At 41.3% G+C, this 288,358-nt stretch overlaps 13 protein-coding genes and 2 long non-coding RNA genes across 18 annotated transcripts; 8 read left to right on the plus strand and 7 right to left on the minus strand.

Annotated features, from left to right (window-relative positions):
* The first annotated feature begins 6,047 nt into the window (after positions 1–6,047).
* LOC311058181 (GTPase IMAP family member 9-like) lies at positions 6,048–10,053 on the plus strand. The gene is made up of 3 exons (XM_084075539.1): positions 6,048–6,080; positions 8,498–8,566; positions 8,741–10,053. The coding sequence occupies exons 2-3, from the start codon at positions 8,527–8,529 to the stop codon at positions 9,745–9,747; spliced, it is 1,047 nt and encodes a 348-aa protein (XP_083931665.1). The 5' UTR covers positions 6,048–6,080; positions 8,498–8,526; the 3' UTR covers positions 9,748–10,053.
* Positions 10,054–10,414: 361 nt separating this feature from the next.
* LOC311053990 (uncharacterized protein) lies at positions 10,415–47,382 on the plus strand (the record flags this gene model as incomplete). The annotated part of the gene is made up of 9 exons (XM_084069835.1): positions 10,415–10,581; positions 13,214–13,292; positions 16,693–16,900; positions 25,067–25,212; positions 25,681–26,043; positions 37,509–37,711; positions 37,867–38,039; positions 45,957–45,998; positions 46,136–47,382. 9 exons carry the CDS (start codon positions 10,415–10,417, stop codon positions 47,146–47,148), a joined length of 2,394 nt encoding a protein of 797 aa, XP_083925961.1. The 3' UTR covers positions 47,149–47,382.
* Positions 33,242–42,149, minus strand: LOC311058217 (adipose-secreted signaling protein-like). The gene is made up of 6 exons (XM_084075582.1): positions 42,024–42,149; positions 39,280–39,360; positions 38,434–38,564; positions 37,502–37,643; positions 35,729–35,854; positions 33,242–34,725 (listed from the first exon to the last, which is right to left on the minus strand). The coding sequence occupies exons 2-6, from the start codon at positions 39,296–39,298 to the stop codon at positions 34,622–34,624; spliced, it is 522 nt and encodes a 173-aa protein (XP_083931708.1). The 5' UTR covers positions 39,299–39,360; positions 42,024–42,149; the 3' UTR covers positions 33,242–34,621.
* Positions 46,184–65,646, plus strand: LOC311058187 (GTPase IMAP family member 9-like). The gene is made up of 3 exons (XM_084075551.1): positions 46,184–46,273; positions 64,399–64,440; positions 64,579–65,646. The coding sequence occupies exons 2-3, from the start codon at positions 64,434–64,436 to the stop codon at positions 65,589–65,591; spliced, it is 1,020 nt and encodes a 339-aa protein (XP_083931677.1). The 5' UTR covers positions 46,184–46,273; positions 64,399–64,433; the 3' UTR covers positions 65,592–65,646.
* A 19,866-nt stretch (positions 65,647–85,512) lies between these two features.
* LOC311058155 (GTPase IMAP family member 9-like) lies at positions 85,513–98,866 on the plus strand. Its single transcript, XM_084075496.1, has 3 exons — positions 85,513–85,617; positions 95,140–95,175; positions 96,758–98,866. Exons 2-3 carry the CDS (start codon positions 95,142–95,144, stop codon positions 97,831–97,833), a joined length of 1,110 nt encoding a protein of 369 aa, XP_083931622.1. The 5' UTR covers positions 85,513–85,617; positions 95,140–95,141; the 3' UTR covers positions 97,834–98,866.
* A 12,831-nt stretch (positions 98,867–111,697) lies between these two features.
* Positions 111,698–126,894, plus strand: LOC311058148 (GTPase IMAP family member 4-like). Its single transcript, XM_084075484.1, has 2 exons — positions 111,698–111,748; positions 125,592–126,894. The coding sequence occupies exons 1-2, from the start codon at positions 111,703–111,705 to the stop codon at positions 126,845–126,847; spliced, it is 1,302 nt and encodes a 433-aa protein (XP_083931610.1). The 5' UTR covers positions 111,698–111,702; the 3' UTR covers positions 126,848–126,894.
* Positions 115,490–117,079, minus strand: LOC311058208 (uncharacterized protein). The gene is made up of 4 exons (XM_084075572.1): positions 116,579–117,079; positions 116,267–116,435; positions 115,994–116,123; positions 115,490–115,547 (listed from the first exon to the last, which is right to left on the minus strand). The coding sequence occupies exons 1-3, from the start codon at positions 117,060–117,062 to the stop codon at positions 115,997–115,999; spliced, it is 780 nt and encodes a 259-aa protein (XP_083931698.1). The 5' UTR covers positions 117,063–117,079; the 3' UTR covers positions 115,490–115,547; positions 115,994–115,996.
* On the minus strand, positions 117,250–118,283 carry LOC311058268. The gene is made up of 3 exons (XR_014602039.1): positions 118,106–118,283; positions 117,837–117,920; positions 117,250–117,715 (listed from the first exon to the last, which is right to left on the minus strand). It is a non-coding gene; the product is annotated as an uncharacterized lncRNA (long non-coding RNA).
* A 3,094-nt stretch (positions 126,895–129,988) lies between the features above and the next one.
* Positions 129,989–142,762, plus strand: tmx2b (thioredoxin-related transmembrane protein 2b). Its single transcript, XM_084075562.1, has 8 exons — positions 129,989–130,303; positions 131,611–131,671; positions 132,882–132,995; positions 134,146–134,222; positions 137,805–137,911; positions 138,023–138,088; positions 138,212–138,341; positions 139,007–142,762. Exons 1-8 carry the CDS (start codon positions 130,115–130,117, stop codon positions 139,184–139,186), a joined length of 924 nt encoding a protein of 307 aa, XP_083931688.1. The 5' UTR covers positions 129,989–130,114; the 3' UTR covers positions 139,187–142,762.
* Positions 142,763–145,884: 3,122 nt separating this feature from the next.
* Positions 145,885–170,495, minus strand: zdhhc5a (zDHHC palmitoyltransferase 5a; the record flags this gene model as incomplete). Of its 2 annotated transcripts, none has more annotated exons than XM_084075372.1 (11): positions 145,885–147,876; positions 149,215–150,350; positions 154,836–154,945; positions 155,524–155,632; positions 156,163–156,289; positions 156,610–156,701; positions 160,169–160,271; positions 161,104–161,276; positions 161,713–161,861; positions 162,848–162,969; positions 170,326–170,495. In XM_084075372.1, 11 exons carry the CDS (start codon positions 170,493–170,495, stop codon positions 147,633–147,635), a joined length of 2,535 nt encoding a protein of 844 aa, XP_083931498.1. In that variant the 3' UTR covers positions 145,885–147,632. The 2 variants fall into 2 exon arrangements, with proteins under 2 accessions (XP_083931498.1, XP_083931497.1); XM_084075371.1 differs by having other exon boundaries at positions 161,713–161,870.
* Positions 170,496–188,806: 18,311 nt separating this feature from the next.
* On the plus strand, positions 188,807–215,096 carry LOC311058129 (fatty-acid amide hydrolase 2-A-like). Its single transcript, XM_084075439.1, has 11 exons — positions 188,807–189,034; positions 195,540–195,622; positions 196,625–196,764; positions 198,946–199,155; positions 199,574–199,693; positions 200,364–200,499; positions 202,069–202,186; positions 203,652–203,771; positions 206,560–206,671; positions 207,450–207,638; positions 209,983–215,096. The coding sequence occupies exons 1-11, from the start codon at positions 188,846–188,848 to the stop codon at positions 210,162–210,164; spliced, it is 1,599 nt and encodes a 532-aa protein (XP_083931565.1). The 5' UTR covers positions 188,807–188,845; the 3' UTR covers positions 210,165–215,096.
* A 2,562-nt stretch (positions 215,097–217,658) lies between these two features.
* Positions 217,659–242,378, plus strand: tesk1a (testis associated actin remodelling kinase 1a). The gene is made up of 11 exons (XM_084075406.1): positions 217,659–217,794; positions 219,273–220,171; positions 226,805–226,926; positions 227,228–227,276; positions 230,546–230,692; positions 234,351–234,433; positions 236,259–236,349; positions 236,444–236,527; positions 239,454–239,540; positions 240,048–240,144; positions 241,131–242,378. The coding sequence occupies exons 2-11, from the start codon at positions 219,956–219,958 to the stop codon at positions 242,351–242,353; spliced, it is 2,199 nt and encodes a 732-aa protein (XP_083931532.1). The 5' UTR covers positions 217,659–217,794; positions 219,273–219,955; the 3' UTR covers positions 242,354–242,378.
* Positions 242,379–249,019: 6,641 nt separating this feature from the next.
* On the minus strand, positions 249,020–259,008 carry LOC311058261. Its single transcript, XR_014602038.1, has 3 exons — positions 258,927–259,008; positions 249,671–249,772; positions 249,020–249,125 (listed from the first exon to the last, which is right to left on the minus strand). It is a non-coding gene; the product is annotated as an uncharacterized lncRNA (long non-coding RNA).
* Positions 259,009–260,296: 1,288 nt separating this feature from the next.
* On the minus strand, positions 260,297–263,899 carry LOC311058227 (uncharacterized protein). The gene is made up of 6 exons (XM_084075592.1): positions 263,771–263,899; positions 263,168–263,235; positions 262,335–262,501; positions 261,804–261,863; positions 261,196–261,315; positions 260,297–260,873 (listed from the first exon to the last, which is right to left on the minus strand). Coding segments are annotated over exons 2-6 (480 nt in total). The 5' UTR covers positions 263,169–263,235; positions 263,771–263,899; the 3' UTR covers positions 260,297–260,741.
* Positions 263,900–266,960: 3,061 nt separating this feature from the next.
* On the minus strand, positions 266,961–274,014 carry LOC311058163 (GTPase IMAP family member 7-like). 3 transcript variants are annotated; one of them, XM_084075513.1, is made up of 3 exons: positions 273,975–274,014; positions 269,355–269,422; positions 266,961–269,149 (listed from the first exon to the last, which is right to left on the minus strand). In XM_084075513.1, the coding sequence occupies exons 2-3, from the start codon at positions 269,392–269,394 to the stop codon at positions 268,113–268,115; spliced, it is 1,077 nt and encodes a 358-aa protein (XP_083931639.1). In that variant the 5' UTR covers positions 269,395–269,422; positions 273,975–274,014; the 3' UTR covers positions 266,961–268,112. The 3 variants fall into 3 exon arrangements, with proteins under 3 accessions (XP_083931639.1, XP_083931637.1, XP_083931638.1); XM_084075511.1 differs by lacking the exon at positions 273,975–274,014 and adding an exon at positions 270,506–270,589; XM_084075512.1 differs by lacking the exon at positions 273,975–274,014 and adding an exon at positions 269,807–269,928.
* Between the last annotated feature and the right edge of the window lie 14,344 nt (positions 274,015–288,358).

Below are 288,358 nucleotides of genomic sequence, written 5' to 3' on the forward strand. Positions count from 1 at the left end.
TACGGTTCTCTGAATTTATATTTTTAAATAGGCTCTTTCATGATAAATTGACCACATATATGAAGCTAAACAACTAAATTCTATCCAAACGATTTTTTAAAAGTAAATTATGTGCCTCAAAAAAGAAGTTTGAGAGCGTTTTAAAACCGAAAGTAAAAAGTTGATACGGGCACGGACGCGCACGGACACGCACATGCGTGCGTTAATTTACGACCCGGACATAAACAACATGAACATAAACAGAAGGGAAAATACGGATTTCAGACAGAGGACTGTGTTTCAATGAAGGAAAACACCCCAGCATCATTATATAGTGGCTGATAGTAGATAGGAGCAAATGCAAAAAATATATATATACATATTTTTTAAATTTAGGCTTAATGTTCCCTACAATGCCTTTAACGAGAGCTTGTGACTAAATAATTTGATCAATTGGAACACATTTCCCAGTAAACTTTAACACAAATAAAAAATAAAAGTAATTATAAACACATTTGTACGTTACATGTTTCTGAATTCTGAACCTCTGACCTCTCAAAATCATATCACAATCCCTCAAGGTTTTATCACCTAAGGCGGACATGTGACTTTAATTGTTAATTCAATTAACAGTGATTTCATGAGTGAAGTTGTTGCTGCTGAATTGTCTATTTTAAATTACCTTTATTGTGTAGCCATCTACAGTACAATATAGGCACCTATTTGACTCAGGAGACTCACTTTATGGGATATAGACCTTTTGAGTAGCCTATTGAGTACATGTTTATTGCAGTTAATATACAAAGCTCCCCAGCTGAGGTTGCCGGTGTGACGGATAGAATGATTTTATTTTATTTGTTGTAACAACTGAGTTGAAATCACGGCCTAAAGCTTTGGGTTTTATTTTGTTCTGGAAGTGGCATATCTCAGTCGCCCTCTACTGGCTGTTTCCGGTACAAATTCCCATTGGTGCAGGCAGGGTTTAAACCAAAGAGAAGAGAGCAACAGCCCAACTTCTGTCAAACTACAGTATGAAATTAACACATATGAATGTGTCTCCATGAGTTTTATCTTGCCTGATTGAGGTTCGATGGTCAGTTTTATCTAGGTGTCATTTTGTTTCCTTTAAATGTGGGGTTGCACAGCCTTGAGTCTGTAACTGTGACTGAAAGAGCAATACAAAATAAACTTGATTACTATGCAATTTATTTTTAATTCACAGACTGAATTTATTTTTCAACTTGGATGAATGCACAATAAAGTCATAATCTCAGTAGGCTATACAGAAAAGCAGACTTTTGTCACTTTCAATTGTGTCTGAGTGTGTGGTGTTTAGAAAATAATAAGCAAATACAAAAAATATAAATGATGAATGAAATCCAAGGTACACCAAAGGACAAGTCAAAATCTCAACGCATACCTGTATTCATAGCCTTCATCCAACCCGCAAAATATTCAAGAAAGGAGCACTGGTCTGCCTTTTTCCTATGGTTTCTGTGCACTGAGAGTTGACCCGGAAACATCATGGCGGATGATCAAGAAGTAACAGGTGACGGGTCATTGTAGTCAGAAGAATAAGGGCATTTATTAAATCAAAGAAGGTTACGTAGGCGGAGGAGGTCTGTAGAGAGCGTGAGAGGTGATCCTGGGGATGGTGAGAGGGTTTGGGAATCCAGAGAGTTTGTATATGGAGCGGTGGCAGCGGTGGCCTAGTGGTTAGAGGGGCGGCCTTGATACCGGAAGGTCCCTAGTTCGATTCCCCAATTCATCACATCAATCATGAATCACCGCTGAATAGCCCTTGAGCAAGGCTTCCTTGCAGGGTCCGGCTGGAAACAAGCTTCGTGCTTAGTCCGACACCCTGGGTAAACAACAAACTTTGCTTTGCTTTTGGTGGTGGAGATTACGGAGGAGCGTGGGTGAAGCTGGGGATTGTGGATTTACACAGGGAGCCACAGTAGTCAACTTTCAAACATTGAGCGCTAGTTCTCAGCAGTTTATATACAGTAGGCAGCCGTACTGATGGCAATGTGAAGCAGCTGGGATGATTGGGATCACTCACACCTGCGCTGAGACGCCTGGCCCTGTGATGTCGTGCAGAAGAGGGACTATAGGAACGTGTGACACAACAGTCACATAGTCAAAAAGTGATTGAAAAAACACGGTCCCCTCACGCATTAGAATGACAATATCAGTCACCAGAACCAAGGATGTGTGTTTTCAATGAATCTAACATGATTAAAAAGGAGTTTAAAGTTACAATGGGTTTACGTAGGAAGGGGGCATGTATGATAAAATGAATATCAAATGTATATATTTATTTATATATATATATAAATACTGAATCAAGCAACTTCAAAATTGCGTAGATGTTAACATTACCCCAAACATGTTTGAAAGTGAAATATTCCTTAAAACAGAGGGCCACGCCCCCTCCTCCCATTTACAAATGACTCTGCTAAGTAGGGTAAAAAGAAATCTGAAATCAAATTAAACATCTGAACATTAATATTCCACAATAGGCCTACAATATAATTTAATCAAATTAAAATCAGTGCAGTGGATCTTTAAATTCTGCTCTTGTTTATTTGATGTTAGGTGTAGACAGATATTAAGTTTATAGGCTAAAACAGGGGTTCCCAAACTTTCCCATGCAGGACCCCAAAATAGCTATTGCCCCCCCCCCCCACACTCATTGTGAAATGCTTTTTAAAAAAGAGTGAGAGAAAAAGGGGGAAATAAATAGCCAAAATAGCAGATCTACAAGCTCACAGTGTGTCGCAGCTTGTGGATTTGAAAAAAAGAGAGAAATATAAACATAGTTTATTTATATATATATATATATGAAGTATATTTCTGAATCTTGCATTTGTGATTATTGAGAATAATCTACTACCACATATGAATCACTCATTGAAGTGTCACTTAAAATATTAAAGGTCAGCGAAAGCTAGTATTAATTAATAGGACTAGGTAGTACTTATTATACACAGTATGGAGGAAATGGTTGGCTATAATGTCAAGTATATCAGAGGCATTGACAATGAGCTAAACTTGTCACACCAGTGGTATGGTCCTTGCATGTATAGCAAACATGCTTGGAGGTGACTTCTTATATTTCATGACAGTGTTGACTTTCCAACGTTCTAAACATTCTACCAATATTTGTTAGTTACATTCTGTGATTTAATTGTGGGATAAAAATGCAATTGTGCAGGCCTAACTTACGGTATAGTTTTATAGTCAATTTCAGCTCATTTGATTATGTGTTTCTGTAGATCTGTCTTGTGCAATGTTATAACGACCCCTTCTTTCTCTCTCTCTCTCTCGCACGCACGCACGCACGCGCGCACGCACGCGCGCGCGCGCACGCACACACACACACACACACACACACACACACACACACACACACACACACACACACACACACACACACACACACACACACACACACACACACACACACACAGTCTCTTCTCTTCTCTTCTCTTCTCTTCTCTTCTCTTCTCTTCTCTTCTCTTCTCTTCTCTTCTCTTCTCTTCTCTTCTCTTCTCTTCTCATGGGAGTATGTCATGGGAGTATAGTGTATGCACTTTCAGTTAAATAGACTATCAGTGCCCTCTACAGGCTCTTGCATGAGCTCACTTCACAACCTGTGGTTCAACAAATCTGTTGAACTGAACTGCCACTGTCCTAACTTGAACATTGGAAATCTGTTGATTGGAGATGGGGAAGAGAGAGGTGGAGAGGGAGAGTGGAGAGAAGAGGGAGAGGTCCCCTCCCCCTTTTTTGTTTGCCTTTTAAACTAGTTTAAAACTAGTTACTAGTGTAAAACAACTTTGAGTACAGAGAAAATAAATCTAGCTATATGCTTTTTCATAAAGAAAGGTTTTTAATCTAGTCTTAAATAAACAGAGTGTGTCTGCTTCACAGACCAAAACTGGGAGAAGAAGGTTCCACAGTTGAGGTGCCGGCAAATTAAATGCTCTGCCTCCTGTTCTAACCTGTCCTGATCTTTTTGGTGTTCTAGTAGGCTTATAAGGCTTGATGAGTTCTTTAAGATACAGTGGTGCCTGACCATCGAGAGCTTTGTATGTGAGGAGGACAACTTTAAATTTGATTATGTTACCAAGAAGCCAGTGCAGAGATGCCAGTGAAGGAGAGATATGATCTATTTTTCTATTTCCTGTCAGTACGCGCTCAGCTGTAGACTATTCCGAGACTTATTGGGGCAGCCTGATAATAATGAACTACATTAGTCCAGCCTAGAAGTAAAAAATGCGTGAACAAGTTTTTTGGCATAATTTTGAGACAGAATGTGCCTAACCTTTGCAATATTTTGAAATGTGTTTTACGTGGGAAATATTGTGATATCCTGGTCAAAGGTAACTCCCAGATTCTTTAAAGTGTCCCTGGAGGCCAAGGTAATGGCACCTAGGGAAAAAATATTATCAGCTAATTTGTCTCTAAGTAGTCTTCTCTTGCACTTTCCCCTTGTACTTAAATTATGTTGTGTTGTACTGGATGAAGTCAGACAGTCCACAATGTAACTATATATATCGTTGAGAAAGAAATAAAGAAAAGAAGCAGGATGGAAATCATGGTCTGAAGTGAGGACTGCAGCAGCTGACCGTGAAAAGTGGAAGCGCTCTGTGAAGGCCTTATGTGCCACAAGGCACGAAGTGGATAGGTAACAGGTAACTCTTTGAATGAAAATGTAGAAGCAATAGCAGTAGGAAGTAAAAAGGCATTTAGTTGTATGCAGGTGAAGCCATTCCCAGAAGCAAAAATAACTGACATGGTTTTATAACTATATATTTAACTCCAGGTGGAATGCGTTCACTTCAGCTTAATTTCATGCTTGCTCTAACAATTATCTATGTGCAATGAAATGGTGCTTAAGGGCACGGTCACACCTAAGTTTAATTCTACATGCATGGATTCTGCCAATGCTTTTCAATGGGAATGATGTGGTTTGATGGCGCTTGTGTCTTTCAGTGTGTCGCGCACACCTTGCGTTTATGCGTTCTATACGCCATGCTCGAGACAGATTTAGCTTTTACCCCTCTGTCCAATCGGGTGAGTCGAAGGCGGACCGTCCCAAGACTCAGGAAGCGACATGGTGCTTGCGATAACTGCAGGCTACGGGGAGGGTCCTGAAAGTGAGTGACAGGTGCGTTTGTGATTGGGATAGAATGTGCTGCGAGCTACTCCGGTTTTTTAGAATGTGCTGGCTGCAAAAACCAGTCGGCCGCGCACAACCTGAGTTTTTCAGCGGGCAGCCATAGTTTGCCCTAAGGGCGCAGTCACACCGAACTGGAATTTTACCTATGAGGGCGGATTGTGACGATGCTTTTCAATGGGAATGGAGCAGTTTGTTGCCATTCGCGGATTCGGTCAAAAAAACGTTCCATTCCCATTGAAAAGCATTGGCAGAATCCACCCTCATTGGTAGAATTAAACTTCGCTGTGACCGCGCCCTATTGGTGTGGTCAAAACTGGAATTAAACTTTGGTGTGACCAAGCCCTAGGGGTGTGGTCAAAACTGGAAATGTACCTATGCAGGCGGATTCTGCTAATGCTTTTCAATGGGAACAGAGCGGTTTGTTGCATTTGTGGATTTCTACAAAAACATTCTCTATTCCCATTGAAAAGCATTGGCAGAATCCGCCCTCATAGGCAAAATTGAAGTTCGGTGTGACCGCACCCTAAATGTAATCAGTCATGTTATGAGTTTCAAAACCTTGACAGAGTGGAAATCTTCTGGGAGCAAAATGATGGGTCAACTTTTCACCCCACCAACAATTACCTCTACCCCTTCTCCTTGCCCCAACGGGTTTTGTAAACAGGTTCTGCAATCTGCACCTTACCTGCCCAGCAATCTCATTGCAAAATGTGTTTTTTTTTTGGGGGGGGGGGGGGTTTACCGGGCTAGCCCAGCCTGACCACTGTTAAAGCAACCAACATCTCAACAGAGAACGTTGTCTTTTATGAACAGCTAGCCTACTGTATGTTCTATGATATGAGAGCTGACTGTTAAAAACAAAGCAATTTGTCGATTTCAATTCACTGCCAACTTGCTGCAACAAAAATCCCAGGTAAGCCTATAGCTTATTATATTAAGCTGAATTTATATTCAACCTTACGTGTCATTTAAATTGAATGCATTGTGGGGGAATTTAGTGATGATGACTGGAGTTAGGGATATTTAGTTGTTAAATTATTATTTTTTAAATGTTTCTTGTGGCTTTTCTAACTTTGTGGTACAGTTGAGTGACAGGAAAAAGGGATATTGACTGGATTGACACGCAACAAAGGTTGTCAGGCTGCATTACAGCCTATAGTACATGGTATAATGTGCCTTAACCACTCGGCCATCGGCGCCCCAAATAGCTCTATATATTGTGATAGCTAAAATGTAGGTATATAGCGCTTTTCTAAGTACCTAAAGTCGCTTTACACATAACTGCTACAGAGTGTTTGTTCAGTAACAGTGGTCTCCCCTGACAAACCTCCAAGAGCCTGCAAACCTCCAAGAGCCTGACGAACCTCCAAGAACACCCATGGGTGATCTTGGAGGTTTGTCAGGCTGATTAAGCTGCTGATCAGACTCGTCCTTCTCCTGCTGCCGCTATTACTGTATGCCCAAATGATGTATTTCCGCTTATAGATCAGGGGTCTCCAACGTTTTTCGGGCCAAGGACCCCTTAGCAGGGACCCCATACTGTATATTTTTGTTTTTTTGTAATGCTTTCCATTCTGTCATACAGAAGAAACGTGAATGGCGTGTGCATTGTGGCCTTGCATAGAACTTCGTTGAAAATAGAAATCGTTGAAATTGTCAGCCAGCCAAGTAAAAACTCCTGACTAGACACATAACTTCAACATGCGTGAGAACATTGAAATCTATCGAATCTCAGAATGGTGAAGTAGAGCAGTGTGTTCTTCAAAATCTGCTATTTTTGTAAAAATTGTGAAAAGTTGTGCAAATCTTTGAATGTGTATTTTTTTACATTTTAACACAAATCTTTGTTTCGGGGATTCTACAAATGTCTTCTAAATCCTAATAGTTTTTTTAAACTAACTTGTTCCATGTCAAGGACCACCCAAAATGATATGCATTTGGCCGTGGACACCCCCATCTCATGTTGTTCCCTCCCGAGAAGCAAAGATTTGAGTTAAAAATCTTAAAGAATATATTCAAAGATTTGCACACATTTTCAGGATTTTTCAAAAATAGCAGGTCTGAGTGCCGTGCTACGAGCTTGTAGATCTGCTATTTTTGAATAGCCCAAAGAAATCTAAAATGACGCAGATGCTTTCCCGGTCTTAATGGATTAATTTCTTTGATCGAGTGACTCCCTAGTCCCTGTGTCGCACGCAGTTTACGCTGTAACCTGTGTAGCATTCAGTGCCTCCATCAGGTGCACACTGAGCCAACCAGTGCTCGAGCACATACCTGTTTGTTAAGAGAAATTCTCTTATTTAAATATAGGTCTTGCTGAATTTGCTCTCCACCCTGCTCTCATTCAATACAATGTAGGTTAGGTCGCTTTATTTTCTCATCCTGATAAGTCTGAAAACGTTTTAGTTGAGCATGGCAGTCTCCATGTTGCTTGTTAAAACCAGAGTATAAAAGGCATGAAAATAGCAAATTAAGTTGTCAGCACTCGCTATGCAACACTTTTAAAAACATGCAGCAGCAGAAGAAGGAAATGTAAACGTTTCTCAGACATATGTGGGTGTGAAGTGTGGTTTACATTATGCAAGTAACACTCAAAAGTGTGAACTTGCTACAGTAGGTTCTGTTGACAGGCTTTTATTAGGGCTTATGAATCATTATCATTCACATTGTAATGATATGAAATATGTACACTTTTACTAGACTAACACCGCCTAACACTATTAGTCTATAGTGTTTATCTGTTGCCTAAATTGCTACTGTCCTTCACACAGTGGGGGTTGGGGGTATAGTTGGGTAGTCTTTCTTACAATTTACATTTGCTAATAGTAGCCTACTGTATGTTGGATTCATGCATATTTTCAGACATTTAAAATAAAACAAAAAGGGCCCCCCCTGCAGTGACTCCGAGGACCGCCAAGGGGTCACGGACCCCAATGTTGAATATGAATACCCATGATGTAGATCCCAGCGGAGAGTGTGTACTGTGATAGGTTTCCTTCTTTGAAGAACACAGTGTGTGGCCAATTGCATTTACCAAAAAACTAGTGCTTCACAGCCTTCCTAGAAATGTAAAATATTTGTCTTGGAAATGTACTTGAGTGAAAGTAAAAAATATCAAAAAAATCTAATACTCAAGTAGTACAAATACTCAAAATCTACAGTATTTTACAGTACTCAAGTACATTTACTCTGTTACGTCCACCAATGATCATTCTTCAAATGCAGATTTATTGTTAATTATTGTTAATAATAATACCCACCTCTCTCTCTCTCTCTCTCTCTCTCTCTCTCTCTCTCTCTCTCTCTCTCTCTCTCTCTCTCTCTCGTAAGGAAGGAGAAAAAAAAACATCAAAACAGACATGAGTGCAGATTCAAGCAGCATGAAGGCCAGTGAAGGAGGTATGCATCTTGCCAGGAGACATACAACACATTTCAATTTACATTCTTATTCAAGACAAACAAGGGTGGAATCTGTAATCTGTGGAATCTGAGTGTAATTATATCTAATTAATGTTATCAAAAAACCTTAAATAGTCAGCATGCATTTATTACCATATGCTTTTTATCCACCAGCTCTCATAATAAATGATGAAGAAGTTCGGATTGTGCTGGTTGGGAAGACTGGAGCTGGAAAGAGCGCCACTGGAAACACCATCCTGGGTTCTGAAGCTTTTGAATCCAAAGCTTTGGTTGAATCTCTGACAACTAAATGTAAGAAGGTCAGAGGAGTGTTGGCTGGTAGAAATGTCTCTGTTGTTGATACACCAGACCTGTTTGACTCCAAGATCGGTGAAGATAAAACCCTCAACGAGATTAAACAGTGCATTTGTTTTGCTGCTCCTGGTCCCCATGTGTTCCTGATTGTGATCAAACGGGGAGGATTCACGGACGAGGAGAAGAAATCAGTTGAAATGATTCCGAAAGTATTTGGCGAAATGTCAAACAAATACTCCATGATTCTCTTCACTCATGGAGATCAGGTTGAAGATGAAACAGCAGAACAAATGTTGAATAATAGTCCGGAACTACAAGAAGTAATCAGCAACTGTGAAGGTCGCTATCACGTCTTCAACAACAAAACCAAGGATCCCTCTCAGGTCACTGAGCTGCTGGAGAAAATCAACAAGATGTTGAAGAAGAATGGAGGAAGCCACTACACCAATGAGATGTTCCAAGATGTGGAGAAAGAAATAGAGGAAGAGAAAGAAAGAATCCTTCAGCAGATGGAATGGCTGGAAGAAGAAGCAAGAGAGGAAGCTGAGAGAAGGAACGCATTCATCGGTGAAGTGGATCATTCTGAAGTTGACTCAGATATCCAGAGTGATTGCTGGCAGACGGGTTTGGTTAGATTGTGTGTGGCTGGCGTGTCAGGCGCTGTAACAGGGGGTCGTATAGTGGCTCGCGCAAATGGACTATGCGAACCTGATGGCAAAAATAGAAGTGAGAGATTGAAAAGATTCGTCGAGTACGGGGCTGATATAGGACACCGTGTGGGAAATTTTGCAGGTGAAGAATGCAAAGAAGCAGGGGGCGCAATTGGGGGAGGAGTGGGAGCTCTTGCTCACTTGATGTTGAAATAACAATGAATGACAAATTTTGAATGAGATATATCTACGTTGTTGTTTCCCACACATCGTTTTTATGGGTCACGACTACCGTTTTTAGTTTTTGTTTTTCAATGGATATTCAGAAATGGAGGAAAAATAATGCCTATTTTCATTTTTTTCTAAATATACTTAAGGGATTCATTCATAATGTATTACAATTTTTCTATGTTCCGGTATCGGAGTCGAGGTGAAAAAGTTTGATCTAAATCAATACATCCACATCACAATGAACACCAATTTCAACAGTTAGTTAATGTTTTGAAACATTTCACTTTCTCTGTACACACCAGTTAACCTATTTTGATCATAACTTGTGTTCTGTTGATACCTCAATAAACTGATGTAAGACTTTATAGATGTGTGATGTTTTGATTATACAGTATGTACACACAGTATGTACTGTATTTTTGGGAGGTCTGGTCCTCCAAACACAGGTTCGAATTGACAATGGAATAAAATGGCAAATAACTAAAACAGAGGCAAAGTTAAAGGGTGAACACACATTTATTATCTAAAAGTACTAATATAAGGGCTTCTATCCACCATAAAATTGCACAATAAAAATGCCTACCTAATAATCGTAAAAGGGCCCAACTAACCAACAAAAAAAATAAAAGCAACACAAAAAACCAGCGAGCTGATGAAGGAAGGGGGGGAAACCGCTACGCTGGAGCGTGCCACCTCTCAGACCAGCTTCGAGGTCCCTGTGGAGAACAAGGAAGCACTCCAATCACAGATACAAGGCAACCATTCTGTCTGGCACATGTTCTGGAGACCACAAGTATTGGTGTCGATGGAGACTTACCGGTGGGGCAGAGCATATGCTCTGCCACTGCGGTGATTGTGCGACCAGTGCGTCTTCCTTTGCACTGGTCCTCCACAGGGCACGATGTGGTCCTTGGATTGGATCATGTGCTTGCCGTGCTTCCTTTGTCGTGACTCGTGACCATGCATGCACAAACGTTTTCCAGAACAGAGAGAGAGAGAGAGAGAGAGAGAGAGAGAGAGAGAGAGAGAGAGAGAGAGAGAGAGAGAAAGAAAGAAAGAAAGAAAGAAAGAAAGAAAGAGAGAGAGAAAGAGAGAAAGAGAGAGCAACAACTTCTTTTTTTATTTTTCTAATTCCTTTATGAATTCCCTTCCACACCTGTTGACCTAATTTTTCCCCTCACTAGGTCAATGAAAACATGTAAAATGTTCCTGTTTTACTGACTCCGTACCATTCTTAGTATGGGCCACTATAGTGTGATCTGTCAGATTCCTTTTTTAAATAATACATAATTTAAGTGCTTTATAAATGTGTCCAACCAAACACTACTTCCTGTTTAGGTTGTTGTTGTCAAGATGCGCCATGGAGCATTTAACTAGTATAAAACTTGTTCTGGTGGTTTAGTCTGATGGTCCATTGTGGAACCTTGGGCCGTCAACCTTTACTTTCTAGAGTGTGGAGCACAGAAGCTGTACTCCAATTAGAAGGCCGAACGTGCCATCCACTGTTTTTGATATACTGAATGCTAAAGATAAGGACCTCAGAATTCTCCAGGCGCTCAACCGAACGCCTGTTTGCATGCAGACCTTGATGTGGAGCGAATTACCTTCGTAATATATCAGGTCGTATTGTTTTAATATCATTAATTTGCTGTTCTTTTATTCACATAGTATAAAGGGAGTCTCCCTTGTTTGTCAATAAAGGTGCCTTGCGCATGTGAACGGTAATTTCTATGTATGTCGTCTATAAACTGGACTTTAGGGTTTATTGAACCAAGAGTGACAGGTCAGTTACGGCACATCAGCTGGTGACCCCGACCGTGACCCTGTCCAGTCCAGACGACCGCTGGATCCATAAGATCCAAATAACAATTCGCCCATACACTATGTGCTACAATTCCTTGGGGCCCCAGGAAGAGTACACGCGGTGCTATATGTGAATTGTATTATACCAAATTTAGGTCAATTGTCAAAGATAATGTGTAAATATGATTGCTTGCATGTGAAGTCACCACTGAACAGCAGATTGAATGACCTTTGTGTATTAATACTTAGGCTCTGTACTTCCTATACCCCATGATGTCCCGTTAGTGGCTGGGTGGACCGAGTCGATCCTCCCAGCATCTGTCTCTCTGTATTCTATGATCCTATAGTTTACTGAGACACTACACTGTCTCTCTGTATTCTATGATCCTATAGTTTACTGAGACACTACACTGTCTCTCTGTATTCTGTGATCCTATAGTCTACTGAGACACTACCCTGTCTCTCTGTATTCTATGATCCTATAGTCTACTGAGACACTACCCTGTCTCTCTGTATTCTATGATCCTATAGTCTACTGAGACACTACCCTGTCTCTCTGTACTCTATGATCCTATAGTTTACTGAGACACTACACTGTCTCTCTGTATTCTATGATCTTATAGTTTACTGGGACACTACACAGTCTCTCTGTATTCTATACTCCTATAGACAATATTCTATACTTCTATGAGACACTACACTAACTGCCTTTGCACGGCTCTCTAAATCGCAAACCACACTGGGTTCATGGGAGAAGATAGCGTGTAGCCTAAGTTGTGTACGTTATATGTCGTTATATGTCGTTATATGTCGTTACATGTGAGCTGGGACTGCGGCTCAGGGAAGACCCCAAAAATACTACAGGTGAGCTGGGACTGCGGCTCAGGGTAGACCCCAAAAATACTACAGGAGGTGACGACCGTAAACGGGCCTTGAGGACGTACGCTGCTGGGTCCGAGCGGTAGGTTACATGTGAGCTGGGACTGCGGCTCAGGGAAGACCCCAAAATACTACAGATTGTGAGCTGGGACTGCGGCTCAGGGAAGACCCCAAAAATACTACAGGTTGTGAGCTGGGACTGCGGCTCAGGGAAGACCCCAAAAATACTACAGGTTGTATGTAGGCCGGCCATGTTAAGGCTTGTAGTGGAGTCTTAAAAAAAAACCAAATACACTGTTAAGGCTTGTAGTGGAGTCTTAGAAAAAAAACAAATACACTGAAAGGCTGGCTCTGCAGCCTAGGGCTGACCCCTAAATGGTACCACAGTGTGTCATATATGTTGTCTATAATGTATGTGTATGTTGAACGCATGGTTCCTGAATGAATGAAGGCCTCTGTAAGTTTTGTTTGTTTGTTTTGTTTTGTCTTGTATGTAACAAACAAGGTTTAGACTTTCAGTGAGGTCTTGATAAAGAATATACACTGCGGCCGGGAAGGCTTAGACTTTCAGTGAGGTCTTGATAAAAATATACACTGCGGCCGGAAAGGCTTAGACTTACAGTGAAGTCTTGACAAAAATATACACTGCGACCGTTTGTTTGTTTGTTTGTTTGTTTGTTTGTTTGTTTTGTTTTGTCTTGTATGTCGTGTATGTTGTTGGTATATTGTGTCATTGTTAAGTGTACATGTTTGTATCTACTGTAAGCAGGAGGTGTGCTGCTGTAGAACGCCTGACCAGTGTGACTGACCGTGTGACTGCTGCAGCTGAATGTGTGTCCCACTTTGGGGTAAGTGTTAGAGGTGAATGCATCAGGAATTGTGAGAGTATGAATGACAGGCGCGCACCCACTCTATTTATTAGGACCGTGGTTCAACTTATTTCATATATTCCCCTCGATCACGTGCCGTTCCTGGGTCCATATATGTAATTGAGTTGAACACAAATCACATAGTTCTGCTTAAGTGGCTTCTGATCCTGGTTACTATGGTGTGCATTCACAAGTGTATGGCTTTGTACCATTTTGAGTCTGACTCAATGAAGCACAGTGATTTACTTCTGAGTGAACGGTGTGAAGGCCTGAGGACGTAGGAGACACTAGGGGAATATTTTCCAGGGGGAGTGAGAGAGAGAAAGAAAGTTAGTAATGCCCCACATTCACGTAAGGTGCATCCTTGACACCTGCTACTGTTTTTTTCCCTGAATTAAAATATTTGAGTTATAAGTGCCCTTACCCCTGAGAATTTACATACTGCAGTTATCCAACGGCAGGTAGACCAGTACTTTCAATGTAAAAAAAATAGGAGAACACAGTCAATGAATTACAAAAGGCAGCCATACATAGAGGGAGAGAAATAGTCTTCTTTAAATCTGGTAAAATAGATAGTTGAAAGAATGGGGGGAAAGGAAGGCATTTGACCTTCACTCCTTACGAGCGGCCTACAGCAGAGGCCCAAACATCCTGATAAGATTCCCACAACACTGACAGTGGAAAAGGAAAACAAAAGCTAGTTTCTGCATGTGATTTCTCCCAGCCAAAACATGGCTATGCATAGAAATTAAATCTGGTTGAAATTAGTGCCCCAACGTGAGCTTGTAGATCAACTAAATTCTCCATAGAATAATAAAATAAATACAGAAATAATGTACTGTGACCAAACCCGCTTATATCCTTAATACTTCTACAATCCCATAAATTAGGGACACTGAGAACTAGGGAATGCCACCCTTAGATTTTATGATTGGAGTCAGTTATTTATGAAGAAAAAAGTGAGGTCAGAGGTGAGGAGAGAAATATGACGTTCAAATAAATTAGTTTCTTCAGAAAAATTCTGCACAAATAAAGAAAACAGTATGGCTTCCATACAGTAAGTGAGTCACTCCCCTTCCCCCCACTCCCCCCGTCAACTATTCTGACTATTCCTTATTATTAAGTGATGGGGCAACTATATTGTGTAATTATATTTTTTTGCTAAAATGAATTATGGTGTACAACATGTGAGTGGTTTACTTTCTTAGGACCACAGCCAGCAGAAACCAATCTAGACAAACAAAGCTAAATAAACAACTACGCCAATTTGACCGTTAGTAACAATAATAATTTTAAGAATGTAAGTGGGCAGAAAGCCCAAACGCTTATAGAGTGCGGTAATCATAAAACATTAGTTTTGTTATAGACCAAACATGTCACTAGCACGCGCACATGAAGGCCAAGAGCAGAACAGAGGCCTTACTGACATCACGTTTGCCACGTTTAACCGATTTGCCACACAGACTGCAGGATCAAATCAAGACAAGTGCCACAGACACAGTGCCTGTAGGCATTCCACACATTAATATACATACATATTCCCAAAATGGACCTTCACAGAAGTTAGAAATGTATTGATTCCACATTCGACGCTAACTTACAACATGAATGGCAGAGGTTCACTTCCAGCTATGACCTGATGGAACATGGAACTGTACAACAAACTACTGTGTGCTACAAGTGAAACACCACAACATAAACCATCGTTCTGGACATGACGTAGAGGGCCAGCAATAGATACAAGCTGTGATACGTGTATAAGTGCACTTCTGTGGACACCTATGGGGAACAGACACCAAGCCTTGGGGAAGCTTGGGTTACTCAGACTTTGAATGTTTCGAAAGACTTTACACCAGATCACTATTATGCTATGGTCACGGACACATGACCTCTCGTCTTTTCAGCCAGTGGAATATACGCAGCTGTGGTTGACCTCTTGCCTACTCTGTGTTGTTGTGGCCTCGACATGTGCAAACACATACATTTCTATCGATCTGGAGAGAACACAACACAATTTATGTTTATAAGTGACAATAGCGAGGGAGACACACACACCAGAGCTATTAGTGCTTGGTCGTATCGTTATCTAGAACACAATTCGTTCTGCTATAAAATTATACAACAATATGACTAAAAATATTACTTAAGTGCCAAACTTTGATTAGCGGGTAGTGTCATAAGTGTAAGTTAAAACATTTTTATAGTAGGATAATATTACATAAGCAGTGTTAATTAGACGTCATGGACCTAGATTACTTCAATAATGTAATAAGTGAAAAAACAACCCTGTTAAGGGAGGTCCAGTGACAAGTGACAAACTGTTGGAATGTGTATTGCGAAATACAATGCCACAATCACATTTTTTTTTTTTTTTTTCAAAATTAAACTCAAATCATGCAGGCCTATGTCAAATTAAGTGAACTGAACGGAAACATGCTGTGTTCTTCAATCAAGTCCATTTTTAAATAAGTGCTGGTGTTTTGCCATAAATAATCTAAGTGGCTTTTCAGAGGCATACACGTCTCAATCTGAAACCATGAAGGCACCCGTAACGACAAATTAAGTTATTAGTATTCAATTTTTTTATATATATTATATTATAATTTCTGAATAAAGACTATACATGTAGGAAAAAATTAAGGGAGAAGATTAGGTTGATTTTAGTGGCGAGCAGCTCAAATTTTTCCATTTCGACACTGTGCAGTGAGTGGTCCTTTCTTATCAAGATGTTTACAGTTAAACAATCACGAGCACGTTGGGTGATGCTTGGCAGAACATTTATGACTACAGACAGTAGCTGCACGGTCCACGGCCTCTGAAGGGTGCACACTTCGGGGTGGTGTACTTGGTGGCTTCTGTCATGCTATTTTGATGTGATAAACCGAAAGTGAAACTATATGTTTGTTTGTGGTGCTCAGAATATCTCCCTGTTATGTTAATGGTCAGTGCTTTGGAGTACATTATGAGAACATGCCGGGTTTTGGTTGATCGTGGCGCAAAATGTATCCAATTACGTTGCTGAGCATTGACCTAACTTTTATTTCTATTGCCAGGTGACCACTGATTGACCAAGGGTAGTGGGGAGGTCCGAAAGACTTAAGTGTGTTAAGGTGAGGTTAGGAGGTAGGCTCTCCAATCCCTTGCCTTAAACAGGCGACGGTGGAATCGCAAGGTTCCGAGGGCACGTTAAAAACACACTATAGTGCTGGGGAGAAGTACTGAAGGCCCCCGTGTCTGATGAAGAATGAGTTTACATTCTACTGTGGTTTCGTCTAGTCGGTGTGCCGACTGCCGCTCTCTCCTAGGGTTGGCAGCACATGGTGCGTGGATGACAGTCCACACCTAACCGGACGGGAGCTGCGTGACTCACCGGTTACAGGCAAGGCGGGTGAAAACGGTTAATATTCTGGTTCCCGTAGCCAAGCGGGGCCAGGACAAGACCGTCGGTTTCCTGCCTGGGGCGCCAACCACGCCAACCGGTAAGGGATCGCTATCGACTGGGTCACCCGCCGGTCGGATCGCAAAAAGCATTAAAACCATGGCGTGCTCCCCGACAGGAGACGTGTGGTCGCTGCTTCCGGCTCAATGTACAGTCAGGCCATCACAAGCTCAAAGCGACCGCCGGAGTGCAACAGTCATGTAAGCGAGTGATGCTCCTGTGATCGGTGGGCTTTGAAAAGAAGACGCCGGGAAGCAGGAGGCTTGAACTCTCTATCCAGGGTGACCTGGGTGTAGACCTCAAGTGGAAAGGGGTCTAGCCTGTGACTGCGCCCTGGTGCAGGAGGCACAGGAGTGGGGAGGTCCGAAAGACTTAAGCGTGTTTATGTTGTGATTAACCTTCCATTTCTCTAAAATAGGTTGACTGCTTGCAGGAGAGACGTGTACACTTTTGCTGTCGTTAACCCTCCATTTCTCTGAAACAGGTCATTGGGTGCAGAAGAATAATGTCAATTGACCTGTGCATAAGGCACAGGAAAGTTGTTTTGCTGTGTTTCCACTTACATGTTGTGAACGGTCAAGGAGGGTGGCCTCTGCACATTCCTATGCTGTGTGCCCTGCCGGGTGTCAGGTCAAGGAGGGAGATAGTATGATAGCAAATGTATAGTATAATTGAGATAGTATAGCCTTTAACCTTTGTTAAATGAATGTGCTTAGACTTATGGCGGGGTGACCAGTGCAGCTGATGGGCAGGTTACCTGTTGGTATTTATCTATATATACTGTATATCTATGTGATGTTTCGCCATGCATAGATATGTATATGTGCAGGGTACCGGCGGTTGGCCTGTTCATTAGCTGTATTGGTCACTCATCTATATATACTGTATATCTATGTGATGTTTCGCCATGCATAGATATGTATATATGCATAATAGTTGACCTCTCGATCAATCTGTCATTTTCAATGGTTGCTTTTGACACTTAAGTGTAAGGAAGGAGAGACAGTGACACGCACACACAGTCCATTGCATACACAGATCAAAGACTCACCACCAAACCCCCACCCATTTTTTTGATATCAAGGAGGGTGACTACACAATTAATTTGGCTAGTACCCATATCGCTCTCAGCCAGAATACACATGGCAATTGATAAGAGATCAGATACAGAGGAATCCCAATACACACCACATAAACATTATATTGCCACCTGGGCCCCCATGCTGAACTTGACGAAGAACACCCCTGCACGATATCTACGCCCCGACTTTTGACCTCAAGGAGGGCACGGACCAGGGGGCTTGGGAATGGGACCTCCGGCTCATTCAGTGCCAAGTACATTCGTTAATGGCGCTGGATGGGTTGGGGGGGGGGGGGCTAGTCTTGGACTCTGTCGGAACCTCCTCCTCAGGGCTCGGAAAAGTGACTACCTCAACCGGAGGAATTGGAGAAGAAGAAACCAAAATGCACAAATAATAAAAAATAAAAAAAATAAGCACTCCCACTGAGGGAACCTAAGTTTAGCTATACACTTGTTGGTATCAAATGATGTACTGTAATTGTCCCCAATAAGAGCTCATGTCCAGATGGTAGGTTTGGGACTGCCCCAGCCTAGTTCAGAGTTTCCCCTTCAAAGAAAAGGGTTTTCCTCGGCTCACATGACTCAAAAAGAAAAAAAATGGGACCTGATTTTTTAAACATGCCATATGTTATGCTATAAAGTAAGTGCTATAAAATACTGTTCACATTTAGGTGTTGTGGGTACTAAATTCGTACCCAAGGAGGGGTTGATGGTCCATTGTGGAACCTTGGGCCGTCAACCTTTACTTTCTAGAGTGTGGAGCACAGAAGCTGTACTCCAATTAGAAGGCCGAACGTGCCATCCACTGTTTTTGATATACTGAATGCTAAAGATAAGGACCTCAGAATTCTCCAGGCGCTCAACCGAACGCCTGTTTGCATGCAGACCTTGATGTGGAGCGAATTACCTTCGTAATATATCAGGTCGTATTGTTTTAATATCATTAATTTGCTGTTCTTTTATTCACATAGTATAAAGGGAGTCTCCCTTGTTTGTCAATAAAGGTGCCTTGCGCATGTGAACGGTAATTTCTGTGTATGTCGTCTATAAACTGGACTTTAGGGTTTATTGAACCAAGAGTGACAGGTCAGTTACGGCACATCAAGTCTCATTAAGGAGTGGCCGGCATCATGTTTGTTTGCTTGAGTAGGCCTACATTCCATTCCTATCGTTATTTGTTTGTCTTACACACTCAACATAACTTAATAGCCAGTAAAAAAATCACACCCAGTGTGAGTAAGCGGTGCCTACTCTGTTTGATGAGTGTGTGCTGTCATTCAGTTGGTACAAATCTATTTGATGTGTGGGCGCTGGCATTCAAACTGGTATTGAGGCGGTACTAAAAGAGTATTTGTATTAGTATTATTTACTCATTTGAAGTACTCTTAAGTATTGATACTCAATGTATTTACTTGAAAGTATTTTTAATCACTTTATTAACGTTTAGGTATTTTTACTCTTTTTATCAACTTTTAAGTATTTTTACTCTTTTTTTCAACTTTTAAGTATTTTTACTCACTTTGAGTACTTTTAAGTATTTTTACTCACTTTGAGTCCTCTGAAGTATTTTTACTCAAGGTATTTGAGTGCACGTATGCAGTGCTGGCTTGTGTGTGTGTGTGTGTGTGTGTGTGTGTGTGTGTGTGTGTGTGTGTGTGTGTGTGTGTGTGTGTGTGTGTGTGTGTGTGTGTGTGTGTGTGTGTTGAAGTGGCGCATGTGTTGCTTCTTTGCCGTGCTCATACGGACGGACGGACGGACATAACATACGGACGGACAGACACACGGACAAAGTCAAATGTAGAGCGGCTGGCACCGCTAAAAATATAATCATCACTAAACTTAAAAATGAAACTTCCAATCTACAGTACATGCTACAGTTTGTTAAAAGGCAATATCATTACAACCCATTATTATCATTATTATACATTAAATATGATGAAATCCTAAAGTCTGCCAAGCTCAATTTATGATTCTAAACTTGGGACTCATGACAACAAATCCATGTGACCTCATACTTGCCCTGATGAAGACCACATATTTTATCGCAAAATTTAGGATTTTAGCCCGCATAATCAAGGATTTTCGCCCCCGTTTTTCTGGAGGGTCTAACTGATGATGTTCACAGACATAATTTGTCACACCAATCAACATCATACATTATCATTATTATCTACAATACCACAGTGTCACCACTATTATTTATGTTTTATTCTATAACATGTTTCCAAATCAGAATAACTTCCTTGGCCAGTTTGATCAAGGGTACATGTACAGTTGTTGAGGAAGGTGGAGACTATTAGTTTTTTTTATTAGTGTGTGTGTGTGTGTGTGTGTGTGTGTGTGTGTGTGTGTGTGTGTGTGTGTGTGTGTGTGTGTGTGTGTGTGTGTGTGTGTGTGTGTGTGTGTGTGTGTGTGTGCACGTGCGAGCGTGCGTGCGTGCGTGCGTGCGTGCGTGCACCGTACAGTACTTTCACAAGTGCGTCCAAAACCACTTGCTAGGGTGTGACTTTGTTAAAGACAGCCTAGAACAGACAACAGGTTGGTGCATTTTGCAACAGTGCAGATCAGTGCAGGACAACAGATATTGGATTAAGTGAGTAAGATAATATTTCAAAATGTTTGTATAGTACATTATTGTCATCACTTAATGCATAATATATGTACATTATTATAATATGATTAACCTTTTTGTTGATATTTGTTGGTGAGACAGTCAGATGAAAGAGAGTGAGGTAGGATTACATGTAGACGGGAAAGTGACTTAACCTCTTTAATTTATGTTAATACTAGCATTCATTCGGTGATCAGCAGCTGACAATTTTATTAAGTCAGTTTACAAATGAAAACTGAAATTGATCAGTGAAACTGATGTAGAAAAAATATGGCATTGAACAAGTCATTTCTTAGTTTTGTATTTATCACATAAGAGTTGACAATCACTTTAAATATATTGAATAATTTTGAAGTCACACATATGTGTAGGTCTCTCTTGTAAATTTGATTTTAGTCTCATTGGGTAACCTGATAAAATAAAGGTAGAATAAAATAAATAATTAAAGGGACATCTAGGTGTCATAAAAGAAGCTGACAGGGTATTGTGTGTGTCCTCGTTACTGCACTTGATACTCCTACAACTAGTCTAGGACCTGGCTAAGATATGTATGCACTTAATTTAGGAGAGAATATCTCAACTGTTCTTGGCTAATATGACCCCAGGGAACAACTTAGGAACTTTGATTAATTCTCTATCCAGGACGAATGACCATAACCGGAGCACCATTTCCAACATGGTAAACCGTTGGAGCTAGAGATTTACTGAGTTGCTCAAAATGTTCAGAATACTTATGTTTAGGGAAACATAGTAAAGTGTAACATTTCTAATTTGATATTTTATGACAGAACAGCCAGGGTTTACAGTCTGGATTACAGTCCAGGGGCATAGGGATTTTTTTTGTGCTAACCCTAACCCTAAAAGCACTACATTTGTCCCAGATGCATGCTCTAATGATTTAGCAAGGGTGCCCGAGCCAGCGACCTTCAGGGCCATCATAGTGGCCAAATCCAATATGGCCGCCACCTGCCAAAGTCTATGGCTATAACGTTTGAACCACATGAGCTACGAATGTAAATTTGGTGTCTAAATCATGTTTTTTGACAATTAGAAACATGTTTGAATGCTTATCTTTATGATTTAATCTATCTAGAGGACACTAATTTGATTATCACAAATATGGCCACTATGTTATGAAACAACCAATGTATCTTACAATGTAATTTTATTGAAACAATAGAATGATTTAAGAGTAGAACTCATTCCTGATGATATACAGCTAGTACAGTATGTGCAACAATGCTCAGCATAAAATGTAATACTATATAGTATACTCTTAATCCAGCCCGCCAAGTCCTAAAAGAAAAACAAAATGCCCCCCCCATCCATCAGCATTCCTCCATCCGTATGTACTCAAATGTTTTATGTTTATAATGTAACAGTGAAACAGTCAACCTTGAGTCCATATTTATAACATAATGCAATGTGTTTGATCAGTGACCTTTGGAGTGGTGCATATCAGACAAGATAAGATACTGTATACATTTATCGGCTCATTTAAAAGTTGATACGGCATTGACGTGGATTGTTTTATGCAAGTAATCTTTTTATTATATTGTATTGTAAGGCCAGAGTACACTTAGTGATACAGTACAGCTGTACAAAAAAAGGAACATTATTGTTGTGAAGACAAGTACCTTATTGTAGTAAGGTAGGCTACTGTCTACAAAATTCATGCAGTTTTAACATAATTCAGCACATGTGTTTCACGTTTCAATTCAATTGTACAATGTGTGGCACTTCACTCACTTTATCGAAGTCAGTATGAACCCCTGGAAATAAATCTTGCTCACCCCTGGACTAGTATGATATCATACTAGTCAAAGGTGTATAGAATTGTTTACAATATGTTTATATCACATTATGGTCTTGGTGTTACAACAGCAACAACTTTACTGGCACCTGCAAGATCCAGTAAGGTTCACAAGTCTTAGTAATGGAGTCCCAGTACCAGCACAACTGGAAATCTGGGATTTTGTTGGACGGAGGTTGTCTGATCCAATAGAAGCTGGTCTGAAGCCGTTTTTACATGCTGAATGAGTGTGTGTGTGTGTGTGTGTGTGTGTGTGTGTGTGTGTGTGTGTGTGTGTGTGTGTGTGTGCACGTGCGCGGTGCAGTACTGTATGTATCAGTTATTGCAGAGCTGTTCTGTTGTTTTAGTAACACCAAGACAAATTCCTAGCAACCATTTGTTGTTTAGCAATAAACTTTTGTGATTCTAATTTAAACATATTGTTAAAATTCCATACACCTTTGACTATTATGATAGTGTTCAACGCATGCTGAGCATTGATGTGCATAGTGTACTGGCTGTTGCTGTATACTTTGAGTTCTATAGTCATATTATATTGTTTCAATAAAATACATTGTTTTCTCCAGTTTGATCTTAATTTGATCTCATCCCTACAACTACTGTATACACTCAATCTGGATGAAACTTTATGTTACATAACATGTTTGGTATAGTGGCCATATTTGTAATAAGCAAGTCAGAGTGATCTAGATGGATTCAATCATTAATATGAGCATTCCAATGTGTTTCTAATGCTCAAAAAGCATAAAGTAGACACCAAGTTTGCCAAAAATGACAAAGATTAAGGTAAGTAAAACGCATTTTTAAAACTAATATTTCTTTGAAATATGTAAAATAGAGGTCCAGCCACAGTCATAAAGATAAGCATTCCAACATGTTTCTAATTGTCAAAAAACATGATTTAGACACCAAGTTTGCATTTATAGCTCATCTGGTTGAAAAGTTATAGACAAAACTGTTTTTTAGCTGTTCTGCTGTAACATTTCAAATTAGAAATATTGCACTTTTCTATGTTTCCCTAAACATAAGTATTCTGGACATTTTGAGCACCTCAGTAAATCTGTAGCTCCAACGGTTTAGCAGATAGAGCCATGTTGGAAGTAGTGGACCGGTTATGGTCATTTTAAAAAGGCCTTGGTAATTTTTTCGTCCCGGATAGAGAATTAGTCAAAGTTCCTAAGTTGTTCCCTGGGGTTATATTAGCCAAGAACAGTTGAGATATTCTCTCCTAAATGAAGTGCATACATGTCTTAGCCAGTTCCTCTACTAAACTAGTTGGCCAGGAGTCTGGTCAAGTGGTCTAGGAAGTGTGTGTGTGTGTATGTGTGTATGTGTGCGTGTGCGTGTGTGTGTGTGCGTTACAATCCCCACGACATGGAATCCACACGTATATCCAGTGATATGCAAATGATTTGTTTTGTAAATGCATTTAAATACATTGTAATTACATTTATTTACATTACATTATACATTTTTATTTATAAATACTCACATAATAATAACATAAATTAATGGCTAATTATGGCTAGGTAATACTTAGATGTAATACTATATAGCATAGACTATGGTATATTGTATATTGTATAGTTCACACAGTTTGGAGGAAAATGGTTGGCAGTAATGTCAAGTATACCAGAGGCATTGTCAATTAGCTACACATGTCAGAGTATGGTCCTTTAAGGTTTACAGTTCACTAATGTTAAGTCAGTCAGGAACACTCACTTCAAAGTAGATTTAACCATTTATTGCAACAAATGGAATACAGGTAAGCTTGGCGTTAAATCCGCTCTTGGAGATATTCCCTGAATTTTGTCCAAGCAGCATGCTAAGCAAAATCAGAGAATGTTAAGCAAAACCCCCATAGGGATACAATATCAAACAATAAGCAATACGTTGACATGTTATTGTGAATTAGCAGATATAATAGCACAAGTATTTGAGCCTATGCCAGGTGGAGGCTGGGGTGGAGGAGGCAGCTAAGCAGCAGTGAAGCAGGCAGCAAGACAAGCAGAGACCTAGTGAATGCAAAGCCGTATTTAAAGGGACCTCCTTGTTAAGGCGTGAGCTCTCATTGGAGTATGACTGTGTGACGTAATGACCAGCAGAGCTGTCAATGGGTAATAGGAGGCTAGGCTGATGTTCACATCAACTGCCTGCCAACAGATTACAGCTGAGGCGTGCAAGACTTCCGTGTCCTGCATGAACTAACGCTATGCTTCATTTACTAGCAAACAGACTTGGAGGTGACAACTAATGTCATGACATGACAGTGTTGACATTTCCAAAGTTTTAATTATTCCTACACCCTTGAATGTAGATCACTTCTACCAATACTTGTAGCATTCTGTGAGAGAACAATTTTCTATGTCAAGGTGGTAGTGAAGTTATAGTATAGGTTGTTCTTTACCGCTCATTTGATTATGTGCTGCTGTAGAATGAGTTTATAACATTATTTGTCTTCATATGCAGACTTATTCTTAAATCTATTCTTGCTGTTAATAATAATACCTCTCTCTCTCTCTCTCTCTCTCTCTCTCTCTCTCTCTCTGAAGAAAAAAACCCATCAAAACAGACATGAGTGCAGATTCAAGCAGCATGAAGGCCAGTGAAGGAGGTATGCATCTTGCCAGGAGACATACAACATATTTGTTCTTTTTTCAAGACAAACAAGCGTGTAATCTGTAATCTGAGTTCCCAGAAGCTCTCACATAAAAACGGGAGGGGCAAGTGTAATTAAATCTAATTAATGTTATTGAAAACCCTCAAATAGTCAGCATGCATTTATTACCATATGCTTTTTATCCACCAGCTCTCATAATAAATGATAAAGAAGTTCGGATTGTGCTGGTTGGGAAGACTGGAGCTGGAAAGAGCGCCACTGGAAACACCATCCTGAGTTCTGAAGCTTTTGAATCCAAAGCTTTGGTTGAATCTCTGACAACTAAATGTAAGAAGGTCAGAGGAGTGTTGGCTGGTAGAAATGTCTCTGTTGTTGACAGTGGCGTCGTTAGGGGTGGGCTTCGGTGGCTATAGCCACCAATGTTTTGTCCAAAGCCACCAATAAAAAAAAATTAAAAATAAAAAAATTAAAAGTTTTCTTTTTTTTTTTTTTATTATATATCTATCACCCTAACCTAACCCTACCCCTAACCCTAAAACCGAAATAAAGTAACAAAAAACGGGGGGAAAAGCACCCTAATCCGCGAAATCCGCGAAAAAAATCGCGCGCACGGTGAAGATAAAACCCTCAATGAGATCAAAAAGTGCATTTGTTTTGCTGCTCCTGGTCCCCACGTGTTCCTGATTGTGATCAAACGGGGAGGATTCACGGACGAGGAGAAGAAATCAGTTGAAATGATTCAGAAAGTATTTGGTGAAATGTCAAACAAATACTCCATGATTCTCTTCACTCATGGAGATCAGGTTGAAGATGAAACAGCAGAACAAATGTTGAAAAATTGTCCGGAACTACAAGAAGTAATCAGCAACTGTGAAGGTCGCTATCACGTCTTCAACAACAAAACCAAGGATCCCTCTCAGGTCACTGAGCTGCTGGAGAAAATCAACAAGATGTTGAAGAAGAATGGAGGAAGCCACTACACCAATGAGATGTTCCAAGATGTGGAGAAAGAAATAGAGGAAGAGAAAGAAAGAATCCTTCAGCAGATGGAATGGCTGGAAGAAGAAGCAAGAGAGGAAGCTGAGAGAAGGAACGCATTCATCGGTGAAGTGGATCATTCTGAAGTTGACTCAGATATCCAGAGTGATTGCTGGCAGACGGGTTTGGTTAGATTGTGTGTGGCTGGCGTGTCAGGCGCTGTAACAGGGGGTCGTATAGTGGCTCGCGCAAATGGACTATGCGAACCTGATGGCAAAAATAGAAGTGAGAGATTGAAAAGATTCATAGAGTACGGGACTGACTTAGGACGTACTGTGGGAGGTTTTGCAGGTGGTGAAGACGGCAAAGAAGCAGGGGGCGCAATTGGGGGAGGAGTGGGAGCTCTTGCTCACTTGACAATGACAAAGTTTGAATGAGATATATCTACGTTGTTGTTTCCCAGACATAGGGTTGGGATCATTTTCGGATCACAGAGCTGTTTTTATGGGCCACAAGTAAAATATTGTGTGTTTTTACCGTTCTTACTTTTTTTCGCAAACCTATTTCAAAATATATTCAGAAATGTTTTAAAAACATAGTCTATTTTCACTATTTTTGTTTTGTTATGATCTCCTATTATTGATGGTTAGATTGATATGGTAAAGCAGATATTTGAACCTCTCCTCATATTCTCTTCTACACACCAGTGAAACTATTCTGATCATAACTTGTGTCCTGTTGATCTCTCAATTAACTGATATATAAGACCTTTATAGATGTGTGATCTCTTGATTATACAGTATGCGATAATTTTGTAGCGGCCCGCTGCAGATTGTGTGTGTATTGCACTTAAAAGGTTGTCAGCCAATGATAGGGTCTTCCGGGACTAGTAGAGGAAGTGACGTCACCTTGTTGTTGTGTGTGTGTCTCTGCCTTGAGAGTAATGTGTGGCTATGTTAGACTTGGTTGTACAGTGTGAGATATCATAATAAAGAAGGAACCTAAACGGTGGATTACGTCTCAGCCTCCACATCCTGGGTTTGTTACAATATACAGTATGTCAAAATATATTTGACTTTGGTCTCAAATAAGTGAAGTAGCTGAGGTGCACCTGGTGTATCTGGTGAAACAAGAACCATTTCAGTTTTGTTGTTGCTTTGCTGCATGGTTCATCACAAATAAATGGCTAGTGAATGATGAACGTGATAAGACCACAGTGGGTTGTATAAGACAAGAGACAATAGCCTGCTTACGTATTTTTTATATTATGTTAAGCATGTCCTTACAAGTATTTTATTCATCAGAATCATAGTATACAGGATAATCAAGTGAAATGGGAAGTGCAAGACAAACATTGAGCAGACAAAATTGGAATGGGAACACAATACAATTTAAGCTGATAATATCTGTGTGAGGTTTTCTCTCCTGATTGGATAAAAGTGGTATCCCAACCCAATCAGAATATAGAGCTTTCACTTTTTTTTCACAAGAACATATTTCTTTTACAACAATCTCATAGAACCCCTCTAATGTGTCTAGACAACAGTCTTTACATCATCACCAAATGTTGTAGAGGAAATTCACAGGACAATTGCAACTGCTCTCCTTGAGATTGCGTAACGTCCGATTCATGCTTCATCAGATCACAACCTTGAATGCTATATAGTCTGTAACTACACCTCCTGGAAAGTCGTGAACAAAAGCTGTCACTGTTTAAACCTCTTTAAAATATATTTTAGAATGTCCATTAGGACAAAATTATGGGTGGCGGACATGCGTCATAGTTTTTGCTTTTTCAGCACTTCCATTGCACAGACTTTATGTGCAAATTGTGTCAACATGCAGCAGTGGCTTAGCCAGAACGCTATAGGCTGGGCCTAGGCGAGAGCGGGTGGGCACGCATGCACAAAATGTTTTTTTTTGGGAGGATTTTGTTACTTATTTTCCGTTTTTTGGTTACTGTATTTCAGTTTTAGGGATAGGGTTAGGGTTAGGTTAGCGTTATGTTATGTTATTTAATTGTAATTTTTGCCTGATTTTACAGATTTATTATCAAAACATAATTATATAAAAAGAAAAATACAAATCCAACTTTTTTATTTTTTTTTATCGATTGGGTGGGTCAGCTTTCTATGTGGGTGGGCCACGGCCCACCCCAGCCCACCCATGGCTTTAAACTCCTGACATGCAGTCTTGTCTTGAGAGACAACTGTTTCCCCCCATTTAGTTATAATTCTCTTTTGCAAAGATATTGTAATAGAGAAACTGACAGTTTAATTCAGGTCATTATGAGGAGCATGTCATAACAGTTTAGTAGATGACCTGAGCTGAGGTGTGCTACCATTGTGGAGAAGAACAACTGGAAACAACAATTACGTCCATTCACGTGAAGGGGGAGTGGGATTATGTTGGGGAGTTTGTACTCAGTTTGTACTCTGCGGCTAGCGCCGCTAAATACCTTTAGGTATAGAGCGGTAGCCCTCTATACCTGGCTTTTGCGTCAACGTTCTGATTGGTCAGACACGTCAACAAAGTGATTGGTCAAGCTTCACGTGACACGTGGCTATAAACACATTATAACACTTATTGATGACAAAATGTATCAAAGGCGCCGCTACCTTCACACAGGTGTGATTTTTTTTACAAGGATGGCTTTCGGACAGGAGCGCTCGTTTTGGTTCACTCAATGTCCTGCTAATGTGCAAGGTTTTACAACAAAAGCACATTATACTTTTTAAGTCACTTCAAAATGAGGCAGGCGAGCCTATAGGCCTTGAGACTCGTGAGGTTCGCCTGGGTGAGTGGGTGCACACCGAGCAGCCGGTGACCTCGTACATTGGTAAGTATGCCGTCCAAATAGAGCTTACATACAGACAGACCCTCTCATAAACAACTAGCCAACCCAGAACAACAGTGGGCAGTTATAACAAACAGCTGCCATACGGTCAGAGGTGTAATGGCTGCTATAGGCTTACGTAAGTGTTGACACAGTTTGAAACCAGTTGTTTTTTTTTGTTGTTTTTTGCCATATGCCTCCTGAGTGCATTCATGTTACTCAATTGGTAAGAGTTCATCCTCCTAATGGAGGATGAACTCTTACCAATTGAGTAACCCCATGACCCTTTCTCTAGCACAACCCTCAGTCCAAAATGTCAAGAACCTCTACTCATGTGAGTGAACCAGTGACCTTTCCACCATTATGCCAAAACTTCCACACACATTTCTCTGCAGACATACTCTTCAAACATAATCTCGAAAACTGTTGGCTGTATTGCCATGGAATTTGCTGTGTACATCATGATTTTCCTGACCCAATGGCATGTCATCTAGGGCCACCTTCTGGCCAAAGTTTCCAATTGCACATACAATATCTCAAAATCTAGTGGGAAGATTGCCATACATTTTTTGGAATGTGTGTCTAATTTATGAAGCATACTTCACGAAGCAGTGAATATTCCAGTGAATCACTGGGATCTGACATAATGTTCTCCAAACATCAGGGTTTGAATATTGGCCCATCCTTGTGTAGCAGGGCAATATTAAGCAATGACTACGCCACCCACACATATAGGAGTGAGGAATCACATTAACCATATACTGTATATATATAGATATATAGGACTGAACAAGGTAAGGTTCCCCAGGAAGGTACGGGTTCAGAATTAACAGAACCAGAGGCTGATGTATCAAATGTGTCAAGTTTATTCAACAGTTGGTATAAAAATAGTCAGGTTAAAATACAGAACTTAAGAAAGCGGTTAGTATTAGAGTTCTGCAAAGGGGACTAAACTCAACAGGCAAAGGGGCAATAAGGGTAAGGGCTTCGGGGCCTACTAAATATACAGAAATTAAACATATCAAATCCAAATAATGCAAAACCAAAAGAAAATAAAGTAAATAAGTAACCAAAAGCAAATCAGCAAATAAGCAAATCAAAACAAACTACAAATAAGCAAAACCAAAATCATGCAATGCTAATTAATGGCCCAGTATAGCTCTGTCCTCAGTCAACCCTATTGCACTCAGTCTAAATAGTTATATATATATATATATATATATATATATATATATATATATATATATATATATATATATATATATATATATATATATATATATATATATATATATATATATATATATATATATATATATATATATATATATATATATATATATATATATATATATATATATATATATATATATATATGGCATGGTGGGAAAAACAGTGATGTTAGTTCAGCTCCTAAAAAAAAAAAAAAAAAAAACATTAGACCAACCCTCCAACAATTCATCAATTCATTAGGCTCCTATAGCAAGATGACAAAATACAGAAAAATAACAAACATACCCAAATAGTCAATGTATGCTCATGGCTCCAATTGCTAAAGGCCTGCACAGCCACAGAGTACTGCTACTCAAAGGACCTGGAGGCTTCTGGAAGTACAGATATATATTAGTATAATTAACAACAGGCCTAATATTGTCAGCCTATCTAAACTCTTATACATATACTATTGTTACAATGAGTTATAAAAACCTTGTCATTTGTTTCAGATTGTCTTACTGATAATTAGTCTGTACCCCTCATGCCTCCAGGTCTCTCTCACAAACACTCAAACCAGGCTTCTGGCTAGACAGGAGGCCACAAACCTTGCCACCCCTCTTTATGCACTTTCCTTAAAGGGCCAGTGCTACATTGTTTTGAAGAATATTATATAATTAGTCAAGAGGGATGTGAGTGCAGACAAAGACATCCGTTTTTAGTGAATTGGATCACATACATTTAAAGATATCCTTTCATGATGGGTTTCTTTTGCACTTACAGGGAAATTTCACTTTCCATCATGTTTGGGGTCATTTTAACGTCTATTCAGGCTTTTGTGATCACCCCGGACAGTTTTTAAGTTGCTTGATTCATTATTTATATATTTGATATTAATTATTTTCAGACACACCCCCTTCCTATAAAACCCATTGTAACTTCAAACTCCATTTACTCAGGATAAAAAAATACATATATATATTTTTTGTATTGTTTTTCATTTTTTAAATTTTCTCCACAAAAATCAATATGTCTCAAGTTAACGTACCTTCGTCTCGTCTGTGACCTCACTCTCTGCTGTGGCTCAAAGCTACTGTGGAGAGGGAGGTCACACATTACTCATTTTGCTGACCCAATGGCATATCATCTAGCGCCTCCCTCTGGCCAAAGTTAAAAAATGCACACACAATCTAATGGGCAGATTGCCATGAAACTAAGCTTTTTGGAATGTGTGTCTAATTTATGAAGCATACGCACGCAAATAAATTAAATGTTACAGCCAATAACACATTCCATTGTATCAAATAATGCCATCATGCTCTCCAAATGTTTGAGATTTGAGATTGACCTCATCCCTTTCTTTTTTTACTCTGTCAACCATACTTCCCAACTATGTTATACCTGATGAGATAGGTTAAATGCTCTGCAAAATGACAATACACAACAGTTTGTGTAATTCACATCACAGGCAGCTATTTATGACCGAATAGTTTATTGATATAGACATATTACAATGTTTAGTGTTTAGTATATTGAGATACAGTATCACAGAGAACATGACATGCACACATAATTGCAAACTAAACACAATGTACAGTACAACACTTAAAACAATGCTGATCTGGGTTGTATTACCACTGTAATGATATGAGATTATTGCCAATCATCTGGCAATAAAGGTATCAAAATCTCACTTTAACACATACTTTAAATGAACACACACAGAGCCAATTCTGAAAATAAATAAATAATAAGTTATACTAGAATTCCTCCTTCAAGGGTAATTAATACAGCTATTTCAAAATTACAAACTTGAACTAGTTTTAGCCGCTAGCGGCGAGGTCAAAGAATGACTACGTATACAGTCGGTTGGTCCATTGGTCCATCCATCCACTGCTCCCAAACATATCTTGAAGTTTTGCCAAATCTAAAGGGCTGATTACCATGAAACCTGCTGTGTGCATGCATGCTCCCCTGAGGATGGCCCTTACTGATTTTGGTGACCCAATGGCTTTTCATGTAGCGCCACCCTTAGGCCAAAATTAGCAATTGCACACACATGGGCAGATGGTCAAGAAAATGTATGCAGTCAAAACACTATCAACATTATTTTGACAAGTGAAGGCAGGACTTCAGCTCCATCCTATTCCAGTGTGATTAAACATGGTGCAGTACCATCATAATACCCAAGAGGACACTCTTTATCTATTTATAGTTATAGTCATTAATGAATCTTAGTGGTGCAATGCCACTGGCAGCATCTAAGTACTCATACACAGTATATTCTCAGTGTTAACTGAGTAGGAGAGTACGATTTTACTGTGAGTAATCACAATAAAGAATGACAACACTACTGTTTCAATGTAATAGTTATCAATGCATGTATTCTGTCTGGAAGGTCATACACATACTGTATACAGTAATATAACAAAAATAAAACAGTAACTAATGCAGTAACTAATACAAGGTAGCCCTCTGATTATCACAAGAGTTGACATAGCAGCAAATAAAGTGTCCAGCTAACTGTACATTATTGGAATTAACAGCAAGTTGAGACTTTGACTAACATTAATTAGTTAACAATTTATTTTAAAAAAAAAATGTATCATTCACCACCTGTCCTTGAATTCAAACTTCTTGGCCAGGTTTTCACATTTGATTTGGTTTCACCTAAAACAAAATAAAACATTGTTTTATTTTTCCACAATATTATTACATCTAGAGTATAAAGCTTGCATTTGTATTTGTTTCTGTGTTATATGGCAGTTGTTGATTCCTCGATTTATGCTGTAATTTGAAGAATCACCCACTTGAAATACAAGGTTATGTTGATGTTACAATACACAGCTGAATTCTGATTGCTTAAAGGACAACTTTGGTTTTTTACAACCAATGTTTATGTTTTAGATTGTAATTAAAGTAAATAAAAGATGAGTGTTAAAACATTTAAATGTACTGCTTTCTATAGTTTTAGCAATTTTCACAATTGTTTTTACAGTGTTTTCACAGTGGGCGGGGGCATTCTGTCCGGTGGCTAAATATGTATTTTTTTAACACATTAACCCGGCGTTTTCTTTATTATTATTTACAGTAGCTCCTTCTAGCCCCCAATAACTCACATCTGGCCATTAAAGACCACAGGACCTTTTTTATTGTGTAAAAAAGGCATATTTAGCCACCGGACAGAATGCCCCCGCCCACTGTAAAAAATATCGCAAAAAATGCTAAAACTATAGAAAGCAGTAAATGAAAAAAAAATTACACTCATCATTTATTTACTTTAATTACAAGCTAAAATATAAACCTTGGTTGTAAAAAAACAAAGTTGTCCTTTAAGGCAGGTTAATTCACAAATATATTAAGTACAATAAATATAAATTAAATACATAAATAAATAATACCACAATCCACAAATCTGTGTCATGATTCATACAGTACATAATATCATGTATAAATAAATGTAAGAGATTAATACATACTACAATCCACAGATATATTAGGGAAGTTAAATGCAAAAAGAAAATTCTCCATCCACAAATATATGTTTGTGTTCTGTAAACCATCACCTATATACTGTAAATGGATCGTAACTTTTAATATATTTCCGTATTATTAGTAACTGTTAAAATGCTAAAATATTTTCAGACATTTAAACCGTTGAAGCTTTTTGAATTTGTGAATCTAGCCACATTCCTAGGAATCTGCAATGGTAATAGTCAAGCTTCACACAGGAAAAAGTATTCTTATTGTTCTTCAACGACACACATACAGTGACAGGGGGCTTCACCAGCCATGGAGTTGACCATCTGTGGCAGGTTGAGGGTCTTTGCTAATGAATCTCATCAGCTATGTTCACTTGATCAGACTAATTTGCGGATCCACTAGCAGCAATGCTTTTTATTTGATTTTTTTTGTTAAATAACTTTGGAGATTGTGTTTTTGTTGTATTTTGGCTGGTGGTGACATGGGGATATTCCTGCCATCACAAAATGATACATGAAATCAGGGAGCTAAAATATTTTCTTACTGTAAGAAGAAAGATGTGTTTTTCTGCACATACAGTTGTTTTATGGGACAAGGTATATCTTGTGTTATTTTAAAGCATTGTAGATGATTACAGCAGCTTGTGCGGGTCTCCAAATTACATCCACACGTGTACATTTACATTAAATATTAATGGACAAGTAACAATGGGTAGTTCTTGTAGATAAAGGAGATACATAATGTCAAGTACTTATGATTATTCAGATACTTTTACAGGATCTAAAGTATTAGATGAGTATTAACTTACAGTATTTTGGGAATGTTACGGTGGTTAAAAATCACATAAAAATAAATTATACAAATTCTACCATCGTAAAAAAACAAACAAACAAACAGTTCAGGTCATTCTCCTGTTTATCAAGCTGTCGTTGCCGTCCCTTTACTCTTCTTTGGCTTCCAAAGGTGACATTCAGCGATTCTCAACCTGCAGGTGAGAATCCGTGATGCCAATAAATAGGAACTTAAAAGCATACTACGTTAGTTCCACTGATCCGAGCCGGAACGCAATCGATTGATCGATTAAAAATGTAAACCTGCTCTGAAAAATGCGCACGGCCCACCCATCTGACCACTCAAGTGGTCAGATGGCTGGGCCGCACACACTTTTCAAGATTTCCAAGTGGGCCCTGATTTCAGAAAAGGTTTCAGAACCACAAAGATTGCTATGACATGTGTCATATCCTCTTAGTGTCACTGCTGTGTTTGGACTGGGTCTTCTTCTTGTCACCCCCCAGGCACCTCACCCCCTCCAGCAGCATGGGGGTTCCATGGTGAGGGTCTGAACGCAAAGTCAACAGGAGAGAGAGAGAGAAAATAATAGTCAAAACACAGTCTGAATGTGTCTGTCTGACTTTGACACTGAGAGCAGTGGGGGGGAGGCATTTAAAGCACTGTCCTTAAAGGACGACCATGTCATTGGTTTTCACTAATGTTCATTATAAAATGGTAAAAGAAAAATCTACTCTGTCTGTGGAAACTTCAGAAACCCGCCTACCAGGGACATCATCGTTTTTTTATTTCAGAGAAGATAAAAAAAAAAAAAAGATTTTTATTAACGCAAGAACATTTGCTTCCATTATAGCATGCTAACTTTCAAGCAATAGAAAGCAAGAGTGAAATAGAGAGTGTGTAGACAAAAATGGTACCATATTACAATAAGCATTAGTGAGGACCAATTATATAAAGATATGTTGAAAATCCTTTAAGTAAAATTTCGAGGTACTTTTAGTTTAATAAAGTACTTTTGCTTACATAAAAGTATATTCTGGCCACTGACCTGGCCCCCTGCTATGACCCATGACCCACTCTTTGAAAATCACATTTCCTTTTTGTTTGAACGATGAAAAGGTAGACGACATTATATGTTCATATAAATGTCCTTTGACAGTCTTTAGGGTTCATTCAACTCATGGGAACATCCTGATGCAAACAAAGGGTTTTCATACATTTCAGCTGACAAGTTAGACAAGAGACTCAACAACAAATATAGCTCTCCAAGAATAATTCATAATTCCATCCTCCCATTTTTTACGGCATCCCAGTAGTCTGACAAACTACTGTCTATTAGTGTGAGGTTAGGACTAGGGTTAGGGTTAGGGTTAGTGTGTGTGTGTGTGTGTGTGTGTGTGTGTGTGTGTGTGTGTGTGTGTGTGTGTGTGTGTGTGTGTGTGTGTGTGTGTGTGTGTGTGTGTGTGTGTGTGTGTGTGTGTGTGTGTGTGTGTGTGTGTGTGTGTGTGTGTGTGTGTGTGTGTGTGTGTGTGTGTGTGTGTGCTAGTACCTACCCATGACTCTGGCCTGTAGTCTGACTCTCAGACTGCTGTCTCTTTTTCCTCTGGTCACCAGAGTGATTTCTTCTTGTAGCACCCCCTCCTGGTGAGTCCTGTACTCACACGACACCTTCAACCCTCCTGAAGACAGAGAGAAAAACAAACCACTCTCTATTAGCTGGCTACACACACACACACACACACACACACACACACACACACACACACACACACACACACACACACACACACACACACACACACACACACACACACACACACACACACACACACACACACACACACACACACACACACACACACACACACACACAGTAATAACCATGTAATGTGTGTGTACATCTCCTTTATCTACAAGAACTACACATTCCCCACTGATATTTGAATTCTCACAGCTGAGGATTCAAAGTGTTACTTGTGCATTAATATCTAATGTAAATGTACACGTGTGGGTGTCATTTGGGAAGAATATCACTTACAGAAGAATATACGTAGATATGAACGCATATTGTTTGGGTACAGTACATATTCTTCCTCACCATTGCCAGCAATGTCACCTCTGATTCTGTCTGTGAAGCTATAAGAATAAGGCTAAGGTGACCCTTGATCTCATAATGGAGGTAAGACATCTCCTGCTGCCCTGCACTGGAAGTACAACAGAAGCCTGGAATTACTTTTCATTCTGATACCAATAAATAAGAACTCGTGCCGCGTTATGAGCTTATAGATCTGCTATTTTTGAATAGCCAAAGAAATCTAAAATGACAGAGATGCGTTCCCGGCTTTAATGGGTTAACGTGTCGATGTCAGTGTCAATAAAGCACTTAGAAGTGAAAGGAGGGGCAGAGAGGGACGGTCACGAGATAGAACGAAGGATTAGGGGGAGAGGACACGAGAGGAATGAAATGAAGAGGATAAAATGGAGGCGTGTGACCCTGTGTGTGCATATATTGAATGCTCTGGTAAAAGAGCAAACCTCTTACAGTTTAAATTATTTATTGACAAGAGAATGGAACCTTTCAACCTGGCGTCCCTGTGGCGACCTCACCAGAAATCTATACTTAGGGAGTCACTGGAAAACCTGCAGTTCTACAGGAATCTGTACTCACCAGAGGTAATTTATGTGTACAGTATATCGTCAGTGTCCAGGACGAACCAGCTAACTCCATTTTCATAATTTTGCATACTTATGCACACATACACATGTGTGCATGCATCTACTATACTCCCGTATATGTGTGTGTGCGTGCGCGTGTGTGTGCGTGCATATAATGTAGGCTTCTGTGTGTGCATGCGTGTGCATGTAATAGGAGCAGCTAGTATTGATGGGTGGTCTCCTGGGATGCTGGTGAAAGTCTGATGACGATAATGAGCCTAAGAAGACGGCTAAAACCTGTCTATATGTGACCACTATGTTGAGCTTGATGGCCAGAGAGAATATGGGAAAACAACCAAGATCAAAGCAAACATTCTCTCACTTTTTAACCACATCCTCTATAACATTGTACAGTATTGTGGCACAATGTCTTTAACCAAATTAACCCTAGTATCCCTATTTTGTGGTGAACATTTGCCATAAATAGCAGGTCTACAAGTGTTGCGACACAACTATTTTCAGCAAAGAGATTTGGTATAGAGGGTCAAAAAGGAGCGGGGCCTAGCATGTAGCCCTATAGGGCCTCCGGTCAATGAAGTATAGGGTTTAAGGGCTTAAGGTCAGACTAGCTAAATGGCCAAACACACTGGGCGACGTGCGCTGCCTTTTACCGTCCAGCGTGGAGGTGATGCGGTTGACCTTGAGACTGCTGGGATTGGAGGAGGGGAGCGAGCACAGCTCTCTGCCCAGCGTGGGGACATCAGGGACGGTGAACATAATCTGGTAAAGGTGGTGGCTCCTCAAGAAGCCAGCCTGGAGAAACAGAAGGAGAGGGAGAGCGTTAAAAGGAGGCACGGAGACGAGGGAGCTAGAGACAGAGTGTGTGCGCGTGCATGTGTGCGTGTTGACGTGTGTGTGTGTGTGTGTGCGTGTGTGTGTGCGCACGTGTCCACGTCTGTGGGGTATAAATAGATGGATGTAACATTATTCATCCGCATTGGAGCTGAGAGCGTGTTGGACTGCCTCTCTGTCTCAGCATCTATTTCTGTGACGGCTTTCCCCTCACCTCAGACCAGCTGGGTTCAGGACAATTATGTTTGATCACAACATTGATACTGGTGGTCCCCGGACCACCGGTTGAAATACCGGCTGACATAGATGCTTCACAAAGCTGGCAGCACCACGGTGGATTCGGTGGGCACTGGGCAGGTACTGAACTTTACCACTGCCCCACCCGAGCACCCTTGCAGCTGTGTTTCTTACATCGCGGTGTACTACTGTATAAGGTCAGCCTGCCATGTTTTTACACAACTGCAAGCTATTTAACCTGTACAGGAAAACAAACTACAAAATCGGCAAACGGGTTTCATTGTCACTTTAATGACTCTGTTCAGCGAGTGCCTTCAAAGCCTGTGTTTAATGTTAGACCTGTGAATTTGAAGGAGAAGACACTGAGGGATAATGTCAAAGAGAATCAGAGCACTCTCAATAAAATATCACATAGGCGACTTGGTCTGTTCAATATTACCCAGGCCTACCTCAGACCCAGGTTTAAGCATTGATCGCTACAAAGGGGAAAGCCCTGGTGGGTCGACAGACGTACCTTAACCAGGTAGGTGCCATCTTTCTCTGAGATGGCGATGATGGATTGGTTGGACTGGTCGTCGCGGCGTGTCGGAGAGCCGGGTGGCACGTCATCATCAGGGAAATGCACGGTGCCTTTGGAGGTGGAACCTAATCCGGCAGAAAACGCACGCACGCACGCACGCACGCACGCACGCACGCACGCACGCACGCACGCACGCACGCACGCACGCACGCACGCACGCACGCACGCACGCACGCACACACACACACACACACACACACACCTTGTATCACCATATGTTTTTTCGTAAATTAATGTCCTATTTTATACTAGGGGCACTGTTGTATGACAGTGAAGTAGTGAAAATAGCTGACTCAAGCTCTGTGAGCTTGTAGATCAGCTCTTTATTCATTTTTTATACGTTTGACCATTTCCGTTTATAATGATGGTGGTACCATATCGTCGCCATCTTGCAAAAACGTTAATTTTCAGGAAATGGAGAAGAAAAATCACAACCTTTTGTTAATACTTCCCATTGGTTCAATATGTATTACATTTTAAAAACAATTTAACTTTTCCTAATTGTAAGCCTAACTCTGAAAACTTTTTTTTCAAAATAAAAGATTATGAAACAATTTGTGAGGACCAGGAAGATGCTCCTAACAATGTCTATTTCTGAAATTCCTCTACTTGTGGGGACATTTGGCTCTCACAAGTATAGACACACACACACACACACACACACACACACACACACACACACACACACACACACACACACACACACACACACACACACACACACACACACACACACACACACACACACACACACACACACACACACACTGCAATACCTACCCTTTCGTCCTGTTGCCATGGCAATGTGGCTAGGAAGCGGGAAATGCCAGACAACGCCTCGTTGATGTCATCATCGACCTCCTGGAGGAGAGAGAGAGAGAGAGAGAGAGAGAGAGAGAGAGAGAGAGAGAGAGAGAGAGAGAGAGAGAGAGAGAGAGAGACAAGAGAGACAGAGAGAGATACAGACATAGAAAAGGAGAGAGAGAGTGTGAGAGACAGAGACGACAGACACAGAGAGGAGAGTCAGTGTTGAATGTGGGCCAATTGTTGCATAATGAGCTTCAAACCAGGCTGAGATTGAGTTGTTGTTGTTTTTTGTATGAAGTATGTATGACAGTGAATCATCAATATGATCTGCAGAGTGTGAACCATGTGGGAGTCACGGCTCCTCTTAAAAACACATCAGTTCTAGTCACTGGTCATTGTTTTTGCCACTATTATGCTATGTATGTGCATATTGTTTTATGTAGCTGTAAATTATGTTACAGTAATGACTGTATAACATCACCTTATGTTGTAGGTTTATTAAATGGTTTATTTTAGTTCATGAGTACATTACTCATCTTTAATTGCTGTGTTGTGTTTACATTAGACGTGGACGTTTCTTATTTGTGCTGAAATGATTGTGTTCTCTTGTATTTGACCATGTCTTACAGGTGATGTTTGTTTTTTTGTCATTGAGGTACACATGTGCTGACACACAGCAGAGCATGTACATCAAGGATGTTTCATTACCAGACGCTCGTACTGAGACATGCAAAAAGTAAGCTCCCCTGAAAGCCTGGTATTGATCTTACACACTGATCTTTGCATTGATTGATCTCAAGCTTACAACAGCCCCCACCCTTGTAATTACCTTGAGAAAAAAAATAACTCTTGAGAGACTAGTCCTGGCATTTAACTGAAAATATTGAAAACGAAACAAATTGACCGTGGCCGCCTCCATCAGTGTTGAAAGTATTGGCAACACTAGTTTTCAAACAAGTATTGCCTGGCAATTGACAATACTACTTTTTCACAGACCATATGCTTTTTTCTATTTTTTTTATTTAGAAGACTTGATTAACCACTCGCACTGTTGTTGCAACTGGACAGTTCCTCACCTTGGCTCCCTGGTCAATGTTATTTTGTTTTATTTAGTTTTCCGCAAAGTACTCTGACCATGACGCTGTCCATGGTGCTGAATGGCACATGCCAGAGAAGAGAAGCCTACAGAACCATCATTGTAGAGGGTGAGACTGTATTTGAAAGCTTACGTTGTCTCAAGTGATGTACATGTACAGTATGCACACCTCTAGAGTTTAACTGTAAAGGTTTTAAATATTTACAATTGAGATGTAATTTATGTTACACACACCGTTTGTTGTGTTATTTGCAAGATGTTTTGGCCACCAATGACTATTTGCATACGTGTCTTGGAGAATTCTATTTAATGATGATGTCAGACTGTTGTACTGTAATAGCATGTGATAAATTATTGTATCCTGGTCATTGTTGTTGTCAGGTGACCTTGCCACATGAGGTTTTGCTGAACTGGCGCCAATGAAAGCACTTATCAAGAATGTATATGTGTATATGTGTGAATTTCAACATAGTTATTAATAAATAGCCTACTTTGTACATTCATGAGTCAAGGCAAAATAGGACACTTACATTTCCACATATACACTATACAGTACTCAATATTAAGTAATGAATTTCTGCCGTTATGACACTTAAACTATTTGGATCAAAACGTAGGGTTTTGGGTCGAAGAAGGTTGGCAGTAAAATAGTGATGGAAACTAAGAAATTGGCCATTTGTAATCTTTAGTGGTAGACAGTAACTAAATACAGAGTACTGCACTTACAGTTTGAGAGTTTTTTTTTTTGTTTTTATTATTTTTTACTTTAACTACATTTCCAGGAAGGGATCCAAACTTACAAAAATATATTAGGAATGAACCACTTAAGCCCCATTGCAAGCTCAGTGCCATGCACTGTGAGCTTGTAGATCTGCTATTTTCTTGAGTAAGCTATATAGGCCTATATATTCTTTGCCCAGCACTGGTAGTCTTGTACAGTTAAATGAACACTACACACCTCCCCTGCAATGCAGTTGCATCTCCCCAGCCAGGGGGACGTGCCTCACACTTATAGCAAAATCCTAATGTGTGAGTGAGCGAAATGAGATGGTATTTCCCTCGGTAAATAAAAGCACATTCATTATTTCTTGTTTTTTTTTGTTTGTTTTTTTACTTTACTTGAGTTGAGTATGTCCAATTTCCAATCATTTTACTTCCACTATACATCTCAGAGGCAAATATTGTACTTTCGTCTAGATCGTCTATTTTCAAAATACATTTCATACATTTGAAAACTTGTGAAATGGGACAGTCTGAATATAATGATAGCCTAGTTTCTACTTTAAAAAAAATGTAACAGAGTATTTCTACATTGATTGCAGTATAAACGTTTACAAAAGTGAGAGTACTTTTTCCACCATGGACAGCTATCCTATCGGCAAATTCGTTGTGTTGTGTGTTAGTGTTGTGTTGATATTAAGTGATTGTGCGGTGAGGAGAGCCCACGGTGATGCAGACACACACACACACACACACACACACACACACACACACACACACACACACACACACACACACACAACCATAATATATCGGGAGGCAAGTCAGGCAACACCCATTGATTCAGCAAAAAGCTATCCCACAACGGCAGCATTCAAAACAACGTTATGAACGCACTCACCACATCGGAGATGTGCTCCTCGATATTTGTAGCAGCTCACACAATAATCCATGTAATGATGTTAGGCTATAGGCTACTTCCAGCAGCAGGGTGCGCTTCCGTCGAGTGTCCACCCATATGTGCACCTTACTGCCCACAGAGAGAGAGGTGGGTAGAGAGAGAGAGAGAGAGAGAGAGAGAGAGAGAGAGAGAGAGAGAGAGAGAGAGAGAGAGAGAGAGAGAGAGACACACACACACACACACACACACACACACACACACACACACACACACACACACACACACACACACACACACACACACACACACACACACAGAGAGAGAGAGAGAGAGAGAGAGAGAGAGAGAGAGAGAGAGAGAGAGAGAGAGGGAGAGATACATTTATAAAAACATTAGGAGACCAAAAGAGGAGGTAAATGTAAATTTCATGATGACATTGTTATTGTAAATTTGTTATGCTATGTTGATGAATTGAATACATAGGACCACAATGGAAACAATTTTTTTGTATTACCTTTTTAGACTGCACCATGTGCTGGTACCAATTAAGTATTCAATCAATCAATCAAAACTATTAATATTCTTATGGGGGGGGGGCACTGAAGGCAGTGAAATAGCTATTCTATGGACTCGTATACTATGGACTCGTATACCTGTAGCATGACACACTGGCCAAAAGATGGCGGTGCACTCCAGGGTATAGATTCAGAAGACTAGTTTATACCATGGCATAATTCCCACACTAGTCTTCTGCCCCCCCCCCCCCCCCCCCCCCCCCCCCAAGGGTGGGTGAGTTATTTCTTATTATAATGTTCTATAGTTGTTATATATATTGTTGGCTTTGCAGAGGACAGTGTTATTTGAGGACAGGAGGAGAAGTTCAGTGGTTTCTGTTTGGCAAGGTAGCTTCAATAATATAGTATTGTGTCTCTTTCCGACTACAAGAACTATAGGCAAACCGTGTTGTGAAACATATTTCACAGGTTCTGTATTTTCCATACGTTACGGCTGGGTCTCAGATAAGGTTCTCAGAATCTAATTTGGGTCCTTCTCAGGTGGGAACTCAGAACTCAGCACTTGTAGGCCTACTTTCAAATATGTTCCAAACTAACAAAACTTGTTGAACTACAATATAGTACAACGCATCGCATTGCAACACGATTTGAGCTTGCAGATCAGCTATTTTCTTCTATATCAGGTGTGAGATCTTGTAGATTAGCTACTTTTTTTGTAGATCAGCTATTTTAAGTTTCCGTTATAAAGTACCTCTATGGTTCTGGTTATAATGGATACATAAACAAACAAACAAACAAACAAACAAAAATACTCCATGAACATGCCTGTCCTGCCAGGCATGCCACTTAGAAGAGGTTGTTGTTTCACCAAGTGCCACCACGTTGCTTAATATGACAATAATACAATAAAAAAGAAGACAATGGACTAACGATATTTTACAGACAAGATTGTCACTGTGTGCTGTGTCCTGACAAACGTGTAACCCAAGTAGTAACCTAGATTACTACTTGGATAAAATAATAATCCTAATAATTTCACTTAATACTGCAATCACAATAATTCATTCATCATTATGATCTCTATTTGTTTGCATGATTTTTTTGTTGCTCATTGTAAAAATCAAAGCTTTGGTCAAGTGGAATATAAAGACCTATGATTTGATCCGTGATTAACCCTGTCACCAGAGGAAAATGTTGGATTTTTGGATTTGCATGTTTGATGCGTAAATGTACATCATTTGTGACACAATGTGCAATATCCTTCTATCTTTATAAGTGAATGTAATAATAATAACCACACACAGTGATTCTGTCTTTATAAGTGAATGTAATAATAATAACCACACACAGTGATTATGTCTTTATAAGTGAATGTAATAATAATAACTACACACAATGCTTCTATCTTTGTATTTGTGGTGCTGTTCAGCTATCTGTCTCTCTGTGGAAAGAAACCTTTAAAGACTGGCGTTGTGTGATTTGATGCACTGATAGCATTGTTTTGTTTGTTTCTTTAAAGAAACAAAACAAAAAACAAAATAATTTCCATTTAGATGGAAGGAGCAAAAACAGAACAAATGCCATACAATTACAGTTATTTTTCAATTTATCAGCTCACAGCATTTAGAAGAAATGGCCCTACTTCTTGTAAACAACATCTATCTCTAGCTCCCCCCCATCAAAGGAACTGAAAACTATAAACTGACAGGTAGACACCAGAGTGTGTCAGTGAGCTGGTCCTTGTTGCTGAAGCTTCATATACATCTTCTGTCTCTCCAGACCTACATTAGGATTTGAAGGATTGAAGCAGGTAAGACACTGACTGCTTCTCTTTTAGGGACAAGTAGATGGGAAAGTGTGACTTAACCTCTTTAATTGACGTTAATGCCAGCATTCATTCAGTGGTCAGCAGCTGACATTGCATTTTGTAACTCAAAATCAAGCTGTGAAACTGTTGGCAAAATATGGTATTGGACTTTATTGGTATTAGTATTAATCTTATATCTTTATTTGTCACAAAATAATATCCAGCTAATAATTTGACTAATTCATCACAGAAGTTACTGTCACAGTTGTGTCTAAATTAAATGACAATTTAATATTTTCACAGACATTTAAGGAGCCCGGGGCAGCCATTGATATAAAAAAAAAGTTTTACTAAACATTCACACGATTCTCAAAACAGACAGACAGATGATTCATTCCATCTGCCGCTGAGCGCAATACCATTCATTCCAGAAACCAACAACATCCTTGCTTGTATATAAACTATTTAATTGTTGCTATTTTTATATTTAGGGTATATTTAGGGATATCTATTGTTGAATGAGATGTGTGCGTCTTTACGCACATTGGTTAAGATGAAGGACTACAGTAGTTGCGCCTTGGCCAAATTGATAGCTATGAGTTAAATGCTCACTACATCAGAACGGCAAAATAATAGCCTATCTGTTGTATTAATTTGTGTATAAAACATACATTGCAATTACATATTGTATTCCCTTTTATAATGTCTGGTTCTTCATCAATTGACATATCGTCCACCTATTGTGTGAGTTTTAATTGCCATGGGCCATGTTGCGCACGGCCCATGGCCTTACAGGCCACATGGTGCTGACCAGGTGCGCTTGGGCACTGCAGGCTGAAAGCTCTTGTACTGTACACACATGACATGTTACATGAAAATGAAATATACAGATTCCCATTTAGTTGGACAATAACTGTTGCGATCACTGGAATGTATGGGTCTATAAAAGCGCTTCAGGTATATACCACCATGTGGCTATTAATAGCCTAGTGCTGGTGTTTGTGAATTTGAAGTTTTTTGCCATGAATGAATGTTATGCCACGTGCAAATTTAAATAGCACAGAGTGACACTTTGCATGGCAGCACAGTTAGGGATGCATTTCACCCTTGCGTGTACGGTACATGTAGGCCAACACGCAGCTACTAGTCCTACTGTACGTCTTAACCAATGTGCGTAAAGACGCACACATCTCATTTCATATATATCCCCTAAATAAAACAATCGCTTCCTATAATGAAATAGTTTATATCCATAGAAAAACAAGGATGCTGTTGGTTTCTGGAATGAATGGTCTATATTGCGCTCTGCTGGGGTTGGGTGGCAGATGGAATGAATAATCTGTTTGTCTGTTTTTGCTGGCTCTTATAAAACCTTATATTGAGGCCACAAATTAACTTAATTGTGTGCATGTTATATTACATTGAGCGCATTGTATTTGGAATTGATGGAGTGGAGTTTAAAGCATCTGTCTTCATATGCAGATTTATAAAACCTCAATTTTCTGTCTGTCTGTCTGTCTGTCTGTCTGTCTGTCTGTCTGTCTGTTTGTTTCTCTCTCTCTCTCTCTCTCTCTCTCTCTCTCTCTCTCTCTCTCTCTCTCTCTCTCTCAGAAAGTGAGAAAAACTGTAAAAACTTCAAAGCAGACATGAGTGGTAAGTATCTTGCCATGAGACAAAAAAAACATTTTCAATATTGTTTTATATTCCAAGACAATGTAATGTAATTGGCAAAGCCATTTTGGAAACCTCAACAAGTTAGTGTCCATAACCATACAATTTCTATCCACCAGCTCTCATATTAAATGATGAAGACGTTCGGGTTGTGCTCGTAGGGAAGACTGGAGCTGGAAAGAGCGCCACTGGAAACACCATCCTGGGTTCTAAAGCTTTTGAATCCAAGCTTGCAGCTGTATCTCTGACATTTAGATGTAAGAAGGCCAGAGGTGTAGTGGAGGGTAGAAAGGTCTATGTTATTGATACACCAGGATTGTTTGACACCAAGTTTAATGAAGAGGAAACCCTTAGGGAGATTAAACAGAGCATTTGTTTTGCTGCTCCTGGCCCCCATGTGTTCCTGATGGTGATCAAGCTGGGAAGATTCACAAAAGAGGAACAGCAAACTGTGCAAATGATTCAGGAAGTATTTGGCCAAACATCGACCAAGTACACCATGATTCTATTCACTCATGGTGACCAGCTTGAAGATGAAACAGTTGAAGACATTGTGAGAAATACTCCAAAACTACAAGAATTAATCAGCAAATGTGAACATCGCTATCATGTCTTCAACAACAAATCCAAGGATCCCTCTCAAGTCACTGAACTGCTGGAGAAAATCAAGAACATGGTGTTGAAGAATGGAGGAAGCCACTACACCAATGAGATGTTCCAAGAAGCAGAGAAAGCAATAGAGGATGAGAAACAGATAATTCTTAGAGAGAATGAAGAGAAGAGACGTAAAGAGGAGGAAGAACTGAAGAAAACACACGAGGGAGATGCTCTGAAAGAAGCAATGAAAATGTTGAAAGAACAATATGAACTAGAAGCAAGAGCGAAAGCTGAGATAATAAACAAATTCATGAATTTTGGACTGGTGGCTGTTGGTGCTGGATTTGGAGCTACTGCTGGATTTGTTTTTGGCCCAGCTGGTGCATTAGTAGGGAGTGTAGTAGGGGGTATATTAGGGCTTGCATCAGTGTTTGGTACAACAGAGAGCCTTGGAGCTCTGGCAAAACAAGCTTTGGATTATGCTGGACCATTAGTAGGGAAAGTTATAGAAAAAGGGAAGTGCATCATCCAATGAATGAGGAATTCAAGCTTCAATGAGATAAGTCAAGAAATCCACATCACAATAAACAATTTATATAGGTAGTTCATATTTGGCAAGTTTTATGTTTAGTTCAGGAAAAAGAAAACTTAGTTTGCTTGATACTCATATTACTTGATTCTCACCTCAAACTCAACTTTATATCTTAGGATTGACATGTGTTGGTATTGTAGATATTTGTACCTCGCCTCACTTTCTCTTACAGACCAGTGAAACTATTCTGATCATAACTTGTGTTCTGTTTATCTTTCAATAAACAGATGTAAGACTTTATAGATGTGTGATGTGTTGATTATATTATATGCTATAATATATTATATTATGAGTATGCTATACTCCAGCACAACCTTCAGGCCAAAAGGACAACTTTTCACACAAGTAATAATCTATTAGTCAGATTGCAGGATGAACCTCTACTTCCACACACATTTCACCGCAAACAGAACACCAACAGAACTGAACTGTTGCTGCATTGTCGCATGGACTTTGCACCACCATGCTTCCCCTACTTATTTTGCTGACCCAAGAGAATTCTTAAAGAAAATGAAGAGAGGAGACATAAAGAGGTAAAACAAAAATCTATAGGAGACACTCTGGAAGAAGCAATGAAAATGTTGAAAGAACAATATGAAAAGGAAACAAGAGAGAAAGCTGAGACATTGAACAAATTGTCCGTGATAACTATGAATTATTGCTTGTTTGTTAATGATTTGTTGGTATAGGACATATTATGCATAAAGGTTTTTAACATCACGTGAAGGCCATCTTTCCACCTTGGACATTACACAAAGGCCAGACTGCCCCAACCCCAGTGCAGTCATGAACTTTAAACAAGAACTGTCTGTGGCCAAGGCGTCACTTGCACAGGAAAGTTGTGTCTAACCCATCATGAGACCCTGTCTTGTTATGGATTCCTGACTTCTGCTATCAAGTTTTGCCCCGAATCATACTCCTACTGCCGGGAGCTATAGGAGATAGCTTTGAAGCGATGCTGCAGGGTCAAACATGCCCCCTTCCTCCTCCTCCTACTGGAGATAACAGACTATTGCTCCTTTTATATATCTAAATCTCTCTCCCATAATCCAGTTGTGACATTTTTACTTAACCCGAAGGACCGCTATTCGATCCTTATTTTTGTATTGCCTCCTTATCCAACTCTGTGCAAATTCAATATAACTGTAATTAATAACTGTAATTACTATAACTCATATTTAATAAGATTTACCCTATTTTGATCTGTCATTGTCGTCTCATTTATTATAACTATACCTTTATAGTCGATCACCTTTTTACAAATTACACTTTCACAGGGTCCGGGTTTCAGTGATAGCTTGGGCTAATTAGGGCATAATATTGCCATAATTATTCTAAGTTTTCAGTCCGGATTTAGCAAAGATGCTAATTTACATCTGCAGTCCCCACAAAAAACACAAAAACTACAATAAAGGTACGAAACAGGTACAAAAGGTGCAAAGTATATCTATTTAAGGCTAAGACTAAAACAATTTCTACTTGAGTAGTATTGCACTTTGGGCGATTATTTCTCCCCTTTAATAATACCAATTGGTATTGTATTTTATATTATTTATATCGTTGCTTAGTCACCTTTACAACGAGATACAGCTTGTAAGGATTGTGCAATCGTGGAATGAGCATCACAGCTAAACGTGTGGGTAGCGCCTCCAATAAATGTGCCAAAATCCCCCAATATGCTTCCGTTGATAATGGCCGGGTTTCCCAAACGAATTTAAAGCTCATGCGTAGCCTAGAAGCTGCGTGCAGCTGCGCAGTAGCAACCCCGCTGCGCCCTATCTTCGTTAGTATCAGCTGTGTGTACTCAACGTGCCGTCTAAACTGGCTTCTGGAGACAGCATTGCCGCAGGTTCTCAAGCGCACGGTGTTAACGTCTGTAACTACACTCCGGAGGCAGCATGCACGTAAAGAGCTCCTGGACGTAAGCCTACGTCAACTACGTCGTGCTGTCCTACTCCTCTAACCTTTAGGCCACCACTGCCCAAACACTGCGACATGCCGTGTTGATATAACTTGCAGATCTGTTATTTTGGGGCGAGCGGCTGTTAGGTAGCCCCCACACTCAAATTAGCGAGAACTGGTGTGCAAAAGACCTAACTTTCGGGCTCAGTCTTATTGGCATGACTGGTAACGCGTTGGGCTGGCGAGTGGGAACTTCGGGTTCGATCCCAACTCACTGCTTCCACTACATATGCATGATGTAGTGGATAAATTATAGCATGTTGATAAATTATAGCATGATCCGATAAAAATGCTGTCGGTGACAGAGCCAATTGTCAGATGTCCTGAAGCAGTCCACTGTAAATACAACGTCTGAATAATATATTTATGCATTAAATTACATCTACAAGCTTATGAGGCGTTGTGAGCTTGTAGATCTGCTATTTTCAAAAGTTTTTTTAACCATTCACAGCTGTCACTTTGTGAGAGGAACTGCACTTTCATCATAACGTTTAACTATAAAACTTCGAAATTAAGGAAACATATTTAGCTCAGCTAAAGAGTACGATTTGTAAACTTCGGGTTCATGCATAGAGGACGAAGCAGTGTGTGTGTGTGTGTGTGTGTGTGTGTCGGTCTTTTCATAGATCTATTTCGCTACGATGGGTGTTACAAGAGGCCCAGGGCGCTCGTTACAAACTGCTGCGTTGAACAGCACTCGAGGCTACGTCTCTCCCAGGAGTAGGCGGAGAGTAGGCGGGGAGTAGGCTGCGTGGCAGAATGTAGTTTTAGCACACACGTAACTCCGTGCACTGGAGAACCTACGACTATGGTGTCTTGTGAAGCCAGTTTAGATGGCACGTTGCGAGGTTACAACCACCTGCTACTAATGAGGGCGCGTAGGTTTACTGTGTAGGTGGCGCTTACGCAAACTGAGTAGGCTGCGCATGACCTGAAATCTACGTGGCTCCTGAGGGCATGACCTGAAATCTACGTGCCTGCTAACGCCTGTGACGACACACGTTAGACCCGTCGTAGGACCTGCGCAGCATCTCTACGAAGCATCTCTACGAAGCTGTTTGGGAAACCCGGCCAATCACTCTTGTTTTGATCTGCCAGTCACTCAGGTGCCAGTCACAGGCATGTGACTGGCACCTAAGCATGGGTCATTCAACTTTGTTTGTGTATGCTCCAAGCAGCAGCACTGCCCCCATGGAAAAAGGGCACATTTGTCGTGCAAACATTGCAATAGGGCAAGTGGAAGCATGTTCCGTTATGCAGAGTGGCAGCATTATTTGGTGTCAGCCCTGGTACCACTTCCAAACGTAAGGATTGTGCAATCGTGGAATGAGCAACACAGCCAAAAGTGTGGGTGGCGCTTCCAAAAACAAACAAAATCCCCGGGTCTTGGGAGTATGGGTCTTGCAACTTTGTTGAGTTTGTTTGTGCTCCAAGCAGCAACACTGCCCCCATGGAAAGATGCCACGTTTGTCCCTTCAGGATAAGGCCTCTGCAATAGGGCAAGTGAAGCTGGTGTTTCGTTACGCAGATTAGGCATTATTTGGTGTCAGGCAGCCTTGGTACCATTTGCTGCCAGGTGTGTGCCAGTCACAGGTGTGTGACTGGCACCTGAGCATGGGTCCTGCAACTTTGATATCTGTCTTTACCGTTGTGCAAATCTTGCCTATACATCTCTGGAAGAAAACCTATGGTTCCTCAGTGAAGCAATGTTGAGGAACCGGTCTTCTTGGGTTGTTGTCTTCCCTGTTGACTTCATCAGTCTCACAGAACTTGGTCTTACGTTTGGAAGTGGTACCAGGGCTGACACCAAATAATGCTGCCACTCTGCATAACGGAACACGCTTCCACTTGCCCTATTGCAATGTTTGCACGACTAATGTGCGATCTTTCCATGGGGGCAGTGCTGCTGCTTGGAGCATACACAAACAAAGTTGCATGACCTATGCTTAGGTGCCAGTCACCTGAGTAACTGGCAGATCACTCAAAACAAGAGCGATTATCAACAGAAGCATATTGGGGGATTTTGGCACATTTATTTGGGGAGCTACCTACAGTACACGTTTAGCTGTGTTGCTCATTCCACGAATGCACAATCCTTACAAGCTGTACCTCGTTGTAAAGGTGACTAATCAACAATAGAAATAATATAAAATACAATACCAATTGGTGTTATTAAAGGGGAGAGATAATCGCCCAAAGTTAAGTTTTCTGAACTTTTTGAGGGCAGTTTATATTTGTAAACTAAAGTGAATTGTGCATAAAATGCAGTATTACTGCCAAGTAGCACAAGATACGTTGTCAAATAAAGTGCACGATTATGAATGGTCGCAAGTTTGGTTATCAAGTAACCGTTTTTTTTAGATTATACTTAAAGGATGGAAAAGTAAAGAATTTTGGACTTGTGGCTGCTTATGTTGGATTTGGAGCCACTGCTGGACTCATGTGCCGCCAGCCATAGGGAGTGCAGTAGGGTGTGTATTAGGGGTTGCAGCAGTGTTTGGTGGAGAAGAGAGCATGGAAGCTCTGGCAAAAGAAGCTTCAGCTTCTGAAGGAGTTGTTTTCAGGAAAGTTAGCGCAGCAGTTTTATTACGCATTACCCAATGAATGACAAAGCCTCGACAATGAGAATATCTAAGTCAGGAAATCAAAATAACTTTAATATGAGCAAGTAGAGTAAACTATAATTTATAGAATTCAAAATTGCATTTCATGTCAATAATGATATCTATTAATCAGGCCTGCCAACATCCAACTGTGAGAATCAAGCAGTTTATGTATTTATTTATTTATGTTGGAGGGGGGGGGGCACACAGACCACATTAAACCCACGTTTTAACAGAGTAGATGTAATTTCCTGTGTTCAGTTCAATTTTGGGAGTTTGATACTTTTATCAGGTGAAAAATTACTTGTGAAAATGATGGGTACATTCAGAAATTTCATCCATTAAAAAGCAAAAAGTATACCAACAGAAATGGCAAGTGTGCCGAGTGTTTTCCGGAACATTCGACCAGCTGGGGCCAAGCATTCTGCAGAAAAAATGGGGCCGACTAGGTTTTTGGCCTACCGTTCCGGTAACTTAAGAGTTGTTGAAACATGTCCGTTGCTTTATTGACTGCTGCTTTGGCACATGACATGTCTTAAAAGTCGTGATCAATGCTCTTTTGACATGTTGTCTAGAATCTGCACCATTCAAAGTTCTTGAGTTGAGAGTTGAGAAAGTTTACAGGGCCGTTATAGTTGAAGCACTATAGTTTAACATTATCTTTATAGTTGTGGTGCAGATTTTGTAATCCACTTGAGTAAGAACGGTTTAACTGTATCTTTATAGTTATCATTAAAGTGTATCGTGAATTTGGCCATAAAACAATACAAAAGAACTCAAGACCATAAAAAGAAACAGCAGATCAAAGCATATACTGCACAAACAGCATATTGAAGCACTCTGTTTGTGGAGGACAAACAAACACTGTAGCCTACTTTTATCATCTGTCAAACAGCAACAGAGTTGGCTAAAAGATGATCTTCCTTGCCAACTTCAGGTCAATGGGCCTCATGCAGCAACCGTTCTTAAGAGGTATTTTTTTCTTAGACCCACTTAAGAAGTTTTTAAGAAGATTTTGGTATACTCCAATGTTTTCTTAGCTGTGATCTGTTCTTAGGTATGATTATGAACAGAATCTACACACAGTGAAGAGCACTCTTAGGGTGGCCTTTGAGTTCTTAAGTGTGACATGTTTGTGCAAAAATAATGAATTCTCAAAGTTTCTTCAATTCTACAGTTATACCTGTATAATATAGGATTTAAATTACAATAATATTTTTATCATATCTTTAGAGCAAAAAAGGTTCTCAAAAGTGTGGTCTGGGGACCCCCAGGGGTCCTTGATGGAGTTCCAGGGGGTCCACAGCAAACGAGGAACAGTTTAATCACTTTAACCCTATTTTATACTTTGTTTGAAAATAGCCGATCTACAAGCTCACAACGCGTCCCATTACTGGCCATTTTGAGCTTGTAGATCGGCTATTTTCGAAACATTTTGATAAATCTTGAAGCCAAATACATGTCAATTTGGGGGTCCTTGACATGAAAATGTTTGAGAACAACTGCTTTAGAGTTTTCAACGGGTCTGAAATTACAATCTAACCCAAACGGACCCGGTTGAGTTGAAGCCCAAGCCCCATACCCACCCCATAACCCCCCACCCAACCCACCCTCATCGCCCCCCCATACCCCCACCCCCATATCCAGAGGTGGACAAAGTACTCAACCCCAGTACTTGAGTAAGAGTACAGATACTCCTGGTCAAATTTACTCCACTACAAGTAAAAGTAGCCCAGTCAAAATGTTACTCAAGTAAGAGTAAGAAAGTAATTGCTTTTAAATATAAGTATTCAAAAGTACATGCTTTTAAAAATACTTAAAGTACAACTAAAAGTAAAAGTCCTTTGAAGTCCTTGACTACCTCGAGCACTGTCCTGTTGGCAGTGGCAATCCTCTGTGTTAAATAATGAAACTTTAGTTTTCTTGTTATAGAGCTTGAGGCAGATCTTCCTGCACTCCATTTCTACAGTAGTTCCCTTACATTCTCTGCTGTGTCTGAGACTCAGGTAATGTCATCTGATAGTCAGTCATCATAATGGGAGTTACTAGCTTATCAATCAATCAATCAAACTGTATTTATAGAGCACATTTTCACACAACCTAGTTGACCAAAGTGCTGCACAGGTAAAAGAAAAGCAATACATCAAATCAAAGAACAAAAACAGAAAAACAAAAACATGTATAAAACACATAACATGCATGCATATAGGAGACACAGACATAGAACGAGATTGTTCATTTACACCTACAGTATGTACACAGAAGGTAGAAAACATTAGATAGGAGTTAAAACAGGAATATTTAGGAGTGGATGTTGTTAAAAGCCAGAGATAAGGTGAGTTTTTTTAAGGACTTAGATTGTCTTTACCACCATAGTGCATTAATCTATTTGGTACAAATTCTCAGATCCAGGGCCATCAACAGTGACCTTTTTGTCAAGATACAATAATATTCAGCTTCAACGATTAGGACAAGGAGCTAACTTTAAACTGCGGCCATATGTCCTATAAAAAAATAAAATAATAATAAATAGAGTAACTGTCATGAAGGGCGTTTTGATTACCGTGATTACACATATTTTTTCATCAGATTATAAGTAGCCTAACATTTGGTGATTACCTTACATGCTCATTCTGCATGCATACAGGTGACATAGAAAACAGAACATTCTCTCTGTTCAGTGTATGTTTGTGCAGATCCTGCAGACATTAGTGCCAATCCTGTGGGTGCCGGGGAGCCCGAGCACCCAATGAGAAAGCTGAGTACCCACAGGAAATGTGTCGGTCGGATGACTATTGTGTGATGCTTTGTAACGTGCACAGGATGCATGATGTACCTGCTCTGATACCGTGTGTTATTGTGAACAGATTTCTGTCATTCAAACTCTCTCCCTGTAATCTGCAAAGTCCTTATACCAGTTATGGTTTCATCATCAGCCAATAATCAAATTGTATGATTTGAAATGTAGTAAAAAAAGGTCCTTTTGCACACCTACTGGGACAGGTGCGTAGGAGCAGGTAGCCAGTGCATGAGACAGGAAAGAATGATGATCGTGCACACTGTCTTCACTTACAGCAAAAAAAAGTATTTTATTGCGAGTACAATTGCGAGGCCTCATTCAGCAATAAATTCGTAAGTTGTCTTCTTAAATTTCTTCCTAAGTGAATTCCTAAGAGAAGTCGAGTCAGATTCATGAAATGTTCTTAGGCTCTGCCTGCAGTCACACCTGTGTGTGATTGCTGCACACAGAAATCACAGGAAATCACACAGAGAAATAAAGTTGAGAGAATGAAGTAAAGAATACCTAAACTAAAGCCTAAAGATGGTGGAACACCAGACTCCAAACATAAAAATAAATCTTGGGCTTCAACTCAACCGGGTCTGTTTGGGTTAGATGCATTTGGCTGCAGACCCCCACCTGAAAATATTTTCTGCTAGGGAAATGTTTTCAAGATTTATCAAAATGTTTCGAAAATAGCCGATCTACAAGTTCAAAATTGCCAGTAATGGGACGCGTTGTGAGCTTGTAGATCAGTTATTTTCAAACAAAGTATAAAATAGGGTTAAAGTGATTAAACTGTTCCTCGTTTGCTGTGGACCCCCTGGAACAGCTTCAAGGACCCCTGGGGGTCCCCAGACCACACCTTTGAGAACCTTTTTTGCTCTAAAGATATGATAAAAATATTATTGTAATTTAAATCCTATATTATACAACTGTAGAATTGAAGAAACTTCGAGAATTAATTATTTTTGCACAAACATATCACACTTAAGAACTCAAAGGCCACCCTAAGAGCGCTCTCTAGTATGCGTAGATTTCTTCTTAACTTAAGAACAAATCACAGCTAAGAAAACATTTGTGAATGCCAAAATCTCTTAAAAAACTTCTTAAGTGGGTCTAAGAACAAATTTGTTCGTAAGTACGGTTCATGAATCGGGCCCATTGTTTCCAACTGACATTCATCAGGTATTTCTGATTATGGGGTTAGAACTTGGTTGATGTGTGTGTGTGACTTGTTGTTGAGTACCCTACCCACCCAACATAAATTGGCATCCATGCCTGCAGAGATGGTGGTTTCAGATAGGCAGGTGTTGTTTGCAAGAAATGTTGCTCTTTGTGACCACATCCTCTGCTCTCGTGAGAGCACAGGATGTTTCATACCTACCCACACGCACGAGAGCTGAGGATGTTTCATATCTACCCACACGCACAACCGTTAACTTCACCCTGTCAAAACAAGATGGCACAGAGACAAGTCGACTTGCTTGGTCGCCACACAAACAACCTTAGATTTCCTATACTGACACATCAGGTCACAATTGATGTCAGATCCTGTGTCTTGGTGAGACATGACCTGTGACACAATCTAAATGGCTCAATAGAAGAGCAGGGAGACAAAATATAACCGCCCCAATTGGATAAGTTATAGTGTATTAACATACTCTACCATACAGATTCGACAAAATTACATTTGATTCATTAAAAAAAAGTGACATAGTGCCTCTTTAAGTAGATCTCATAACTCTTGTTTCAGAGAAGTAACTCTCTGAAACCACCTGCACTGCATGCACTGATGTACTTGTAGAACCGCTACGTTAAACAAAGCCTGCAGAAACACCTATAAAAATGAAAATAGAAATGACTGAGGATCCAGAACTAAATACTTTTACTCCTATACAACCATACAAGATGTAACAAAGAGGCGAGCGGAGAGGGAAGCCAGAAACATGTTAGTGTGAGAGCAGAAGTGTGGAAAAAAGAAACAGCCAACCTAAAAGTACTCAGTACTTTACAGCCTTCTTAGATATGTACTTGAGAAAAGTAAAATATTTGTCTCGGAAATGTACTCAAGTAAGAGTAATAAGTATTTAAAAAATCACACCCTGTGTGAAGAGAGTGGTGCCTTTGATGAGCCCCGTATTGTCATCACCTGTGTTGTCATCAATGTTTGTTTATTGGACAGACATACATACATACATACGGACACACGGACAAAGTCAGATATAGGAGTGGTTGGCACCACTCAAAAATCGAATACTAAGTACAGATCCTCAGAATCTGTACTTAAGTACAGTACTCAAGTACATTTACTCCGTTACTGTCCACCACTGCCCATATCCCAGACATTCGCCACACCCCCATTTTCCCGCCCCCTTCCTACCTGAACTGGAATAGCGTTTAGGGTAGGCACACTGGCAGCTCCCTTATCCCTATTTCACGGGTAATGGACAGAAATTCACGGCTGTGGGTCACGGGTGCGGGTATAGCAGTGGCAAAAATGAGTCTATTTGCCCTGATGAAGACCAATGGGAGTCAAATCATGTGGGTTTTTAATGGCACAGCAGGTGAACATACTTCGACGTAATCAGAGCACAGTCAGCACACAGTCAGCAGGCACTGGAACCGGGACGAGTGCATGCCATGGGCGAGATAGGCAACAATACCATACGTCAAAGATGTCATATGCCTGTTTATTTCTGCCCCTGAGTAACATTCATTTCCTATAGGTGCCTCAGCCTCACTGACATTTATAGCTGAATATGTAGTGTAATTAAATAACATATAAAGAGCACTTATGTCCTGCTTCTGATCATCAAAAACGCAAAAACAATGATTTAGACCATGTCCGCCAGAGAATGACGCCACTCATTAAAGGTAAACAAATATTTATATAAAAAAATTAAATAGCACAAGTTGATTTCAATGGCACAAATTATACCAAAAAAAGCGCAAAAGAATGAGACCATTTTTGTTCCATCTGGAGTAACTAAATGTGGGGTGCAACGCTCATAAACATATATGTAAATAAATATTTATATAAATATTCTTTAAAATAACACTGTTGTTGATTTCAACGGCAAAAATTAGAGCACAATTTACGGCACATAGAACAAATCCAGCACTAAAGAATGATACAATTTGTAATCATGTTTTCATCATATCGGGTGCCAACTTCACGGAGGAAAACACTTCCCTGTGAGCGGCTGAAGCAAACATTTCTCCCGTGGTGCATGCAAGACGCAACGTGAGAGAGAGAGAGTTGTGTGTTAGTGCATCGCTATGCAAAGATTGGTGCACCAGTTTCTCTCTCTCTCTCTACGTCGTCCTCAGACGAGCCCTCCATCGGAGTCTCCAGTCATCTCGGTTCTCCATACATCTGGCCAGCTCCTTTGTGCTTTCTGCATCTTTCCTTAGTACATCCACGTAGGTAGGTGTGGGACGTCCTCTTGATCGACGCCCGTGTGTTGGTTCCCACAGTACGAGCTTTTTGACCGGGAATTCTCGGTGCCGGTGGCCGGCTAGTCTTGGTAATGTGCTCGTCCTGGTTGATGTTCAGTACCACACGTAACATTCTGGTGTAGCACCCGTCCAGGGACTTCTGTAGGGCTTGCTTTAGTGTCCAGCATTCACAGCCGTAGAGGAGAACGGACTCCACAGTCGCAGAGAAGAAACTGATCTTGATGCGTTGGGGGAGGTTGGATTTCCACACACTGGTCATGCCATTAAGAACTCTCCAGGCAAGTGCTTTCCTCACCTTAAGGTCCTTTTCTGTGGAGCCGACCCATGCGCCCATGTATTTAAAGTCACTGACCTCCTTTAGCACAATGCCTTCTGTTGTTGTTAGGGGCGGATGTTCTTGGGGGATGTTATAGGCAGGGGTGCACATAGCTGGTGCGCAGGTGCCACATCAGACGACACGAGGCGCTTTTGCGTACCAACAGCTGGGACAGGAATTTCCAAGCTTTTATTTTTTCGCAAAAAAAGCCTAGAGATCGAGGCTAGGAATTTACTTCCTGAAGCCACACTCACACACTCTCGCTAAAGCATGCGTCGGCCCCATGTAAAGCCATTAGGCGCAGGGGAAGGGGACGCATGCTGCACGTGCTTGTGTGATTGTTGCCTCGCGTCGCCTCGCATCGCCTCGCTGCGTGCACGCAGCCAGCAGCGGCTGTTGGAGGCACTCGTCACCGATGATCACCTCGGTTTTCACCTCGGTTTTCTTTGCATTTAGCATGAGGCCAACCCTAGCACACTCCAACTCCACTCTGGACAAGAGCTCCTGTGCCTGCTTTACGTGGTCAGATAGCAGGCAGATGTCGTCAGCGTAGTCCAGGTCTGTCAGGGTTTCTGCAGGGTGTCTCGTTGACCTTCTGGGCGTGATAGTGAAGCCGAGCTCATGCTCCCTTCCTTTCATAGCTTGTCTCAGAGCATAGTCCAGTACTGTTATAAAAAGGAAGGGGGCTAGGGTGTCACCCTGCAGCACTCCGGTTTGAATGTTGAACTCCTCGCTGTTACCGTCGGGCGTTGTCACTTGGGCTCTCGTTCCCGTGTACATGGTCCCGATGGCTCGGAGTAGGTTGGGAGGAACATCGTAGGCCTTAAGTATTCTCAACATCTTTCCTCTGTGGATAGTGTCGAAGGCCTTCCTGAAGTTGATGAAGCACAGCACCGCCGCCATGTTGTTCCTCTTTACCTCCTCAATGATCCTCTGCAACGCAAGGATCTGGGCTAAGGTGGTTCTCCCCTCTCGGAATCCGTTTTGGTTTTCCCTGAGGTGGGGGTCGATAGCACTCCGTATCCTGTTCAGTATCATCAACATTTTCGCGATGATACAGGTCAGGCTGATACCACGGTAATTGTCAGCCTTCGAGAGATCCCCAGATTTTGGTACCTGGATGATGTGTGAGAGAGACCATATTTCTGGCATGATGTTTTCCATCAGAGCTTGGTTGCAGATCTCCAAGATGACATCATCAAGATTGCAGTTCTTGATTACCTCTGGGGGAATGCCGTCAGGTCCAGCACTCTTCCCCTGCCTCAGGGAGGCTTTGACCTTGGCAAATTCCCCAGCTGTGAAAGGACCGTCATCAATGTTGAGATCCCTCAGGACTGCAGGTATTTCCTTCTCGTCATCTTCCACTGTCTGGTGTGTACCAAGAAGGTTCCTGAAGTGAGTTAACCAGGTGGTCACTCTCTCTTCTGGGCTGTTTCCTGCAACCTGTGCCTCTTTTGGTCTTTTCCTTTCACACATCTCATTGATCACCTTCCATGATTCGCTGTACTAGTGCTTTCCCTGAGCAGCTTCCACTCTGCGGACCTTTTGCATCAGCTCTTCACCTCTGATTTTGTCGTACTCAGCAAAGAGAAGTCACTTAGCCTCCTTCAGTGTCTCGCGTTGTTCTGCGGACGGGTCTTGAGCAGCTGTGTGGCGTGCGTCCTCACTTTTTGTTGTGCTGCTATGACATCCGGGTGTTTCGATCTCGCAGGGCTTCTGGTCTTCTGCATCACTGGTACACACCTTGCTCTTGCTGCCATGAACTTCATGTACATTGCGCGCGGTTCCTCCTTCACATCTTGTATGTGAACGCGGTCCCTGACCTCTGCTGTGTATCTGGCTTGTAGTTCAGGGTTTGTGGAGAAAGTCCTCCAGTCATGGCGTAACCTGGGGCTCGGTTTTGGGATCCTAAGGCTCAGCCTCACTCTCATGGATACCACCCGGTGGTCAGAACCCACAGAGTTGAAGGTGTTGTAGGGTTCCGCATTCAAGATGGAATTCCTCCATTTTCGCCTGACAAGTATGTAGTCTAGTTGACGTCTCATACCAGTAGGTCGGTCCTGGAAGGTCCATCTTTTGCCAGTTCTTTTCCTGAACATGGTGTTTGCAGCCATTAGTTCTTGTTCCAGGAGTAGGGCGGCAAGGTAAGCTCCATTACGGTTTGTGTCTTCATGGAATTTGTAAGGTGCGTCCTTTCGACCGAGTCTTGCATTGACTGCGTTACGGACTACTGTTGCCAGGTCCCTGTAGAACCTCTCTGCTTCCTCAACTGACGCCACGTTGGTGGGTGAATACACTGCCATGATGGTTGTTACTGGGCTGCTATCAAACTCAGCGATGAGTTTCCCATCTTCTCTGACTGTGCATGCGTTGAAGGTCCCCATTATAAATGGTTTCCTGCAACGCAAGATTGCATTAGACCGAGTGCTGTTTTCAGACTGAACCCTCCCTTGCGGGTTTGGGGTCCAGTCGTCATGTTGTCCCCCATGAGGAGGACCAGCACTACGGTCCGCTGCGAGGCTCCTACGGACTCCCGCCACTGGAAGTATAGTATTTGAAATAACTAGACTCTCCATGTTTGGCTTTACAATGCTATATAAGGACTGTGGGGCGCAACTCCTCACAGTCCTGGTTTTATTTCAGAGTGTCCTTCTCCTAGATGGGTTGCCTTCCATAGCTATGAGCCCCATCTGCCCATGTTATTTGCCCATAGCTGGGACAGTGGTTGGCAGGCGCCAGGGCATGTCCACACGCCGGTGGGCCTGCACGCCTTGCCTCTGGGGCACACTGTTGCTCCGAGATCCCTTACAGTTTAGCCTGGGACCTCGCGGTACCCAGTTACCATGTGTGGCCACAGGGAGGCACTGCAGGAGTCTTGACGGTGGAGCGGCTTTGTCCCGGCAGAAGGAGACTTACGCACTCGGCTCCTCTTTTCACCCTCCATGAGGAGGGCTAGCCAGGGCCGCTTCTCCCTACACGCACACTACGCAGGTTGCGTGGGGCCCCGCCTACCCGCCGATCAAAGAGGCCCCCTCTCCGCCCCCTCCCTTCAGCAGAAAATAACGTGCATTACTGCGTTCACATCAGCGCAGGCTGCGCAGCCAACATCTTCTGTCTCTCCAGACCTACATTAGGATTTGAAGGATTGAAGCAGGTAAGACACTGACTGCTTCTCTTTTAGGGACAAGTAGATGGGAAAGTGTGACTTAACCTCTTTAATTGACGTTAATGCCAGCATTCATTCAGTGGTCAGCAGCTGACATTGCATTTTGTAACTCAAAATCAAGCTGTGAAACTGTTGGCAAAATATGGTATTGGACTTTATTGGTATTAGTATTAATCTTATATCTTTATTTGTCACAAAATAATATCCAGCTAATAATTTGACTAATTCATCACAGAAGTTACTGTCACAGTTGTGTCTAAATTAAATGACAATTTAATATTTTCACACACATTTAAGGAGCCCCGGGGCAGCCATTGATATAAAAAAAAAGTTTTACTAAACATTCACACGATTCGCAAAACAGACAGACAGATGATTCATTCCATCTGCCGCTGAGCGCAATACCATTCATTCCAGAAATCAACGACATCCTTGCTTGTATATAAACTATTTAATTATAGGAAGCTATTTTTATATTTAGGGGATATCTATAGTTGAATGAGGTGTGTGCGTCTTTACGCACATTGGTTAAGATGTAGGACTACAGTAGTTGCGTGTTGGCCAAATTGATAGCTATGAGTTAAATGCTCACTACATCAGAACGGCAAAATAATAGCCTATCTGTTGTGCTAATTTGTGTATAAAACATACATTGCAATTACATATTGTATTCCCTTTTATAATGTCTGGTTCTTCATCAATTGACATATCGTCCACCTATTGTGTGAGTTTTAATTGGCATGGGCCATGTTGCGCACGGCCCATGGCCTTAAGGCCACATGGTGCTGATCAGGTGCGCTTGGGCACTGCAGGCTGAAAGCTCTTGTACTGTACACACATGACATGTTACATGAAAACGAAATATACAGATTCCCATTTGGTTAGACAATAACTGTTGCGATCACTGGAATGTATGGGTCTATAAAGGCGCTTCAGGTATATACCACCACTAGAGTTTTGGGGGGCTACGCCCCCCTCAACCCCAGCCGCGCACGGGGCCCAGCGTGGGCGCGTGTATATTGGGGTACCGAAATCGCCGGAGTAAAACTGTCCAAAAGGAAAAAAATAAAAAATAAATGTGGGAAAAAATGTTAATATTTATTTTTAGCGGCGCTGGCGCCCTACCTGGCTTTTCCGTCAACGTTCTGATTGGTCAGGTCTGTCAACGTTCTGATTGGTCAGGCCCGCCAAGGTTCTGATTGGTCAGGTCCGTCAACGTTCTGATTGGTCAGGCCCGTCGAGGTTCTGATTGGTCAGGTCCGTCAACGTTCTGATTGGTCGGGCCCGTCGAGGTTCTGATTGGTCAGGTCCGTCAACGTTCTGATTGGTCAGGCCCGTCAAGGTTCTGATTGGTCAGGCCCGTCAAGGTTCTGATTGGTCAGGCCCGTCAAGGTTCTGATTGGTCAGGCCCGTCAAGGTTCTGATTTGTCAGGCAAGGGGACTATTCATGACATCACTATGATGTCATGAATATAGAATTAGATGTCTATATAAACAATGACTAAATAAACAATGAGTAATATCTAGAAATATTTAGTAATTTCATTTTATTATTAATTTGGCTAAAGTCTCCTTCTAGGTAAGTTTTTAGCGGCGCTAGCCGCTCTATACCTTTAGGCTCTGATTGGTCAGACCCGTCAACGCTCTGATTGGTCAGACCCGTCAACGCTCTGATTGGTCAGACCCGTCAACGCTCTGATTGGTCAGACCCGTCAACGCTCTGATTGGTCAGGTGCGTCAACAAAGTGATTGGTCAAGCTTCACGTGGCTATAAACACATTATAAACACATATCGATGACAAAATGTATCAAAGGCACCGCTACCTTCACACAGGGTGTGATTTTTAACTTGGTGGTCCGCGGACCCCCTGGTGGTCCGCCGACCCCCTGTGAGTGTTGGGACCCCCGGGGACCCCCCTGGAACATGGCGGACCCCTTCGGCGTTTTCTTTTTTTCATGCACGGTTTGCTTGTTTCTGTCGCTTGTTTTTGAAAACCTGGCATGAACGTGGCAACCCGACTGACATCACTGACGTATCCTTGGTATTTGTACTTCCGGGTTGCATAATGATGACATCACTGTCGAGTCCTTTGGTGTCATGAACCTAGGCTGGTTTGTTTACCAGATTTGCCAGCGTGCTATGGTGCTGTACTGTGGCCGTCGCCGTGTGTTTTTGTGTTTGGGGTGTGCATGGCACGTGAAGGACGGACATATTGTGATGGAGACATGAGTGAAGTGAAAGTAACGGCCTGGGTGGAACAAAGGAGGTACATAAGAAGGGGGGTTGAAGCGAAGGAGCTGCGTGTGTGTTGTTGTGGAGGAGATGGGCAGAGTTCAATGGCGGCCGCTCGTGTTGTTTCGGCTCTGTTCGGCTCAAGCCGTCGGTGTTCGGTGTCGGTGGTGCGCACGCTAAACCGTACGAAAGTGATTCACCTTCCGTTTTGTCCGTAATGTGGTGAGTGGAATAAATTATGTTGCGACGTGGAAACTGTGAAGTGAGCAATGATAGGTGCCCTACGCCACCCGTAAATTGTGAAAGTCCGACGTGGCTACTGTGTTGGCGAGCTGTGCTGTGTCGCCGTTGTGTTTACTCGATTACAGAGCTGTGGCTATAGCGTCAGCGGCGCGCGGAAGTAACTTGTCGTTTATATAATTAGATGTGGCTATTAATAGCCTAGTGCTGGTGTTTGTGAATTAGAAGCTTAATTGTGTGCATGTTATATTACATTGTGCGCATTGTATTTGCAATTGATGGAGTGGAGTTTAAAGCATCTGTCTTCATATGCAGATTTATAAAACCTCAATTTTCTGTCTGTCTGTCTGACTGTCTATCTGTCTGTCTGTGTCTGTCTCTCTCTCTCTCTCTCTCTCTCTCTCTCTCTCTCTCTCTCTCTCTCTCTCTCAGAAAGTGAGAAAAACTGTAATAACTTCAAAGCAGACATGAGTGGTAAGTATCTTGCCATGAGACAAAAAAAAACATTTTCAATATTGTTTTATTTTTCAAGACAATGTAATGTAATTGGCAAAGCTATTTTGGAAACCTCAACAAGTTAGTGTCCATAACTGTACAATTTCTATCCACCAGCTCTCATATTAAATGATGAAGATGTTCGGGTTGTGCTCGTGGGGAAGACTGGAGCTGGAAAGAGCGCCACTGGAAACATCATCCTGGGTTCTAAATCTTTTGAATCCAAGTTTGCAGCTGTATCTCTGACATTTAGATGTAAGAAGGCCAGAGGTGTAGTTGAGGGCAGAAAGGTCTATGTTATTGATACACCAGGATTGTTTGACACCAAGTTTAATGAAGAGGAAACCCTTAGGGAGATTAAACAGAGCATTTGTTTTGCTGCTCCTGGCCCCCATGTGTTCCTGATGGTGATCAAGCTGGGAAGATTCACAAAGGAGGAACAGGAAACTGTGCAAATGATTCAGGAAGTGTTTGGCCAAACATCGACCAAGTACACCATGATTCTATTCACTCATGGCGACCAGCTTGAAGATGAAACAGTTGAAGACATTGTGAAAAATACTCCAAAACTACAAGAATTAATCAGCAAATGTGAACATCGCTATCATGTCTTCAACAACAAATCCAAGGATCCCTCTCAGGTCACTGAATTGCTGGAGAAAATCAAGAACATGGTGTTGAAGAATGGAGGAAGCCACTACACCAATGAGATGTTCCAAGAAGCAGAGAAAGCAATAGAGGAAGATAAACAGAGAATTCTTAGAGAGAATGAAGAGATGAGACGTAAAGAGGAGGAAGAACTGAAGAAAACACACAAGGGAGATGCTCTGAAAGAAGCAATGAAAATGTTGAAAGAACAATATGAACTAGAAGCAAGAGCGAAAGCTGAGATAATAAACAAATTCATGAATTTTGGACTTGTGGCTGCTGGTGCTGGACTTGGAGCTAATGTTGGACTTGTGTTTGGCCCAGCTGGTGCATTAGCAGGAGGTGTAGTAGGGGGTTTGTTTGGGCTTGCATCAGTGTTTGGTACAGTAGAGAGCTTTGGAGCTCTGGCGAAACAAGCTTTGGCTACTGCTGGACCAGCAATAGGGAAAGTTTTAGAAAAAGGGAAGTGCATCATCCAATGAATGAGGAAGCTTCAATGAGATAAGTCAAGAAATCCACATCACAATAAACAATTTATATAGGTTTTATAGTTCAGGAAAAAACTTAGTTTGCTTGATACTCATTACTTGATTCTCACCTCAGAAACTCAACTTTAGATCTTAGGATTGACATGTGTTGGTATTGTAGATATTTGTACCTCGTCTCACGTTCTCTACAGACCAGTGAAACTATTCTGATCATAACTTGTGTTCTGTTTATCTTTCGATAAACAGATGTAAGACTTTATAGATGTTGGAATGTGTTCTCATACATTATGTTACTTCTGGTGTGCGCATATATTATGTATACGACCAGATTATCTTGTGGCGCTGTGCGCTTGTATTACAGGGTATACGTGCTGATGACGTGTAATGTATGTGACGAGTGTGTTTTGTGCGCGCACTTTGTGATCTACTGAGAAAGAGGCAACAATGCTGTATGTATGTGGAGAGGAGAAATAAAACTACAGAAAACCAAGATCTTGTGTCTGACCATTCCTCAGCATGGCTAGCGAAGCTGGAAGTCTAACAGGTTATGGGCCCAGGCGTGATGCAGGAGGAAGGTGGCAAAGATTAGTCTTTGATGGGAACGAAGACAACTACGAACTTTGGGAGGTAAAATTCCTCGGCCATATGAGAATGAGAGGTCTAAAAGACACGATCCTCTCCACCGTTGATCGTGATGATCACGACACAGAAATGAATGAAGAATGCTACGCAGAATTGATCCAATACCTCGACGACAGAAGTCTGTCGTTGGTGATGAGAGAAGCGGCAGATGACGGCAGGAAAGCCCTACAAATCCTACGGAACCATTACGCCAGCCACGGTAAACCCAGAATTATTGCACTATACACTGAACTGACGTCGCTAAGAAAAGAACATGAAGAGACCGTGACAGACTACATACTCCGAGCTGAAAAGACGGTAACGGCATTAAGAAATGCAAAAGAAATAATTAGTGATGGGCTGATAATAGCCATGATCCTGAAAGGACTCCCAGAACCATACAAGCCATTCGTCATTCATGCGACACAGAGCAGCGAGGAGATAACGTTCACCGAATTCAGAAGCAAACTGCGGAGCTACGAAGAGACAGAAAAGTTCGACAACAAAACAAAAACGGACAATGTGATGAAGGTAAATGTGTCATCTGTAACTTGCTATAGATGCGGAAAAATTGGGCATTTTGCAAGAGACTGCCGCCAAAAGGGAACACAACAGACCCAACATGCAAATACATGGTGCAGTTTTCATAAGAGCTCAACACACAGCGATGAGACGTGTAGGACAAAACACACGCACAAAGATGAAGCAAAACAGGCTGCAGAGGGCAGAGACGCCCCCAAAGAAGAACAACAAACATTTGTATTCAAGGCTAGCCAAGAACTGCTACCAGACAACATTAAGAAAAATGGTCTCATGGTAGACTGTGGAGCAACATCCCACATCATAACAGAGAAAAACAACTTCAAGAGATTCGACAAGACATTCAACCCAAATCTACACTTCATGGAACTGGCGGACGGAACCAGGACGAACAACGTGGCATTGGAGCGAGGCGACGCAGAGGTGACACTTCAGGACATCGAGGGACGAGACGTCGTGGTCAAACTGAAGAAGGCCTTGTTCATACCATCCTACCCACAGAGCATCATTTCAGTGGAGGCTGTGGCAAATGATGGAGCCAAAGTGATCTTCCAAAAGGGACAGAATGAACTGATAACCAGAGATGGAACAGTCTTCCGCATAGAGGAGCAGGAGAGACTGTACTACGTGAAAACGGTAATTAACCAAGAACACTGGGTTGATGATTCAGTGAATGATATATTAAATAGTGACAAAGTGAACCTCACTTGTGATGTCAAAACATGGCATGAAATTTTGGGACACTGTAATGTTGATGATGTGTTGAAATTACCAGATGTGGTAGAAGGTATGAAAATCACAGGCAATACCAAACTAGACTGCAATGTCTGCACTGAGGGAAAATTTACTAATAACAGAAATAGGAAAATGGATGCTAAAGCTAAAACACCACTGGAGTTGGTACATACTGACTTGGCAGGCCCCATTGACCCAACTGGCCAAGATGGGCATAAATATGCCATTTCATTTACAGATGATTTTTCTGGGGCAGTAGCTGTTTATTTCATTAAAAATAAAAGTGATGCAACACTGGCCACAAAGAAATTCCTATCAGACAGTGCCCCTTTTGGTTCTGTAAAATGTATCAGATCAGATGGTGGGGGAGAATACACAGGCGATGCTTTCCAGTCCCTATTAAGAGATAGAGGTATAAGGCATGAGACATCATGTCCTTACTCTCCACACCAAAATGGTACTGCGGAGAGACAGTGGAGGACCCTTTTTGAAATGGGAAGGTGCCTTCTATTAGAAAAGGGATTGCCAAAAATATTGTGGCCTTATGCTGTTCAGAGTGCAGCACATATCCGCAACAGATGTTACAATGATAGAGTTAAGAATACTCCACACTTCATGTTAACAGGGAGAAAACCAAATCTTGCAAAAATGTGGGTTTTTGGATCTGATTGTTATACTTACAAACAGGATCACAAGAAATTGGATCCCAGGTGTGAAAAGGGGATATTTGTGGGGTACAGTAAGAACAGTCCAGCCTATCTGGTCTACAATCCATATACAGAAAAGGTGTCAAAACATAGGCTGGTGAAATTCATCAAAAAGAATAGTGTGGAACAACAAACACAAACTGATGATTACGAGACAGAAGTCCAGGAATACACAAACAGAAAGCATAAAGATGGAAATGATGCGGAGTTACAGCAGACAGAAGAGAACATAGAAAATCAAAGCCTAGAGGAAAATGAACAGACAGATGCAGATGAGTCACAAAATGGTGAAATCACAGAAACTGTAGCTCAAGATGAGGACAAAGATCCTAAACCTAGTAGTCAAAACCAACGCTACCCAAGAAGGGAAAAGAAAACCCCCAAATACTTACAGGATTACATATCTGACCTTGAGGATAAAGATGTGACAAATACAAGTGTTGATTATTGTTACAGGGCGATATGTGGAGTGCCCCAGACCTATAGAGAAGCCCTGCTGTCATCTGAGGCGGCCGAATGGCAACGCGCCATGAAGGAAGAGGTTGACTCACTAAAAGAAAATGACACTTTTGAACTGACTTATTTACCTGTGGATAGGAATGTAGTGGGGGGGAAATGGGTTTATGCCTTAAAAGAAAATGCTGAAAAAGGAAAGGTCTTTAAAGCTAGATATGTTGCTAAGGGTTATAACCAGACAGAAGGTATAGACTACAATGAGACGTTTGCACCAACAGCAAACATCACTTCAGTACGGGCACTAATGCAAATAGCTGTCCAAAATGATCTCATTGTTCATCAAATGGATGTGAAGACGGCATACTTACATGCTCCCATAGATGAAGAAATCTTCTTAGAACAACCCGAGGGTTTTGATAAAACATCAGAGATGGGAGAAAAATTGGTGTGTAAATTAAAGAAGTCCATTTATGGTCTGAAACAATCAGGAAGAAATTGGTACAAACTTCTAAATGATCATCTTGAACAAGATAATTTTGTGAGAAATCTATCTGACCACTGTGTGTATAAGAAGCAGATGGGACATGAGACAATCCTTGTACTCATATGGGTGGATGATCTAATAATTGCAGCCAGCAGCAATGATCTGCTAAACAGTTTCAAAGGTACAATGAAAGCAAAATTCAACATGAAAGACCTGGGTAAAATATCATTTTTCTTGGGCATAAAGTTTGAACAAAAGAAGGAGGAAATTAAAATGAATCAAAGAAGGTACATTTTGAAAATGCTTGAAAGGTTTGGAATGTCAGACTGCAAAGCTAGATCTACCCCATCTGAGTTAAAAATAGAGTGTGTCAGCAATGACGGAAATGACAGCAATAAGCTTGTGAACCCAAGAGATTACCGGGAGATAGTAGGCAGTCTGATTTATGCCATGACTTGTACCAGACCAGATATTAGCTGGATTGTCAGTAAGCTGTCACAAACATTGGCAAATCCAAATGCAGATAACTTAGTGGCTGCTAAACACGTTTTGAGATACCTAAAAGGTACTATTGACTACGAATTATGCTTCAAGAAAAGTGATGAGAACTTGAATCTGATAGCATTCAGTGATTCTGATTGGGCATCTTCAGTAGAAGATAGGCGTAGTACTACAGGGTACTGTTTTAGCCTGACGGAACAAGGCCCTGCCATTTCATGGAAATCAAAGAAACAGCCTACTGTGGCTTTGTCAACATGTGAGGCTGAATACATGGGCCTAGCAGCCACAACTCAGGAAAGCCTGTATCTGAATCAGCTACTAAATGGTATGGATAATAGAGTTTACAGTGGCACCAAAATTCATGGAGACAATCAGGGTGCCATTGCACTGAGTAAGAACCCTGTAAACAGGCAGAGGTCTAAACACATTGATGTGAAATACCATTTCATCCGTACTACCCTCAGTGAAGGTAAAATAGATCTCATCTATTGTCCATCAGAAGAAATGGTTGCGGACATACTAACAAAGCCTGTAGCAAAGGTCAGAATTATCAAATTCAAAAGTTGGTTCTTTGGGAATTAAGAAAATGCATTTTTTTTTGTTTTTGTTTTTGTATTTGGTTTATTATGATGAGAACAAGTGGAGGTGTTGGAATGTGTTCTCATACATTATGTTACTTCTGGTGTGCGCATATATTATGTATACGACCAGATTATCTTGTGGCGCTGTGCGCTTGTATTACAGGGTATACGTGCTGATGACGTGTAATGTATGTGACGAGTGTGTTTTGTGCGCGCACTTTGTGATCTACTGAGAAAGAGGCAACAATGCTGTATGTATGTGGAGAGGAGAAATAAAACTACAGAAAACCAAGATCTTGTGTCTGACCATTCCTCAGCATGGCTAGCGAAGCTGGAAGTCTAACAATAGATGTGTGATGTATATGATTATATTATATGCTATATTATAATATATTATATTATGAGTATGCTATACTCCAGCACAACCCTCAAGCCAAAAGAAAAACTTTTCACACAAGTAATAATCTACAAGTAAGACGCGCGAACGCTGGAAGCGAACGCAGCTCGAAAATATTGTGTATTTAGGGACTGTGTGTGTGTGTGTGTGTGTGTGTGTGTGTGTGTGTGTGTGTGTGTGTGTGTGTGTGTGTGTGTGTTTGTGTTTTGACTGTAGCTGCACTCTGGCGCCCTCTGTCGGCCGCACCCAGGCAGTGCACTGCACACAGACACACACACACACACACACACACACACACACACAAGCCGAGCAGACTTTCATAGTAAGCTCCACTTGGGCGGAGGCGCCTCCTTCCGCGTTCGCAATTAGTCAGATTGCAGGATGAACCTCTACTTCCACACACATTTCACTGCAAACAGAACACCAACAGAACTGTTGAACTGTTGCTGCATTGTCGCATGGACTTTGCACCACCATGCTTCCATTTTGCTGACCCAAGAGAATTCTTAAAGAAAATGAAGAGAGGAGACATAAAGAGGTTTAAAAAAAAATGTAAAGGAGACACTCTGGAAGAATGAAAATGTTGAAAGAACAATATGAAAAGGAAACAAGAGAGAAAATTGAGACATTGAACAAATTGTCCGGATTTAGCAAAGATGCTAATTAACATCTGCAGTCCCCAAAAAAAAAAAACTAAAACTATTACATTACACAGGGAAAACAGAGAATAAAACATAAGTACAAGAATAAAGGTACGAAACAGGTACAAAAGGTGCACAGGTATTTAAGGCTAACACTAAAACAATTTCTACTTGGCTTGAGTAGTATTGCACTAAGAAAATAGCAGCGTTTTAGAGGGAAATATATATTTTTATACTAAAGTGAATTGTGCATAAAGTGCAGTATTACTGCCAAGTAGCACAAGATACGTTGTCAATGTTTCGTGCAGATTACTCAAAAATCCCAGGAGGAGATAGGTTTTAACTATTGCAGTTTTATGAAAATTATTAATATGCCCCTAACACATACATGCAAGACTCACATTACTTTGAAACTTTGCAGTAATGTAGAGGGTCATTCCAAATATCACTGAAAACAATCTCATTCCAATTGGCCAAAGGGGGCGCTATAGCATTTTTTTTAAATGCAAACTTTAAACAGGCAAAAGTCATGCCTTGTTTGGCCGAAAGTCGTGAAACTTGCTTACACTTGTGCCTTGACTCATGAGGAACACATCTATCGCTTGGACCAGTAAGCTCCGCCCTTAGATTGTCCGCAATTTTGAGCAGTTTGAAAAACACTTAAACCCAGGATTTTTCAGCTATTTGCGTGAAATGGTATTATCTGTATGACCTCCGTTTTCACTAGATCAGGTCTGTTGGTCCAATGGCTTCCCACTTAAATGAATGCCTCACAACCTCAAGATTGATGGTTCAAGCCTAACTTGGTGCAGATTTGATTTAAAGTGCATTGCAAACAACAAGACTGTATCAATGAATACATGTGCAATTGTTAAAGATAACATGAAATGCTTATTTGAGAGGGTATTTTTTTTTGCAATGTATGACATACTTCGCTGCCACTTAGTGGCAGCGGTGGCCTAGTGGTTAGAGGGGCGGCCTTGATACCGGAAGGTCCCTAGTTCGATTCCCCAATACATCACATCAATCATGAATCACCGCTGAATAGCCCTTGAGCAAGGCTTCCATGCAGGGTCCGGCTGGAAACAAGCTTCGTGCTTAGTCCGACACCCTGGGTAAACAACAAACTTTGCTTTTACTTTGCTTCATTCTGAAAATAGCCGATCTACAATCTCAAAACTTTTCAGATAGCAACGTGTTTTTGAGCTTGTAGATCGGCTGCTTTCACTGGTTCACTTTTATCTTCAACAGACAACCTCAGCCTGGACAAAGCTATAGCACTATAGTTTAGATTGAGGGTTCGATTCCTGTTAATGGCAATAGGTTGAGATGTCCAATCAATCCATTCTGCTTCCATCTCTCTCTCTCTTCAATCTATTATGTTTCCATGTCCCTCTCTCTTCAATCTATTCCGTTTCCATGTCTCTCGCTCTCTCTTTCTTTCTCTTCAATCTATTCTCTTTCTCTCGCTCTCTCCCTTTCTCATCAATCTATTCTCTCTCTCTCTCTGTCTCTCTCTCTCTCTCTCTCGCTCTCGCTCTCTCTCTTTCTCTTCAATCTATTCTCTCTCTCTCTCTCTCACTCTCTCTCTACTCCGTCTCTCTCTCTATTCCATCTCTCTCTCTCTCTCTATTCCGTGTCTCTCTCTCTCTCTCTCTCTCTCTCTCTCTCTCTCTCTCTCTCTCTCTCTCTCTCTCTCTCTATTCCATCTCTCTCTCTCTATTCCGTCTCTCTCTCTCTCTCTCTCTCTCTCTCTCTCTCTCTTTTTTTTTTAAAGAAAGTACACTTGTGTCCTGGTGTCTCTCTTGCTGACCAACTCTGGTCCCTTACACCATCCTCAATGGCTAAGGTTGGCTTCCAAAGTTTGCAGGATTGGTCCGTTTTGAACAAAATGCCTCAAATTATGCACGCAGTGTGTGATTTCCGTGAAATTTCACACGCACTTTCCCACTAAGCCGAGGAAGAAATGCTTTATTGTCTAAGAGGTCATATTCCTACTAGTATAGTGAATTAATACAAATCCACACCTAGCAATGCACTTAAGCCTTCCATCATGAGGCCTCAACCATTTTCAACGACCCAATAATAAATCAATGCATATACTGTAATAACCTAATATAACATATGTTATCTTATTATTTTTAATCTATTAAATTGTCTAAATCCAAAGTGTTGGATTACTAAACCCTTTTAATCAATACCCAAATGAGGTTAGGCGAATGCCTTAGATCTATAGATGCATGATGTCAACGTTTTTTTTTTTTACAAATCACTGTGAAAACACCCGATAGTGGACCTCAGTCCATCTTGGTGATATAGTTAAAGGTAGTAAGTGATATTTTTTGGTTAGTTAAAAGGTTAAAGTACTATATTCTGATAGTAATCATTGCTACAGAGCGTTTGTTCGGTCACAGGGGTCTTTCCAGCTCTTTAGTAAACAGAATATCGTCGGTGTCCAGCCAGGACCAGCTAACTCCATTTTCAGTTTTTTTTTTTTTTTTCATAAATCAAGGCTATTGAACACCCTTTAGGTCTGTGTAAAATATCAAAACATTTGAACCAATGAAAAGTATTAAAAAGCGCCTCTGACGAAAACTCCCAACTCCATTGGATCCTCAAACTGTCCGTCAAAAACAAACAACTCCCCCATCTCCTCTACAGCGCTGCTTTTCAACAGCATGAGTAGAGCGCGTTGCGCAGTGAACGAGGAGGAGGACCACGTAAACAAGCTCCCGGTAGTCTGTTAAAACTATGCAGTGTACCTGTTTATCAAACTTAGCACTGACGCTAATGTTATGAAAACAAGTAATTATATTTCTAAAATCTATTAAGTGTTTAATGAGGAGAGCAATGTGACAAGAAGAAAGGCGTTCATAGCATTTCTGTCGCGCTATTCTACTACCTCTTTGCAGAAGTTATTGTAATATTTAAAGTCCTGTTTATTATTGTAGGCCTATATAATAAGTGGCATGAAGCATCAGGGCATTAATTCACACGTTGTTGTGATGCATTGTGAGCTTGGAGATCCATTGTTAGCTTTTGAGAATTTGTACCCTTCAGAAACCTCTCCCTTAGCAGCGAGTGGAGCTATTGTTGTTTGGACACCTAACTCCACTTCAGCTTGATTTCTGCTCGTCTGAAACTGCTAACTCCACTTGCGCTGGGTAAAGTGTTGATTTACCCGCGATTTGGTTATAGTGTTGATAATATAATGACACATGCAAGTATCTGACAATATATAAAGTCACTATACCAACTTTGATGACAGTATTGCTTTGTTTTAAAAATATAAGGTTTTCTTCATTTCCTGAAAAACGTATATTTTGTTTTTGCGTTTCCTGAACAATGAGCGTTTTGGAGTTAGCAGTTTCTGGCTGGACAGCAGAGATATAGTACATTTTTTCAGGTAGGTGACAAAATTTAAGCCAATCAGGAGAGAGTACTGAAAATGCATTTTCTGTTTTAATAAAGAGCTGGAGAGACATGGGAGACTCCTTTTACTGAACAAACACTCACACTATAGCAATCAGTACTATCAGAATATAGAGCTATTTAACACTTATTTTAACCAAAGTAAATCTTACTCTACCTTTAAATAATTACAACTGTCTTTAACTGTAGGTTAATTTATTACAGGAAATGCAATACAGAAAACAGCAGTAATAAGCATAATTAACAATCAGTACAAATTCAATATAACAGCCAAATTATGAATGATCAAATTAATCCAATTCTTCAGAGCACCTACAGTATGTCCTACTGACATATGATGCATGTAACTGATTCGACTTAAAATAGTCATGTTTGATCAGAATCATGAAAATAAAGTTACCCTCATTACCCTTTAAAGTTCAGGAGACCAATTCTACGATGATCAGTCACTGTTCTGCCGCTTAACGATTTATCAAACCGTGATAAATCGGGGACTCTCTTCAATTTGGTTCAGCATATCCCGGCTAGTTTTACACTCCATTGACAAGATGGACCCACTGCTATGCCGGCTGAGAGTATACACCCATGCCGTGCCTGTGCAGTCCTGTCATACCCAGATGCATGTGTAATAGCTGAGACCTGGGAGTCCAATTTTCTTATGGGACTCTCAGACTATTACAACATTACAAGTCTTAATTTTTACATGTCTAAATTGTGTTTTTTGGCATTCCCCAATTTGGTTCTTCAACTGTTGTTTGTCAAACTTTTTGGGCTGAACCCATGTCCAGCTGACCTTGAGTCTAGTTCTCCCATCATCACTTCAAAAGGATAATGTTTTAACCAAACTGAAATGCAGATGTCCTTTGTTAACATAAAACAATCAGTCATGATAAATTCCACCTTCCATTTACAATAAACAATTAATTACATCACTCATATAAGCATCAGATCTCCATTTAATTATCAGATGTTGTACACATATCCTTTAGTTAGTTTCATACTTCAGCATGATCAATACTGTTGATTAAATTACATTATTCAAATATTCATCATTTTCATCATGTCCAGCATTATATCTGCCACTCTGCGTCATTACAGTCAAGATCCTCTTTCTTGACCCCCCCCCTTGTGATCTTGTAATGGCCCAGTACTTTTCCCATATGCGTGTGTCTGTATCACCGCCTTCGTGCCTCACACGTGTGAGGCAGGTGCCTGTGTGTATTGCAGCAGCGTCGTGCCCCCACACCCTAAGCAATCTATGTGAGCGCTTGTGCCTGTGTGTGTGGTAATCTGCTTTCACCAGCTCAAAGTACAGGATACGCCTGCTATGTACTTTCCTACTACATTTCGTCATTTAATCAACTTCTGTTTTCCTCCTTGCACCACTGTCACTGCTGCACAAACAGCCCCATACATTCCTCAAGTTGAGTACAATTCAAACACATGATTAGACATAATACGGTATGGTCATAAAACAATAAAATAAACCAAAATAACATAATCACAGTCTTGATTATTTCTTCAGGATAAAAAAAATAATATTAAGGAAGGACTGACTCATAGTCTCAAAGTTTAAAAAGGATGAAAATGAATTAAATCAACAATAATTCACAATGATAACCCTTTTGTCAAAATCATAGTACATCATAGTAAAATGAGTTCCGATAATTAATATCACATTTTAGCATAATTTATAATTGGTTCAACGATATAACACAACCAGATTACAGATTACATTCAGATTACATTTTCATCTATTTCTTCATTTCTTTGGATTTCTTCTGAGTGACCAGCACTGTCGACATCTTCTGTGTCATACGAGGCCCTATCATGACCCAATGCACGTCCAGTAACTTCCGTGTCCAGTAAGCAGTCATTTTTCGTGTTTATGTATTGCAATAACATCCTGTCCCCAAGATGTGTCATTTTAGCAATACAAGCTTTATACACGCAGCATTATACAGTAAAGTGATTTGATTCATTATTCATTATTTTAAGCTTATAAGCAAGGTTTATGAGCCCCGCTGTGCTATAGGCCTACTCTTTCCTATTGATTATTCTCTTATTTGACCATCGTTTAATAGGCCTAATAGGCGGACATGGGGACCTCATATCACCTGGCCTGGGCTAGGAATTGACATAAGGTGTCCAAGGTACCCAAGGTTAAGGGAAGCAGGGTTGAAAGGCTGATCTGAAAGCCATGTCTTTCCGACAGGGCAAACCTGTCGGAAAGACGTGCCCTCTCACGCTTACGTTCACAGCGGCACTCATCAATGGACATTTGAAGAGACATGAGCTGGTTCAGAGTCGTTGTGGTCGAACACAGCCTTGAACTCCACCACAAAATCCTTGTACTGTAGATCCGCATATAGGCCGCAGACCTCACAACTACCTCACGTGGTCAGGTTGGTAATGTATGCTATGCGGGCAGGGGAAGTGGAGTACATGCTGGGCTGGAGATCAAACACATACTCACACTGCATGAGAAACACCCGGCAGAGGGAGAATGTACCGTCATAGGGATCCGGGGCAGCAAGGTGGGGTTCCCAGACGGGTGGCGTGACCTGGGGCAGGCGAAGAGTCAGGAGAACCCGGGAGTGGAGGGAGCTTAGCAAAGAGTCCGGTGACCTGGTTGGAGAGGTTGCTAACTAGGGTAGTGAGGCTCGTCAGCTGGTCGGCTTGTGACTGCTGGTGAGTCGAAACCCCCTGAAGCTCCTGTTGTATACTGCTAATGACATCAGATGCCTCCGACAACAGGCAAGAATGCTGGGCCAAAACCTGGCCCTGGACTTGAAGCGGAGTGGGAGGTGGGGGTTCTCCTTCCATGCTGGCTGGGTCCAGATTGTGTGACCCAACGCACAGCAAAGAGGAGGCAACACAGGGTTAAAGGCACTAGGGACATGTGGGCACCTGGACGAGTGGGCACTTAGGGGTGGAGATAACTGGGCACCCGCACGAGTGGGTACCTGGGGTACCATCCGTGGTTCCGTGGTTCCGTCTGTGATCAGCTAATCTCTGGTTAGCTTGATCGCATTTAAACTGTGCACACACACTCCCTGGATGCCAGAACAGAACCTCTGCCCCAAATATTTCACATGGGCCTGTTATAGCGACACCAGGAGGCCGATTTTTGCAAAACAAATGTTTTGACAGTACTCCTACAGATTTTGTCCAAACATCACACAAGTCGGTACACAGTATCTCTATAGCGAAATGGGTCTTTCAGATTTCTCATATTTCAGCCTGATTGGCTTCCAAAGTTTGCAGGAATGCTCCGTTTTGAACAAAATGCCTCAAATCATGAACACAGCGTGTGATTTCTGTGGAACTTTGCACGCACATTCCCACTAGGCCAAGGATGAAATGCCACTTGAATTTGTTCAAATCAGCCTCATGGTGGCTATAACAGGCCAATTCCTGTTTTTACCGCGTTTTTTTTATAACTGCACAGATATGTGTAAAACTTTGTATGCACACTCCCTAGAGGCCAAGGGAAAAACCTGCAGGCCTGCATTTTTCACATCTGCTACACGGTCACAGCTTTTTTCTGTTCTGGCCCCACAGTGGTGGAATGAACTCCCCACTGATGTCAGGACAGCAGAGTCACTGCCCATCTTTCACCGCAGGCTGAAAACCCACCTCTTCAGGGAACACTATCCTTCCTTTTCGCCTTGCCTACTTGTTGTTAACTAGTTGTACAAACTCTTGTTTTATTTTATTGGATCTTGTTTATTCTAAACACTTATTTGTTTTAGCTCTTGCTCATTTGATTTTACTATTTTGTCTCATCTGTTTATGAAAGTAGGTAGCTGATATATTGCACTTTTACTTTAGCGCTAGGTATACTCTTAGTTGCTTGTTTCAGAAGAGAATGCACTTAATACTTCTGGTGATTAGTAGTTTCGTTCCCTACCTATGTTGAATGCACTTATTGTAAGTCACTTTGAATAAAAGCGTCTGCTAAATGACCGTAATGTAATGTAATGCCTTTTATAGCGCCACCAGAGGCCAACTTAAGTAAAACAATTTTTTTTATATTACTACTTTATCCACATTTCACGCAAATCGGTACATATGATCTCTATAGTCATGTGATCAAGACGGATCTGCTTGATTTTTAGCGGTGCTAGCCGCTCTATACCTTTAGGTATAGAGCTAAAGGTATATACCTTTAGGTATATACCTTTAGGTATAGAGCGGATCCTGCTCTATACCTGACTTTGTCCGTGTTCACCGTCAACGTTCTGATTGGTCAGACCCGTCAACGTTCTGATTGGTCAGACCCGTCAACGTTCTGATTGGTCAGACCCATCAACGTTCTGATTGGTCAGACCCGTCAACAAAGTGATTTGTCAAGCTTCACGTGACACATGGCTATAAACACATTATAAACACATATCGATGACATAATGTATCAAAGGCGCCGCTACCTTCACACAGGGTGTGATGTTTTTTTCATATTCTATCCTGATTGACATAAGTTTGCAGGAGTGGCCCGTTTTTAACAAAATACCGCATGAATGCAAAAACTTTACAAGCACATTCGCACTACTTTGAGGAACAAATGTCACCCTTTTAACATTGCCCTATTATAGCACCACCAGGAGGCCGATTTTTGCAAAACATTTTTTTTATATTCCTCCTACAAATTTCAGGAAAATCGGTCCCCAGTGCACGCAATGGGAGAAGAAGTCGATCAGACTGCTTTGCTTGGCCCAGTGGATGGGAAATTTAGATTTAAAAAACTCTGACGGAAGCGTGGACCTGAATCTCTGAATATATTCCTAAAATTGCTGCACTTTATGGTAAAACTTGCACTGATCTGTTGGTCTGTTTAGTACCACCTTGATAAAAAAACAGCTATATTTTGTTGCTGAAACTTATGTATTCACTCATTGATTAACTCATATACCAAAATCTGTTTTAACTGAAAACAAATCGCTTCTCAGGTCAAATATTGATATGCGATTAAATTGCGATTTTTAATTTTGATTAATTAATTACAAAGCCTCTAATTAATTAGATTGATTTTTTTAATCAAGTCCCAGCCCTAATATAAATATTTTTATAGTTATATCTCAGAACATTATTATATAAATATGATATACTTGATGTTATATCAAATTATATTATATACAATAAAACAACATAACGCTATAATAATATATTATTATATTTACATATATATATTAATATAATAGATTACATAATTAATACAATCTTTATTATATTATAATATATAATTATAATATATATTATTATAATATACAACATTATAATATAACATTTTATTACAATAATTAATATAATATATCTCTGCTGTCCAGCAGCAACCAGCTAACTCCAAAACGCTTATATTTATAAAACAAAGCAATACTGCCTCATCAAAGTTGGTATAGTGACTTTATATATTGTCAGGTACTTGCATGTGTCATTATATTATCACAACTTTACCCAAATCCAGCTCAAGTGGAGTTAGGAGTTTTGTCCAAACACAAATCCAGCGCAAGTGGAGTTAGGAGTTCGAACAGCTGACAATAGCTCCAATCGCTGCTGAGGGAGAGGTTTCAAATGGGGCTAAATTCCTAAAAGCTAACAATGGATATCCAAGCTCACAATGCATCACAACGTGTGAATTAATGCCCTGATGCTTCATGACACTTATTATATAGGCCTACAATAATAAACAGGACTTTAAATATTACAATAACGTCTGCAAAGGGGTTCACAGAGTTGGAGTTCCTGTTTCTAAAACGTTGTCGATATTTAGTATGAGTTATTGGTTGACAAATTGATTCTTGTACCACACCTCCTCAAGTCCATCTGTGATTATTACCAAGATGTTTTACTGTACCAATTCGTCATAATTAAATATTGAAATATTACTATTATTAGAATCCCAATCAACTGTAATGTAAATAAATTACAAATGTAATAACAAATTCTAAACAACTTGTTATCAGATAACAACTACATATTCTTGTAACTCATGTCTTGCATTACCAATGCTGCTCAAATCAATCAACTACATGGCAGAAAACACAAGCATCACACATCCCACTATCCACTACATGCCTGACCTCGAAAAAAAACGCCTCCCACAGACATACAGGGACTGACCTGTTTGACACTGTCGCCAGTCTATACTTGACATCTATGTCAGCCTAGTCAAATCTGACATGCTCTACCAAATCCATTTCAGACTCTCACAAGAAATCTTTCAAAACTATTTACCCTTTGGCGATGTTGCATGTATTGTTTTTTGGAGACATTCTATTCTAATCCAGCATGCTGCATGCAATTGAAGCCCTATGGACACAATTTCAAACCATAACATTAGACTTACTCAATCGCATTGGCATAGGCCAACCAACCAACATGGATCTCACACTTTTGCAAACCCGCGTATTTCCCAGAAATAGCCCACTTTTACCTGAAAAGCACTTCTGATAACTGGAACAAACAAAAATAGTCAATACAGTCAATATTACTGCCTTACACAAACTTCCAGGCACCATTACCGTATTGCCTAAAACTCAAAATTGGAGCCAAAGTCATGCTGACATCCAACATTGACATACAAGACAACCTCAGTAATGGCAGCCTAGGACAAGTCATTGACTTTCAATACAATTCCCTCAAAGAAGTGCAATACGTTATGGTACAATTTAATGACCCAGATTCCGCAAACACAGAAGACAAACACTAAACTTCGAAAGACAGTATCCTACAATGAATGCCACTGCCATCGCATAAGTTGCATTTGACTTCAGCCTCCACAAAAACAGCACCTCAACTGCCACTGCAATCAACTTCCCACTTAGACATGCATGGACAACAACTGCCCACAAGATCCAAGGCCACACTGCCCACATTCTCATGGGAGATCTCAATTTCTGCCAAAGACAACACCCAACCCATCCACTCAAGCAACTCTTACAACATTACTAACTTCCAACCAGCCATACTACCACCTATATCCACACACATGGGCGGCAGATGCCTTGATCAAATATACATACGTTTAACTCCACAATATACCTGCACAAACATCTCAATACACACTTGCTACCACTCTGACCATGAACCCATTTCAATTACACTCACAAAACAAGAATTAATCCATTACCCTGTGTTGCAGAACCCCAACCACCTTTAAATTGCTGAATTCTGTCATATAAAGTCAACCATGTCTTACTTCCGTACTTCTCATTGTTTTACACAAATGTATATCTTTGCAACTAATAGCGTACTACTACTTTCATGAGCCAACAACACCTGTACAATGTAACTGCTCTGCTATTTCAATAAAAAACAACATCTAGCCACAACTCTGTATGAACTCTTCTTTCTTTTCACTTGCTAGCAATTTTGCTTCCACACATTTCGCTTGTTTCCATTTCCTATTCACTCAACTCACTACGATCATTTGCTCACATTTGCATATATTCCCGACTATGTTATAACAACCGATGGCAACCACAACAATCACATACATAGCAGAAATCACACACATACAGATGTGCCACTTCAAAACTTCACATGTCCTGCCATCGCCAAGACAGTACATTTTCAGGGGATTCCCAGGGCAATAAGAGGGACAAAGAAGGGCATTTAAAATGCTGAATTATTTTGATGATCACTGCTTTTATGATGCTAATTAATTTGAGCAACTGGTCAAATCACCTTTCGCCTCATAATGAGTCTGACACCTTGTTCAACACACATTCTTTTGTTCTCATGTATATGGATGTCTGTTGAAGGGAAAAACGGGGGTGTGTAGTGACAACTTCTTTTCAGGGGCAAAACAGTGCATTTTAAGGGCAGAAAAGGGAGGGAATAAATGCATTTTCAGGGCAAGAACAGTAACGTGTGAAGTTTTGAAGTGGCACATCTGTAACACAGACCAACAATCCACCACGTGCCATAATATGGCCTGCCCTTACAAACAACCAGCCACTGCCAACGCACCGTTCACCATGACATCTATGTCATTCATTCTTGTTAAGATATGGGAAGGGAAAGGTCTCACAAGATTCTATCAAGTAATCTTCCAAGTAATTATTTTTATCGATATCTGCAAGTGAGAAAATCTAAAAATTCTCTTTTTAGAGACCTTCCTTAGATATTTGTCTTGATATTTGTCTCCGCCAGGCCCGAAAGGCATGGCGAGAGAGTATGTTTTACCCTCCGTCCGTCCGTCCGTCCGTGTGTCCGTCCGTCCGTCCTTCTGTCTGCGACCAGCTAATCTCCGCCACCGTTGGCCCGGTCGCTGTGAAACTGTGCGCACACACTCCCTGGATGCCACAGCAGAACCTCTGCCCCACATTTTTCAGATCAGCCTGTCATAGCGCCACCATGAGGCCGACTTTTGCAAAACACATTTTTTGCTATTACTCCTACAGATTTTGTCCAAAAAACACGCAAATCGGTACACAGTATCTCTATAGCCATGTGATCAACATGGATCTGTCTGATTTTCCATATTCCATCCTGATTGGCTAAAATTGGCTTCCAAAGTATGCAGGATTGCTTCATTTGGAACAAAATGCCTCAAATCATGCACGCAGCATGCGATTTCCGTAAAATTTTCCACAGAGATTCCCACTTGGCCCAGGAAGAAATGCCACTTGAAAAGGTTCACATCAGCCTCATGGTGGCGCTATAACAGGCCAATTTAAGTTTTTAGCTATAACTGCACCGATCTGAATCAAACTTTGCACGCACACTCCCTAGAGGCCAAAGAAAAACCTTTGCCCCGTATTTTTCACATATGCCTTTTAGAGCGCCACCAGGAGGCTGAGTTTTGTAAAAACAATTGTTTTGCTCTTACTCCTTCAGATTCTGTCCAAAAATCACTCAAATCGGTACACGGTATCTCTATAGTCATGTGATCACGATGGATGTGTCCGATATTTCATATTCCATCCTACTTGGCTAACATTGGCTTCCAAAGTTTGCAGGATGGATCCCTTTTGAACAAAATTCCTCAAATCATGAACGCAGTGTGCCATTTCCGTAAAATTTTGCACACACATTCCCACTAGGCCGAGGAAGAAATGCCACCCTTTTCACATTGGCCTGTTATAGCGCCACCAGCAGGTCTAATTTAGCAAACCACATTTTTGGAACAAAATGCCTCAAATCATGAATGCAGTGTCCGATTGTCATGCAAGGCCTAAGAAGAAATGGCACCCTTTTCACATTGGCCTATTATAGCGCCACCAGGAGGCCACAATAATCTACCTGACCTGGCGGAGACTTGTGCTTCGAGGAGCACTTTTTCTAGTTTGTCTATGTTTTGACTCAATAAAGTATAAAAAAAAGTTCAACTTGTCAGTTCACAGCAACTTCCCTTTCTTGTGGTCAGTGTATTGCTGACCCTGCTGACATTGCTACCCTTTTCAGTAAACAGAATTGTACTGTATCAGTCTCACTAACTCTTCCTCTGTTGCTAATATCGACCCTGAATTCCTCCTAGGCCCATGGGAATAGACTATACCACTGGTAACCTCTCCTAGACTGGGTTTGGGGGGTCTGTCAGGGGGTGCCTCAGGGACAACTAGGTCCGCTTGGTGTCCGGGGCACTACATGAGCTGTTTGCACGGGGTCTCTGGAAATATGAACTCTGGCCACGCCACGACACATGGACCCCAAAATGGACTTTCATTCAGCCATTGAACTCCATATCAAATGAGTCTCTCAGACGAATCCACAGAGTCGCTGCATGTACAGTAGCTGCGGTGTCGCGGTGCGGAGCCACACCCGATTGACACCGGAGTTATGATTGCCGTTCTGTGGATTAGTCTATAAGGAAACTGAAAATGTTGTTTTGTAATCATTTCAAGTGAATGTAATTATAGTGACATTAAACTTCTCCTCATCTGGTCCCTGGGGGTCCCCGGATGCAACTTTGAAAACCACGGTCAATTTATGTGTTGCTCGACAAGTGTGATGTGTCATTTGACACTCAAAGCTACTATATACAGCAGCCTATTTGTGGACAGCAAATAGGTGGAAGCTACATCCTGCACAGTAATCATATAGAGATGGGTTGTCATCCACAAAGACACCTTTGGATATAAAGGCAACTACTATCCTACCGCTTGTTGAAACACGTTTGGTAGGTTCCCCACAAACATTGAAAATAAAGCAAATGAAAGTGCATTTTATCTGTTCTTTATTTAGCACAGTGTTTTTATCTATGTTCAGAGAAGTCAAGCTATTGGTTCTTATCTTTTGGTGTTGATAGATTGTTTTTACAACCTGATGGTAAAAGCCTAGTTTTTGAAATGATTTCACACAATCACACAAGACTTTAAAAGCCCCTCATTTGTTTGCAATGTGTGTTGTTTTACATGGTCCTGTAATGGCAGTGTCTGTGTGGTTTCATATGTTGTGCAAGAGATCAAATACTGATAAATAAATAAATAAATAATAGGATTTCTGACCAGTGCTCTGGATGTCAAAGCGAAGAAATTAAATCAAGCGCGGGAGTAACTATGACTCTCATGAGGTAGCCAAATACTATATATAGTTACGTGAATGAATGGATTAACAAGATTCCCACTGTTCCTAGCTGCTATCTAGCTTTTTTGCTTTGCTTGAGCACTTCCCCCTCAAAATTTCTGTGGCCCCTTTGATGTTTTCTTCCTTGTCTCTGTGGTGCAAGTTGAACTTCCCATCTTCGGCTCACATCTGCTCACAGCCTTTACAAGAAATGGCCACACTTCTTGTAAACAACAGAGATAGATCTCTGGCTCCCCCTATCAAAGGCTTCCAGACTATAAAAGAAAGTAATCTATAAAAATGGCACGTACGAATCAGGTGGTCAGTGAGCTGGTTCTTGTTGATGAAGCTTCCTTCCTATCTTTATATTTCCTCCGTTTCTCCAGACCTACATTAGGATTTCAACATTGAAGCAGGTAAGACACTGACCTCTTGTATTTTAGTGACATGTAGACGGTAATGTGTGATTTAACCTCTTTAATTCGAATTTGTATCTGTATTTTACTTGAGTATTTGGTTGTTGTTGTTTGTTTTGGGAAAATTAGGACTTTAACTTACATTTTAAATACAAATATCCTACTTTTCACTACAGTACATTTCTAGCAAGGTACCCCGGGGGCCCAAAAAAAACCCCAAACATTATGAATTAAACTCTTATTGTAAGCTTTCACTTAAGCAACACGTCACAATGTGACAAGTTGTGAACTTGTACAGTAGATCGGCTATTTTTACCGCTTTTAATTTTTCCAACATTTCAATACAGTAATGCATTAATTAATATTAAAAACTACTTTGTAACTTTTACTTTTACATACTTACAGTATTTTTCAAAGCATGTACTTTTGAATTCTCCAGTATAATAACTCAAGTACGTATTTGACTGAGCAACTGCCACTTGTAGTTGAGTAACAGTTCCTATGCATCCCATGTCTATAATGCGTTATAAACATACTTATAGTGCATTATATTCTGCGTATAACCTAGTATGATTTAAGTTATAAGCACTCATAAATAGACACAATGCTTTATACAAATCATTCCATTTTATAAAGCATTTTAGAATGACTTATAAGATCAAGTATTATAAAACGTCATAGTTGCTTTTTTGGGGGCAGGATCATATTTTATTAGAATACATTATATAAATTATATATTATAGAAATGTAATATAATCATTTATAAATGTGTTATAATCACTGTTATAATGCATTATAATCACTTTTATAATCCATTATAGTGGGATTGATACTCACTATAAATTGTCATTGGGTGCTTAAAGTAAAGTAAAAAATATATATAATGAACCCTATTTAATAACAAAACGAAACACAGTAAATGTATTTTTTATTAATCACATGAACCCTATGGCCTCCGTTCGGCCAACCAGGTTTCGACTGCAAAACGTTAATAATTTAAGTAACAGCCACCCACCGAAAACGTGCATAGATTAAGTTAGGTTCAAGGTTCACGGTTCAAGGTTGTACTTTATTGTTACATCTTATGTACAGGTACATAAGAGCAAAACTTATTTTGGTTTGGCTTCCTTCAGACAATGCAGCAGCATATAATAACAACAATAGAATAATGATAGAAAAACTTTTAAAAGATTTAAGGAGAAAGAGAGTGCAAAAAGAGAATGAAAAAAGCATCATCAAATCAAATGTAGGTCGCGGAATACGTAACATATTTACTGCCATAATGTACATTCGTTACGTGTAGGCTACACAACAAAAGTAGGTCCCAGACAAATTGTATGTACAATATGTAGACTACTAATATTATTTTACAATTCAATTATTCCCAAAGACACATTGTGACAGCCTTCAGTTATGTCTCGCCATAAGTAACATAAATATTCTTGCCAATTACATCCGTCACATATTCACATGTAGCCTATGTGTTACTTGTGACCTAACTTAATCTATGCACATTTTCGTAGTGTGGTCATTACTTATCCATTGTACATTGCTAATGAGATCGTGAAACATTGTGATTGCCATCAGTAACGTAAATTAAGTCTGTGAAATAGTAATCAATGCAAAACAATAAATGTCTTGATGATTTGTTCTGTGCCGTTATAGTTGGTTAAAATGCTGAAGGCCAAGTTTCAATGCAGGATGGATACAGATGAATGAGACTTAACAAAACAAACTTGTGCTAAATATATAAAGCAACATTACTGTTGGGATCTGTTAATATTTTTTATATATTATTTATTTAACTTAATGTTATAACTATTACAGAGGCCATGGCTTGGCAGTCACTCTGGTGAAGAACATGTTTTCTTGACCAGTGGTGGAAAGTAACTAAGTACATTTACTTAAGTACTATACTTAAGTAACATTTTGAGGTATTTGTACTTTACTTGAGTATTTCCAATTTCCAGTACTTTTACTTCTACTCCACTACATCTGAGAGGCAAATATTGTACTTTTACTCCACTACAATTATTTGAAAACTTTAGTTACTAGTTACTTTTCAGATATCAATTATTACATTATAAAACATACATTAACCACTTCAGCCCTATTTTATACCTATAGGCTATTTGAAAATAGCAGATCTACAAGCTCACAACGCGTCGCATCGCGACGCGTTGTGAGCTTGTAGATCTGCTATTTTCAAATATTTAGTACTTTTACTTTTGGTACTTTAAGTACATTTTGATGCCAATACTTTTGTACTTTTACTCAAGTAAATTTTTAATTCTGGACTTTTACTTGTAACAGAGTATTTTTATATTGCAGTATTGGTACTTTTACTTAAGTAAAGAATGTGAGTACTTTTTCCACCACTGTTCTTGACAAGCTCTCTCTTTTTTGTAGATACGATCAGTGCTGTAACATCTCTAGTATGTCTTGTTCCTCATGCAGTCGGCTGACCAGATTCATCTGGTCAAACAGCATGAGCTTTAGCCGGTCCAACAGCAACACCTTATGACACAAAAAGGAGTTACTGTTATCTATATGAAACTTAATTTGGTGCATGCTATTTTTTTATGACTTTAGTGAGTGACATTTTTATTGTAATACCTCACAGTTAAAACACATTCATAGTATGTTACATTCAGGACAGCTCAATTTGTGAAACATAACCAAAGTGAAAGACAAATTATCCATCACAACAGGGCAAAAATACTTAAAATTCATGAGCCGGTACCATCATTGAGTTGTTCCACGGCCATAAGACTCTTGCTGGTAGTGGTGGAAAGTAATTAAGTACATGTACTGAGGTACTGTACTTAAGTATTTGTACTTTACTTGAGTATTTCCAATTTCCAATACTTTTACTTCTACTCCACTACATCTCAGAGGCAAATATTATACTTTTACTCCACTGCAATTATTTTAAAACTTTAGTTAGTAGTTACTTTATAGATTGTAATTATTATTACAAAACATCCATTAACCACTTCAGCTCGGAGATAGGAGAGATAGGAGATCGGCTATTTTCTAAAGATCCATTTGAAACTTGAAATTAGACATTCTGCATAATGAGTACTTTTGGTACTTTAAGTACATTTTGATACCAATATTTTTGTACTTTTACTCAAGTACATTTTGAATTCCAGACTTTTACTTGTAACAGAGTACTTCAACATTGCAGTATTGATATTTTTACTTAAGTAAAACATTGTACTTTTTCCACCACTGCTTGCTGGTAGGTTGTTGGCACTTCTTCACCAATAATGTCCAGTGAATTGAACTGATTGATGGGCAATGGCCAATTTCAACTGCGCCTTCAAAGCTTTCAAAGATTCAAAGAAAAACAAGTAAAAATATAGCTGCAAGCAGCGATAATACGGGGCCAGTGAATAGAGAGAGAGAGAGACATGGAAACGGAATAGATTGAAGAGAGAGAGAGTTTTGACAACAATACTTTTGAATAAGCATTTCATGTTATCTTTAACATGAAATACTCTCAAATTAGCATTTCACGTTATCTTTAACAATTGCACATGCATTATTTGATGCAGTTATGTTTTGTGCAATGCAATTGAAAAGTGGAATGACCCACCCACAGACAGACAGACAAAAAGCAAAGTGCAATAATAGCACAATAAGACATGGAAAGGGAATAGATTGAAATTGAGACAAAGCAAATGATTCCAACAGGCGAATATTCTTTTCAGCCCAACCCAGCTGAGGTGGTCATATATAGGACGCAGGGGGGAAATCCCAGGTGAAAAACCTCACCCATTGACATCTCAACCTATTGCCATTGACAGGAATCAAACTCTCGACCTTTGGATTCACAGGCTGAGACACTACCCATAGGGGTAACCGGTCAGGTGGGCACAAAAACCAACTGGGCACACCGGACAACTGGGCACACAGCCGTCTGGGCACACAGGTCAATTGGGCACACAGTCAGCTGGGCACACAAGACAGCTGGGCACACAGTCAACTGGGCACACTGTCAACTGGGCACACAAGACAACTGGGCACACAGTCAAGTGGGCACACAAGACAGCTGGGCACTCTGCTTTGATGTGCCCCCCCTTTCTATGAAATCCAGAGATTAGTGAACCCCTGCTGTGAATTGTCTGCTCCTGAGTTCCTGAGCAGACGCTCCTGAGTTCCCCCCCTCAGACAACCGCATAATCACCCCCCTAGGGTTAGGATGAGAGTTAGGTATAGGCCTAGGATGTGACAGTTTCCACTGATTCAACCTAGTGGTCCCTCCCCACTGCTTACACCTAATGGCCCTCCTCCACTGAGTTCACCCGCATAATCACCCTCCACCCAGGTTAGGGTTAGGGTTTAGGGTTAGGGTTAGAATGTAAGAGTCTCCACCGATTCAACCTACACACACACACACACACACACACACACACACACACACACACACACACACACACACACACACACACACACACACACACACACACACACATGGGAGAGGCAATACACAGCTCACAACAAATGGATGAGGATGCTGTCAGAACTGCAAGGACACACTGCAATACACTATCTCAGTAACAGACATTACACAATGTCTCCCACCGTCTGTCTCTCACGGTGGGGGGGCGGGGGGTACTTAAATATCAAAGGAACACAAAAATCCTTGGTAGTCATACGGTGTGCCCAGATGTCCATGTGCCCAGTCATCTTGTGTGCCCAGATGACCGTGTGCCCAGTCATCTTGTGTGCCCAGATGACCGTGTGCCCAGTCATCTTGTGTGCCCATATGTCCATGTGCCCATTCATCTCGTGTGCCCAGATGTCCGTATGCCCACTTATCCGGTGTGCCCAGTTGTCTAGAAACTTGGGTGCCCATATGTCCAGTGTGCCCACCTGACCGGTATTCCCTATAGGGCTATAGCTTTGTCCAGGCTGAGGTCATCTGTTGAAGATAAAAGTGAACCAGTGAAAGCAGCCGATCTACAAGCTCAGAAACATGTTGCTATCTGAAAAGTTTTGAGATTGTAGATCGGTTATTTTCACAATGAAGTTTGTCATACATTGCAAAAACATACTCTCTCCAAGAAGCATTTCATCATTACCTTTAACAGTTGCACATGTATTCAATGATACAGTCATGTTGTTTGCAATTCAACTTAAATTAAGTCTGCATCAAGTGAGGCTTGAACTGGCGACCCTGAGATTGTGAGGCCTTCATTTAAGGGAGACGCCATTGGCCCAACAGATAAGTAACTGTGAAAAAGGAGATCACACAGATGATACAGTTTCACTCAAATAGCTGAAAAATCCTGGGTTTAAGTGTTTTTCAAACTGCTCAAAATTGCGGACAATCTAAGGGCGGAGCTTACTGGTCAAAGCGATAGATGTGTTCCTCATGAGTCAAGGCACATGTGTAAGCAAGTTTCACGACTTTCGGCCAAACGAGGCATGACTTATGCCTGTTTAAAGTCTGCCTTTTCAAAAAATTGCTATAGCGCCCCCTTTTGGCCAATTGGAGTGAGATTGGTTTCAGTGATATTTGTAATGACCCTGTACATTTCTGCCAAGTTTCAAAGAAATGTGAGTCTGCATGTATGTTTTAGGCACAGATGAATAATTTTCATAAAACTGTAATAGTTAAAATCTATCTCCTCCTGGGATTTTTGAGCAATCTGCACAAAACATTTTACACATGAACTTTGGACCACTGCCTACAAAAATTTCCAACGGATTTTCCATAAGTGAAAAAATGCAGAAGTTAGGAGCCAATGACTGTTTTTCATATAATTCAAAATGGTGGGCGATCTAAAGGTCAGAGGTCAAAAGTCAGACCACGAAAGTTGTCGGGCATGAAGAGACGCATGTGTGTATCGAAGTTTCATGGTTGTAGGTCAAACAGGGCATGAGTTGTACCTGTTCAAAGTTGGCACTTTCAATTGAGTGCTATAGCGCCACCCTTTGACGAATGAGTGTGAGAATTATTTCTTGGTAGTTTTTCATGAGCATCTACCATATGGCCGAGTTTCGTAAAAAGCGTATGCACGGTTAAGCCAGAACTGGCAAAAACAAGTATTTTTCAAACTGCTCAAAATTGCGGAAAATCTAAGGGCGGCGCTTAATGGTCAAATCGATACGTGTGTTCCTCATGAGTCAAGGCACATGTGTAAGCAAGTTTCACGACTTTCGGCCAAACGAGGCATGACTTATGCCTGTTTAAAGTCTGCCTTTTCAAAAAATTGCTATAGCGCCCCCTTTTGGCCAATTGGAGTAAGATTGGTTTCAGTGATATTTGGAATGACCCTGTACATTTCTGCAAAGTTTCAAAGAAATGTGAGTCTGCATGTATGTTTTAGGCACAGATGAATCATTTTCATAAAACTGTAATAGTTAAAATCTATCTCCTCCTGGGATTTTTGAGCAATCTGCACGAAACGTTTCACACTTGAACTTTGGACCACTTTCTACAAAAATTTCCAACGGATTTTCCATAAGTGAAAAAATGCAGAAGTTAGGAGCCAATGACTGTTTTTCATATAATTCAAAATGGTGGGAGATCTAAAGGTCAGAGGTCAAAAGTCAGAGTGTGAAAGTTGTTCAGCATGAGGAGACGCATATGTGTATCCAAGTTTCATGGCTGTAGGTCAAACAGGGCATGAGTTGTACCTGGTCAAAGTTGGCATTTTCAATTGAGTGCTATAGCGCCACCTTTGGACGAAAGATTGTGAGAATTATTTTTTGATCATTTTTCATGACCATCTACCATATGGCCGAGTTTCGTAAAAAGCGACAGCGCGATTCAGCCAGAACTGCGAAAAGTGGCAGAAGAAGAAGAAGCAGAAGAAGTGACAGAATACTGCCAATAACAATACGTGTATAGAGCAGAGCTCTGTCCCCGTAATTAAATATAATGCATCCTGTGCAGTGATGCCTTCTCCTTTTGCAGACGTAGGTACAGCTTCTCTATTTGCTGCTGCAGTTCCTCTGGAGTTTCAGCTGAAGCATGTACCTTTTCTGTGGGAAAGAATGTTATTTTGTTTATCCTACATAATGTGCCAAGCACTGTTAATCACTATTACAACCTAGAATAAAGACACTTACCTTTCTGTGCCCACAACTTCACATTTGAAGTCCACTGGACCAGCCTTTCCACTGGGCAGTTGTCTTTCTTCATACTTTGTAGTACCTTTGACTCCCTCTCTGCTTGGTTCACAGTCTAACAAGATAAGATAAATCATTTACATTTACTGGATATCGATGCTATGGGGGGGGGGGGGGGGGGGGGTAATGTTTTGTTGTAGAACTACCTTCAAGTATCGTTTGTACAGTCACTTGTGCAGGGCCTCTGCTTTTCTTGAGTTCCAACTCATGGCCTGTATTGTTATCATGTCCGTTAGTACAGTAAAATCTAACCGGGGTGTAATAAAAAGGCACTATTGTCTTGAGTTGTGTTGAGAAAGTAAGCAATTTCAGCTCAGAGTGCCTTTTAACCTTTCTTGCTGTCTTGCCAATTTTCCGATACACAAGTGCAATGCTCGATCCAATCAGCAAAATACCTGTTATCATAAGGCCGAACAGGTAGACATCTTCAATATCTTCCACAGACAGAATTGCCAGGCAGACGACCCTCCACTTATCATAGTAAGAGTCCATCATATACCTAGCCGCAAATGTTCCGTCTGGGCTGTTCGGTTCCTCTGATCCCGATTTTCTTTTCGAAAAAAAATTGTCAATGAGAGACCAGCTAACAATTTCCATGTTTACTCCCGGATTTTTTTCGTGGTTACAGTGAAGAGAAGGGAGGTAGAGAGGTAGAGAGATAAGGGTAGGGAGAGAAGAAAGACACGACCGCCTTTGTTGAGAGCAAGCAGAGAAAAGGTGACCGGGCCTTCTCCGTGGCCACACTTTGAAATAATTTCCCATTCCACATTAATGGAAGATGAGATTTGAGATTTTCAAATCCACACTGAAGACCCACCTTTTTACTGTTGCTTTTAACACAGTTTGAGGTCATTGTCTGCTGTTTGTTCCTGCTTTGTTTCTTTTTACGGGGCCAGGCAGACGTACCCAGGCTCCAGCCAGGCTCTGTTTTGATATTGCATTGGATATTGGCAGTTTTTTTCTTCTGCCACTTTTCGCAGTTCTGGCTGAACCATGCATACGCTTTTTACGAAACTCGGCCATATGATAGATGGTCATGAAAAATTATCAAGAAATAGATCTCACAATCTTTTGTCAAAAGGTGGCGCTATAGCACCAACTTTGAACAGGTACAACTCATGCCCAGTGGTGGCTTATCCAACGGGCTTGAGGTGCTGAAGCACAGGGCACCAACCTTGTGGGGGGGCACCTAACGACATAGAAAAAAAAAGAAACGGCAAAAAAACACAGCGCTGCTCCACGCATCACCGCCGCCCGCACCCCCCCCCCCCCCATTTTGAAAATGCAAACTTTACAACAGACAAAAGTCATGCCTTGTTTGGCTGACAGCCGTGAAACTTGCTTACATGTGCTTTGACTCATGAGGAACACATCTATCACTTGGACCAGTAACCTCCGCCCTTAGATTGTCCGCAATTTTAAGCAGTTTGAAAAACACTTAAACCCAGGATTTCTGAGCAATTTGCGTGAAACTGTGTCATCTGTGTGAGCTTCTTTTTCATATGTTCCTGTCTGTTAGTCCAATGGCTTCTCTCTACAGTATCTGCCTTGCAACCACAAGGTCACCGGTGCAAACCTCATCGCAGGCAGGCTACTTTTCAATTGCATTGCACAAAACATGACTGCATCAATTAATGCATATGCAATTGTTAAAGATAACCTGAAATGCTTATTTGAGATGGTTTTTCAATGTATGACATACTTCATTGTGAAAATAGCCGATCTACAATCTCACAACTTTTCAGATAGCAACGCTTTGTGAGCTTGTAGATCGGCTGCTTTCACTGGTTTCGGTTCCAAGGAGACATACAATTTGAATTTCTCTATTGGTAAATGGTTTGTGAACTAGTGATCTTAGTGTTAGTGAAACAGGGTCTTGGTTCATGACAGAAGGCAAGAGTTTATGATCTTCAACAGACAACATCAGCCTGGACAAAGCTATAGCACTATAGTTAGTGTTGCAGCCTGTGAGTCCAAAGGTTGAGAGTTCGATTGCTGTTAATGGCAATAGGTTGAGATGTCCAATCAATCCACTCTCTCTCTCTCTCTCTCTCTCTCTCTCTCCCCCTCCCCCCACTGGCCCCATATTTCTCTCTCTCTCTCTCCCCCCACTGCCCCCATATTATCGCTGCTTGCAGCTATATTTATTTTTGTTTTTCTTACTACGTTATATGCCTTCATTTTGCTTTGTGAATAGACTACTGTCTTGTTTTGGAAAGCACTTTGGGTTAACTGCTGTTGTTTTTAAATGTGCTATATAAATACATTTGACTCTCTCTCTCTCTCTCTCTCTCTCTCTCTCTCTCTCTCTCTCTCTCTCTCTCTCTCTCTCTCTCTCTCTCTCTCTCTCTCTCTCTCTCTCTCTCTCTCTCTCAGACATGAGTGCAGATTCAAGCAGCAAGGCCGGTGAAGGTATTTAGGCTATATTTCACACACACACACACACACACACACACACACACACACACACACACACACACACACACACACACACACACACACACACACACACACACACACACACACACACACACACACACACACACACACACACACACACACACTTATACATGTACTTATACATTAAACAATAAAATATAAGAGAAAATGTGTACAGTGCAGGGTGCTTAAAGCTAAAATGACCGACTACGCTACCTTTTGAGAGGCCTGGTCCTCAGTTAAAACTTTAAAAAGGCAACACAGGTTCGTCGGACAACTTTGAGATTTAAAAGGCAAAAACTTAAAACTGAGGCAAAAGTGCAAATGTCAACAATTGACTTTTATTTAGATTACCCTAATACAGTCATCTAAAACAGCCAAAACACAATAAAATGCCTATCTAAAACAAACTAAAAAGTGCCCACTAACTAAAATAGAATAAAACAATAAAACGGAGAAACCAGCCAGTTGGAAGAGGAGAAGGGGAGAGAGGGGGGACAGCAGCATCGACGGCACCCCCTCACACGTCAGTAGTAGCTCAGGTGTCTCTGTGAAAGACGAGGAGGGACGCCAGTCACAGATTCAAGGTATTTGAATAGTTCTGTTTAGCTTAGCATAGATAGCTCTCTGGGGACCACAAGTATTGTTTGTCTGATCAAAGACTTACTGGCGCGCGGTTGTTGCACGTCAATACTCAGGTCGCGTCCTCCTTCTCTCTGTCCTCCACAGGCACGATGTGGTCCGTGTGTCATCTGGGGGTGGTCACCGTCTTATATCGCCTCGTTCTGGCTGTCCGTGTCTGGCTGGTTGGTCTGTTGTCTCCGTGCGTGCGTCCGTACCCTAGCTGGCTCTGCTCTCCTTCCCTGTGTCTCTACAAACATTTGAACTTGGTCCAGTCTCTCGGGGGAACCCTCCCCTCTGCCTACTCGGCTCTGGATTGGCTGAGACTAGAGCTCCACCTGATCCTACAGTATGTCGCACGGCTGCTGTCTATCAGTGTCTATTAAGGTGCCGTGGCAGAAACAAAAATGTACTTCAGGCAAAACAAATACAACCTCTAAATATAGAAAAACAAACCATGCACAAAAATAACAATGCAAAAAATATCAAACACATCAAAACACCACAGCAAATAACATCACGGCAAATAATAGTCACAGCAAAAGAAGCAAATAAAGAAAATAATGGTTTTCTGCCCATTAACACACACACACACACGCGCGCGCGTGTATAATAATAATATATATCTTTAATCCACTTGAACCCCAGCATCCCTATTCTATGGGGAACGTTAACCAAAAATAGACGATCTGTCTAGAGCTTGAAGATCGCCTATTTTTGGTGTAGAGTGATTTAGTGTAGAGTGAAGGTGTACAGCGTACTAAGTACCTACAGTTGCAACTCCGTTTTACAAAGTATAGAGGGTTTAAGTGGTTAAGCCAAGCATAAGGAAACTATAGAAACTATAGTGTAATCTAATTAATGTATTTGTCATAGTTATTAACCTTTCTTTATTTTCTTTTTTTCCTCAAACTATATCATTTTCATTCACCAGCTCTCATTATAAATGATGAAGAAGTTAGGATGGTGATGCTTGGGAAGACTGGAGCTGGAAAGAGCGCCACTGGAAACACCATCCTGGGTTCTAAAGCTTTTAAATCTAAGTTTGCAGGTACATCTCTGACAAAGAACTGTCAAAAGATCAGAGGTGTAGTGGCTGATAGAAATATCTCTGTTATTGACACACCAGGATTGTTTGACACCGAGCTCACCACAGAGGAAAACCTTGAAGAGATCAAACTGTGTATTAGTTTATCTGCTCCTGGTCCCCATGTGTTCCTGGTTGTGATCAAACTGGGAAGATTCACAGAAGAGGAGCAGAAAACTGTGGAAATAATCCAGGAAGTATTTGGCCCAACGTCAAATAAATACACCATGATTCTCTTCACTAATAGTGACCAGCTTGAAGAAGACTCAGTTGAAGACATTGTGCAAGATACTCCAAAACTACAAGAATTAATCAGAAAATGTGAAGGTGGCTATCATGTCTTCAACAACAAAACCAAGGATCCCTCTCAGGTCACTGAGCTGCTGGAGAAAATCAACAACATGGTGTTGAAGAATGGAGGAAGCCACTACACCACTGAGATGTTCCAAGAAGCAGAGAAAGCAATAGAGGAAGGGAAACAGATCATTCTTAAAGAGAATGAAGAGAAAATAAGTAAAGAGGAAGAAGAACTAAAGACAAAATATAAGGGAGAGGCTCTGGAAGAAGCAATAAATATGATGAAAGAACAGCATGAAAGTGAAGCAAGAGCGGAAGCTGAGATAGCGAACAAATTCTTGTCTTTTCGACTTATCACTGCTGTGGGACGTCTCTCGGGAAGATATGTGGGGGCTTTAATTGGATTTTACTTTGGCCCAATTACTGCAAAAGTAGTGGGTGCATTAGGTGGTGTAGTAGGGGGTGCAGTAGGGGCTGTATGTGGGATTGCACATGCTGCTGGAGTTAAGTTTGAAATGCTGGAAGGTTTTGATCCTCTGGAAGATGAAAAAGATATTAAGGATACTGAAGATAATGTAAAGAAATTCATTGCAGGAGAAATAAATGAAGACCAGGTTTTTGAATAGAACTGAACAGTGCTTGTACAATGTGTCTATTGCATTGAATTGATGTCTATCAAAAGGGGGATGTTTTATTAAATTAAAGACACATTACATTTCAACACTTGACAAATATCCCTGGTACATTTTGATCGGGAAAGAAATGTCATCCTTCCCCGTTGACTCCCTTTAAACCACAGTCTACGTTTTGCCCCACTGTTCCCAATTATACCCTGCAAATGTTACAGAAGATGAATTGTGATCTTGAGAACCTGTACAGAAATAATCATACCACAAATATTAAACACAATTTAACTAAGTTGTAAACAAATGGAACAACCTGTCCATTGATAAAGACATTGGGATCCAGAAGGCAAACTGATAGAAATATTTTGATTAATCATAATTTGTCTAATGTAAACCTGCTTTAAATGTCAAATTAATATAATAGCTGTTGGTATAAGACATATGTATGCAAAGGGTTTTAACATCACGTGAAATACATAAAACCATCTTTTCACCTTGGAAATTACACTAAGGCCAGACTGCCCCAAACCCCAGTGAACTTTAAACGAGAACTGCCTGCCAAGGTTCCCTCATTTGGCGTCGCTTGCCAGTTGTGTCTACCCCACCATGAGACACTGTAGTGTTGTGGATTCCTGACTTCTACTATCAAGTTTTGCCCCGAATCATGGCTATGATTCCCAAGACCAGCAGCTACCAGCCTGGGTCCTCTGACGTCATCAAACTGCCGAGAGCTATATGGCAAGATAGCTCTGAAGACATCCTGCGAGGTCAAATCCCCCCCCCCCTCATCCAACTCTGTGAAGATAACAGACTGTTCCTCCTTTTAATATCTGAATCTCTCTCCCATAATCCAGTTATGACATTTTTACTTAACCTGAAGGATCGCTTTTAGATCGCTATTTTTGTATCGCCTCTATATCTCATAGCTCTGTGCAAACTCAATATAACTGCAATGAATAATTGTAATTGTAACTGTAATTAATAACTGTAATTACTATAACTCATATTTAATAAGAATTACCCTATTTTGATCTGTCGTTGTCGTCTCATTTATTATTACTATACCTTTATAGTCGAACACCTTTTTACTTAATTACACTTTCACAGGGTCCGGGTTTCAGTGATAGCTTGGGCTAATTAGGGCATAATATTGCCATCATTATTCTAAGTTATCACAAACAATGGAATAATAAAGATAAATATGTACAAGATGAATTCAGTCAATTGAACTACATTTTTCTTATCCCTTACGCTCAACCCTACAGTCCCTCAAGACAAAACTTACAGTATGGACATCCAGACTGAGTCTAAAAATAACTGGATTACAGGCAATGAACTATATTTCTATTCAATGAGAACTCTTATCTGGTTGAACCTGTGTCAGACAGAAGAGCTGATCACTTGAAACATCTGAACCCAAAGAAATTGTTTATTTTTTTAATTTAGAGCTACCACCCCCCTAGCTGCAAGCAACTTGCTTCTGCATCTAAGTGCAAAAAAGCTCAATTGATAGCCCATTCATGAAGTCCTTTGATTGTATTAAATGGTGATAACTCACCTATATTACAATATAGCTCCTCCAGCTATTATATGTATTAATGAATTGACTATAATGGACCACAATGGAAATAAGTCTGCATTCAGTCTACTTGCCCTGATGAAGACCAATCGGAGCTAAATCATGTTGGTTTTTAATGTTGAACTATAGGCAAGTAATAAACACACACACACACACACACACACACACACACACACACACACACACACACACACACACACACACACACACACACACACACACACACACACACACACACACACACACACCCCACACACACACACACACACACACACACACACACACACACACATATATATATATATATATATATATATATATATATATATATATATATATATATATATATATATATAAGCGGAAGCGAAACGCGTTGTGCAAACAATAAAAAAGCAAAATCAGACCAGATGAGTGTGCGGTCCCTTTCACCTTTTTAGCTTAATAAATAGTTCTTGCGCTGACCTGCACCTCCACTCCAGTTAAACACTTGGGAAATATCCCTTAACAGTACATTATAAACAGATAAAGTATGTTAATATTTAACAGCAGCAACATTTTATAAACTTTGATAACTTCCACCCCTAAGGAAGAACAATTCACAACTTTATTGTAATGGCCAAAATGAGCTCATTAGTAGCTAATGATTGATCAGTGATGATTACAATATATATTTCTTTTTTTTTTAGAGTGTAAGAGAATGCATCGACAGGCTTTAAGTGAAGCGAAGGCCACAACATCCGATTCCTACTTAGAGAGACTAGCAGGTAAACATCCCAAAGATGGCCACCAAAAGACAGGGTTTAAGTTAATATTCAGGGATTTGCCTACATTTTGTCGGATGACAAGTCACACCTGTCACAGGTGTCACTCATCCCTGGAAAAAGGCTGCTAAGTGTGGCCTTTGTCAGCGGAGTTTATAAGTGTCCGTAGGCTGTAATACCAGGTGAGATCATAGATGGATGAGATGATAACTGTACTCTAGATCACTCTAGTTTTCTACAGGCCTGCTTAATGTCACATGAGTTATCATTTAAACAATATCACATGAAAGGGCTGAAAGGTATATCAGCAGGGTATAACACATGAAAGGTATATCAGCAGGGTATAACACATGAAAGGTACAGTATATCAGCAGGGCCATGCTGATCTAGTACAGCAACATAACTTCAGATGAATATCATCACATACAGTTGGATATCCAAATGTTTGACAAATGTTACGCCCTTTTGTCTAATGTGTTTAACATTATAATGAATGGACATTGGACACAATGGCTGAATTACAAATAAAGTGATTTATTTATGTTGAAGGATCCCACTACCTGCACCAGCAAACTTGCGGTGACGGCGTAACGGGAGTATCATGAGAGCCAGTCAATCGGCAGTGAGAACCAAATCCCCACGGACGGAAGCTGAAACCGGCAATCGTCAATTTGACAGTTGCTAATTCCCCACAGCTTCACTGCCCGCCATAATTGTTCATTTAAATAGTCATCAACCTCTACTACACCTTGCAGGAACACAGAAATACTAAGTAATACAGAAAAGCAATACCAAACAATATAAATAATAAAGATATGGCTGGTCATAATTTAGCCGACTGTGCACAAGTCCCTTCTGAGCTGCCTCAGTTGTGCCTGTCACAGATGAAACAAGAAAAGTGTTCTCCTCGGAGTACAGGTCTCCGCCAGGCCTGGTTTCCTAGCCAGGGCTCGCAAACTTTGGTCATAGCCTTATACAACTACATCTTGATCACATGATCCCAGAGATAATGTGTACCGATTTGTGTGAGTTTTGGACAAAATCTGTATCTCCTGGGCGTGGCTTATTTGAGGAGTTGCGTAATGATCCATGGCCTTCGGCCTGGCGGAGACAATAAATAAACAATGTCCTTATGATCACCTGGTAAGGAATATAAAGCCAACCAAAGCACATCTGAAATGTTTTATTGCACTAGCTAAAGAATGGCTGGCTTATGACATATTGACGGAGCCGATTCTCAGTTCTATGTAATGTGGGTTTATAAGTTCTATTCATATTGTTAATGTGTTCAACTAATTAATCATTCAATTGAATATATGAAGTATATTCTTCTCCCTATGTGTGCAGGAGCCAAAGACTGCATATTAGGTGGTTTGTTATTGTTACAAGGCAACTGTGAGTTATGTGTTTGGCATTCCACGGTTATCTCTTATGCAGCCCTTAGAGCTCGCTGCCCCAAGTACGCTTTTATCTATTACATTCAGTACTGATTACTGAAAGTAGTCTGATACTTTTAAGTACTGTAGTCACGCCTCCCTGCCTGTCTCTGTCTTTCCTTCTCTGTCTGCTATATAAATGTATGTAAAGTATTTGTACTTCAGAAATGATTCAGGTCAAGCTGTACATTTACTCCTTGCGGCAAGTAAAAAGTGAAGGAGATCTCCGCTGTGTCTGTGTCTATCTTATTCCAATGTGTGATCTGAGCCTAAGGTGTTTGTAAAATGATAAAGCAATCTATCACATATTTTCTGCCAATTTCTAATAACAATGAGACAGGCCCAAATCAAGTTGAAAGAGTAATATACTGTTATAATAAATAACTCATATACCAGTGACTCCTCACATAATTTGTGACATTACATTGAAATCAGTCAATGTAAAGTTAAAACATATTGTGGATTTGTGTCTTGCTGTTGTTTAGGTCGATGATGGTAACTGTGATTGGTAAATGCCAGATAAAGAAGTAACAGCTTTATCATTTATGTTGACCAGTGTTCATCATGTAGGCCTATATGTTGACCTGTGTTGACCATGTCTTATTAAAGCAATGTCACATGAGAGGGTGCGCTTTACCATGATTACGGTGGCATTGTAGGGGGCTTTTCTGCTTTTCTGCCTTTATTGATAATACACAGTGGAGATAGACAGGAAACGGGAAGAGACACGCAGCAAAGGTCGTCAGGATTGGCGTTAGAGCCTATATATGTGGTATACGCCTGACCGCTAGGCAACCGGGCAATTCAATAATTAAATTAGCTTATATATGGCAGGTCACACATAGTGCTGTCCATTTAAATACATACAATACAACAAGCAAATGCAATTAAGATTTGCATCCAACCAGGCAGACAATAATACGGAATATAGGTGTTAGGGTATAGAGAAGTGAATTCAGTCCAACTGCTGTGGAGGAACTCCATATTTTGGAATATCCGTGGCATAGCCTAGCCTACATGGTATTGGAAAGTGCTGGAATGGAAAAATAAAGGAGACTAGACCTACATGGAGTAACTAATTATGATGATATTGGAAATGGCATCTATTGCAAATATGTCCTAAAAATGGGGGAAGGGTTCTAATTCACGTAGTGCTGGTTGTGCAAAATGATTGTAAACCCCCCCCCAAAAAAACAAGATTTAGTAGGACAAAATAGGCTAGGCTAATGCATGTTTTAGGATGTACAGTACCACATTAAAAAGCCTCCCTGAAGTCCACTTGTAAATAATATAACAACTTTCATCTTTTATTTTATTAAGCTTAGCTTTATTTTTTAAAGCTAAGCTTGATATAAAGTTTGAAACTTTGCTGTTAGTGTGTGTCTTCATTGGAATAATTACCATAATAATTATCCTAATAGAATGATTCAGAAAGTTAAAGTCTTTCTGGAAACTTTATTATTAAAACGACTCGGGCGTCTTTTAACTTTTGAGTGCCCGGATCATTCTTATGATTGCATTCCGCTTCATCCGCGTCCCGCGAGTGAGTCAAGTATGAATATTCTGGCGAGCCAGACTGTTGCCTCCCACAATTTTCAAATGCTTCCGTCATACAGTCAAGGCTATGATAGAAGAAAGTAGGGTCAGTCCAAGGGCCAGTCAGGCACCATTGACACTCATGCGAGGAAAAACTGGATCCGAAAGTTCAGTGAAATACATTGGAGTCAACCAGCTTGTGAACCAACACTTCTGAACGATTGTCCTTTGTCAGTTAATCGGTTCAGGAATATAAAAGAAGACATCACAGGTTGTTTTTCATTCGTTTTTCAATGTGCACACTGTATAATTTTATTGAGGCATCTAAACAACGCCTATGTATCGGATGTGACGCCTCCTCCCTGCTTTCGTTTTGTCTTTACATTGGCGCAAATTTGTCCTAATATAAATCAAAATAATCGAAGCAATATCGCTTGCTGCCAGTGTTGCCAGATTTTGCGAGAGAAATAAGCAACCAGGTATATGAAAACAAGCCCAAAAGAAGCGACTATTTGAAAATAGCTGATCTACAAGCTCACAACGCACGTTGTAAACATAGACTTAAAAAGGTAGACGTTTGTGATCAGATTGACTGCTTAATGAACAGTAAAGGCAACAGGTTGAGTTAAACCTGGCTGTTAGCCTGGTCTGGACCAGGATAGCTTCACAGAATAAATCTCCATGGTAACTAATGTGGCATTGCTTTAATGAAACTGATGGATAAATGTACCCAGGATAACTGGTTAATTAATCTGCCGTGTTGTTGCATAATGAGCTTCAAACCAGGCTGAGATTGAGGTGTTGTTGTTTTTTAATCAAGTAGGCTATGACAGTGAATCATCAATATGATGTGCAGAGTGTGAACCATGTGGGAGTCACGGCTCCTCTTAAAAACACATCAGTTCTAGTCACTGGTCATTGTTTTTGACACTATTGTGCTATGTATGTCCATATTGTTTTATGTAGCTGTACATTATGTTAATTATTGTATATAACATCATCATTATGTTGTAGGTTTAATGGGGGTCATTTTGACTTTGTAGCCTACTGTAGGCAGCCTGGTATATTTTAGTTCATGAGTACATTACTCATCTTTGATTGCTGTGTTGTGTTTACATTAGACACAGACGTTTCTTATTTGTGCTGAAATGATTGTGTTCTCTTGTATTCGACCATGTCTTACAGGTGATGTTTGTTTTTTGTCATTGAGGTGCATGTGCTGACACACAGCAGAGCATGTATCAAGGATGTTTCATTACCAGCCGCTCTACTGAGGCATGCAAAAAAAGTAAGCTCCCCTGAAAGCCGGGTATTGATCTTACACACTGATCTTTGCTTTGACTGATCTCAAGCTTCCAGCAACCCCCACCCTTGTAATTACAACTCTTGAGAAACGAATTAATCCTGATATTTAGCTGAAAATATATTGAAAACAAAACGTTGATCGGTCCAGTAGTGGCCGAGAGTAGCTGTTCACAGATGGACAGACGGATGGATGGACAGACAGACAGATGGACTCACAGGAGCGCAAACATAATCCCTCGCCTTTGGCCATTCCAGCCTGGCGAGGATAATGAATTTACAAACAGTCAACGGTGACAAATTGACCGACGCCACCTATATCAGTGTTGAAAGTATTGGCAACACTAGTGTTTAAACATGTATTGCCTGGCAATTGAAAATACTACTTTTTCACAGACCATATGCTTTTTTCTATTTTTTTATGATTTGATGAACCACTTGCACCGTTGTAGTAGACAGTTCCTCACATTGGCTCCCTGGTCAATAATATTTTTAGTTTTAATTTTTATTTAGTTTTCCGCAAAGTATCCTACCTACAAAGAGTAGGTATGCTGACCACGATGCTGTCCATAGTGCTGAATGGCACATTACACATCATTGTAGAGGGGTGAGACTGTATTTGAAAGCTTAAGTTCTCTTAAGTGATGTACATGTATGCACACCTCTAGAGTTTAACTGAAAAGGTTTTAAATATATACAATTGACATGTAATTTATGTTACACACACCGTTTGTTGTGTTATTTAAAAGATGGTTTGGCCACCAATGAATGTTTGCATATGTGTTTTTCTATTAAATCTATTAATTCTAATTCTATTAAAAGACTTTTAAATGATGTTTGCCATGTCAGACTTTTGCACTGTAATAGCCTATGTCAGAAATGATTGTATCCTGGCCATTGATGTTGTCAGGTGACCTTGCCACACCTTAACTTTTGCTTAACTGGCTCCAATGAAAGCACATGTACAGGAATGTACATAGTATATGTGTGAATTTTAACATAGTTATTAATAAATAGAATGCTTTGTACATTCATGAGTCATAGTCTCAGTATGGTGATGATAATATAATATATAATTTCCAAATAACATGTGTATATACTGCAGTATACTCAATACTAAGTAATTCATTGCTGTATGACATGCCATTTGGATCAAAACGGTAGGGTTTTGGGTTCACCAACATAGAATGTGGGAAATTGTTTCATTTTACTCATATGATCCATAATTACATTGTTTCACATTGAACATAGTAACACAAATAGGGATGTTTTTTATGAGACCTTTACACTCACACTCCATTTTGTGCTTGGCAAGAAGGTTGGCAATAAAATAGTGATGGCAATTATGAAATTTGTAACATTTGTAATCTTTAGTGGTAGACAGCAACTAAATACATACATTTGGGAGTTTTTATTATTATTATTTACTTTAAATTTCAAATATAAATAAATCTTTTGAAATTAGCCTACTTTAAAAAATTCTGAACATTTCTGAAACTGTCTGAAAATGTCTGTTTTTAAGAAATTGCAGTTCGTAATTTGTACTTCTGAATACTTTTCAGAGTATTTACTTGGGAATACTTTGCCCATTAGTAATCTTGTAAAGTTAAATCAACACTTGACTCCACACCTCCCTGCAATGCTGTTGCATTTCCCAGACCATGGGGACACGCCTCACACTTATAGCAAAAGTCAAACGTTGACGTGCGAGTTAAAAAAATGTCCAAAGTAGCCTACATTAATCTTTGCTTAAAATCAACAGCTATTGTCAAATTCAGCTTAGTGTTGTGTTTGATAATGTGCTGTGAGAGAGAGCCCATGCAGGGTGGTGCAGACAGGCCACACACCCATCAATTGGAGAGAGAGAGAGAGAGAGAGAGAGAGAGAGAGAGAGAGAGAGAGAGAGAGAGAGAGAGAGAGAGAGAGAGAGAGAGAGAGAGAGAGAGAGAGAGAGAGAGAGAGAGAGAGATGTACAGGATTGTTGTTGGTTGAGCTACTTTATTTTTGAGTGGTCATTCACATGTGATCATAATCTGATTTGTGTTCTTGTTTCTATCATTATAGAACCACACAGGCTGCTACACTGACAACCTGTACATGTGCGTGAAGATTCTGGCCCCAGTAGGCTACCAACACTGCCATCTAGTGGTGATGGCATAGAGTTATAATATAGTGGTGAGGATATACAGTATAAACCAGTGGTGGAAAAAGTACAAAAATAATTTACTTAAGTAAAAGCATCAAAACTGCAATGTAGAAATACTCTGTTACAAATACAAGTCCGGGGTTCAAAATTTACTTGAGTAAAAGTACAAAAGTATTGGTATCAAAATGTACTTAAAGTACCAAAAGTAGAAAGTACTCATTATGCAGAATGTCCCATTTCACAGGTTTTCAAAAGATACAAATATTTTGAAAATAGCCGATCTACAAGCTCACGAGGGTCGTGATGCGAGTCATGCAACGCATTGTGAGCTTGTGGGGCTTGTGTGGGAGCTAATGTATGTTTTGTAATAATAATCCAAATCTACAAAGTAACTAGTAACTACAGTTTTCAAATAACTGTAGTGGAGTAAAGGTACAATATGCCTCTGAGATGTAGTGGAGTAGAAGTAAAAGTACAGAAAATTACTCCACTAAAGTAAAAAATACCTCAAAATTAAGTAATTGAGTAAATGTTACTTTCCACCACTGATATAAGCATTTGAAGGGAAATGTTGTTTGCCTCAGACTCAGGCCTCCTTTACAGTCTATAACTCAGACTCAACAGAGGGAAGGATTTTAGCCACTATAACAACAGTGAAGTAGTGGACAAGAGACTAGTGACACTAAACTTTAGCAGTGTAGTTTTTTAGATACCTCTATGGGGTAGAACAAAACAACATTGTGTTTTCATATCTTTAAGGTGTGAAATGAAATGTCACAAGTTTTACTTTTCTGCAAAAGTCATGAAATGTATCCATGCAATAGGATAGGCAGAAAAGTGCAAAAACAAAAAAAACGGCTAAAGGCTACTAAAGGTTCAGGCCGCTTTGTGCCCCTCACATCTAGAGATCAGGCAGCTTCGCGGCCCTCACAGCTACGTTGCACCAGTGATCCAACTGATATGGCCATATGGAGATAGCCTGGGACCAGACCAATCTGCCAGTGCAAAAAAAAAAATTGCCCTCCACAATTTGGGTCTGGCACCGCTCCGTTGTGAATCCATTTCCTGCTCCAGAAGTCTGGGGTGACCAATCAGGGCCCAGTATTCAAATATGGGAGACTGTAATTGGTAGTTGGTTTGTAGGTCTAACCAATTGCATCGAGAGTCATTGTTTTGATCCCGCCCCCTTGGAAAAAAAAAAACGTTTTAATTTTTTTTTTATTATATAAAAACATTGTGCTGTGCACACTATATGTGTGTCAGCTGTTCAAGATCCTAACTGCATGTGGAAAGAAACTGTTACTGAGACAGGTGGCATGTGATTTGATGTTCTGATGAGTTTTTCAAATGGTAGGAGAAAACAGAACTTCCCCAATTGCCTCACTTCGTGTACAGTAAATGACAGAGATAGATCTCTGGCTCCCCCCATCAAAGCAATTTCAGACCGCATTCTATAAAATTACAGAAACACTAGAGACGTGTCAGTGAGCTGGTCGTTGTTGATGAAGCTTCATAGCCTGTCTTTATACTTCCTCTGTCTCTCCAGACCTACATTAGCATTTCAACATTGAAGCAGGTAAGACACTGAGACCTCTTGTCTTTTAGTGACATGTACGGTAGGCTAATGTGTGACTTAACCACTTTAACTGATGTTAATGAGATAATGACAGCAATCAAGTGGTCAGCAGCTGACATTTGTAAAGTTATTTTACAAACAACATTTTTAATTTCTATCCTACAGACTGGGGACAAGTGTAGTCATTACTTTACTAATGTGTCAATTTTCACAATTGGTTTCTTATGGAAAGCATAATGAAATCACAAATCTATAGATACTCTGGATGCCTTGGGTGGTGTTTGTGGATAGATTTTGAAGCCACTTAAGCTTCGATTTGGTTAGCTTGTTCAGGTGTCTGATTGTTTTTGATTGTGGCAATGTGGCTGCAGATGTTTTCCGTGTGGCATCATCTGAAACAGAACAAACAGATCCTGTCGCTAACAATGAAAACACACCAACTTGCTTGTGTCAGTTTACACATTTTTAAAAAATCATTCCAGTGGCAAAACACTTGGCACGTAGCCAACTGGTACGGGAGTTGCAGTGCGTAACAACTTAACCACCAGCATCCGTATCGTGGGGAAAGCTTTCGCCGAAAATAGCCGATCGACGAGCTCACAACGTGTCGCGCTGCAACGCGTTCTGAGCTTATTGATCGGCTATTTTCAGCCAAAGCTTTCCCCACAATGACAGAAAACTGAAAAAACACTACCATAGAGCCCTGAGGGACTCGGCTCAACCATATGGGGTTTAAGTGGTTAACAATATTGAGCGATGTGTGTTGTCGTGAGGCATAGGAGGGCAGTAATGTAGGCAGGCTACTCCGGGAAACCACACAGAAACTTCAAAAGACAGTGTATGCTCATAAATAACTTTTGATGACTTTAATGGTTATAAATCAAAGTATTGTAATGTACTGTGTTACTTTATATTATAGACTATGGTAATAATAATTATAATAATAGAAACAGCCAGGACGGCATTTTTTTTTAACGCAAATTAAGATTGTAGTTGATTGGCATATACCGGCAAACGGAAATCTTGGTGCACATGTACATGTGTATGACACAACTTTAACAAAAAAATATAAGTGCAGTGTGTTGGACTTGGGGGCTCAGTATGGGAAAGACCTTCATGAAAATATTGATGGTCTTACCAAGCTCCTCAGCAGAGGCCAAGAGGAGTTTTTCAGGCTTGAGAAGATTGAAGACTTACCTTCACAGTTCTATGTCACAACAGAGGCTACATGCATATTTACTAGGAAAGATGAACAGACCAGAGTTTGTCGAACAAGTACAAGGAAAAATACCTTCGGATCATTCACTTAGAGTAGAAAGTATGTGTAAATAAATAAATACAAGCCCACATATTGCATTTATTATTGAAGAGAAAACTAAATTGACCTATATTTTCAGTATCTTCGTAAATGACGCTGCATGCTCTTAAAGAACTTTGTTCATATAGGCCTATACTATATTCACAGGATGTGTCATGTTTTTTGGTAATCACAGACAATATTAATTTTAGTTAATAAAAGGTGGTTATCTGCCTTTAAGTTTATTGTCTCCGCTAGGCCGGACTTCCTTGGTTTGTCTGTCCGTCCGTGTGTTTGTGTCTGTGAACACATAATCTCCGGCACAACTGGACCGATCTGTGTGAAACTTTGCACACAGACTTCCGGTAGGGCAAGGAAGAAACACATTTTAAAGAATCGGTCAAATGGTATAACAGGCCGTTTCACGTTTTGGCCTATAACTCTTGAACCGTTGGTCATGCAATCAAAATTATTATTGCCCATTTCTGCCTGGCAATATTTCCCCCCATTTGGCGTTTTCCTCAAAACACACTTTTTGCTACCATACAAATTGGTACACATGATCTCTGTGACTGAATATGTCAGATTTTTCATATTCCATTCCGATTGGCTACAAATCGGCCCTCCCTTAACCCTAGAACACTAACCATGGGTAAATTTCACCCAAACAATTGTAATTATGTGATTTTCATAAGGTTGCTGATGTCTGAGGTGGGCGGGTCCTTGGATACCTGCAGGATGCTCACTGACGTCATAGGTTTGTTTCCCTGCCCCCATCCCTGCTTTTTTCTACAGGGTGGTCTTCGGGTGAATTTCACCCATGGTTAGTGTTTTAAAAAATCCATATTCCCACAATGGTCAGCTGATGCAATTAGACTGTAACTTCACTGTACAAGGCTCACATGTCCTAGGAATGGGTGGACCAAAGGAAAAGTTCCCAGCTTCATTTTTTTTAAAGGAATATTTATTTTACAATGCTTTTTGATAGGGTTCCCCCATGATATATTTTTGATATAAGTTTCATGTTAAAATATCAAAGAGGAGTACCTCAATTTGCCATGTATTGTTGTATTTTAATATACTAGACCATACCCGGTCGGCGCAGCCGTGGGGGGATATACGCACATGATCTGGCAACCCGGGAGGCAGTTTGTCCCATAGCTGGGCAGCCGCAGCTATGGGACGACATTCTTTGACACCAAAACGCTAATAAGAAGCTGAGATTTGATGAAATTGAAAAACGGGCTTCACAGTTGTGTTCAGATGGTAATGGTCAATGGCTGTGTGCAAAATCAGAGCAATTGGTCCAGCCAGTGGGGAGAACCGGGTGTCTTCACCACCACCACTACAAACGCACGCACAGAGGTTACTAGAATTATAGTAGGATAGTAGGATAGTAGGATAGTAGGATAGTAGGATAGTAGGATAGTAGGATGTTGATGAGAATTATTTTTTATGGAATTTATTATATTGTTATTGTGACTATTTTCATGGTTAGTGTTCTAAGGTTAAAGGACGACTTCACCGATTTTCAACCTATCTTCATATAATTGGTCCTCACTAATACTCATGATAAAATGGTAAAAAAAAATCTACTCTGTCTGTGTCTCAGAGGAGGGCTGTGGACAGTTCAGACTCCTGTCTACCAATGACATCATCAATGGGGAATCCAAGCTAATAGAAACTGCAGGCTTTCTATTCCTGGAAAATTGCAATGCAATAATAGAAGCCATTGTTCTCGTGTTAATACAATCTAAATAAAAAATGTGAAATCTTGTTGGGGAAAAAAATCATTCCTAACGATGATATCACTGGTAGACAGGTTTCTGGACTGTCCACAGCCCTCCTATGAGACACAGACCAAGTAGAAAGAAATTGTACCATTTTTATCATGAGTATTAGTGAGGACCAATTATATGATATATAGGTTATATAGGTTGAAAATCAGTGACGTCGTCCTTTAAGCCAATTTAGTTGAATTTGTTTTTAGTTTTATTTTATTTTCTTTTTTTCCCCTTTGGAAATGTTTGAACTCTCTCTCTGTCTGTCTGTCTGTCTGTCTGTCTGTCTGTCTGTCTGTCTGTCTGACTGTCTGTGTCCCCCCCCTCCCTCTCTCTCTCTCTCTCTCTCTCTCTCTCTCTCTCTCTCTCTCTCTCTCTCTCTCTCTCTCTCTCTCTCTCTCTCTCTCTCTCTCTCTCTCTCTCTCTCTCTCTCTCTCCTCTCTCTCAAAACAGACATGAGTGCAGATTCAAGAAGGGCAAGATTCAAGAAGGGCAATAAAGGTATGTATCTGGCCAAAAGAAAAACAAAATCCATATAATTTATTTTTCAAGACAAACAAGGAGAAAATCGCTTCGCTCACACAGTTCAGTTGCATTATTCCATCACCTCCGCACCCAATTCTGAACTGATACATATTCTATATATAATTCAAAGTTCTCTGTAATCAGCGATGTGTGGTTATTAATTTGGTGTATCAAATATGATATTATCACCAGTCATTCATTTTTAAATTGATGATAAAGACAACTACTTGTGATTGGGTTACTGAGTGAAGACCCACCCTTCGCTCACCTTCACAACAATAGCACACTGGCTGTGGACGGGACAGGGGGGCAGGTCCTTAAGGCTGCCCCTGTTGACGACAAAGCACAGTACTACTACAACATTAATAAGCTCAAGCAGGCAATTGAAAGTGTCCTGCCACATAACTTCCTGGCCATCCTGGGCGAATTCAACGCACGTCTCTTGAGCAGTGGTGGGAGTATTTAACCCCAGTACTTGAGTAAAAGTACAGATACTAATAGTCAAATTTACTCCACTACAAGTAAAAGTAGCTCAGTCAAAATGTTACTCGAGTAAAAGTAATTGCTTTTAAATATACCTAAGTATTCAAAAGTACATGCTTTTAAAAAATACTTCATAAGTGCAAGTACAAGTAAAAATAAAATCATTTCCGCTTTTATGTAGATCAGGGGTCTTCAACGTTTTTTGGGCCAAGGACCCCTTAGCTGATAGAGAGATGAAGCAGGGACTCCATACTGTATATTCTTATTTTTTTTTACAATGCTTTCCATTCTGTCATACAGAAACGTGAATGGCACGTGCATTTTGGCCTTGCATACAACATACACAATTCTGTTCAACCCAAACATCGTCATTGAAATTGTCAGCCAGCTCTGTGCAGTTTTGGAGAAGTAAAAACTCCTGACTAGACACATAACTTCAACATGCGTGAGAACACTGTTTCGTGTGAAATCCATCGAACATCAGAATGGTGAAGTAGAGCAGGGCGTTCTTCACAGCTTTCATGACATCTGACAATTCAGCACAAATTTCTTTGGCAACGTTGCGAGTGACTCCCTAGTCCCTTGTGTAGCATGCAGTTTAACCTGTGACCTGTGTAGCATGCAGTGCCTCCAGGCGCACACACAGGAGCCAACCAGTGCTTGAGCACCTGCCTGTTTGCTTTCATAGGAGAAATTGCCCTTCTCTTATTTAAATATTGGTCTTGCTGAACCGCAGTTGCTCTCCACCCTGCTCTCATTCAATACAATGTAGGTTAGGTCGCTTTGTCTTCTCATCCTGATAAGTCAACTAACATTTTAGTTGAGCATGGCAGTCTCCATGTTTCTTGTTAAAACCAGTATAAAAGGCACGGAAATAGCAATTTACTGTAAGTTGTCAGCACTCGCTATGCAATACTTAAAAACATACAGCATAAGAAGGAAATGTAAATGTTTCTCAGACATACTGTATCTGGGTGTGAAGTGTGGTTTACATTATAGGACATTATGCAAGTAACACTCAAAAGTGTGAACTTGCTCCTGTAGGTTCTGTTGACAGGCTTTCTATTAGGGCTTATGAATCATTATCATTCATATTTGTAATTGTATATATATTTTTCAAATGGATGGGCCCCATGCAGTGACTCTGAGGACCGCCTAGGGGTCATGGACCCCCTGTTGAATACACATTATGTAGATCCCAGTGCAGAGTGTGTACTGTGATAGGTTTCCTTCTTTGAAGAACACAGCGTGTGGCCAATTGCATTTTAGGGAAGAAGGAAAAAAACCCAAAAAAGAACAGCCAACCTAAAAGTACACTGTAAAAAAAAAAAATGTAAAATTACAGGAAAATACTGGCAGCCGGGTTGCCATTTTAATTTAGTTAAAAATACAGAAAAACGTTGTAACTACTTTACAACACAATCCTGTAAAATCATTTTACAGCATAAAACTGTTTTAATTTACATTTTTAACCGGTAAATACAACAGTATTTTCTATTGAATTCGACCAATTATTAAGTAGCTTTTACATGCAGTTGTTGTAGATTTTACATTAAATCCCATTCAATTTCAAATAACATTTTTAAACTTTAAAAGCTGCATTATAAAATGTCTCAATTAACATTTCTTCCAGCTAATTTTAGACTTTATACTGGTAAATACAGTAACCTTTACATGCAGTTGTTGTACATTTTACATTAAATCCCATTCAATTACAAATAACATGTTTTAACTGTAAAAGCTGCATTATAAAATGTCTCAATTAACATTAATTCCCTGCAAAGAGTTAAAATTAACTTTTTAAAAAATATATAAAATGTGTCAATTAACAGTTTTTTCCAGCAGTTTTTAGATTTTAGAGTGGTAAATACAATAGCTTTATTATGCAGAAATTGCATTATCAGGGTGTTTTTACACCAATTATTTTTTTCATATTTACATGTCGTTGTCGCTTATTGTACATCTAGTTCCATTCAATTCAATAACAGTGCTCAACTGTAAAAGTTGTATTAATGACAGTGAAAACAAATACTGAAAATACTGCAATAACTTTATTTTCAACTGCTATAAATATACATACATTTTATGTACTTAGAAATTGTGAAAAAAGTTATTTAATGTAGCCTACAATATAGGCTAGGAATAACATTCCTTACAAGGTCTTAGGTGCTATAAATTCTGATATTTATAGTGTATCAGTAACATGGGGTCTAACTGTCTCTCCAGCTAATTAAGCAAGACATTTTTTCCAAAAATATTTAGACTGCTTGTACTAAGACAAATAAAAAGTATATGAAAAATAAAGAAAAATCAATCAAAATAAACTACTTTCAATTCAATTTTTGCAAGTTGTATAAACAAATTGTATACATTTAAACCCTAGCATATACTTTTTTTGTACATCAAATCCAAAAACAAACAAAAAAAGACACGTCTCTGTGTGCACTGTGTACTGCATATTAAAGTTTACCAAAGGTTCCTTTCATTAATCCTGGCCAAGCTATGATGTATGAATGAAACAGCTGATGTCGTTCAGATAAAGTTTGGCAGATGTTCTTAAAGTTTTTCAAATGCCTGGCACATCTCTTAAAGTAACAGTGTTTACTTTCGAAGCGCATCGTCCATAATCTTATCAAGGGTCCAAATTTCAAAATTAATGCCGGATAGTGGCGCAGGTAATGGTGTTTTGGTTTTAGTTTATTCTTAGGAAACAAACTCTTTCTTGAATCCAAATATTCCTGGATTAGAATTTCAAGATAGGCTACCTCTGCTGACGAAATCTTTAAGCTGGAGAGTGAACTGCCAGACTTCATCATCTGGGTTTTTCACTTTGTCACCAATTAATACAGGCAACAACCGTAAAAAAAAATCCAATTCTGGACGGCTTGACCTGAAAGCTTGGGTACCTTAGAGTTGACAACACAAGGCTTTGTCAAAGCATCTGACCCTTTGTATTGGAACTGCTTGATACGTCGGTTCAAATCTGAATAAGTAAGCCACTTCTTTTGCTTAATTAGATACTTCAAATGATAACACACCCTCAAACATGTCATGGCCTAAACAAGGTGGTAGACCTGGCTGTTGTAAGTTGTATAAACAACTTACAACAGTTTTGTACATCAAATCCAAAAACAAAAATAAACAAAAAAAGACACATCTCTGTGTGCACTGTGTACTGCACATTAAAGTTTACCAAAGGTTCCTGGAGTCAAGTTTCACGTAAGAGGGGGGGGGGGGGGGGGGGGTGGTGTTAGTCTTCTCCACTTTATCTGCATTGGTTGATGGATGACACCTGGGAAAATATAAGAAAAATTATATTAATAATGGGTGTGTATATCTAAGTACTGTGTGTGCGTGCTTGCATGTAGTCGGTGCAGATTTAGAAGGCATTTTGCAATTCTGTGGCTTCGTGCTTGATCACAATCAACAGGAAGGCACAGGGGACATGGCCAGACTAGTTGTTGGAGGGTTTCGACAGCTTGGAATGTCCAGAGGCGAGGCAAAAGGACTGGCGAAGTGTTGTACCGTCTCTGCCACCATGTATGGCGGAGACACTGCTGAGTGACATTCTTGTTGATCGTGAAGACATGTCCCATGAGATTGTGAATGTAACCTAACTGCACCTGTAATGTTAGTGTACTTTATAATCGTGTGGACATAAAATGTGAGTGTGTACTTACCATATGCATGTACATCTCTGCACGAATTTCACTGTGTGTGTGTGGCCAAAAATCTTACCATTCAAACATCACGCCACTCATGGTCCGACAGAGCCTGGATCAAGGTAGACACCCTAGGATTGACACTGAGACGTGCTTTTTTGCTCTCCACTTTAGTGCCTTTCTCTGGGTTGATTGAGAACATACACCTGCAGTCACAGAAGAAATGTATAGATTTTCTATTCAAGTTATTATATTAAAGCAACTTCATATGGCAAAGATTTTGAGTAGGCAGCACTACTTTCTTTCAGTTAAATTAAAACAATTAAAAAGCAAACCAAAAAATACACACCTCTGAAGAAACTCCAAGGTTGATGCCAGCGCTGATGGGTAGTGAATGTTGAAGCAATAGTAGCTCCCAAACATCATGCACACTGCTGACACGAAGGTGGGAATGTTGTCATGTACAATGACTTGGTCAACACTCAGCATATAGCGTTTTGCTGAATAGCAGGACTTCCCTAAAAAAAGGAGCAAAACAAAAAAACAAGCAACATTCAAATAAAACGTAACACAAACACATTGAGATGTTTTTAGATTTTAAAATGTGTGTGTTTTACACAATAGACAGAACCAAAAAAAAAGGAAAAAAAACATAACTTACCACACACAATGATGGCTGGAGTCAAGGGAACATTGTCCATCTGAACTTCCCGTGCCAGGCATGTTTGCTCCACATAACGGAACATTTCATCCTCTTTCTCTTTGAAGTAGGCCAGCAGAAGGAGCACCATCTCTTTTACATCGTCAGACATACCACCCTGCTCTCCCCTCATCAATTTGTACTTTGTGTGGGCGTCCATGTACCTTTGGCTGATCTTTAGAGGATTGCAGTTCAAGTACTTCAGGAGACGTTCTCCCTTGACTTCCAGATTCCGTCCGAAAACCTCTTTCAGCTCAATTCCAGTAAGATTCTGGAAATGGACCGCCATGCCAAGTTCCTGGAAGCACAATGGCCACTCTGCCAGAAGGTCCTTGATGCTTTTCCCCTGGTTTACCTCTTTTCGTTGTGTGTAGAAAGTCGCCCTCATTAGACCTTTGACTTCATCTCGATCCACATCAGTTTGCTGTTCCTCCATCATCTTCATTTTAGCTTTCTTCTGTAGCTGGCTCTGTGTGGTCTCTCCTAGGGGCAATAATTTTTGCTGCCAGTTGATGCACCCATATGTGTCCTGGACTGCTGCTCTCCGTTCAGGACTGACTTCGTCTGTGGTAGAGCCAGAATCAGATTCACCACGCTTTCGTTTCCTCATGTGGGGAATCTCAGGTCGCCTTTGATTATTTATCCTACATACCAATTGCTTTTTTATAGAGTCATATCCTGTCCCAGGGACATCTCCTGCTATTACGTCTTTCAGAGATTTGGGGTATTTTTCCACCATTTTTTTGGCAACTACCTCTGCGTGCTTGGACCCTAACTGAGAACATTTTTTCTTCATTGCAATGACCAGAATCCGGATCATCTCCTTTCTCAGTTTACTTGATGGTCCTTCTCCTCTCTCCAATGAGTGGATAAGTTCATCTGGGAACTGATCCCACGGTATCATGAAGCTCTCCACCCAGTCTCTGTCAGGACTTCGGAAGATGTTGGAATCATTTGATGATGAACTTCTTGGTGATGCAGACAGTCCTGATGATGCACCAGATGATGCAGCTGCACGAGATGATACTGATGCCAAAGATGACGGACCGGGCCATTCTGGTGAAGCAGCAGCTAAGCTGCCGGTTTCAGGAGTCTGGTCTGAAAAACACATTCATACAAAGGCATACACATAAAGTTACACAATATGAATGTTTGTATATCACCGAATTACTTTGGCACTTGCATCCTGTATTTCAAAAGAAACACTCAAAGTGTGTACCAGATGATATTGACGCCCCAGATGACGGACGAGGGCATCCAGGTGAACCACCACTACCTGAGCAGCTGGTTTCAGGAGTCTGGTCTGCAAAACACACATACATTTCATCTATATATTAATGCATTTTACTGTGCGTCTTCATTTCAATTTACTGTGTGCACATACAGAGACATACTTTTCCTGTGTACGTATATGTGTGCGTGCTATGGGACATAAATTAAGTTTAAGCCATATTTACAATGTACTGTATCCTGCAATAATTTACTTACATTTCTGCTTCCAAGCCTCAAGGAGCTTTCGGGCTTGAATTGGCCTCAATGATGACAGCAAATCGTCTTCTGAAACAAACTGAAAATCATCAGATGTCTCCACCCCCAATGCCTCTAATTTCTCTTCTAGAATCTTGACAATGACCTCTGAAAGGTCAGGTAGGACCGCAGTAATGGCGCTGTGAAGAAATGTCTCCTCCATTGCTGGAATGGGAAGAACAAATTACATTTTTCAAAAGCATTAATGACAAGACTACAGTAATTTGACAATATATATCATATATACACACACACACACACACACACAGTAAATGCATTTTCTTTTTTTCTCTTTCTTGTGCATGGTCTCCATCACAGTGGCTTAGATGTTTATTTCGACAACACACTGTGTTTCAGAGGAATGACTTGGTGCCCGTTAAGAATGTATGATGTTAAAGGATAAAAATCTACCAAGTCATTAATGTAAAGACATTGTAACTTTGTACTCTGTTTTCTAACTGAGTATAGATGGTATTCCGAATAATAGTGAGATTCATGGATTTCCATCACAAAATAAACAGTTGCATCATTTTGAATTAAAATCATGAGCAGTTCTCCAAACTCCATGGACTCATCATTTTGTGAGACAAGGAAATGCCCTTTTTTATAAGATGTGCCTTTATACAGTATGTCAGTGGAAACGATAGTATTGTTTTCTGAAAAACAAAACCCTCTCACTGCATGTTGAATTGTCTCACTGTAGAGATTTTGATAAAACCTACAACTGTCTTTAACTTGCAGAATTAATCCTGGCCGAGCTATGATATATGAATTAAACAGCTGATGTCGTTCAGATAAAGTTTGGCAGATGTTCTTAAAGTTTTTCAAATGCCTGGCACATCTCTTAAAGTAACAGTGTTTACTTTCGAAGCGCATCGTCCATAATCTTATCAAGGGTCCAAATTTCAAAATTAATGCCGGATAGTGGCGCAGGTAATGGTGTTTTGGTTTTAGTTTATTCTTAGGAAACAAACTCTTTCTTGAATCCAAATATTCCTGGATTAGAATTTCAAGATAGGCTACCTCTGCTGACGAAATCTTTTGTGCACATATAAATTCAACGATATCTTTAAGCTGGAGAGTTAACTGCCAGACTTCATCATCTGGGTTTTTCACTTTGTCACCAATTAATACAGGCAACAACCGTAAAAAATTCCAATTCTGGACGGCTTGACCTGAAAGCTTGGATACCTTAGAGTTGACAACACAAGGCTTTGTCAAAGCATCTGACCCTTTGTATTGGAACTGCTTGATACGTCGGTTCAAATCTGAATAAGTAAGCCACTTCTTTTGCTTAATTAGATACTTCAAGTACAGTGCAACATCAAATGATAACACACCCTCAAACATGTCATGGCCTAAACAAGGTGGTAGACCTGGCTGGCATACATGATAAGATTTTAGTGCATTGAAAACAGAGTTTACCTTTATGCCTTTGATGTGCTCACTGTCTCCTGCTTCTAGGTCACCAACAGTAGTGTCATAAGATTCAGGTGTGCGCTGTGGACCAAGAACATTTGGGTCATCACTCTGAAACTCTCTTTGTGTGATTTCACAATACCTGCAAAAATACTGGGCTTTACTGAAGTTTTCAACAAATCCACCAATGCCGTGTGAACCCAAATTATCACCAAGAATACTAAACAGGGCGCCTTTTACTGTATCACCACCTACAATGATTCCATTTTCTTCCAAATCTTTTAAATCCACCAACAGCTCTGAGAAAACTTTAGCACTTTTAAATTTTTTCAAGTCACTTTCTGTACAAAGTTGCACAAGGGACATGTGATCAGTATTGGATCTCAAATGAATAGGTAAATTAGCCAGAGTCACATAGACTGCAAGAATCTTGTGTTTTTTTTTAGCAGAGCCCAATGGATTGACTAATTCAAAAGCATCTTGGTAGAGAATTAATTTTAGGCATCCAGGGTTTTTTATAAAGAACGGGTTGGACTTAAAGGTTTTTCCATCATTTACGTCATTAAAAACATCTGAGTCTGTTTCACAAGATTGCTGTTGTGACACTGAATGCTTCCATAGTTCTGATTCTAATAAGCCAATTAGTGTTTGTTTCACAGGTACATAATAAGCAAACCGTGGAATCATATTTTCATCAGTTCCTAGTGGTATTTTTTTAGGCTCCACATAATTAAACATGCTTTTGAATGCCTGGCCTCTTGAATATATTGTCCTCAGTGGTCCCTTATGACAGACAGAGAACAGATCTGACTGTTTCACACAGTCACTGATTTTAGTAATAACATCATCTGTTAGACACATGTCCTTTTTTAAAAGTGAATGTAATTTACTTAAAGTGTAATCCTGTCCCAACTCATACACATTCTGCATCTCTTCAACAATTGTCTGTATTGTTGAAGCTGGAAGAAGGAGTTGCCCTTGCAATTTTAGGTAGAAGAGAGACATATTTCTAAGATAAGCCTCGTTGAAATTATTTGGTAATTCCATGCTATCAATTGCATCATTTGAGCTCTGGGGGGCAGCATTCCCATTGTCACATGCTGACTCAGCAGATTCAGAAGGTTGAGATTCTGTAAACATACTGTCAAAAGTATATCCTTTGTGTTTCCTGGACATATGAGCAGTAAATGATGACTTCACATTAAATGTATTTATACATCCAGTAACCGGACATGTCACAACTCTTCCCTCCAGCAAATGCTGTTTTAAGTGTGAAATATAGTCTTTCACTGTCTGAAATTGACAGTCACATAGTGAAATCGAACATTTGAGATGTATATCAGTGGCTTTGGGACTAAAAGAGGATGCAGGGGCATTATGATGGCGGTAAAAATGACTTCTAAAGGACCCATAACTAGTAAATGTCCTCTTGCAGCCAGGGCCTTCACATTTGAATAAGCATGACTCGTTTCTATGTATTTTACAATGCAAAATATAGCCACGCAAAGTCTCTATATTGGAGCTGCAAAAACGGCATGTAATCATTTTGAGCTAAATACATGTAGGGTTTTACCTTGCTCACGTTGCCAGAATGGAAGGAGAAAACGTCAGCAGAATTAACACCTGTTTGGCGTTAATATTACAGCAAATGAAGACAATGAAGGAATGAATAATTACTAACAGTTAGTTAGTTCAAGTTTCGACAAAACAAACTCTTAAGAAAAATAAATCAACAGGTGCGTTGTCTAGGCTTCAGGCTTGTCTGTGCCTCACTGCTTGAAAGCTAAGCATAGAATGGGCTGCAGTCAGTTACTTCCTTCTGTTTGTTCTAAACCTCCCAGGTGTTCCTGATTGCTCTGCTCTGTGATTTGAGGAGGCAGTTTTTTGAATTGAACAGAGGAGTGAGGTTATTTTTACAGGAATGTAAATTGAATGGAAATCATATTAAATTTAAAATGGCCTCAAGGCACATGTATCAAATGACATTATTCTGTAATGGCAAAACTGCAACTATTCCTTCCATCATTTACAATTGATTAACAATTAATATAATGCCAAACAATAAGAATATATATATATTTTTTTTTACAGCTATAGGCCTATGGAACAGATTTACCAAAGAATTGACCTGATTATTTCCATAATATGATACTCTACATCTCAGAGGCAAATATGTATTTGACTGGTTTAGTCACTAGTTTGTTTGCATATTCAGATTATTAATACAAAATATAAATGATCAATTCTATGTATTATTATAGTTTAATCTACCCAGCAGCACATCAAGTAATCAGACACACTTTTAACACCTAAAAATTAAAAGTGATTTATTTAATTACAATGATGAAATGGGCCTCTCTGCATAATAGAGTATTTTTTTTAATCTTTTTTACTTTATTTTGAGGACAATACCTTTCGACTTTTACTCATCACTGGACGTTTACTTGTAACAGCTTAGATACATTTACTTAACATATGAGTACTTTGTCCATTAGGAAGTAAAATATAACATTTCTGCAAGGAATGGATAGGTGGAAGGATGGAGGGGTGATAGGAAGAATATGCAGGATGGATGGATGATAAACAGATACCACTTTCAACTTGGCATCTCTTTTAGACCTGATCACTAAGCTTACAACAATCAGCTTGTAGATCTGCTATTTTTGCTGTGTAACAGTCTATGGACCGCTGTGTCTGAGATGGCTTGGGCCCCCCCCACATGCAGTAGATCTGCATGTGTGCAGCAAGCAAGTGCCACAACCAGCCACCCAATGAATGTACACACACTACACAACTGTCTGTTTTTATTTACAGGAAACCAACACTGTTACAATGCATAATTTCCATATGACTGAGGAGATAACATTGTCTTGGAAAAAGGAATCTAAACTCTAAACTGGCTTATGGAACAACACAAAACACACATTGACAACAAATGCCCTTCTTACCTACAGTGTAAAAGGGACTGGGCAACAAAAAACATCCAGTATAGAATCTCTGGATGTTATAGTTAATGACAGGGGGCTAGGGTTTAAAGCCTGTCAGGCCTTACTGTGTGTGCCATCAACAAGCAGCCTTTCATTAGCAGATGCGTTTATTGGCACTACTAGACAGGTGCCTGTTGGGCACCGGCCTACTCGAGTACAATGCAAATAGGGAATACATAGCCCACCCTGTTATGCAATACCCGGTATACCCTTTGTCAGGGTACCCATTGTAACCGTCTGTCTGTGTCCCTTTTGTGCCCATATACAGTATGAAGATCTCTGTATCTCAGGGTCTCTCAAAGTGGGTGCTTAGACACAAGTCTAGGGGTGCCGCAGAATACTTTAATAATATTTGGACTGTATCAATATCACTTCACTTTAACCACTTAAAACCCTCTGTACTTTGTAAGACAGACCACCAAACCTCCTTGCCAGAAATAGCCGATCTACAAGCTCACAATGCATCGCGTTGTGAGCTTGTAAATCTGCTATTTTGGGTGAATGTTCCCCTCAGAATGGGGATGGAGTGTTTGTCAAGTATGAAGTTATTTTCAAACTGTCGTAATGGAAACTACTATTCTTTCAAGTTTTCCTTGTGACACATAAAGTATCTTAGGGGAAATATTTACATATTTACGTACCAATAATATGATATAAAATAAGGATCTATAAAGTAACAATGTAATGCTTAGATGAAAAAGTTATTTACAGGGGTGACCTGAGACAAAAAAGTTTCAGAACCACTGCTGTATGTCTGTGTCCCAATATATATTGAGATCTCTGTATCTGTCTGTCTGCCTGTGTCCCTGTGTCCCTTTCATGCACATACATGGAGATGTCCTTCTCCCTTTTATGCTGTTAATGATGCCCATATATGAGCATACCGGGGGGATAGGCGGTTCTGGAAAGTCCTAGTGCAGTGTCTGTGGAGAATGTGTGTTGAATGTCTGTAGAGTGCAAACTGACTGTGAAAAGTGGACTAAGTAATCAAATGGCAGGTGTGGGGAATTCAACAGGTGTAGGGAATTTTCCAAATCAAGCTTAGGGGTTGGCAATCAATGGACTCCAATGAGCCCTCTTGAACCTACGGCTCTCCGATTTGCCTACTTTGCCTGTTCATGAAACATGCCTCTCTATACACTGACCTTTGGGCCCCTGGACCTGGGCCTAACAGGTCCAATCAGGGAAAATATGGCATAAAGGGGAACATCTTTTGCATATATTGGTTCACTTTTATTTGACACACAGGCACAAAACCAACTCAACACCAAAGGTCAGTTAGAGCAGTGTTTCTCAAAGTGGGTGACGTGGCACCCCATTAAAACTAACCCTATCCCTAACCCTAACCGCACGCAAACCTAATGGTCGGACTAATGGGATGTCAGACTTATGAGCAGGCCCACCCTAGGGTGCCCTGACACAAGTCCAGGGGTGCTGCAGAATACTTCGATAATATTTGGAATGTATCAATATCACTTCAGTTTATATGGTTTATATGGTTAATAATGGTTAGATTTATTTCACTATGCATGCACCTTTACCCTCATACTTCCTATCTTAAAAGACTAAATAAAACAATATATTAACTTATCTGCAATAAATACTGAATATGAAAATGAGAGAAATGTATATTTGGAGAAAAAAAAGAAAGGGAACTTACCTTCCTCAGGTCAATGTCTTTACAGCAGTATTTAGATGTTGCTTTCACTGTAAAACTCTTTTAATTAAAAATGGCCGCAGTGCAAACACCTTTGTATTTCCTGAGCTAAAAATAAAGTTTCCTAATGCAGCTTTTACAGCTAAACAGCGTTATTTGCCCCGTATTTGTCAGTAGAATTGAGTGGAATTCAATGTCCAAAGCACAACAACTGCTTGTAAATGTTACAGAAATATTTGGTTTATGGTAATTCAGCAGTAAATGGTTGTTCTATTTACAAATTTAAAATGTAAATCTTGCAGAAACTAACCATTATTTTACAGACTTATATTGTGGAATTTACAGTAAAAAAAAGGAAATTGTTAAGTATTTTTCAGTGAAATTGAAAGGGATTCAATGTATAATATACCACAAATAATAACATATTAATTAGTAAAACGTAATACAGCTTATTTCTGTAAAAGAATATCTAACTGTTATAACATGTTTTTCTTACATTGTAATGGTGTAGTTCTTACTATTTTGTATAGTTTTTTAAAATTACAGTTTTTCAGTGTATATATTACAATAATCTGTAAATTTACAGAGATGTGTTGTTATTTTAACAAAAAAATACTATAAAATGATTTTACGTACATATTATTTTAATTTATAGAATAATACTGTAAATTAAACATTTTTTCATAGTTTTTCTTATTTACAGTTTTTCACTGTAGAATTTACAGCATTTCCATGCTTTTTTACAGATTTTTTTTACAGTGTAACTAGTACTTCACAGCCTTCCTAGAAATGTACTTGAGTAAAAGTATAATATTTGTCTTGGAAATGTACTTGAGTGAAAGTAAAAAGTATCAAAAAAATGTAATACTCAAGTAAAGTACAAATACTCAAAATCTGTACAAGTAAGAACAGTACTCAAGTAGGTTTACTCCGTTACTGTCCACCACTGGTCTTGAGTCGGAACTCGAGTCGGAGCTCTATGGATGTTGACAGTGTCCATTGAGCAGAGACAGATAATGCCAAGAGGTTCACAACACATTCTTGTTTGTAATCGTCTTACGTAATAATAGGACTAATGACAATCTGCCTTTTCTATTGTTGTATTGGATTTGGATGGATTCTTGGTTGCAAGCATTGTGCATACATTGCGAACACACATACCAGGGAAATACTGTGTGAAAGAGAGCATTGCACCAATACACACCCTAATTGCACACCCATGGGCCTCGCGCCCATGGGTGTGCAAAATCATTTGGTATCTAAACAACGTGGGTACTGGATGTAAAACTTTTATTGCATTTGTTGGAAAATAGCAATGGTAATCTTGATGGAAGATAGGGCCCTAAATGTTCATCATCATAATCATATCATTTTAATCCACCAGCTCTCATAATAGATGATGAAGACATCCGGATTGTGCTGGTTGGGAAATCTGGAGCTGGAAAGAGCGCCACTGGAAACACCATCCTGGGTTCTGAAGTTTTTGAATCTGAGTTTTCAATGAGATCATGTACAAAGAACTGTCAGAAGGTCACAGGTGTAGTGGCTGGTAGAAAGGTCTCTCTAATTGACACACCAGGATTATTTGACACCACATTTAGCAAAGAACAAACCCTTACAGAGATCAAACAGAGTATTTGTTTTGCTGCTCCCGGTCCCCATGTGTTCCTGAATGTGATCAAACTGGGAAGATTCACAGAAGAGGAGGGGAAATCTGTGGAATTAATTCAAGAAACATTTGGTGAAATGTCAAATAATTACAGCATGATTCTCTTCACTAATGGTGACCAGCTTGACGGTAAACCAGTTGAAGAAATTTTGAAAAATGTTCCACAATTGGAAGGATTGATGAGAAAATGTGAACGTCGTCATCATGTCTTCAACAACAAAACTAAGGATCCCTCTCAGGTCACTGAGTTGTTGAAGAAAATCCACACCATGGTGTTGAAGAATGGCCAGAAAAACCACTTCACCAATGAGATGTTCCAAAGAGCAGAGAACGCTATAGAGGAAGAGATGCAGAGAATTCTTAAAAACAATGAAAAGAAGAGACGTAAAGAAGAAGAAAAACTGAAGAAAGAGCATGAGAGAGATTCTCTGAAAAAGACAGAGAAAATTAAGAAAGAACGACAGGAACAAGAAGCAAAATATGCTAGAGACATGAAAGAGAGGAGACTTAAAGAGAAGGAAGAACTGAAGAAGAAATATGAGAATGATAAAAGGGCTCTGAATGAACAACTTCAACAAGAAGAGAGATCTCATGGAGAGAATGAAGAGAAGAAACATGAAGAGGAGGATGAACTGAAGAAAAAAGAAGAGGCAGAGGCTCTGGAAAAAGAAATGAAAGAGTTGAAAGAACAACATGAACAAAAAGCAAGAAAGAAAGCTGAGCGAGGGAACACATTCTTGACTTATACATTGGTTGCTGTTGCTACTGGAGCTGCGATTGGAGCTGCTGCTGGGGCATCAACTGGACTTGTGTTCGGCCCAATTGGTGCAGCATTAATGGGTACATTAGGGGCTGTCACAGGGGCTGCAGCAGCGTATGGTGCAGCTCGTAACCCTCAGGCTGCAGTAGATGGTGTTCGGGCAGGGGCTAATTCAGGGAAATCAATTAAAGACTCCTGTATTACACAATGAATGATAAAGATTCAGCTAAATGTATCCAATTCAAGAAATCCACATCACATTAACATCAATTTATATCAGAAGAGTGTGTTTGACTGGCAGAGGGAGTGTAGCGCCCAGGATAACTTAGACAATTGGCACTGGGTGAAGAAATAGGTTACAAAATCGTGGGATAACATTTTAGGTAAAAAAAAGAAAAGTGTGTTTGAGTTAGCTGACCAATGTACTTTGGCCAATGTAGCCTACTTTGTGTGGATGTTTTAGTGAACTCTTGGACACAAAGTTGGACACATTACATTTTGTGAGGGCTCATATTACCGAGTAATGTTAAATTACTCAGTAATGTATATAAAAGTAATGTATAAAAGTCTGTTGTTACCTGTTGGGCTTGAGTTTACCAAGCTATGATTTTAGCATATTTATCACAATTGTGTTGCCTAAATGTGATTTATTCCCCCACTAAATTAGGTACAAACTAATTTTGATAGGCTACTCCATAACGTTTGCCTTTTTTTTGGGGGGGGGGGGTCTTTCTTACAGAAAAAACGCCATACATTATATGATGAACGCAACATCCCATCATTCCCAAATTGGAATTGCATGTTATGGGGTGTTACGGCCAGCCGTATTTGTATTCATTATTATTTGTATGTGATTTAATTTGGTATAATTATGATGAGTTGGAATATTGTATTATTTGTGGCTTGTGTTATATGGTTTTCCCTTCTGTATTCCTTATAAGGTGGAGAATGGTGTGAATGCTGTGCGGATGGGTGTGGTGCTGGTGTGAGTGTGAAGTGGCTGTTTGTATGCAGGCTGTGCTACAGATTGACAGGTCCAGCCTCTGGCCCTGTCCCCTGCTCTCATTCTTCGCTCCTGTCCACACCCTAGCCTTGATTGGCTGTGGCTCTGACTCCAACAATTCAAAAGCCTCAGTTTGCTCAGACAGCTCTGAGGATTGGCAGCTGAACAGCAACAGAGACTCAATTCCTCTCATCCACCAACTAAACCTTTGTAACCTTATTTGATTAATTTTGCTTAGTTGCCTTCGTTAACCCTTTGCCTTTAGTAACCGTTGATCTCAGTTAATAAGAGTTGTTTAACTTCTAGCTTCAGTTATTGTTTGCATTGTTTGATTTCATCCTTGTAAATATTGTTCATTCATTCCTGTAGGGGTGTTTGGTACTTTTTGTTTGGGCTCATCCCATCCCCTCTTTTCTCCTGTTTATTATTTAGTTAGGTAAGTAGGTTTAGTATATTGTTATTTGTTTTGGTCAGGGGTTTATGCTAGGGTTTTATTTTCAGTAGTTAGGTGTTTTACATAATGTAAACCAGCACCCTGACGTCACTTGTCACTTAAGAGAAACTCAAAATAGTTCTGCTGAAGAAAATAAATATATATTCAGTTTGAATTCAACTGTCGTCCTCCATTTTTGTGTTGCACTCCCTACCCTAGACAGGGGTCTACTTTCACTTATGCCCATAGGGGCAGTCACAAACGTAAACTCTATTTCCCCTGCAGCTTCCTTGTGTCCCGCTCTGAGGAGCAGTCTCTTCTAAAAAAAAATAATGTTTTGTTAAGTGCATTACCTTTGAGGATTTCTATAGGAATATTTGTGATTGTTTTGTGTGTTTAATGTAATTGATGTTCAATAATGATAAACATACATGTTCTACTCCTGTGTTCATAAGAAATAATTTTCAACACCCATATCCCTTTTGAACAAATGCAAATTGTGCAGTCAATACAGCAACATTTTACAAGGTTTGCTATTTACCTTCTGTTTCGTTTTTCATCTCCATAATCATGACATGCCAGAATTTCACTTCAGTGCATAAAGGTTAGAAATTGACATAGCATGTCTGGGTCTGTATGTATTTGTGATATTAGAAATTTACTAGAAATAGTCCAATTTCTTGTTTGTTCAGTTGACAGTCAAAATCTGAAAAGTAATGGCATATATGATATCTAACTATATCTGAAAGGTGGCAGACCATGCAAACTGTGTTGTTTTTTAAAATGTCTCTTTGTAATGACTAAAGACCTGTGATTACACTAACTATGTCACCAGCTACTGCAAAACATTGATTTGATGTTCTTGAATTATAGGCTTAAATGTAGACACACTAGGTAGGCTACTACAATAGATCACATCTAAATAAAATGTACAAAAAACTAAAACACAAATCCTGAGAAAACAGTCACAAAAACCCATAACATGTAATGCAGTTCACACAAATCCAGCATGTTTTAAATGCAGATTCAACAATTTGTAGATACATTTAACAACATGCCAACAACACTTAAAAATGCAAAAGATGCACAGTACACATTGATTGATTGATTGATTGATTGATTGATTGATTGATTGATTGATTGATTGATTGATTGATTGATTGATTGATTGAATACTTTATTTAGAAAGACATGGAAACAGTACATGGAACTGGAAGTACAATTCGCAATACAGGTCCTCTAAACTGGATCGCTCATAAAAGCACTTCCCCGTGCACTCAAATCATGATGAACACACACGCACGCGCGCACACGTATTTATTTGTTTATTTGTCCACAGAATCATTGTAAACTTGTAAGAGCTAAGGTGACACCAGACCAGTTCAAACTCTGCAGAACTCAATTATTAAAATTATATCTTCTAGAGACCATCATCATAATGGTTGTGCAGTAAAACGAAACTTGTAATCATATTCATGGCTGTTTCTTGTCAAAGTTACCGGTGTGTCAGTCTGAAGAACCCTGAAGAACGCCTCAATCTTTGATACTTGATGAGCGACTTCACAAGTAATTACGGTAAAAGAAGAAAAAAAAAGAAAAACAACACATGTTGGACCTGCCCTCTGTTGTACTGGAAGATCAACTCACTTTACACCTTGCACATCCGGTATAGAGCGGATACGGAAACAGCTGGTGTGCATGCAAGTGTGTGTAGTAAAAAACACCGGATACAGTAGGCTGGTTCTAAACCAGATATGAGCATGGAACAGTAAATAGAAACCAAACCTACCGACGCGAGGTTAGCCTTCGACCAATGAGCACCGACGAAGTCTCCCAAGCAGCCAATCAGCGCCGATCTTCAGCGTTTCGTCCTCAGTGACCTCCGCCACTTCCTTCCGGTGTATTAATTCCCTCAGTCACCGTAGAAAGCAGCACACACAACACAATAGGTACAAAGCCTTGAGGTTTAGCATTAGCGTTAGCACATCATATCATTCCAGGTTTGTTTTAATCCAATATTAGGAAGGTTTTGTTAGGAAGCCATGGCGCTGCTGACGCCTCTGTTGGCGTTCCTCTACCATTTGCCGCAGGTGTACAAGTGGCTGCTGAAGCCCTACTATGTGGCCTCTCTCTTCATGTCCGTCGCCTTCCTGGCCGTCCGCAAAACACCCGGCGTCTGTGACCGTCTGGACACCCAGCGGGAGGACGGCAACTCCTGCGACTTTGACTGGGTATGTGTGTGATCCAAATGATGGTAGCATTATTATAGCATCAATGGATGGATGGCAGACATGGCACCGCCACCCATCATAGCGATCTGTTATGATGCCATCACTGGACTGGTGGCGTCCATCATAGCAGACCTACAAGCTTACAACGCGTTTTAGGCTGGTAGATCTGCTGCCATGGTGATAGCAGGACAATGAAAGTGACGGGGTATGGTGGTGTGTGTTGTGCCAAGGTCAGAAGTGTCCCTCCATGTAATGCACAATGGGTCTCGGTGCCAAATATGTTGTGTCCCTGTCAGGAATGTGTTCAGTGCTGGTCAGTGAAGTTAACTAGCCTTGGATCAAGACTATCATATATGTATTTTATCGAGTCTGGCTTTTACTTTCGTATGATCATACTGTAGATATATGCAGATGTCAAAATCTATAAAATACATATATGATAGTCTTGATCCAAGGATAGAAGTTGACCATGGCTTAAACCAGGTAGATTAGATTTAACATGCTTATTATTTTAATACATTGTCTCGAAAACTTTAACAATCTGTTTATGCACTGTATTGAGAGGGGAACACATTATGATACCGGTCCAAAAATGACATGTCAGTCTACAGGCTGTAGACCCATATTATATCGGAGGGGGGGAACACATTCTGACAGGGATAGAAAATATGAGGGACCTAGGCCTGTATGCATTATAGTGGAGGAGGGGGAACACTTTCTGAGAGGGATACAACATGTAGCAGAACTATATGGACCCATTATGCATTATATTGGAGGGGAAACGCATTCTGATAGGCTACTGTAAAATGCCCGCTGTTAATGTAACTCTGAGCGTACAAATGGAACCAAATGGACCCGTAACACTTGAGAAGTTTACTGTGACTAACGTTCCAGTCCCATGAAGGTCGTGGTACTTTTCTTGTCACAAAGAAATGGAGGAGAGGACACATGGCTGGTGCATCTAATAGCAGCAGTGCATTGTAAGAAGTGGTTCTCAATCATTTTCATGTCAAGGGGCATGAAATGTCCCCACTTGAAAATATGTTGTGCCAGGGACCCCCCATAAAAGAAGATATTGTTTAGTTAGATCTGAATAACGGGGGTCCTTGAGGTTCCCTTTGAGTGCCACTGCTATAGTATCTGAAAGGAGAGGTGCTGTTTGCTGTTGACACCGCAAACAGCACCTGCGATGGGTTAACGTGTGTGAGGGTCTGAGGGGGAAGTGTGTGTGTGTGTGTGTGTGTGTGTGTGTGTATGTGTACACAGATGGAGAAACGCTGATAACAGTCTCTCCTATTGTCTTACAGAGAGAGGTGGAGATCCTGATGTTTCTGAGTGCCATTGTCATGATGAAGAACAGGAGAGCCAGTGAGTACATGATGTCACATTTCATTCCTACACGCCTACAGCTGTTCACCTAGCTTTAACTTCACTTCAGCTTCGCTTTATTTGGCAGGTGTAAAAGGGGGTGGGAGATTTTTTTGTTTGTTGTATAAGCTAAGCTCCCACTAATTGCAGTTACATAATAGACTCACAGGTCAGTCGCTTAAATGTTTCACTCAGCTAGAGAGACTGATGACAATCTCCAGCTTTTGTTGCTAAAACTGGGTGAAAACAAAGAGAAAAAAAAGACTGCATTGCAGAACCAATCCAAAGTCACGGGGACAGTGATGTGATTGGTTTCCAAAGCAGTGGGCATAGGTTTGTTAGAGGCTGTTCTCGACACTGTTCCAGCAACTACCTGTTTGATGTCTGCCAGACGTATCGGTAGGCAGAGATCGATGATCGTCTTTCAATGCGAGACTACATGAATAAGAAGAATAGAGGAGAAAAAATATCCAACATAAAAACAGATCAAATCTAAGCAAAAACAACAAAGTGTGTACTCAAATAAAAAAGGCAAAGTCACATAATTCTTGCTTCACTTGCTTAAAGTGTCCAACACACACTCTCTCTCACTTGCGGCTCTCTTGGGAACATCTCATGATGCACCTGCCTTCTTTTCAAGTTATTTAAAAAAGACATGCATTGGTTGTAAAACTTTGCACATGTGCAGGACTTAGGTTAACCAAAACATCCCAGCCAGGGTATCGGCACTCAACTTCGTTGGGAATTGCGTTTGGGAATTGCTAGGATGCGTCCTGACCCGACACCAGTGTCTAAATGTCTCAATGAAAGACCAACTCCAACCACTGCAAATGTACTAGTTATATTGTAATAACATACTCTACCATAAGTAAGCTCTGCCGAGCCATGTGGCCCTGCCCTATCTCCTGTTTCTGTGGTGTGAGGCAGCTTGATGCACAAGCACATGACACCAGTATGTCGCAGGGACTTAACCCCAATCCAAGCCCAATCCAACCCTTGATGCTGAGTGCCGAGCAGGGAGGGATTGGGTCCCATTTTTATAGTCTTTGGTATGACCCGGCCGGGTCCCAATCGTAGAGCGTACACTCTAACCACAAAGCCACTGAGTTGGTACCATACAGATTGGTTAGAATAACCTTTTATTCTTTCACATAAGTTCCGGATGGCAGCTTTAAAGCATGAAAGGTAATTGTGTGTTTGTGTGTGTCAGTCACGGTGGAGCAGCATGTGGGGAACATCATTCTGTTCAGTAAGGTGGCCAACGTCATCCTGTTCTTCAGACTGGACATCAGGATGGGTCTGCTCTACCTGACCCTCTGCTTAGGTCAGTACATCAACTGTATATCAATATAATACATATTGTTTGTGTTGTGTGTTTTGTAGCATGTACATGGTGTTGAATTAACTCTTGACAGTGTGCACGTGTACAGGAACTAATGTGTTAAAGGTGCTATGAAATAAAACGTGCTTTTTTAGAAAAAAAGTTAAAGCTATATATTCTGATAGTAATAATTGGAGACGCCCTAGTGTAGTGGTTAGAGCACACGCCTGTCGAGTGGATGGTTGTGGGTTCGAATCCTGCCTGGGGTTGACGTCAGCAAGGTCATGCGGTTGCAAAACCAAATTAAATGTCACCTGAGGAGACGTGACTGAAGCCTGTCCTGGACGGGAGTCTCCAGACATAAGAACGGGTGATGATTCTGATAGCAAAAATGTAGTGTGTAACAGGGATCTCTCCAGCTCTTTAGTAAACAGCAAATCCTTTTTAAGGTCAGGAAACCAGTTTTGTTTTATTTAATCAGGAGACGGATACCGGTTTTATTCAATCACGAGACAGAACCCCACAACGTTTTATTCTTCAGCTTCAGTTTTAATGTTCCAGGTCCAATTTTCTCTGCTCAATGTTTTGTTTCATCACTTCCAATTGCACTTGTTTATCCTGCATCCTTTATGAGTTCTCTCTCTTCTGATTGGATCAAAGCTTTATCCCGACCTGAAAATGTATTTTCTGTCTACAACTAAAGAGCTGGAGAGACAGGGAGACCCTTCTTACTGAACAAACACTCTATAGCAATGATTACTATCAGATTATAGAGCCATTTAACGCTTATTTTAACATTATCACTTACAACACCTTTAAACTCTGACAGCGTACGCGTGCACAATGTCCAGTGTGCCAGAGCCCACTACCAACTGATAAATTAACACTATGGCTTTTACTGTGTATCAGGATGTTTAGTATGCGGAATGTGTGTGTTGGCAGGAACTAATGTGTTAAATGAACACGATATTCCTGTTTTTTGTTTTCCTGTCCCATCTCATAACCCATGTTTGGGTCATCCTGACCCTGTCATTGTAGGCTATATAGCTTGTATTGCAGTGACTGTGATAAGGTGTAGGTCTCTCCTGCACACACAGGCCTCAGATATACTACTAATACTCCGCTTTTGAATGAATTGTTTGTGTTGTTGCAGTGTTTCTGATGGTGTGTAAGCCTCCTCTCTACATGGGACCAGAATACATCAAGTACTTCAGTGATAAAACCATTGATGTGAGTAGTAGGGATGTCCCGATCACGTTTTTTTGCTCCCGATCCGATCCCGATCTTTTGATTTTGAGTATTTGCCGATCCCGATCTTTCCCGATCCGATCTTTTCATTAAAAAATATATATATTATAATTTATGCATGTAGAATTTATTTTTATCATTTATTTTGTAGCAATAAAAGACAATATGTCTCAAAACACTGGCTGACAGTTGAATTATTGCCAACAAAATAAATGTTAATTAAAGAAATGAAGACAAATACTGAATCTCTGAACATTGGCTTGCAGTTAATCGCACATAGCCAAAATACAATAATAATATTAGACTTGTCATTCAGGATGGAAAATAAAGTTGTCATTTTGGGGAGAAGTCATTTAAGTTTAGCGTGAGGGAGAGGGTCTACTCTGATTACTACAGCAGGGGTCCCCAAGGTTTTTTAGGTCAAGGACCCCTTAGCTAAGGGAGAGATGAAGCAGGGACCCCCAATACATATTGTATAACATTTGTGTTGCAGATTAAACCTTTTCATAGATTTTATAGATAGCTCCATAGACTTGTTTAACAGCAGTGTCATCAGTGTATTTATCAGACATGTCAAACTCTCAGTACTTAGTCAAGTTGAGCCTAGGCTCTGTACTTGGTCTGCTCTTTTCCCCTCTACCTCTTCTTAAGTTCCCCTCAGAATATAGGGATATTAGGGTTCATGTGGTTAATGTAAATAAAATAAAAAGGTCCTATCACGCAAAGATTTGGAGACCCCCCTGTAGTAACTCTGAGAACCCCCTAGGGGTCCCCGACCCCCTGTTGAAGACCCCTGCTCTACAGGGAATTACTTGATATCTACACCAGGGGTCTTCAACAGGGGGTCTGGGGGGGTCCTCAGAGTTACTACAGGGGGTCCCCCAAATCTTTGTGTGATATGATTATTTGTTTTTACATTAACCACTTGAACCCTAGCATCGCTTTTCTGAGGAGAACTTTAGCCAAAAATAGCAGATCTACAAGCTCACAATGCTCGCTGCGAGGCATTGTGAGCTTGTAGATCTGCTATTTTTGGCAAAGAGTTATACAGTAGGTGTGTAGAGGGAAAAAAGAGCAGCAAAAGTTTATCTGAAACACAATTATATACAATATAGAGTAGGGGGTCCCTGCTTCATCTCTCTCTCAGCTAGGGGGTCCTTGGCCTGAAAACGTTGAAGACCCCTGATCTACACTACAGAAAACATTCAGTTGGACATTAAAAACACACACACACACACACACACACACACACACACACACACACACACACACACACACACACACACACACACACACACACACACACACACAGCTGACATTAATTAGTGATGTTGATTGCTATTTGGTCAAATGCGCATACAGCCTCAACGAGCCATCATTAACCAGCTACACAGCTGACTGGCAATAATATGCGCATTTGTGTTGAAAACGCATCGCATCTGATCACTCTTATCTAATCCAAGGAAGTTGGAGCAACTCTCTAAAATGGTGGATTTTAGTTTGGCTGGTCAATTTGAGATGACAACAGCAACAAAGGTTAGTACTAGTAGACTATTTGAGATGTAAGATGATCAGTTATTATTCCAGTGGTCTATCCAAGATGTTTTAAAACGTTGACGACCAGCGCTACTCCTCCTGTGTGCGTCTCCCTCTATGAACGCCACGGGGCGTGTGTGTGTGTGTGTGTGTGTGTGTGTGTGTGTGTGTGTGTGTGTGTGTGTGTGTGTGTGTGTGTGTGTGTGTGTGTGTGTGTGTGTGTGTGTGTGTGTGTGTGTGTGTGTGTGTGTGTGTGTGTGTGTGTGTGTGTGTGTGTGTGTGTGTGTGTGCGCGCGCGCGCGTGGTGAGGGGAGGGCTGGAGAGCTCAGCCTGCAGCTACAACACGTTTACAGACAGAGACGAGAGAGACTTCTCATTACGAGGTGTTTTACCGAGGGAGAACACTTCTCCATATGACGCTGTTAATGTAGCCCTGAAACATGACTGTCATTCCATGACAGTCATGGTGCCAGTTGCCCCTGGGTTTTCGCGGATTTCTTTTTGTTTAGATTGCCAACTCTCACATGTACATAAACGTTCAGATTTCAAATATAAAGTGCTTACCACAGAGCCACGGATGTTACCTCGCGATGCGGACCACATTAAGCACCCTTATCTCCCGTATTGTTCAATAAAAAGCATTTTAATCCGATCGCCGGCCATTTTCTCCAAATTTTCTCCGATACTTTCAACCATGCGACACCTAATGGTTGGGAGGTGTATTGCACTCTGATACATTAAAAAAAAAAAAAAACGGAAAAAAGGAAATGGCCGGCGACGGGCTTAAAATGCTTTTTATTGAACAATACGGGAGATACGGGTACTTAATGTGGTCCGCATCGCGAGGTAACATCCGTGGCTCTGTGGTAAGCACTTTATATTTGAAATCTGAACGTTTATGTACATGTGAGAGTTGGCAATCTAAACAAAAAGAAATCCGCGAAAACCCAGGGGCAACTGGCACCATGACGCTTGTGTATACAAGCGTCATGTGAACCATGGCTACTGTTAATGATGACTTTTAAGAACGTTAAATACAATAATAAAAATATTTTATTAATACAATATTTTTAAAAAATATGATTTTTTTTAAATTCATTTTTTATTCCCGATCCCCGATCTTTTTTTGCCGATTCCGATCTTTTGAAAATGACGTGATCGGCCCCGATCCCCGATCACGTGATCGGATCGGGACATCCCTAGTGAGTAGCTAGATGCGAAAACATGCACCCGATCCATCTCAGTGGCAAAAGCTCTGCACTGGTTGATGATGAGACGGTCTCTTCACAGCTATTGTTTATCCACGGGGAAAATACATATTCTATGGTCTTTTTTGTTGTTGTTTTTCATCACGTTCTCTTATCTTGCGTGGATATGCTTTTGTCCAACAGTGTTTATGTAGTTAACCCAAAACCGGGAAAGCTTCTGTGTCATTTTAGATTTTAGCTATATATATATAGAACATTGGTTGGCTATTCAAAAATGGCAAATATACAAGCTCAAATGAGCTTGTAGATCTGCTATTTTTGAAAAAAAGGGTCCCTGGAACAATATATTGAGATGGGGGTCGTGGACAAACACACGTAATTTTGGGGGTCCTTGAGAAACATACATTTTCAGAAAACTGTTTTAGAAGACATTTTTAGAATCGGCCTCAGGTCTGAATGGGTTAAAGCATGGGGGGCGCTCCAGGGTTGGGGTTTGGAGGGCGATCTTTGTCGCTGTGCAAGCGACCCATATGTGCTGGGGTGGTGCCTGTTGGAACGGGAGGAGTAGGACGGAGGTACCTACCTCCTCCCGATGGGGGCTCCTCACCAACAGGAGGGCCAGTAAGGTACAACAGCATTGACAAAACAGAAAAAGGTGTGGTGAAGGTAAAAATGTCATAATGACTAAATTGGGAGAAAAAAGGGGTAAAGATTGGAATATTTCCTACACTAAAAAAGAAAAAACGGAACATGTGGATGCATGATCCACGGTTTGCACTTAATAATGTTCTCATCTGTGTCTGTCTGTCTGTACATTCAGGACGAGTTGGAGAGAGACACTCGAGTGACGTGGATTGTGGAGTTCTTCGCGAACTGGTCTCCAGAGTGCCAGTCGTTTGCATCAGTCTATGCTGATCTCTCCCTAAAGTAAGAGCTGATTTTTCCCAATGCGATCCGCGTCTTGCCAAATCACTTTGGAAATGCCATGTTTTCTCATTTAGTCTAGGTCATCAATTCCATTTTGTTTAAACATTTCAGGTATAATTGTGCCGGTCTCAAGTTTGGAAAGGTGGACATTGGACGATATGGAGAGGTGTCCAAAAAGTAAGTATTTTCCTGTCTTTCAGTAAATGGATTAATGTTCATGTCATATAAACATGATCTCTTTCAAGCTCATCATTCCAGAGGAAAGACAGAATGTGTCTCTCTCTCTCTCTCTCTATCCAGGTACAAAGTGTCAGCCTCTCCTCTGTCCAAGCAGCTGCCTTCCTTGGTGCTTTTTCAGGGAGGGAATGAGGTGATGAGGCGCCCCCAGGTGGACAAGAAGGGAAGAGCAGTGTCCTGGAGCTTTACAGAGGTGTGTGTGGGGGGACATAGGTTCTCAAAATGTGTCCCCAAATTGATATAGCCACCAGACCACAGACTCCTATTTGAAAATATATGATCTGAAAAGATATGATCTGAATAGTCAATTTTGTACATGACTTCATGCAGTGACTTCCTGTTCTTCATCGATGTTCCGCAACGCAAGACGGCAGCTCAGAATTTTGGAACAACCAGAGAGCATCTTGGGGCTGTACGTGTCACAAAAACTGTTGCGTCGCCAGACTACTATTACACAATCATCGAATGCTAGACAGCGTCTCACTGATCACCAGGTCGGGGCCAAACAAACCGCTCATTAGATGCAATGTAAAAATGGTCACAGCACTCATGTGTAAAAATTCTCCGCCGCGCAGAGAACGGACGAAAATAGCAGACCTCCAAGCTCACAGCGGTCGTATCCACTGTGAGCTTGGAGAACAACAGGTTTGGGGATCTGTTGGGAATTGATTACATGAAACCGGCACTTGCGTGTGCAGTCTCAATGTTTGCAAACAAGAAATCCGTCTATAACGGAGGAAGCATTTGAAAATTGTGGGAGGCAACAGTCTAGCTCCAGAGACTACCCTTTTCATGACAGCATGAATGTGTTTCAGGTTGACATTTTCTATTTTAACAAACATACTCTCTTCCCAACAGGAGAACATCATCAGAGAGTTCAACCTCAACGAGCTCTACCAGAAATCCAAGAAGCTCAACAAGAGCAAGGGCGACAAGGCCATCCAATCGCAGTTCCCACCTGTCCTCGAGGAGGAGGAGCCAGAACAGGAAGGCGGGGACACCCAGGCGGAGGAGTTGGAAACAAAGAAGGACAAATAAGGATCTCTTTCGGAACGCCTCGGCCTCAGCTGTTTGGGATGAAATGTTTCATCCTAACCTCTACTCCTCGTTTTTTCTTTTGCTCTCATTTTTTTAAAGCGTCCATTTCTTCACTCCTCCCCAATGTTTCTACACCGACATGGGATTAATGTTTTCCAAGGAATGTTATTATTTTTGTTTTTTGTTTTGGCAGGGTGGACACCCCTCTGAAACAGATTACAGACTCTATAACACTAAAGCTCTCCATTTCAAATCATCCATGCACCCTGACTGTCCGGCAGTAGAGGAACCATAAGTGTGAACTTAATAACTTAAGCCCTATATAGGCTACTTCATTGTATGACAAATAGCAGATCTATAAGCTCACAACGCATCGCAGCTTGTTGTGTGCTTGTAGGTGCACTATTTTGTGAACTTGTTTTGAATCGTTTTTTTTACATTAGCTTATTGTCCCAAATATGGACGGCAAGTTGAAGCTGGTTTAAGTGGGATGTTCCATTTTGAAAGCGAAACAGTGAGCAAGTGTACTCTTAAAGGTCTATATACACCAGGGGCACAACGAATAAATGGTCCAAAAATCGCTGGCATAAACATATAGTTTGTCAAATTCATACAGGTTGATGCCTTAATTTGCGGTGAAAAATCGACCTAATTTTGAATCAAAACTGTGTCGCTTTCTATTTGCGTTCTGATTTACTCATGACACAAACCGTTTGAAAGAAATATACTTTCAGGCAAATTAAGCGCACGAATAAAGTCGCACGTGTAAAGTCCTTAAAGGTTATTATATGCTTTGATGGACAAATGTCAAACGATGCATTGCACCACGTGTCTCTCAACATTTCGTTTTGAGCATTCAGACTCCGAAAGGATCGCCACAAAATGTAAACAAGGAAGTGAATGTAGTCTCGTGCAACTCCGTGGTAACGGACCTTATTTCATCTTCCAAACAATCAAGAGTATGCAACATCTAAAGTAGGCATCTGCGACCATCTATTTTCCCTATGGAACGTGACACCCTCTGAGAAGGCCATCCTCACACATTTTGGTTGTTTTGATATCACTTTCGTCATGTGATGCGTTATTTGACACTTGTCGCGGCAAGCATTAATTGACCTTTAGATGGGAGATTGTGGAGCCTGTGTGTGTTTGGAGGATGTAATGGATCCAAACATTTAGATCAATTCCTGTGAATATGTTGTGTAGATGTGCTGTTTGTGTGGGTTCATGGCATGTTATTTCCATTTCTGAACCCATTAAAACCTGACTGAATACATCCTGATCTAGTGAAACCATGCGGAGTGATGAATAAGGGAACATGTTTTATGTTGTTTAGTTTTTTTAGACTTTTTCCTTCGCCTTTTTTAACATACTTAATCAAATTTGCTGAATCACATTTTTTTTTTAAAGATTTTAATATAAACTAATTTAAATCTAAAGTGTACATAAAAGTAGACGTTTGAGTGAGGTTTTTTTTTTATCACAAAACCTTGCAGTGTTACACTTTGAGGCTTGTCACATTTTGCGCTCAAACTTGTAAGTCAGAACAGTAATGCCTAATAATACTCCATAGTTGTGACATGTTACCTTGTAAATCATTTCATGTCGGCAAGCGACAACGGCATGCGATGGAGTGTAAATTACGTTTAAGGGGTGCCACAACAACAGGAGCCTGGTGGTGTTGTTAAAGGTCATTAACAGTGGAACTCTGTTTTTCAGGACATGGAACACAAATCTGTAGTCGTTGAGGATATGCTGCATAATGAGCATGCATAATAATTGTTTTGACATTCCTTTTATCTTTAGCTTCATTCATTATTTTGTTTCTTGTTTGTTTTCGTTTTCTTCTGTCTCAACAAGCAAATTGAATTTGTCTGTATTTAGCAAACAACGTCAACAGAATAGTTAGTTTGTACCGTCCATCATTTCAAACCTTTTGATTGTTGTTGTGCAGGGAAAGTTCAGCACCACTGTTAAGGGCCATTCACACACCAAGCACGATATAACTATAAATATACAGTTTTATCTTTACAAACTCAAGTGGATGGCAGAGTCTACAACACAACTATAATGACAATGGTGAACAATATAATTAGTGTTTGGTGTGGACAGCCCATTAGACTGTGCGTAGAGAATCCTGAGTGTGAATTTAACTCGGTGTGTACAAATGTAAAGGGTCCATTTTGGTTACAAAACACCTTTGGTTGGTTGTGTGTTAAATTAAGACCGAGGATTTTCTGTGTATCTTGCAGGCAATAATTTTCATCTTAACAGCTCAGGGGAAAATACTATTTACACTGCTATTCTCTCCATACTGCAACAGGCTGTGATCAGGCATGACACTCGTCTCCACGGTGAAAAAACTGTGTGCATTTAACTTTGAGAGTGTACCCTGCTGCGTTTTTAACCTGAACTGGAAAGCTAAGAAAATACCAAATCAACCTACGGTTTCAAGCCATTTTTAAGGGACCTGACAGAGTTCAAATAACTACAGATTTTACTGTGCAGTACTAATAAACATTTAAAAAGTAGTCTAAATTCTGGACAGGGCCTGAGTCCATGGATGAGTCCAGATGGTCCATATAGCATACTGTACCTACCCACCATTCCAAGTCAGATGCCAGTCCAAGAAATACTATTAAATATTATAAATGCATGCTCAGAAATATGGTCAAACGTTTTATGCTGCCTATACTGCTGCTACAGTATTTAGATTTTCTTTTGACATTGTTCATGCTACATGAACAAACATCCTACTGTAGGTTATTTGTTTTAGGTACGATCCATCCATTCCATGTTTTTTTTTCTATCTATTTTGGAGACTTTCATTATAGCATTAAAAACAAACAAAAAGTACATTACCAGTAATTCTTCTGCACTGGAATTGCTATTTTTTTTAATGATAAACCTCTAAAGCTGCATGGTGCAGGATCATGGGTTTTGTGGCCAGTTGGCCTGTGGCTACCATTTGTCTGACCACTTATTTGTACAATTATACCCATAACGCTGAGATTTGAGTCTGAAAGACGGAGCATTGTGGTTCCTTTTCAAGAATCATGGCCTTTGGGTTTTAAACTTTTGATTCATTCCCATTGTATTAGTTTTTCGGCATTTTGTGATGGAAAATGTACCGTTTCACACTAACGGTACCATCATCGCCTGTTCAGTTCTGCTGTTTGTCAACACTGTGAAGTGGTATCCCTGAAGGAGCGTTTTATTACTAACTGTGTGTACGTGTGTTTAACTGATTGACCCTTCACTTGTCATGTTGTGCTTTTGTTTTGTTGTCAGGCCATCAGTCTACTGTACATATTCTTCTGGCATCATTTTTCTTTGAGTTGCACTGAATTGAGCAGCACAGTGTGTGTATACAGTACACACAGTAAAGTCCTCAGGGTTCATTTACTGTAACTCTGAGATGGGTTCCATTTGTACATTCTCTTGAGTTACAAATGGATACATTGGCACTGAGGATTTTACTTGGTGCTCATGTAAAGGGGATGAACAAGCCTGCTGAAAATGAATGAAAGTCTGACCTGTTTTTGTTTTTATGCAATAAAACAATGTGCACATGAACTCTATCTCATTTGCTCTTATCAGTGCGTATTTGATATTAATATTGATTCAAATTCATTGTTACTAGACTAGTGTGACACCATAGTTCATCTGACTATCAGATGAAATGGATGAAAAATACTTTGATTTGTTTATTCAGGCACAGGTACCATCACATTATAGTGGGTTAGTTGACACCAGCATAATGCCAAACAGTAGGACTGCACGGTTATGGCTGAAATTATAATCCAGATTGTGATTAATATTGTAATCCTGACTATTATTAACCATACAAACACTGTTTTATACTTCATCATATGGCAGTGTCACATGAAAATAGCCGATCTAAAACATTCCCAAAATATGTAAGCCAGTTTGAAAGCGGTTATACAGTAATATTACTGATTCTTTTAAATATGATTTTGTCTTTGTTTCTCTGTGTATCATTGGTCAAATTGAAATCACAGGACATTATGGACATTGTTCTGTGAGCCTGATGGAAGGGGAAATGTGTGCAAAATGTTCTTGTTAAAAGAAATGAGCACTTAATGGTGAGGAGGCAAGGTCCAACAGTATCCAATCAAAGCCCTATTCATGTGGTATGGTGATGTTCTTATCTCAAAAGAGTTGACAAAAGACATCTGACCTGTTTCATTGAGTTTATTATCAATCCTCAAACACATACTTAAACACGCCCGCCCGCACGCACACACACACACACACACACACACACATACATACTTGTACGCGAATGAAGCTATACAGTACACCTCTTGTTTCTTCAATGGAAAACATAAATTTAACACATTGTCTTAATCAAACGTATCGACAATGTCGTGTTGCATGTCAAATACGCTGGACCCCAGCCTAAAATCTCTACCATCCATCCCTGTCACTCACTGTCCATCAAGAGTAGGCTAGTGTCCTGTAACTTTGTCTTTAAATATACCAACATAAAATAAAATTAAAATCAAACATTTTGAAATGAAACATGGACAAAAAGAGAGTTTCTTGTTCTGTAATCTGGTAGATTTAGCCAATGGAAAGTTGTATTTGCATGTTGTGGATCGATTGACTTGGCAGTCCAGGGAATGCCAAACTAATTTATTTTGTTTTTCAACTCATTTGATGTATAGTAGGACCAATGTATGCGACTGCAAAGACAGAATAGAAGTGGGGTGAGGCGGATATCCGCTGTAGTTTCTTTGCATTGTCTGTATGGCAGAAGCATTTGAAAAGTGTGTGAGCCAACAGTCTATTGTGCCTGGTGAAGGTCTCAGGAACTAAAATGTTGTTTCCTGTGAAACTTATTTTGCATTTGAAGACAGTGTGTGGGAGTCTGTCTTCTCCGAAGCATCATTCATACTGTGCAAAAGTCTCGCTCTTTCAAATATGTTTAGGGTAACATTTATGATGTCAAGTTTTTTTTATTAAAATTTGTATTTCCTTGAGGTGTGCTTAATTTATACCATGTAATTAAAACAGCCACTGGACACACAATTTGCTAAATAAGCCAAATAAAGTGCTCCTTCTGGTTTTCAAGTAGGACTGTTGGTGCTTGTGTCCTTTAAAGGGCAAAAGATGGGACACCCAAGTGTGCATGATTTGTAATGTCACCCTTTTGCTCATGTCTGATAAAGGCTAAAATAGCTGATCTACAAGCTCACAACGCATTGCGACAGGTTGTGAGCTTGCAGATTGGTTATTTTCAGAGCTGGAAACCGTCATAGGACGGAGTAAATATTAAGCATAAGCCTGTCAAAGTTATTGATTCATGATGACACATTTTACACGGCATCTTTTGTTTGCTTGGATCAGCGGTTTTCAAAGTGGGGTCCCCTGCCAAATGAGTAGTTTAATTCAATTATAATTCAATTCACTTGAAATTCACCATTATCACCATTATGAATCTATTTCTCATTAAATGTTTAGTCATTTTAATTTAATTTAAACCAAAACACTTTCATATCAGGCTCCCCAGGACAGTGGTCTGTGAGCTTGTACACCTGTTATTTTTTAACAGTTTCGAAAAATCTTGAAAGTGTTTGGAAACACAAATCTTCTATTCTGGGGGTCCCTGGCACAAAGTATTTTCAGATAGGGGTCCGTGGCCAAATACATAACATTTTTGGGGTCCTTGACTTGAAAAAGTTTGAGGAAATGGCCTAAGTACCTCACTAATAGTTTGATTACCCCCCTGGCTTAGATGACCACATTAGTCCATTCCCAGCACTGAAGTAGTAAACAAAACATAGGTTTGAAAGGTAAAGGAAGACCTGATGTATAACATCATCTCATAACATCTCATACGTTTTTTCAACCTTTTATTTCAAATGCATGAGGCTGTCGGGCAGAAACCTTGTAGCCTACTTATATTTTGTACTTTGTCATATGACAGTGGCACGCCAAAGTAGGGGAAATAGCCAATCTACAAATCTAAAAGAGGGACGCAAGGTTGAAAGTTGTTAAGTGTGTCTGTTTTATAACCAATGAAAAGTATTAACGAGCTTGTGACTAAATAAATAACTACATAGGATCCATTGGAACACAGGTTAATTTTTCCATTTGCTGAAAAGTAACAACTATGAACATACTGTACAAGGTTTCTACCCAACAGCTACGATATGCTTTGCTCAAACAAAGGACATTGCATTTTCATCACTAGTTCTCATTGGCTGAACATAATTATTTCGGGACTAGGCTGCAGCATCCGTCAACCACAAATGAACGAGTGGGGGCGCAGGTATGTTTCGTTACGATCCTGAATTTAACACCACCGATCCCTTGGGAGCAATATTAAAAACTCTTCATTTATCAACAGCTATTTTCTTTTTTATATAAATTCATATAAAACAATTTCAAATTAAATTAATGAAATAAAAAAGACAACAAATTTCTTTGATTTCCAAGGCAATTGCTCTAAGGTTTTTTGTTAGTTTTTTTTCTCCTAGAAAAGGCTGCCCCGTCTTAAAGACCCCAACAACAAATATTAAACACCGTTTCCTTGTTCACTTTAGTATCCTTATCTCCGATTGGTCGAAAGACAGCTGACAGCATGGTCCACAGCCAATCCCAGTGGCCCATTAGTGGCTAGTAGTACTAGTGCATGCTGCATGAGTCTATAACAAATGCCACTGCGTTTGTTTTTGTTTTGTTTTTTTCTTCAGGAAATCCACATTTAAATCACATAATTCTGTACAAACACGGATTCATATACACACCTAGGAATAAATCAATTGAATGAAACAAGGGGATTCAGCGGTTCTTTTCTTTTTTTCCAGCATCACCTTTTTCTTCCCTCTGATGAAAAGGCAATAAGCTCCTCCACGATCAATAGGTTCACAAACACAGCTCCCTCCTGCAATCACCAGAACGTTAAGAGTCTCGTCTCTCGTGGTGCATGGTTGGCTGGGAGGTGTGTGTGTGTGTGTGTGTGTGTGTGTGTTTGGGGGGGGACAAAAAAGCACTGTGGTTGCTTGGTTACCAAACTGCCAGGGTTTTGTTTCTTTGCGGTGTAGTTCCTTGATTGTACAGGAAATACTTGAGCGTCCCCAGAAGGAAGGAAAGTGTGATGGAGGTCCCCAGAAGGATAAGAGTGAAGGCAAAGTGTGTGAGAGGAAGAAAGAGGGATAATGCCTGGGTTTTCATTTAGGCCCCATGCATGCACCACAGAACAACACTTTTTTAATTGGTTAAATAAGGTTTCTTCTAGGCCCCCCCGTCTAGGCAAAATGAAAATTTGACGATTCTCTGTTTTGGTGGAGGCTTTTAGAAAGGGCCGATAGAGCACAAGTATTTTCACTATGGCTGACAGCGGAGGGGAACATGCCCCTTTCGTGGTGTTAAGGGCCACACCCTGAGCCCCACACAGAATAAAATCCTAATCCTTTTTTTTTTAAATCCCTTAAGCTACATCAGGTCTGGACACCCAGGCAACCCTATATACCCCCCAAGGGCCTATACCCCCCTCTCTACACCAAATCTCTTTGCCTAAAATAGCAGATTGGCTATTTTCACTTATTATTATGACATGCCTAGAATAGACAACGCGCTAGTGTTCATGTACTCTGACCGTGCAGACAGAATTGGTCCCGTTCGATGCGAGTCCGGTCCCAGGTGGGATGGGATTGCAGCGTTATATGGCTGAACTGAGACCAGTCTCTCAACGTGGAATGAAATGGTTTCGCGGTGCCGTCCACTTAGCAGCCCGGTCCAGGCTTCAACTCAGTCCTAGTCCACGTCAGCCGTTACCGGCAACGTTACAGTTTGTATCGGGGTTTAGTTCAAATAGGCTCTATGCACAGCAGCCATATTGGAAAGAAATTGGGCCTCTTCTTACTTCCTTCACAGGTGTTACCAATGATACTAATGAAGGCTCTGTTCCATTTTGGTCAGGTAGCTGATATCGTGCATGATGCCTCACTAGAAACACTCCATTTTGGTTCCCAGATGGCCCCTTATGGTGGGTCTGTTTTGGTTCCATTTGTACACTCTCAGACTTATGGGGGTCCTTGAAAATAAGACAACCACTATGCCACACTAAATGGAACAGAGCCTTAATTAGTTGTTAATTATCATTGGTAACACCTGTGAAGGAAGTAAGGAAGGGGCCCAATTCATTCCCAATATGGCTGCTGTGCATAGAGCCTATTAGCTCCAGAAAGTAAAAAAAAATGAAAATACAAAAAAAATAGCTCCACTCGTTCGCTATTCCCTCTCTTTCTCTGCCTCTGGGACACTGGTCTGCAGTATGAACATACAAAAAGACCCAAAAGAACGCCCAAAACGTCCCCTTCTTTCGCTCCGAATGTCACAAAAACAGGAGGTATCTTTCAGTCCGATCCATTCCTGTCATTTTTGTTGGGGGGGGGGGTGTCCGTCTGTCCCGAGGTCAGACCGAAATCTCATACGTGGTTCCCCCGACTCCCGTCACCTTCTTCACTCCGCCTCCTTGCGGCTTGTGGGCGGGGCTCGGCGCGGACCCGCCGGCACTGGGATAGGCTGCTCCGGGACGCGTGGACAAGCCGACGAGTGGGTGGGAGGGCGAGGAAGGGGCGGAGCAGGGAGCGGAGGCAGAAGAGAGGGCCTGGCCACCGTTGGGGCGACTCAGAGGTTTCATCTGGATGGGCTCATCCCTGATGGAGAGAGAGAGAGAGAGAGAGAGAGAGAGAGAGAGAGAGAGAGAGAGGAGATAGATAACAGCAGCATCAGTACCGGGTTTACAGCGAGTATTTAGTTCATATCTTTAATCACTTCAACCCTCCATTCTTAGTTAAAAAAAAAGGACTTGAGTTACAACTGTACAGTACTGTACTTGAACCGCTTTTTTCCCCATCTACATCAAAAATAGCCCACAGAGCTTGTAGATCTACTATTTTTGCCCCCAGAACGGGCATGCTGAGGTTCAAGTGGTTAATGAGATGTTCTTGACAAAACAAACAAGGTAAATGCATTTGATATAACTGGTGTGAGAACTCTACTGGGCCTGAATAGGCTCTGTGTATAAGTGTGGTCCCGGGTTTCCAGAAGGTTGATTGGCTCAGCAGCAGATTTGAACTGGAAAGCACATATGAAGGTGTCATATGTGCTTCTGTTTCAAATCTGCTGCTGAGCCAATCAAACGAAAGCTATGGGACACTGAAATAGGTATGCCACCTTCTGGAAACCTACAGTTATGCACAGAGCCTATTCTGCGACCACAGGAGCGGAGAGGAAACAACGCAATAGGCTCTATGCACAGCAGCCATATTATCACTTCCTTCACAGGTGTTACCAATGATACTAATGAAGGCTCTGTTCCATTTAGTGTAGCACAGTGGTTTCCACGACCCCATAACTCTGAGAGTGTACAAATGGAACCAAATGGACCCTTACGGGTCCATTTTGGTTCCATTTGTACACTCTCAGAGTTACACACCCGCAAGGGGCCATTTGGAAGCCCATGAGGGTCCCTGGACCCCAACTTTAGACCAACTGGTGTAGCAGAGTGTCTCCAGTGAGCCAACATGCACAACATCAGCACTCTGACTCTGTTTGACCAGAATGGAACAGAGCCATCATTAGTATCATTGGTAACACCTGTGAATTTCTTCATAATATGGCTGCTGTGCATAGAGCCTATTGACAAACGACACGACATACCAGGATGTCCCGGGACCGAAAACCAGGACCGAAAACACACAGCACAGCGGGGGAGGGGCGTTGACGAGACGGAGGACTAACACCACGAACGAGCGAAACACAAGCAAGAGAGGAAAAAAAGGAGGAACTCACAGGCTACCTGGCAGGAGGAGAAGAGGATGAAGAAAAGAAGGGAAGAAGAAGAAGTGGAGGAGGAGCAGCAGTCATTTTAGGTAGTTCAGGTTGTCAGACAGGCAGGCAGGAGGGGTGGGGGGGGGGCGGGGCTTAGTGGCGGCAGGAGAGAGAAAAGAGTAGCCGATCGTCCCCGCAACCGGCGGGGCGCTTATACTCACTTCGGCGCTTGTATCCCTCCGCCCATCCCTCCTCCTCCTCCTGCCCCCGCGGCGTTGGCGCTGGCCGAGGCCGAGGCCTTTCGGACCAGCCGGTACTGCATCTCGGCGGCCGCCGCGCTCGAGTACGACAGCGACTTGCCCAGGGGCGGGGCGTGGGGCGCGCGGGGCGGGTGGGTGGTGTTGGTGGAGGAGGAGGACGGCGGCGGCAGCAGCGGGGTGTCGGTGGAGCGCGTGCGGTAGGGGTAGTGGTGAGGGGCGTGCGGCGCCGAGAAGCGCGGGGGGCGGGAGGAGGTGGCAGAGGAGGAGGTGGAGTGGTGGTGGTGGTGGGAGGAGGAGGAGGACGAGGAGTGGTGGTGGTGGTGGTGGTGGCCCGGCGGCGCCGTGGCGGACGAGGAGGAGGGCGGGGCGGCGTGCGGCTCGCTGAGCAGCCGCTCCCGCTCGGGGGGCGGCGGGGGCGGGGGCGAGGAGGAGGAGGCGGTGGAGGAGGCGGAGCGGTGGAGGTAGGGCGGGTGGTGCGGGAGGTGGCCGGCGGTGCGGTGGTGATGGTGGTGGTGGTGGTGGTGGTGCGGAGACTGCGAGGACGACGAGGACAGGAGGGCGTCGGCCTCGCGCTGCTGGGCCGACAGGAAGGGCGAGCTGTAGCCCGCCGGCGTGCGCGGCCTCCCGGGGGGCGGGGAGAGCTCCATGGCCGCCGCCACCGACGGGTCGAAGTCGCCGCCGCCTCCGCCCGCCAGCAGGCTGTCGTACGACAGGCTGTTGCGCGACGGGTGGTGGGACGGCGTCTGATTGGCCAGGCTCTTGTAGCTGGCCGAGGTGGCCTCGGAGGCGGGGCCGGCGCCGCCGCCGCCCGCCGCCGTGTGGGCGGAGCTGGACGAGCGCGAGGCCCCTCCCCCCGATAGGACGGCCGGGTCGGAGAAGGAGGGGTAGGACCGCCCGCCCAGGGAGTAGCCGGGAATGCCTACTCCTCCTCCTCCTCCTCCCCCTTCCCTCCTGTCCACGGCTCCTCCTCCTCTCTCGGAGGGAGTGTCACGGCCGTCCAGGCTGGGCTGCGAGCGGAAGCCCGGCTGCTGGCCCGCCTGGATGAGAGAGGAGGAGGAGGACTCCCTGGCACTGCCCACACTCTCCCCCCGACTCAACTAGAGAGAGAGAGACAGAGAGAGAGAGAGAGAGAGAGAGAGAGAGAGAGAGAAAGAAAATAGTGAGTAGGGAGTGGAAAGGCAAAGAGAAAGCAGAGAGAGGGATATTTAGGTTAAAAGTTAAGTGTGTGTTCTTCCATAATGACAAAACAGCTGGCATCACATAGCATCCACCTGTTATGACACCATATTCTTACACATGAACCCCCTCTAGTGGTGAAATACTGACAAAGCATCTGCTGACTTAGGTGATTCAATCACTCAAGTCTAACACTTAATGTTTAATAAAGTTCAGTCAGGAAACGCCACTTGTCTCCGTGTAACAGAGAGGACCTCTGTTACAAATGTGGCACATATGATAACCCAGAGTTTAGTAATTTGCACAGCATATTGGCACTTTAGTAATTTGCACAGCGTATTTTGCACAGTCATTATTTTATTGTTGAATACATTTGATTGTTTCCTGTTTGACTGAGATGGCCACTCAGCCAACGAGTTCCACCTGGGGAGACTAAAGTGTGACAATCATGATGGGCAGGTGTAATGTGTGTAATAAGTGCAATAGAGACTAGGTGCAATATGGTTGAGGTGCAATGTAAGTTTTATTGTTGAGGTCTGATTGAATGCCTAACAATTGCCTGTGTGTTTCAGCAAGATTGGGCTGGACCATATTAGGATAGCTGGGGGGGTTATGCTGGTGTGAGTGGGAAATGATGTTGTAGTGTGAAGAAGGAATTATTGAATAACCTGTGTAGTTAATGAGACTTGTAATACTTGTGTTTAAGGCTATTCATATTCATGTATTTATTGTATGTTTAGTTAGGTATTTATTATATGTTTTAGAAACACCCCTATGACTGGTGCAGTAAAATGGTATAGTCCAGATTCATTAGCTCCAGCTGGCTATAAAAGGCTGCTGCCATTCCACTAGAGAAGAGATGAGGGTGAGAAGCCAAATGCTACCAGGTCTGGGTGTTTTCTCCTAAATGTCTGTCATGCTTTGTGAATAAATACACCTACGGGTTAAACCGTACTCCAGGCCTCTGTACTGATTCCAACCGCTAAGACGGTCCTCTTCACACTCCGTTTACCTGTTTAACTGTATGTCAGTTAAAACAGGTTTGTTTGTTTTCTTGTTTTTAAGTGAGAACCTCCACCATCCGGAGAGAAATGCCCATCCCCATTAAGTGTGTATAGATGTAACAAGAGGAGAGTGGAGAGATGGACTGCTGTTATGCAACATTTAACAAGCATGTCATCCGTAATAAGCTGCGGCCAGCTCTCAGTTCACACTTGAACCTGACAGAGTCACGCTAGTTGTGTGGCCGCTACAAAAAAATGAGAACCTGAGGTGTAGCATACTGTGCCAGGGACAGTAACCAAATGTTCTATCAAAGCAGCAACTAGGCAGAAATATTAAATCTAAGCCAAAATGTTTACATTACAGGCACATTCAAATGTTGCCACAAGTCTGCTGATACTGTGATGTCATTATCTAAGCTGTGTCATTTAGTGTTTTGGAATTGTTATCATCTATGTGGCACTTGCGCTGACACATACAGAACCAAGACTGTGGCATTGCCTCTTTAAAATGTTCACCCATTCCTCCTGTCACTCAGAACCAAATTCTAAAGTGATAGGACTAATGTTTTTTGAGAAATCAAGGTCAGAGTCGGACATGGTACTCAAAAAGAAAACCTGTGTTGGTCACAACACGCGATTCTATCTTTCTCTCTCTCCCCTCTCTCGCCTTTCAGAGCTGTCCTGATTAGTTAGTGACATCAGGACCCAGTGATATTTTTGAAAGGCTGGTTGAGGGCCCTGGAGCAGTCTCAGAGCATTTCATTTATCATTACCTGCAAGAATGTAATAATATTTTATTAAATAAACAGGTCATCTAGTTTTGCTTACAGACTAACATTCAAAACCTCAAATAAACTGCAAGAAAAGACAAAGAAAAAAGCCAAGAGGACTAATTTTCAGCTACAGTGACACTTTCTTCAACAGCCAAGGCAGAAGCTGTATGAGTACATCTTAACACCATCTACGGTACCATGTACCTCAGTGAGGCACTGTCTTCACATACTGTACTGCATGTTCAAAATTGATTCAAAAATATTAAAAAAACAGACAGACATGAAAGGGCAAATCACAAAGGAGTGACTCCAAGCTAAATGTGAACACAAGGAGAAGAGGGCACTGGAGTTTGTTAACCACTTAAGCACTATTGTATAATGTATTTGTCATGAAAGGGTGTCGCGTGATGAACATAATGAACAAGCTCACAAGGCAGTGCTTGTAGATCTGCTATTTTTGCTATTCTAAGTTTTGAAAGTTTGTGAGACCTTGTGAAAATGTTCATCTATAATTGCAAGCCCAAAATACGGACGCCAGGATGAAAGTGGTTAAAAAACAAAAGGAGAAAGTGTGACTGACACAGGGTGGGACAACAGATGCTAAGACCTGGGAAGCTAAACAAATCATAGGCTACAAAGAGTGTATAAAACATTAGCACCATGGAGATGGTGCCATTTGTAACTGGCTAAGTTGCATTTATTTCTATATAGTAACATTAATTCTGCACAGAAAGGCAATTCAATACTAAGAGGACAGGCTAATATTTTGTACACTAAGTGGTTATCTGAATACAGTTTGAATGTTTGAATTTGGGTGTGCTTGATTCATCTTAGTTGCCAGATTACAGGGATTTGATCCAAGCATCACAAATTGTAAGATGTAATGTTCATTGAATTATTCAAATGAAAATAATTATAATTACAGTCATACCCACCCCCTTTTTCTTTTGTAAAATATGTTTATAACAGTCACATCTTTACTAGCAATTAAAATAATACTACTACCAATGATCATTTCTGTATCAGCTACTATGTGCAAAGAAAAATGTTTTCTGCATGCCAGAAATGGTTTATATAGCAATATTGTAGTGAGACGTACTAAGTCTTGGATTATACAGCACGAGTAGTATGAAACTTTGCTATGTACAAAAGTGACATTCATGATGTTACGAATGATCTCTGGTCAACTTTATTGTATCTGAAACAGATCTCGTCTTTAGTTGGGATTTGTTCTCATGAAGGCATGAAAGAAAGTAAAAAAAAAGAAGACATAAGTAAATGAGTAAATGATTAAAAATATTTTAAATGTAAACAATTAAAAATATCACAAATGTTTGGGCAAGTTAAGACAAATCAAGTGCTACTCTTGCATTTCAAAGTATTCAAATGCATTCCAATAAAGTTTCCTACCTGGGTTCATACTATACTACTATACAATCCTGAGTGCTAATGGTTCCATTTGTACACTCTCAGAGTTAAATTCACACCCAGGATTTTACTGTGCACAAAAAAGGAAAGGTTGACAGACAGGACTAGAAGCTTTCAGAACATGCACTTACTGATACTGATCGACAGAAAGCCACTGAGAAACCAAATCAAGACAGACGACAGGAAATCAAAACAACAGAACAGAACAGAAACAGAAGATGTGTTAGCCATCAGTTTGTAATGAAAAATCAAATGAAACAAGCTGAGTCATGGGCAAACATCTCACATGCAAGGACATGGCGTGCTCTCTCAAGGTCCTTATACACCGGGAGTGTCACAGATAAACAATCAAAAAATGCAATGCATCATGAATATTTCATATCTAACTATTAATTTGGTGTGCCGGTCGGAATATAATTATGTCGCTTCATGGCCAGGTTAAAATCACGTTCTGAGTGGATGTTCCCATGTCAACACAGCTTTTTAACTAAATAAATGCACCCCACTGTGTAAGGACCTTCACTCATACACAGTTTACAGATACATCAAAACAAGTGATTTGAGAACGTTTGTATGCTACGTTTGAGTGCCTAGAATCAGTTAGTCTCTCGCTTGAAAACAAGTTAAAAAGGTCAACAGATGATTAAGTGATAACAAGTTATCCCTGCATTTGGGTAAATCTGAATGTAGCATTTTTGCTTCAAGGCACAATTTAAGGGAGTTGTCCAACTTTTCAGTCGGATGTAAAGGAGTTCAACTCCAGGAGAAAACTTCAGTTACTTATCTAGGCTGCATATTAGATCAGAGTATGACTAGTGAGTCGATGGCTCTCTGAGTCATTGGCAAGATCCCTGCAAGGATTAAGTTCTTAGCTAGGAGAGCCAAATTCCTAGATAAAAACCACCATGAGGACACTGGCCTCAGCATTAATTCAATGCAATTTTGACTACACCTGCCTAACTTGGTATAGTTGCATATAATTTTTTTTTTAAAGTGCTTGTAGATCGGCTATTTTTGATCATTGTTTCCCCTTTCTACACATCTATATGCCCAAAATATGGAACAATAACGGACATTGGTGTAAAACTGTCCATCTTGTGTGCGTGTGTGGATGCGTGTGTGGATGCGTGTGCGTGTGCGTGTGCGTGTGCGTGTGCGTGTGTGTGTGTGTGTGTGTGTGTGTGTGTGTGTACATGGCTACCTGGTTGGCATAGGCATGCGTGAGCGCCGTGTGGTTCTTGCCAGGACTGTAGGTGGGTCTGTACTTGTACATTGTGGGGGTTGGCGGGGCTTTGTTCAGCAGACTGCTCTCTGTAAGACAGCACAGGGGAGGAAAAGACAGAGAATATAACATGAAAAGAACAATGGAAATTGTGTCTACTTGAAAACTTAAGCCCTATTTAAACATTTTCGCCTATAAAAGACATGCCCAAATAAAACAGGGTTTTAAAGTGGTCAAGTTATCATGTAGATCCGGGATCCACATGGGAAAGGCGCGGCTCCAATGTGGATGTTGGATTTCATGTGACCAGCCTGTGATATCGGTCATTTATGACATCAGTCATACATGTCTGATGTATGACCCCATATTTGGGCCAGGTTTCAGCCTGATCACAGCCTCATTGACTACCATTATGAAAATTAAGTTCAATATTATTTATAAAGCAATAGTGGAGGTACTTCTGTGACCTACTGGCAGTGTGCACAAGACATTCGGTGCTGATCAGTCCAGCAGTTTGAGAGATTAGCTCTGGACATAAAGACACACCGACCCGCTAATAGACGGCTAGGCTCCTGCAGAGTCACACCACCATAAAAAGGGTGGTACTGTAGACCAGTTTACTGAGTTAGAGCTGTGTTAATCAGATTGCTATTGAAGTGTAACTAACCCTCTGTGTTGCCTCTGGACAGTCCAGGGTAGCGCAGCTCTGGCTTAGGAGGAGGAGGAGGCTCTGCGTCACATGACTGACTCTCCATCATCTCCAGACTGGACTTGGACTGCAAAGGAAGGGGAAAGAGAGAGACCATCACATTAACACTGGCATGGAAAAGTGACTCTAAGTACTAACAAAATAACCACAGGGTAGGGCAGGACAATATATACATTTTACTGTATATCGGTAATATTGTGACATGATATGGTCTAGGATTTTAGATTGTGTGATATGTTGTGAGTGTTCATTACTTAAGCCTTACTTAATAACCTTACTTAATAAGACTTTTTTTTAAATCAAAGAATGTGAAAATAGCCAATTTACAAGCTTCCAACCCATCACGTCGTGACGCGGTTTGAGCTTGTGTATCGGCTATTTTCACTATCATTGAACATTTTTGAAAAAATGTATATAATAATTTTAATATCGTCACAATACGATATATCGAGGTATTTCGCCAAAAATATAATTATTTGATTTTGTCCATAACGCCCAGCACTACCACAGGCCTTGTTGCTTTTCTGTGAATCAGTGATGTCTATGGTTGTTGATTCAGCAGAAAGAGAATCCCAGCGTTTCCAGCTGAAGGCTCACCCTGTGCAGCTCTCCCTGGATACCGTTGTCCAGGATCTTAGCAGCCAGCTGGGCCTCTGTGAGTTGGGGCCGTAGAAAAGGTGGCTGCACGCACACGCTCTGAGCAGCCTTCTTCCTGCCTAGATACCTGGAGAAGACAGACAGGCAGATTAGTAGACAGACAGACTTTTTATTGATCCCAAGGGGAATTCAGTTGTCAGAGCAGAACCGCAGCAAGGATGAAACAAAGATACCGGTAAGTAGAGAACAAGGACAGAATAAGTAGTAAAAATAGCTTCACGTTCACAATATAATATGTTGTTAATTGGGCCCAAAAGGGGACAATGCATCATCAATAGGGGACAACATGAAGGGGACGGTTTGGTTTATTGGAGAAAAGTATAAATAATAATAATAAGATAGAAGATGTCTAGATAGAGAGAGTGGGTGTAAAACAGACTAGTATACCTGGGTGCTTGTGAGCTGCACAGGACATGGGAGACATTCTTCCAACAACCGTTGGTGAAGGGATTGACACCTCCTCTGAACTTCCCTGTCACCTGAGCACAGAGAGAGAGCGAGAGAGAGAGGAGAGAGAGAGAGTAGAAAGAAAGAGAGAGAGTTACAATCTTATTTCTTGAGGGGCTCACGCAGACACCAAAATTACATTAACATAAACTCAATTTGTAACAGCATTTTTCATAGACTTGTGCCTGGGAGAATTGTGCAGCAGTGTCACCGGACATACTGTACAGGCTGTAGAGAGCAGACAGGCTCAAAAAGTACTCACCAAGATTAATCAAAGAACAGGTTCATTTTTTGCCAGTTTCAGATAGGAGCTGTAATTCAGCCTCACTCTGATTACGCCTGTGGCCTACTGGTTGTTCATGGTGCAATGGTATCACAAAGTACCTTAGAAGTAGGCTCTAGGCTTCTTAGAAATACATCAATAAGGATTATTCAGAATAGGCTCTATTCACAGCAGCCATATTATGAAGAAATTCACAGGTGTTACCAATGATACTATTACTAATGAAGGCTCTGTTCCATTCATGGTCAAACAGAGTCAGGGTGCTGATGTTGTGCATGTTGGCTCACTGGAAACACTCTGCTACACCAGTGGGTCTAAAGTTGGGGTCCAGGGACCCTCATGGGCTTCCAAATGGCCCCTTACGGGTGTGTAACTCTGAGAGTGTACAAATGGAACCAAATGGTTCCATTTGTACACTCTCAGAGTTATGGGGGTCATGGAAACCACTGTGCTACACTAAATGGAACAGAGCCTTCATTAGTATCATTGGTAACACCTGTGAAGGAAGTGATAATATGGCTGCTGTGCATAGAGCCTATTTCCCCATGAGAACTCAACTATGCATTGGGCGGTTGATAGCAGACGATCAAGTCTCTGAGATTGAGTTGTACATTGAACATACAGTAACATTGTTCATGGCATGCTGTTGTCCCTAAATACCTAATGAAATACTATAACCACATGAGGGATGTTCACAGATATTCCACTTAAGGGCCACTACACGGAAGAGTAACCGAGGCAGAAGCAATACTGTGGAGCAGGTTGCCAGAAAATCTTGAGACAATCTGTTGTTTGGGAGGTTTGAAGCTGGTGCTTTAAAAAAAGGCTTATAGGTCAATTATAGAAGGATGCCACGTCTGTTGTATTGTTTTAGTGTAGGATTGATGTATTTTTTGATGATGTACAGAACCACAATTTAATACACTCAGTGGCTGTGTACGTAGGCAGAGGTGATTATTAGATCTGCTGTCCTGCCCGTTCCCTAACGGACCACATTGGAAATGCATTAGCCTTTGGGCTTTATTATGTTATCCTGACGTTTTTGTTTAGTTTTGAATGATGGTGCTGTTTTGGCTTTCAGAGCAGAGCTGTATATTTAAATTGTCTAATATAATCAATCCTCAAATCAATCAGCCGCACAGGGACCCAAAAAATGATTACAACTCAAATTACAACATATTAATCCCCTTTCCCGTTCGCATGTAAAGCCAGTGATCTACTGGTAGTTTTCATTTTGGCATAAGTATATTTCATACTGCCAATCTCACAGCTCCTTAACTCATTCAGTGCCAAAAATATTTCTGGCTATATCACCCCTGTGCCAAGGCCAAAAATACATTGTAAAAAAAACCTTTTTCAGTAAGAAGTAAAACAAGAAGTGAATGGAGCAGCAAATCTTCAAAACATCATATCTTGGGTTCTGAACCTTTAAAAAAAAAAAAAAAAAATCAAGGTTTTCTTTTATTTATTTATTTTTATGACGTCGGCGATGTCATTGGCGCTCTGGGCTTATGAAAAACGTGACATCGGCGACGTCAATGGCACTGAATGAGTTAGTAGACTTCTGAGCTGACCAGGAGGCAGAGTTATCTAGTCTGAATCAAATTTGAGATATTTTCAAGCGCACAGTAATCAAAAGGGAATGTGCCATTTTTTCAGCCCTCAAATCCAAGCACTTCAAAGACCTTCAAAAAGGAGGCCTTCCACTTTTCAATATCGTTTTAGAAGTAGACTCGAGAGGACAGAAAAATAAGCGTGATTACTCCCCCATTACTGTTCATATTCATTGAGAAGACACACGCAGGATTTTAGCCAGCAATTTAGTCGTTAAACAATCATTTCCTTCCCACACATTTCTGACTGCTGCCACTGTACCCTGCTTATGTTCAGAATAAAACAGCATAAAAGCAAATAAGTATAGCTTTCTATTTGAGAACACTTGTTTTTGATTTAATTGTAACACTACTGTTATCTTCACTATTTATTATTATTCCCCCCGTTCTTCTAACACTACTAACACTATCAACGCTCTTAACACAACTAATACTTTAACACTATGAACACTTTTAACACTAATACTTCAACACTATCAACACAGTAATACTACTTAACACTACCAACATTCTAACTACTGCATTACTGGCTACCAACATAGCAAGCCCACATTATTTCTTCAGGAACAGTGTTTTCTTTTTTTTTTATTCTAAATGTTTGACAGCGCTACCGACTGCGCCACCGTGCCCCCAGGAACAGTATTTTCTAGTTTGGTTTAAAGCAACACTATGTAATTTGGGGTATCAGTGGCAACTTTGGACACAAATAACATGGCAGCCAACGTCTTTGACTTCATTACCCAAGAGTTGGCCAGTCTTCGCTTTGACTGGCAGTTCTTCCACGGTGCCTGGGCAAATGCCAGGATGAAACTCATTGTCTCCCCTATAGACGGATTTCCGCGCGACGTCATCACAGAGCAGAATGCGCAATCTGCGCATGCCCGGGTGAAAGGCGCGTTCGAAAATACAGCCCTGAGCGGCAGTGAGCGCACTGGCCAATACAAACTAATAGGCGAGTGTGCTCCGGTGCGTAATTTCCAAACGCACCCATAGGCTTCCCCCTCCTCTGCGCGGTCATATTCCTCTCATGTTTACTAACAGGAAACCTGTCTATACATAGTAATACAGTCAAGCACCTAGCAGGGACCAACCTGAGTCTATACATTTATGGGAGGATGATTGTTATTGCTTAAATGTGTAACATTTTAATTTTGTGGGACATAATATGCTATATACAGTAGTTGTTAAAAAGCTACATAGTGCTGCTTGAAGACTTTAAAGATCTGCAGGTTCACACAAAGTAAAGAGAATAAAAAGTGTTATCATTAAACAACTTCTTCCATTTTCCACTTTCTCTCACTATTGCACCTCTGCATACTACAGGGGGGAGAGATTATAATCCTGACGCACGTGTTCAAGCCAGATGCACGGCAGTGGATTCGAACTCCTAGAGTCCGTGGTGGTGGGCAGGTACTTCACGTGTGCGCCATTCCTTTCATAATGAAACTGCATTTAATTGCAATTGTTTGCTGCATGCTTTGTCGCAACACGACAGTCGACAGCACTTCAAAGCCCAAATTCATACGTTGTGCCAGCAGAAGTGGCATCCACAGTTATGCCTCCCTCACATGTTGACAAACACAGACTCAGCATTGTAGCTTACCTGTTCATTGGTGGTTCTGCCTCTGGCCACCAGTACGATATGGAAGCCAGTAAGACCAGCCACAGGGATGAAGAACAGACCTGCTACACACATCACCGCCAGGCTGAGAGGATCGCTGTTAAAGAACATTACTAGAATATCGATCTAGAAGTAAAGCCTACCGACACATTTGCAGAGAAGAAATGTAGAAACATTGTAGACTTATGAATTAATACAATATTTAGAACTTGCTCATTACATTTTGTTATAAGTTCAATACATTTAGCTACTTTCTACTGTTTTTAGTATTATTTTCCTATTGCATATTAGTTAAGATGTTTTACTATCCCTGTGAGATTGACCCATTTCACTTAAAATATATCATTGTTTGGTATTATTTTAGTAGCTTGCCTTGCACCCATATGCTGGAAAGGCAAGTTCTGCTTGCATGGATACATTATTTTCGAGTGATATTTCTAAGCTCTAATGAAGTGTCAATCGTTTTCATCCACTTGTTGCTGAAAACGGGGGACAGAGGCTGCCTCGAGTCGTGATAGGCTCTATTCACAGCAGCCATATTGTAAGACATTCACAGGTGTTACCAATGATACTAATGAAGGCTCTGTTCCATTCTGGTCAAACGGAGTCAGGGTGCTGATATTGTGCATGTTGGCTTACTGGAAACGCTCCCAAATGGTCCTTTACGGGTGTGTAACTCTGAGAGTGTACAAATGGAACCAAATTGGTTCCATTTGTATACTCTCAGAGTTATGGGGGTCGTGGAAACCACTGTGCTACACTAAATGGAACAGAGCCTTCATTAGTATCATTGGTAACACCTGTGAATGTCTTCATAATATGGCTGCTGTGAATAGAGCCTATTAACCACTTTTCAAATTGCCGTCCATATAAAGGTGGAAAATGTCCGATTTTCCTACATATTTGAACGAGGATACGTGACGATAGCGTGGAGGCGGTCAATGTTCTGTCGGTGGTAGAGGATGAAGAGCAGGCCGAAGCCAAACACGGCCATGATGTGTGCCGTCAGCGACAGCAGGAAGAGGAAGAAATAGCGGTAATTCCTCCTGCCGATGCAGTTGTTCACCCACGGACAGTGGTGGTCAAAGTCCTAGGACACAGCAGATAGGACAATTAAAGAGTGCTATGGACAACATTCAACTACTATATACAGTATCATACTCCACTCCACATCAACAACGCTGTGTTACAAGGTTCCTTATTTCCCAGAGTCATGTCTACAAGGTAGCGCTCATGCAGTTTGCACCATTGTAACATGCCGCCTGCCTCTAAGCATCTGTTTAGCGGAAAAATAACCTTCCCCAGTGAATCTTCCCCAGTGAAAACATAAGCAACATGCACAATGGCCGCCGTGAGCTGACAGATGTAAACAAAACTACAATATTTACTCCATCGCAAAACATGACGCATTGTGAGCCTGTAGAGCTGCTATTTTCAGCCAGTGACAAGGAAGTATAGATATAAGATGCGTACGGTATTTGGGTATCTACGTATAAGTACGCGCGCGTGTGTGTGTGTGTGTGTACCTCCACACAGTTGTCACAGACAGAGCAGTGGGAGCAGCGTGGCGGCCGGTAGAAGCGGCAGGTGGAGCACCACTTCATCCTGACCTGGATCCCTCTGATCTCCACCGTCTTGTAGAGCGGAGCGCGGAAGTCATCCTCCTTGTCCTCATCTTCCTCCGCTATGCACACACACACACACACACACACACACACACACACACACACACACACACACACACACACACACACACACACACACACACACACACACACATATCAGTCACCATCACATATTTTCCCTATGTGAAAACTGACTAAAAAGGTCTTTGCTTCTAACTGTGTCTCACACAGTTAGGTTGTCTGACCACCTAGTTCCAACATCGCTGATCTTGAATGCAATGGGATTACCTTCAAGTCAAATGTCATGTGGTCTTTCCCCATGAAACAGAATATTGAGGTGGAACTTAACAAACATGGTTTCAATACACCAAAGTTCCCCACCCTTGGAGGACGGTTGCTAGCACTGCTGTAATAATGTATCTATTGACTTGAATTGGATTGTATTAGCTCATGTACAGGTATAGTCTCGCGTAGCCAGATGATCAGAGATCTAAAACTGGGTGGAACATTTAGGAGTTTCAAAAATAACTGCAGGGCACAGCAGAACCAATCCAAAGACTATAGGGCACCGTTTCATATTGGGAAGGCGATCTGATCTGTGGGCATAGGTTTGTCAGTGGGCGTTCTCGCCACTTTTCTAGCCCATCGTACATAGACACTATGCAGGATATGACTATCTACAGTACATGACATTGAGACAACAATCAATGTTTTGACATTCTTTGACATATACTGTCCTGGTGTAATAGCTGCAGTCAACCCAAGACAAATACTCGATGAAAACATCGATTTTGATTTAATGGCATCTTTTTAAAAGTATATAAATGAAAGCATTACGCACAGAAACTGGATTAATTTGACATAAGAGAACCCCTGTCCCAGATGCATACATTTATGTTGGCTTATGTGCCAATGTGGATTTGGGCTAAACTATGAGCTAATCCTCTTTTACATGATTCAGTCAATCAAATCTGCAAAATCTATACACATACACATATAATATTGCAAGTATGTAGACAGACAGACACACACACACCTCTGGGGAAGATACCCGGGTCCATGAACGTGGCCATAGAGAAGTTGGCCAAAACGAACAGGAAGATAACTCCATTGTAGATCGGCACGGCCACCGAGAAACGTTCTGAAAGCCACGGGCACCTGAGGGAGACAGGAGGGGTGAATGAGAGGGCAGGCGGGTTGAGACTGAACAATGCCTGACAATCAGGAGCGTTTCTAGAGCTCAATGGGCTAACTGTTCCTGAAATGCACCTAAGCTCTTTGGACAGACACAGAGAGAGATGGAGCGGCGGGGAGGGCGAGGGAAGACGAGATGAGATTGAACAAAACGAGAGAGGAAAAAAATGACTATGAGGAAGTTTTCTTTGTGTCTGCCCCTTTCATGTCTGCCCTCTGTTGTCCCGGCAACAACCCCTGACATCCTGTATAGGTGCGTTCACACAGGAGGCAAAGATTAAAAGAAATCTGTGCAGCCCGATTATATACGAAGTCAACGCAAGGATGTGAATTGATGCAACGCTGCATCGAGCCGCGTGAATGAGGTGAGCCGGGCGGCTCGAATACATGAAATTCGCCTCTTCCTCGTCTCTGCTCAAAGTTGAAATGTCCCAAATCGGGTGAAGTTCACTTTGTGAATGAAGTGACAAGTAAAATAATAATGAAATATCTTCGCCTTTCAGTCAATTGTTGTCCACGTTATATATGTTTTAACTTGAGGTGGGCATCAACTGTAAAGAGGTTGATGCTTTTATGCTGACCAATCAGGCCCATCAATACTGACTATTTTTGAAGGAATCCAGGAAGGGCCCTCATTTATCAACACTGTGTATTAGGAATTCTAATTTTTCTCTGGATAAATCGGGATTTAACAAGCATTGGCCTTGGCAGGTCAAAACTTCCCTTTACTTGAACCCTATATACTTCATTGACTGGTGTCCCCCAGGGCTCTATACTTGGTCCCCTCCTTTTTTCAGATTCCTCCACTCTAAAACGTATTGTCCGTTAAATGTATATATGTTCTGCACGATGACCTACAGTATATGTTTCAGTCATCCAACAACACTTTCCCAAATCACCATTCTCGTAGGGTTCAGATCAACGAGGTTCTACTGATCTAAATCAATGTTGTGGTTAACGAGAAAACCAAAAGATTATAGCAGTGTCTTCACAAACAAGGAAAAAAAAAATAATATTCCATGGTGCGTATAGTATTAAAAGCTCTCCTTTTCTACCACAAGGTGGTGTTTGTGAGCATGGTCACGGCATAGTTTTACTGATGTTACGTTTAGGAATAAGTTTAGGTTTAGGCATAGTTTTACTAAGGTTACGTTTAGGAATAAGGTTAGGTTTAGGCATAGTTTTACTGAGGTTAAGTTTAGGAATAAGGTTAGGTTTAGGCATAGTTTCACTGAGGTTAGGTTTAGGCATAGTTTTACTGAGGTTAAGTTTAGGAATAAGGTTAGGTTTAGGCATAGTTTTACTGAGATTACGTTTAGGAATACCTGGTGCCGACCCTTCCGAAGGTCACCGGATTTGACCTGGGGCGAGTGTGTTTTGGGGCGAGCACTCTTGTATTCCAATAAAGCACAACATCATCATGAATACCATAATTTGCCTTGAAATGATCGTGAAAATGGTTATGAACATTTCTGTTCATATGCAACGTTGATAAATGGGGGCCCAGGTGTTCATGCAGTAAATCTCATGTGTGAAATGTGCACGTGCTTCATGCACATGTAAGACGATATGAGTGGTGTTTTCCAGCTCATTACACCCGCACACACCCCCACTTAGCTACAGTACAGTACAGTTACGCTACCCTGCTACTACACAGCTCCTCGTTCCAAATAGAAACTCCGGCTCTGAGCTTCAAAACGAGCCCGTCGTTGCCGCCGGGTGAAAACCTTGTAAGTCCAAAGCCGTTCCGTTTTTATTATTCATTTAAATAAACTATTTAAAATAGTGAAATAGCAGAGCTACAAGATCACAACGCCTCGTGAGGCGAGGCGTTGTGAGCTTGTAGATCTGCTATTTTCACAACTTTTGTGCGCCGCTCTTTGTTAATTAACTTAATTTACAACAAAAAGGCCATTCATTTACAACAAAACATTGAAATATGGAGATAACAAGGTTTCTGCCCGACAACGCCATGAAAGTCAACAACACACACACACACACACACACACACACACACACACACACACACACACACACACACACACACGGCTATGACTAAATTGGGAGAAAATGGGCCTCAATAACTGGCCTCACATAACAGTGTTGTGCATTCTAATAAGAGCAGCTAGTGAACGCACCCTCAACCCAGGATGGATTATTACGTTGTCAATTTAATCAGCTGGTAGCAATTATGTTGTAAAGATTGTAAAGAAGGAGAAAAAAAAGAAAGAAAGATCGTCAATGTAGACTCAGCTGCTGTGTGACAGACGTAGGCATATTCATTTGAGGTTTACATTTAATTTACTACTGTTTTCTATAGCAGTGGTTCTCAACCTGTGGGTCAGGACCCCCAGGGTGGTCCCCACATGATTTTTGGGGGGTCCCCAGATGACAGTGAAGTGACAATTTAAGGACTTTTAACTCATTGAGTGCCATTCACGTGTTTCAAAAAATAGTAATATTTTAGTAATATTTGTTTTGTTCAGAACCCAAGATATCATTATCTGAAGATTTGCAGCTCCATCCACTCCTTGTTTAACTTATAACTGAAAAGGGCTGTATCTCGCTTCCTAAGCACTTTGTTTTTACTTAAAAAAATAATAATTCAGGCACTCAATGAGTTAAGACCTTTTTAATACCTCTAAAAGAAAAATACCATTACTGCATCAAAAGTACTCAAACTATACTATAGAAACTGGTCAAATATTGGCCAAATTGTCAAATAATATAAGAAAGAGGCTCACAACGAGGCGTTGTGAGCTTGTAGAGCTGCTATTTTCACAATATCTATCAGTGGAACGGAAAATGTAATGCCTCAACTCCTACATTCCAAGTGCTTATCAGGGTGGGGAAGTTCAAATATGATTATTTTGGGGGGTCACGGCCTGAAAGGGTTGAGAACCACTGTTCTAAAGCTATAGAAGCATTAACAACTTTCAAACCGGCATCCCTATTTTGGAGACCCTAACAAAATAACCCTAACAAAATAAAAGAGGGCTTAAGTGGTTACGTTTTAACCATCTTTTATTCAAATCTCATTTTCAAAATAAAACAAAGAAAAATCAACCTTCAGATGTGTGTTTACTGCACCCCTCCCAAAAGCAGAGTGTTCCAGTGTGCCTGCATGGCTGTGTGTCACAAGATGCCAGCTGGCAAGGTTGGGAATTGTAATGAGTCATTAATCCATTAAAGGGATAGTTCACCCCCAAAATGACTGTTCTTCTATCGATTAGTCACCCCATGGAGACTTGAATTCATGGATATTTTTTTGTTTTTGTCCAATTCCTGAGCCAATAATTTGATGACCGGCAGAGTCTCCTTTGTGTCTCCTACCGGAACCGCTGCCTACCGGTCCGCTGGTCATCAAATTATTGGCTTAGGAATGCGACAAAAACTAAAAGATATCCATGAATTCAAGTCTCCAAAATATTTTCAAGGGGTCAGCAGCCATATACTGTACATATCACTGATATAGGCCTATAGCAACATACGTAAAAAAAAAAAAAAAGGTTAGGATTTAGAAGACATTTGTAGAATCCCCATATATATATATATATATATATATATATATATATATATATATATATATATATATATATATATATTTATTCACAGATTTGCACACATTTTAATGATTTTTCAAAAATAGCCAAAAGTATAAGCGATTAAAATCTAAAATGACAGATTCTTTCCCGGGTCTTAATGGGTTAACAATTCATTTAATCCCCAGCACGACAGGTGAGAGAGAGAGAGAGACACCAAGGACTAGAGAGAGAGAGAATGACTAGAAAGAGAGGCCAGCAGAGTCGCTAGAGACTGGAGAATAAGGTCAGTTGGAGCGGTGGTTCTCAAGCGGTGGCTGGGGGCCCACTGGTGGGCCGTGAGGATACTGCAAGTGGGCCCCCAAATCATTGGCAAAACACAAAGATATGAATAATATCATATTAATGTAGAAAAAAAAAGAAAGAAATCATGGTATTTTTTCTTTAAAGCCTTGAAAAATGAGTTTTCATTCAAATTGCAGACCTCTTTGTTACATTGGTCTTTATACATGCTGTCTTTTCTATCTGCTCAGAAATGTAATAAAGAGATTTGCAAAAAAACAAAAAAAGGTATACAACGGAACACAATCGATCGAACGCTTTTGCGATTTTCACGTGGGCCCTGGACCGAAACGTTAGAGGGAGATGTGCTGAGGAGGACAATTAGGATGAGTAACAGACACAAGGAGGGAGAGAGAGAGAGAGAGAGAGAGAGAGAGGGAGAGAATGAGGGGGTGACAGATGCTGACCTATTTTCTTGTGTTCTCTAATCTGAGGCGCAGGCCTGACGGGCTCAACATGCTGACCACACACACACACACTCTTACATTTATTTCACTTTCTAACACGTGCATGAACTGCACCGTCGCAGGCCCACACACAACGTTCACACACACACACACACACACATACACATACACACAAACTAGGGATATGAACATTTCGTGTCACCATTATTGTGACCAAAATAATTGCGATTTACGATATTATCGCGGTATTCAAAATATGCTTAACACTCTTAAAATTCCACTTTTGTTAACCACTTGAACCCCAGCATCCATTGTCTTCTGGGGTGGAACATTTGCCAAAAATGGCCGATCTACAAGCTCACAGCGCGTTGCGAGCTTGTTATTTTTGGCAAAGAGATTTAGAGAGTGAAAAAAAGACGGTATCAAGTGTCAATGCCAGGCATGTATTCTCACATGCAGATGTAGTGCACACAGCTATGCTAGCGAAACTATTCTCTTTTGCAAACAGACATGTTCACACACCGACAGAGATGAATCGCACGCCGGTGCTCTCAATGCCTTGTAGTGATGCGCGGGTCGGGTCTTTTCATGACTCGGCCCGCCCCGCCCCGCCACGGAACCCAAGCCGCCTCAACCCGCCCCGCGAACCCATATATAAATCTATGGCTCAACCCGCCCCGCGATTCTTTTTTAATTCTGTAAAATCATGGTCAGAAAATAATCCCCAAGTGTATATTCAAACTGTTTTATTGTTATTATTCTTATTCTTATTAGGAATAAAAAACAAAACAAGAGCATGTTATTTTTTTATTATTTTTTTGCGTGTGAGAGCGCGTGACCCGCTCACCCGCAGCCCGCATAATTGCCTCCGAAATTCTGACTCGACCCACCCGCGCCGCGGGTTGACCCGCGCCGTGGGTTAACCCGCGGGTCCCGCGGGTTACGGGTCAACCCGCGCATCACTAATGCCTTGGCTTTGATCTCTCTCACTCTCTCTCTCTGACTGTGCTAAACACACACACACAGTCAAAGTAATGGTGACAATTCGGTGTGCACCAATACAACCTTCTTCATGCAGAGTACTTTACATAACATAGATTCTTTTTTTTTTGCAGTTTTTTAACCACCTAAACCCTATAAACTGAACTTTGTCGTACGTCAAAGAGCTGATCTACAAGCTTACAACGCGTCTTGCGGTTATTTTCACCCAATGTTTGCCTATTTTCGCTGAATGCATGACTATCTTTGCAGGATGTTCGTCTATTCTGACATGTCCAGAATAGGGATGCTAGGGTTCATGTGGTACAAATGTCATGTGTGCAACACTCTTTAGCCTTTTAGCTTAAACATACTGTGCAGGGTTTCCCTTGAATCATCAGAACAAACCTTTCCTAACGTCAAGTCAATCGTTAGCCAAGTCCTATTATGCGATTTGTGAAACAGTGTGAAAGGAGTATGAACTATCCGAGACCATTAGGGTTTTATGGAAAATGCTTCTAAACATATCGCTAGTTTGACCACTTCATATGCTCTGATATTAAAAAAGGAATTACGGAAAATAGCCGATTTACAAGCGTGACGCAATGAGAGCTTGTAGATCGGCTATTTTCGCCAGTTTTACAGCAGTTGTTTGATGACCACCTAACCAAAAAAACAAGGGGAACACGTTACACTGCCCTCCTGATTATGGGATTTAAACAAACCTTACAGGTTATGGGAATTATTTGACAATGAGCAAGTTAAACGCATACATCAAATGCAGAGAGAAAGTGTGGTGCCTCAGTAAACTAGGATCACGAGTACCAAGAAACTAGCATCAGTCTAAACAACATACCATCAAAATAATAATAATAATGTTATTTTGTTCATATAATATTATGAACATTGAAAGTATTGGATATCAGGTAAACAACGAACCTAGCATCTGTCCAAATAACCTGCTATCTAAATGTTAACACCGTGGTCAAGGTAAACAAGCCTAAGTTAACCCATTCAATCCGGGAACGCATACTGTCTGTGTCATTTTTGGATTTTTAGCAATGACCATTATTTTATACTTTGGCTATCCAAAAATAGCAGATATACAAGCTCATAGTGTGGCACTGAGCGCCGCGCTATGAGCTTGTAGATCTGCAATAAAAAAAAAAAAACATGAATCATGAATTTTTGCAAATCTTTGAATGGATATTTTTTAAAGCGAACATTTGAGACTCAAATCTTTGCTTCTAGGTCTTCTAACATTTTTTTTTGAAAAAAACTATGTTGCTATAATCGGTGGTTCTCAAACTTTAACAGTTAACAAAAACATGAGAACAAATCCATGCATGGCCGTCATAACTAGGTCAAGTGCTACGGGGCTACGGTGGAGTCTGAAGAGGTGAGTTTTTCAGATGACTTGGAAACACAGCTCTTCACAGATAGTTTGTACAGTGACAAGTGGCAGGATGGCCAAACAACGTGCATTCAACAAAACATTAAGTATGATAAACGTTAGCTGGACTGTTGTTCTCTGCATTGACGGACACCACCGATGCTGAGTATTTAACACTTATTTTAACCAACAAAATGTCACTTATCCTACCTTTAATGTTTTCTATTCTAATATTAATATTGTTGTTATATATTATCAATACATTCTTAACGTTTTGACAATTATTTGGGGGCCCACTTGCAATATCCTCACGGGTTGTGAATCACTGAAATAGGTCATCGTTCTGTGATTGCAATGCAGTCATGTCCTGGTGAAGCTGAAGGTGAATGACGCTTCCTCTCTGTCTAAATGCTCCTCGAAAAAGACCTCGTTTTTGCCTTTCTGTCTGCATGTGAGAGAGAGAATGTGTGTGTGTGTGTGTGTGTGTGTGTGTGTGTGTGTGTTACTATACTTGTGCGGGCCAAACGTCCCCACAAGTATAGCAGAATGTGAGAAATAGACATTGCGAGGACTATTTTCCAGGCCCTCACGAGACACAATGGTTGTTTCATCATTAAGAGATATGTGTGTGTGTGTGCGTTTCTCCCACGCTACTCACGTGAAGCAGAAGAAGAGCGTGGTGGATCCGACCAGGAAGAAGGTGGCGGCCGACACAGGGACGTAGCGCGAGGGCCTCAGGGGTCTGCTGGGAGGAGCCACCGTGTGGGGGAGTGGCGAAGAGGAAGAGGCCCCGGCTACGCCACTCTTACTGAGGCCGCTTCCCGGCATCGTTTACAGTATGTGTGTGTGTGTGTGTGTGTGTGTGTGTGTGTGTATGGGTGTGTGTACGTGTGTGGGGGGGGTGTTAAGCTAACTCGTTGAAGGGAACTGGAATAGACACACAAACAGGATATTTGTGCATTTGGGAAAATGTGCGTGCGGGACGGGGGGAGGGTCCGTTAGGACTCGTCAGAGTGGGGGTAGCAGCTATGCGAGTGCAGACGGGCGGTAAGACACAAAGTGCTGTATATTGGTGTGTGGTCCCTTGTATGGGGGGGGGATTTATTAGATTTTTTGGGTGGGGGCAAGCTTCACACGGGTGGGTCGATCAGGGGATTAGCAAAAAAAATTAAAAAGAAAGAAAAACAAAAAGATTAAGAGAGCGAGAGAGATTAAGAAGAATGGAGGCGGAGAGAAAGAGCGCGAGAGGACAAGACAGGAAGAGTGAGGAGAGGTTAGAGGGGCCGGAGGGGAACCGCTCACTCCAATGTCCTGAGACACGCAGGCGGCCTTCTCTGCATCGTAACTAGTGGGATGAACTGACACACAGACGTTTCAGGTCTAATGTCCACTTGACTCCTCGATGTGCTCTATTGCGTTGCCCCGTGTGTAGGACGAGAGGCTTAGCGTGCAGCTGCCCTGCAAAGTGTTTGCTTTCACCTCAATAACAAAAAAGGACTGGCAGGTGGAAATGTCCGAAGGAGGGATGAAGCGATAAATGCACAAGGAATTAAAATGGAAGCAAGCAATTAAGTGACAGAGCTCCTTGCGGTACACGGGGAGAATGTCTAAATCGTCAAACTTAAGCGAGTTTTGAGGAACTTAAAAATTCTTTAATGGCTGGGGTGGGGTACAAAAAATATATACTTTTTTTTTTTTTTTTGAGTGTTTTGTGAGGTATCCCTAAGTAAATAAAGACTTCACTATAAGAACATAGTGCAATGAGAAAAACTGATATGGCTCCTATACTCAATTAATGAATACAGCAATACTCTAACCAATATTTGGACTCTGTGTTATGATGATAACATAAGATACTAGCTTCCCTGTATAGATATATAAAAGAAGAAAATTATGAAAGGTGATTCAATGGTGTGAATAATATCACCCCAAGCTGTGCTGATGAGTTAAATGAATGCAAAAAGACGTAGGAGTCAACAAACTGACTGATTCACCCACCATACATTCTGATTCAAACAAGTGTTCTTTCTCTCTGTTGTCTAGAACATTAGGCTATGAGGCGATGGGGTGGTCTGGTTAACTGACTGGCTTTTTGGTTTGAATGACTGAACCATACAGCTGACTGGGCATAACGGGCTGACAGAGAGGTAGAAATTAACAAGAGAGTCCAGAACCCGTTTCCATGGAAGGTAGACAGAACGCAGACATCTGCGAAGACCGGAGGGCGAAGAAAAGCCAAAGCGAGACTAATGCATGGGACAGAGAGTGACCGGAGGGGAGGGGGACGCCTTAGGGACAATAATCTGGGACTTTGTGCCTTCCTTCCTCTGTGACTTCCTGTTGAGAGAAAACAAAAGACACTTCATAGACCAGGGGTTTCGGATAATGATTCCTCTGGGGTTTCAAGGGCCAAAACGGTGCATGTTTCCACTTTACGGTGGCTACCAGTACGCTAGACCTTTTATTGAGCCCGTTTCCTATGCGTCAGTGGTCGTGTTTATCCAAAATGTGGGTCCCGGGCTGAAAAGGTCACGGGGCCCCAGAGACCAGCAGTCCAAAGCTGCTGGCGCAGTCCGAAAGAAGTTTTGTATTGTTTTTTTGTCTTTGTTTTTAAATCTCCTCTCCTTTGGAGACACAGTTTCAGTCCAGAACTCGTATTAATAAGTGTGGTCTGTAGGCTGGCCGATACTGCTGTCTGGTTTTCCTGTGTTGGGGCATCCCTGAGCGCCACGGGGGTGGGGGTGGCCGTTTCAAACCACCTCACCTGCCTGCAGTGCCTGGGATGTTAAGGCAACGAGGTGTACAGCGAGAGGCGACAATGCGCTGGCATCCAAAGTATCCGGGCCAGCATCCATTAGTCGCCATGTAAATAACAGGGCTGGAAAAAACAGCTGTTTGAAAAAAAACAATAAAAAGTAAAACAACACCCAAAGAAGGATTAAATGTAATCCTATAGGTGTTGCACTCTGAAAGGGATTAAAATAACAGATTACAGACGGATAGTAATCACAGTCACAACAGTGCCACGGGACGGGAGTAGTGCACCAGGCCCAGCTTTTAGCACACTGTGTGTTTCTCCAAGAATAACTCCTCCACTCGGTTACGTAAAAGGCTGGTTTTCTCAGACGTTTTGGTTTTTCCGCTCGGCTCCTCCGGGGACTTCGGGGGCCATTCCGGCTGATTCTTTGCCCCGAGAGAAAGTGCGTTTGAAGCCTCGGTAATGCAATCCACCACTCTTCCCCCCGGGGGACCAGCTGCTGTCGCAAAAAAAAAAAACACTTCACCGGACCCTGTGGCTTTGTGTGTGGGAGAGAGAGGGGGACCGAGCACCTCTTACCAGCAGATGTCTTACGTACTGTCAGTGTAAGATGTATAATTCCCGGTGTATTCAAGCCCGCGGGTGAATAGCGGTATCACTCCTTGTCCGTGTGAGGAAATAAAAAGGAGGCTCGGCCACTTGAGAAGAACACAGGAGCGTCTTGTCTTCCGTCTCTTTGTCTACATGGTGATCTATCCTGTTTATATGAGGTACGACCAAAGAGCCCTCAATCCAGCAGGTTCTCCCTGGTGCTTGTATTCCACTTGAGTAAACTGGGGTTGGCGTCAGTGCTGGAAGCTACCACAGGCCCGAAGGATGGCTGAGACACCTGCACCTAGCAGTGAGACACAGATATGTTTGGTTAAAGGGAGGCATACGGCATCAGGACGTACACTATATCATTGGTTCCCACCCATTGGGCCCCCCTGGAACCCCCCCCCCCCCCCCCCCCCCCAAGGACCTTGGGGGGGTTCCAGGGGGTCCCCAGCAAAAATGTGTTAATTTAGCGTCACACAATCGTCGCACAATCATTTTAACCACTTTAACCTTTCATATTTTGGCTATTCAAAAATATCAGATACACAAGCTCATAGTGTGCTATGAGCTTGTAGATCTGCTATTTTTGAAAAATTGAGAAGATTTGTGCAAACCTTTGAATATATATATTTTTAAAGCGAAATCTTTGCTTCTGGGGGTCCCTGGAACACAATATTTTGAGATGGGGGTCCGCGGCCAAATAAATATCATTTTGGGGTACTTGACATTAAAAGGTTTGAGAACCACTGCACTACATTAAAAAAGGGCCCCTATTGTACAGCTTCTGTCGAGTTCATCAAAGACCTTGTTAAAAGTTAATTTACTTTGAGTGGTCATTTTTTTTATTTATTGATTTTGCAATACACCAAGTATATGTGTATTCTAGTCTTGTGTAGCCGCACGATCAGAGATCTCAGCCTACTGGTTCATCTGGGGACATCTAAATTCAATATATGGGCTTGAATAGCAGCGAGAACAGCCACGACAGCATGCCCACTGCTTTGAAAACCAATCCTGACTCTGTCCCAATATGATCTCTGAATTGTTTAGATGTCACCAGACATATAAGTAGGTGGAGGTCCCTGGTCGTCTGGCTATGGGAGACTAATTATGTTCAGACAGTTTCTCATTAGCCACAGTTAATGTATTTGAGCTGGACGTAATTGGCACGACTCCCAGAGCAGTTACAGTACTTAAAAAAAAATAATACAGGCAGATTTGTTGGATCTTCTGGAATGACTGGGCACGTTTTACAACACTGTGACTTTAACCGTGCAAACACTTTGAAACATGGCATTCTGATCCAGAGACACAGTAGGCAAAACAAGTTCCTGGAAACTAACAATATCATACCTTCAAAATTAAATGGAAGCACAACTGACTACACAACTGTTGCATGAATCCCACTACTGTCTCCTCTCAAACAAGACTAATAGCCTAAAAGCCCTGCTAGCAGCACTTAAGGGCCATGTTGCTCCTTACAGCCGATAGTTTTTGTTTTTGAAATATGTTATGAAGTCAAAGTGTGACGAATGAACCACTAAAGATGTCTAGAATGAATTGGGGTGGGGGGGGGGGGGGGGGGTTATACAGTGTATGTTCACTGAACGGGGCACTAGAGGAAAGGCCATCATTCTCTCCTTTTTTGGCTTACTCTGGATTATTACACCCCTCAACCACTTCACACAATCAGACAGCGGCATATCCATGCAGCAAAAAACGGGATTCATTTCATTTCCCCATCACGTCTTTAGCACTGACATGTTGATCGATGTGCTCAAAGACTGGTTTAGCTAGGTTGACAGTTACACAGAGCTGAACCCCCCCCCCCCCCCCCCCAATAAAAACAACAGGTGCTGATTCCTCCAACTGTCACTGTGCTCAACAAACATGACATCCCTGTGTTTGTATATGATGTGCCAACATGTTACGCTCGTAAACGAGGTTGGCAAGACGTTATCATATGTTGCTTTATGAGACAGTTTGTCGCCAGAGGCATACTGTATGTGACAGTGACATGGAATCTCGTGACTGAAAACTTTTGTCAGGCCAAGTTCCAATCTGCCATTTGTGAAACTGAGTGAAAGGGAGCCTCCCACACTATAGTGCTGTTTCCTAAACAATTACGGTAGCACAATATGCAGAATTATGATGTTTTGTCCAGATTTTTTCGAAACGTACTAATATTCTTCATTCCATGTTGAAGAAATCACAGATTGAGGCCTTTGCTTTTACGAAATGTCATCATTAGGTTTTTTTGGGGGGAGATGCTTCTGAACATGCATTCTATAGCTAGTTTGACCAATTCAAACACTCTTTAATCTAATCTATCGCTAGTTTGAACACTTCAATTACTCTTTCATCTTAAAATAACAAATAACTGAAAATAGCCTATCTACAAGCTCACAACACATCTGCGACACGTTGTGAGCTTGTAGATAGGCTATTTTCGGTGCATGACATGATTCCTTGGAAGACTTCTGTGAAATCCAAATGAAAGAAATCATTCGTGTTGACACCTTATAAACATATATAAGACAACATATAATCTTAAAAAAAACGTTCTAACTCAAGTGGATGGTGGAGTCCACACAGCACAACTATAACGATGACATTGGTCAACGGTATAGTTGATCACTTAAGAGTGATTTGACGCAAAAAAAATGCAGGGTGTCACACTAAACATGTTTACAGAACATTAATGTTCATCAGTGTAGATGCTCACATCATTATGCTATCAATATATTTAACTTGGTGTGGATGACAATTAAACTCTTCCAAACATTTACTCTCAGGTACATTAATTAAGAGATTACTGGTTATGTACATTAAAAGCATCCAGGCATGACTGTGACCATCATATTAAAAACAAAACATAAAGAATATACTGTATATAGATATGGGTGAGTGTATAGATATGCAACAAACATGTGTGTGTGTGTGTGTGTGTGTGTGTGTGTGTGTGTGTGTGTGTGTGTGTGTGTGTGTGTACTTTGTTGCATGCAATGTCGAGCACCGAAAACAGACGATCTACAAGCCCACAAAGCGCCGCAGTGCAACACATAATGGTCTTGTAGATCCGCTATGTCCGGTGCGCGACACCGCCGCACAACTAAGAATAAATCAGGCATAACCGCCAAAGGGGGAAGCAGAGGCATTGCAGCACTCACTCTCTCTCTCTCTCCATCCCTCACTCACACACACACACACACACACACACACACACACACAGTGAGTCATTGCAGAACTACGCCCTGCCTGCCTGTGTTCACTTCTTCAGTGGGGGCTCGAGGGTGGAGGGAGGGAGGGAGGGAAACAGAGAGTGAGAGGATGAGAAAGACACAGCAAATGGAAAAAAGATGGGACGTGAAACGTCCGCGCGGTGGAGCGCAAATCACCGACAGGCCGGGTGGCCTATCCATTTTGATGAGGTCAGTCTTGCGTGAATATGGGGCTTCTGAATGGCTCATCATCCCATAGCCTGAAGGCACGATGGGTCTGAAGTTATAAATTCACACGATAATAAGGAGGCACGCCCCTACCTCCCCCCATACTTTTGGCCGTGTGGTGCAAGTGATGGCATTGTGCGCATGTATGAAAACGGCACAGGGCAATGGGGGGTAAGGCTAGGATGAAGGATGGTGATTGTTGATACCTTGAGTCAATTATTTTTGTACAGGGACAGAGTGGGAAGTCTGGGAACACACGTCAGGGTGGGAAATGTCAATGAAAGGCAGCCAGATGTAATACTGTAACTGTGTCATAGAACTCTTACTCTAACTGCATGTATGCAGGCGCACACACAGGCACACTGAATCACAGAAGGATTCTGACACCAGAATGCCTGTGGTTGACTGCAGAAGAAAAACTATGCCCTCTGTATTCTCATACAGTATACTAAACACACACACACACACACACACCTTGTTATCCCAGACTCCCAGCTGCTTTAAAGCGATGTTGAATTATAGTAGAACCTTGAGTTATATAGCTATCTATTGTGGGCAATGGGCATGATGCGAGTCCAAATATTGTCAATAATGTTTATCTGCTGCACTCTCTGAGTGGGGAAAAGAGGTTTTTATCATCCCTGCTAGCGGTGGGGCTCTAGGGATGGCAATGTCGGTCTGTCACTCTGTCCAATACTTCAATACCAAACAAGATATCTCGAAAACTACTGTAGGGAATTTGCTGTGCAGTGCACCTTATTGCTCAGTTGAGGATGAACCGCACTGATTCTGGTGACCCCATGGCCTTTCCAAAACTTCCTTGCACACAAGATATATCAAATCTGTTGGGCAGTTACCATACAAAAACTAAAGTTTATTTTGTACGGCATCTAAGTTCTGCCCACTGCTTCTCGAACCTTGCTAATGCTCAGTTCCTACACAAAAGATCAGTAGTTTCAACCTCACTCAGCATTAGGCAGTTGAGACATTGGAGTAAATCTAACTTTTAGACACACACACAGAACAGGCATGACAAATGGACCTTTCCACTTCCTCTTAAGTAATCAATAAGAATGCTTCATTCATGCGCATTAATCTGTCTCTCACACACACACACACACACACACACACACACACACACACACACACACACACACACACACACACACACACACACACACACACACACACACACACACACACACACACACACACACACACACACACACACACACACACACACTTCTTTGGCCTACTGGCAGCATGCACAACAGATTTGGCACTGGCAGGTGTAGTGTTTTGCAAGATAATTATCCACGGACACACAGACACACTCTAGACGGCGCGCCCCCTAGGTAACAAAAACACATGGTCTGCTGCCTTGCTGTGAAATCACATCCTACATGCTATTACAACTTGTGTAGCCCCAATATATCATTGCTGTTGTCCCATGCCTAAATATTACAGTGATGTGATGTCACTGTAGTTTTTGTAAGATACGTTTTATTACTGGTTCCAGGTCCACTGCTACTGTAAGTTTACAAACGGCGACCGTTCCTACATCATGGAATGGAGTTGGAGCAAACATCCTCACAAAGAGCCTTTTAATATCTCAACCCTGCTTTTAGGACCTACTATAGACCCTTAACAGACGACGTCACACTGGTTGCAAGCGATAAGAACCAATATTGCGCGCGCAGGTCCAGCACCGAGGGTGCGTTTGGAAATTGCGCACCGGAGCGCACTCGCCTATTCGTTTGTATTGGCCAGTGCGCTCATTGCTGTATTCCGAACGCACCCTATGTGTATGGGAATTGATTGCATGAAACAATCACCTGTGTTTTCAGTCTCAATGTTGGTAAACAAATAATTGGTCTATTAGGTTGGGCCAGCTGTAAAACAGGATCTCCAAATTATTCTGGAGAAATTTTCCATTTAAAAATCCAGTCCATAACTGCTGCTGTTGTGAAAATGTTAAGAAAAAGCTAAATATCCTCCTGGATGTAAACATGTTACGCCTGTTACGTTCCACATAGTTTGGTTTTGTTGTCTGGGATTCCTGTGTGTTCTTCCCCTGTCTCTCCTTCCCTCTGTCAGTCACTACAGGTCTCATCAGCTGTCAATCATCCTGTTACCTGGCCCCACCCTCATCCAATCACCACCATCTGCTGCCTATAAAAGGCTGGGTTTCATCTCAGCTCATTCTCTCCCCAACCTTCCACCTGAATGCACCTACATTCTCAGAGCTAAACTTAACAGCTTAGAAAGTGTTCTACAGTTAACCTGCTATGTGTATGCTGCTGCCTTGGGACAGGAAAGACAGAGGCCTCTATACATAGACATCACGTAGGTAGAACATTGTTAAGCACACTAGGTAAAGGGTGTTTGCCATCTATGTATTTTTGACGCTAGCCACTGGTAGAGTAGTTAGGTAGGCAGGCTTTTGTTTTTACTATACTAATGATTTAGTTAGGTAGTTAAGCTGTCTTTTGTTCCCTAGCTGTTTTGTTTGTTATTTTGGCAACACGCGAGCCCCCTGGTAGTGGCTTACTTTTTCTTTTGGTTAAACCTTATGCCCTGTGCATACTGGAATGTACATATTGTTATTAACACTGCTTAAAGAGTAAAAGCACCTAGCACCTTTTGCTCAAACCATTGTTTCGTCCATTATTTGCACACCTTTGCTCAACAACCCGTTTTCTATCATTATGTTACAAACTCCACCCTAGACCCTAAAGGGTTTCGTAACAACGCCAAACACATTACGCCATTTAATAACCCGATTTACTTGGAGAATCAATTCATCCTCATCACCATTATGCCAGATAGTCAGTTGTCAATCAGGGAGGGTGTCGCGGAAGAAGCTCATAAAGACACCTCATGCATTTTAAGTGTAAGCTTTCACAAGTGGAAGCTCTTATCCACAAGCTGCACAACAGAGAGTAAGATTTGATTTAAACTTCATTGTGCATGGTGTCACAGAGAAAAAAGCCAATCTACAACCTCACAACGTGCCATGCTGCAAAGCTTGTTGATCTGCTATTTTCGGCACAACACCAGTAATTTATACTTAGTTGCACACTTAGTCACACCGGTTACAGTAATGTCATTCAGCTCAAAGTCTCAGCTCTACTATTATCTAATGCATTCAGCAAAATAAGCAAGCCATCACTGTTATACACCCAACTGCTGACCATAATAACAAATAGAGATCATTGCAGTTTGCAGATGCTGGACCGGAGGAAGTGATCCGACGACTCCTAATGTCTGACAAGAGACAGATTACCCAATTTCAAGTTCAAGTTATTTGTCACTTGCACACAATAGAACACTGCAGGCAAACTCCAATCTACACTATCTGTTGTGTAGGTTTGAGCACCGCTAGCGGTGGGGCTCTCAAGATGCCAATGACAGTTGGTTGGTCCATCCGTCATTCCATCCCAACATTTTGGTCTTTTGGCTAACTTGTGAACAGAGGACCACACCCCTCAAGCTACTGAGAATTAGTTGTGCTCACTGCTCAGTTAAGTACCCTTGTTAACCAATGGTTCCCTTCCTGGGCCCTGTGGCCCACAGGCCAGGAGCCTATCTGCCGTTTCTGTAGCGTGAGCAGCTTGATGTACAAGTCCACAACCCCTGGACATGGCGCCAGTATGTTGCAGGGACTTAACCCCAATCCAAGCCTTGAGTGCCAAGCAGAGAGGCATTGGGTACCATTTGTATAGGCTTTGGTACCAATTGAACCTCAACCTCCCAGCGTCAGGGTGGACACCAACCACAAGGCCACTGAGCTGGTGAGGGCGCTAAAACATAAAAACACGATACACCTCAAAAGTCTAATGATATACCTGAAGCAGACCAAATGACACAATTATCATTAATATTCTACAACAAAACTAATTTAATTTAAATACAAATTAAATCATTGGACTGGATCTACATGGAGGTCTTTGACAAGATAATACTGATATATATCATATGCAATGATCTTACTGTATATGAACATGTGTTACCTTAGTCTCCCCATATCAATACACAGTAAGCAGAGTAAGCAGGCACACCCACCCACAAACAATGTGCATTTAAAAATAGCCTCACCAGTCTCCCACATAATCACTTGACATGACAAGATTATTTGCCATTTAGTACCACACTGGCAGAGGCGATTGTCCCAGGATGAAACAGAAGCTGGCAGTAGGTGTGCACAAATAGGTGTGCACTGCGCTCCTAAATGATTGGTATGATATTTGTGTTTGATTATTTACTTAATTAATTAATATTACTTACTAATTCCCAAGCTTGTTCCAAGTCAGGGACACCGACTTTGGTAAAGTTCATTCTGACAAGGCTGCCAATTGCTTTCTTGTCCCTTCAACACATTAGTGTAATTGTAACTTTGTTCCTCTCTTTTCCATGCTGACTATAGTGGAATGTGCCCCATCTGGGTACTTGTGGGGTACAGCCAAATGAATAAGTACTATCAATCTCACTCTATGCCTGCTGACTTAACAAAGTTGGCTACTCTTACTATTGGCACTGGCAACATTATTTTCCTGAGATGTTACGATTTGAGGCCGATTCCTGAACAGGCCACCTACTCAGATACTCTGATAAGTGATAACATGCTATCTAGAAAGACCAAAAGCACTAAATCTAGTAGTTTAATATTTCATCTTCATTCGCAATTATTTCTAGATAGATTGTTGTTGGATATGGTAACGTGTTGTCTCCAACAACACATGAACGGCGTGGTCAATGTAGATCTCAGACTTCATGTGGCCAACCTATGACATCTGTTGTCTATGATATGTGTACAACTGCAAATTTGGCAAGGTTTCAGTCTGGTCAGAGCCCCCTCTGACTTCCATTATGGATAATTAATATTTAGTTAATAAATATTTTGAAAAGTATAACACATGTGAAACACAGTGTGCAGAAGAAATATGGCGCTGATCAGTCCAGCGGTTTGTGAGATTACCTCTGGACAAACAGGCACACAGACATTAGATAACTCTAGTCTAGATGGCTCGCCTCTGAAGAGCCACGCCATAAAAACCTGAATTAGATAAACTCAGCTACGCCTGCCGAGTATTTAGAGGGGAAATGTGTGCTCACATCAGCAAGAGAACTAAGGTAGTGGCTAAAGCATACCTACTCCATATGCATCTGAGATCTGTCTACACATGGCAGGTTTCCACAGAGGGCAGGTTTTGATTTATGTTTAATAGTGACTCTAGACTTCATAACACCATGATACTTTCAAGTGGCACGCTTCCAAATATTGAGTGCGTTCCTGTGGCATGCTGATAAATGGATACCAGGTCAATGGCAGGGTTATATACAGTTTGCTTAATGGGCAATGATTCTAAGAGACAAATCTTTATGTTATCGTATAGTATCAGAGCTTATTGCTTTTAAATGCATATAGAATATAGCATGGAATTACAGTATAATATCTTGCATGTTAATGTTTCCATCAATAACATGCAGGGTTTCCTGCAGGATAGAAAAAGACCCTAGTCTAGGTGCTACTGGAGGGGGGTGCAATATATGGACAAGATTTGTCCAAATACCTCAATCGTGATAATGATCGTTAGGTCCCAGTGTCACGTACATGATGGAAAACCCAAATGTATAATGCCATTGTTGTGGTATACTTCTCTTTAGTCTTGGTGCTGACCAATTGGTGTGCCGCCTAGACTGAACTGGTCTGGTGGAATGCCTGACATGTGTTGTTAAATGAATTGTATGATGGACAGAACGTTGTCCACATCTGCCTTGAAAACAGTAGATCTATCACACATTGTGAGCTTATTATAGTCCTGCTATTTTGCAAAGATCTCAATATACTACAGATCAATCTTCTGGAGCGCTCTGTTGGAATTGTTGCCCCCACGACTCGACTCCGAATAAGAGGTTGAAGATGGATGGATGGATGGAAAATATTCACCTATAATGTCATACCCAAAATAGGGATGCCAAAGTGAGTAAGGTGTGCTTCATCCAATAAATAGTTATAGCAGATGTATTCTTAATTAATGCACAATGGGCTGAAATTCAAGCCTGTCACCACCATCTATTCAAGTGTATGGCGTGGCGTGTGCTCTGCCATACTCAATGCTAGGTGTGTATAGCTAGGTGCCCTGCCTATACCTTCTGATGTTAGGTGTGTATGGCTAGGTGCTCCGCCTATAAGGCTAAATCCACACCAGAAGAGGCTATTTCTAATTCTGTTTTTCTACTAAATACACAAAACACAAACATCTGAAACACCCACATCAGCTTTTTTGGACACCTAGTCCAGACCTCTTTCAGACCACATCGTGCTTCTGGTTGGCTTCTGCTTTTTCCTTGCCACACAGCGACAAAGTTGAACTTTGCCCTACTTTGCCCCTCTGCTTTTTGCTTGCCTCACTTCTTCCTGCCGTAGTAGGGAAGGCGTCTGTCGCTCCTCGCCATAGACAATACATGGAACCTTTACCGCTTGTCAGAACGAACCGTATGCTGGCATGAATTCGGAATGTGTGCTGATGCTATGTATATAGCTAGGTTCTCTGCCTATAAAGTATGTGTGTTGATGCTGGGTGTGTATGGCTCACCGCTCGACCTGTGCGTGCTAATGCTGGGTGTGTGAGCCTCATCATAGCTCTGCCTGTATGTGCTGATGCTGGATGTATATGGCTCTCTGTGGTCCAGATCTCTCTCTCTCTCTCTAGCGTAGTCACTGCCTCCTACAGAGCCACAGGCTTGCAGAGGGTGCCTGGCTGCCCCAGTAGGTGGCAACTCTCCCTTTATTTACCAGACAGGGGATTCTAATGCTACAGTTTGACTCCCATCTTAATATAATGGCAAATGATTTTCAACTGGGCCACAAATGGCATCATCTAATACCTGCAAAAATGCAGATATTAGAAGATGCCTCCCCCCACCCCCAAATAAGACACAAACCAGTGGGTCTCACACACACACACACACACACACACACACACCACCATGCCAAACAGAGCCAGGAGGACTGAGCTCAGTTGGCACTATTCAGTCAGTCACACACATTTTAGGGAAAGCCCACCAGTCTCACGTATCATGAGTAGTAGTTAGAAGATCTATTGTGTGTGTGGATCCATTAGATATCCATCTGATCTACACACACACACACACACACCAAGTCTGGGTGGGGACACCACACCACCACGGTAGATGGCGTGGTTTTGAACTGTGGTGTTATACATGATGATGATAACCGGTCAACTTGGTTAATGATGGAAGACGTTCAGATCAGCCTTGAACTGATACAGCGGTTGCGGTTCGATCACCCGGGGGATGGGGGATGATGATAGGTGGATGGATGGATGGATGGAATAACAGCGGTGTAACGTTACAGCCTTTAGCCTGACTGCTGCTGCTAACAATAATAATGAATATGAATAACACATCAAATGTAACTGGGTGGGGGGGTCATTTTAATGTGCTTCCAACCACAGCCAGTTTTCGTATAACGCCATGTTTATAGCTTTTCTTTTAGCCTCCCTTTTTTTTTTAGCCCTTTCCATTTAAGCCTCATTTTCACACACACACCCCGCATATCGCGAGAGTCAAAGGGAGCAAAAAGGACAGATCTACAAGCTAACAACGCGTCGCATTGCGACGCGTTGTTAGCTTGTAGATCTGTTCTTTTTTTTATTTAGGCTAACTTAAGCGACAGCTCTCTGATTAGCTAGCCTGACACAGCTGTGCTGGCTAGCGTGCTAACACGCTAACGCGTCCACCAAAAACCCAAACTCACCTGGAAAAGAAAAGAGAGAAAATAAACTGCTCCCCGTCTATTCTATTAAAAAAATAAAATTAAACACGGCCATGTCTTGGTTGTCTTCGCCGCTGCTTGTGTGTGTCTTCCTTCCGTTGTAATTTTTTTTTAAGGAATTATAATCCGAAATTGTGAAGGAATACTTGTATCATTGTCAGTTTTTAATAACGTTGCGGTCTCGTGTTGGTTTATAAATCCTCTGGTAAATCCACAGGGTTTGTTGCTCATATGGTTCCTAAAAGGACGACACACATTATTCTTTTTATTTTTTTTCAGCACCAACAAAACGTCCAAAAAACTCCCGATTCAAGAGGGTCCGTCCCACGGCTGACGTAGGGGGGAGGCGGAGTTTGGGCTATACCCAACCAGCTGATTGGACGCCTGGCGTGTCGGTCAAGGCCCAGGCGTCGGATTCGATTGGTGGTGGAGCCGCTGAGGCCAGCCCACCGACATCGGTTCGTCCCCTCCCACCGGACCCGCCCCCGTAACGGTGCACGTGACGTCATGATTGCACTAGATTGTGATTGAATGACCCCCCCCCATACAAACTCTATGGTCTGACTCTGACTCCATTTATTGTAATAACAAAGTCATAGCACAATATAGAAATACTATGTTACGAGTACGACTTGAGTGCAAGTCCAAAGTTGTTGGCATCAAAGTTTGGCCTATACATAGAGTACTAAAAGCAAAAAAAAAAAAAAAAAGACAGAATCTGTCAAACTCTTTTGAAAGTAGCATATCTACCTGCTCACGAGTTGTGAGCTTGTAGACCTGCTATTTCCGAATAGCCAAAGTATAAAATAGGGCTTCTGTGGTTAATGGTATGTTTTGGGGGCGGCAGTGGCTCAGGGGTAGAGTGGCCGGGTAGAGTGAACTGGTAAACCGCAAAGTTCCCAGTTTGATCCCAGGCTGGGGCGCTCCCCTAGAGTTAGTGTCGAAGTGTCCTTGAGCAAGACGCTGAACCCCTAATTGCTCCCGATGAGCAGGTTGGTGCCTTGCATGGTTTCCTCCGCCATCGGTGTATGAATGTGTGTGTGAATGGGTTAATGGCACAATCAATGTAAAGCACTTCGGATAGAAGCGCTATATAAATGCACCATTTACCATTTACCATTTTTTTGTATTAATAATCTAAATCTGCAAAGTAACACGCTTGCTAAAGCTGTCAAATAATTGTAGTGGAGTAAAAAGTACATCTGCCTCTGAGATTTAGTGGGGTAGAAGTATACAATATTGAAAAATGGAAATACCCCACTAGTAAAGTAAAAGTGCACCTCTGAATTGTACTTAAGTACACTTGAGACTTGAGTACATGTACTTAGTTACTTCCCACCACTGACTGTAATAATAATAGGTAATAAAGCCCCCCTCAGCAATATGTGATGTATTCCATGGACTGGCACATAAGCTGTCATTAACATTAAGACTTAATCCACTATGGGACACACTAACATACTAACTCTGTCTGTGTGTGTGTGTGTGTGTGTGTGTGTGTGTGTGTGTGTGTGTGTGTGTGTGTGTGTGTGTGTGTGTGTGTGTGTGCGCGCGTGCGTGTGCGTGCGTGCGTGCGTGCACATACTTGATTGTTTTCATCAGTGTGCTTATTATTTGTGTTGGTACTGTGGCACTGATTGCTGGTGGCACGTACAGTATGTGTGAGTGTGCACAACACACACACACACACACACACACACACACACACACACACCACACAAAGGGTCGGGGGGATTAAATCGACAGCAGGGGCTATGGGGATAAGCCCTCACAGCCCGGCTCCTACACAGTACACATACTGTACAGTACATACACATGCACACACTACAATAACAACGCCAAAATCCTCAATTCTGTGTGTGTGTGTGTGTGTGTGTGTGTGTGTGTGTGTGTGTGTGTGTGTGTGTGTGTGTGTGTGTGTGTGTGTGTGTGTGTGTGTGTGTGTGTGTGTGTGAGTGTGTGTGTGTGTGTGTGTGTGTGTGTGTGTGTGTGTGTGTGTGTGATTCCATAATGCCTATGAAACTAAAAGGGACAATCATGGTATTAAAAACCTAAACAATGGAGCATTTTAGAATGACCCATTTCACACAGAGCGGTGGCCAAGAAACACTTTTTTTTTATGTGACCCTCCATACTAATAAAAGATGATTTCAATGATTTGATTTCCCGAGATAATTGAAGAAGTGGAGAGTTTAAGCACCATCTCCTGGATAGATGTCTATCATAGAAATCATCTTCAAACTTCAATCAGTCTTGTACACAGGGCAGAACCTAGACCCATTATTGGTAGAGGAAAATACATTTCTTAAATTCTACTATACTTGAGGGGACATTTGGCCCTCATAAGTATAGTAATACAAGTACACACACACACACACACACACACACACACACACACACACACACACACACTCTCTCACTCCATGTCAACCCCCAAAATAAATTAAACGAATGGACCTGCCTGCCTACAGCACCATCATCACCTTTCATGAAAATCCTCCCATCTGTTGACCTGGACTGTGACCTTGACCTTTAACCTTTCTAAACCCTAAGAAATGAATTTCTTATGGTTGAATTTTCTCGTCAGAGCAGCCTACTGATCATTCTCAGCAAGTTTTACAAAAATCCAGCTATCCATACTTGAGTTATTTGGATAAAAGACAAACGGATACACACTCATGGAATGGGGTGAAAACATAACCTCCATCCACCTCTGTTAACAGAGGTAAAAGTGCCTCTTCGATTTTCACGTATCTTGAATGATGTAGTGTGTGAGTTGTAGTATACTATATCTGTCCACCGGCACCTTCTAATCATTATCTGATTGTTTATTTTAGTATATAAAATACTACTACATCACTGTGTGTCTGTGTGTGTGTGTGTGTGTGTGTGTGTGTGTGTGTGTGTGTGTGTGAGAGAGAGAGAGAGAGAGAGCGAGAGAGAGAGAGATGTGTAAGCAAACCAGGGACATTGGTGGCTGTAGTGTACCATCACCTGAGCAACCAGTGTTACTACAGGAATACCCTGCTATAACCACAGCAATTAATAGGCAGCCCAACATCACATTGTAGTAACTGTGTCAAACTCAGGCAAGCAATAAGGATACCAATAACATGTAGAATCAACATTCTAACTGTAATGTGCTGTAATTATTTCAACTGTTTATGTTTATTTGCAAATTAATGCCCTACAGTACTTTTCTTCATTGTACAAGTGTCGCACAAAAATATAGTGTCGTGGATCGGCTATTTCCGCTAGTTTGGAAAATGTAAACGTGATCTGTGGGTTTCATAAATATTTAACCAATGAAAAGAGCTTGTGACTAAATAATAACATTGGCTCCAAATGGAACACATTTCCTGAACAGTTTTGGACATCGACGTTTTTGATTGATTGATTGAATACTTTATTAGAAGTTTGCAGAAAAAAAGCACATGAAAGTATAGTTCAATATAAGGTCAGCTAATAGGAATAAAAAAATGAAGAACAAAAAAAGCCATTGGCTTGTTTCCATTGGGGTCCTTTGTACAAACTTGACCTTTATTTATACTACTATATGTCATTTGAAAAACAGTTAGTTTTGGTGATCACTATCATAAGACAAAGTGTAAATTATGCTTCAGACCTCTTTGATCCTTTGCAGAAAGATAGTAGGCCTAGTAGAGTGTGACAACAATGAGGGAGAGAGACAGGGTGTGACCTTTAACTCTATATGGGTGGGTGCAGCAAAGGACCTCAGGCTCGGGAATCAAATCCGGCTGCATTTGAGCATATATGTTGTATGCACCTCACTCTTTAAAAAAAAACTTGTGTTATTGTTCAAAATATTTTGTACACATGTTTCTGATAGAAGCAGGTGTGAACACAGATGCAGGTGCAGGAAGAAAAAGTGGTAAGTTTTTCCACAGTTGTCAGTTTTTTTCTTGTTTTCCTCTGTTTGATGAGGTATTATTTTGTAAATGTACTTTGTTACTTTTGGGAAATACATTTGGAGAATAAACAACAACAACAAAGTACTTAAATAGCCTGCATGGGGGTTGAGGTGATACGAAACTGGCAACCTACGACGACGTGCATTTGGCTGGAATTCAATTGTTACAAAGGCATTGGTGACCTATCGAATTAAGTGACCCCAGAAGCAACAGTTGGCGACTGACAGCACATACACATTATTTTGCAAAAACTGCAAAACAGCAGACAGAAGCAAGACAGCCATTAAGAGACATACAATCTGGGAACCTAAGAATTTATCTTGAGACTTTTTTTTCCCTCAAAGATTAAAAAAAATCATTTTTTAAAAGCTTTTCAGGAAAATTGCAGTTCTCCAAATTCACAATGCGTGTTACAAATCTGCTATTTTCACTATTTTTGAAAAAGGGCTTTATTGATTAATTCATAATATATTATGAATCGGATCCGCAACTAACTGACTTGACAAAACGCACATCATGAACTTGCAAAACAGCGCCCTCCGGCGGTCACACAATTCAATAGGTCATGGATGTCGGTGTAACACACGGCTAGGGATGTTGCCGGAATTCAACTGAACTATATAACTCCAGCTACAACAGCAATGGCGTCGGGCAGGCTGGAGAGGCTTGCCGCCTGGTTCCTGAGCCGGCTGGCCGCCGTCCTCCTGGCCGTGTTCCGCCTCCTGTCGCCGCGGGGAACCGCTCCTCCAGCGGCCACGCTGCCCCCCATCACCAACCCGCTGCTGAAGACCCCCGCGGTCCGCCTGGCTGCCATGATACGGCGGAGAGAGGCAGGTGTACACTTTCTCTCCCTCTCTCTCCATCATCTCCTCCCTGGTGTTTTGTGTAAAGCACATTGAATAGGCTCTATTCACAGCAGCCATATTATGAAGACATTCACAGGTGTTACCAATAATACTAATGAAGGCTCTGTTCCATTTCTGGTCAAACAGAGTCAGGGTGCTGATGTTGTGCATGTTGGCTCACTGGAGACACTCTGCTACACCAGTTGGTCTAAAGTTGGGGTAAAGGGACCCTCATGGGCTTCCAAATGGCCTCTTACGGGTGTGTAACTCTGAGAGTGTACAAATACGGGTCCATTTGGTTCCATTTGTACACTCTCAGAGTTATGGGGTCGTGGAAACCACTGTTCTACACTAAATGGAACAGATCCTAGTATCATTGTAATACCTGTGAAGGAAGTGATAATATGGCTGCTGTGCATAGAGCCTATTGCCTTGTTGTTGAAATGTGCTCCTATACAAATAAACTCCACTTGCCCCCTTGACCACTTCTCTCGCACTCTTATTTTCTCCTCTCTCCTGTCTATTTTTACTGTCATCACTCCCCCCCCCCCTCTCTCTCTCTTTCCTCTCTCAGCCTCTCCCCTCTCTCTCCTCACCCACCAGTGGTGGAAAAAATACTCACATTTCTTACTTAAGTAAATGTATCAATACTGCAATGCAGAAATACTCTTGTTACAAGTAAAAGTTTGGAATTAAAAATGTACTTGAGTAAAAGTACAAAAGTATTGGTATCAAAATGTACTTAAAGTACCAAAAGTAGAATAGTCATTATCAGTGTTTCCCCTAGCCAGAAGCTGATCGTGTGGGGGAGGATGCGAAGGTCTGGCGTTTTGGGTTCTCAAAAAGCATATTTGTGCTCAAACACGAAGACTTATAATAGTACATGTGCACAGTAATGAGCAGGAAAATATCTGTATAGTTTACATATGAATCGTCTCCAGATTTAGGAAAATATACTTTTCTTAGACCAACTAGCATAGACTGTCATACATAACAAAAAAGACAGTGGTGGAAGAAGTACTCACACTTTTTACTTAACACATTACCTGCCAATCACGGATATGTCCATGATTTGAAGAAAAAAGGAAAAAATCATACTGTGGTGGTCGGATTTAAAGGGTAAGACCACTTTGGTAGAGGTTTGGGTTGTGTAGTTACCTTGCCATGATGTAACTCCAAAGGTGGGCAAGAAATAAAAAATAATTGCTGCATTGATTAGAAATTGATAATTCAAAATATGCTCCTCATTGACTTACATTGTACGGTAAAACAGCTCTCAAAGTCACTCTTTTAGCACATAAATGAACCCAAACATAGCTGATACAGCCAATATAAATTATCACCAAACCCAGTACTGTTTGTTTTTTTAATAAAAAATGTCAACTTCCTGTTGATTTTACTATTTGAAGATCTGGATCCGGATCCGCCGATCCAGTCCGGGTTTTCTACTTATTAAAAATGGCAAAATCAACAGGAAGTTGACATTTTTATTTAAAAAGAAAATAGTACTGGGTTTGGTGATGTTCTATATTGTCTGAATCAACTTTGTTTGCGTTCGTTTTTGTGCTAAAAGAGTGACTTTGAGAGCTGTTTTACCGTACAATGTAAGTCAATGAGGAGCATATTTTGAATTATCAATTTCTAATCAATGGAGCAATTATTTTTTATTTCTTGCCCACCTTTGGAGTTACATCATGGCAAGGTAACTACACAACCCAAACCTCTACCAAAGTGGTCTTGCCCTTTAAGGGGTGGCGGCCCGCCATTGCTTAATGCATATAGGGGAAACACTGTCATTATGCAGAATGTCCTATTTCACAAAGTTTTCAAATATATGAAATGCATAAAAATCTTCTGAAAATAGCAGATCTAAAAGTTCACAATGCGCCGCATCACGACGCATTGTGAGCTTGTAGATCGGCTATTTTCAAATGGCCAAAAGGTATATAGGGCTGAAGTGGTTTTGTATAATTATCAAAATCTACAAAGTAACTATTAGCTAAAGTTTTCAAATAATTCTAGTGGCGTAAAAGTACAATATTTGCCTCTGAGATGTAGTGGAGTAGAAGTAAAAGTGCTGAAAATTGGAAATACTCCAGTAAAGTAAAAATAACTCAGAATTGTACTTAACACATCGGGTGCCAAACACGGTCTGAACCGTGTGTTTACATAGTGGCGGTTCCGAAGCTTCGGTGCCGAACACGGTCTGAACCGTGATTTCATTCTTTTTGTTTTTTTCATTTTTTTTTCTCCGCGCGGGCGGGGCTAGAGCAGCTCTGGGAGCACCCATTGTAATCCTGCGAAGGAAATGCCAGATCGCTCACCGGAAACACATTTTTTCCCCCCATCCGCTTCCTGTCTATTTCCTACTTTGGCCCAATTCCAAACCACCCCCTCACTGACTCATTGACTTGGGTGCGCGTTCATGTGAGCTCCGTAAGGGCTTGAGGGTTGTTCCAAATGAAATCGGAAAGTCAGCCTGAAGTCAGCGAGGGCTCGGGAACGCCCCTTTCTGGACCCTTTCGGTAAGTCAGCACCTTTGGAGACTTTGGCAAAGAAATTGCCCACAATACATTGCGTAGTGGGAGTTACCACGGCCAGTCTTTTTTTTTTACAAATCTTTATTTATATTCTCATGAATTACAGGACAATACAAAACGAACAAACACAAACACAAACAAAGAAGTTATCAATACATCTATATAACATCATCAGAGCCAGGGGGATTTACTAACAGAAAACATTAAAGAGTGAACACAAAAAGACAGTTCTTGCAGCTTTCTTATTTTTTGAGTCATAAATTGTTTTCATGTACTGCCTGGCTTCAATCTCAAATACAAAGAATGAGGGTTTACTTTGGAATGGCTAAATTTGGATTTATGTATATGAAATTTAGCTAGAATAATGATCAAATTAATTATGAATTCCTCATTTTTCTTCTTATTACTATTATTACTGAAGCACGGCCAGTCAGTCTGTCGTCAAGTTAACGTGGGACGTCACAAAGGGCTGTTCCATTGCTTTTGTACCCTTTTGGAGCCCTTAAACCCTCCCACACTCAGGCACTTACTAGCTGACTTACCTTAAGCTAATGATGGTGCAGGGCTTGAGGGCTTAGGGCGGAGTTTGGAATTGGGCCTTTGAAACGCCTATATCTCCGAATCTGTTTCCTGTGGGGAAAAACGGTCATGCGCGATGCGCGATCCCCCCCCGTTGTAACCCGCGAGGGGAATGTTATGGTTCCAGGCAGTAGCCAGGCTCATGGCAGAACATGAATCGATGCTTTTTTTGCGTGGATTTGCTTGTAACGCACGCGGAAACGTTAAACAGCAAAGCGCAGTCAATGGGGAGAATGCTGGCACCCACGGTAAGTTGTTATGAAAAAATGCTGGCACCCGATGTGTTAAGTACAGTACTTGAGTACATGTACTTAGTTACTTAACACCACTTGCCCCCCCCCTCCCCCCCTCTCAAAAGTGTTCCTGAAGCCAGTGCAACAGACAATGGGGTCAAGGTGACGGGGTCATACTTGTAGGAAGATACAGTGTTTTGTGAGGCTATATCCATTTTGGAACATAAGCCCCAAATGCTGCTGTCAAGTTGCAGAAATGTGATACACATGGACATGTGTTCTGAACCACTATCTAAACCACTGCTTTATCTCATGGTGTATGATAAGCGGTGGGAGGCCATTCACTGTCATTTCCCTTTAACCTATTAAGACCTGAGGCAGATTCTACAAATGCCTTCTAAATCAGTAGTTCTTAAACTTTTTCGTAATAAAGAATTATTCAAGATTTGCGAGCTTGTAGATCTGCTATTTTTGAAAAGCCAATGTATAAAATCTAAAATGACACAGATGCTTCTCTGTGTTTAGTGGATTGAATCCATCTAGGGTTGTTGAGCAACATTAACCTTTGACCAGTAGATGTACACTGAGATCGACCTATGATTGTGCACAGAGAGAGAGAGAGAGAGAGAACTACAACTTTGAAATCATGGAAATGGGAGTGAACACGTTAAACTGTAGTGTAGTCCAGTTTCCCATTCCAAGGATATTTCAAGTTTCATATCCATTAGTCCACGCCACGGACGGACCCATATTTGATATAATTTATACATTTTGTATCTCTGGGAGGGACCCAATCTACACTGTTAAAATCCTCAGTGTTAATTTAACTCTGAGCGAGTGGCACCATTTGATTCCATTTGTACACGCTCGGAGGTACAGGCCCATAAGGGTCCATTTGGTTCCTAATCATCCATCATTTAGTTGGGGACTCCCTGAAAACTCCCCCAAGGACCCCTGAGGGTCCCCAAACCCCACATTGAGAAGCGGGCAGTGGCCTGGTCTACTAGGTGTGCGTGGGGCAAGTGGTCAGAGGAATGGTCACTGATCCCTTCCTCCTGGCTGAGCTTTGCATAACTAAAAGGGTTTAAAAAACATACCAGTGTAACAGTTGTGAAATCTGGATTTATTCCCTGTTCCTGTACAAAGTTCAGGTCCAGAACACTATTTCATACAGTATTTCATATTTTCATGTCAAGGACCCCCCAAATTATGTGTTTGGCCACAGACTCCCATCTCAAAATAGTTTGTTCCAGGGACCCCCAGAAGCAAAGATTTGAGTTGAAAAAATATATACACATTCAAAGATTTGCACAAATCTTTAAAAAAAAATAGCAGATCTACAAGCTCATAGCACGGCACTCAGTGCCGCACTATGAGCTATTTTAAAATAGCCAATGTAACACATTTTGCTGGGGACCCCTCCAAGGACCCAATCCCCGGCAGAGTCATGCCAAAGACAATAAAAATGGTACCCAGTGCCTCCCTGCTTGGCACTCGGCATCAATGGTTGGATTGGGGGGTAAGTCCCAACAACATACTAGTGTCATGTCCCTACCGCTAATCCTAACCTTTAAAGGATCCCTGGCTAATAAGCCTTATATGCCTTAATACATAATAATTACCCTCTATAACTAAAATAAAACATTAAAAACACTTTAAATATATATTTTTAATTAAAAGAAAAAAAGTATTATATAAGAGGGACAATGCCCGTCGCAAGTTGATGATAGTCATGTGTAGTCCAGCCCTACGGAATGCATGTGCAAATAAAACAGATTTAGAATATTGTTTTGATGCTCGTATTAACCTTAGGAAGTATTAAGCTGGTTTGTATTTGCTCATGCATTCCATACATTCCATAGGGCTGGACCACACATGGACCTATGACATCATCAACTTGCGATGGGCATTGTCCCGCTTGAGTAAAAGATGAGCTATTTCTAAAATAAATAAAATATTTATGGTGTTTTTCATTTTTAGGGCAATTAAAATGTATTAAGGCATATAAGGCTTATTAGCCAGGGATCCTTTTAACCTCACTAAAACTTATGCCCAAACCTAACCTCAAAACCACGCCCACTTGCACGAAACACCAAAGAAAGAGGGAGTCCCGCACTTACTTTGTACAGACTGGCATATCCACTTTGGAATCAATTTGCTGTTATGAACAGTAAAAAACGAACAAAAACAGGTGAAAACGTATTAGATTTGAACCACATTCATGAGGGTTTGAAATCATTTAAATTTGATTTCTAAGGATGTGTCTCAGTCTGTATGGATGGATATCATACTGTCCTTTTGCAATATGACACATAACCATGATGTTAAATTCAGAGTGCAGGAACAAGAGGGATTTTTACAGTGTCTCTATGCATGCATACGGAAATATGGAAAGCCGCCTATAAGAGCCAGGATGTCTACAAGTGTTTGTCTGTTGGGGCTAATCTCGCAAACTGCTGGACCGATCAGCGGCAAATTGTGCATGCTGCCAGTAGGCCAAGAAAGTATCTCCATGCACTGTATTGTTTTGTTTTTTTTGTTTTGTTTTGTTTGTTTCTATACATCAAACTTTTTTGGTGATGCCTCCAGCATTCATACAGGTTGATGATTTTATTGGCGCGGAATAAATCCGTAGCTTCATCGCCTCGTTATAATCGCGCTCAATGTGCATGTACTCATGACACAACAGCATTTTGAATTGATGCAAATTAATCACACAAAATAAACACTCCCGGTGTACTGATCTGAATCCCTGACTTCCATTATAAAATGAAAGTGAAAAATGAACAAATATAAAACATATGTGAAGATACTACATTGGCCTACTGGCAGCATGCTCAAGAAATCTGGCGCTGATCGGTCCAGCGGTTTACGAGATTAGCTCTGGATAAACACACACGCACGCACCACACACACACACACACACACACACACACACACAGAAAAGAATAAAAACACAGACCGGCCGTCTTATAGACGGCTAGACTTCTGCCGAGCCACGCTGTAAAAATAATGAGTGGAATAAAAATATATTCTATGTATCAGTCTGTCTACCTGTCATATCCTTCTGTCTTTGTTACTTTTTTTTCTGAATTACTTATGTATACCCCCATGTGTGTCTGTCTCATGTGTTTGCAGGTGAGCAGTGTGGAGGTGGTGCACGCTTATATTGACCGCATTCAAGAAATTAACCCGCTTATCAATGCAATGGTCAAAGACAGGTAAAGTATAGAGATACAGAGTGTGTGTGTGTGTGTGTGTGTGTGTGTGTGTGTGTGTGTGTGTGTGTGTGTGTGTGTGTGTGTGTGTGTGTGTGTGTGTGTGTGTGTGTGTGTGTGTGTGTGTGTTTGAGCATGTACATATCGTTTGTGTCGGGCAGAAACCTCTTATCTCCATATTCCATATCCTCTTATCTCCATATTGATCAAACTACAGCGTCACACAAAGGTATCAAAAGTAGCAGATCTGCAAGATTGAAACGCAGCGCGAAGCGACGCGTTTTGTGCTTGTAGATCTGCTACTTTTGATATTTTGGAAATGTAATCCTGAAAATTAACAGTTTTGGACATATGAGGTTTCCACCCAACAGAGACGAAAACAAAAAAAAATAGACAATCTACAAGCTCACAACATGATTGGAACATTTCCCCAAAATAATTTCTTGGCACTTTACTTCAGTCAGAATTCCTTATTTTGGCATCTATTTTTAGCACTATAAGAGGGATTTGTCTCTGTGAGGTTTGTGCATTGTAGCGAACAACAACAACGACAACAAACGATATGGAAAAATAAATAAATAATAAATATCGTTGCTGTCCGGCAGAAACCAGCTAACTCCATTTTGACGCTTTTGCATTTTTTTCCATAAATCAGGGCCATTGAACACCCTTTACGTCTGTGTGTTGGTAAAAAAATATTGAACAAACGAAAAGCATTAAAAAGTGCTTCTGACAAAACCAGCTAACTCCATCCTCAAACTTTCTGCTAAATCAGCTAACTCCACCAAAAGGGTAGGAGTTAGTTGGTTTTGCTGACTCCAGGCTCCACCCCCTTTTGACCTCCAACCTCATTGTGAGCTTGGAGGTCCATTCAGCTGTTCTAATCAATGATGAACAAAACCTCCTAACTCCACTTTTTTCATTTCATGAAAAATGAACATTTTGGAGTGAAAGTGGCTAAATGAACAATTGAGGATTTGACTGTGTTCCTCACGCCCCCTGCAGGTTCTCCCAGGCGTTGCAGGAAGCGGCGCAGGCAGACAGGCTGATCGAGGAGGAGACGGGAGGAGGCGAGGATGTGCTGGAGGACAGGTTACCATTTCTGGGTGTCCCGTTCACTGTCAAAGAGGCCTTCTGTCTGCAGGGTAACTACAGGAATACATGCACAGTACACAAGTACAATGTCGCGCAAAGATAGCAAAAACAGGCGATCTTCAAGGTTACCTTGCATTGTGTTGAGATCTGTTGTTTCCGCTATTTTTGGAAATATTTTGAATTTGTTTTATTTTATCATTTTTGGAAATTCTTGGAAATGTGTGTGAATGTTTTGAAAATAACCTTTTAAGTGGTTAGCCTGCTGTCGTAGTTCACATTTGGCCATATTAGTAATAATGTGTAAATGTAATTTGTCTCCAACCATGTGCAGATGGAACTTGGAAGTACATGTAAAGTAAACTTGAATTTGTATTGAATCTAGCAAGGAGATTTTAATATTGTAAGTTGTAACCACAGTGGGGTATTCCATACCCCACTGTGTATGGAGAGCAATGATGTAAATGCTTGGCTTCTTTCCAATTATAGACATGTTATGAATACTTGGCAGCAGTTTGCATTTTTACACAGCAAGAGAGGGTAATCCATCTAAATAATATCTTGACATAATCCAGATAACATGTTAATGCCAGGTGTAAAAAGAGCCAATGAGAAATAGACATGGATGCATGAATTCATGTCATACAGAGAATGTACATATGCACCAAGACCCCAGAACCCAGTGGTTTCATTGAAGCGGAATGGACATTCTGGCCATTTGAGGTACTGCAGATGGGGCCACTGTCGGCGGTGACGGTGGTAGGCGTCCCTACGCCTACCACCCTATGACGCAAACCCTATGACGCAAAACGTGTCACAGAAGTGACACGCAGAAGCCCCAAATAGGCCTCACCCATCACATTTCCAGCCCGGAAGAAGGGGTGAATTCGCTTCATGCGCTGGGTGAGCAACTCAATGCAAGTGGATGGGAGGGGATATCCGGTGCCCTCTCTATTATTTTTTAACTCTATGATATGCACACATACACACCAAATACATGTGCGCTCACATACAGACAAGCACAATGGCTCCTTTATTGTATGCAACACATGAATGTGTCAAATTAGACCAAAAAAATCCCCAAAAATATTTCTCAATTTACTTTTGTATATTCAGTTCTTTGGACTGTATTGTTGCAATTCCAGATAAATGCGAGCACGACGAGGACCCGGGTTTGAATCCGACGCCCGTCTTGTCTCGCATGTCTCTCCTCTCTCTGCCCTTGGTTTCCTGTCTCTACAACACCATAGAGTTATAAAAGAAGTGGTAACCGCAAATCCCTGCCCATTCACCTCTATGGAGTTGCTCGCCCAGCGCATACTCCCTTTTATACAGGCTCATAGGTTCGGGATTTATGGTGCGCCCCCCCATCCAGTTTTTACACTGGCCCGGTGCACAGTCCGAAGAAAGAGAAAAGAAAGAGAAAAACATAGGACAAGACAAAGAAGACAACAAAAACTCAGTCACACTGAGCCCCCTTCGTCTGTGTTTGGGGACGGGGCCCTTCCGCTGTGTTTCGCGTCATAGAGTTATGTCTTGCATGCTATGTTTTACGTGTCACCGTGCGTAACCCCATGGCATGTTCGGCCAGAGTCGCCTATACCAGGAGGCTCGAGCTATACTTTTCCCTCTCGGTTCTGGGGGCTTGCTCTATATACTCACATCTACATCTGCAGTGTTGTGCACAGACATTTTGAGGGGCAGGTGCTCTTAGTTACATTTTATACATTAGAAAATGGGACATTCTGCATAATGAGTACTTTCTACTTTTGGTACTTTAAGTTAATTTTGATACCAATACTTTTGTACTTTTTGTACTGGAACAATAACATTTCAACCTCGATCCGCTATTGCAGAGAGGTCGAGCGTCGAGAATGGCTTGTTTTGACCACTGTAAAAAGATAGAGATATGGACCTTTTTCTCAAGATCCCATCATTGGGGCGGATGCGCGAGTGCCGCGCTATGAGCTTGTAGATCTGCTATTTTTTTTAAATCTTGAAAAAAATGTTTTTTGATTTTTTTCAAAAAACCTTTAGGATTTAGAAAACATTTTTAAGAATCGCCTCAGGTCTTAATGGGTTAAAGGGTCCTAGGATCATTCCTAAGTTGCGTTAGAGCGCCCCTTTTTGAAAATGGCACCCGACGGGTGTATCTGCAAAAACGTACTGTAGATATACGTTTTTGGCACCCAATGTGTTAAGTAAAACCACTGGTTTTCTGCTGTATTGTCCAGGCATGCCTAACTCCACGGGGCTGGTGTCGAGGAGCCGGGTGGTGTCGGGGACCGACGCTCCGTCGGTGGCCCTGCTGAAGAGGTCCGGGGCCATCCCCCTGGGGGTCACCAACTGCAGTGAGCTGTGCATGTGGCTGGAGTCCCACAACCATCTGTACGGACTCACCAGGAACCCCTACAGTCTGGACAGAATACCTGGAGGGAGCTCAGGTACTATACGTCTACAGATGGGTGCATAGTAGCGTCACTGTCGCTTTGGAGACCTTGTACGTCCAAAACTGTTACTTTTCAGGGACTGGATAAAAAATATTTGAAACTGTTTAAGTTATGCGTTATTGCACTGGCATGCGATGAAGAATATAACACAGGGCATTCATTCATGAGCATAAAAATATGAAAATATATACAGTATATACAATATTTCTGCCCAACAGCGAAGATATGTGACCAGGTGTCAAATATGGGGTAAATAAGTTACTGTACCAGTAGCTACTTTTATTAGGCGTTCTCTCTCTCTCTTTTTCTCTCTCTCTAACACAAGTTAAAATCTGGAGATAAGCGGTTTCTGCCACCTGAAACTCCTTTGTTCTCTCTCTTGTCTCCCTCTTTGTTTCACTGCGTTCCTCAGGAGGGGAGGGCAGTATTTTGGGCGGAGGAGGCTCTGTGATTGGCGTGGGTTCAGATGTGGGCGGCAGCATCCGCATGCCAGCCTTCTTCAACGGCATCTTCGGACACAAGCCCACCTCAGGTGAGTGTGCCAGTCGCTGGCCGGACACAGAAGTCAGAAGTAGCGGCGCGTCTGCAGAAAGTAGCACCGTGTGAAGCCTAATTAGTCGTTTGTCGTGCGACAAAAATAACTTATTTTCTGTATTGCTTTCAAACGGACATGTTTCCACACTGGTTTACCACCTAAACCTATGCTGTCAGGCATCAAAAGATACTGCAGTATTCTGCGATTAACCCATTCAATCCGGGAACGCATCTGTGTCACTTTATATTTCTTTGGCTATAATCTGCTATTTTTGAAAAAGAAATCGTGAACATGTGTGCAAATGTTTGAATATTAATACATGCGATTAGGCGATTATGTAATAATTGTGACAGGCCTAGCAGTGGGTATATGTGTTTGTCCACAGGTATAGTGTCCAATGAGACGGTGTGTGTGTGCATGTGTTGTCCACAGGTATAGTGTCCAATGAGACAGTGTGTGTGTACATGTGTCTGTCCACAGGTATAGTGTCCAATGAGGCAGTGTGTGTGTGCATTTGTTGTCCACAGGTATAGTGTCCAATGAGACAGTGTGTGTGTACATGTGTCTGTCCACAGGTATAGTGTCCAATGAGGCAGTGTGTGTACATGTGTTGGTCCACAGGTATAGTGTCCAATGAGGCTGTGTGTGTGCATGTGTTGGTCCACAGGCATAGTGTCCAATGAGGGCCAGCACCCCCCAGCGTCAGGCCTCCAGCCAGGCTTCCTGACCACCGGCCCCATGTGTCGCTATGCCCAGGACCTTCTGCCCATGCTGCAAGTAATGGCTGGACCCAATGCTGACAGGTGTGTGTGTGTGTGTGTGTGTGTGTGTGTGTGTGTGTGTGTGTGTGTGTGTGTCGTTGTTACAAACCCGTAAGGGTCCATTGGGTCCCCGGACCTGACATTTAGAAACACTGCTCTAATACACATGCAGATTATTATTATTATTTTTTTTGTCACAGTGCATTTGTACAGCCTATATTGGCTAATTATCACCACCCCGTCACTATGACTCGGACATAACCATATATAGATTTCACTATGACTCGGACATAACCAAGTTCAGAAAGGACTCAGGGGAGGAAAGTAATACATACTGCTACTGAACTCTTCTGAGTTCTGAACGGCAGACCCCGCCCGCTCAGTAATCAGTGAATCAGCCTTGCAACACTGCGGCTCGCTCTGTTAGTCGCTCGAGCCACTGAATAATTTTTGTGTACAGCCAGTGCTGGGAAGCAATGGTTTTAATACCTGGATATCGCTCTGACTAGGCCCGTCACAATTATTACATAATCGCCTAATCACAATTATTTGAGATAATCGCACTTTTTTTTTTTCATAATCGTCATCAGAATAATTTCCATTTTCCGTTTTGAGCTTGTATATCTGCTATTTCCACTATTCATGTTTTGCCATATCTTCCCTTACAAATGTCATTTTTATTCATATGGCCCAGTGGTCAACGACAGAAACACAATGAAATCGCTAATCGCAATTATTGGAGCGACAATTAAATCTTCACGTAAAATGTCATAATCGGGACAGCATTACCTCCGACACGCTGTGGGAAATTTGCCACAGAGGTACGAAGGTTTTGCCATTTCTTGAAACAGGTTTTGCTTATGCATGGTCACTAGAGAGGAATTTAACCGGAGGTTGGCTCGTGAGACTAGTACTGTACCTCTCCTTAGCTAACGTCTCCTCGCTGCTTTCACTGCCGGTACTCAGAATGAGTCTACTTTGGACTTAATTCCGGAAACAAAACTAAATATATCACGCCCACCTTGAACGTCTGACCAACTTCCGACCAATCACAGTAGCCAAACTTTCTTCGGATAGTCAGAACATCTCTGAGGTGAAAGAACAGCCAAATAAAGTTCTGAGAGACCCATCCAAAGTTATGAATGACGTGTCATTTTGTAGTTATTGCCTACCCTGTCTGAGCAAAGTTTGCCTGTTCGGACGGAGTATGTGCCAGGCTTAAAGTGTCTTGCTCAGGGACACTTACACACAGACTGGGCAGATGGGGGCGAACTGCATGGAACAATATTTTAAAACAGCATACAGCATAATTAACAGCATGGTGTTGAATTATAGCAACCCTAATCAAACAGAATGCAACATGGAATCTGTATAGCAGACTGCATTATACTATGTCATTGCCCTCCACCCGATGAAATCAGAGGTGGGCTATGATTCTGTGTGTGTGTGTGTGTGTGTGTGTGTGTGTGTGTGTGTGTGTGTGTGTGTGTGTATGAGCCTGATTGCTATCCATAGCTACAGATTTCACGGGGAAGACACGTTATACAACGTTGTGTCTTGTTTTCTCTCATCATCTCGCTACTCAGTCTCTCTGTGTCTGTTTGTGTCCAGGTTGCGTCTGACGTCGGAGGTGGACATGAAGAAGCTTCGTTTTTTCTCTGTTCCTCATGACGGCGGTTCTCCTCTGGTGTCTCCGGTGGACAAGCAGCTCATACAGGCTCAGAGCAGGGTAAGGGAACCGCCTATAGATACCGCGGCTGCAACTATTGATTTTTTATTTATTCCCTATTATTTTAGTTTTTCCGATTAATTGAATGATCAGGAAGTGCGTTTTCTCTATGATTAGCTTAAATAAAGGCCACGCAGTCTGTGCATGTTTCCCTGCACTTTCCAAATTTAGATATCTATGGACATGACATCATTCACAAGATCCCTTTGTAAACATCCATTTTTTGTCCTATGCACCTGTCATTAACCTTTGAGGTGTGCATCGGCCTTCTTTTAGTGTTTACATCTTTTTGAAACCTTTTGCCTATAATGACATGCCCCAAATAGGGATTGATTATTAATCGATAATTGTATTAAATTAGCCATTATTCAAATCAACAATCAATTAATCGATTAGTTCAAGAAATTGTTGCACCCCATTCACCTTATTCTTGGCCCCTCTCCCAGGCAGTGCCATTGACTTTTTCTCTGTTCTGTTTCATTCAATATCTGTCCACTTCCTACCTCGTAGCAAGGAAACTTATATTTAAGAAAAGGTCGCCAACATTTTATCTATGCAGCATTTCCAGCCAGCAGATTAGTCACACTGGGTGGCAGACTCACACCGGAAGTTCGGTGAAATAACATTGGAGTCTATGAGAGCCGGGCTGGACAGCTTATGAACAAACACTATTTCTGAGACCTTGCGAAACCTCCGAGCCAGAAACGATACCTGCCGCTGAAGTTTCCTTGCGGCTACTGCAGGTGTAATGCAGGTAATCAGTGTTGCCAGATTTTGCAAGAGAAACAAGCGGCCTGTTCTATGAAAACAAGCCCAAAATAAGTGACTAAGCTAAGGTTTACCAATCAGCTATTTGAAAGTAGCAGATGTAGAAGTTCACGACGCGTCATGTAGATCTGCTATTTTCATAACATTTTGGGGGGAAAAAGTGAAATATTTTGAATATTTTTAGTTTAAAAAATATTAGGAAGCAAGCCCAAATAAGCAACTACACTTTAAAAACAAGCCCAAAATCGCTTATTATAAGCAGACATGGCAACACTGCTAAACAGGAAACCCGTTGATACGAGGCTCCCCACCCCACCTACTCCCCACCCCCCCTACCATAGACATATAAAGGTAGACGCCTCCTCTGGCTCTAAAGCGTGTGTATGGCGGACGCACTTCTGCTTCTGGGGGGCAGCTGGAAATTTCCGCGTATGTCACAGAAGGGGGCGTTCAGTAGGCCAATGAGAGGCAGGTGGGGGCGGGACAACTAGATTCTGACAAGTCCTGGAAAAGACGCGCTGTGATTGGCCAGTAGTAAACGCGCTGTGATTGGCCAGTGCCCGTGCCCCCCGGAAATATGGCGGCCACCATACCAAGCACGTCGCTCCAATGAACTGCAGAGGCCAATGAGGTATCTAGGTTTCTATATCTGTGCCCCCTACTCCCTAAAGTGAATATCATTGTCTCTCCTGTCCAGGTGGTGGAGTGTCTTCGGTCACAACTAGGGGTCAGTGTTGACATCCTGGCCATCCCTCAGCTCAGGTACTCTTTCCAGATCTGGGGGGCCATGATGGCAGCGCCAGGCAAGGATGGCAAGGTGGGCATCGCTGAGCTTAATTTACAGTCCTATTCAAAGGAAAATAGTGTTCCAAAATACAGACTCGCCGACACATGTGAAATGTGCAACTTTATTTTAGCACTGCAACTATTGATTATTTTCTTAGTGATTATTCCTTGGATCACTTTTTCCAATATACACACACGTGTATATGTGTGTGTGTGTATGTGTGTGTGTGTGTGTGTGTGTGTGTGTGTGTGTGTGTGTGTGTGTGCGTTTTAAAATAGTGAAAATAACCGATCTACATTGACTGAAAACAGTCTGAGCTCTGGTCTATTATAGCAATGGCAACACATTGCGCAGTGATGCTTTGTGAGCTTGTAGTTTGGCTATTTTTGGTGTGTGTAACTCCGGCACGCATCCAAATATATAAATCAGAGATGCTGTATCTATTGCTTGCTTTTAACACATTAAACGCCAAGAACGTAGTCCTACGGTCCATTAAATCCAACTGCTAAGCGCCGAGACCGTAGTGCTACGGTCCGAGTGCTTTTTCCTTTTTTTCGTTTTTTATTTTTATTTTTTTCAATTTTCTACACAGACCATTTTCTGTGTAACACCACCGGAACGGAACTATTTGCGTTCCATTCCTATCGGCCTCCATTCTAAAGCGCACACAAAAACGCCATTTTCTCCCTTGTAGTTTTTTCTCCTCGGTCATCACTGTTTAACATAAACCGTTCTAACTACAACATGGATGCCCCGTTTGACACGTGGTATGCACTGCTAGACACAGGGACATTTGCACGATGTTTACAAACAGTGCATCGCGCATTCTTAAGGATTTTAACGGGGTCTATGGCGACGTGACAAAAACAAAAAACAACAATAAAACCTTGGCACTGGTGAGTACATTATGAGATTAACCTCTGGCGGTGGATGTGTTAATGCTGGTATACCAATAGCTGAGGCATGTTGTGTGTTTTTTTCTTTTTTCTTGCTTTTTTTAGCGGTGCCAACCGCTCTAAGCTTGACTTTGTCCGTATGTCCGTCCGTCCGTCCGTCCGTATCAGCACGGGATGAGCACGGCAAAGAAGCAACACATACAAACACACGCACACACACACACACACACACACACACACACAGTTGAAGCTTGCCTCTGCCATCTCTCCTCTCATTGGCCACACGTGCCACTGCTTATGAAAGAGGGGTCCAGGGACCCCCAGCGTATGTTCTGTCCGTGTAAGCACGGGATGAGCACGGGATTTTACACAGCTATAACTCCAGTTTGCAGCATGCCACCAAGTCCAAATATGCTATGTGGACTTAGACCACCAATAGGGACGAGCATGAATTGCTGAAGTTATCAAAGAGGAGTCCAGGGACCCCCAGCGTATGTTATGTCCGTCCGTCCGTGGAAGCACGGGATGAGCACGGGATTTGAAACAGCTATAACTCCAGTTTGCAGCATGCCACCAAGTCCAAATTTGGTATGTGGACTTAGACCACCAATAGGGACGAGCTTGAATTGCTGATGCCCCGCCCCCTCTGTCTTCCCATTTGCTGGCCTTCAAACAGCCATAACTCAAGTTCGCAGCATGCTAGGGAGTACAAATTTTGCACATGCACTAAAACCACCAATAGGGACGAACTGTTATTACTTAAGCCCCCTCTGTCTGCCCATTGGCTGGGCTTTAAACAGCCATCATTCCAGTTTGCAGCATGCTACCAAGTAAAAATTTGGTAAGTGGACTCAGACCACCAATATGGACGAACTGAAATGAGTTAAGCCCCGCCCCAAAGGCACCGCTTCCTTCACACAGGGTGTGATTTTTAGCGGCGCTAGCCGCTCTATACCTTTAGGTATAGAGCGGATATTAGCCCTCTATACCTGGCTTTTGCGTCAACGTTCTGATTGGTCAGGCTCGCCAAGGTTCTGATTGGTCAGGTCCGTCAACGTTCTGATTGGTCAGGCTCGCCAAGGTTCTGATTGGTCAGGTCCGTCAACGTTCTGATTGGTCAGGCTCGCCAAGGTTCTGATTGGTCAGGTCCGTCAACGTTCTGATTGGTCAGGTCCGTCAACGTTCTGATTGGTCACTATTCATGACATCATAGTGATGTCATGAATAGTAACATAGTGATGTCATGAATAGTGACCAATCAGAACGTTGACGGACCTGACCAATAAGAACGTTGACGGACCTGACCAATCAGAACCTTGGCGAGCCTGACCAATCAGAACGTTGACGCAAAAGCCAGGTATAGAGGGCTAATATCCGCTCTATACCTAAAGGTATAGAGCGCGAAGTTTGTATATCTGCTACAAAAAGCTACGAAGATAGAAGCTGATAGAGTGGGTACCTAAAGTTTATTTTTTAGGTACCCACTCTATCAGCTATGACAGATCAGTTTTTGCCACTTACCTTGGAATGCATTTGGTGATTCGCTTCCAATGGCACTATTTAGTGCCACTGGAAGCCTTTTAATATTGTTTCTCTAGTAGAAACACATATCTATGACAAAATATATCAAAGGCGCCGCTACCTTCACACAGGTGTGATTTTTTCTTTAACATTTATTTAACCAGGGTAGGTTTGCTGAGCATGAGTGCTCAATTTCAACGAATCGACACAAAATAAATTCAAGTAGATTGTTTATAATCTTCTTAATCTGTCATTCTGATTAACCACTTTTCTTTAATATAATCGTTCATTAATTGTAATCAAAGCAAAAGTTTGAAATAATCGTGATATTGATTTGAAGTCATATTACTCAGCCCTACAACAGGTATAGATGCGTTTTGTTTTGTTGTGTTTTGTTGCAGAGTCCCACATGCTTTTCTGAGCTGATGTCAGACCGGGGCAAGAAGGTTTGGCCGTTATGGGAGATGGTCAAGTGGACCCTGGGCCTGTCGCCTCACACCTTGGCTGCCATAGGTACTGGAGTGTGTGTGTGTATCTATGTATACTGTAGTATACTGTAGAATCCGAGAATCCGGAGGGCTAATTTATTTTATCTTATTCACTGACTGCTAAAATGTATTTTGTCATGTTTTTTACATTTACTATGGATTTGAAAAATACCACCTTTACTACCTGTATGGGCCGTCCTTTCTCCATGGTAACAGATTGGTGTGGTTCCCTGATTGGACCTTGCCTCTCTGAGTGCAAATAAGTAATAATGATAATCAAGAAATTGCCTCTGAGATGTAGTGAAGGATAAGTATGAACTATCAAAAATGGAAACACTCAAGTAAAGTAAAAGGTAACTCAAAATTGTACTTAAGTACAGTACTTAAATATACTTATTGTAGCTACTTTCCACCCAGTGTTAATTTTGACAGAACATTTTGATTTAGTCATAGTCTTTTGAATGAAATTCCATTTAGTTTTAGTCACACTTTAGTCATCTGAAATGTTTTAGTTTCAGTCTAGTTTTAGTTGACAAAATATCATACGATTTTAGTCAACTAAATCTACGGCTGATTTAGTCAAGTAAAATAGTTTTTTGGCAGGCCGTTGTAATGCCTGAATGTCTAGTTTTTATTTGTTGACAAAATTGTCAAATCTTTAGTCATCATAGCCTCATTTTTATTTAGTTTTCGTCAGTGTAAAAAGGTAGTCGACCAAGTGTTTTTCGTCATAGTTTTAGTCGTCAAAATTAACACAGTTTCCAGTTTCCACCACTGTTGAACATGGTGTTTGTGTCCGTCAGGCTTGGCCACAGTGGAGCTGTTCCAGCGTGCAGAGCCCACTCCGTTCCTGCTGCAGCAGAAAGAGGCTCTGCAGCGCCTCCTGGAGGATCTACTGGGCGACGACTGCGTTTTACTCTACCCGTCACACCCACACCTGGCACCCAAACACCACACACCACTGTTCACACCGTTCAACTTCTCATACACAGGTGGGCTAAACCACTGGTTCTCAATGTTGGGTCCAAACGTTGGACCCAACATGTTGGGCAAAACTCCATATTTGGGCACGACTCATGTTGGTCATTTTTATGGTCAAGGTTTTGGGCAAGGTTTCAGCCCCCGGGATCCCAATGAATACCAAAAACAACCAAGCTTACTTGTTGATTATCCCTTGCTCTGGTGCCTTTTATTTTGAAAACACTTGCCCCACTAAAAATTCCCACTTTCACACAAGCTATCTTAACACATAAGGCTAAGGGTGTCATATTACGTCCTCGCAATTCCAACGCTTCAATGATGTCCTTTTAAAATAAATCACCCGGTCCACTGCAATGTTATCAGATTTATAAAAAATACATTTATCTCAGATTTATTTTCCCAAATTGCGTTTTTGGTGTAAACAAGCTATATTCAACTGCCGATAACTACAGAACGGACAATCGCGGTTACAATGTTTTTTTTTTCTGGTTGAAGAAAGTAGGTAGCTGATATATTGGAATTTTACCTTATTATTCTAAGTTGCTTTGGATAAAAGCATTTGATAACTCATTGAGTGCTATTCACGTGTTTCACGTGTTTTTGAAAAAATAGTAGAAAACTAAAAATTTGATTTTTTTTTTCAGAACCCAATATATCATTATCTGAAGATTTGCAGCTCCATCCACTCCTTGTTTAACTTATAACTGAAAAAGGCTGTATCTCGCTTCCTAAGCACTTTTTTTTTTACTTTGAAAAAATCTCTGGCACTGGGACAACATAGCCAGAAATAATTCTGCCACTCAGTGAGTTAAATGACTGTAATGTAATGTAAATGTAATGTCTTGTCTTTCCACGGAGACATCGTTTGTTTACATCCGGGTTGGATATTTTTTTCTGTGGATTGTCAAAAAGACTCAAAATGAGGTAAAAACCGCTGGCAGTGGCGTTATGAATTAATTAATAATTACCCGGCAATGAATGTGTTAAGACCTAACAGGCTGATTGATTGCGATTGGCAACTGGCTGCGTGCATTCCTGCTGTCCTGGTACGATAGGAATGCATGCAGAGATGACAGATTTGGGACATGGCAGCCAATATAGAGTGTGGAACTCTCCGTGGTGCTGACTCCTACGTTGCTAGAGTGTGAGCTGTCCGCGGTGCTGACTCCCACCTGCCTCTATGTTACTTTACAGCAGTGGTTTTCAACCAGTGGTCCGGGGACCGCCAGTGGTCCTTGAGGGGGTCCCAGGCGGCCCCCAGTTAAATGATGGAGAGTTGGTAACCAAATGGACCCTTATTACATCTTTAACTCTGGAGAGTTAATGGGTCCATTTGGCTTCATTTTACGCTCTCAAGAGTTAAATTATTGTTAAACATCTGCATTACTTAATTAAAGAATAGTTATTTTGATCAACGTTTGCCCGTCATTTCTCCTATGGTACCAACATCAAAACAGCATGGAATGGTGGACAAAATCTCATCCAACGATAACAAAATATCCTACGTTTTGAAAGTCTAAATCTCATCAAACGGTGGTCCGTGGCTCAAATGCAGAATAAATAATGGACCTTGATATGAAAAGGGTTGAAAAGGTGTTACTGTACAGTGAGCTGTCCGTGGTGCTGACGGTCCCATTTTCTGTTCTCAAAACCTGTTCAGTACACCCATGAGCAGGTGACACGCCGGCCTTAAGTAAAACATTTATGTCTTACAGATTGTTCCGTTTGCTTAAAACTCAAATGTAACCCATTAAGACCTGGAACGCATCTGTATGTGTCATTTTTCGATTTGAGCTAAAAAAGCATTATTTTACACTTTGGCTATTCAAAAATCCAGAAAATGTATGCAAATCTTTGAATATATATTGTTTAAAGCAAACATTTTTAACTCTATTCTTTGCTTCTGGGGGGTCCCTGGAACAAATGAAAAGGTTTGAACACCACTGATACAGAAACATACGTTTTTTCCAGAAAACTGTCGGGATTTAGAAGACGTTTGTAGAATCGGCCTCAGGCCTTAATGGGTTAAGCAGCGGTGGCGCTCCACGGTTAAATGCATATATAGGGGAAACACGACTGGATGCAAAAGGGCACTATATTTCTTTGTTAAATATCTGACCTAAATATCCAATCTACAAGTTCACAACGAGCTTGTAGATTGTCAAACCCCATAGCATTCAAAGTTGTTACTCTTAGGCCCCTCTCTCTCTCGCTCTCTTTCGCTCTCTCTCTCTCTCCCTATCTATAACAAGGACAATTACATCCCTTGTTCTGACAGACCTTTTACTCTTTCTCTCCCCCCACCCCCTTTCCCTCTCTCTCCCTATCTCTCCCTCTCTCTTTCTGTTCCTCCAGGTATTTTCAACATCCTGGGTCTTCCGGTGACCCAGGTTCCATTAGGGCTGAGTGTGGAGGGTCTACCCCTGGGTGTGCAGGTGGTGGTGGGGAAGAACCAGGACAGACTGGCCCTGGCCGTAGCGGTCTACCTGGAGAAGGCCTTCGGAGGGTGGAGGGAGCCTGGCGAGGTCAAGGCCTAGAATTGCACACACACACACACACACACACACACACACACACACACACACACACACACACACACACACACACACACACAAAGGCACATACAAGCCATGTCTACTGTGCTGTCTTTTTATGTCCTCTTTTTTTTTTGGGGCCCAATGCTGATTTTAATTATATTAATTTAATTATATGAAATTGTTTCTGACTATAGCCTGATTTCTACTTAATCATTGAACTGATCTACGCACTCACAACGTTTTGCACCGATGTGTTGTGAGCATGTAGATCTGTTATTTTCTGGCTAGCAACAACGTAAAAACTAAGCATAAGGGTACGGTCACCCTCAATTTTCCCATGTAGTCTTGTGGCTTGTGGGCAGTGCCGGTTTTCTGGTGGGTAGTGTTGTTTGACTTACGTCGGAGTGGTTGGTTCACTGAAAGAGAACTACAACTGAAATGCCTGCCGAGTGGGGTCAACCACCGGCCTTTCTTTCCTATTGGTTGGAGCCCGGTCAATGATTACCAGTGTTGAACCTCCACGCTTCAGGCGCGTTGAAAGCGTTGTGTGAAAACGGCGCAACCTGATGCTCCACCCTATTTCTCCCATAGAGTGGAAGGGAACGGGACGCGGACCGAAGTGTATGTGTGACTGTGCCTTAACTCTGCACCTTCGCTGGATTGTGTTTGTTTTCTTAAGGCAGTGGTTCTCAAAGTGGGGCCCGGGGAACCCCAGGGGTCCTTGAGGGGCTTCCAGGGGGTCCCCAGCTAAATGTTTATCAATCATTGGTTAGGAACCAAATGGACCACTAAAGGCCTGTAGTGATGGGACATGGGAGTGTAAAAATGGAATTAAATGGACCCTCTGGTCCAGAGTTATGGTTGTCCAAACAAAAAACCCGTAGATCTACGTCAAGTGGTCTTTTTGTGGTTTAATAAACGTTCGCGCTGTTCTCTATTAAATCCATCATTGGGTTCCCTTTCCACTCACTTCCCACACACCCGGATGCAGAATTAGCGGGTTCCGTTTCCGGTTTTAGCTTGAAAGTTTTGATTTTTAGGCAAAAACAGGGCAAAACCAGTTACCTCACACGGTATACAAAAAGAGAGCTCCGGTTATATTTTCTTTTCTCTGGACGACGAACAGTTATCCCCTTTCTGTTTACCAACGATCTGAAACCCGATCATAAGCTAAGCTAAGCTAAGATGGCCTGCGGTGAGGGCCGCGAAATACGAGAAAGCCAACGGATATGACGTCTGGAGGCTGTTTGCGCTGTTGAAAACTACGTCACACGGCTCTTGAAAACGTAACCCTTTGAGGGCTGGTGGATCTGTCCTGTTTGTTTATAAAGACGGCCAGACAATGGATTATAGTCGATATAACAATTCTGTGACCGGTTGAAAAGGTTATAAAACACGAAAATCGCTGGCACTGGGTGAGTATATTATGAATATACTCTGGCACCGAATGTGTTAAATGACCATACCGGTGTTATTGTGTGTTCATGTGTACTTTACATTAATGCCAACAACTTTCCAAAGCAAGTTTAATTCAAACTTTAAGGTGATAACCCAACCATAACATGATCTGCTTCTCCAAAAAATGTTAATTCGCCCTGAAGTTTGAATTTTTCCAGAGGGACTGGTTCCTGTTAAACTTTTCAAATCAATACATGCTGCTTTACTGCTTTACTACACAACGATAACGTAACTTTGACAAAACAATGAAGTGGACCTAAAGTTCACTGTGTTGGAATACCTGTCACAACTAGTCCCAAGTTCATTTCATGCCATACTGAGATTAATCACTATGCCTGAATTATAGTTTGTTTGTGCGACAGTGTTTTGCATTTTGTTTTAGAGCAATAGTTTACTTTTATTTTTTAATATAGTATACAGTAGATTTATAGGAACTGGGGAGAGAGTGACGGGGAGAGACATGCAGCAAAGGTTGTCGGGATCAGGAATCGAACCCGTGGCATGCTGTCAGGCTCCATTGCAGCCTAGGTGGCCGGACCGCTAAACCAGCTGTCCGGGCCCAGAGAAATAGCTTTAAGTGTAGGCTACATGACTAGTATATTATGGGATAAACACGCAGTAACACCAGTATGGTCCTCTAACCACTATTACTTCATTGACCGAGGTCCCCCAGGGGTCTTATACTTGGACCCTTCCTTTTTTCCCTGTACACTAAATATTTTCGCCGAAAATAGCTGATCTACAAGCTCACAATGCAAGCTTGTAGTTGGTCCATTTCCGGAGATAGTTTGCCTATTTTGTCACAAATGTTCGCTTATTATGACATGTCCAGAATAGGAACACTAGAGTCCATGTTGTTAATGTGAACATATCCCTTTATATAATCCAATTTGCTCCATTATCAAGGCCAGAAAGTTACTTTTTTGTCCACTATCCAGAGTGGCTAATGTGTAGCTGTTGGTTTAATGCTCTGCATTTCTTTGTCACTTTATGAAGTCAGCAATTAACCACAATTAACCCTATACTTAGTTGACTGGAGTCCCCCTGGATTTTCCACTAAATATCTTTGCTGGAAATGGTATTTTCAGAGACGTTTACCCCAGAATAGGGCATAGCAGTGGTGGCCATTTTGTGGTTCCACCGATCCAGAGCCCATTCATTTTTCCCATAGAGATAAAAATATTTATATCAATTATTTTAATCCTAGAATCAAGCCATCCAGGATCCTGGTGAATCATGACCATAAAACATTTGATTCTTTGAGAACAAAAGATTCAAACCGCAAAACAAAGGGTATTTATTAAATATAGTATATCATATCATTAAATATTAAAAAAAATAATAATCACAGAATCAAATGTTTTATGGTCATGCTTCACCGGGAGCCTGGATGGCTTGATTATTGGCTTGAAATAATTGATATAAATATTTGGATCTGGCTCTGGATCGGTGGAACCACAAAATGGCCACCACTGCTATGCCCTGTAGGGCTGTTAGGGTTCATGTGGTTACTTGGAACACTTGACTGAAATGGTGTGAATCATAAGCTTCGCCCGGAAGCAACTTTGCGCTTGAAAAGGCATGCGTTGACAAAATAAGTGTATCGTACGCTCAATCGAAAGAATGTATCGTGTATTTCCGCTATTGTTTGTGTAATGATTTGATTTTTCGGGTTGGGGTGTTTGATGATGAATGTTTTTGTTGGATATCTCTTGCGATTTTGCAAGAGTAGTCTTTCTTCCGTGCAATTTCACGCAATCGTGTGCAATCTCACACTGTATACATTTTGTGAATCGATGTGTTATTCCAAAGTCTTTGATAAGGAAAGGTTGTGTTTTGGCTAGTATGCTGCTACAAGATGCCCTACAAAGAAGCACTGAGTACAAATGTGTTATAATATCGTCCGTGTCCAGGGTTCGATTTGCTGGGGGAATCCATGTGTCTTCCTTTGATATCCTCCCTTTGGTCATTCATTTTTTATGGCTGGTGGGGATGTCTTTTATCCCCGCTTCTGGTCAGAATTAAATACATGCATATTTCCATATGGGACTGCCTGGAATGTTTGATATTTATGTTTGATAATATCACCAGGGGTGCAATGCTCAGTGGACGGGGTTGCACGCCGAGCAACCACTTATTTGGCCAGGGTGACGCGCAGGCACATGCATAGATTTAAAACTACTTTAAATTCACACTTCATCAAAGTTTACAAAGGCTCCCGACTCACGCCAGGTACATTAACATAGGAATTAGCCTATATGCATATCAATTGTCCATTGTGTGACCTGTACTGTAGGTCTTAAGCGACGTGCGCGTCACGTCATTAAAATAGAGAGCAACCACTTCTCAAATGAGCATAGCATCACTGAATATCACAATTTAATAATTGAATACACATTTTAATTGTATGTTAGCAACATTAAGCCTGCGGCCCCTATTTTTGGCACATTTTCAAAGAAGTTCAAAGGTTTTTCAAAGATTTTCACAATTGTTTTATTGGGCTACGTATTTTGATCAAGACATTTTCATTTTACAAATCGAACCCTGTCCATGGCCAACATTCCAAACAATCACTCTATCCAAGATGGTGGAGCTAAAATGTCTGCTACTGAAAACTGTAATCGCTCGACTATTCTTCTACAGCTAGATACTGGATTATATCATTTAGTAACCATGTGAAATAAAGGTGGTATAAGTGATATGTTTTTGTTAAAATAAGTGTTAAATAACTCGATGATTTATCATTGCTATAGAGTGTTTGTTCTGTAACAAGCTCTTTAGTAAACGAAAAACACAGAACATGTTCAGGTTGAGATCATTTTATCCAATCATGAGAGAGAACTGATACAGGATAAACAAGTGAAATTGTAAGAACTGAAACAAATAACGAGCTGACAAAATTGGAACTGGAACACAAGGTGATAAATTATCGTTTTGGGGTTCTATGTCCTGATTTGACGAAATTCGTATCCACCCGAAAAGGTGTTTTCTTTTTGCTAAAGAGCTGGAGAGACGGGGTGACACCTGAACAAACACTACTACTGTACAGTATATAGCAAGGATTACCATCGCAAGAGCTTTACCTTTTAACAATAAACGTTTTGTTTTAACTAAAACGTATCACTAATGCACCTTGCCCACAATTGAAGGCTTGAGATGAGATGGCGAACCATTTTGAAGCGTTTTGAATACTCATCATCCTGCTCTTGCAGTTGTCGTGACAATCCAAATAATTTGGAGGACAAATGTTCTGTGTAGCCTAAGAATCTGTCTACACCTTTGAATGTCCACCACACAAATGCCTCTATAGAAAGACAAAAATGTTATGTAATGTGATTGTTATTCTTAGGCTATTCTTATTTGGTTCTTTTCCTCAAGACTTTTGTTCTAGCTGGTTGTCGAAGGTTGATTTTCTGCCTAACAATGTACTAAATAAAATGAGGACCAAGTATGAAATAAAACATACAATACATACTTTTTTCTTTCATGAGTTTCTTCCATGATGAAACAATTGCTTAATCCGTTGATATAGTCAATGTGTTGACTTTCCTACCTTTTTCTGTAGATATGATTTTTAACCACAACATACATGAATACATATGCAGGTGGCCAGGCACACACGTGTGTGTGTGTGTGTGTGTGTGTGTGTGTGTGTGTGTGTGTGTGTGTGTGTGTGTGTGTGTGTGTGTGTGTGTGTGTGTGTGTGTGTGTGTGTGTGTGTGTGTGTGTGTGTGTGTGTGTGTGTGTGTGTGTGTGTGTGTGTGTGTGTGTGTTTCACAGAGAGAGAGAGAGAGAGAGAGAGAGAGAGAGAGAGAGAGAGAGAGAGAGAGAGAGAGAGAGAGAGAGAGAGAGAGAGAGAGAGAGAGAGAGAGAGAGAGAGAGAGAGAGAGAGAGAGAGAGAGAGAGAGAGAGAGAGAGAGAGAGAGAGAGAGAGAGAGAGAGAGAGAGAGAGAGAGAGAGAGAGAGAGAGAGAGAGAGAGAGAGAGAGAGAGAGAGAGAGTGAGTCAGTCGGTTGGTCCAAATAAGAAAATCTTCAGAATGTTCACTATTGTGTTAGAATAATTCCAGGTTATTATTATTATTATTATTAACAACAATAAAACTGTTGCCTGTCTTTCTCCAACTCAACCACAAGGGGGTAGTATGTTACCGCCCTCCTGGAAGCATAAAGGCCCAAATGGTCATTGAAACCCATACATTATGTGATGATGAAATCTCTATACCCCTTTTTTTCTATGAGGCGGTGATGTCACCACATATGACTCATGGTAGGATGAGGTGTCCAGTTATTGCTTCCGTAAATGAAACTAAACAATGATGTCACCCTACACGCTTTTAGTTGCCTATATGATTTTAGTATGGATAAGTTCACACAGATTTAGCACTGAAAAAGTTTGTGCATGCCCTGGCCCCTGATTGAGTTTGGTTTCCAATAACCATGTAAACAAACAATTAACAATCAAAAAAGGAAAAAAAAGACAAGAAAAGAAAAAGAAAAGCAAACACCAGCAAGTGACCAACAATGAGTTTAGAACAGGAAAGTCGGGATTTATGCAACCTGTTTTTTCCCCCCTACTAATTTTGATTTTTAGCATTCTCTCTCTCTTTTTTTGTTTGTTGAACTAGTCCCAACAACATTTTGCTGCTTGCTTGTACTTGTATAAGTTAGTGACAAGTAAAACCTGAATTCTTGAGTCTTATAGGCTACTTTGTTGTTCAATGATGATGCCTGATTCATTATTATTATTATTATTAATATTATTTTGCTGCCTCGTCATCATTCATTAATTCATTTATTTATGTATTTATTTATTTATGTTTATTATTTGTTTATCGGCCTTTTCTCTTCAGCACAGAGTTCCCTCATCATTTCCTCCAACATCATCACGCCACTGATATATAGGACGTCAGTGTTACAATTTCCTGCTCACGCTGGAGTGCAAGGGGATCAATTTGCTTCGCAGTCTGCACATCCGGCCTAGAGCGGATACGGAAATAGTCTGTGGGCGTTCATGGTAAAGTTCCGGAAATCACCAGATACAGTAGGCGGGCTCTAGACCGGATATAAGCACTGAACAGTAAGTAATGTCATAACATCAAAAGCTTCTTGTTGAGATGCTGATCTCAGAACAGTTATGTGTTCTCTGGTGGGTTTGGTACAAAGGAGGTAGAAGGGTGCAAACACTGTTCCCAGACCAGCTCTTAAAGCTAAATGTATGCTCCCTCGTACGACGGTGTCGCTCTGTGAAAAGAGCAGATCTACAAGCTCACAACGCGTTGCTTGTCGATCTGCTATTTTTGCCGCGGGCCACCGTCATACGGCGAAGTATAAATTCAGCCTCCGCCGGCGGCGATATCGTCGTCTTCTCTTTGGCCCCGCCTCGTCCATTCGGACTTCGTCCAATCAGAGACCTCGGTCCGGCCCTTCTATTTGATTTCTTCCAATCGGCGTGGGCGTTGGGGCGAGCCGAGCGGACGGTGGTGGGCTCTTATTTATTATGGTGCCCGGGGGGCAGGGTTGCCATGTCCACTTATTAAAAGCAACCGTGGGCTTGTTTTTTCTGTAAAGTTGCTTGAAAATATTGGTAGTTGCGGCTTGCGTTTTTTGGAGCTTGTTTTGAAAGTGTAGTTGCTTATTTGGGCTTGTTAACTATGTTGTTTAAGACCAGTGGTTCTCAAATATTTTCATGTCAAGGACCCCCAAAGTAATATATTTTGTCCTCAGACCCTCCCATCTGAAAATATTTTTGTGCCAGCTGGGACCCCCGTACCATATTTATGTTGTTAAAATGTTTCGAAGATATAACACATTTGTCACTTTTCTCCCATTTTTTTTTGGTGGGGGAAATAGCAGATCTACAAGCTCACAGTGCGTTGTGAGCTTGAAGATCTGCTATTTTCAAATTTACTTTAAGTGTCGCTTCTTTTGGGCTTGTTTTCAATTCTTAGACCCGGTTGCTTGTTTCTCTCGCAAAACCTGGCAACACTAGCCGCGGGGGGGGGGGGGGGCTCACACAGACGTACAACAAGCCGCTCAGGAGGAGCTACGACACGGATATAAAACCATCGACGCACCGGGCTGACGGAATGAAACCATTTTTGAACACAGAATTCCTGTTTTTAAATGGAATATAGGACGGTGATTTAGAGGAGGTTGGTGTCGGTGGAAGAGGTAAGCCGCCCATTATTCCCGTTAATAACGCCGGCCGTCATGTTGGTGCTGATGGAGGAGTAGCGTTAGCGAGTTCTCTCTGATGATGCTCCTCCGCCAGCCGCTCTGATTCCCATAGACCGAAAATTCCACTGCCGTATGAGGTCTCCGTCTTTAGTAAAAAATAAACAAAACTATTTTGGTACTCACCGAAACAAAATCTGTTTTGTGTTGTTGGAAGACTATTCTCCAGGGTGGGAAGCCTCTCAGCACCCCACCTTCTCTGTATTATACACTTTTAGGGCAGAAAATAAAATACGTCCACTAATTGGGAATTATTGTATTTACTCCACTGCACCCTCTACAGATCTGGTCAATATAAATGACCATTTACCAGATCTGTAGAGGGCGCAGTGGAGTAAATACAATAATTGCCATCTGGCGGACATATTTTATTTTCTGCTCAAAAAGTGTATTATGCATAGAAGGTGGGGTGCTGAGAGGCTTTCCACCTTGGAGAATAGGCTTTCAACAACACAAACAGCCTTTGTTTTGGTGAGTAGCGAAATAGTTTGGTTTATTTTTTACTAAAGACGGAGAGCTCGCACGGCAGTGGAATCTTTGGTATATGAGCAGAGCAGCGCGTCTGGCAGAGCGTTAGAGAGACACTCACTAACACTCTTGACCAGGGCTAGCGCGCCTGATGGAGGAGGAATTATTTTAACAAGATTGTGAGATGTCGTCGCCCGGGTCAAGTGTAAAACGCGCGTTTAATGCGAATTAAGAACAAGTCTGCGGCCACTTGTTAATTCTGCTGCTGTTGTAGGCTGTGCAGGAGGTTGTCGCTTTGTCGAAAACGATGTACATAATCATACTATACAAGCTCTTGGACTTGTATGTTTGTTCCTTTCAACAAGCTCTTGATAGCAGTGTTGGACTGATGTGGAATAAAACTAATAATACTAATAATAATGATGATGATAATAGTGTTATTATTATTACTACATAATACTATTTATTACATATGTGATTGATGCATTTCTGTTGCAGTGTAGTTACACTCGCACTGTAGTGCACTGCACTTGCACCTTGCCCTATAGGGTGAATAGATGAGGCTGGCCCACAGGCTACTTGCACCTCAACACAGTTGGTGCTCTGAAAATGTGACAGAATTTGGTGTGTAATTTTGTGTGTACCAATGTCTACTGTGTAGTGTGATATGGAGGGCTATATGGAGCAAATAAGCATGTTGAGATTATGGTTATTATTTTTCTTTGCTGTTGGGTGTAATTAAATAGCCACATTTGACCCCATATTGACTCAAAATAATGTGTGTAATATTTTGAAGCCAACCTCTATGACAGTATGCAGGTGGCTTGGACGATCTGACCATTTCTTCTATTTACCTGTGAAGTTGGACAACGTGGTTCACTGTCTTTATTACAACGTTATTACAATGTTATTACCTACTCACTCAACACGGCTCCTTTCATACACAGCTCATCAGTTGATTGGGCGGAGTGTGTGGCAGGCAGACCAGAATCAGAGAGACCCGGCGACATAAGGAGGGGCACAACCAGGAGCACCAAATCTGCTGCATCGAGGAAATCAGCTGAACTGTAGCGGCTCCGGGGAGAAACCGGCCTCACATAGCGCTCCTCTGTCTGTTTGCTGCTCTCAGCCCTCCCCTCTTCCTCTCCTCTTGGTACCGCCTGCATCCCCCCTCCTCTTGTTCCGTTGAGCCAACGGGATGACGGAGTAAAACCAAGCCCCCCCACGTACTGGCACCACGCTGCTATACGTTGTGCACAGATGAAAGAACCCCCTGCATTGCAATACTCCACAGAAAAACCCATGCTTTATTTGAGGGTAAACGTGTTGAACCTCCGTGCAACGGTTCTTTTTGGGGATTATTTGAAGCAAAGTTAAAACGATGTTGTAGCAGACAATTGTAGTGGAATAATAATCACCCGGCGCTCCGGAATACATGTTGCCCCCGGGGCGGCATTAATCATCTTGACAGCATGGTGGCGGGTGCCGCCGTTGTCCCGTGCCGTAGGACTACTGCTGAGGCGTGAGCCTTTACCTATTTTTAGTTTTTTTTTGTCGGCGGCTGATCTTTTTGGAAAAGGAGATCCCCCCCCCCCTGATAGGGGGGCGTGGCGGTTCGCCAACGAACGCGATGGACTACCATGCGGACTGCTGCCTCTGTGGTCCGGAGGACGCGGGAGGAGGGGGCTGTGGTCCGGAGGAGCCCCCGCTCCACAGTGTCCACGCGTACCACCGCGTCCGGCCGTCGTCGTACCGGGCCCTGCGCAGCGCCGTGTCCAGTCTGGCCCGCATCGACGACTTCTTCTGCGAGAAGATCGGATCCGGCTTCTTCTCGGAGGTCTTCAAGGTAATGGTGACATCCATTGGCGACTGTCCAACAGTTAATCGTTTTTGATTGTATTCAGTGGTGGTCAAAGAAGGGGGTCCATTTGGTTCCATTTGTACACTCTCTGAGTTATGGGGGTCCATGGGGGTTATGGGGGACCATTAGGGGGCGGCCATAGCTGAGTGGTTAGTGAGCCCGCCTAGGGAGCTAGAGGCCCTGGTTGCCCCAGGTACGATTCCAGGCCAGGCCAGCCTGGCCTGGAATCGATGAAATGAAATTCGCCCCCCAGAATAGAGACGTTACGATTCATGTGATTAAAACCCACCCCAAAGGGCACATTCCTTTAGCTCTGAAAAGTACAAGAAGTGAAAAGGAAGTATAAGTGTGTGTACTTAGCATGACTTTGGACAGTTCCTCAGTCATACGACAACCAACAATATTTAAAACAATATGGTTGCAGGCAGCTTGAAGTCAGAGGCAGGTATGAAGGAGAAATGAAAAATAACCAAGAGGCAATGCTGCCAGATTTGTGTGTGTGTGTGTGTGTGTGTGTGTGTGTGTGTGTGTGTGTGTGTGTGTGTGTGTGTGTGTGTGTGTGTGTGTGTGTGTGTGTGTGTGTGTGTGTGTGTGTGTGTGTGTGTGTGTGTGTGTGTGTGTGTGTGTGTGCGTGCGTGTGTGCGCGCACACACACACATTCATGCTGTATGTGTGCTTACATTCTGCAGCTTTTTTCTTTTCAGTGTTTGCAAACATCCATGTTTAGGGATATAGACTCCACTTATCCAAGTAGTCGATTATTACATAATTACCTGATCGCAATTATTTAATTAAGAGATCATTTTTGGTTCTGTTTGATAACAGCTGGATGAAATTATCAGAAATGTCATATTTCCATGTCGTTGTCCATGCTCTTTTAACCACTCTAAACCTGCCATCTATGTTGGGCATTTAGGCCAATACAAGAGTCATAACTAAGAGAATATGACTCTTGTAGTTCATCTATTTCCTCCTATGTTTTAAAGTATAAATTCTAGTCTAAATTCCTCAATGGAAGAGGAGGGAGAACCACCTCCAACCACTGCAGATTTACTTTTATATTTTATATTTTAACATACTCTATCATACTGTTAAGTTGGTTAAATTAACGTTGTATTCATTAGAATAAGTTCCAGATGGCAGCTTTAAGTGTCCTCTTAAATGTCCAGCAAACACAGGCCCATTCAGCAGCAGTTCTATTGACCATGCAAAGCGGCACTTCACTGCTAGAGTGTGTTTACTCAAGGTGAAACAATGCTTTGTTTGCTGTGGTGAATTCCACAGGGCATTCCGAGGGTCTAATCATCTTTAATGGATAACTATATTCAAAGCCACACCCAAATACCCAGGTGCCAGAAAACTGCAAACTGGTACAAGGAGGATTTTTGCCGTGGTGAGGATATTTAGTGCTATCCTTTCTATTTTCTGTTGTTTTTCACTCTGATATACTACTATTTGCTATCGGAGCACCTTTTGACGCTGTATAATTTACAGCCTCACCGTGGATGTGGCGTTTCCTACGGAGGTGTGTGTAAGGGTGCGGCGTTCCTCACGTGGGTGTGTGTGGATATGACGTTCCTCACGTGGGTGTGTCAGGGAGGGTGTGGCTTTCCTCTGATAATGTGCTAGTTTGATGAAAGCGACATCAAGAGTGATGTTGAACACAGTCACAGTATGTCCTGCATATCTGACGCATATCATCAAGAAATCACGCATTAAACTCACTATCGATGCGTCCATGCATTCCACGGTACACAATTCTAGGATTATGGTAATTATGAACAACGAAACTTGAAATTATTCCACGTCGCCATTTCGTGCAGACCAAGACACATATCTACGAGTAACAAATGTCAACATGGCACTGGATTACCATGGCACAGATGTGATGGGTAACACTTTTCAACATAACAGCGTCCTGAAAATATGCGGGCCCGGGGACACACGGATACGCAGAGATTCCATTATAGTAAGATGATAATAATTAATTATATAATAGACAACAAATAATTTTAGGTATATAAGCTCAGCCTGTTCTCAGCCTACTCTGAGTAAGTCCACACGTCTACATTGCCTTTTTCTACAGTACCTTCTGTTATATCTTCTGCTCCTACATATACGACATAGTATACAGTAGATACTGTATATTAATGTTCTATATACCATTACAGATCCCCCTGGAACGACCCCCGGGCGCCCCCAGAGCCTAGCTTTAGAACCAGTATTGTCTATATCCACTCACAAATGAACATCCACATACAGTCAGTGCACTGAAGTGCCTGCCCGTACCACCAATAATTGATTAGAAATAAATAAATGATAAATGGTCCATGTATATATCGCCATTACCCAATGTGCTTTACAATGTGCATTACAAGATTCACCCATTCACTCACATTTAACACCTAAAAAGAAACAAAGGTTTAGAATCCCTGGTGTAGATAACAGTTCCTTCCTTCCGTGCCACTACAGCACAGGTCCTGGGGGTCAATATGTGGTCAACAACTACTGCACTGCAGCTGTTGATCCATTCTGTTGATCCATATTTTGGATTGGTTTGTCAATATGTGCTTTTGTTGCAGTGAGTTCACGCCTCATTGGGATCTTGCTTACTTACTTGGAGCATAGATCATTGATCACTGAGAAAGAGAGAGAGAGAGAAGGAAAGAGACAGACAGACAGACAGAGAGACCAAGAATGAGTTCAACAGTTGAAGTGGGAGAGAGACTGGTGGTGTGTTGTGGTAGGTGTGTTGGTGTAATTTGCGTGTGTACCTTGTCTACTGTGTGATGTCACAGTGACAGCCCAGTGGATTTGTGCAGATCAAGCAGAAATCCTATTAGTGTTGCGCTGCTATTAATACACACACAGACCTGCAGGTCCAGACGCTGGCTGAACTTTTGCACGCACATATTGGCCAGTCAATGACCCATATGCCTACACACATGACCTCACACGCTGAGTGCACGGCACGCCTGTCGCAAATTTGTGATCGTCATCCTAAAAATCTGCATCATGTTCGACATGTATTTCATCTTTGGCTGTCCTGGCTGTCCTTCACTCCTTTAAGCCAAAGGGGAGACGGGCCCTCCTCCCATGCTATGGGATCATACGCCCCCTCCCCTGCAGGGAACACAGCTGAGCTGACCTACAAGCCCACACCGCTTCCATCAACAACGCCTTGTGGTCTTGAAGATCGCCTGGGGAGTGGTTAGGTCTGAGGACAGCTTATGCAGTATTTGAGTAAATATACTCAGTTACTTAACGTGTGGAGAAGGTTCTCTCTGTCTCAGGGCACTAGTGCGCCTGCTGCAAACCCTCCTTCCTCTCAGAATATGGGATCTCGCCATGTTCAGTCAGAGAAATAAGCAACCAGGTCTAGGAACACACGCCCAAAAGAAGCAACTACAGGCCACATGAGCATTTTCTACGGTCGCCTATTTGAAAATAGCAGATCTTCAAGCTCACAATGTGTGCATGTCGCACAGGACAGAGACAGGAGCTCCTCTACAAGACGGACGATGTTACTTAACAACTTGCGCTGTTGTCATAATTATTAAAGTTTCTTAAATGTAACTTTCAAGTGAAGTTTATGGGGGGAAACATTCTGGTCTGCTGGAGCTACATGGTGTGTCTCAGCGTGGCCAGTCTGCCTCCGACACACACACAAACACACACACACACACACACACACACACACACACACACACACACACACACACACACACACACACACACACACACACACACACACACACACACACTGACAAGCCGCACACACACGGCACACACATGGCACACACGCGGCACACACACGGCACACACACAAACAGGGCTCGAGACTAAGGGAGTCCGACGTCCCGGGGATGTAAAAATATGTATTTGGGATGCAAATTTATCGACGCAGAGGATTTCTTTGAGCCGACTGTGCATATTACTGTCACTGCACACACGTGTAAACCAATGGGCAAGGCTTGGATATTTACGATGAGGCCAACACGGAAGCTTATGAATGGCCAGAGTGAGGCACTGTTTTACCCTGCGCCGACCTGCAGTGTCAGAAAGAATTTATTTTAACGCAAGTGAATGGGTTTTTGACAAACTTTAGACTAGATTTTCTTACCGTAAGAAAAATTGTCATAAATTCTATATGCTTCCAGTCGCTAGTTTAAAGTCTCCTTTCAATCATCATGATATGCGTTTTGCTAAATTATGGTCCCATTTATTCTAAAATTGACGATAAAGTAGGCTATGCTCCAGGAGGGGCGGGATGATTTGATTGACAACCTACACAACCAATAGCATTCATTCCCCGCCCCCGCTCTTGATTGACAAGCTACCCAACCAATAGCATTTTTGGGGGTTGTTTTCCGGTTCGCTGGTCACGTGTCTGGTCTCAACCAATAGCGTTTGAGTTCCGGCGTGGCCAACTGTATATATTAACGATGGAGGAATGCATGTTCCTGAACTATCGGCTTCATTTTCGTTCTGTAGAAAGCAGGGGAGTGGCATTGTCCATTCATTTATACAGTCTATGGTGCAAACTCGCAGCATGAGACACTAGAGAAAGTAGATATGATGTTTACAAAGTTACTGCAGGTGCTGATCATCCTTTTCAGGTAGAACTTAGTTCCAAACATGCTGCGCTATTTGAAGAGGTGGAGAACAGACTGTAAATCTGGGCTACAACTAGTCGAAAAGAGCCGATCTACATGCTGTGGCTGAGAGATAAATCAGCAGCTTATAGATTAATAAGTGTAAAGTACAGTAAAATCCCCAAATGATGAGTCTTAATATCTAGAAAGCAACATAAATGTATTATTGGAAACAAATTAAAAGTTTAGGCTATCATTCAAATAAGAGAGAAGCTACGACCTCCTCTCTGATGGACAAGAAATAAATAATCCTTTTGCAAAAAACATCAATTTTCTGTTACTTTTTTAAACAATAATCCAAATGGGAAGTTTTCAGCAGCCACAATCATGACAGTTATTTGAGACGTTTTTGGTGCAACACAAGTCGCAAATTCCCTCGTTTTACTTAATTGTTTTCACCTGCTGCACTGTGCGAGGTGCGCATATCCCCGCTAGGCCAGGTTGTCTACCCAGGGCTGTGAAATTCATAGGCAGTCACAGTAGCCAATTGGAATGAAATCTGCTCAAACTAACTGTTATACTGATACAGAACCACATATAGGCTTTATAATGTCGCTGTCGGGTGGAAACCTTGTATGTCCAAAACCATTCCTTGAAAAAAGTGAAAATAGACGATCTACAAGCTGGTGGGAGCTTGTAGATCTGCTATTTTTTACTTTTACAGTGCAACACTCTTGTATGATTACGTAGGGTATTTGATTTATGAAAAAACATAAAAAGTTGAAATATGGAGATACAAGTTTCTGCCCGACAGCGACGCTATACATGATTTAATCATATGCATTTATCAATCAAAACATTATTTATGTTTATTTGTTTAATTTATTTGGAAACTCCCCAGTGGTCTAGGACTCTCCAATAGGCTAATACTACTACTACTACTACTACTACTACTACTACTGCTATTAATAATAATAATAATAATAATAATAATAATAATAATAATAATGGTAATAATAATAAAATAATTTAAAAAATAAATAAATTGGGACGGATTACATTTATTCGGTGACGGTTACATTAGTAGTTTGGGACGGTCCTGGGACAGTGGTGAAAAAAGTTAGTCTGGAGCCCTGACACACACAGAGACAAAGTACAGCATGCAGCTGGTAATAATATGACTGTCAGTCATTTATTCTTGTTTTTTGTAGAGTCCGACCAATGCCAGATTTCTGTCCTATGCCGTTCCCGATTTTGTTGAGTCTTAGACCACCGATTACCGATGTTTTGACAGATATTTTGTCAAAAAGTGCACAATTCTTTATGAATTTTCTGGACCACGAGTCCCTATCGGCAAAACCGATGCAGTATATCGGCCTGGCTCTGTTATCAAGAGCCCTTAGACATTTTCCAAGGAGGTTTACAAATGCGGGCGACTCTATTTAAAGATACGTCACTGTCACTGTCTTGAACAACCAGAAGCAGTAGCCTGTGGATCGCGATCAACCCATACTTTAAGGTGTCATTACTTCTCTGGAAAGGAAATATAGCATCCTGTGACCATCAAAGAGAACATTTCTGTTTTTCTTAGAGAGGTTCACTGTCTAGTCAGATCTGCTATTTTCACTACTTTGTTTTCTAATTTATGCAATTTCTTTGGTTAGTTTTTTTTTTTAATTATTCATGAAATTGCTTTGAAAAATCATTGAATTTGTGTTAAATTCATGAAATGTTTACTTGGAATGTTTACATTTATTGTTTTAATGAAATAATAATAATTAAAAACAAAATGTAAGAAACATAAAAATTGGTCCCACATAATGGTCCTGACCCACTGTTTGGGAAACAGTGATTTAAAACATAAAAGTAGTGTCCACACACTGGATCATGCTCCAATGGATATTTTATTAAATTACCGCCAAAGGAGACGTTTCAAGCACCAAGCTCTTCCTCAGACTTGGTGCTTGAAACGTCAGTTTTGGTGATCAGAAATAAATATCTGTAATTTCTGTCTCCTCTCCAGGTACAACACAGGATTACAGGGCAGGTGATGGCGCTGAAGATGAACACGTTAGCTAGCAACAAAGCTAACATGCTACGTGAAGTACAGCTGATGAACAGGCTATACCACCCTAATATACTAAGGTGTGTGATCATATACACACGTACGCACGTATATGCACGCATGCACAGACACACATGCACGCACACACGTTGTGAAGTTGTTTTTTACAGTATTGTATTCAATTAATTTAATTAATTTACTCATGCAAGTCCATTCAGGACATTTGGAGACATCCAGCTAACAAACAAACATAAAGTTGGTTTATACTACTATTTTTTGGACAACACCGTACAACAGTATTAGTATTAATGAAGCATAACCTCATAACTCTGCTGGTGGTAATTAAACATCTTCCTGATACATCCTTCCATCTTGTCCCAGGTTTCTAGGGGTGTGTGTTCATGAGGGGCAACTCCATGCTCTGACTGAGGTAAAAAAAAACAACAACTAACCCTTACAGTATTACATTTCTCTTCATTTCTTCTTGCCTATGTCTTAACACACCACAGTGCCACTGATTTATACTGACTTATTGCTGTGGCTCTCAAAATTGGGTCCAGGGATCCTCAGGGGTCCTTAGGGGAGATCCAGGGTGTCCCCCATAAACATTTTAACAACACAAATCTTGTATGGGGTCCCTGGCACAACATATTATCAGACGGTGGTCCGTGGCCAGTTTAGGCCAGTGGTTTGAGAACCAGTGGCCTACTCTGGATTGATGTTATTATCATTTCTGAAGCCACTGTGACGCCAAATAGGCTCTGTTCATGACTCTAGTTCCGGTTCAGTTTTCCATTGCTTCGTTTGATTGGCTCAGCAGCAGATTTCAACCAGAAACACCTGGGGAAGACCAACGGTAACAGCAGTGACCAAGGTGTTTCTTCCATCCTTAGCACAGCATATGTTTTGAATTGTTCTCAATGGGGGCAGCAGTGTGATGAGGTGCTGAGCGTGTATTCTGCGCTGCGCATTCACGTGTTTTCATCTGGGCGCTGAGACTTTGGGCGCTGAGTATATTTTTAACGTTTGGAAGCGTTTTTTTTTTAGGAGAGCATCTTGCGTTTTAACTTTTCAGCTGAACCCCCCCCCCCTCCCCCTGCTTTAGTGAACAAACAGGATAACTGCTCTCGGTGAGCAGGTAGGTGCCTTGCAAATTGCCTCTGCTGTCAGTGTGTGAGTGTGTGTGGGAATGGGTGATAAAGGCCCTAAAGAAATGCCACCTTTTATTTGTCACTGACCACTCCATCATCACTTTTGATATGCTGACTGCTCCCCCCCCCCCTGCTTTAGTGGGCCCCCCCCCCCCAGTAAATTACGGGCTCCCATTCGCTCTCGCATCATTAACCCTTCAACCTCCGCCAAATTGAGTTTTGTGTTTATCTCCTCTGCCACTCCTCCTGCCCTCTCTCGCTCTACTGACAATCAGCTCAACTACTTTAACAGCATCTGCCTAACTACCCTTGACCTTGTCGCTCCATTTAAAACCCGTACCGACACACCCAACGTCACCTCACCCTGGCTCAATGATCACACCCACGCACTTAAAAGAGAACATAGAAAATCTGTACGGAAATAGAAAGCCACAAAGTTACACGTGTTCTATGAAATCATGAAAGATCTCATGAAATCTTACAATAATTCAGCAAATTACTTCCCTACTTATCTCATTGCCAAGAACTATCAAAACTCCAGAACTCTCTTTAGGACAATTGAGCACGCCGTGCCCCCCCCAACCCCAATTTGCTTGCTTCCCCTGAGAGGTGTGAGGAGTTATTACATTTTTTTTCAAACAAAATAGATCTAATTAGATCCCAGCTGGTCACCTCCTCTGCCCCCCTTCCGAGAACCAGATGCAGCCACAAGAACCAGATGCAGCCACAAGCAAACACAATAGCCCACATGAAGTCCACCTCATGTCCCCTAGATCTCATTCCCACCAGCCTTCTGAAGGAGATCCTACCCACCGTCAGTCCCCATATTCTATCAATAGTGAACAGCTCACTGTCCTCTGGGTCCATTCCCACCCATTTTAAAACTGCACAAGTCACTCTCCTCCTCAAAAAAGCAAACCTTGACACCTCCGCCATGAATAACTACAGACCTACATCCAAACTACCCTTTCTGTCCCAATTTGTAGAAAAGGTCGTTTTCACTCAGCTCGTGGGCCATCTGAGTGGAAACTGCCTTTTTGAGAAAATTTCAGTCTGGTTTCCGTGCTCTCCATAGCACGGAAACGGCTCTCCTGAAAGTTGTCAATGACCTCCTCATGGCCGCAGATTCAGGAAACTGTTCCATCCTTGTCCTACTGGACTTGACTGCGGCCTTCGACACCATCGACCACGCGGTCCTGATTAGCCGGCTGGAAAACTGGGTGGGCATTTCAGGCACCGCCCTTGAGTGGTTTAGATCATACTTATCCGTCAGATTTGTTTCCATTGGCATTGGTGATGCAACCTCATCCTTAGCCCCCCTACATTCCGGCGTCCCCCAAGGTTCGATCCTTGGCCCCATCCTCTTTTCCCTCTATATGCTTCCCCTTGGTAACATCATCCGTAGTCACAACATCCAATTTCACTGCTATGCCGATGACACCCAATTATATCTCCCCATCAGTCCAAACGACTCCTCCAGCATACCCAAACTTCACGCATGCCTAGCTGACATCAAACTCTGGATGTGTGACAATTTCCTACAACTGAATAACAGAGGTTCTAGTATTTGGCCCGCCCCAGAAAAGAGCCCTGCTGGGTCTAAACCTGGGCTCTTTAGCTCCAAACATGAAGCCCTCCATAAGGAACCTGGGGGTCACCCTTGATCCTGACCTCAATTTGAAGGCCATGTAAAAAAGGTCATTCAGATATCCTTCTACCACCTCAGAAACATCGTGAAAATCAAGCCCTGGTCCAGAACGCTGCCGCTCGGGTCCTGACCGGCACTAGAAAGTACGATCATATTTCACCAATTCTAGCATCCCTACATTGACTCCCAATCACTTTCAGAATTGATTTTAAAATTGTATTAATTACTTTAAGGCCATCTCTGGTCTGGCCCCTTCATACATCTCCGATCTACTCGAGCCATATAAACCAGAGCGCAATTTGAGGTCCTCAGACAAAGCTCTACTCGAAATCACATTCTCCCATAAAAAACAAAAGGTGATCGGGCTGCTCTTAGAGCCCCGACTCTCTGGAATGCCCTCCCCTTAGAGATCAGGCTTGCAGAGTCTGTGCCCCGGTTCAAATCCCTCCTGAAAACCCACTTATATAGAGTTGCTATTATTACCTAAAGACTTTTACCCATTGTGTCCTACTATATTGCTGCATAATTTCTTTTTTCCTTTTTTTTTTCTTTTTTCTTTTTTCTTTTAATGTTTTCATATTTTTGTGCTCTCCTACTGTATGGTGTATTTTATCTCTATTTTTTTATCTTTATTATTATTATTATTATTATTTCATCATATCACATGTTTCTGGTTCAAATCTGATGCTGTGCCAATCAAGCAAAGGTTCCTGTCAGCCTTGATATTATGGAACTATCTTCTCATTTATTTTGACCCAAATATATTACATTTTAGGCTGATCTGGTGACACTTTACTGTATACTCATGCATATGAATATACAGTAATATGAATGTTTGTTGTGCGCTCATTTTCAGTTTTCTCTTTTTTTACTGTCTTTCTTTCTTTCTTTATTTCTTAGTATATAAATGGTGGTAACCTGGAGCAGCTTCTGGACAGTGATCTGTACCTGTCATGGGGTGTCAGGATTGACCTGTCACTGGACATCGCACGGGGGCTGCGGTACCTTCACAGCAAGGGCATCTTCCACAGAGACCTGACCTCCAAGGTACAGCCTACTATACACTGTAACCACATATCACATAGAGCACTTTAAAATGACCATATTGGTGGTCTGGCATGTTTAGACTCGTGTCTGTGACTCATGGTATACTACTTGACATTACTGGCAACCATTTTCCAAAAGCATACTGCGGTTTTTTGTTTTGTTTTGGTTTGTTTTTCAAGGAAGCCATTGGATTCCATATATTTCAGTACGGTATGAAAATCAACTTGCACTGACTTGAAACTTGCTTGTCACTGGAGCAATGATACGGTGTCGCAGAAGTTAATGTACACCGCTTGTACATACAGCATGTGACCTTGTTTTCTCCTGTAGTGGTTTATGGGGTCTGTTTATTGTTTGCTTGTTTTAGATCAATTGCTTTCACAAACGCAGTCACATTGTCTAGCCTGGTATTAGGTTTCTATTCTCTATCCTGGGTTCAGACACAGTTGCAGATGATATAGAATACCAGAGCCTTTTTCCCCTGCATGAGGCACTTCCTAGGAAACAATAATCTATCACAATAATTCTGTGTGTGTGAGGTTTTATAAAATGCTTCTCTGCCCCTCTCTTATGGGCCGGTTAATTGCAAAAGGATTGGGAATTACATCGCCTATTCATCAGGAATATTGCTGACAGGCAGTTTGTATAGGCTTGCATTGATTAGCATAACATGCATTTCTTTATTGTGAATAAACACTGCAGAAGTCAAAATGGTGTATGCATGCATCTGTGAAAAATAGGCCAGCAAATATCAACTGCATCCGTGAAGATAGTGGGCAGCCGGTATAAAATGCTGCACGTTAGACAGATGTGAGGCATGTGGCTCACGCTGTGTCAGACAGACGTGAAACACGCGGCTCGCTTTGGTTGCAAATGTCTAGCCGTGCAGTGCAACGCATGTTTAACAGCAATACATCATGCATCATATTACTACACATACGGATGCTGTTTATACTACTGATATTAACACATCGGGTGCCAGCATTTTTTCATAACAACTTACCGTGGGTGCCAGCATTCTCCCCATTGACTGCGCTTTGCTGTTTAAAGTTTCCGTGTGCGTTACAAGCAAATCCACGCAAAAAAAAGCATCGATTCATGTTCTGCCATGAGCCTGGCTACAGGCTGGAACCATAACATTCCCCTTGCGGGTTACAACGTGGGGGGGGATCGCGCATCGCGCATGACCGTTTTTCCCCACAGGAAACAGATTCGGAGATATAGGCGTTTCAAAGTAGGAAATAGACAGGAAACGGATGGGGGGAAAAAAAGTGTTTCAAGTGAGCGATCTGGCACTTCCTTCGCAGGATTACAATGGGTGCTCCCAGAGCTGCTCTAGCCCCGCCCGCGCGGAGAAAAACGAAAAAAACAAAAAGACTGAAATCACGGTTCAGACCGTGTTCGGCACCGAAGCTTCGGAACCGCCACTATGTAAACACACGGTTCAGACCGTGTTTGGCACCCGATGTGTTAATACACATTACACATTTTACAGGCAGTCATCATGAATGATGCACAAACTCAAATAATTTCATCAAGTAAGCATTGGACAACATTCTATAATAGTGTAATACACATCCAGGTTTATCTTGTTCTTACTTGTACTGTATACACAAGAAACTTAGCTAAATAATTAGTCAGATTTCTATCTCAATTTCTTTTTTACTTCAAGCTGTAAAGTTTGTCAGTACACCTTGCTGTTTAGCTTTGCTGTTCATCAATGTTGTTTTGAAGTTTGTCCAATATCTCACATACAAGATACACATTTTTTTTTTACCAGGTGCTCGAAGAGCGCCTGAGTCTATGAATCGGCAAGGCAGAGTTCGACACATTACAGATTTGCATTCGACACATTACAGATTTGCATTCGACACATTTTCGACACATTTGCGTCATTGGCTGTCCTTTAAGCCAATGGGGACATTTTCCCATACTCTGCACCTTGTCCTCCCAAGCAATGGGTAAGCGACAACTATTTGTCATTGGCTGTCCTGGCTGTCCTTCACTCCTTTAAGCCAATGGCCACACGAATGGGGAGACGGCCCACCCCCCACAGTAACAGCTCTCCGCTGTCCGCTCCCCTCATTCACTGTAACAGTTAGCCTCAGGCAGGACAGTTAGCCTAAATGCTAGCGTGTTTCATTAGAACTAGTTTGGCTATTAACTCATTCAGTGCCAAACTTATTTATTCATGTTAATGGAATTTTGGTTCTGAGTGCCACAGCCAAAATTCATTGTAAAAAAAAAGTGCTTAGGAAGCGAGATACAGCCTTTTTAAGTTATAGGTTAAACAAGGAGTGGATGGAGCAGCAAATCTTCAAATCATCATATCTTGGGTTCTGAACATGTTTTTCCCCAAAAAAAAAAAAAAAAAAAAAAAACTTTTATTTTGAAAAAAAAATTTTATTTTGAAATTTTTTTTATGACGGATTTGACGGATCGTGGCGCTCTGGGCGTCAGGCCACGTGACGGATTTGACGGATTGTGGCACTCAATGAGTTAAGTTATTATTTGGCCATGTTCACACTGACTTCACTCGTCGCTATTGTTGTGAAGACCTGTGTGGTGTCTAAAAATGTTGCCACCACTTATATAAAAAACATTATTTAGCATTTAGCGTCGCAAATTATGTTGCCAGGTTTGGCGAGAGAAACAAGCAATCCGAAAAACAAGTAATCAGGTCTATGAAAACACACACACACACACACACACACACACACACACACACACACACACACACACACACACACACACACACACACACACACACAGAGCACCTGGTAGAATATGACTTCAAGTCATTTTCTTTCTTGTTTTTTTATCACAGAATGAAGATAGATTGTTTGAAGCTGCTCTTTCTAGTAAACGGCCTACAGGCTGCTTGCCCCCCCCCACCTCAACATCTTAATGCACTGAAATGTTGTAATATAATTAATTGAAGCAGTCAGCGGCAGAGCCCCAAAAGTCTGTGGTTTACAGTGATTTTAGAACAGCTGTGGGGCGTTGAAACGGGTTGTCCATGAAGTTCATGAACCTTATTCCTAATGTGGAGAGACAAACAATGGAGGGTAAAACAGAGAGTGGTTTTGAGTGGATTTAGCCACAGTGTTCTTCATCTGAAGTTATAAACCTGACTGTGTATATGCTGCAGTATGATTGGAAAACTAGTCGGATTGAAAAAGATGCACTCGTTTTCCGGCACCGACGGAGGAGCGCCTTCTGACGGTGACTTGGGTCGAGTGAGTTGCCGTTCCGAACGTTGCAAAGTCATCTTCAGCTGTCTCAGCGCCGTCCGAGTTACAGTATGTACCGTAGGGACAGAATGGTAAATCACCCCCTCCCCACCTCATTTCTCTTTTTGACGGGGGTGCCCGGCCCTGGCGCGGGGGGGTGAAAATGAGCGCACAGCAAACGTTAAAACTCCTTTTTCAATCTGACTGGTGTTCCAATCATACTGCAACATATACATCATGACAGCTATTGAGAACAAGGTTTGTGACATTTGGTGTTTGCTTATGTTTGTCTGTGTAGAACCACCTGGTGTGCTGTGACACCGTCGTGTTCACTGCTGTGGTGTTTGCTGTGTGTGTGTGTGTGTGTGTGTGTGTGTGTGTGTGTGTGTGTGTGTGTGTGTGCGTGTGCGTGTGTGTGTGTGTAGAACTGCCTGGTGCGCTGTGACAGCGGTGTGTTCACTGCAGTGGTAGGAGACTTTGGCCTGGCTGAGAAGATCCCTGAATACAGGTCAGTAGGCTGATGTTGACACAGACATTTCCCATCCAGAGACTGAACTGTGAGAGAGTGTGTATATCAATGTATCATTGGTTGCTGCAGCCAGACAGGAACCTTGTATCCTCATATTTCATCATTTTATAATGTTGTAGTTTTTTTAGCGGTGCCAACCGCTCTAAGCTTGACTTTGTCCGTATGTCCGTCCGTCCGTCCGTCCGTCCGTCCGTCCGTATCAGCACGGGATGAGCACGGCAAAGAAGCAACACATACAAACACACGCACACACACACACAGTTGGAGCTTGCCTCTGCCATCTCTCCTCTCATTGGCCACACGTGCCACTGCTTATGAAAGAGGGGTCCAGGGACCCCCAGCGTATGTTCTGTCCGTGTAAGCACGGGATGAGCACGGGATTTTACACAGCTATAACTCTATGCTATGTGGACTTAGACCACCAATAGGGACGAGCATGAATTGCTGAAGTTATCAAAGAGGAGTCCAGGGACCCCCAGCGTATGTTATGTCCGTCCGTCCGTGGAAGCACGGGATGAGCACGGGATTTGAAACAGCTATAACTCCAGTTTGCAGCATGCCACCAAGTCCAAATTTGGTATTTGGACTTAGAACACCAATAGGGACGAGCATGAATTGCTGATGCCCCGCCCCCTCTGTCTTCCCATTGGCTGGCCTTCAAACAGCCATAACTCAAGTTCGCAGCATGCTAGGGAGTACAAATTTTGCACATGCACTAAAACCACCAATAGGGACGAACTGTTATTACTTAAGCCCCGCCCCCTCTGTCTGCCCATTGGCTGGGCTTTAAACAGCCATCATTCCAGTTTGCAGCATGCTACCAAGTAAAAATTTGGTAAGTGGACTCAGACCACCAATAGGGACGAACTGAAATGAGTTAAGCCCCGCCCCAAAGGCACCGCTTCCTTCACACAGGGTGTGATTTTTTTGTCAATGAATGCCTTTTTTTATACTTTGTTGTATGACAGTGCCAAGCTAAAGCAGCAAAACAATTACAGATCTACAAGCTACAAGAGAATCTTTGCCTATAATGACATGCCCAAAATACAAAAGTGACGCCCGGTTGAAATTGGTTCAGTGGCTTTTATAAATATTTAACCAATGAAAAATCTTAGCAAGAGCTTGTGACTATATAACAACAATACATAAAAGGTTTCCACCCGACAGCGACGATAGGCTTTTAAGAATGTTGCGTCTGTGTAATGTCATTGGAGACCTTTGTTGCCCGTTCCATATAATGCTGAGTAGAGGGAAGGCAAATTCTCCTCTGAGCCATTTGAAGTTGTGGTGCTGTAAAAGAAAACCCTTAAAGAAACGGATATCCAAAGTCTATTTCTCTTCCATTATGGAGTCTATTTAGGGAAGGGATAATGGAAGAATGTCATTGAATCTTTTGTTTTGTCGGATCCGGGGACCACCAGCGGTCCAAATGGATCCTTACGGATCTGTAAGAAATGGAACCAAATGGACCCTTACAGGTCCATTTGTTTCCATTGTAGATTCTAGATCCAGTGTAGATTGGGGTTCCTGTATAGTTTAGTTTTGAGATTCTCAACCTTTTAAATTTCTTGAACCCCCAGTTTGAAATGTTTTACCCCATGGCCAATATGAAACAGCTGGCGGTGTGAACAATTTTTGAGATTGTAGATCTGCTATTTTCAGTACTTTAGCTTGACACTCTATCTTGTATGACGAAGTAGGGCATTAAATGACGAAAAAACATTAAAAAAAACCTACATTTGGAGACACAAGGTTTCTGCCCAACAACAAACGATACTTACTGTAAGTACTGTCTTGTGTCCAGTGAAGGGGCAGAGAAGCAGCCTTTGTCCGTCGTTGGCTCCCCCTACTGGATGGCCCCTGAAGTGCTCAGAGGAGAGCTCTATGATGAGAAGGTAAACACACAGCAACTCTTCATTTACCATGACAAATAATACACTGTGTAAAAAAAAAAAAGAAAAGAACAGGACTCTCTGTGTTGTCACCCAGGTGGATGTGTTCGCCTACGGTATCATCTTATGTGAGATCATCGCCAGGATAGAAGCCGATCCTGACTTCTTACCCAGGACTGAGGTAAAATCCCATGTGAAAGGGTGGTACTTCCGTGGCCTTCTGGCAGCATGCATAAGAAATGTGACACTGATCACAGATATTCTGTACAGTGTGCATATATACGTAGGTACCTCATTGGCCCCTGCATTGGAGAAAAGCGTCAATGCCGCCGCCACATTATCTAGGTGGAGCCGTGTCTCCTAATGCATGTATGTCACATGTACGTCACATGTACAGTATGACGTATGTCTGTGGAAGCAGGAGGTCTCTCTACTATTAACCCATTAAGACCTGAGGCCGATGTTGCTATATCAGTGGTTCTAAAACCTTTTCATGTCAAGGACCCCCGAAGTTATGTATTTGGCCGCGGACCCCCATCTCAAAATATATTTTTTTTCCAGGGACCCCCAGAAGAAAAGATTTGAGTTCCAAATTTTGGCTTTAAAAATATGTATATTCAAATATTTGCAAAAATGTTCAAGAAGGTTCAAAAATAGGAGATCTACAAGCTCATAGCACGGCGGGAAATGACTCGCTATGAGCTTGTGTATCTGCTATTTCTGAATAGCGAACCAATGTGCTATTTATGTATATAGTTCAAATCTAAAATGACATAGATACTTTCCTGTTTTGAATGGGTTAAAATAATAACTCGCTGAATTCTCAACCGCTTTTCACACAGTTTGGTTTGTTACATTGATAGATAGATAGATTGATACAAGTAGTACAGTCAAAAGTTATGCTAAAAGGATGAGGCAAAAAGCAACATACAATATCAGTAAACGCTCAGTAGCAGCAAAAGGTATATTTACAGAAGAAGGAGTGGTGGGGGCGGGGGGCAGAAGATGCCACTACCAAGGCGTTCAAAGGCGTTCTATGTCCAATTGTATTTTAAGGTCAGACAATCTTTTAGGTTATTGTTTTAGTTTGGGTAATGAGTCGATTTCTTTAATGACAAATGTCAGACATCTAGTTGTACTGTATAGGATACTTAACAATGTGGGTTTTCATACCAAAATACCTTGTCTTAGTAACAGTAAATGGTTATAAAACAGAAAAAAAGTCTCAGGTTCTTATGTACAACTCAGGCATATTTCTTGCATTGGAGTTATGGCAAGCTGACCTAGATATTATGGTGGTGACGTCGATGTTCGGCCACAGTGGCCAATGAGGGTCCTACGTATTTATGTCTCTCAAACCGCTGGACTGATCAGTCAGATCAGTCCAGTGGTTTATGAGATTAGCCTTGGAAAAACAGACAGACAGAAAGACCCATTTGTAGATGTAGATGCATCCTGAACAGTGGTTCTCAAAGTGGGGACTGTGGACCCCCACAAGTCCTTGAGTGGGTTCCAGGGGATCCCCAGCTAAATTATTGATAGTTAGGAACCAAATGGACTCTTATAAGTCTGTAACTCTGAGAGTGTACAAATGGAACCAAATGGTTCCATTTGTACACTCGTCTGTACACTCGTCTGAACTGGTCTCCCATATTTTCTTCACCTCAAAATGTAATAGTAAAGTGACATCTATCAGTTTTCAGTACCGAGGAAATGTTTACTCAGCAGACATGTTGGTTGACTGAGCCAGATCAATAGATTGTTATGAACAGCTTCATTCATCATCTCCGTGCAGTGAAAAGACCTGAATATTTAATCACTGCAGACACACACACACACACACACACACACACACACACACACACACACACACACACACACACACACACACACACACACACACACACACACACACACACACACACACACACACACACACACACAGTGTGTGTGTGAGCTCCTATTAACTGGAAAATGTTGTCTGCACAATTGTGTGTGCAAGCTATTACAATTGCTTTATAACTGCCCCATCTAGTGGATATTTCAGTGAAGTGCAGATCATCTTCCATACAGTGTTTCCTTTATCAATAATTGTGTTTTGTTTACATTTCGATTGTGTTTGTTTCATAGCAGTGTTGTGTGAAATAAAGACATTTTTAGCACCTCTTTGATGAAGATTACAGACTTAAGAATGTGTCTATGTATGATCTTAGGGGCTGTGTGCGTCCACGGAAAGTGTTGTTTGAGTTACCAGGCAGTGCCAGCACCTTTCTGCCATCATGCAATTCTATAGTAAAGACGCTCTTCCCAGCACAGAGCAAAGTAGTTCAACCTTTGGAGAGGAGAGCTGCTCATCAGTGTCACGTTTGACGTCATTTATGACCTGAATTTTAATTGTTAACAACCATGAGAAGTCCATGTTTTACACTTGTTTCAGCCAAGCTATTATTAGTGCTAATAAAGGACCACAAGTCCAGAGGACATTTTTGTGTTATCCTTTTAGCCCAAGTGTTTTACCGTACGTCTGTGCTGTTTATCTATCAATCAATCAATCAATCAATCAATCAATCAATCACCCAGACATGATGTTTGAGCACAGCAACGGTTGGTAGGTTTGAACGTAGCGGTCGTTAACAAATGCTCCATGCACATGATATCGTGTAGTTGTCGGGTGGAAAACTGTAACTTTTCAGGATTCAAATCAAAAATAGAAAAGTAGCAGATCTACAAGCTCAAAACCTGTTGCTTCGCGCTGTGTTTCGAGCTTGTAGGCTATATCTGCTACTTTTGTGTGACACTGTAGTATGATCAAGTAGTCCATTATTTTGCGAAAAAAACAAAAAAAGTAAAAATATGGAGATAAGAGGTTTCTGCCCGACAGCAACGATATCCAAAGCGATCACCCGCTCATAAAATCCTTTCTGTGGACACAGCCCATTAGGCGGCCATTTTACTATGACCTCATAGTCGTTGGTGGGAAACGTCTCTGCCATCAAGTATAATGTTAAGAAAAGGAAAACAGGTCTCTGAGTAAATATGCTCAATACTTTATACATTTTGGAGTGGAAAATGTAACAATGAGTATGTGTGCTGTTATGTGTTTGTAGGACTTTGGGCTGGATGTGGAGGCCTTTGAAAACATGATTGGAGACTGTCCACCTGCATTCTTTAGCCTGGCAGTCACATGCTGCAATGTAAGGAACAACACGCGCACGCACGCATGCACGCACGCACGCACGCACAGAACCTGACAGTTTTTCTTGCCCATTTATAATGATTTATAAAGTTACTGTAGTCTTTCCTTGCATCTAGTTTTGTAATATTTGTCATACATTCACAGAATAAATGTATTCACATTGACTTGTGTGCGAAAAGTGTGATTTTAGAACTGTTTCACCATGCCCTGGCCTATACTGTAGGTCAAGTGAGATTATTTTGGATTATCCATTTATACGAAGCAACTATTGAACATTAGCCAATATTTTGAGTTATATCATGACAATGTCACAATGACAATGACACAAGCCTAACCTCTACTAGTTCAATTCGTTTTGAAACGAAAAATGGTCACATTGTCAAAGCTGTGAATAGACAATGTTGTATTGATTGCATTAGGACTGCCTCACAGACACTCAGGTTTCCTTTCAGTTAAACACTTTAATTCCTTCTCCTCTTTATTGTCAATCCCTGTGTTTCCTCAGATGAATGCAGTGAGGAGACCATCGTTCTCTGACATTGTTTTCACCCTGGAGGGGATGGAGAGAGGAGCAGAGGACCGTAACGAGACCATTGCTCTAGGTAAACAACACAGGGCAGGGGTTATATTAAGCATTCTTTCAAGGATGAAGATGTAACACATGAACACCAGGGGGCATATTTTTTTTACCTTTTCCTTTTATCTTGTCATTTGCCATGTTTTTTGTACTGTAGTCCCTGTCATGGCTGGCCCTTACTGGTTGGTCTTGGGGAGGGTGTAGACGTCCTAGAGTGTCCCTACTCCTGAGTCCCGAAAAAATATCTCTAAAACACTCATATGTCCCGGTTTTCAACATTCACTAAAACATTGTCTTGGTTTCACCACAATGAAAATAATAATAATAGTTTTGAGTGCTTACATAAATGTTTGTCATGTTGTGTTGTTGAAAGGTGCAGTCACTAAGTGTGCTGCAGTGGTAAGCGCTAAAATTATTGTCCCACATCCTGATGAAAACACCAGGTTTCAAAAAATGTCAATGCAATTGTCAAAAGTAGCTAAAATAGCACATCAATAACGATTTAAGTGATAAACCCTTTAGACCGGGAACGCATTTGTGTCATTTTAACATTTCTTTGGCAATTCAAAAATAGCAGATATAGTGCCGTGCTATGAGCTTGTAGATCTGCATTTTTTGGGAAAAATCGTTGAAAATGTGTGCAAATCTTTGAATATATATTTTTTAAAGCGAACATTTGTAAAATATTTTTTTCCAGGGACCCCCCAGAAGCAAAGATTTAAGTTACAAATGTTCGCTTTAAAAAAGTAGATATTCAAAGATTTGCACACATTTTTTAGATTTTTTTCAAAAATAGCAGATCTACAAGCTCATGAGCTTGTAGGTCTGCTATTTTTGAATAGCCAAAGAAATCTTAAAATGACACGAAATGCGTTCCTGGTCTTAATGGGTTAAGTGTCCTGGTTTGGGTTTAGAAAAATAACGGTCACAAATACTCGGACACAAAATACAAAAAAAAAAACGTTTCTTGTATCAATCCCTTCCTCCTGCTCGACTCCGTCTCTCCCTCAGAGTCCGTGGCCGTGGATGTGAGCCCCTACCGGCGCCGCCTCAGCTCCCCCTGTCACCCCGGGGCCGAACAGGGCCAGCAGCAGAGCCTGTCCCGGAGCCAGTCGGACGCGTTGCCGGCGACGGCCCCGACCTCTCCCCTCCTCGTGGGCACCCCGCCGCGGGTCAACCCGTTCTCCCTGCGCCAGGACCTGAACGGCGGGCGCTGTAAGCTCTTGGACACGCCCAGCAAGTCGGTCATCTCTCTGACCTTCACGCTCCCGGCTCCTCGCGATGGCCTGTGCACCTCCCCGCGCCACCACCACCTCAGAGGGACCCTGGGGACGGCCAGAGCGACTCCCAGGAGGTGCCAGTCGCTCCCCTGCACCCCAGAGCTAGGCAGGAACGGCGCCGTTTTCAGCGGTTCCGACGAGTTAGAGGAAGACGTGTTTAAAGACAGGATAGAGGAAGAGGCGGAGGACGGCAAGAGGAGAAACGATGGAATATCAGCGGCGAGGGAGGCCCGCGGGAGGTTAGAGGGAGAGCCGGAGGGGGAGAAGAGATTGCTGAAGGAGGAGGAGGTGAAGCGAGAGGACCGGTGTCATCCTCTGGAGCTGGAGATGGTTTCTGTGGAGCGACTGGAGGAGCAGCGGCGTCGGCAGAAAGCAGAGGAGGAGCTGTGTGTGACAGAGCCCATGGACTGCAGCAAGTCTCCAGAACCAGAACAACCTCTGTTCCCCTCCGACTCCACTTCCTCCCTGCGCACCAACGGCTGGCCGCTCCCCGTCTCCGCCGGCCCGCCCTCCCTGCCTCCCCTGCCCAGACCGGAGAACAACAACGGTTCGTCGGTCGCGATTGGACGACAGGTGCAGTGGGGCGCCGCGGGACAACAGGCGAACGGTTACCACGGTTCCCAGTTCCTCGCCTCCTCGGATCACCCGGGCCCCCCCGCCGAGCAGGACGATGTCTTTGTCTGTCCCGGGTGCTGTCTGGTGGGCCTCAGCTTTCCCTCCATGTGCCTCCGGGGTTCGGCCGCCGTGCCCCGCCCCCGCCGGCGATCGTTGCCGCGGCAGCGGTCCTACCGCAACCTCAACGGGCCCGTCGCCGGCGGCGGCGCTTCCGCCACGACAACAGCCGCCGCTTCCGCCACCAAGGCGCTGTTGTGTCGCGGGCCAAACGGACTTGTAGCGGCCCCTCCCTCAGTGGCCTGTGAGCCTGCACTTCCTCTGCCAGAGGCTCAGACATAAGGCTGATTGAAACTCTCAATTGAACGCCACTGTTGTGCACTGAAAATAGTCAATCTACAAGCTCACAAACGCGCTGCAGTGCAACACGTTGCGAGCTTGTAGATCGGCTGAGCGCTGGTCAGCCAGCACGTGAACCACCCAGCAATAGTAGCTACTAGGCTGCTCTGGGAAACCCAGTGAAAGGGTGATGCCCATAACTTGAGAGTTGTGCTGTTTTAGCCTTGCATAGCCAGACTATATCACTGCGTGGATATGAGTCTGGTGCTTCTATGAGGACGTTTTTTTTTCCAAGGGGGCGGGATCAAAACAATGACTCTCGACGCAATTGGTTAGACCTACAAACCAACTACCAATTACAGTCTCCCATATTAAAATACTGGGCCCTGATTGGTTACCCCCGTCTTCTGGAGCAGGAAATGGATTCTCTATGGAGCGGTGCCAGACCCAAATCGCATTTTTTTTTTGCACTGGCAGATTCGTCTGGTCCCAGGCTGTTTGACAAATGAAAATAATTGCAAACAGTGGGTAAGCGTGTGCTTGTCAATGTACTCACTCTCTTAGAAAGCTTCCCCTGGACGGAGGGAAGACTTATAACACAAACACAGCAGTCGGCGACTGTGTGATTGAGATGGAACTTTAAGCCAAGATGAGTCAAGGTCAAAGTGAGCTGAACAGAACGCCAAGCAGGGACGGGTTCATAGCACTGCAACGCACATGGTGCCGAGCAACGCAGAGCTGACGTCTTCTACTGACTTCTACTGTCTTACAGACTTGCAAGGGTCCATTTGGAACTCTGAGGGTCCCTGGGCCCCACTTTGACATCCACTGCACTAGAAAAAAAAGAGTGACGTTCCATCCCTGTTCCGTACAGTGGAGTAAGAAGATCAATGGGTTTGTACGGTACTGCAGCGTTTTTCCTTTCAGCAGGGGTGATTCTTTTGATTGTAAACATGATAATGCAGCTCTGATTTGTAAATCAGGGGCCTCATTCATAAATAAAGTTCTTGGATTTGGTCTTAAACTTCAGATAATTTCCCACAATACGATTAAACCTGGTAGGCTACTTCAAACAAAATTAAAAAGTTGCTTAAGGTTACTTTCAGAAGCATGACTACGGCTTACACAACTGTTATTTATTAATCTAAAATTATCTTCAATGCGTGCGTCTTAACACTGTTTACAATCACCTTAGAGATGTCCCTGTATGTATGTAAATGTACCATATGACTAAGAGTGTTTATTCAGATGAACCACAGAAAACAAATGAAAGTTAACTGCACCAGTAGCCTCAGGGAAAGTCCTTTTATGTGCGCCTGTTCATCGGCTATAAATGGTAAAAGAGAAAATACCTCACAATTACAGGTATGACATTACAGCGCCTCCTCCTGTCCAAAACAGGCCAAAGCACCACAGATATAGAGACACAAGGCCGGAAACGGAAGGCCTACAAATTCACGCCCACTTTTGAGATAGCGCCTCTACTCGGGGTCCGTTAGAACGATGAACTGCAGCTCTCAATGCATTCCCTATGAGAGGATATGAGAGTTAGCCTACTTTTAAAATATTCCTACATTAACTGGAGACGATATTGATTTAAATAAAAATATGTTTGGAGTGTCTTTGTCAACATATATTCTTGTTTTCTTAATAGTTGATGTGTTTCACATTTAATTTGCCACTTTAACGAGTTACCCATAATGTTAACAGACAAGTTGTCGCATTTCAGTGACATCACTGCCTTTACGAGCGCGGAGCGCGATGAGCGCTGACCAGTGGAGTAGAGACAGGACAGGCGGTTGCCTGCCCAACTAAGATCTCGCCTCCCCTAAAAAAAAAAAAAAAAATAACCCGAAAATGTGTCATTGTGTGCTTAATGTCCTCAAAGTCACGCATCCAACAAGCTTTGAACTGAGCAGATTGGACCTTCTGTTCCAGAGATAATGACCAAAACCTATTGAAAACGGACTCTTTCGCCAGTTTTCTGGGTATTGAAAACCTCAAGGGATGCGTCCGTGACGTATATACCATGCGACCACTTAAACTCTAAATCTCCGATGCTAGCGGTTTTGACATACTGATGGAGTATATTATAGTATATTGTTGGTAGTATATCGAGATGACAGATATGGGACATTAAAAAGGATAAATTAAACAAATGGGACAGTTTATTAGAACACAAAAAAAATCGCTACAGCTTCATTAGTTAACCAGTGAAATTACGGTATTTTACAATGCCTCTCATAGAGATTGCATTGAGAGCTGCAGTTCATCGTTCTAACGGACCCCGAGTGTCAAAAGTGGGCGTGAATTTGTAGGCCTTCCGCTTCCGGCCGTGTGTGTCTATCTAACAAAGTTTATTTGGAAAAAGAAAGTGATTGATTGAATACTTTATTAATCAGCTGTAAACAGCAGCAGGTACAGTCAGACATTTAGGCTAAAAGGATAACACAAAAAAGTCCTGGGTGACTTATAAACCACTCATCATCATGAGCTAGAAAGTAATTCTGCAAACTGTGCAACTATGTATGGTTGATTTAATGTTTGCAAGAGGGAGAGAACAAGTGTGTGACCAAACGTATGTTTTCCTTAACAAACAGAAAATGAATAGTAAATGATTGAGAGATCCATTGATAGGTTCATAAAAGGATGATATATTCAACTACATTTTTTACTTCATAAGATTGGTATTTTCGTTGCTATAGTATAGTGTTTGTTCAGCAACATTGGTCTCCCTGTCTCTCCAGCGCTTTAGTAAACAACATTTTCAGGTTTTGCCAATTTCACCCCATCAGGAGAGATATTTATATTCAAATTCCAATGTTGTAATCATTTATGTATTCATTCCATCACTACCAATTTCACCTTTTTATCCTGTATCTCTCCTGATTGGATGAAATTGGGATTCAGACCTGAAAATGTATTTTATGTTTACTGAAGGACCTGATAGATGTGGAAACGCCTGTTACTGAACAAACACTAGAGCAATGATTACTATAGGATTATAGAGTTGTTTAAAACACTTAAACCAAAAAATATCTTATTACAGTACCATTAAGATTATTTATCTTAAGACCATTTTATAAACGAGGCCCCATGACATGTACCATAGTAATAATCCACACTATATATGAGGGAATTGGAATTCAAACATATATCTTGTTTACTCTGTAAGTGTTGCTAATTTCTTGCATATCATGGAGACATGGAAAACACTGCTGTACTACTGTACACTGAGCTGGCCTGGTTCCATGTTCAGTTTAGTTGTGGATGTTGTAGGAGTACAGTAAATGCAACCAGGGTGTATTTGTACATTATGAGAACATCCACATATCTCCATATGTGAAAACACTACCTGTTTTATGCTATTTAATAATTTATAATAACGGTAGCTATAAGAGAAACTTAATGCGGAATGAATGATGTACTTCTTACATTTTTTACAGCTGTGTGTGTGTGTGTGTGTGTGTGTGTGTGTGTGTGTGTGTGTGTTTCTGTAGATATTGATAAATCATATGGTGAAAGAGGATCTCTACCGACTTTATTTCTGTGTTTCTCTTTTAACTTATTTATTTTTGTGCTCATGTTTGGGCCTTTTTTTAAACTGAATCGGTGCTTTATGAACAACAACCGAAATATGTCCTCCTTTCAAATCCACTCCTATTCAAATGTACACATGTACGTGTGTGTGTGTGTGTGTGCGCGCCTGTGCGTGCGTGCGTGCGTCAGAGAGACAGGGTGATGTGGAAACATATCAGGACTTCTAGCATGTCACCTGTCAGATGTTGAACCATGGTTAAAGGGCCATGCAACTCTAGCCTGATTTAAAAATATGGCTAGTAAACAATACAGCTGCAGCTAATCAAATTAATAATGGGTGTGTTAGATGTACAGTACAGTAGGTGTGCCCAGAGCCATGGCTGTGTCAATGTGCAAGCATAGACACACCTATAAATCTAACACCCATTATGAATTTGATTAGCTGCAGCTGTGTTGTTTACATCATGGTGTACCATAAGGTCAGCCTTATGTTTTTAATCTGAACTGGAAAACGAATTACAAAATCAGCCTAGAGTTTCATTCCCCTTTAAAGCATAATTTATTTGCTCTGTTCTTAAGTATCAACTAGAAACCTGTGTGCAATAATCTGATATTAAACAAACTTGGTTATGTATAATCCTTTCTGTTAAATGTTTTGGGGAAATGTGTTTTTCTGTAGTTCTGTCTAATATACAATGTATGTATGTATATATATATATATATATATATATATCGTCCTGTTTATTTTCTGGTACAATGCCGGTGCCTACGTTATTTTGCTGCCAGTGTTGGGGCCAGCACATGAAAATTATACCAAGATCATATCAAAAATCACACCCTGTGTGAAGAGAGTGGTGCCTTTGATGAGCCACGTATTGTCATCACCCGTGTTGTCATCAATGTTTGTTTATTGGACATACATACATACGGACGGACACACGGACAAAGTCAGATATAGGAGTGGTTTGGCACCACTCAAAAATAACTTTTGTTACAAACTTTACAAAGTATTTATTACAAAGTATGATTAGAGATAAAAAACAAAAAAAACAATGTTTTTTTTCTCCTTTCTCTTTTATGTGGCTTTGATTACAGGACTTAAGTTCTCTAGTTTATAAATGACACATAATCAATACATCACATCTATAAAGTATTCACGTCAAAGTAGATTTAACCATTTATTGCCACAAATTGAATACAGTTAGGCTTGGCGTTAAAACTCCGCTCTTGGGAGAATATTTCCTGAATTTTGTCGAAGCAGCCTGCTAAGCATATATTCAGGAAATGCTTAAAGGGGAAATCCACCCCTTTTCAATATTTAACTATGTCATTAATATAGCATAAAGGAGTTGTGTGGAAATAAGAAAAAAGTTCCCCCCTTTCTGTGTTGCCTTGAACTGGAGGATTGATTGTGGGTTTAACATTGCAAATTACACCGTGATGAGTCATCATTTCCTTTGATCAAACACCTTTGAAGTCTGGATGTAGTGCGTTGCACGGAGTGTAGCACAAGTGGATCCTTTAGCCACTGTTTGTTCTCCCTTGCACAGCGGGGGTTAACCATAGAGATATAATATAACTAGAGGGCCGATTGCCCTCTAGTTATATATATATATTATATTGTGTCTGTCAATAATAACAAAAAGGTCCTCGGGACTTGTGGTCCTTTATTAGCACTAATAATAGCCTAGCTGAAAAAAACATGTAAAACATGGACTTCTCATGGTTGTGTTAACAATTCAAATTCAGGTCATAAATGACCTGCTTCGTCAGACACAACCAGGACGGTCTACTTTGCTCTGTGCTGGGAAGAGTGTCTTTACTATATCGCTCACTGAAAATTAGCTATATATATATATATATATATATATATATATATATATATATATATATATATATATATATATATATATATATATATATATATATATATATACACACACACACACACACACACACACACACACACACACACACACACACACACACACACACACACACACTGTATATCACATTCAAAACATACTTACCGGTATGTCCAGGTCCACCACAATGTTCTAGTTTTAGTTAGTGACCATGCACCTACTTCATCACAGCACATGTGGGGACTGGGGACAGGTGCCCACTTGCAAACTAGCATCCCCATTTTGGGCATGCAATAAGTTTAATCAAAAATAGCGAAAATTGTCTATCTGCAAGCTCACAACATGAGGCGACATGTTTGGGAAGGGATGATCAAAACCAATAAATAACATTTAAGTTCCTTTCCTTTATATTTTCAATTCAATTCAATCTTTATTTCAGACTCAGGGTCCATATAACAAAACAGAATGACAAACACACAGTGATAGAAATAAATAAAAGCAAAAAAAAAAACGTAAAAAACAGTCCAACTACAGCTGCTCATACTCAGTAGAGGCTGTTGCGCCAATGTCTCCAAATCATGGAAGAGAACCGAGTAGAACTCTTCATAGGGTTAATTAAAATCTTAATAACATGATTGTCAGACTCTTCAAGACGACATATGAATTTGTACATTAAATTTCTTAACAGGGCTTGACAGGTAGGTACAGTACCCCCAAGTTAACAAACAGCTGACTGGCACTGTGCCATCTTGGTACCCTCAGCAGCAACCGTAGAGCATCATTGTATGCAACTTTTAGTTTTGCAACTTTTAGTTTTTGCGAAAATTGTGAAATTTCCGCATTAGTATGTTTGCCTGGGTCATCTGAGAGATCATCAGAGATACAGTGACCAAGGTACTTAAGGGTGTCATCACAATTCATGGTGTCATCATCATCCATGTCATCAGTATCAGGTTTGGCACTCTGGACGCCATATGAAACTAATTGAAACGATAAGTCTTATCGTTTCAATTCCTGCTCAAGTGAGGAGTCCTTCTATCACAGTTACTCAAAAAAGCAGACCAGAGTTCACTGAGTCCACACTCATTGCCCTGTTATTGGTTCAAATATGACTCATTAATTGATGGATTCTTTGCTGGTCTATTAGATCATTCACATTGTGCAAAATAGATGTCAAATAAACTCACATATCACAGAGCACCATCACCTACTAGAATACTGAGGTGTTCCATGTTTTAATGAAGGAACAATGTCAAACCAACCTGATGTCTCTGTCACTGTCACTGTCATGGTGGCTGCCAGTGAAGCTAAGGGGAGGGTCTATGGACTGGTCACTTGCTCCAGAATCTCTCTCTGGTGACTGAGGCCCTCTTTTAAAGACAAAACACAAGTTGAAACTGAAATTATAATTGAATCTAATTCAGAATAAGTTCAATGGGAATCAGTCTTGGCCAAAGAAAAAAACAACTATATGTCCTGCTCAAGTGAGTAAAAGTAGCCCATATATAACATTTACTCCAAAAAGCGGACTAGAGGACTCGGTGGTTTACACTGAGTTATTATGTGTACACCACACCTCCCTCTGTCACTGGTTCAAATCTGACTTATTCATTAATGGAGTTTTTGCTGATCTGTAGAGAAATTCAAATTGTACCAAATAGATTTCAGATAGATAACTCATATCACAGTGCACCTTCATCTACTAGAACACTAAATTGATCATGAATTTAAACTGCATATTTAGATTTTCTATATTTTTGTGTAGTTGTTTCTGTTGCACTGTCTTTGTTTTGTCTAGTTGTTTGAATGGTTTATTGGACCACAATGCAAACAAGCCACCGTCTTTTTTGTGTCATCCATTTAGCGCGTTTTTAACTCGTTGTGCTGCCTGTTCAAAAATGAATGTGAAACTAACCTGATGTCTCTGTCACTGTCATGCTGGCTGTCACTGAAGTTGCGGGGAAGATCTATGGAATGGTCACTTGCTGCAGAATCACTCTTTGGAGAGTCAGGCAGTCTGTTAAAGAAAAAAACAGAACAAAACAAAACAAAAAAACAAGTTGAAACAACATTCACAGATTAAATTATAATGATCAGTTCAGTGTGGAACAATTTAAATGCAAATCAGTCTTGTCCAATGTAAAAACAAAACTAGAGAGGGAGCTCACAGGTTGTTTAAGAGACCATCAGAAAACAAATAAAGTGCATTTCATGTAATTCAGTTTTCTATCATAATCCATGATGGAATAAGGATTAAAGAATATGCGGTATCCGGATTAGTTACAGGAACCCTAAACCCATGCATTAGGAGATAATGGCCCATTATTTTAGGATGTCCAGATGTCCAGTATCCAGGGGTCATCTGACCTTCATAAAAGTAGGATCAAACTAGCCAAATGTTTTAACAAAGGTCTCGAATCCCACGTAGCTAAACTTGAAAAGGAAAAAAAACAAGCTAAGAAACAAGGTAAATAGCATGCTCCTGTTAGCAGAAAAAAGCTACCTCGATGACAAGATTGAGGAAAATCAAAAAAAACCACGAGAGCTTTGGAGGCTACTCAAGAACCTCCTAGGCTGCAGCAAAAAATTGAAAACCAGGCTTTCAAACTTAAGCCTCAAGGTGAATGACACTCTCATTTCATCCAAACACGAAGTGAGTAAAATCCTCAACATATTCTTCACGACCGTAGCCTCAGATTTGGTTGAAAAACTTCCTCCACACTCTGGGAGATATGGTGAGGAGTATGTTGTCCCATTTTACGAAAAACAGGGTGTTTGCAAAGATGACTTTAAACTCTCCCCTGTGAAAACAGAAGAGGTGTTTAAAAAATTGAGTGCTCTTCATCAACACAGAGCCACAGGCCTCGACAATATCCCCCCCAAATTTCTAAAAGACTCAGCCGCCTCCATTGCTCCAATCATTACCCACATATTCAACCTCTCCACCACACAGGGACAGGTCCCCAACGACTTCAAAAAAGCAAGGGTGACCCCTCTGTTCAAAAAAGGAAACCAATTAGACCCTGGCAACTACCGCCCTATTTCTATTCTAAGCTCCATCTCGAAAGTCATGGAAAAAATAGTCTATGAACAGGTCGACAAGTATCTTGCCGAGAAAAATCTAATCTACAAATTCCAATCTGGCTTCAGAACAAACCACTCCACTGACACATGCCTTCTCTATTTGAACGACTCTATCAAACAAGAGATTGAAAAGGGCAAATATTGCGGCATGGTCATGCTGGACCTCCAGAAGGCTTTTGACACCGTTAATCACCCGATTATGATCAATAAGCTCAGAGCAATAGGTTTTGATGACACGTCAGTGAACTGGATGAGATCCTACCTGGAAGGGAGGGAGCAAGTGGTGGAAGTAAACGGCACCCAGTCCCCCCCCCTCCCAGTGACTTGTGGTGTTCCCCAAGGAAGTATACTAGGACCCTTACTGTTCCTGATATATGTGAATGACATGTCGTCAGCCTGTGACTGCAACCTGTTCCTGTTCGCAGATGACTCGGCCCTGCTAGTCTCGGACAGGGACAGGCTGCAGGTTGAGAAAACTCTCAGCTCTGAACTCAACAAGATCTGCATCTGGCTCTCCGACAACAAGCTCTCATTACACCTGGGCAAAACGGAATGCATCCTCTTTGGGTCCACTCCTAACCTCAGAAAGGCAGAGAGCTTCACGATCAAAGCGGGTGATGATATCATCAAAAGAAAAAACGAAATTACCTACCTGGGCTCTATCTTGGAGGCTGACCTCTCTGGTGACAAAAATGCTGAAAAAACGATCAAAACGGTCCACAAAAAAACACGCTATTTGCGGAGTATTGATCGTAAAGTCAGTAAGAAGACTCTGAAGACTCTTGCAGTGGCCCTCATACAAGGTCATTACGATTATGCATGTACTTCATGGTATCACAACACCACCAAGGCCTTAAAAACAAGGCTCCAAACATCCCAAAACAAACTTGTAAGGCTACTTCTTGGCCTCAACTACAAAATCCATCTAACCCCTGATCATTTTGATAGGATTGGATGGCTTAGGGTTGCGGACAGAGTACAGCAACTTGCTATGGGCCTGGTCTTCAAGATATATCACAACATTGGGATCCCCCTGTATTTGTCAAAATACTTCCAAAATGTTAATGATGTCCACGATCACAATACCAGAGGCAGCTCCACAAACCTTGTCCAACCCTTTTTTGGCTCAACAAAGGGAAGTAACTCGTTCTCATGCTATTCATCAAAAATGTGGAACGCCCTACCAAAAGGAGTAAAGGAGTGTAAAACCCTACTCTCTTTCAAAACAGCCCTAAAGATACACCTTCAGGAGGCTGCAATTGGAAAATGGCCCCTGTCTAAGTCCTAACCTAACCTACCCCCTACCCCCCCCCCCTCTCTCCTTCTCCTTTTGTACATATTTCTCACTCTTCATACCAGTAACCTGTAAACTGATTGTATGACATTCTATAGTAGTTGTGTATATCTGTCTGTCTCTTATATGTCATCATGATTTGTGTGCATGGGGAACTCATTTGAAACAAGCTCTGTGCTTTTATGAGTCTTCCAGTTTAGTAGACCTTGTATTGTGAATTTGTACTTCCATGTACTGTTGTTCTCATGTCTTACTAAATAAAGTACATCAATCAATCAAACCTTAGCTGATCACTATTGATTTAACTGACTCACACAATGGACACACACACACACACACACACACACACACACACACACACACACACACACACACACACACACACAAGAGATGTAGCACACACACCTAGCTCCGTGCACATCCAATGTATGCAAGTACATACACACACATGTGAAGTCTGCCTATAAATACTTTGAGGACAAAGAAACCGTCCCTTCTTCTTCTTGTTCTCTATCGTATCGAGACTATCTCTCCACCCAACATATTTCATATGTATGGGGGGATGACCCCACCTAGCATAAAACGTGGATATTTCTTTAAGACACACCAGTCCTACTGGCACGCCCACCCAGCCCTATATAAGGCCCAGGTGTGCGTGATTACACTGATTTTTTGATCGACCGTACTTTCTCCACCACCGGTGTGGACAGTCATTATAGCCCGCTATACGACGTATTACCGGCTAGGTCGGTTCACACGTTCGTGGCGGAGTCCCGTCGGTGGAAACACCAGGCGGGGCGCGCTGGTGATCTGACTAAACACACACATAAAGCAACCATTAAAGCCCGCTATACGGCGTATCACCGATCGTGTCGGTTCACGCGTTCGTGGCGGAGCTCCGTCGGTGGAAACACTTGGCGGGGCGCGCTGGTGGTCTGTTAAAAACAAAAACAAACGGGGCAGCCATTATACCCGCTATACGGCGTATTACCGGCTCGGCCGGTTCACGCGTTCGTGGCGGAGTCCCGTCAGTGGAAACACTGGACGGGGCGCGCTGGTGGTCTGTCGAAATATACCCTGGGTGGCCATTATAGCCCGCTATACGGCGTATTACCGATCGTGTCGGTTCACGCGTTCGTGGCGGAGTTCTGTCTGTGGAGCTGGTGGCAGTGGCACTAGACAGAACACGCTGGTTGGCCAGGGGTCCCCTGGACAGTCATTGCGCGCTATACAGCGTATCGCCGACGGGGTCGGTTTACGCGGCTGTGGCGTAGTTCGCTGGTGAACCGGTCCGGTGATACAAGCGAAAAGCATCAGTACTGCAAGGGGGGCGGGGCGGGGCGCACCATATATGGTGTATTGCACGGCGGAGCCGTCTACACCTAGGTACGACTCTGCGTTGTGGCGCGCGTTCCACAACAAGGAAAGAGTTTGGGGTGCTCCAGTGAGCTTAATGTCAGAGTGGTTGTGTCGGAGCGCCTCAGTGCGGCTGCAGAGTTCAGGTGCAACCTCTTCCAGGAGAGGATAGAGACACTAGAAACTCTGCTGGAGACACAAAACAAACTGCTGGACATTGAGTTTGATATGGGCATCCATCCTAACAAATAAAATGTATCTATATATATATTTATATATATATATATATATATATATACAAATATATATATATATATATATGAAAAAAATTGGCTGGAGATGGAAACAGTTCATCTTGGATTGATTGAATTGATTGAATATTTTATTAGGCGAAATGTAAAACAGCAAAAAGCAGTTACATTTAAAATACTTTTCCTAAAGGGTCAGTTCAAAAAGTCCTTGTGGTCTTATTGTCTCCATTGAGGTCCTTGCCAGCTAAGGCTAAGCAGGCCAGGTGCCTGTTGTTTAGAGGCAAGCCGTTTCCACTCCAACCCAACAGACTGAACGTCCCAGGGTGGCAGAGCCGCACCATACGAGCGTATTGCTGCCAGGTTTGGCAGCTTCTGCGTTCAGGTGTAATAACGCACTATACGGCGTATCGCTGACGAGGTCAGTTCACGCGACCGTGGTGTAGTTCTGTCTGTCGATCTGCCAGTGACACAGACAGGGCGTGCTGGTCTGTCGAACACAAACTGGGCGGCCATTATAGCCCGCTATACGGTGTATCACCGCTTGGGTCGGTTTACGCGTCCGTGGCGGAGTTCCGTCAGTGGAGACACTGGCCGGGGCGCGCTGGTAGTCTGTCGAACACAAACGCAGCATTATACCCGCGGCTATTATAGCCCGCTTTACGGCGTATTACCGATTGGGTCGGTTTACGGGTCCGTGGTGGGTCTGCCAGGGGTTCCCTGAATCAGTCATTGCACGGTATACAGCGTATTGCCGACCGGGTCGGTTTACGCGGCTGTGGCGTAGTTCGCTGGAGAACCGTGTTCGGTGATACCAGCGGAGTGCATCCGTACTGTCAGGGACGAGCGGAGCGCACCATATATGGTGTGTTGCACGGCGGGGCCGTCTACACACCTAGGTGTAATTCTGCGTGGTGGAATCCGGTCATCGGTGTGAAGCCACGGAGTAAGCTCCTTGCTCGTCCCGAGAATGCACAGAGCCATGGCTATCCGGACGCAGCCAGCCAACACAGAGGCTATTCCGTCACTGTATCAGCGCCCGCTTACACGGCGCTTGCGTGACCATAATAGCCCTGACCTTTATTGAGGAGCTGCAGGAACTGGAAGCTCGCAGGCTCCCCAGGCTGTTTGAGGAACAGGCAGGGTATGGCTGCTCTCCGGTCGGTGAGGCGCCATTGGTGGCGGTCCTAGTCCAAGCTGCGGCAGGAGGACCGAGCTTGTCCGATGAAGCGGCCTATTGAGCCGTCGGCCATGTTAGGCCAAGAGGCCAGTGCCCGGCTACAACGAGCTAAGGAGGCTCATGGATGGGCACGGGAGGTGATGGCAGGAATGCTCCGGCAGGGCTGTGAGCAGCTTGCCTAAGAAATAGAGTACTTTCTCCACCACTGGTGTGGACAGTCATTATAGCCTGCTTTACGGCGTATCACCGATTGTGTCGGTTTACGCGTCCGTGGTGGAGTCCCGTCAGTGGAAACACTGGGCGAGGCGTGCTGGTGGTCTGTTAGAACACACATAAAGCAGCCATTAGAGCCCGCTATACAGCGTATTACCGGCTAGGCCGGTTCACGTGAGTTCCGTCAGTGGAAACACTTGGCGGGCGGTCCGGTGGTCTGTCTAGCACAGGGCGGCCATTATAGCCCGCTATACGGCGTATCACCGGTTGGGTCGGTTTACGCGTCCGTGGCGGAGTTCTATCTGTGGATCTGGTCTCAGTGACGCAAGACAGAACGCGCTGGGTCTGCCAGGGGTCCCCTGAATCAGTCATTGCACACTATACAGCGTATCGCCGACTGGGTCGGTTTACGCGGCTGTGGCGTAGTTCGCTGGAGAACTGGGTTTGGTGATTCCAGGGAAGCACATCCGTACTGTTAGGGACGAGTGGAGCACAGCATATATGGTGCGTTGCCGTTTCCACTCCAGCCCAACAGACTAAACGTCCGAGGGCGACAGAGCTGTGAGAGCCAAGCCCAGGCTATGGCTCCCCCTCTTTACCTGCCCTGCCTGGTTTGGACAGGTCTGTAGAGATGGATTTTGGTTATGAGAAGACTACGAGTGTTGGCAGCCTATTTAACCAACGCAGTATGCAGCTCAGAGAAGGAGTTGGCGTTGTGTCGCCCCTCTTGGGGTTGCTGTTGCGGCTCGTTTATAGGTAAAACAAAAAAAATCCTAAAGGAGAGCAAAAGTAGCCCCCCGCATGTTATCAGGTGCTTGGACCCAGTCCTGGGACCTTGGCGTCGGGAGAGCCTCCGCATCCAAAATTGGATGACCGGCTGGTGCGTGCTTGCTCAGAGGAGCAGTGCCACAACGATGTGGCCAGGCTCCGGCAGCACTTTGGGTGCTTAGGCCGGCGCCTCGACAAGAGAGTTTGCAGGCGTCATCGCTCACAGTCGAGGATCCTCGGCTTGGGTTAGAGGCCAGAGCAGGGACTTTGTCCCTTGCTCCAGTAGGACGGGCCACCCTCAGGGCTCGTCCAGATTTTCAGTTGAGGACCAGGTTGACCTGGAGGCTGTGCCTATGCCCTTTGGGGCTGATGGCAGCCACGGCACACATTGTGCCCCCGGCTCTCCTGAACATTCGGCCGGTGCATTCCTTGTCATTTACAGTCATGCACCATACGGGCATATTGCTGGCGAGGTCAGCTAACGCGTTCGGGTATATAGTTCCGTCAGTGCGGTGACACAGGGGGGCATGCAGAGACTGTCAGGGGTGAGCAGGACGCACCGTACGGGTGTGCTAAGGCATGCCCAGTTACGCACCTAAATTTAGTTCTGCATGGCAGAAGCCGGCGTGGTCATGTGAGCCACGGAGTGAGCTCTCTCCTCATCCCAAGATAATTGTGTCGCTGTGCTGGGGATCGGCCAGTGACACGGCGGTCCCAAACAAGGGCAACATGTAAATTACCCAGTTGCCAAAGGGGGCTTGTGGCCCTCTCACGGTAGGCCAGCAGTCCCCCCACAGGAGATGGTACCGTCTGCCTTCAGTGCCTTGCGACATGGGTCATCTGAGCCCATGAACACTTGGGCTGCAATGGCTTCTCTCGAGGCAGCATTCTTGCTGTTAATTGTCTCAGCTACAAGAATGTCCCTGTCGTGCATGAGGGATGCTGCCGCTTCCTACATGGCAATGCTTGGGGGTATTAATCCCTGCATTCCACCCTATGGCCTGATCAGAGTACGAGTCAGTCTATTGAACTGCACCCTTTCCACCCGCCTCAGGGCAGTGAAGCAGGGCTGCAGTCACTGTTGGGCCCTGTCAGGGCCTTGAAAGTGTGTATGGACCTAACTGCCATGGGCAGATGGTCTCCAAGGCTGGGCTTCCTCAATGGGTTGAGAAACAATCCAGCAGGCGTATAGGTGGGCAGGCAGGCCAGCCCCAACAGGAATGTGTGCACATTCCACACGGGGCCTCGCTGCCTCATGGGCTTCTGGCGAGGTGCCCCTCTATCTGAGATCTGTGTGACGGCTCCTGTTTGACACCGTCCGCATTTATCAGGTTCTACGGCATGGGTGTGGTAGCCAGCACCCCAATCACTGAGTGCGTGCTGGGCTCCGCAGCAGGACATGGCCTTCACCAGTCGTATCTGCAAGGAGAATTGTGGAGTTGCAAGCTCTGTCAGTCCATGAGGAGCTTTGCAGGTCTAGGCCCAGATGATGGAGGAGCAGTGTTACGCCCCAACCTGGCCTTTCTCCCCAAAGTTCTCTCAGAGGCATATCCCAAACTGGTGTTTGAGCTCTGTCCTCTCCTTGACATGCAGACAGATGGGGTACAAAGACAGAGTCGGTTCCCACTCTGCCCTGTTGGAGCTTAGTGTCGTACGTCAGGGCCACACAGGCCCACAGAGTAACAGACTAACAGACCAGAAGCAGGAGTGCTTGGACCACTGGCTGTCCCGCTGGATCACGGAAATGATCCAGCAGGTTTACAGGCGGGGCAGGAGTACCAGTGCCGCCTAGGTGCGGGCACACTCCACCAGTGGGACAGCACCTGGGTGCTGTGGAATGGTGCGTCTCTGACGGAGATCCGCACAGCAGCAACATGGTCGACTTCGTCTACATTCACCCGGTTCTACCAACTGAACGTGGCTGTATCCGCTCCCTTTGGGGAGTCGGTCTTATGTGCTACTCAGCGGTAGGTGTCACCGTCACCTTCACCAGTTGAGTCTGCCTTGCGTCTGGCGGGCTGGCTTGAGCGGCCCGTCTCCCCTGTGGTCACCGGCCGTGGTGGCTTGCAGGGCCAGGCTCTGGGCAGCGTCTTGCGCCCAGGCATTTAGCGGCGGATGGCGGCTGGCTGTCCAGCCGCCCCAGGGGTTGTAAATATTTTACATTGTGCAATAATTGTAGACATTTTAAATCGAACATACTTGTAAACATAATTGTACATTTTAATTACAGTATGTGTCGGAGCCCACTGGTGTTGGCTCTGGGGGTCTGGGACTGCTTCGCTTCCTCACGAGGTGTCTTACAGAGTTCCCCATACATATGAAATATGTTGGGTGGAGAGATAGTCTCGATACGATAGAGAACGTTCGGTTACGCTGTAACCTTTGTTCTCTGAGTGAAGAGACTATCTCTCCACCTCGATGTCGCTCGTCAGCGGTGTGGATCAAAGTAAAACCAGTGTAATCACGCACACCTGGGCCTTATATAGGGCTGGGTGGGCGTGCCAGTAGGACTGGTGTGTCTTAAAGAAATATCCACGTTTTTATGCTAGGTGGGGTCCCCCCATACATATGAAATATGTTGGGTGGAGAGATAGTCTCTTCACTCAGAGAACAAAGGTTACAGCGTAACCGAACGCTCTGTTCTGTTCCGGCCACACCATGTAGCTCCAAGGCTGACATGTGCTCTGGTGCTCTGTACTCTGTTTTGCCCAATAAATCGACTTGAGGAACATTACTGGTCTGGACCTTTCTACTTCTTTTCAACAATATTGTCGCACTTGGGCAAAAAAATATACTACAAATACATTCTGTCCACTGCCCTTAACAAACCTCCTTCAATCTAGGCCGTAGATTATTAGCTTTGAATGACAGCTTGGTAGCTGATAACTCTAGACTGTTAACACTGTTAACACAGTTTAGTGCAAACAAACAACACACCTTGTTCCAAGGAGTGGAGCTATCAGCCTTTATATGGCATTTCATGTTATGTGGTATCTCATATCATAGGCCTATTGTTAAAAGTTCTCACCCCCTGTCAAGACTAGAAAAATGCTCCATTGGGACAGACAGTCAATCATGAGGAAATATGGAGGGGCAGGAGGGAGACAAAAAGAGAGATAGTTTAGTTTTAGTTAGATAGTTTAATTCTGTATCCTTTCTATATCCTGTACTAATTGTTTATGTTTGCTCAGCAATGGCTCTGTGTAACTATTGAAGACTTGTGTGTTATGTATATGTGTCGTGAGGGGGGACTAACCCAGGATCTCTTTGGTGCTGTAGTAGTCCATACCTTGCAATAGACTCTAGTGCACACATCAACTCTGGAGACCTAATCAGCCATGTAATTACTATGTATTGACACAGTTTGTGTCATTATATACAAACTATATAAACTGTATAAATGCCGCTCTTATATCTGCACTTATTCTACCAGAGAAACGTGATAACACTAACAGTTCAAAATGCAACTACAAACGTCGACATTCAATTTAATTTATAGAATGAACAAAACTAATTACAGTATACACCTTTAGATGGACGTAGTTCACAATCTCCACACGATGAACCAAGTATTAAAGGAATATTAATATGAATGCAAATATTTACCTTTGCTTTGCACAACATGCTTGAATTACTCACATATCAAGCTAAACTTTATACCTCACACAGCCAGAGCTAGTCTTGGCACTGGCTGGAGCATGTACAGTAGGCCTATAAACCATATTCACACGGCGGCCATATTGCCATTAAGTCAATGAAATGCCACCCCAGTTGCCACCCCAGTTGCCACAGCAACGCAATGTTAAATTCCAAAATGGCCGGCTTGTGAATATGGACTATGGGCCAGGAACCTGGAAGGCGGGAGAACCTCAACTAACCTCCCAAGACAAACAATAGAAAAGCAAGGCAGTCCATCTCAGCTTTCTTCCCGTATATGTGTGACGTGGGTGGTCGCCCCTTTAGGAGACCAGAAGCAGGTCAAGAGTCAATCAATTCCAATGGGAGAAGTAAACGTGAACATAGCTTCTGACCGATTCTTTAGCCCCATGGTCACTGAACTATTAAACATTCTTCACCAGCCACACATCTTCTAACCTTATGATACAGAAGCCATAATATATCCACTGCATTTAAATACAATTTAAAACGTATAATTATCAGATACATTAGACTCTAAAGTAATGTCAACGTTTCTAATATTTCCAATGTCAATTTTACTTTGCCATTAGTTTACAGGTAGGGGAGTGATGTCAAAACAACAGATGATTTTCCAGTCAGTATTTGCAGTCTTAGTTAAGTGTGTAGTTAATTGAAGCCAGGTGTTAGAGGCCAGCATTACAGCTCAGGATAAACAGAACAGGCTTGCACACTGACAAAAAAATGTTGATGCTCTCAGGATGCAAACAATTGATTTATTTACATCACGAAAAAAGTGACACCGTGAAAAAGGAGTGGATGTTTCTGTTTGTTATTTATTAATTAGTATTGAATAGAGACAAGGAACAATGCTTTATACTTGAGTGCAGGTTGTTATATTCATTCAGTATGTAGTTCCTATTGCACCACTAGATGTCACTGTATGTTTGCTTTCCCTGAAGTGTCTCAATCTAAAAGACATACTAGGAAGCCATGATGAAGGATGTTCAGTAAAGAAGAACCTAGAAGTTATCCCTGCTCACTTGCATGATCTATCTGCCCTCCACTTATACAACATAGCTATTAATGCAACTTTAGGAGTGTCCTAGTCAGTATATGAATCCTCTATCTCAGTCTCTTAGCCGCATTTTCCAAATAAGTGGAGAGTGTGAGTACTGTATGTTGCCATTATGTACATGTTTGCACATTATTTCTTCATAGACGAGATCTCCTGCTTCCAGCAGTCCACTATTTTTATAGATTCAATCCGAGACGAGACGGGGTCTGACGACTGGAGGGAAAAACCCACTGGACACGCCACATTGTCCCCTACTTCACCCTGCGCGTGCGCGCGCACACACACACACACACACACACACACACACACACACACACACACACACACACACACACACACACACACACACACACACACACACACACACACACACACACACACATTCCATCAGTAAACTGATTATTTCCTCCAATATAGGCCTACAACTACTCTCAAATCCATGAACTATATAGAATCATGACACCACACTGATTTAAAGTCTATCCATCTATCTGTTAGAAATAATGAATATATGGTAATAATAATCATCATACTCATATCACCATAGTAATCATTATAATGATGATAAGAAGCCCATATTCACCAGATGGTCGATGAGGTCCAAGTTCAGGTCAATAATGTTTTGTATCAACTCCTTGTCCTTAGTGCTGACCTGCCGAGCAGACTCTATACATTTCTGATACTCTGCCATTCTCTTTCCAGCCTTTACATGAGAGAAAAAAGAGACAGAGAGATTTTTTCTGATTAGAAGTTACAGAAACAAGGGTGACGAGGGCATTGCAAGTGGGCCCCCAAAGAATTGGCGAAACGCTAAGATTGTAATGATAATAGGCTATATACAGTATGTTTATTTATATTTTTTGTTTTACAAAATTAGAACTAACTATTTTATTATATATCCTATGTCAGTTCCATTGATCCAAGCTGGATTATGCACACGGTCCACCCATTTGACCACTTAACACTGCAGCCCTGTTAAGTGGTCAGATGGGTGGGCCAGGAACGCTTTTGAGATTTTTAAGTGGGCCCTGATCCAGAAAATGTTGGGAACCACTGGTGTAAAGGTATAAATCATACATCATAGGCTACTTGACAGTCACACATGTGTCTGACATTTCAGTGATTTGGGCTTCTTAGTATTAAGGGTAAAGATTGGATAGAAATTCAACTGGGCTAGTTTTCATATCCTACCTGTGTGTCATCCAGTGTTTTATTTGGACAGGTAGTTATCTCTTCATCAGCCATCTTCAGCTGGGAAGAAGAAAGGAAAGAAGGGAGAACGAAAGAAAGAAAGAGAAATGAATTAATATCGTAAGCCATGCATGGAACTGTATTAGTCAAAATTAGAGAACGTTTTGTAGCAACTTGAAAATCCTAATTCTTCAAGAAAGGTAAAGGTAATTGCCAAACTTAAAAGTCATACTGTGTAACTTTTTTGTGTTGTTTTTCCCCCCCTATAAAACAGTGTGAAAATAGGTCACAGTGTAGATCGGCTATATTCACTATCCGTAGTACGATGATGTACATGGCTTCAGTTGTTAAACAAAGAGAGGCCTGGATGGAAGGACTTGATGCCATAGAACAAAAAGGTCTCCAGGATGACTTTGGCCTTTTTTGTGTTATAGGATTGTTCAACACACATTCAAACAAGTATAGCTATTAGCATACGTATATATTTATTCATTTAGTATTTAATGCACATTCCACATCTTTGCCTATTACCTCTCCTTGCAGTTCTTTCCTGTACTTTATCAGCCCAGTCTCGAGTCTGTTAACGATGCTGTTGAAATCTGAATTATAATCCGCTCCCCGGGCATTCATGAGGGGAAGAGCCTTCCCTGGCACTGAGCAGGCCAACAACAGCAGCACTGACAGACAGCTGAGATACACTGCAAAACAATAGAATAATAAAGAGATTAGGGCAGGGCGATATGACTTCAAATCAATATCACGCTTATTTCAAACCTTTGGCTCGATTACGATTCATGAACAATTATTCAAATACATATATATATAGTGAAAATAGCAAAGTTGTCATGTTCACAAGCTTTTAGTTTGTACACCACCGTTATACAGCGAAATATAATACAGGGTTAAGTGGTTATTCAAACTAATCTATTTAGTCAATTGTAAAACATCTATGTTTCATGATCATTTCGATTACTGGTAATTCAAAACTTCAGACTTCTACCCCACTATGTCTCAGAGGCAAATATTATACTTTTTACACCACTACAATTATTTGACAGAACGTTTTCCCAAACAAATATTAGAATAGAATATTATAGCCATTCCCAAGGATTCTTAGGAGAACTATCAATCAAATCATCCAGTGGAAAAAAATACCATGTTTATACAAGTCCTTGTGCTATTTATTTATTTTTGTATTTACTTATTTACTGGCACGTTAAACCCTTGTCATGGAATTATATATTTTAGCATCTGATTCAGTTACAATCTGTCAGCAGCCTATTATTTTGAAGTCACCATATTGTTTATAATGCAGCAACACTTAAATAAATCAAAGTAAAATGTTAATGAAAAGAGCAACTTACTTCTTGGCTTAGTTCTGTTTTGTTCTCACTCGAACTGGATTTTCTCCTCTGATTATTGCTGCCTTTTTCTGTGGTTATAGGGGAGTGACATGTTACATTTGAATTAATGACACTTGAACTTTTTACTGACCCACCAGATGGGTGGATTTGAAACAAAAGAGCAGTGACAGAAGAACAAACTATGTTCTGCATGCTACCCCCCCCCCCCCCCCCCCCCCCCCAAATAAAAAAACAGTATTAAGAGTAACATATTGTCACTGTCAGGTGAAAAAATCTCTATATCAAAAACTGTTACTTTTCAGGAAATGTAAAAATGAAAAATAAACAGATAACCTGTGTTCCACTTGGTCCAATGCAGTTATTATTTAGTCACAAGCTTGTGTTAATACTTTTCATTGGTCAAATATGTTTACTTAACCACTTTACCTTTAACTTAAACATTTTTCAAAAGTAGCAAAAATTGCAGATCTACAAACTCATATCGCGGTGTGAGCTTTTTTTTAAACCAAAAAACATAAAAGGTTGAACTATGAGAACACAAGGTTTCTGCCCGACAGCGTATGTGTTGTAGCCTATATAGTGCAGTATAGAGTCCACACTTACCTGAGTCTATGATGACTTGGTTTGCTGTTGGAGTTCTTGGTGTTTATGGTACCATGTGAGACATATCCCCGGGTTTATATATGGTAGGATTGCTGCTACTGTACATCCCAGCCCAGCATAATTATGTTAATTTGTTATGACCATGAGAGCTTTCACGACTCAGTTCACACTCATTATGACTCATTGACAAGCGTGTCCATACAAGCTGGCTACTGTGTCTTTACCAGTGATTTTCCATATTTAGCTCATTGACTGTGACTCGTTGTTTACTTGACATTATTGCTGACCTTTTTTTCCAAAGCATACATTCCTTTCAGTAAGGTATGGAAATCAACTTCAAAGAGAATTTAACTTGTGTGCGCGCGCGCACACACACACACACACACACACACACACACACACACACACACACACACACACACACACACACACACACACACACACACACACACACACACACACACACACACACACACACACACACACACACACATTTTAACCATTTATTTATGTCCACATAAAGGATAATACATACAGGGACACAAATATTATAGGTGCAGTAGGGTTACATTCACAAAATCATGGCATATGTTTTCATGATACAATAGACACACACACACACACACACACACACACACACACACACACACACACACACACACACACACACACACACACACACACACACACACACACACACACACACACACACACACACACACACACACACACACTTTTTAGAAACTGCATTTATTTTGAAACAGGTGAACTGAAGCAATTCATTAAGTGAAAAGTGTGTGTCACTTTGCAACTTCATGTCACCAGCTTCCATTTTAAATGACTGTTGCTTTGTTGCAGCATGAGGACAATTATATTATTGTGAAGTTTGATTGGTTGATTGAATATTTTATTATTGATTATTTGTAAGTACCTACAGCAGTACAACGAGTTAAAAGAAAATGGATGAGACACAAAAAAGACTTGTTTCCATTGTGGTCCATTAAACATTCAACACTCACACAACTGGACTGGAAACGTCAGTGCAACAAACAACCATACAAAATGAAAATATTAAAATGTACAGTTTTAAAACAGTGCATGATATATGCCATTGGCTATCTACCTTTTTTAATTTCAAGGACCCTCGGTTTGTGTATAGGCCATGGACCTCCAAAACCCCAAGTACAGATAGAACCAAATACACCTGCATTTGGTTCCATTTGTACACTCTTGGAGTTACAGACGTGTACGGTCCATTTGGCTCCTAACTATCAATCACTTTAATGGGAACCCCCTCAAGGACCCCGCGGGGTCCCCGGACCTCACTTATGAGAGACCTTACTGGTTGATAACTGCAATTGTTTTCATCAATAATGATCGAATGTTTTGTTCTTTTCCCCTTTAATTATATATATTTGTTTTAAGCTTTTCTGCCTTTATTGATAGTTATTAAGTGAAGATAGACAGGAGAAAGAGAGAGATGGGGAGAGACTTGCAGCAAAGGTCGTCGGCAATGGGACTCGAACCCGCAACGCGCTGTCAGGCTATTTTTAGAGCCTAGATGCCCGGACCAATCCGAGCCTCGAGTATAGTTTTCTAGGCATAACTGTTTACCTGATGCCCTTCTTTACTAGGCCAAGTCTTGTAAAAGAGATTTCAATTCTCAATTTGACTAAAAAACAAAAGTGCACTGAAATGAAAAGCAAGAGTATACTGAAAAGAAAATATAAGATAAACGAGGGTATTGCAAAAGGAAGAAGGTAGACCAACCATGTGTGGTCATTTACAATTCAGGTGAACGCTGGTGTCACCTCACTCTTGTGCCCCCCCTTTGCACCTGCATGCTAAAGAATGCATGTGTCAAACCGGGGTGGGTGTCTTCTTCCAGCCTGCACATAGAGGTGTCATTTCAGGGGGAAAATGCTTTTTAAGTAGGGTAATGAATGTATCGTTGCAGACAAGACAACACACGTTGCGTAACTCTAAACGGGGTGTGAGGCAACACCACCAGTCCTGGGGCTACACTATATGCACACCATTCCATGTGGGATGTGTGTACAGTACACTGCATACAGCACTGAACTGTAATATAGTACACTGACTGGCAGATTTTTACTTTTGAGCATTTAATATCAGATAATTACTTTTGACACTTTTGGACAGGTAATATCGACTACTTCAGGACTTACTCAAGTGGTATTCTAATGGGTGACGTACACTTTTAACAGAGTCATTTTCTAGTGTAGTGGAGTGTCTGTACTATACCTTTACTTTCAAGTGTAGCCTTCACACTTTTCCCACCCCTGATCACACACCAATAAAATACCAATAAATGAACACTTTTTTTTTTTTTACTGTGTGTCACTAATCACCCTGACAACTTGCACTATACATGAACTGGCTGAAATGTTTTTTTTTCACACCCTCTTTCCTCAAAGAAACCAACGTCTGGCCCAGTCATGTGTGAATGAAGCTTTTTGGCTTCAGCTCAATAAGGCAGATCTTTTCTCTCATGCTACTGTATGCGTCATTGCACTTCATTTCTCTTGTGGGCAATTCCACTAGGTCACACCTGCTTTCCAGAAGGAAGGTGTAAGGTATTATTTGTTGTAAGGCAAGGGAAGGCAATTCAAGGGCTTTACACAAAACATTAAGCATTAAGACATCAATATAGCAAAATTAAGAAACTCTATGAACACATTATGAAAGGACATTTGAATATAATAAAAGTGGAACAAAAACTTAACCATAAGAGTAAAATTACAGTGCAGAAGAATGATTTAAATACATTTTAGTTCAAACATTTTTAGCTTTGATTTAAAAGAAAGCTGTAGTGGATTATTTCTTTAGGGAGGCATGTGAAGACACCATTACAGTAGTCAAGTCTACTGAAGTTGAATGCATGGACACATTCTACTAGAGATTGCTGAGACATAAATTATTTAATTTGAGTCATTTAGTCAATGACTCAGACCTGAATCATTGACCCAGGTCTGAGTCCATGACTACACCAAGATCTTTGGCTTGGGTTGTGGTTTTTAAAGGTTTCATGACGTTCAGTTTTACCACACATTAAAAGTCTTTGTCATGGTCTTTCAAACTCAGATTACTTTTCAGCCTAATTATTCAGAAAACCCCAGACCACAGAAAATCCACTGAATGTTCAAAGTTCAGATTGTTTGGGTGTAAGTAATTGAGGTCATAAAACCCCCCCAAAAACATAAAAAATTAAAAAAGTGAAAATTAATGTCATAGAACCTTTAACATTATTGATTGAAGTTAAGCACTGACACTGACTTTTAATCATTCCTCCTTGGCTCCAAAAAACATATTTCAGTTTTGTATTTGTTTAATTGAAGATAATTATGTCACATCCAATCGTTGATTTGTTCAATGCATTTACTCACACGACCATAATCCCCTGACACTGATATGCAAATTTGTGTTGTTTGCATAACTATGGTGATGTTATTGTTTTTCCTAATCTGAGCATGGGAGTTGTACAAAGCTGTACAAAGAACCCCATTATGTAACCTATATTTGTAAACATGGGAAAATTGTTACATTACAAACCATGGGATTGATATTTTGGTTTAGGCCTATGCAACTTCATGTCCTCTACAATTTGCCTGAGACTTTCATAAGTGGGTTTATTTCTTTGTAATCTGCATTGCAGTTAGATTACAATAATGTTTTCACTATTCTTCTGGGTTTTCTTAGTCAAGATTTAGCACTCTTATCTTCACACTAGCTCTACCTTTCTGCTAACACCTCTAGTTCAATGGTATTTGGCTTATGCTGCCAGCCTGCCACCTACTGGTACATTGGATTATCACACACCTCAACAGCATTAAAAGTTTGGTTCACCAGGTCCTGCTACATCAACAGGTAAAACATATCACAAAAGCAGCAAATATTTCATCAAAATCATAGGAACCACATGAGCAGATAAAAGCGTAAGATAGATAGATAGATAGATCTCTCCAGCTCTCCAGCTCTTTAGTAAACTGATTTCTTTCTTTTTTTTTACCATAAAATATAATTTATGCTACCTGTAAAAGAAAGACTCTGAAAACTGAAGTTATGAAATCTCACGGGATGTTCCCCATCCCTTATGTACAATTCTACAGCTCTCTCTGCCGGGCTACAGGGACTGTTACACACAAATACAGTTCCTTCCTTATAATCATTCTCATCCCTTCTCCATTTGCAAAGTTTACCTTGCTGCAATGTTAACTTGCATTGAATTTGCCATGTAATAATTTTCCAAACATGAAACCTATGAATTGATGTTTAATGTGATGTGAATTACTTGACTTGGCTCAAGCTGAAGCTTTGTCATTCATTGGGTGATGCAGTTTTCTTTCACTGTTTTCCCTATGGTAGCCACTGCCCGGGCACCAGCTACTACAGCCTGTCCGCTAGAATCTGCTTCAGCCGCTGCTGCTGCGCCTAATTTACCCCCTATGCAACACCCACATACACCACCTATTATCGCTCCATATAGGCCGAAACTACGCCCAGCATCAGCGCCAGCAGCAGCTCCAACGGCAGCTCCAGCAGCACCACCCAGAAATTCATAAGTCAATACTTTGTCGCTTTTCTCAGCTTTCTCTCTTGCTTCTTGTTGGTGTTGTTCTTTTATTACTTTCTTTGCTTCTTCCAGAGCCTCTCCTTCATATTCTTTCTTCAGCTCGTCCTCCTCTTTACGTCTATTCTGTTCGTTCTCTTTAAGAATTCTCTGTTTCTCCTCCTCTATTAGTTTCTCTGCTTCTTGGAACATCTCGGTGGTGTAGTGGCTTCCTCCGTTCTTCAGCACCATGCTGTTGATTTTCTCCAGCAGCTCAGTGACCTGAGAGGGATCCTTGGTTTTGTTGGTGAAGACATGATAGCGGCCTTCACATTTTCTGATTAATTCTCGTAGTTTTTCTGGACTCTTTTTCAAAAAGACTTCAACTGATTCGTCTTCAAGCTGGTCACCATTAGTGAAGAGAATCATGGTGTATTCTTCCGACTTTTGGCCGAATGTTTCCTGAATCATTTCCACAGTTTTCCGCTCCTCTTCTTCGAATCTTCCCAGTTTGATCACATTCAGGAACACATGCGGACCAGGAGCAGCAAAACAAACACTCTTTTTGATCTCTGTAAGGGTTGCATCTTCACTAAACCTGGTGTCAAACAAGCCCGGTGTGTCAACAACAGAGACCTTTCTACCATCCACTACTCCTCTGGCCTTCTGACAGCTCAGTGTCAGAGAGCCAGATGAAAACCCGGATTCAAAAGCTTCAGAACCCAGGATGGTGTTTCCAGTGGCGCTCTTTCCAACTCCATGCTTCCCAACCATCACGATCCGAACTTCTTTATCGTTCAATATGATAGCTGTTGGATTAAAATGAAATGATTATGGATGCTAAATATTTGAGGTGTACAAAACATATGATGTAATAACATTACATTATTGACAATTACAGTGAATAGAAATTCATCATTTACAGATTTTCTACTTGCTTGTCTTGAAAAAGAAAATATATATTGAAACAACTAAAGGGTTTTCTTCTGTCATGTGGCAAGATACTGTACATACCTCCTTCACTTCCCCTGTTGCAGCTTGAATCTCCACTCATGGCTGGTTTAGAGGTTTTTTATTACTTTCTGAGAGAGAGAGAGAGAGAGAGAGAGAGAGAGAGAGAGATTATAACAAAATATCTGCGTATGAAGACGAAGGTGATGCTATAAACTCAATCTACAGAAAATGAGCTGAAATGGACAACCCACAGTGTTACTGAAACAACACTTACACGTTTAAAAGTTTAAAAGACTAGAAGTGATCTCCTAACTTGTATCCCTTCAGATTTCCTCATAAAGTCAATACTGTTATCATGTATTGGTTGTCACCCCCAAGTCTGTTTGCTACACTAGTTATGCTCAGTAATTAACATGAATTAACTTTAACTACACCTTACAGGACCATACCAGTGATTTTACATATTTAGCTCATTGACTGTGACTCGTTGTTTACTTGACAATATTGCTGACCTTTTTTTCCAAAGCATACGTTCCTTTTAGTACGGTATGGAAATCAACTTCAAAGTGAATTTGTGTGTGTGTGCGCACACGCACACGCACACGCACACGCACACACACACACACACACACACACACACACACACACACACACACACACACACACACACACACACACACACTGTGGAAATTGACAGATTAGTAAAGTATAGCAATGTGTACCATAAAGGTGATATTGAATTTTAGAGGTTAATGTATTGGAGGGGATAATTCATCCGTCTCTTTCAAGACAGCAGGGACACCTGCTTCACACACGTACTGTATGGCTGCGTTTGTAGTCTGTATGCTACTGATTGGTATTCTTCTCCACAAAACCAATGCGTGTGCAACAATGAAATTAGATCATTTCATTGGACACAGGTGTGACATTAACTTAGAAAAAAAGGTTATTCATTATAGATGGTTTTTTTCAGATTTCAACTGTCATTTGTAAAAAATACTTTACAAACTGTCAGCTAACCACTGAATGAATGCTGTCATTAATTCATACTAATAATAATAATAATAGTAACACACTTTACATTTTTGCTAATCACAAAGTGCTACAGGGTTTAAAAACAATGGCATAAAAATAGCAAAGGCAAAATATAAACGTTCAAATTAAAGCGGTTAAGTCACATTTTCCTACAGTACAATGTCACAGTGTCTTACCTGCTTCAATATTGAAAACCTAATGTAGGTCTGGAGAGACAGAGGACCGCTGTTGACTTCCTCAACAAGGACTAGCTTACTGACATGTCTCTAGGTGTTTACCTGTCATTATGAATTTATAGATATAGTAGATATGCCCTCCCTTTACTATGGAGACATCATCTGAATCTGACTGATATGTGTTCCGACACGTTGGGAGTGCTGCAGGATTCAGGGATATACTGTATGTGTTGCATGCTCACCGTGGTGTAAAGTAACTAAGTACATTTATTACTACATCTCAGAGGCAAATGTTGTACTTTTAATCCACTATACTTATTTGAAAACTTTAGTTACTTTGTAAATTTTGATTATTATTATTAAACATACATTAGCCACCTCAGCCCGATAATCATTTCGGCCATTAGAAAATAGACGATCTACAAGCTCACAATGCGTCGCGATACAACACATTGTGAGCTTGTACTGTAGATCTGCTATTTTCCAAAGATTTTTATACATTTGAAAACTTGTGAAATGGGGAGTACTTTCAACTTTTGGTGCTTTAAGTACATTTTGATATACCAATACTTCTGTATTTTTACTTGTAACAGAGTATTTTTACATTGCAGTATTGATACTTTTACTCAAGTAAAAAAGTGTGAGTACTTTTTCCACCACTGCATGCTCATGTATGCATGTATGTGCAGTGAATTGTTGGTGCGTAAGTAGCCTAAGAAGTGTGGTGTAATCCTAATCCTATATGTGGGCAAAACATCAGTAGAGACACTGATGTGGTGAATGAGCATAATATTGTAGTGTCTCTGCCAGGAAGGATTCAATGCCAGTTACACTGAGCTCTTTATGAATGATCACAGCATTTTTACAGACGATCGCCTATCGTTGAGGTCAAAGCCTACACATTAAACACACACACACACACACACACACACACACACACACACACACACACACACACACACACACACACACACACACACACACACACACACACACACACACACACACACACACACACACACACACACACACACACACACACACACCAGCACTCACACCAACAGAAGACCATGAGACCTCCCTCTGTTAAGCCCCGCCATGTATCTCTACCTTAAGGCTAGCTCTGGTCCATAGGCTATGGACCATAGCGTTAGAAGGAGTTCTCCTTAATTCCTTAAGTTAAGGAGAACTCCTTCTAACGCTATGGACCAGAGCTAGGTTAAGGCCAGCCCCCTATCTGTGGTGGTTATGTCAATCACATATCCCCGATTATCTAGATTATGTCACACCCATTCAGACAGCTTTTGGTGATTGCAAGGCTGGCATCCCACCCACGGCCCTCGAACCACATCCCCATGTAGGGTAATAATTACAATATATATACATGTACAGAATATCCAATTTAGAATGGCTGTAACCTGTCTCACTGCCTGTGTTGAACACAAGCAGCGAGACAAGCAGGCAAGCAGTGAGAGATTGTGTTCAACACAAGCTGTCTCATTGCTCTACAACACAGAGTGTTGACTGGGTGATGAATTCCTGATGCATGGTAAGATGGGAAAAAAATGCTTCTGGTCTGCTGTCTCAGTCCCCTGGCTGTTACAACCATCACAATACAGTCGGTTGCTCTGTTCACACACTAATGTGTTGCCAAATAATATTTGGCAACACATTCATTATGACAACAGCATCATTAAATCTGCTGATTACACCACAGTATTGGACTAATACGTGACAGTGATGACAGGGCCTATAGGGGGTATATGGAAGATTTAAATGCAATGTTATCTAGACTGTACTCTACTCTCTGGACCGCAGGCTGCTACAAAAGAAACAAAACAAAAAACTTTGTTTTGTATCTTGTATCTCCAAAGCAGGTAAATGTGACTGAACCTCTTTAATTTTTTTTATGCCATTGTTTTTAAACCCTGAAGTACTTTGTGTTGTGATTAGCAAAAATGTAAAGTGCGTTATAAATGAAAAAAAGACAGCAGCAAAAATAACTGATACAGAACTACTTTATCACTACTTCATAACATTTACACCACTTTCTGTGAAAGGAAAGCCCAGAAAACATTAAGGACAATAGCCAGCCCACTCAACTGTACTGAACTTATCTGAACAGACAGACAGAGATTCCTTTCGTCATCTGAACATGTTATTTCATACCAGACACCAGTCTGTCCTCATACACACACATTGTGTTCAGACACGTTGGGAATGTTATGTAAGATGCAATTGATGTTATTTTCACATACTCATGTGTAGGTGCAGTGAAATGTCAGTAGTGTGGATTCTGACTGTGCTGCAATATTATTAAACTGATCTTGTACGATATCATGAACCATCCAGACCTCTCAGGTCATCTGGGAAAGGTCCTTTCTGTCCCTAAAATCCAAAATAAACGTGGAGAAGCAGCATTTAGTACTTTTTATGCACCACACATCTGGAACAAACTCCCAGAAAACTGCAGGCCACGCTTATTTCTTTTAAAACACAACTAAAGACCTTTCTGTTTGCCACTGCCTTTGAATGTGTTAATTTTCTGTATCTGTTATAGTTTTTATTTATCTTTTACTTAATTCTTTTGTTTTATACATCCTAATGTTGTTGTATACTTGTGTTTCCTTTGCCTAATGTTCTGTGTAAAGCATATTTAATTGCCTTGTTGTTGAAGTGTGCTATACATACAAAACTGCCTTGCATTGCTTTGCCTCGTTAACTAAAAGTAATGAAATAAAGAAAACATAGAAACAACGCTTTAAAATAATGACTAACTGAAACAGTATTGTGCTTTACAAAATGAACAAAAACAAACTCAAATCAAATAGAGACATTGTGGTTAGTTTTCGTCTTTTTAAACTCATTTCATATAGTATATAGTATATCATATTGGGCTGATATGAAATCTATCTTCCAATGTTTTGTCAATAAAATAAATGTGTCACACTTTTTTGAATCTTGACCCTGACAAATACCTCATACTGTATTACAACACAAAACAAACACTAAAACTAGTAAAACCTAAACTCAAACACAGAAAGCCATGTCTCTCTCTCACACACACACACACGCACGCACGCGCGCACGCACGCACGCACGCACACACACACACACACACACACACACACACACACACACACACACACACACACACACACACACACACACACACACACACACACACACACACACACACACTAGCAAACCTAATTTCAAAACTAATAAAAACCAGACTGAAATTAAAAACATGAAGTCTAAACTATATACAAATGAAAACGAATAAAAATTCAATACGACTGTACATTAACCTTGGTGTGTCATAGTAAGTAATACAGCAAGTAAGTGAAGTATACACATACATAAGTGTGCCAGAAAGAAAAGTGTGCTAGTATACTGTATACTATATAGTATACTTCTTTGGTTACTGATGTTACTAAATGGTACTGATGTTATACCAAATGGTTACCTGATGTTCTTGTTGCATGAAGAAAAAAACTGTGGAGACACTTTTCTTCCCTGTTTTCTTCCCTCTGGAGATAATAACGTCATGCAACACTTCCTTCTACTGACACAAAGAGAGGAAGAGACAACAGCTCTCTGTTGCAGATAAACTATATTTATACAGTCTCCTCCTCTCCTCTCCTCTCCTCTCCTCTCCTCTCCTCTCCTCTCCTCTCCTCTCCTCTCCTCTCCTCTCCTCTCCTCTCCTCTCCTCTCCTCTCCTCTCCTCCGCCCAGGTATGGTTAAGAAATGAGGTAGGCAATAGGTAAGGAATGAGATGGTGCTCTGGTAGTGCAGGAGTGGGGTCTTCTGTCCTGTCCTCAAAGGCCACACTTCAGTAAAAGTAGATATCTCACTAGAAAATGTCTCCGTTATAAAGTGAAAGTAAGACACTCTTATGAATTCTGGTGAATTCCACTACATCATTTCTGGTTTCCAGGGCCGTCAAAACATTGAATTCACAATTTTAAGTATGGCCACTCCTAGCCAATCAAACTATTTTAATTTGCATGCAGCCAATCAGGCGATGGGCTCTGTGTTACAAATATCACTACCTCTGAACCTGTCATTCTGTTTATAGACTTAAATACCAACAATGGCAGTGTCATTGGAGATTTGAGTGTAATCAGACAGCACCTACAGTAGATGTACTACACTGTGAAATCCTCAGTGTTACAATAACTTTCAGAATGTATAAATGGAACCAAATGGAGCTTTACGGGTCCATTAGGTTAAATTAACTGAGTATTTTACAGTGTGGCAGCATACTGCTCTATGCTACCATTCCTTTGACTTGAACACCCCTCATTGAGCTTTAGGGATTTTAGGCTTTGACAATGTCAAAAATGAATGACTGCAAACTGTGTAGATCAACCAGGCTACTTAGACATGAATTGTGAATTTTAAACGTGTACATTGGTGATTAATTCATTCTAAGGACTAAACCAAATAGAAATGTTCCATTTGGGTTTTCCGTGTGTCACAGAACAGGAAGATACTGCTATGGGGGAGCGGCCTGTTGGAGCCTACAGTAGGGTGATTGGTGCCCGAAGATCTGATTGAGAGGTGCCTGTTAATCCTGCTATCTAATTGATTGGAACATGGAGCGGTTGCTATTGTACTGGTTGGTTGATTGATTAGAAATGGAAGGGTGGAGTGAGTCTGCAGAGTACACTGTAAGGGAAACAGCTTAGAAGAGGGGCCTTTAAAGTCTTTCAACCTTTCAAGCAGGCCTATTCAGGTTCTCAAGGACAAGTTTTTCACTTGCAGTGTTAAGTGTGCACTGTGATTATGGTAGTACAAAAGGCAGAAAGATGAGTTCATACACTGTAGCTCCCTTCTACTACTTTAATGTGGCATCCACAGGAAAAGTGACGTTTCGAGCACACTGCTCATCTTCAGACTGATTGTGGTACAGCCATTTCTTCTGCTCTAACAAAACCAAATATCTGTTTATGACATTAAAGTGAAAAAAGATAATGCCATTAACTGTGTTCAGACATGTAGTCTTGTGGTGTGAAAATATAATGTCCATTTCATAAAATGTTTAATCATAGTAAAACATACAATCTAAATAATTTGAGTCCAAACAGGATTAACAAGGATGGGATGAATAAAATCATATTGAAGTGTTTGTAGGAACTAAGATTTGTCACAGTCACTTTACTTGCAGGTTAGAAAAACAGACGCATCAAAAACATGTAACATATAAAACATAAAATAGCATAGTCAGTGGAGAACACACCTGTAAGAGTGACATTATGTGGATTATGTATGTCTACCCACTATCCCCTTTATACTAACATTCTCCTTGTCAGCTTTTCCAGTCGCCTGCTTGCATTTATTCTTCTTCCTGGCTTGTTTCTTCTCACCCACAGAATCTGCAGATTTTTGCTTTATTTTTTTGCTGCTGTTGCATCCCATGTCCCTCAGGGGGCGCTTGGCTGAGTCTGAAACAGAGTCTACTTTGTGAGGATGTTCCTGCTGGTCATAAAGTCAGTAATTAAATAAATAATTTATATCAAATGTACAATGTGCTTGGATTTTGAACATTTGTAATAAAAACAATAAAACAATAAAAAGAACAGTTGGACACTCACCACCAACTGGTTGGGAGTCAGTCTCATCACCTCCAGCCACATCCTCCTGAAAATGTCAACATACACACACATACACATGCACGCACGCACGCACGCACGCATGCACACACACGCACGCATGCAGTAGAAAGTTCTAATTAAGCGTTCATATTGACCAAAAGGCTAATGAAGTCAATGCCAGCAATACACATTTTAAGAAATATTTTTATTCTGTTAGTTTTGGACATTTGTTAGCTTGCAATAAAATGTAATCTTAGGTTCATAATTTGAAAATATTGTTGTGCAATTAAAATCTGCCAAGCAAGCATGTTCATTGTGATGACATGAATACCAGTTGAAGGGTAATGTACCGTAACACCTCAGTAAAGGGAACAGTAAACAGTGTATAAGGAAAGGTTGCAAAGTTTGAACTGGAAACCGCAAGGTTCTCAGTTCGATCCCGGGCTCCCCCAGAGTTAATGTCAAAGTGTCCTTGAGCAAGACATTGAACCCCTAATTGCTCCCGATGAGCAGGTTGGTGCCTTGCATGGTTTCCTCCGCCATCGGTGTGTGAGTGGTGAATGTATAGCGGTGAATGTATAATGCACAATCTATGTGAAGCGCTTTGGATAAAGGCGCTATATAAATGCACCATTTTACCATTTATTCCAAAGAAAGTGTATCTTTGGAGTCACATAAATTATATTCCTGTTGGTCAAAGATCAAGTCATAATAAAGCTTGGGTCCTCCATCATCGCTTTTCATGCCATTACTGGTGGTTGAACCTCATTTTGTTACCAAAATTGTTACTTTTCAGAAAACAAATTCAAAAATAGTCGATCTACAAGCTCAAACCGTATCGATGCTTTGAGCTTGAGCATTTTTGCTACTTTTGTGTGACACTAGTATGACAAAGTAGGGCATTGATTTACGAAAAAAAACATACAAAGTTAAAATAAGCTGATAAGAGGTTTCTGCCCATCAGCAACAATGTCCATTTCTCACCTGGTTGAGTCTAAATCAGAGTCTGGCAGACTCTCCATTGAGACGGACAGTTAAACCTGAGGAAAAATGGAGGGCAGAAAGAAATTGTTACATCTATAGTTTTGGTTTTATTTTTATTTATTTATTTTTTATCTTCCACTAAGCAACTTAAAAAAGCAACAACTCCACACATATCCAACAAATATGACACACGGTTCAAAACACAATTACTGTATCTGTCAACTTATGATTTAATCTATAAAGTCAACAAAATACATTCCACACCTTAAATTGTGTTTCATTTATAGTTCGAATGATGATCCAGTATTAAAAGTAGATTTAATATATTAATAGTTAATATGAATGCAAATATTACCTTTGCTTTGCACAACAATTCCCAACACGTCCAATGATATCTTTTACAGGTACACATCTGGTCAAAGGTCTTCAATATCATTGCAGATCATGCCAGACCAGCAAATGCGTCACCGGCTCACCGCCGCACCAACGTTCTCCTCACTATTATTATAGTATCTCCTCAAAAACTTTGACACCTAACTAGTCCTATACATATACGTTTATAACCCATTCAAACTGCAAAATGTTCAGCTTACTGTGGACACTTGTTCTTGTATGTCACTTTGAAAGGTTTTGTAGTTTTTGAAATATTTAAAAGTTTAGAAAAGTATAATGGAAGTCAATGGAAAAATGCAGCTCCTCACAACTCCTTCATACTTTCACCTAGAAACTCACAATTGTAAAAGTTCAGCTTACTGTGGACACACACTTTATAATTTGAAATGTTTTGTAATTTTTGAAATATTTAACTTTAACCACCAAATGCAAAGTCTATGGCATTTTCAAGCTTTTTTTTTTCTTTCACCTTTTTGCAGTAATTACTTCAACATGCTTTAACTTACAGACTCCATTTTAATTTAAAAATATTGAGCTTTCTTAGGACTAACAACTAATAATAAATAACTGTGAGCAAATGATTATACAAATGATTGATAGCTTCTGGGAAACAGTATGCTTTATGGCTTTATGGATCATATCTTTCTTTCTCATCTAAGGTATGTTTGTTATCAGTTTTCAACAGACAGCATAGAGTTCAGTTCCATTCAGATCAACTTTATTGCAATGTGTATACTTGTACTGTCTCTCTGCTTTAACACAACACAACACAACACAACACAACACAACACAACACAACACAACACAACACAACACAACACAACACAACACAACACAACACAACACAACACATACTGTCCCGCTGCTTTAACACAACAACAACAAAAAAACACAAACTACAACACAACAAAACACAAAACAACTATATAATACTAATCCTGTTGCCTTTACTGTTCATTAAGCGTCAATCTCATTACAATTAACCAATGGGGTTTTCACACTTATTCCATTCTTATGTGTTTATGTTGCCTTGTTTTTACTAGCCTGCATTCAAATAACACAGGTACATTCCCATTAAAACACCACGTAAGAGCTATATACTTCATTGTGCATCAAATTACGAAAATAGACATGCTGCAAAACCTCTTCATGACAGCTTGTGAGCTTGTAGATCGGCTATATTTGCGGTATAAAAAAATTAGAGTACATTTTGAAAGATTCTATAAATGCTAAACATTGTGACCATTATAATTCTAAACAAATTATTTGTGAATTCAAACTGTGAAACCATATTTATGGGCATTTCATGGGCTATTTATCTACAGTATTTTGCTAGGCCTGCAGGCCTATTTGTGGAATATATAACTGCATGTCACAATCACTGGAGTTAGGCTACAAACAGGAATATCTATTAATGAGTCATTAAACCAGTGAAAATGTTATTTTTTGCTGCTGAGTTGTGGATTAGTTTCTGTCAGATTATTGCCTGGACTATGGATTCTTCATTGATCTATCCTGACAAGTTATTGGATTACCTTTGTTCATTTGGATTGACTTATGAACATGTGGAGAAACAAATGGATGCATGCTCATGCCGTGTACAGTAAGTACAATATGAGCGTCGCGGAGATGCCGCTTGAATTTAATGAACATTTGGTAGCCTACTGTGCAAGTTGGACTGTTCTATTCAAATAGATTTATACAAAACTAGGCTTGATCTTCAGAGCTTGATTGTTTGTCCTTTTATTTTTCAAAACATGCAATTGAATATGATTTAGGACACATAGCCTACTAGTTCAATCTTAAAGGTAGGGTAAGTGATTTGCTTTGGTTAAAATAAGTGTTAAATAGCTCCATATTCTGATAGTACTCATTGCTATAGAGTGTTTGTTCAGTAACAGGAGTCTCCTTGTCTCCCCACCTCTTTATAGAAAATGCATTTTTTGGAACTGGAACACTATACAAATTAAGCTTAAAAATTGGTACTTTCTCCTGATTGGCTGAGATTCTGACACCTACCGGAAAATGTATTTTCTGTTTATTAAAGAGCTGGAGAGACAGGGAGACATCTGTAACTGAAAAAACACTCTATAGCAATGATTACTATCAGAATATAGTGTTTTAACCTTTTAACAAAATACTTTTTGTTTTAACCAAAAAATATCACTTACCCTAACCACTTAAACCCTCTATAATTTGTAAAACGCACCATACAGCTGTAGGCCTACTGCCCTACAAACACCCCATAGTGCAGTAACAACGCTCAAGGTTAAATTGAGATAATTGGCTTTAAAGTTTTTCAACTGGCCAGCCAAATGAGTTATAGGTATACAAGTGATATTACCTGAATTGTGCATGTATTCATGAGGTAATTCTCATGTCTAAAAACCAGAATGGCTGATTTGACCCTTGACCCCAAAAATGTAGTTACTGCACTCTGCTGCCTTTGCATTGCCTACATGGCTCTAATACCAATGCAAAGGCAAAGTGCAGTAACTACAATGTGGTTGTTTTTGGTGTTGTTCTGATCATATTTAATAGTATGTATCAACTATACTTATGAATTTGTGCATGTTTATTTAAGTCTGGACAATTTGATATTTTAATAGTGATGGCATATTTTAGTCTTAATATAATTTAATTTAACCTTTTACTCAAGTTGCTGTAGGACTCATCCGAGGATGACATAGGGAGACGTAGTCACTTCTAGTCCTAGATACATACATATCAGTTAAAAGTGAGTAGTTTCTTTATAATTATGTTCACTACACACTATGCAACATGAGGTATGGATGTGGCATGATACTGACTAAAGAAAACCAAAAATGTGACACACGCACGCAGATTTTACACTATAAAACAGGATTTCTCCTTGAAAGATTATAGTGTCAATGAATATTAAAATTTGTATAAAACTATAGTGTACACCTAGATGTACTACACTGTGAAATCCTGTGTTATAAATACAGTAACTTTCAGAATGTATAAATGGAACCAAATGGACCTTTACGGGTCCATTTGGTTAAATGAACTGAGTATTTTACAGTGTAACAACATATGAGGCAGCATACTGCTCTATGCTACTCATTCAGCTTTAGGGATTTGAGGCTTTGACAATTGTATTGTGAATTTTAAACGTGTAAATTGGTGATTCATTCATTCTAAGGACTAAATCAATTCGAAATGTTCCATGCTGTTATTTTCACTCTCTATTGTGTCACAGAGCAGCCCCTTACAGACTATTTTTCTGTCCAGCAGACAGTACATGCTTATTGAAATGTATTGTTATGCTTGAATCATGTAATCCCAGTCGCACAGAAGGTGCACATTCTGTGTTGACTGGAATCTCTTTACTATCTTTTTGTTTATCTGCACAGGAAGATACTGTTATGGGGGATCAGCCTGTTGTGTAGTTGGGTGATTGGTGCCTGAAGATCTGATTGAGGGGTGCCTGTTAGTCCTGTTAGCTGATTGATTGGAACACGGGGGGCATCTTGGGTGGATTGCTATAGTACTGTCTGGTACTGTGGTTGGTTGGTTGATTAGAAATGGAAGGGTGGGGTGAGTCTGCAGAGTATATTGTAAGGGAAACAGCTCAGTATGTTTAGGCTGCCATGGGGAGAGGTTGATACTTTTCCTCTCCATTAATTTGTGTTGTTGAATTTTGGGTTGTATTTTCTTCATTTGTTGTACATTTTTGCTGATGGTTTGTTGTCCTGGCCTGGATCCAATTAAAAATCTTTGGGTTTTTTGCATTTTGTTAAAATGATTTTACTGACTTAGTGCTGATCTACACTCCCACCAGTGTGGCTGTGAAATGTTGCATAGTTTTAGAATTGTACTCCTTTAAAAGTTCAGAGATTTATAATGGAGGCGGATGGAAGGTTTTGGGACCTAAAAAAAAAAACACTTTCACCTAGAAACTCCATTCACAGTTCAAAAAATCCACCTTACTGTGGACATGCATCCTTGAGATGTTTTACTTTGAAATGATTTGTAGTTTTTGAAACATTTGACTTTAAGCGTCCAATGCATTGTCAATGGCAATGGATATTTAAAGGGAAAAGGGTACAACGTTTCATAGGCTAAGTTAACAGAACAAGTCAGAACCTCTGTGGTGCAATGGTTTAGATACAGGACTTGCAACCAGAAGATTACCGGTTCAAATCCAACCAGCACACTTTTCAAACTTTTACCCGACTCTTGCACCTGTATCTGATCTTTCACTGAAGAGCGTTGTCACGGGCTATTCCTACCGGCTCGCTAAACACCATAGATAGGAGCTACCCTGACCTAAATTGTGCGTGCGTGCGTGTGATTGTGTATATATATGGCCAACTAAAACAAAATGGCACTGTTCCCCTCACGTCAACAACCCCCCAGCTCCACTCGCCTACTGGATACGGCCAGCACTGGCGTTGGCCCTCACAGCCGGAGCGAGATGCTGGATCTTTCACTGTTCAGGTGCGGGGATAATAACCCACGTTCTTTTTATAGTATTTTCCGGTTTTCTTCTTTTTTTTTCTCCCGTAGGGTTTTTGTGCTCTTTATGTATGTATTAGTCTCTGTACCACACCGACACTGGCTATCACTACGGTGGGACCGTCAGTAACTTCTTATCGTACGCGAAGCTCCACTCTTCTCACTTCCTTTAGAAACTACAAGGCACAGTAGGACAGCGCTATCCATCCGTCGCTTATCTTCTAAATCCGTAGTTGAGAGGTGGCCTCCGTATGTACTGTGTACCGAACGTTACTAACTCCCAAACCGCAACTCCAAACAACCGAGCCGCCACGCTCTTCAAACACTTCCTCCTCCTGTCCCGGCGTGATGACGTTCACTTATATAGCCATACCTCCAGTGGCCGGCTGCCGTTGTGACGTACAGAAACAGTGCCAAAACAACAAATGAAAATAAACAAAACATGGGTGCAAGATGTGAAAAGATATGTATGTATGTGTGCCTATATTGCCTACTGCACAATATCCTAACAGCGTGCAAGAGACCACAGAAAGTATGAACATCAAATTTCTCTTTTGGGCCTTGAGTCCCAAGACTCAAGACCCAAAAGAGTCTTGAGTCGAACGCATTAGATCCAAGTAGACATCAAATTTCTCTTTTGGGCCTTGAGTCTTGGGACTCAAGGCCCAAAAGAGAAATTTGATGTCTACTTGGATCTAATGCGTTCGACTCAAGACTCTTTTGGGCCTTGAGTCTTGGGCCCTCTACTGGCCCTCTACTGGCAGTGACGTCACACTTCGGTGCTCTATATCCATTGCCATTGACAATGCATTAGACGCTTAAAGTTAAATGTCTCAAAAACTACAAAACATCTCAAAGTAAAAAGTTCAAGCATTTGTGTCCACAGTAAGATGAATTATAAAAAGTGTGAATGGAGTTTCTAGGTGAAAGCGTTGTTTGAGGTGCCAAAACGTTTAGAGGAGTACATTTCTAAACCTATGAAACATTTCAAAGATTTGTTTTCAGGCAAACATTGTTCACAGTAAGATGAACATTTTAAAGTTTGAATGGGGTTTCTAGGTGTAAGTATGTAGGACTAATAGCCTGCCAAAGTTTGTACTTTTCCCCTAAAATCTATAAAAGCAGTGAAGGTCAATGCCAAAATGGACAAGAGTTTCTAGGTGAAAGTGTTTTTTGAGGTCCATTTTGCCATTGACAATCACTGCTTTTATAGATTTTAGGGGGAAAAGTACAAACTTTGGCAGGCTATTAGTCCTACATACTTACACCTAGAAACCCCATTCAAACTTTAAAATGTTCATCTTACTGTGAATGATGTTTGCCTGAAAACAAATCTTTGAAATGTTTCATAGGTTTAGAAATGTACTCCTCTAAAAGTTTTGGCACCTCAAACAACGCTTTCACCTAGGAACTCCATTCACACTTTTTATAATTCATCTTACTGTGGACACAAATGCTTGAACTTTTTACTTTGAAATGTTTTGTAGTTTTGTAGATATTTAACTTTAAGCGCCCAATGCATTGTCGATGCGGCAATGGACATTTAAAGGCACGCTTACAACTACATACTTACACCTAGTAACCTCATTCATACTTGAAAATGTTCATCTTACTTTGGACATGTCCTGAAAAGGAATCTTTGAAATGTTTAATAGTTTTAGAATTGTACTCCTTTAAAAGTTCAGAGACTTATAATGGAGGTCTATGGACGATTTTGGGACCTCAAAAAAACACTTTCACCTAGAAACTCCATTCACAGTTCAAAAAATCCACCTTACTGTGGACATGCATCCTTGTGTTTTACTTTGAAATGATTTGTAGTTTTTGAAATATTTGACTTTAAGCGCCCAATGCATTGTCAATGGCAATGGATATTTAAAGGGAAAAGGGTACAACATTTGATAGGCTAAATTAACAGAACAAGTCAGAACCTCTGTGGTGCAATGGTGACCAACTTTTGTTTCGGTAGTGACCCAATGGTGAAAAAATAAATTTACTAAGTCCAGAGCTCGATGAATGTTAGGGACCAAAAAAAGAGTCACTACAAAGTACTACCAATCAACTCTAACTCTCGTTTCGGTAAATTACATTTTACCGAAACGAAAATTACCAATCAACTCTAAATTGCCTGAAACGTACTCCTAACAGGTTTTTGGGGGGACGATTTTGGCCTCCACACTTAGTGATTTTTTCAGATTTAACTTTCGTTTCGGTAAAATAAATTTTACCAAAACGAAAATTACCAATCAACTCTAAATTGCCTGAAACTTACTCCTAACAGGTTTTTGGGGGGACGATTTTGGCCTCCACACTTAGTGATTTTTTTCAGATTTAACTTTCGTTTCGGTAAAATGAATTTTACCGAAACGAAAATTACCAATCAACTCTAAATTGCATGAAACGTACTCCTAACAGGTTTTTGGGGGGACGATTTTGGCCTCCACACTTAGTGATTTTTTCGGATTTAACTTTCGTTTCGGTAGTGACAAACTTTCGTTTCGGTATAGTGACACAATGGTGAAAAAAAAAATGTAGTAAGTCCAGAGATCGATGAATGTTAGGGACCAAAAAAAAAAGTCACTACAAAGTACTACCAATCAACTCTAAATTGCCTGAAACGTACTCCTAAGAGGTTTTTGGGGGGACGATTTTGGCCTCCTCACTTAGTGATTTTTTCGGATTTAACTTTCGTTTCGGTAGTGACAAACTTTCGTTTCGGTAGTGAAACAATGGTGAAAAAAAAATGTACTAAGTCCAGAGCTCGATGAATGTTAGGGACCAACAAAAAAAAGTCGGTAGCACTTTACAATAATGACCCGTTATAAAGCATTTATAAACGTTTATAAGTAGTTTGTAGACTATTAACAAATCATTAACAACCTGTTTGTTGACATTTGTAAATGATTACTAAAACCTTTATAACTACACTTACAAATCATTTGTAAAGTATTAGTAAGTAGTGAACTATTCATGAATAAGCCATTTATATACATCTGTAAAAGATTATTAAATCATTTGTAACGACCCATTCTAAAGCATTTATAAACGTTTATAAGCAGTTTGTAGACTATTAACAAATCATCAAATCAAATAAACAACCTGTTTATTGACATTCGTAAATGATTACTAAAACCTTTATAACTACGGTTACAAATCATCTATAAAGGTATTAGTAACTATTCCTGAATAAGCCATGTATAATACATCTGTAAATGATTATTAAATCATTTGTAACTGATGTTACATAATATATACAAGCTATTGGTAGCTTGTTCATGTTTAACATATGCTTTGTTAAACATTCCTAAAGTATCTATAAATCCTTAGTACATGTTATTATGTGCCCTATAGTAAAGTGAAGACAGTTCATCATTTACAACTGTCTGTTAATGTGTTTGTTCATGTTTAACATGCTTTGTAAAACATTCCTAAAATATCTATAAATCCTTTGTACATGTTATTATGTGCCCTACAGTAAAGTGAAGACAGTTCATCATTTATGACTGTCTGTTAATGTGGACTTTCTCCTTACCTGTTGCAAACTACCTGGCTTTCATGAATGCAGACACCAAACAATTACTAGAATTATCATTCATGTTAAGCAAATGATGCGTAAGACATTCGTAAAGAGTATGTAAACCATTTGCAGACGTTATCATGAGCCTGAGCCTAGTTGCTTCTTTTGGGCTTGTTTTCATAGACCTGTCCGCTTGTTTCTTTTGCAAAATCTGGCAACACACTGATTACCTGCATTACACCTGCAGTAGCCTACTAGGGAGGAAGTGAATAGTGATGCAGTTGCAGACTGGACAGAAATATGTCTAATTCATGTTTTATGTGTTTTAACTGTCTTGTTGCAGGTGATCGAGGTAACATAAAATGGCTAATCTTACACACATGAAGTAGCATTATGACTAGGGGTATTTTGATGGTGGCTGTTTGTATCCACAATGTTTGTTTTGATGTGTAGGCTAGTAATGTCCTCCATGCTTAGCAGTTTAGCTTAGCAGCTAAAGCTAACTTGCACTGGGAGGTGGTGACTGCAGAGGCTCCAAGCTGCTACTCTGTGATTCTGTTGTGATTAATTTCTTTGTTTAAATGTCAGTGTGTGTGCTGTGGCCAAGAGTTGCTACATTTTATATCTTAATAAATTGTTGTAAACTTGTATACTATATAACGTTACTTTTGCCACTTTTTGATGTCACATGTTTTACTAATCACTGTTAAACATGAAATAATAATGCATAGTCTTCACTTTACAACAAGGCCCATGATAACGTTAGCAAATGGTCAACACACTCTTTACGAATGTCTTACGAATCATATATTAAACATGAAAGATAATTCTAGTAATTGTTTGGCATCTGCATTCATGAAAGCCAGATAGTTTGCAACAGGTAAGGAGAAAGTCACATTAACAGACAGTTGTAAATGATGAACTGTCTTCACTTTACTATAGGGCACATAATAACATGTACTAAGGATTTATAGATATTTTAGGAATGTTTTACAAAGCATATGTTAAACATGAACAAACACATTAACAGACAGTTGTAAATGATGAACTGTCTTCACTTTACTATAGGGCAAATAATAACATGTATTAAGGATTTATAGATACTTTAGGAATGACTATACTAAGTTGTTATTTGTTTGTTTAAGTCAGGCTATACTCTACTCAGAGTCATAAGTGTACAAAATGTACTAAAGTACAGTGAACGTCTGTGCGGTTTGTCTTCATCACTGAAAATAACGTACATGTAAACTGATATAAAACTGCTGTCATGTGCAGTTGGGGTGAAGAAACACAACCATTTCACTCCTAATAATACCTATTTGATTTGACATCCTGACTTGCTGCTGTAGCTGAGGCTTGAACCTGTTACCTGCGGCTCACTAGTCAGTGACTCTATCCATTCACCTACAGCTGTTTCCTTGGAATCTGTGGTTCTGAAACGTTTTGTTGTCAACCCCCCAAATTGACATGTATTTGGGCAGTGGACCCCAATGTGAAAAGATGTAGTGTCAGGGCCCCCCATGAAAAAGATTTATATTTATGCTGTAACACATTTTTTTTAAAGTTGTTTGTCTTGTTTGTTGTTCAAGTCAAAACACCAGGAAGGCTGTACTTGTCAGCCATCTGTTAGCTCAATGGGTTGAGAAGCAGTATTCATGATCCAGAGGCCATGAGTTCAAATCCCATTGATGTCTTTCCTATGATTCTTTCCTTTGCAGACTGGCTTCCAGAAGATCAACTGAAAACTACCAGGAAGGCTATATTTGTCATCCAACTGTTAGCTCAATGGGTTGAGACGCAGTATACATAATCCAGAGGCCATGAGTTCAAATCCCATTGATGTCTTTCCTATGATTCTTTCCTTTGCAGACTGGCTTCCAGAAGATCAACTGAAAACTACAAGGAAGGCTGTACTTGTCAGCCATCTGTTAGCTCAATGGGTTGAGACGCAGTATTCATGATCCAGAGGCCATGAGTTCAAATCCCATTGATGTCTTTCCTATGATTCTTTCCTTTGCAGACTGGCTTCCAGAAGATCAACTGAAAACTACCAGGATGGCTATACTTGTCAGCCATCTGTTAGCTCAATGCGTTGAGACGCAGTATACATGATCCAGAGGCCATGAGTTCAAATCCCACTGGTGTCTTTACTGTGATGCTTTCCTTTGCAGACTAACTTCTAGAAAAACAAGTTAAAACCACCAGGAAACCTGTAACTCTCAGCCAACAGCATAGCTCAACTGGTAGAGCGTCTGTCCAATAACATGACTTGACTTGATTTGAGTGGGCTCGATTCCCACTCGAGTCAAGTGTCCCCGGTAACTTGGGGCAACGGATAAATTGACTGATATCCTTAGTGATGCTTCCCTTTGCAGACTAACTTCTAGAAAAACAAGTTAAAACCACCAGGAAACCTGTAACTCTCAGCCTACAGCATAGCTCAACTGGTAGAGCGTCTGTCCAATAACATGACTTGACTTGAGTGGGTTCGATTCCCACTCGAGTCAAGTGTCCCCGGTATCTTGGGGCAACGGATAAATTGACTGATATCCTTAATGATGCTTCCCTTTGCAGACTAACTTCTAGAAAACAACTTAAAACCACCAGGAAACCTTTAACTCTCAGCCAACAGCATAGCTCGACTGGTAGAGCGTCTGTCCAATAACATGACTTGACTTGACTTGAGTGGGTTCGATTCCCACTCGAGTCAAGTGTCCCAGGTAACTTGGGGCAACGGATAAATTGACTGATAACCCCAGGAACCCCCTACTCCTACTCCTCCCCCTACTCTGGGCCCTACTCCTACTTCTCCCCCTACTCTGGGCCCTACTCCTACTCCTCCCCCTACTCTGGGCCCTACTCCTACCCCTACTC

The sequence above is a fragment of the Gymnoscopelus microlampas genome (assembly GCF_963454915.1).
Source record: "Gymnoscopelus microlampas genome assembly, chromosome: 2".
In the NCBI taxonomy this organism is placed as follows: Eukaryota; Metazoa; Chordata; class Actinopteri; order Myctophiformes; family Myctophidae; genus Gymnoscopelus; species Gymnoscopelus microlampas.

Bases quoted from the DNA above. Each gene is read 5' to 3' on its own strand.
- LOC311058163 (XM_084075513.1), bottom strand. From the start codon at position 269,394: ATGAGTGGAGATTCAAGCTGCAACAGGGGAAGTGAAGGAG. The intron at 269,150-269,354 runs GTATGTACAGTA...TTAATCCAACAG, and splicing joins CAACAGGGGAAGTGAAGGAG to CTATCATATTGAACGATAAA.
- LOC311058208 (XM_084075572.1), bottom strand. From the start codon at position 117,062: ATGAAGATGATGGAGGAACAGCAAACTGATGTGGATCGAGATGAAGTC. The intron at 116,436-116,578 runs GTAAGTTATGTT...TCCTTTTTTTAG, and splicing joins TCCAGCCATCATTGTGTGTG to GGAAGTCCTGCTATTCAGCA. The intron at 116,124-116,266 runs GTGTGTATTTTT...CTGTGACTGCAG, and splicing joins ACCTTGGAGTTTCTTCAGAG to GTGTATGTTCTCAATCAACC.
- LOC311058217 (XM_084075582.1), bottom strand. The intron at 37,644-38,433 runs GTACGTCTGTCG...CTGTTTCTCCAG, and splicing joins ATGGCACCTACCTGGTTAAG to GCTGGCTTCTTGAGGAGCCA. The intron at 35,855-37,501 runs GTAAAAGGCAGC...CTCTGTCTTCAG, and splicing joins CATCACCTCCACGCTGGACG to GAGGGTTGAAGGTGTCGTGT.
- tmx2b (XM_084075562.1), top strand. From the start codon at position 130,115: ATGGCGCTGCTGACGCCTCTGTTGGCGTTCCTCTACCATTTGCCGCAG. The intron at 131,672-132,881 runs GTGAGTACATGA...TGTGTGTGTCAG, and splicing joins GATGAAGAACAGGAGAGCCA to TCACGGTGGAGCAGCATGTG. The intron at 137,912-138,022 runs GTAAGAGCTGAT...TAAACATTTCAG, and splicing joins TATGCTGATCTCTCCCTAAA to GTATAATTGTGCCGGTCTCA.
- tesk1a (XM_084075406.1), top strand. From the start codon at position 219,956: ATGGACTACCATGCGGACTGCTGCCTCTGTGGTCCGGAGGACGCGGGA. The intron at 227,277-230,545 runs GTAAAAAAAAAC...TTTATTTCTTAG, and splicing joins AACTCCATGCTCTGACTGAG to TATATAAATGGTGGTAACCT. The intron at 230,693-234,350 runs GTACAGCCTACT...GTGTGTGTGTAG, and splicing joins ACAGAGACCTGACCTCCAAG to AACTGCCTGGTGCGCTGTGA.
- LOC311058227 (XM_084075592.1), bottom strand. The intron at 261,864-262,334 runs GTAATAGGCAAA...TCTTCTTCCCAG, and splicing joins GGAAAGAACTGCAAGGAGAG to CTGAAGATGGCTGATGAAGA. The intron at 260,874-261,195 runs GTGAATATGGGC...GCGCACGCGCAG, and splicing joins TGGACCTCATCGACCATCTG to GGTGAAGTAGGGGACAATGT.
- LOC311058155 (XM_084075496.1), top strand. From the start codon at position 95,142: ATGAGTGCAGATTCAAGCAGCAAGGCCGGTGAAG. The intron at 95,176-96,757 runs GTATTTAGGCTA...TTCATTCACCAG, and splicing joins AAGCAGCAAGGCCGGTGAAG to CTCTCATTATAAATGATGAA.
- LOC311058129 (XM_084075439.1), top strand. From the start codon at position 188,846: ATGGCGTCGGGCAGGCTGGAGAGGCTTGCCGCCTGGTTCCTGAGCCGG. The intron at 195,623-196,624 runs GTAAAGTATAGA...CGCCCCCTGCAG, and splicing joins AATGCAATGGTCAAAGACAG to GTTCTCCCAGGCGTTGCAGG. The intron at 200,500-202,068 runs GTGTGTGTGTGT...GTTTGTGTCCAG, and splicing joins GCTGGACCCAATGCTGACAG to GTTGCGTCTGACGTCGGAGG.
- LOC311058181 (XM_084075539.1), top strand. From the start codon at position 8,527: ATGAGTGCAGATTCAAGCAGCATGAAGGCCAGTGAAGGAG. The intron at 8,567-8,740 runs GTATGCATCTTG...TTTATCCACCAG, and splicing joins CATGAAGGCCAGTGAAGGAG to CTCTCATAATAAATGATGAA.
- LOC311058148 (XM_084075484.1), top strand. From the start codon at position 111,703: ATGAGTGCAGATTCAAGAAGGGCAAGATTCAAGAAGGGCAATAAAG. The intron at 111,749-125,591 runs GTATGTATCTGG...TTAATCCACCAG, and splicing joins ATTCAAGAAGGGCAATAAAG to CTCTCATAATAGATGATGAA.